This window comes from Spermophilus citellus (genome assembly GCF_964194105.1).
Source record: "Spermophilus citellus genome assembly, chromosome: 3".
NCBI lineage: Eukaryota > Metazoa > Chordata > Mammalia > Rodentia > Sciuridae > Spermophilus > Spermophilus citellus.
Window position 1 is genome coordinate 3858785 of NC_138184.1, and position 245085 is coordinate 4103869.

Consider the following 245085-nt stretch of genomic DNA (forward strand, 5'->3'; position numbering starts at 1 on the left):
ATCTTGATTCCTCAAGAAAATACAAATGGCCAATTACATTGTCGAGGGGGAAAAAAAAGGTCCACATCAGTAAAGGGATCCACATGTTTCCTGCAACAACTCTTGCTGTGGCCTTGTTCATTTCACGGCTATTCTTTGAGAAATGACAAGAAGCCACTTATTTCAGAAAGGCCTTTTGAATTTATTTTTTAATTGTAAAATATACGTAAAATTCTTTTTATGTATTTTATCATTTATGTGTTTTTATCATTATTTTGTATCATTTTAACCATTTTTTAAGTGTTCAGTTCAGTGGTACTAAATATACTCTCCTGGTTGTGCAGCCATCCTCACCACCCATCTCCAGAACTTTCTCATCTTTCCAAACTAACTCTGCCCCACTCAACACTGACCCCACTGACAACACTTCTCCTGGCCCGGCATCCACCACGCCGCTTTCTTTCTTTGGAAACAGGCCACTTTAAACTTCCTAAGTGGGGTCAAAGTGTCTCTCTTTCTGTGACTGGCTTACTTTGCTCCACAATGTCCTCAAGGTCAGCCACGCTGCAGCAGATGTCAGAATATTCTTCCTGTCCTAACACAGCTCACTCATCTCTCCCTGTAGCAGTGGCCACCAGCCACCACCCTCCAAGCCTCTGCTCTTGGTTCTCCTGGCCACACCCCAGTGGTGGAACTGCAGGATAAGATGGCCATCCTCTGCTAAGAACCAGGCAGGCTTTTAAGTGACTTTTCAGTTTCCCAGGCTCAACAACCTCCACCAATATTTGCAAACTAACTGAACACACTTTAGGAGCCTGTTATTCTAAGTACGGACCCCACCTGGTGGACAAACTAGTTCAGGGGCTCCAAGCCCTTGTCAGGCTGGGCCTCATGGGGGCCAGGGCTCTCTGCTTGGCCTCTGGAATGCCACACCTCCCTCACTGGCTTCCTCCTTTCATTCCTCCCCAGGCTCCTTGTGAACCTTTTCACTCAAACAGTGAACAGCAGCAACTCCAGTCCCTCCAGCTGCCAGACCTAAGCCCAAGACCCTGCCCCCAGCTCCTCCCTGGGCACCATCCCCTTGGGAACCTTTGCCTAGGGGTCATGGTAGAAGTCCTCTTACAGTGAACCTCTCTTTGTCCTCCAAGACTAGTCTCTGTAAAGGGACAGTGATCCAGGTTGCCATCATGGCCTAGGGCCATGGAACCAAGTGATGTCACAAGGGTTGGCCATCAATAGCAATGTTCTAGACATCCAGTCTGGACAATACCTGTCCTCCTGTGGCTAGAGTCGGGAGGGTGACAAAGCTGACAAAAAGAAGCTGGATACAGGAGTAAGCACGACCCTGCCAATGGCAGAGAGGGGTGAAAATGTGTTGTGGGTGGGAAGCAGGGCTTGGGGATGATGTGGATCTCCGCTGCTCCCGGGATGGCCCAGGCAGCCCAGTGAATGGGGGGTGGTCACAGAACTAGAAAATGGCTTTTCACTAAGGTGAGCCCCCTTCTCCCCCCATGCCAGCCCCAAGGACCTTCATGAGGCGGCCCCTCTTCTAAAGGCTCCGCTGCAGCTTTCCTGGGCCAGCTCCCACCACTCCGGAGGGAAGCCTTCCCTGGCCAGCCCGTGACCAGGTGAGAGCTGGGCCTCTGGGCGGGCCCTGTGAATGCCTGTGTGTGTGTCTGCCCAGGCCCAGCAGCCAAGACGCCCCCTGAGACCCTGGGAAGGGAGACAAAGGCGCTCTGCACACCATGTCCTCCCGCAAGAGTCACAGGGCAGCACAGAAGCACCCTCTCCACCCAGAAAGTAAAAACAAAGGTTGGGCTCGGAACCCGGGGCGAGGGGAGGCCTTCGCAGCGCTGGCGCCCTGGGGTTGCTGACTGTGCCTCCAAGAAGGCTGCCCGGGAGGGGAAGCGTGGCAGTCCCGCCGCCTGGAGCCCAAGGGAGGGCCTACGGGCCTCAGGCGGCTTCCCCCTGGGCTCTGCCCTTGGGCCAGTGCGTCTGCCCACCCCGCCGCCCTGCCCTCTCCTGTCCTGCCCTCTCCTGCGTCCCCGTGCACCCCTGCCTTTCCTGTCCAGGCTCCATCGGCCGCCCTCCCCTCCCTCCGACCCGCGATCTCTGCTCGCCACTGGGGGACCCCTGGACACACCCTGGCCCGCCCGCAGGCCAAAACTACTGGACCTCGGAGCGCCACGGCCAGGTGCAGCTGCGGCTGGAGAAGAACTCGCCGGACTCCGAGGCGCCGCACACCGTGCACGACATGGTCATGGACACGGCCATCAAGTACGCCGACTACATCGCGCTGGGCTCCAAGCACAGGAACGGCTGGCACACGCTCACCTACATCGAGTACTACGAACAGTGCCGGCGCGCCGCCAAGGCCTTCCTCAAGGTGAGTCCCGCGGCGCGCCGCCCGCCTCTCTGCTGCGCCTGGGCACCGAACCCCTGCGCCTGCGCGCCGCTGCGTCCCTCCCGCGCCTGCGCGGCTTCTCTCTCCACCGCGTGCTGCTCGAGGCCGCCTCAGAGCTCAGGCTTGAGAGCCTAAGCCTTAGGATCTGGGTTCCAGGCCTAGGTCCCCGTTAGCCCCTCTGTGCCTCGTTTTCCCCATGTGAAACCATGTGGAACTCAGGGATTGTCTAGCAAAAAATAAACAAATATATGCAAGATATATTTACATATAAAATGTTTTATGTTATACATACATGAAATGCATTTTATATCTTATGCAAAAAATAAACTCCACGACTAAAATAGAAGTTATACTCCATTTAACTCCACTTATGTCAAAATGCATGGTCATGAATAGCTAATTAGAACAAATAAAAAGATAGTTTTCATGTTTTATATATCATACATAAAATAATGTGCATATGTTGTACGTGTGGATATATAATATGGATATTTATATGTATTATACATTTACATATGTGAACATAATTTTATACATGTTTTATATATTATATGTGTATATTTGTTTTATATATTATGCATATATTTCTTTTTTAAAATATTTTTTAGTTGTCAATGTACCTTTATTTTATTTATATGTGGAGCTGAGAATCAAACCCAGTGCCTCATGTATGCTAGGCAAGTGATCTACCACTGAGCTACAACCCCAGCCTTATATGTGTTTGTATTGTGTGTGTGCGTGCATATTTATTTATTCATTTATTTATTATTTTTAGATGTAGGTGGAAACAATACCTTTATTTTATTTATTTGTTTTTATGTTATACATACATGAAATGCATTTTATATCTTATACAAAAAATAAACTCCACAACTAGAATAGTGAGAAGTTATACTCCATTTATACTCCATTTGCCAGGGATCAAACCCAGTGCCTCATGCATACTAGGCAAGCGCTCTACCATTGAGCCACAGGCCCCTTATTTATTTATTTTTAACAGTACTGGGATGTAGAATGCCCAAACCCAGGAGCATTCTACATTTTAAGACAGGGTCTTGGAGCTGGGGTCATAGCTCAGTGGTAGAGCACTTGCCTAGCATGGGTTTGATTCTCAGCACCACATAAAAATAAATAAAACAAAGGGATTGTGTCATCTATAACTAAAAATATTTAAAAATTAAAAAAAAAAAGACAGGGTCTCACTAAGTTGTCCAGGCTGGCCTCAAACTTATAATCTGTTTGCTTTAGCCTCCTAAGTAGCTGGGATTATGGACATGTATCACCAGGCCCAGCTGTATTAATATACATTATATGCAAAATATACTATGGTTTATGTATTATGCATATATAGCTTTTATATATCTTACACACATGAATGTTTTATATATTCTACTTATATTTTAAATATGGGCTGTGGCTGTGGCTCAGTAGTAGAGCAGTTGCCTAGCATGTGTCAGGCACTGGGTTTGATTCTCAGCACCACATAAAAAATAAAAAAATAAAGTAAAGGCATTCTGTCCATCTATAACCACCAAAAATTTTCTTTTAATAAATGAATACATATCTTAAATAGGTCTAATGTATTCAATCTATCATATGTTTATATGTTGACATTATCCATTTGATACTTGTATATTAGATTAATACACACTGATGTCTCATGTATAAATATATGAAACACTCCAGAACCCAGTTCTCGGTGGGGGCTGGACTTGCATGCCTGGGTAGCTCCCCACACATGGACTTGGCACTGCCATCAGCTGCCATTCTGAGGATGGCTGTTACTGGGTCTCTTCTCTGGTGGCATTTTTAGCCAGGTCTTTCCTGACTGTCCTTGTTCTCAAAACCCACCTCCCTGTGCCCTCTGTGACATGGTCCCTTTGTCACTGCCCAGCCCTCATGGCCGCCGGATCCTGTGGTCATTTGTGTGTTTGGTTGGTCTGTCCCATGAGGATGAGAAGTGGGGACTGCCTTGCTCTGGCGCAGCTCCCTTCTGGTGTGTGTCGATGTATGAACACCCGTTTTTCAGGTTAGGAAAGGGACCCGAGTGATGCCCGCTCAACACAATGAATAGCTGCAGTAGGTGACAGTGATCTGTGACCCAGAGGAAACTGGGGCAGAAAAGGGATTAGAAAGCGCCAAGGACGTGGTTGAAATTTTAAAATATGATGGCCATGGAGAGAGTCTCGGTGATAGAAGGTGACTTTTCAGCAAAGACCACAGGAACTGGGGAAAAGAGCCACGAGGAAGGTGCAAAAGCCCTGAGGCAGAACTGTGTCTGGCGTGTTGGAGGCTCAGCAAGGAGCCCCTGTTGGAGCAGAGGAAAGGGGGAGGCAGGTGGGGGAGTAGGGCTGGTCCTGCGGGGCCTTGTGGGCTACAAAGAGGACTTGGACTTTAACGCCAGGAGGTGGAAGCTGTGGAGGGGTGGCTGAGAGACTTTGGGCAGAGAAGAGACAGAACTAGGCTCAGATGCCCACTGTACCTGCTCTGGCTGCTGTGGGGAGGAACGCAGGGAAAGCAAAGTGGAGATGAAGATACTTTGGCAGAGATGGAGGACAGGAGGAGTGATCAGATTCTGAAGGTGGATCCAACAGAATTTTCCGTGGGTTGGGTGTGTCAGACAATGAAAGGCACTGAGAGTGACCAAGACTTCTCACCTGTGCATCATGGAAGGTGGAGCCAAGGTCGACTGAGACTGTGGAAGGGTGAGAGGAGGGAGCAGACATGGGCCGGGAGACATCAGCATTGCCACTGTGCTGTGTGGGGTCTGGGCGAGGAAGCAAAGACAGGCTGCTGTATCCAGGAGTCTGGGGTGGAAAGGAGAGACCCTGCCCAGGTCCGATGGGACCACCTGCTCAGTCCCCAGCCAGGGAGGGAGCCCCTGTGCGCCATGTTGGATTGTCAGTCATGTGTGCAGGCAGAGCTTGAGCGCCGGCCATCCACACCAACATTTTATCTGAGAAGGTCAAAACAATTCAAACCTAACAACCAGGAGCCACCAAAACCTCAGCCTGGCGGGGGGAGACTGAAATGACGACACTGTGTCTCTGAGATGTTGCGTTTGACATCGTAGGGAAATAGCTGAAGGCCAGGAGAGGGGCCAAGATGGTGGTGTGTGAACATAGGCGTTAGGAGAGCAGAGCACAGAGTGGCCTGGCTCCACAGGACTTTCAGCATAAAATGCCAGAGCATGTTGTCAGTGTCTTCTTGACTTCCTTAATCTCTGGGCTGCTGTGCTTTGGGTCCAGAACATGCTCTGTGGTGGACACTTGTCTGGGCCAGCGGTATTCCCTCCCACAAGTTGTGACAGCCAAAAATGCTTTCAGGTGTCACCAAATGTCCCAGGGGGCAGAATCACCCTGGTCATGACCCCCATGAGTATGTGGAAGCTGGTCTGTCATGAGGGCTGTCTTAGGAAAAAAGGACCAATGTTCCTCTGAGTGGGGATCCCCAGATTCTGGGCTCCCAAGCTTCCGGGCAGGTTGGGTGTGGTGACAGCCAAGCCCATCTGTGCCTGACCAGCTGTCCCTTCTCCAGCTGGGCCTGGAGCGCTTCCACAGCGTGGGGATCATGGGGTTCAACTCTGCGGAGTGGGCCATCGCCAGCATCGGAGCCATCATGGCAGGGTAAGGGGTGCCGGTCTCTCTCCTGAGCCATTAAGGAAGAAGGCCACCAGCCCTCCCCCTTGTAGATGGTGGGGGTCTCATGGCAGAGTTCCCAGGACAAGGAGCTGACTTCCACTCCAGCTTAGGCTGTGCTCAGTGGGATTTGTCTAAGTGCCAGTCCGGAGCTCAGCTCACCTTCCAGATGTTCTCCCCCCAGCAAACTCCTACACCGCTGTGATGCCACCTCTCCCGTCCCTCCTCCAGGAAGCCTACCTCCCAGTCCTCAGGATTCCCCCGCACTGAGCCCTCCCTCCACTAATCCCGAACACTGGGGGAATCCCTTAAGGACAGGCCCAGGCTGGGGCCATCCTTGGGTCCCACCCTCAGGGTACATCATGGTGGTTGGGGTACCAGGGACTCCCAAGAACCTTCTAGTTCTCCAGAGCACTCCCCAGCAGGCCTTCAGCTCCTGGATTCTGCTTCCAGAGGTTTCTCTGTTGGCATCTTGTCCACCAACTCCCCAAAAGCCTGCCAGGTCATCGCTGAGAACACGGATATGGACATCTTTGTGGTGGACAATGACAGGCAGCTGCAGAAAGTCACCCAGGTTAGTGACACTCTGGCCTGCGAAAACCAGGAGGCACACCAGGGGGCACAGTGCAGGCAAAGGCACGGGCCTCACCTAGTAATGAGGGGAGTCCCATGTGTGTCCCATGAGTGGACATGACGTGCCACTCACCATGGCATTGTATAAGTGCAATCACTGCCTCTGGTTCCAGAACACTGTCACTGCCCTGAAGGGACAGTCACTCTCCAGACCTGGAAGCCAGCCATCCACCTTGCGTTTAGGGATTTGCTTGTGCAGATTTGTCACCTTAATGATATCATGCAACCAAATCCACAGTGGGGGACCTGACTGTCCACAGTGCGAGGCTGAGCGGCAGCGAGGTGCTCTTAGGCAGGGGCTCTGAGACCTTGCTCCCTGCTCTGGGTATACACCCAAAAGATTGGAAAATAGGATCTTGAAAAGAGATCTGAACCCACCCCGAGTCACAGTGGCATGATTCATAGTATTCAGGAGGGGGAAGGAATCCAAGTGTCCATCAACAGATCAATGGACAAATTCAGAGTGTCCACCCAGACCCTGGAGTACCACTCAGCCGTGAGAGAGGGCAGGCTCTGACACACATGGCAGCACGGGTGGACCTTGAGGACCTCGCACTTGGCAAGAACCAGAACCGAAGGACGTGGGGTGTGGCTTTACTTACGAGAAACGTCTAGGATATACAGATCCATGTAAAAGGTGGCTTCGTGGTCACTGGGCTGAGGAAGGGGAATGACTGCTAATGGGGTTTCCTTTTTGGATGAAGGAATATTCTGGAACCAGGTCATATACACAGCATCATGAATGTGCTCCTGACTTCGTCTGCTTTAGAATGGTTCAGGGTGGTACGATAACACGTTATTTTGCCACATTAAGGACATGAGGGACCCCCTCTTCACCTCTGGAAGAAGCCCGGACAGCTGGAGCCTGGGAGCTACCTGCTTCCATGCCCTGCTGAGCGCAGTGTGCCTTCCAGATCCAGAGCTACCTGAAGCACCTGAAGGGCATCGTGCAGTACAAGGATGAGCTTCAAGTGGAGCAGGAGAATCTATATTCGGTATGCCCCAGCCGGGGAGGGCAGGCAGGCAGCCACAGCTGGCCAGGGACCAAGAGCCCCAGCCTCTGGCCTGGGGCCGAGGACACTGGGCTGTGGGAGGCACTGGGGGCCCTTCCAGGGGCTGCCTCTGGCCCCAAGAGCGTAACCCACAGACCTCTCTGAAGTGGAAGGAGTTCCTGAACCTTGCAGGTGACATCTCAGATGAGAAACTTGACCGGGTCATCGACTCCCAAAAACCCAACCAGTGTTGCACCTTGGTCTACACCATGGGGTCCACGAGCCTCTCAAAGATTGTGATGCTCAGCCATGACAACGTGAGTGATCTGCCTGGAGGGGGATGGAACCTACCCGGCTGTCCCCAGCTGGCCATGTGGCTACTCCTGGGGATTGAGACTAAAACAGCCTGCAGGTGACTAGTCAGTTGCCCTTCAGATCACCTGGACCACGGCGGCCACTGTCCAGAGCCTCTGTTATAAGTGTCCCCCGGAAGGGCAGGAGGTCCTGGTGAGCTACTTGCCACTCAGCTACATCAAGGCCCAGATTTTCGACATGTGGGTGGCCATCTTGGTGGCGGGGACACTGTACTTTGCCCCACCAGAGGCTGGGAGAGTGTGTATGATTCCACGTCCCCCTGGAGCGGTGAGTGGCCTCCTCTCTCCCCCCTTTCTCTTCCTGCTTCTTCCCTCCCTCAAGGTCGGCGGCTAGGGAGGGCTCTCTGGGTGGGAGGCTCGGTCCAGAACAGAAATCCTCACCCTGCACCCCCTGGCTACTCGGGCTCGGTCCTTCCCCTCTCTGGGCTTCAGTTTTCCCATGTGCAAGGCACAGGGGGTGGAGCAGACGTCAACCAATGTCACTGAGTGTGACAACATGTGGCCACCACTCGGGCCAGAAGGGCAAGTGCACACAGCTGGATGGAAGCACCAGGAGCAGCGTGGACATGCCCTGGGGCTCTGGCGAGTGAGCTGAGCCACACCTTGGGGTCCACTGCGCGCGAGAACAGCAGCTTAGAAAGGAAGGGAATTCTGGGGGTGCCATGGGCAGACCCATCATCCCAGTGGCCCGGGAGGCTGAGGCAGGAGAGTAGCAGGTTCAAAGCCAGCCTCAGCAACTTAGTGAGGCCCTATGCAACTCAGCGAGACCCTGTCTCTAAATAAAATATAAAAAAGGGGCTGGGATATGGCTCAGTGGGCAAGGGCCCCTGGGTTCAATCCCTGGTGCCTGGTACCAAAAAAAAAAAAAAAAAAAAGGAAGGGAATTCTGACACAAGGTGCAGTGTGCGCAGACCTTGAGGACAAGATGCTGAGTGAGAACCGGTCACAGAAGGACTCACCCTGCAAGACCCACCCACGGGAGGTCCCAGGGATCTCCAGATCCACAGACAGGAAGCAGCGCAGTGGGAGCTGGGGCTGGGATGGGGTGTAGTGGTGAATGGGCAGTTTGGGGAGATGAGATCACTCTGGAGATGGATGGTGGGGACAGCTGCATGGGCATGTGACTGTGCTTTTGCCACTGAACCTAGACCTAGTTAATGAGGCTGGGTGAGGTAGCAAGTGTGTGTGGTCCCCAGCTACTCAGGAGGCTGAGGCAGGATTGCTTGAGCCCAGGAGTTCAAGGCCAGCCTGGGCAGCACGCTGAGAACCCCATTTCAAAAAAAAGGAGAAGAAAAAGAAAAACAGGCTAACTTGGTGAATTCTGTACACTATTAAAAACAAAAGCACAGCAGGTCTCCAGCACAGGAGGCGAGACTCCCTTCCTGCTGCGCCTGCCCCCCCGCCCCCAGTGTGAACACAGAGGTGCACATTGCCATCAAGCATCACACTAACTGCCCTGGGACCACTGTCTGCAGACCTCCAGGGAAGGAGCGAGGAGTGGACAATTTCAGTTTTCTGGGCCCAGAGATCAATTAATGGTGTTTGTAGACTTAGGAAAAGAACGCGTTTTCACAAATTTCTTGAGGGGAAAGAAGGCAAGTTTTTATGGACATGAACACTGGAATTTCATGTTGTTTCCATTGTCAGGGAGCCCTCCTGGGGGTGTGCTAGGGATGGAGCCCAAGACTTGGCGCATGCAAGGCAAGTGCTCTACCACTGGGCCCCAGCCCCTGTATGACAATTTTCTTTTAAAATTTAAAAAGTAATTAATTTTTAAGAATCAATTTAAAACCTTTAAATGAGCCAAGTGCAGTGGTGCATGCCTGTAATCCCACTGGCTTGGGAGGCTGAGACAGGAGGATCACAAGTTCAAAGCCAGCCTCAGCAATGGCGAGGCACTAAGCAACTCAGTGAAATCCTGTCTCCAGATAAAATACAAAATAGGGCTGGGATGTAGTTCAGGGGTTGAGTGCCCCTGAGTTCAATCTATGGGGCCAAACAAACAAAATGTTTAGATGATACACAGTTGTCAGTGTCTGGATTCAGCGTGACCATTCAATCCGTGGATCCCATCAGGGCAATCAGCATTCGTACCGCCTTATGCACTGACCATTTTTGTGTTGGGATCCTTAGGCAATTTTTTTTATTTGTTTTTGGTTTTGTACCAGGGATTGAACCTAGGGGCACTCAACCACTGAGCCACATCCCTAGACCCTTTTATTTTTTGAGACAGGGTCTTGCTAAGTTACTTAGGACCTCACTAAGTGCTGAGGGTGGCCTTGAACTTGTGATCCTCCTGCCTCGTCCTCAAGAATCATTGAGATTGCAGGCACACGCCCCCGTGCCCAGCTCTTCTAGCAATATTTTAAAAGTACATACATACTGGCAGAGAGCCCTGTACAGGTGCCAGTGATCCTGGGTTCATCTTAACCAGTGTCTTGCTCTCCATCCTTCTCTACCAATATTCTGGTTGAGGTCATGGCAGAATCTTTCTTGGTAAGAGAAGACTTTAGGGGCTGGGGGTACAGCAGCGGTAGAGCGCTTGCCTCGCATGTGCAAGGCCCTGGGTTCAATCCTCAGCACCACATAAAAATAAATAAATTATTTAATTAAATAAAGTTATTTTTAAAAAGAGTGAGAGAAGACTATAAAATATGACAAAATCAGTTTATCTCGCCTCCACTGCCCCCGCCCCCACCCTCCCCTGGCCTCGCTCTGTGTGTCGTGTGCTTGTCTCTCCCCATCTCAGCTTGGCCCTCTCTTCTTGGCTTGCTCTAGCTCTGTGCCGTCTCTGTCTGTAGCTCTGTGTCTTTCTCCCTCCCTCTCTGTTTCTGTCTCTCTTCCTAGCACCATCTCTGAATGTCTCTGTGTATCTCTCTCTGTCCCTCCCTGCCTCTATCTCTCCACTCTCTCTCCATCTCCTCCTTTCCCCTTCCTTCCCTCCCTCCCTCCCTGTCTCCCTGGCTCCCTCCTCCCTCCCTTTCTCTTCCCCCTTCTTCCCCCCTCTGCCCTCACTGCCTCCCTATGAGGGCCTTGGGCCTTCACAAGCCCTCCTGGCTTGCATCTCCATCCCTATGCCAGGGCAGATGCTTCTGGAGCCCACTCCTGCTCTGGATGTGGCCACCACTCTGTCCCTATATCCTTCCAGCCCTACCCCAGGTCCTAGCCGCCATCCTCAGGCCTAGAGTTCCAAATCTGTAGCCCTAGGGTGGATGGAGGGCTGGACATGGACAGTGCTGTCCAGTTGGGGGACCAGCATGGCGCCCCATCCTGTCCCATGCAGGGCTTCCTGATGGACATGCTGCAGGAGGTGCAGCCCACCACGTTCTACGGCACCCCGTGGATCTGGGAGAGGATGCTGGACAACCTTAAGACCAGCCAGCTGGACTCCTCCCCCTTCCGCCGGAAGCTGGACTGCTGGGCCATGAAGCTGGGGCTCAGCACCAACAAGAAGAGGATGTTTGAGTGAGGCTGGGCACCCGCAGGGACGTGGGGTGGGCGGCCGAGGCCACGCCAGGTTCCCATGGGTGTGCTTCTCCAGGCAGGTCCACCCCCCACTGTGCTTCCGCTTGGCCAAGATGCTGACGTTCAACAGAGCCAGGAAGTTCCTGGGCCTGAGTCACTGCGAGCAGTTCTTCAACATTGGCCCGGGGCTCCCCACGGCCACCCTGGACTTCTTCCTCAGCCTGAACATCCCCATCTTCGAGCTCTATGGCCTGTCCGAGAGCACGGGCATCCACACCCTCTCCAGCCACCAGGCCTTCCGGCTGCCGAGGTGGGTTCTGGCGAGGACCTGGATGCACCCGAGGCTTGTGCAGTTCCCGAGTATGGCTGTCACCCCAGCCAGCCTCCCATCTAAGGAACACATGTCCGGAAGTACATGACCAGTACCCTTTCTGGGTCCGGACCTGAAGCCCTTTGGTTTTGTTTTTGATTTGAAAATCATTATTATTGTTTTTACTAAAGGTAAAAATAGTCATCTTTGGCTGGTGTCTCTATGAGCTGCTATTAAAAGTGACCTCCAAGCTCAGTAACCCAGGACAACATCTCATAGTTCCTATGGATCAGGAATCTGGGAGCTGCTTCCTGGGTCCTGAGTTTGGGGACAGGCTGCTGACCAGGGCCATCTCTCCCAAAGGCCACTGGAGCTGGAGGGTTCTCTGCTGAGATGACTCCCTTGCATGGCTGAAGCTGGAGGCCCCACCCAGCTTCTTGCTGGCTCTTAGCAGGAGGCTTAGTTCCTTTGCTATGTGGCCCTCACCACAGGGCTGCTTGAGGTTCCTCCTGACATGGCAGCCAACTTACCTCAGAGCAAGAGATTAAGGTGAAAGGCATGATGTCCTCTGGGGCTAGGGTTCTGAGAGTGGCCAGATTTAGCAAAAAAAAAAAAAAAAAAAAAAAAAAAAATACAGGACATCCAGTTAAGTTTGCAATTTAGATAAACAGTGAATCATTGTTTTAGTATAAGTATATCCCATGTACTATATGGGCCATTCTTATACTAAAACCAAAATTTGCCTAACATTCAAATTTAAGCAGGTGTCTTATATTTGATCTGACTTTAGAAGTGGCACTTGGTCACTTCTGCCACATCTCTCCAGCCATGGGACACCAGACCTATCGCCATGGGGGAGGGGTTTCACAAGGATGTGGACACCAGGAGGCACCAGGACCTTCAGGGTCCCAAAGCGGCTCATGGGGGAGGTTTAGCAGGGGATTTGGGCAGCAGTTGTTTCATGGCAGCTCCTGGGCTGGGCAGAACCCCTACACTGCAAGACCCATTCTGGGTGGGTGGCTGACAGGGGCCCTCCCAGCTGCAGGGCACTGAGGGTGGCAGGTCCTGACCTCAGTCGTCTGTCTGAGTGGAGGGGGATGCTCTGGGGCTTGGCCTGGAGCAGGTGCAGCGCAGCCTGCTGGCCGTCCCCCTGGAGCGGGTGCAGTGCGGTCTGCTTGTTGTCTCCCACCCTGCCGCCTCAGCCTTCGTACCTTCACTTTTTTTCTCGTTGGCTTGCAGGTGGCAGGCCTCTCACTGTGTCCTCAAGTGACAAAAAAAAAAAAAAAAGTAGGAGCGTTCTCTGCGGCCTCTTTAATAAGGGCACTAATCCCACCTTGGGCCCCGCACATCCTGATCTGACCCAGTCACCTCCCACCCCATCTGCAGGGACCACCCCTGGGGAGTCCGGGTTTTATGCATGTGAATTTTGCCAGAGAGGGCACAGTTGGGGCCACAGCGATGAGCACCTGGCCACTGCTTGGCCCCAGCTGAGTGTCCAGCTGGGTCTCCTGGGAGAAAGCACGGCAGGGATGGGGGTACCCGCGTGTCCTGGTAGGAGCCTGGAGCTTGGAGAGGCAAAGGGCCAGGTCTCCAAGCAGCTGAGCAGCAGGAGAGCCCCCTCCAGCCCCAGTATTCTGGATCCTACTTCTCCTGCATGGAAACCTGCAGCAGCAGCTGGCAGGCCCTAGAGGCGTCTTGCTGTGTCCCCCAGGCTGGGGGCCATGAGATCACACTGGCAGTCTCCCTTCAACCTTGGCTCTGTGCCTTGTGGGACTCTAGGTCCCAGAGGAAGCCAGGAACCCTTAAAAGGGGCTGCGCACAGGGTGTGGCACCTGGCAGCGTCTGACCACCCCCCTCCCCTCCAGCTGTGGGAAGGGGCTCCCCAACACCCACACCAAGGTGAAGGAGAACGAGAAGTGCATTGGGAACATCTGCATCTGGGGCCGGAACATCTTCATGGGGTATCTCAATGACAAGGAGGGCACCCAGAAGATGATGGACTGTTACGGCTGGATGAACACCGGAGACCTGGGCTGCTTGGATGTTAATGGCTTCCTTTATGTCTTGGGCAATGTCAAGGGTGAGGCAGGGTTGGGTCTGTGGGGCTGCCATGGATGGTGGTGCAGGTGGCATACAGTACAAGGCCACTTAGGGCCAATACTGGGCTTGGAGGCAGGGCCACCCTTGTGTGCCTGGGCTGCTGTTCTGCAAGGGGGGGCTGCTGTGGGACGGTGTCTCCTACCTGATCTGCTGCCTTGGCATCCCCGGTGGCCGACTGGACGTGGCTTTTCAGAGTTGACCCTCCTCCCTCCCACGTGTAGACCTCATCACCCTGAGCTCAGGGGAGAAGATCAACCCCTGCCCCATCGAGGAGCGGGTGAAGATGCACATCCCCATCGTGCGCCACGTCATGGTGGTGGGCCAGGACGCCCCGTACCTGTGTGCCCTCCTCACACTGAAGGTGCCTCGGACAGTCTGGGATGGCGGCTGGTTGGTGGGAACTGCTGTCCTGTTGCAGGAAGAGGAAATCGAGGCTCAGAGCTGGGGGGGTGACTTGTCAGTCCCCAGCACGGAGGGCACCCCTGGCTCTGAGGGCAGTGGAGCCTGGTGTTTGTCCTATGGCCTTTCTCAGAGTGGGTGGAGGGCCACTGCTCAGGGATGCCAGGTCTAGGACCTCTGGTTGTAGGGGAGAGTGGGCTCTGGGGACCGGAGGTGCTGGCCTCCACAGGGACAGGAACTTCCCCCAAGAGCAGCATCCCAACCACGCCAGGCTCGCCCTCTCCAGGAGGGGAGCCCTGCACACAGGGGACATCCCCTTCCTCCTCCTGGAGGCAGCCAGGACCTGGGTCTGGGAGTGAGTGCCCGCAGTGGATGGGCTGGGTGGAACAGGACAGACAGTCTAGTGACCTGTGACCCACGGTGGCCAGCCCCTGGCCTGGTGTGGTGGTGGGTATGGATGGTTGGGGGGCAGCCTGACCCCGGCCCCCTCCACAGTGCCAGATCAACTCAGAGACTGGAGAGCCCCGCACAGCACTGACCAGTGAGGCCGTGGCTTTCTGCCGGAAGCTCAAGAGCCAGTCCACCAGGCTGACGGACATCCTCCACAAACACGACCCCGTTGTCATGGAGTTCATCAGCCAGGGGATTAAGGCTGTGAATGCAGAGGCGCCCTCGGAGAGTGCCAGGATCATCAAGTGGGCCATACTGGACACAGACTTCTCCGTGGGTGGCGGGGAGCTTGGTGAGCAGATGGTGGGCAGTGGTCCTGGTTGGTCACTGGCCTGCCAGCTCCCCAGACATGGGGGATAGGCGTTGACCAGCCAAACCTACCCCAGCCCCGTGCGTGTGTGGGCTCCCTTCCCCAGGGCTTCTGGAATGGAAGAGGCGCTGCCCCCAACGCTGCCCCCCACCCTGCATGTCCACATCTGACCCAGACTTTTGGTGCAGTCTCCACCCCAGGGGTCATTTGTACCCTAGGACCTTGAACACTTTTGTCAGAATGCTCCAGATCTCAGGGTGGGGTCCCCACACCTGCCCCCTGGTTCCCTTCCGCTGGCTCCCAGTAGGGCCTCCAGCTCCCCAGGACCCGCCCTCTACACCCTGGAGCCGCTCGCCCTGCTGTGTGGGGGCTTCCCAGGGCAGGTCCACTTCATACCTCTGCTCTGTCACAGGAATCATGGAAAGACTGAAGAGGGTGGCGGTGGCCAAGATGTACCAGGCGGAAATCGATGACTTCTATAAGGATTTTGGTTAATGACCAGGAGGCTCTGCTGGGCTGCCTTCTCCGCAGGTGGCCTGACCCCTGCCTCTCTCCCTCCTGTTGACAGTCCAGGGCTGATTCCCAGAGGAAGGGAAAGTGCCTGTAGTGAGGCGGGTTTGAAGGAAACTGGCTCTCTCTGGACAAGGGCTTTACATTTTAATAATAAACTTGGTTCACTAGGGCGGCTCTCAGCTGGGACGATCCTGCTCCCGGGGGATCCTGGGTGGTGTCTGGGACCTGTGTCTGTCAGCCTGGGGAGCTGCTGGCCTGGAGTGCTCAGCAGGAGGAATTGCCCGCCCAGCTCTGAGATGTCTCAGTGCTGAGAGGGACCCTGGGCTCAACCAAGTCCTCACTCTGGCTTTGAGTAGAGGTCCTGGGAGACTCAGAACTGCTGCAATGGAGCCCACGGGCTTCTTGCTTTACTCTCAAAATGATTCATGTGAGAAGCCACTGAAGGGCAGCTGGAGAAGGCTCCTCCACAGACAGGAGCCACTGCTGTGTGCCAGTGCCTGAGGCACAGGTGCTGGGTGAGCCTAGGTGCAGGGAGGAGGGGACACCACCCAGGTTCACACACTGTACTCATGAGGAACACTTAGGGGACTCCTGGTTCAAATGGTGCACATTAAACCCCACCCAGAACCCAACTATTAGAAGAGGCGTGGAAATGAGCTCAGAGCCAGGCACGGTGGCCGTGCCTGTCATCCCAGTGAGATGAGAGGCTGAGACAGGAGGATTGCAAGGTTGAGGCCATCCTTAAAAACTTAGTGAGAGCCTGTCTCAAAATGAAAAATAAGCAGGGCTGGGGGTACCAACCTCAGGAACTCCGATCCAAGACCCTCCCCCAAAACTGCATTAGTCTCACAAGAAGGGCAGGGGCAGAGGAGGCTGTAGCCCTCATGTTGGGACTGCAAATTCTGGCTGTTGACTAGGAGAAGGGAGGACACATGTTCCTAGAGTGATCCAGGGCTCAGCTGTGTCCTGTCCTCCGGCTGCCACCTGCTGACAAGTGCTCTCCATCCTTGGCTGCTACTGGGGGTGGGGCAGTGCTGCTCGCTGGGTAGAGTGAGAGCTCTGCTGGGTTCCATCAACAGGCTGGCTGTCACCTGGACTCCAGTCAGGGGTGCCTCTGCCCCCATTTTCTTTTCCCGCCACCTCCACCTCCTCACCCAACCATGCGCCTCCGTCCCCTGAAGTCAGGCTCCCCTTGCCACCCAGACTTTGCTGCCTGCTTCCAAGGAGACGGCCGAGCAGCAGCAAAGGCCACACGCACCCTGGGGGGCTGCGTCTGCTTCTCCAGGGTGCCAACCCCTCACACTGTCGACCCCACCTGCAGCCCACCAGGCTTGGTGCCAGCCTTCCCTCCCTCTCCTGGTAGTGGGTCTACAAGAACGGGGACGAGAGGACTGTGCACCTTGTCCCGGGACACCACATGCATGCAGAGGGCTGCTTTCCCATCTGACTTTATTTCACTTTTTTTTTTCTATAAAACTCCTCCATAATTTCACAATTTAACAAACAAACAAAAAAAAAAGTTTAAAATTCAGGACAGAAACAATCCTGTAACTTATTACAAACACAATTCTCCTTATTCCTTTTTCCCAGGAGTTGGTCTCAGGCCGATTAAGTGTCCCAGTTCCTCGAGACAGATTCTGGTAAAAACCCTTGTGGGTGAGAAAGGCTTGGACACCCTTTGCTGTCCGGCATCGGTTTACATTTTGCTCAGGAGAAAGTGAAACACAGGGATTTGCACCAGAGCAGGTGGCTTTAACATGAGACACATGGCAGTCACAGAGTGCTGGGCCCTTCCTATGGAAGCGTCCCCAGAGCCCAGAGGGGGTGGGAAGCAGCAGGAACCCTGCAGTCAGGTCCTGGCTGCCTGGCACCTCCACTGGTGGCCACAGGGCCAGTCCTGGGCCCATAGCAGCTCCAGGGGACAGTGGTGAGGCCTTCCGGTCAGAGGAGGTAACTGAGAAACGGGTCGAAGCTTCCGGAGGCCACAGAACTGAAGGAAGGACTGGACGCTGCTGCCGAAGGCAGGCAGGAGGGCTTCCTACATTGCTGTGTGGACCAGACAATCCCACCAAGGAGAAAGAACAGCCCCTTGGGCTGAGGGCCCACTGGTGACCTGCTGCCTCTGCACCGAGGACTGAACAGCTGCCATCTTCCCAGCAGCCTCTGCAGGGCCGGTCTGTTCTGTCCATGTCTTGGAGTGTTCCCAGAGAAGGAGACGTTCCCCTCTGGAGTACTGGTGGCCTGCCCTCCTCCTTTTGAAGGCAGTGGGCAGGAAAGTGAGCATGGGAGAGTCGGTGCTGAGGCTTCCTCTGAGTTCCTGGCCTTTCCCCGAGAATCTGGGGCTCTCCCCAGCTGGAGCTGGGGTCCCCCCAGGGAGTGTTCAGGTCTCCTTGACAGGCAGACCCAGAGCGAGGACAAGACGAGGGACCCTGCCGCCTCCTGTGTCTGAACATCAGCAGGCGAGATGGAGACGCCCACCACGGGCTGGAGAACCGGGGGCCACCGCAGGCCCAGTCCTCCTTCCCACGCTGTGTCAGGGCGCGAACACTGGAACAGACTCTGAAGCTGGGGGCCGGGGTGTGGAGGAGCTCTGGATCAAGGTCTGGGAAAACCCAGAGTTGGCTGACTACAAGGGCTCCGGGCCCTGGAAAGGTGGGCCAGGCGGAGCTGGACTGGCTCGGTCCTTGGAGAATCCCAGGTGCACAGTTCAGCCTCCAGGCTGCACCCAGGGTGAACCGCAGCCATGGAGGCGGAAGTTGCATGAGGAGAGGAGCCTGAGGCCTATGCCCGGTAGGGTCCACACCCCAGCCACAGGCTGAGTGCACACGCACCTCCAAACCACAGACTATCCCGTCTTATTTGGCAAAAGCTCATTTTTTTTTTCAAAGTTCGAAGACTTGATTAACAGAAGGGGAGGAAGAGAATCCTACAGGAGGAGCAGCCCAGAGGCTAAGCGTCTGTCCCTAGAGACTGGGTACCCACCTGAGGAGCTGCCAGGGAAGGGCAGCTCCCCCAGTGCCCTGAGGACTGGCCGCCCCGTGGTCATGTTCACTGGCTCTGGGAGCCCCGGCAGGGGGGCAGCGGCATCCTTGGACCCACAAAGTGGGGGTTCCTCTATGCCCTGGGAGGCCAGCCGGCAAGAAGACCCACGGAGACATCTTAACCTATAAGCCCCACCTTACCCCCCACCCCCCACGTGCACCGTGGCCACAGAAACGCACATTGGAAACTGCTTCTGGACACACAGCGCGCACATATATATATACTATACATAGAGCTGCACAGCACGGAGGCCTGGCACAGTGAGGGCCCACACAGGACGCAATGCCAGCTGGCACAGAGGGCAGCGTGGCCCAGCCTGGTGCACAGACAGAGCCTCCCCAGGTCCCAGGCAGGCTGCGGAGGTGGCCCCAGCTGCTCAGAGAGGCCCAGACAGAGAAAAGGCGGCACAGAGCCCCCATGGAGCTGGGGACACAGCCACCATTTGTTTAGGGGGCTGGTCCCTAGGTCGGATGAGGGGCCCTCAGTCATACACATTCCATGGAATTTTCTTCCTCTTTCGGGAGCGAGGCCCAGCGCTGCCTTCAACATAAACCGCATTCTGAGGGGAGCCCGGGGGATGGTGCACGTGAGGCTGGGAGCCGCAGCACTGGCCCGACCCCTGGGCCCCAGGTTCCCAACAGGGTGGTGGGTGGCAGGCTGGAAGCCACCCAGAAAAGTGCAGCTGGCTGTGAGGGCTGAGGGCAGGGCGGTCACTAAGGCAGTGCTGCGGGCAGGCAAGTCAAGAGAGAGGAAGGCAGGCAGGGCCTGGACATGGCCTCCCAGGACCCTGGCGGTGGGGGCCTGGCACCTGGCCCAGGGTCATGTGGCCACGGCCTCCAGGTAGCTCTGCAGCTTGCGCACGGTCGTCTCGTCCAGGGAGAAGAGATCGAAGTCAAAGGTGGTATTGGTGACATTGAAGTGGCCAGTCTCCTCAATCAGGTTCACGATCTGCAAGGCAGAGGCAGGTGGCCTTGGGTCAGAAGGCTGAGGGTAGGGTGGCCCCGCAGACCCCCAAGAAGGGAGGCTCCAGGGTAGGGTGCTCGTGCCCCACCCTCACCGGGCAGTACCTGCTGCAGCACATTGCGCTCCCGCAGCGCCATCAGCCTCCGGTGCAGCTCCACCAGCTCGTCTGTGTAGGCCTGGGAGGGCGGGAGCCTCAGCACAGCCCCCCAGCCTGCCCGCCCCACCTGCAGCCCCTCCAGCACAGTGCCTGCCCCCTGGGGGGAAAGCACCTCCTTGGGACCTGGGGAAAGGCCACCCCCTCCCAAGGGCAGTCCAGCTTTGGGGGCTCAAAGCCTCTAGGCTGTGCCGCCCACCCGGCCACCCCGCCCGGCCACCTTGTCGTAGGCGCCTTTCTTGAGGATCTTCTCAGGCTTGCTGCAGGGCTCGGGGCTCCTCCGGCCTGATGCCTGCGGGGAACCCAAGGTCTCTGCTGAGCTCATTCCTTCTTCTGACCAACCCCTCCAAACCCTCCCAGGAGGGCCACAGAGACCTCATGTGAGGCCTGGGGGTGAGGAGCTCACCTTGCTGTTGGGTGGGGGGGGCTTCTGCGGGGGTGGGGGCTCACGACCAGGCAAGCAGGAGTCGGCACTATTGTCACTCTCACTGTCACTGAAACTCAACCTGAATGACAGACAAGGCAGCACATCAGGTGTAACGGCCACTGGCCTTAAGACAGTGCCCTGCACTCAGGCTGCGGTGTTGGCACCAGCCTGTGCTGGGCTCCAGGAGGCTGAATGGAGGAAGGGTGTGCCCATGTGAGGTCACCACTGCCAGACAGGGTGTGTCAGGAGTCTGCCCTTCAGCCCGGCTCTGCTCCTTTCCAGAAGGTGCCGCCTGCCAGAGGATCTACCCCATGCAGGGCCCCGATGCCCAGCGGGGCCACCAACATGGGGGTGTCTGGTGGTGATGAGATGCCCTGAGGGGAACTTCCACCTCTGCCTCAGTTTCCTCATCTGTAAAAGAGGCTGTGTGATCACATGGGAGGTAACGAGCACTCTACAGTGATGGCCACAGGCAGGCAAGAGGTGGCCTCCTGGGAGCCCCGTGGCCCTCACCCTCTCAGTGTGGGTAAAACACCCCAGCCCAGACCTACAAGCTTTTCCCACATCTCTTGCAGTACAGCAAGAGGGATACACAGAGGGACCCCCAAATTGCCCTGTGGGTGCTACCCATCCCATTGCCTGGATCCCTGTTCTGTCAGGGACCCTGTCAGGGCTGTGCAGGGAGCCCCCGACAGACATGCTCAACACACTTCCTCTCCTGCCTCACATAGGCCCTGCCACTGGGCAATGTGGCCGAGGCTGTGCGGGCTGGAGCCAAGCAGGGTGCACTCCACCCCTCTGTGTGGTGATCTGCTCCTCCCGCTCGCTGTCCAGGAGCAGTCAGCTAGGCTCTGTTGGGAGCCCCTGCTCTGAGGCTGAGAGCTGGAGCCAGATCTCTCTCGTTGCCAGGGCAACGTGACAGCTTCCGCTTACTCCTTACTTCTGCTTCTTTCCATGTCCAACAGGTGGTGCTGGATGCCATCACAGACCCAGGGTCTCTCCAAGGAGCACACTAGGACGGGTGGGGCCTTGCCAGCACCTGCTGCAGCTTCCCAGCCTGCGTGGGCCTTCTCTGACAAGCAAGCTGTCACCAGGGCCTTTCACAAATGCCCCTGGGAAGTGGACTCAAGTCAGAAGAGCTGCTTCTCATTGGGTCCCCACACTGTTGTAGGCCCCTCCAACAGGACTGTGTCTGTCTGTCTGAGCGCATGGCTCTGTGCCTGTGCAGAATCCACATTTGGCATCACCACACGAGGCAGAAGCCTGTTGCTTCTCCTGTCCTGGGAAAGTCACAGTTCTCCCTGTACCCAGGAACTGAGTCCCCTTTGGTGCCCAGGCCTGAATCTTTCTTGCCAGGCTCCCATTTCTACTGGGCTCCTCTGTGCACATGGGGTGGCAGGGAGCCTTGGCACATGGTGGACCTGTGTGAGCACCCTCTTGGCCCCAGCACTCCAGAAGAGGGTTTTAGTCAACAGCACAGAGGGCTGCACGTGTCCATTAAGCCTTCTGTGGTTCATGAAGCCCACTGGTGTAGATTGGCATCCACCTCTGATTTAAAGAGGGCCCAGTGGCCTCAGCTGACCCTGGCCCCTGCCGTCCAGCTGGCGCTCACTGCCCTGACAGGGCTCAGAGCCTCCCCTGATACCTAGGTCCTAAAGCCAAGGCCAGGATTTACTCTAGGGCATTCCTGATCTGGAGGCTAGGAACACAGAACTCACCCACCCTAAGTGGACCTCTCCAAGCATCAGGGGCATCCAAAGGACATACTCATCCCTCACTGGGAGGAGGCCAGACACTGCTCTCCATGCAGAGCGTCTCAGGTGGCCCTCACCCCACCACACATGTGGGGAGAGCTGAGGGGTCCTTGCAGAGGACCAGTGTGCTCCCCCCCCCAATGCCTCCTATAGCACTGGTACTTGGACAACTGAAACGGAATCCCCCTTGCCAGGCAGCCACACCTTCAGCAACAGGGAAAGGCCCCCTAGGAAGGAGAACAGGCCCAGGAGGCCCACAGCCCTGGTGATTAGAAGAGGACAGTTGACCCTAGGGCGGAGGCAGGATGAAGCTGCCCAGGGCCCAATGTCCAGCTGGCTAGGGTGTCTCCCCATGCTGCAACTTGACCCTGGCTTGGTTCTCCTGAGAGACCCTCTGGTCCTAGCCCCCCTCTGGCCTGCCGGTTTTTGCCAGTGCCAGGAATGGATACCTGGGGCCACTGGCTGGAGAGAAGCAAAATGGGCCCTGATAATCACCCTGATCACCACCAGTGCCCACTCCTGCTGGGCCCAGTCACCTGGAATCCCGGCCCGGGTTTGCCTTGACGGTCGCCTCTTCGCCTGATGAAGAGTCATCCTCGTCAGACTCCTCAGACTGCAGGTCTTCCACCATCGAGCGTAGGGGTCCTGGGGAAGAACGAGGCGGGGAGGTCTCTACTGAGACCTTATGACACTGACCCCCCTCCAAATGCACAGTCTCCTCTGGAGGTCCCTCCTGCTAGGAGGGCCTAACGGCCAATCCCTAAACACTGTTCCCCGCCCTTCAGTGTCCCATTCCTAAAGGACCCTCTGCCTCTTCCCAATCTCTCCCTACCTTCCTGGCCCTCCTCGCAGGTCTCGGGTCCCTGGCCTGCAGCAGGACCACAGGGCCCCTCCATCACGAAGCCACTGGATCAGATATTAGAGGCTCCCAAGAGCTCAGGACAAGCCAGCCTCACTGAGGAAAGCACAGGAGCTAGAGCGTGGGCTCGAATGCTGTGCCAGGAACCAGAGACCCCTGTCCAGCCTGCGGCCCTATTCAGGCCTACCCAGCCTCTCAGCAACCCTGTCTGTTGCTCCCAGCCCACCGTCCTCCCCTTTCTCCAGAGGCGCCTGGTTCCAGTCCCCTACAGACGGCATCTTGGTTTATATTCCTGTTGCCAAGGCAACAGAGGGACACAAAGCCCTCAATTACCTTGGTCACATGATGCCGCTTCAGTAGGTTCCCCTCCCTAACCAGCCAATAAGCGTGGGCTTCAAGGACCCCATCCCCCAACCCGTGCCTGAATTCCAGGTCAGACCCTACACTTCCCCGACTCCACCCCCACCAAGGGATTCCAGCTAGAGGGGAGGAGAGTTTCATTCCCATCCCTAGAAGACCTGCTTCTGGTTTGAAGGTGGCTGCTGAGGTCTATGCTGGGCCCCAGCTGCTCTCATACCAGCGTCCTGAAGGTTGCCCAGTTCCCTCCCACCCTGGGGTAGGCTGTAGTGGTCAATTGGGCCTTATTCCCTCTCCCTAAAACCCCACATGGAGGCCTGTAGGGAGAGAGCAGACATGCAGAGATGGTGGCCTAGGCCTAAGTGCCAGCCAAATGCCTGAGTGACAGCAGAGCATTCTGAGAATTCCCAGTCTGCAGAAAGCATGAACCTCTGATGGGGGCAGGGACAGGACGGGCAAAAAGCACAAAACTGCCCACAAGGTACTTTTGCTTGGGAGGTCCCGGAGAGGAGGGTCCCCAGAACCTTGAAGCCCCCATCAGAAGGAGCTACAGGCCTGAAGCCTGTGGAATGGACACCTGGGGCCATTGGCAGGAGAGAAGCAAAACGGGCCCCAAAGGGCCGCAGGTCTGCAGACTTACTTCTGTTTTGCTTTTACATACAAACTCCCCCCCCACCACCACCAAAACTCAACAGACACGGGTCCCCGGGACATTCCATACTAAGGAGCCGTGTCAGCCCAAGTCAGGCTGCACAGCCTCAGGCCCTGGCTTCCTGCACCCCCAGCCAGCCCCCCAGTCTGACTGTGGCAGCAGCAGCTCCCACTATGTCCTGCCTCCCGCCTCTGCGGCCAACCCTCAGGCATGCAACAAGCCCCCTCAAAACTCAGTCTCGTGAGGGAGTGTCTCGCAGATCATCTTCTCTGATGATGAACCACATACCCAGTGGCCTACGAGTGGGGGCTGAAGTTTCTGTGCCCGCCCACCTTGGCCTCTGAGCCTCATCACACACCTTGGCTGTGGTTCTGAGAGGGCTCAAAATCTGAGTCTGAGCTGGAGTCCGAGCTGGAGCTGGAGTTGGACGGGCTGGACTGGGCGGACTTCACCCCCATGGTGGGGGCGGGCAGGAAAGGAAGAGGAAGAAAACAGTCATCTTGCAGGCCAGAGGGAAGAACAGGCACACATGCCCTCTGGCAGTGCAGATGCCAACAACCCCCCTCCCACGGTGTCCCCCAGGCACCCTGACCCTGCACAGGACCCACCAGCTGTGGTGCCACAACACAGCTGTGTGGAGGGGCCTCCTTTCCACATGGAGGTTCCAGCAGCAGCAGCAGCTGCAGCCCCCCCCCCCCAGGCAGCTTGTCCATTGGCCCAGGAAAATAGGAGCAGGTGCTGGTTGGTGCACAGTGGGGACAGGGAAGGTGACAAGGAGGCCTGGCTTCTCATTCAGACCCACAGCTATACCCACCCCAGGGTTCCTGGGGCAGCACAAAGCTCCACCTCCCACCCAAGTGTCACCACCACCCTCCAGCCACCCAGAAGCTGATGAGCAGCGTGTGCGCATGTGTGTGTGCACACATAAGTGTGACAGACACAGTGGAAGCTGGCTCATGCTTCCTCCTCTTCCTGAAGCTGTGCACCCTGACTCAGCCACCAGGGGGCAGTCAAGCCAAAGCAAAAGTGACAAGGCGCAGCAGGTCAGGTGCCCAGCAAGAAGTCATAGGTGGCCAAGAGTCAACCACACAGACACCTGCATGGGGAAGGGGCCGATCCTGGGTCTGGTCCTTGCTCTGGGTATAGGTTTCTGCAGATGGCTACCAAAGGTGTGTGTGGCAAAACCTGGGCAGGAGACCAGGCCTGAAGCTTGGGAAGCTGCCCAGACCTTGGGGAGGCCACCTCAGACCCACCAAACTGTTGCTTGAACTGGGCGCCAGCCCTGCCCCTTGGTGGACCAGATAAAGGAAGCAAGTACATGGAGCCTTCCCCTTGTGGAAAGGGGAGGGGAGGGCTGGAGGGGGAGAGGGGAGGGAACAGAGGCAGCCAGCTAGTCTGGATTCTGGCAGAGGGACTAGAGCCATCAGTCCTGAGAGAAGATGCAGGAAGAGGAGTCCCTGACTCATAGGAACCAGGACCTCTAGTGCCCAGGATCCCATGGGGTTCCAGGCCAGAGGGGAAGAAAGGGCACACATGCCCTCTGGCAGTGCAGATGCCAACAACCCCCCTCCCCTGGCGTCTTCTGTCCCCATGGTGTGTGGGACCAGGGTAGCCTTACCCTATGAGAGCGGCACCAGGAAGGCAGTAGGTTTTTGTTGGCTTGGTGATCCAGAGTGCAATCAGGCTGCCTGGGGAGGGCACACCTCCTGCACTCTGTGTGCTCCAGGGTTTGCTGCAGCCTCTTCTGACCCAACCCAGCCTCTCCAAGCCTGCCACGCCAGTGTCCCTATAGGCCCACCTTCCCCAAACTGACAAAGGGTGTTCTCTGGGACCCAGGGAATGGTGTGGCCCTAGGAACCCAGCAGAATAGTTTCCTGTTGGCCACTGTTCATTGTAGGAACACTTGGGGGAAGTCCAACAGACCAGTTGGGTTCCCCCACAAAACCTGAGTCCAGGAACACCCCTCCCAACCCTGAATGGGCCTAGAGCCACATGGATCCTCTCACATGTAAACCCTCGTGTCTGTGGGGGCAGAGTAAGTGATGGATAAACAGATGGCCACTGCCTTGGGTCTCTGTTCCAACCAGCTGGCTTTTTTACTTGGGCCAAGGCAGCCCCCAGTCTTAAGTCTCAGTTTCCCCATCTGCAAAGGAGCTGCCCTGCCAACCTCTGCTGAGCACATGCAGGTAGGAGCCAATCGTTCTCTGGCCTTTGGGGCAGAGGGAGAGTGTGTGAGCAGGGCTGGGAGCAGGCAGGGCAGCAGGCCGGCGCTGGCTCAGCCCCCTTGCACCCATGCCTGTCTATGGAGTGGTGTTGGGGGCCAGAAGTGGCGTCCAGCCCGCAGGCTGCTCCAGTCAGCAGGGCCTGAAGAGGCGAGGGCCCCAGAGCCCCTGCTCTGGCACTGTGTCCAGCAGAGTCAAGCCAGTGGAGCTCACAGCCATGCTTGCCATCTTTCTCCCACACGAATCCAAGGACAGGAAGAAAAGGAAGTGGAGATGATTTAAAAAGCCTAGAGTTGGTGTGGCTGACAACACTCCGGTAAGCCCAAAGTAGCTGGGCCATGTCAAGTGTCCAGGAGGGGCATGGCCTATCCTCTTCCCTTCAGAGCACAACTGGCCCCGAGTGGATTAGGACTGACTGAACCATTCAGTCCTGCCCCAAGAGCCAAGGAGACCTCCAAGCAATCGCTAGAGGAACTGGGGAGCTGGGCCTAGGAACGTGCCCCGTGGGCTCTATTCAAGCCGAGTACCAGGACAGCGGGGCGAGGGGTGTCGAGGTGTGGTGACTCCAAGTTTCTGGCAGTGAGGCCACATGCAGCCTCCAGGCAGGAAAGGCCTGAGACAGTCAAGAAGAGGCTGTGTAACTGCCATTGGGAGGCCTTTCTTTGCATCTTCTGCCACAGAAGTTTGTGCTCTGCCCAAGCCCTAGGGCTGGGAAACATCAGAAATCACTGGGCACATTGTTGGTGGCCTAGGGGTCAGTCTGCAGGAACCTTGGATGGCTGAGGCACCACTCCGAAGTCACTTGTTACGTGGGCTGCTCACCAGTCAGAAACCTCAAGTCTCCTGGGGCATCTCTGGCCTTGGGACCATAGTGCTCTCAGGCCACAGGCTCAACATCCAGTTCCCCACAAACGTCTGGTGGTTGCTGACGTCAGTACAGAAACCCAAGGTGAGGCCATTGACCAGGCAAGCCCTATGGAGCTCCAGCCCCCATCTCTTGACATATAAGCTGGGTTTTGGCTGCTTTCACCTGGAAAGGCCTGGTTGTGGGGCTGGATCTCACCCAGCACCAGCTCCCTGACCATTTCCCTGGCATGGGCAGGAAGAGACTAAGACCTGCCCAGAACTCTGGCTGCTACACAGGGTAGGGAGGAGGACAGAGAGGGCACCTGCAGGGCAGGGAGGGCAGGAAGGGTAGCCCCTGAGGTGGTCCAGGGCCTCTGTGATGCCTGGGATCCTCCCATCCCAGGAGCATTGGTGGGTCAGCAGCTGTTGAGAAGCTGGGTGCTCAGTCTTGCCAGCTTGGTGGGTGCCCGAGAAGCAGGGGTGTGTGCCATGACCCACAGGATGGACAGCCATGCCCAGTAGGTGCTGTTACCTCCAGTGAGGTGCTCTTGGAAGCCACACACTCACAAACCCAGCACTGCTAACATAAAGCCCCTCTGACCTCTTCTCCAGGAACTACCTCCCAAGTGCAGCTCCATGCAGCATCCCTGAAGGTAAAGCTCCCGCCTTGGCGTGAGTACCATTTGGAAACCAAAAAAGCCACTGGGGCCATGACCTGGGCACTTTTTCATTCAGGTATGTCACATGGGGCCTCTGAAGACAAAGCCAATAGTGGAGGCTGATTCAAGATCCAGCCATGAGGCTGAGGGCTGGGCTCTAAGTCCTATGGCACAGTGTCCCCGCTAATGGTCCTCAGAGGGTCTCCTGGACACGCTGCTGCCAGACAAGCCCAGCACTTCATAGGGACAGATTGCTTGCTGAGAGCGAGCCAACTACGAGTAGCAGTGTCCCTGCTATGTATTGGTCAGCACAAATGGGTGGGAAGGGACCAAAACTGGGTACAGTTCAGTCACCATCACTGAACTTCCAGTCAGGGACAGCAAGACTAAAATTCCTGGGGACGCCCAGTTAGCAGAGGGAGTGCATTCCTCACTGGGCTGGCCATGCAATGGCCGGGGAAGGAAGGGACGGTGAGACATGATTTTCTGCCTAGCTCCAAGGTGACCACCGGGGCCCTGGCCTGTGCAGGGGGCTACAGGAGGAGACAGAGCTAAACCAAGGCATCAGACCATATGCTTTATTTACCAGAGCTGCCCACAACCCCATACAGGATCCACTAACTACCATCTTTATAGAGGCAGCTCTCCTAAGCAGGCCCAACTGCAGGATGGAAGGGAAGACTGAGGCCCAAGCTGCGGAGGCTGGACCAGTGACACAGAGAAGGAAGAACTAATAGCCCACCAAGCCCTGGACGTTGGCTCCTGCCTGTTCCTCTGCCAGCATTCCAGCCACGGGCAGCCAATGAGTGGCCCAGCGCCCCACCACCTGCCTCATGGGTGCCCTTCACTGGCTGCCCCCAGCTGTGCAGATGCACAGACAAGATGAGGGGTGGAGAAGAGAGCTCTCACCTCTGACTTGAAAGAAGCCTCATCCTCCGAGTTGGACTCCTCCACCTCCAGGGCCTTCTTGGTCTCCCTGGACTCGCTCTCGGCCTTCATCTTCTCTCCTTTGGTACTGCTCTTATCCTTGGGCGGCTTCTTATCCGGGAAAGAGGAAGACGAGGTGCGGGGCGAGGTGCTGGGGGCACTCCGGGACCCCTTTGAGCTGCTCTTCTTCTGCTTTTTGGCACTGGGCTTTGGCGAGTCTGCGGCAGCTGGCCGCTTGCTGGAAGCCTTGGGCAGGACCGGGGGCTGGGGTGCCCCCTTGGGGGACATGCTCTCCAGCTTGGTCTCCTTCAGGGCCATCTTGGGCTCCTTGAATGCAGCCTTGGGAGGTGGGGCCTTCTCCTCCTTGGGCAGCCGGCCCTCACCCAGCTTCCGAGCAGCCTCCTTGGCGCCCTTGGCCTGCTCGCGCTCCAGCTCCTTGGAAGAGCTCTTGCTCTCCGAGTCCTTGCGGGGTCGTTCTCTGTGCTCCTTGGTCACCTTATGTGTCTTGGGGGCCTTGCTGCTTTCTTTGTTGGCGTCCTGCAATGCCAAGAGCAGGGAGGGCACAGGGCAGAGACAGACATGGTCAGCCGGCATCTCGGGGCCACCCGGCTCCGCCACCCCCAACCCCTACAAAGTATGATCCACCTGATTGAGACTCAGCTAGAGAAAATCTTCCATAAAGCGAAAAAGTAAGGCAGCAGGTGAGTTTTTTAAATGGAGCTGTCCCTTTAAACTACTGGGAAGTGTCAGCAGGTCCCGGGCGACTGCAGGCTAAGATCCCTTGGAACTGAGCTGACTTCCCTGAGGGATTCAAGAAGAAGAGCACAGTGAGTCAGATGCAAGCAGGGCCACCTTGGCCGCCCCGCCAATGCCTGTAAGCTGCCCCTGGCCCAGGAGGTCCGAGGCTCGCCTGGCGCCAGAGGTTCCAGTGGCCTAGGGAGCAGGCCCTGCCCATCTTCTCTGGCCCGCAGGGCGCATCCTGAATGTTCCCTGTTGGTGGCTCTCGGCCTTCCTCCCGGGGCCCTGTGGGACCCTCTCCTGCAGGTCTCCCAATCCCCAACTCTCCAGCCTTGCTCCCGCCAGTCCTTAATGCATGCCTGGGGCAGAGCCATTTATCTGATTTAGGCTAAACACTTATTGAGCACCTGCTGGGTTCCTGGGTACTGCACAGAACAAACAGCATCCAGGTCTCTCAGAATTGAACTGCCTGAGCTGTTCTCCTGAAACAGAGAGGACCTTTCCAGGTCTCTGCCTTGCTTCAATTCAAGCATTTAGGCAGGGGACTTGGATTTGGACAGACACTCTAGGGACAGAGGTGGAACACAGGCAAAGCTGCCCTGCCCAAGCCCCCAGGGAGCCTGGGCAGGATGTTACCTCTGTTATATCACAGGGCAAGGGCACAGGCCTGGTAAACAGGGAGCACTCTCAGTCAAGGGGGACACTATGGCCAGTGCCTGTAACTGACAGCATGGCCGATCACTAGGCTGAGCTCTTCGTATATCTGTATTTTCCCCATGTTCCTTCCCCAACACAGCCAGTGGAGAAGGCAGAAGCCCCATCTTCCCTATCAACCCTCCATAATCACCCCATATGTCCCAGGATCTTGGATGGGTGCCTTTGTTGTGGGCTGATGCAGGCTCCAGCCCTCAGGTGGAAAGGTGCACGGTGGGCCCCAGAGTTCTCCAGATGAACACTTCTCATAGGTGAAGAGACCAACAGCAGCCAGACCTGAGGGCGGCCCACAGCACCCTTGGAGGCTCCCATGAGTCAGCCAAGAGCATCATGGAGGAGGGAGGTGGGCACACAGAGTAGACAGCTGGCCAGGTAAACACTCTGCCACCTGCTCTCAGAGCCACCTGTGCATCCAGGGACAGAGCTGCCTCCACATCTCTGATCTGTGCAGCGTGCTGTGTCTTCTTGCAAGTCCACAACCCAAACGATGTCAAAGGGTTAGAGACACATTTCCTGGAGAAGGGCAGGTCATGTGACTGGGTCCAGCTCTGACATCCCACGGTAGTGGGAAGGAATGCACATACCACAAGCTGCCAGAGCCAGCTGGGACCATGGGCACTCCCAAGGGGCATACCCCTTGGGGCTGGCACATGGAAGGGGACTCCAATACCCACCAGCTGCTAGGGAGGCAAAAAATAAAGGAAGGCACATAAAATCCCTGCCTCTTCTCAAAAAGAGTACACATGCCAGGCCATAGGAGCTGGGCCGGTGTGACAGAAGGAGAGCAAACCTCAGGAGCATGTTGATGGCATCTAAAGTGGCTCCCAGTGTGTGCCACCAGGGCCTTCTGAGAGGGAAGAGCCTACACAGGTACCTGTGACCTTGGGTTCTCTGAATTCATGTTGGATTTTGAAAACATGTGAAGGTAGAGATGAAGATCATGTAGCCTCCTTCCCAAAGATGCCCATGACCTCAAAATGGTTAAAACTGACTTTTAGTGAAAGATCAACCAGGCAATTGCCTGACGCCCAATAAGGCACCATGGGAGCCCCTTTGTCTTCAGGTGAGCAGGTCTGGTGTCCAGGGCTCCTCCTAGTGAGAGCCCAGCAGGCGGTCCAAAGGGCTCTTCAGAGGCTCACTCCTGCCCACCTTGCCACCTGGGGGAGAGGAGGCAGTGGGACTACCAGAGACTGATTCAGCCCTAGGAGCAACAATGGGATCGCCAGCAGTACCCTGGCATGGGGGATTCTGATGGGTGAGGCCTAGGGCCCTTCAGCCTCAAGCACGCGGCCAGCCACCTGTCTCCCTAGGCCCAGGTAGCAGAGAACCAACGTGGGGGCAAACAGATGCCCAAATGAAGGGAGAGGCTTCTCATAGGCCTGTGCCTGTAAGGATGGCACACAGATGATGGTTCAGAAGCTGGGACCATGCTGGTAAAGCCGGGGCTTCTTGGAGAACTGTCAATGGAGAAGAGCCCTGGTGGACCCTGTGCTGCATTGGAACACCACACAGAGGCTCTGAGAGGCAGAGGACAGAGCTAGAGTGCCTGCCTATTGCTCTGAGCCCAGCAGACATGCCCTTGGGCTGCAGGATCCCAGGGGTCCAGCAAGAGATGTGGCCCTGCCCTCTATCTGCAGCCATGCCAGCTACCAGTGTCCCTGCCACCTGGGAAGGCATTTCTTCATAGGGCTTTAGGTGACCTTTGTAGCATCCACGCATAAGAAATAGCAACTTCTTCCCTTCCTAGTTGTCATGGACTTCCAAAGAATTGTGGGGTGTCTGGAAGAAAAGCTGCTGAGATCCCTAGTAGGGAATGGTCTGTCTGGGCCAGAGGGTGGAGAGGAGATTCCCCAGGGCCACATTCCACACTCAAGATGCTGACGAATCTGAGGATTTCCGAGACCTACTGGCCTTGTGGAAAGAGCCAGAGTGACCCTGTCTGGGTGGTGTCTGCCCCAGCAGTGCTCATAGGTAAGACGAGAAGACTTCCTAAGAGCTCTACTCGTCCCACAGTGGTGCCCCAGGCTCACAGCACCCCACATTAAGTGAAGCAAGAAGAATGCCAAGAAGATAAGTGCACAGTGGAGTGGGTCAGATACATGCCAACCAGCAGCTGCCCTGAGAGCCACACAGAGCTTGGAAATCCCAAGAAGGCTGAGTGGAGCAGGTGGTCGCAGAGGAACACAATGCAGGCTCAAGGGTTTATATGCATTTATAAGCACATCACAATACCATCCAAAGCATTTTATAGCTTGTTCTTCAGGCAGCCTGAGTGCCACCTGCCCACCTGGGCCAAGATAAGATGATAGACATTTCTTCTTCAGAGGATTTCAGCTCAATCACCTACATCATGCCCCCACTGGCCACCCCCACGCAAGCTTTTCTCTGTGGCAAGCCGCTGCTGAGAAGCGAAGCCGGAAACAGCCGAGGGTGGGAACCTCACTCAGGAGACCGGAGAAGGTAGGCAGCCACAGCCTGCAATGGAAACTCTCTGTCCAACAATGGCCTTTGAACCAAGCAGTCATAAGGCCCAGCGCTGGCTCAACAGGGAAAGGAGGGTGCTAGGTAGGGCATACAGCCTCAAGAGGAACAGGTGAAGGGCCCTTGATGACCTGCCCTATTCCTTGTGATCCTAGGGAAGCGGCAGTGAGTAGCAAGGTGGAGCAGAGAGCTCAAGGTGCAAGATGCCAGGGAGAGGCCAGGTGCACAAGGCCCAGCACGGCAGAGGGGGTGCCTGGCTGGGACCTGCCATGGCTGGGCCCAGTGCTCTCACGTGACTGGGCCTTCCACCTCACTAACCTTGGAGCCGTGGGATGGTTTGGTCTTCTTGGGGTCAGAGAAGGCAGAGAGTGGAATTGTGGGTAACATGGGGTAGTCAGGGCTGGGCCTGGACACCGTTTCTGCTCCTTCGGGCATTACCATCACCTAGTGACAAAGAAGAGACAGATGTTATCAATGAGCAAGGGGCGGTGGCAGCTGAAGGCCAAGGAGCTTGGTTTGTGGGGAGGGAAGAGGTGGAGCTAGAGCCACTTTCCCAAAAGAATTGTGGAAGGGCCGGGTGCCAAGGGGGGTGCTGGTGAAGCAGGCTCAGTGTGCAGAGCGAAGAGAAGCCTAGGATCCCAGGATGGCTGGGCCCAGTAGGGGTCACTCGGCCCCAAGCACGACAAACAGGAAGGCCAAGCCAAGAAGACTTGCAGAGTGTGCCAAGAAGCCCTGAAGGCGGCTGTGGCCAAAGCCGAGGCTAAGCACTGAGATTCAGAGCCCACAGGCACAGCCAGGAGAGGGAGAAGCCAGGTGGACACCAGGGCAAATGGCCCTACAGCAGTGAGTAGCTTCTGAGGAATCTGCCGGATGCGATGTCAGCAGGTCACACATGTCCTAAGGGGTGAGTCTTCCTCCCACCACCTGCAGCAACTGAAGCTGACTTAATCAGAGCCTGTGGCCGCAGGGGTCTACAAAGCTGCCCCATACACAGCTGGGAGGAGGGAAGTGCCATCCTGCCCTTGCTTAGAAGGCTACAGAAGAGGAAGGGCTCAGGTCTTTCCAGGAAAGTTGCTACTTGCCCGGCAGCAACTAAGACACCTGCTGCAGGGCCAGAGTGCTTGGGAAGGTCTCCAACACCAACACTACAGGTTTACACGGCGACAGGGCCAGCCACTCAGAGAAAGCCTTCTAGATGGCAGCAAGATGGAACAAAATAAAAGGCACTTTTTAAAAGGCCTTAATTCAGAAGCACCACTAACATGCTTGAGCACCTAGGATCCCTTTCATCTGCAGACACCACGGGACACTGGGCTCAGAGAGGGCAGTAGAGCCTTGGGGCTGTCTCTCCTGTGAGCTGCTCATCAGAGCCCCCTGCCCACAACACTTAGGCATGCCGCCAAGGACACATCTGCCCCCAGCCATGCCCTACCAGCCCAGTTCCCTGAAAGCATGCCACATAGGATCCTCTGTGCCTTGGCTGGCAGCTCCACACATGCACAGCTTCACAGAGGACAGAAGCCCGCCCCAATCACAGATGGCTCCTGGAGCTTTGGCTGGTGCACTCCCAGACCTTTTTCCTTCTACTCCTGTGGGAATTCACCTTCCCTCCCTTCAAGTTAACTAGACCAAACCCTCCAAGGAGAGCATTCTCTGCCCTCCATGTGTCTCTTTGCTAACCAAGATCCTAAGAACAAAGGAGAGAGGCGCGCGTGGCTCAGCAGGCTCTGCTATTTCCTCCACAGGGTGCTGCTGCGAGTTCCTGGCTCCCTGACAGAAACACAGGCCCTTGGCCAATGGGCAGAAGACAGGAGACAGCTCTAGGGGTATGGGGCTGGCTCTGACTTGCTAAGCAGTGGGAAGCCCTGCTCCAGTTGCTCCCAAGGATAGCCTGAGTTCCAGATCACCAAGTGAGACCTGGTGAAGAGGGAGTACAGACGGCAGCTTGGCTCCTTCCTCCAGCTCTCCCAGCACCAGCAGCTGCACAGACAGGGCTGGGGCCATTGCTGTGGGGTGGCAAACACTGTCCCTGTGGACACTAAGGAGACTGGAAGGCCTAGCACAGGGGCACAGTTACCTGGTCCTGGAAATCACCTAGGAGGGCCACCGTCCCATAACCAGGCTGCTCCTAAGGCTAGAAAGCGCTGCTCAGCTGTCAGCCCAGGAAGACCAGGAAGTTCCAGACTGGCCAGCCAGCTCCCCTGGGCAGCCCTCTCCAAGAAACAGCACCTGGTGGAGACCACTATGTGGACCTTGGCCCAAGTGCCTCTCGGGGTCCAGCAGGTGCCTTGGGCCACTTGCTGCATCCAGAATGGCCCTTGGCAGACTGAGCCAGACCTCCTCTCCCCTGTTGGCTCACCTGCTCCTCCCCGCCCTGTTTTATGTGTTGAGGTGATGCCCTCAGAGTCTCCACTCTTCAGAGCACAGGAAATGCCTCTTGTAGAGGCAAAGAGGCCTAGGGACGCTGACTACTTCCCAAAGAAATGTGACTATGGGCCTTCAGGGGACGCCCACAAATGCATTGTGGAAATACTGTGGAAAATACACAGCCACAAAAAGGTGGTGGACAACAGAGTGGGGAGGTCTCTGGGACCAGCCCTCCCCACACCTGGTCCCCCTCTGCATAAGCCCTCCTGTATCCTGCAGCCTCCCCAGGCTCTCCCAGCCCTTGCCAACCAGAGCAGAAACACAAGCAAAGCTGTTACTAGGAACACAGTCTTACTAGAAGACTCAGGACTTCCTCAGCCTTCCTTAGCATTACTTTTATTTAAGAAGAAAAAGTTCCTAAAGACCCAATTGTATAGAACAAGAAGGCAGGAGTTATGCCCAAGCCCAAAGACATACACACACCAGCCCACAGCCACTTGGAAGTGAGCCTGCCCAACACCACATGCACACCCCACACTCTTCACCACACACACAAACACACACACACAAACCATGGGTACCCCACACAACCCCCCCCCCCCCACACACACGACACACACACATCCTGTAAAAATACCATCAGAACACACCTAAGCAGGCACACACCCCAACCCCCCCACCACACCACATATATTCTATACAAACATACCATCAACACACCAGACATACTTCCCAACACATGCACACACATGTGTGGCCCAACCATAGCGTGGAAACAGGGTGGCTGGCATCTCGGCATGCTTGGTGACCCTGGATCATCAAAAATGGCTTCGATGTCCCATGACCAAGCCTCAGCCTACACTGGCCTCCACAGATGGGGCAGCCAGCAGCCACGTGGCCTGTCCTCCTCATCAGCCATCAGCACCCTATGCCCTGCCCATCTCCAAAGCCTGTAGAGGCACCTGGAGGACTGTGCTCAGGCCACCACGTGGAATTCCAAGGCAGGCAGTGCACACTGACAAGAGTGCCTCCCGAATGGCCTGGTGCCCAGCAACAGCCCTGCTCCATCAGCTAAAGGGTGGCACAGGCCTGGCCATGCGGACAGACCGGCCTTGCACCCAGCTTCACACCACATGCAGGAAGATGCCAATTACCCACAGCCACCCAGGAGACGCCGGCACAGCCGGTGTCTCAACTCTTCATCCACAGCTGCCAACGCCCAGCACTGGCTAGGGAGCCCCCGGGGCCGTATAGCTCGGCCAGGCAACAGCTGTGTGACGAGTACTCACACAGCCCAGCCCAGGAGCCAGCAGAGCACCCTGGGCAGGCACGGCAGCTACTGGGCCAGACAGGTGGCCCGCAGCAGGTCACACTCACCCCTCCAGCCATCAGGAGCTTGTACCGGAACTCAGTGGTGGGGTTGTTGAAGGTGAGCTTCTCGCAGCGCAGGTGGTTCACAGGTGGGTTGCCCTCCAGGTTCAGGAACAGGTCGTAGGTGAAGCACACCTTCCTCGGCTCCTCCTTGAACAAAGGAAACAAGGAAGTCCGTGTGAGGGGCGGGTGGCAGGCTGTGGCTGCAGGACAGGGACGGCTGCCAGCTGCCAGCCCTGCTTGCTCCTTCATCCAGTTCTGTTTGTCTTGCCCCCAGATCCTCCTCTGCTGCTTCTCCTCTTCCATCACTCAAATAAGCTAACTTACCACTCAGTGGACAGAGCAAAGGAGGCCTCAGGAAACAACAGTCATCAGTCACAGTGTTCCCTGGCACTTACAAGAAATGCTGCTGCTGCATGCAGCCTCACGAGAACACGCTCCCTTCAGCCTCTCTGTGTGGCTGGCAAATGGGGAAACTGAGATTCAAAAACACACAGCTTTCCAGGGGCAGTGCTGAGGCCTGACCCTAGCCAGGAAGGAGCCCAAGACAGGCTACAGCCCAGAGCAACTGGTGGGCACAGGTTAGTAAAGAGGAGTATGAGAACTGTCTGGTTTCCAGGAGGCTTTGTCCACACCACCCTGCACTGGCCACCCAAAAGGATGAGAACATGATTCTGGCATCACCCCCAGCATGGAATAGTACCCAGCGTGAAGCAGGCTCAACAGACTTGTGAGTGAAGAGTTCACGAGAGGCATCCATGAAGAAGGGACAGACCGAGGGATCTGACGCCAACAAAGAAAGATCAGGGGGTTCCTGGGAAGGAAGCTCTTTCAGTAGCCCTGGCGCAGCCTGGGGATCACTTTTCCCTAAACCATGACAGAACAAGTCATTTTCCTGCTTTTTCTCAAGTCCCACCCCACCCCATCCCAAATTACAAAACCCTAAGGTCCCACAAAACCTAGATCTGTCCCTGCTGCAAAGACATCTGACTGGTTAGAAAAATGGGTGACTGGGGAGTGTGGGAAAAGCTGTGAGGCCAGGTGGGGAATCCCTTTACCAGCCACCCCTCAGCATCCATGCAGGATCAGCTCCAGCACCAGCACGAAAACCAGAGTCCATGGAGATTCAAGCCCCTCATAAAAGATGGTCCAGTGACGGCATGGAACCTACACACACCCTCCCCTATGCTTTACATCCTCTCTAGGTGACTTCTGCTACCCAATGCATGCCATGTAAAATTATGTGAAATAGATGCTACACTATATTGTTTAGGAATAATAACAAGGAAAAAAGTCTGTACACGTTCACTACAGACCCAAGTTTTATTTTTTTCTGAGTATTCCCAGGTCTGTAGATGCAGAATCTGCAGGTGCAGAACCCAAGGATTCAGAACCTGCAGATATGGAAGGGTGAGCGATGGGTATGCCTGTACTGTGAACAAGGGTGCCAAGAAACACTTCAACAGGGACAAAACAGTCTCTTCAACAAATGGTGCTCAGATCATCACTGTGTATCCACGAGCAAAAGAATGAAACTGGATCCTTATCTCACACCATATATAAAAAAAATAACTAAAAAATGGACCAGAGCCCTAAATCTAAGAGCTAAAACTCTCAAAAGGAAAACAGGGTACAAACAATGACGCTGCATAAGGCAATTTTTCTTACACATGACACCAAAAGCACAGGCAACAAACAATAAAAAAGAGAAATTAAAGTTCATCAAAATTAAAAATTTTGTGTTACAAAGGACACTATTCAAGAGGATGAAAAGAACCCACAGCCAGGCATGGTGGCACACACCTGTAATCCTAGCAACTTGAGAGGCTGAAGCAGGGGGATCACAAGTTTGAGACAAGTCTCAGCAACTCAGTGAAACCCTAAGCAACTTATCGAGGCCCTATTTCAAAATAAGACGTGACTCAGTGGTAAAGCACCCCTGAGCTAAATCCCCAGCATACACACAAAAAAAAGGGAACCAAGAGAATGGAAGAACATATTTGTAAATCATTAATCTGATAAGGGCTCACTGTTCAGAATATGTAAAAAAAAAAAAATGAATCTTACAACTCAACAATAAGAAGACAACACAGTTTAAAAATGGACAAAGAATGTGAACAGATATTTCTCCAAAGATACACAAATGGCCAATGAGCCCATGAAAAGAAGTGCATCAGGAATCATTAGCAAAATGCAAATCAAAACACAATGAAATACTACTTCATACCCACTAGGACAGCTAAAACACACACGACACCAGGAAAAACGAGTGCACTGCTGGTGGGAATGTGAAATGGTGCTGCCACTTTGGATAAACGGTCTGGCAGGTCCTCAAATGCCAAGTATGAAGTAATCAGGGACCCAGACCATCTAGGTATACAAGCAAGAGAAATGAAAACAGTGTAGTCACACAAACACATGCACACCTATGTCCACAGCAGCAACACTCACCCTACACCAAAAAAGAAATGACCCAAATGGCCATCAAAAAAGATGAAAGGATGAACTGTGGTTCCTTCACACCAGGGGGCATTTTCAGCCTTAAAAGAGAACCAAGCACCACATGCATGTGCCTTGAAAACCGTGTGCCTAGGAAAGAAGCCAGATACAGGAGAGCACATAGACTGACTCCATTTACGTGACACGTCCAGCGTAAGCAAGCCTAGCAAGACAGAGGGCATCACGGTTGCCAGAGGCTCAGGGAGCAGGCACATAGGAAATGAATGCTAATGAGGACCAGGTTTCCTTTTGGGGTGACAGAAATATTCTGGAATTTAAAAACTGCGATGATTACACACCGTGAATATATTAAACTCAAAGAGTGTAGACACTTTAAAGGAATTATTTTTTTATGGGGCATGAGCTTCATCCCAGTCTATTAAAATACTGTACAACACAGAGAAAAATTTCTGGGCACAGGAGAAGAATGTTGCGTTCAGGAAGTCCAAGGAGACTTTCCGACTGCTCAGTTGAAGGCAAACTCATCCCAGCAGCTTCTGGGTCCTTCTTCCATTCAGCCTCTTCCTCTGGCAGCCCAAGCTCACGGGCTCAACCACTTTCTTATGTTGGTGAAAGAGAAGGGGACAGAGACAGGAGCTTTGGCTGCAACCTGGCTGAGTCTCCTAGGCCACTCAGTGGTTCACAGTTCATGTACACTCTAGCTCTGCAAGCCCTGGGACCAGCAATGCCTGAGTTAGAACTAACTGGCAATGTGCCCATTTCAACCAAGAGGGGAACTGCAGATGACACCATCCTAATGAATGGAAGATAAAAGGAGCTTCCAGGAGCAGTGGGTACAGTGAAGGGGCAGACAAGTGAATGGGCTTTCTCAAGATGACGCTGAGTGAGGCTGACTCTAGCCTGGTCTGGGACGAGTGGGTTTCAACCCAGCCCAGTCCACACCAGACTTGGAAATGTCCTTCCAAGGACATTTTGGGGTAAGGTAACAGAAGGAAGTTGGCCTAGGGAGGCCCAAAACCAAAACAAAATCACCAGGTTTCTGACTATCTCCCCTCTGGCTGGAATGAAAAAGGGGAGGCAGAGGTGTGGCAGTCTCCACAGGGATGTTGCTGGAGAACCACAGGCAGGTGAGCACTGGCACCTCCCAACCTCTGGCCCCACAAGAAAACCAGCTGCTGGTTAAGCCCAACACGCACCTGCCATGGGGAGCTGGCTGTGACCCTAGCTAAGAAACCAGAAAGTCACCAAGTCCTTCCTTCCTCTACAAAGGTGGGCAGTACTTTCCCGCCATATAGGAACCTCTCCTCTATTCCCTCTAGGCGTCCAGCGATGGCACTCCACAATAACCAAATGGATGGCACACTGGGAAGCGTATGAAGGGCATGAGGGCTCTTTGGAAGCTTGGACAGGCTTGGAGGAGGGCTGGCATTGGCAAGATCACCAAGAGCAAGACAAGAAGGGAGAAGCTCCTGGAAAGACCAGCAAGGAGTATGCAGGGCCTAATGAAGAAAAGAGTGTCACAGGCCACAGAACCCTGATCAGGACCCCAAGAGTCCCATATGGTTGGGGCTGAAAGGGGAAGATGAAGGAGGCAGCAGCAGTATCCCCTGGAGGGAAGGACCTCGGCTCTCTGCAGAGAGGGAGCCTGTCCCCAGAGGAGCGAGGGCATGAGCTCAGGAAGGACAGTCAGCATCATGTCTTGGAAGTCACACTCTCTGGCCTATGTGCCAAGGACAGGTTATAGGACATCAGTGCCAGGCCAGGGGTTGGCATGACTCTGACATGAGTGTGTGTGGCAGCCAGCACTCATCCCACCTTTTCCAGAAAGAACAGGTAGACAGAGAGAAGACCAGGCGGTGGAGGCAAGGGAGGTGAGCCATGCGGGTATGTTCCAGCAAAGGAAGGGACAGGGAGGGAAGTGGGAGGGCACGGGCCCCGCTGCTGGGCCACTCCTGAGTGAGCAACCAGGGTCTGACTGCCCACTTGGCCAGTTTCACAGAGCGCCAGGTGGGCTCTGCCCATGGGAAGATGATGTCCCCAGTCTGGGGACCCAGCAGGCAGCACAGCTGAATACCCCCAGGTTGCAGAGTCAGCAACAGCCAGACAGTGCCAAACTCTTCTGAACAAGGGACCCAGTTTCTTCAGCCAAGTAACTGCAAAGGGAAAGAATGGAGGGAGGAAGGAGTAGAGGTAAATGTACAGATTAAAAGGGTTCTAAGATCACAATGTGGAGTCCTACTGAGATCCTGAACCCAAATGGAAAGAAGCAAACATTTTAAACACTGACTTATTAAGGGATCAAGGAATTGTTAATGATAAACTAAACTAATTAATAACAATTAAAGAAGGGTTTAAGTGCTCCCTACTAGACCGTGCACCATCAGTAGCAGGCTGGCTCTGCTGTGTCCCTGACACCTAGCCCTGAGCTAGCTCTCACATCTGATGAACACTCAACCCACATCCATCCAAACATGTCATGGGCTACGGCAGTGTCCTCAGAAATGATGGGGCCTAAGGAGGCAAGGTGCCTCTTCTGTGAGTCAGAGTGGGAGGGTGGAGGTCCTGGCAGTGTGGTGCTGCTAGGACATTGTCCACCTCGGTCAGGTAATGATGGTGGAGACTCCACTATGGCTTCTGAGCACGTAATGTATGCAAACACTTCCACATGCAGGTGTCCTACTGTCACTATTCCACAGATGAAGAAATGAAAAGTGGCAAAGCCAGGCCTAGAGCCCGTGGACAGGCTTCCTTGTGCCCATTCAAGGCAAACCAGAAGGCAGGGATGGCAAGGACCAGCCAGGTAATGTTCTTATGGACCCCTGGAGAACACAGTGGTGGACCAAGCAGGCTGCCACCATGAGTCACTGCACACTAACAGTGGCCAGTGGGACTCCCTCTGGACCAGACCTCAGGCCTGGGCTCAGGATCTCTGAGGACAGTCACAAAACTGCCCCCCAAAACATGGCCTCCTGAGAGAGGTCAAGACGTGCCAGCACTCTAGGATGGGGGCCAGGCACCATGCTGAGTGAGGAAGGCTGAGGCCAAGGTGGTCAATCAGTGACCCCGGAGGTACTGCCCTTTGTCACTGTAGCTGGACCCCAACCTGGTCTCCCCTCTAAACAATGGCAGCCACCCACTCCTGAGGCCACAGGTCATGAGCCAGCATCTCTCCAAACTCAGCAAAAAGCCAAGATGTAGCTGAACTGGCCAAACCAGTGCTGGCACCAAAACCCACAGTGCGCACCCGTCCACAGCATCTGGGCCTGGGCTGGGGAACTGATGCATGAGCCTACTAGCCTCCTCACTGAGAAGGTCATGGGGGCCCAAGTGCCAGGATGACCCTGGCAAGGCCCCTGGCCTGTGGCTAGGTGACCACATAAAGTCCGCAATGCTGTGTCCTCCCTGTGAAGGACTCCATACTGGTTCCTCTTCTCAGCTGGCCCTGGGGGCACCCAGACTTGCTCCCACATGCAGGGTATAAGAGCAGGGAAGCTAGCATCCTGTGAGGTCTCCCAGCTCCTGAGGCTGGGCTGGCTCCTGGCTACCTCTGCCCTGCCAATGCACGCCTTTGGGCCATCTGAGCTTCCCCATGAGTTCCGCAGACACTCATGAAGCCTACCAAGACAGCTAAATGTGACCACAGCCCCAGACCTAAGTGCCAGCTGGAAGGAAATGCCCAGGAATATCACCACAGTGGCTGACACGCCTCACAACACCCCTATGGGAACTCTGCGCAAAGAGCACACGCACACCAGGAAAGCAGAAAAGGCTCCTAAGGCAGCAACTGGGGGCGACGAAAGGAGCTTACTCAAGAAAAACAAGAATAATATGGGGCTGTGGGTGTGGCTCAGTGGCAGAGCAAGTGCTTGTCATGCGCAAGGCCCTGGGCTCCATCTCTAAGAACTAAAAAATTCAAAAGTAAATGAACACACACAGCAGATGACAGGGGAGACTGGCATTATTGGGTATGTGAAGGGAAACAACTGCTAACTTATTGATTTCTAGGTATGATATCATTTATGTCTTTTTTTAAAGACTGTTACAGACACCAAATTGTGTACAGATTACAAGATATGATGATGTCTAGGACCTGCGCCCAAACAATCCTGGGGGTAGCGGTGAGAAAACCTTGCACACAGCTCAGTAACTGCTGACGTTGGATGCAGATGGAGTTGCTCAACGCTTAGCCATTGTAACTCTATATATTTAAAATTTTCTACATTAAAAAATATTAAGTATATATGCTTGGCTCTGCCCCCAGCCTGCCTTACAGCTCAGCTCTGAATTTTAATTCAGTGCCATCTGTGTCCTATTGGCCTGCCTCCATCCTGCTGCTGAATGGAAGGCAGGGCTCAGGGCAAGCCCCTCTACCAACAGGGGTCTTCCAAGGCCACCAGGCAAGTACCTCACTTTCTGCTGTACCACAGGATTTACACAGCACATGGTTTTAGCCTCATAAACACTGAGACTGACTCACTGTTCTAGCCATCCATCAGGAGAGGACACTGAGACTTATTGCCATTTGAGCATGTGTTGAAGCCACATGGAATCAATAAAGGCAAACACGCTAATACACGCATCAAAAGCCTCTCACAGGCCCTGCCAGGTCTTTGAACAAAGTTCTCCTAATACTGGGTTCCCGGGTTCCCTGGCCCAGGCCCACAGCAAATGAAGGGGGCTATTCTCACTGCAGCAGGAGAAAAGTGTCGGCAGTTCATTAAGAAAGCAAGGGAAGGAACAGAAAAAGAAGTCCAAGAAACAAATGCCACCAAACCTGAAATCCCAGGAGGTAGTATGACCCAGTCACGTAAGCATGTAAACAGAAGGAGGGGCAGTGAGGCACTCCCACAATAATGAGACATCTGGAGACATCTGTACGTCCCTCAGTGTAACAGCATCAAAGAACATGAAAAGTCAAATAGATTATGGCTATCTACACTGCAGGGTACACCACCTGGACACCAGAGAGAACAAGGCAAAGCTACATGTGCAGGCTCAGGAAGGTTCAGAGACAGTAAGTTTAAAAATGCAGCATGCATTGGCTGGGGATGTGGCTCAAGCGGTAGCGCGCTCGCCTGGCATGCGTGCAGCCCGGGTTCGATCCTCAGCACCACATACCAACAAAGATGTTGTGTCCGCCAAAAACTGAAAAATAAATATTGAAATTCTCTCTCTCTCTTTTAAAAAAAAATGCAGCATGCATACAGAGACACATACACACACACACACACACACACACACACACTTGGAAGCACACACAACTGACTGCTTATCAGGATTATTTCAAGGCAGTAAGCTGGAGAAAAGACTGCCATTCCTCACAACCTCCGAATTGTGAACTCCACCATGGAGCACGCTGTTCTGCTGCCACTTGACAGAACTGATGCTTACAGCAAACAGACAAAGAAGGCAGACCTGAGCCACAGGGGCTCCTCCATGGATGTGTGACCTGAGCAGGTTATTCCTTCTGCTTGTGCCTCAGTTTCCCTGCCTGCAAAGTGGAAATAAGGGAACCCACTTCACATACAGGTGCTCAAAATGCTGCGTATTGGCACATACTCCATGGAGAGAGTCCCCCGGGGTGCCAGAAGAGAATGAGCTGCAAAACAGTGAGCAAAAAGTCCACTGCAAGACATGCAAAAGAGTCTAGAACTGGACAGTCCACTGCTGACCTCCTGAGAAAGCAAGCAAACTGAGCAGAGCTGGGAGGGAGTTCGGCTGTGTCTGTTGTACCCTGGATGCGCTCCCAGGCCCAGAAGCAATCAGACACAAGAAGGCAGCAGGGCAACCATGTCATGGCAGAGCACATTTCTGGGAACAGCCAAGCATGCTTAGGCTTGGGGTGGGCTTCAAAATCTGGAGCCCCAACTCATGGTTTCTCCCAGGCTAACTCCAAAGAGGGAAGGAAGAAGCCTGCAATTTACGCGCATGCGTAGAAGGGCAACGTGAGAAAGAAACTTGAGCTGGCACCCAGGGATAGGGGGAGAGGGCCCAGGAGGAGCCCTGGGAAGCCAGCAGCAGCAATGCAGCTAGACTGAGAGCAGCCTGCAGCCCTGAACCTCAGTGTCCCTCTCTATAAGAGGCCACCCCACCTGTGCCACAGGATGGCCATAAGACAGGAGATACGGGCCACAAACACATGGTGGGGAGTCAGCCCCCCTGCCCACAGCTCCTCCCAGGGTGCTCTGGCTTGGTGCTCATGTGCCCCACCCTACTCCCAGGCTGCTTTCAGGCAGAGTCCAACTCAAGGCCTTGTCCGTGAAGGGCTGCTGCTTGGCATGCCTGCTCGTAGCACCTAAGCCCCCTGTGGGCAGCTGCAGCTCAAGGGCCTGCGCCTTGCACTTCCTGTTTTCTGCATGAAGCTGGTGAAGGCTGCCTTCAGGCATGTGCCCAGGTGAATTTCCCACTCCATGTGGTACCCTAGCTTTCTTAAGAGAACCAGGAGGGCATACTGGTGGGGGCAAGCCATGTGCCTGGGAGGGGACCACCACACACAGGGCACACTGCCGGCCCTGCTGTGTCTCCTCTTGTGCACTGCAAGGGCGCCTTGGCCCTTTCAAGGGGTTTTTCTCCCCCACTCCAGACCCTGCCCTCCTGGAAGTACAGATGCATCCTGGATCCCACCCGGGGGAAGGGAATGATGCAACATGGAAAGACAATCGAGTAGGTCGACCTGCATTCATGTGGCTTGTCACAACTCAGCAGCCCCCTGACCTTTCTCTGTGTCTGCCACACAATACCCCTTCTGTTCTGGCTCCCTCAGCAACCCAAAGGCAAGGCCTTCCCGCTCAGCAGCATCAACCAGTCAATTGTCCCTGGCAGAGAACTCTGTGGGCTCAAGGAGGGGCTGCCCACCTCCTGAACTCTGCAGAGTCCCCAGGAGCCTAGAAGCCTGGGAGCCTGGGAGCCTGGGAAGGGAGCACAGGAGTAGGCGGCTTCCATGCTGCTGATCTAGGGTGACGGTGGAGGGTACGCCGAATGAGGAGAACCTGGGTCCCCACTGATGTCACTCTGGACAAGCTCTCTCCAAGGTTCCATTTACATCAAGGGCAAGAACAAAAGTCTAACAAGCCCTGGCCTGAGAACAGTTTTGCATCCATGAGTCTTTGCCATTCCAAAAAGGGTGGAGAGAGGTGCAGAGCATCTGGTGGCCCTACCATACCGCCAAGGGTGCAGAGCATCTGGTGGTCACCTACCATACCGCCAAGGCAGCTGCCCACAGCTTCCCAGTGCAAGTCAGCTAGGACACGTGGAGAAGAGGCCTCCCGGGGTGCTAGGGCTCTGAAGCAATACAACTTAACTCACTTTAAAAAGCCTTTCTGCATGAAGCCATGCACACCTCCTCATCAATTATGCCAAATGCCCTTCCTGTGCTTCAGAGAACTGTGTTTGAGGAAGGCCACAGAGAGTTCATGACAGTCATGGCTCACTATCCACTAATGGCTGGCTTTGTGAGAGGAGGGGGTAGAAAAGAGAATATTTAATGTTAGCTGCGATGACCCAAATGAAATTCCTTTACATTTCAATGTTTTCAATGTTGGACTGTCCCTTAAAGTCACTGTGTATGCGTACCATGTCTCTCTTCCTCCCAAATGTGCCCCCAAATCACAGGGATAGCTGGCAGTGAAGGGAGACTCAGACTGTGGGAAGGAACCCAGCATCAGAAGCAGGGCAAGGCTGTGCCCACAGGGCTGCGTGGCCCTTGACAGGTGCTATGGGAGTGGCAGCACCCAGGCCAGAGCTCACTTAAGGAACAGCCAAATGGGCACTTGGGAGGGGGCTGTGCCCTGCATCAGCTGAGAAAGGACAGTCAGTGTCTCTGAACTGGAACAACCTCTTTCCCACCTGCAACTAACTATCTCACCTCTTAGCTTTGTCAAAGATTCCAAGCTGGAATAAGAAGTTAAGTGGCAACCAACTCTCATTTGAAAAAGAAAGCAACAGATTTAAGAGGATTCCCTAGGGATATTCAGTCACAAAAAAAATGCACTGAAGTCCAATGGCTGGTCTTAGCTAACAACTCAAAACACAAGACCCAGCTGTGCTGAAAGTGCACCTGCTGTGACACAAGCAGGTGAAGGGTGGGGTCATGGAGTGACACAACCCAGAGGCCTCAGGAGCTGCCCCAACCAAAGTAATGAAGGAAGGAGAGGGCACTGGGTAGGCCTCAGGCTTGGGGCAGGCAGCAACAACTGGCTCCTTCCCACACATGCCCCTAGAACCAAGCTACATTCCTGGGAACCTCCAGGTCAGCCCTGGAGATCCCTTCCTGTGGACACTTCAGCACCCACCTTCTCTGGGCCTGACCCAGCTCTCTAACCAAACCAGGACACAGGCAAGTACTTCCTATTTGGCAGCCACTGACTTCCTTCTGGGAAAGACTAAGCCAGCTCTGCTCTATAATGACTGATGCTACAGACTGAGAGATGATGGGAACCTCATGGGATTCTGAAGCCACTGCCACTAGATCTTATGCAAAGAGGCAGATGAATCCAGAGGATTCAGAAGACTCAGTCATTTATTGAGGGTCTAGAAGCAAGTATCATCTTGTCACCCCTAGCACAACATACTCCAGGGGTCCTCAGTGTGCACAGCCCTGCCCAGCTCTCCAGCTGTCCACCTCCCTCTGCACCCACACATTTGCATCCCAATCATCCTGGCTTTGCCCTTCATAATAGCTGCTCCTTTGCCCAAAAAGTTTCCTGTCCTCACTGACTCTGTGTCACCTGCAGGCCTCTGCATCAATCTCACCTCCTACAGGAAATTATCCCCTTTCTACCCAGGTCCCCCAGTGCTCGAACACCCTAAACTTTGGCCTCATGGAGCTGAGGATACATTCTGATGTTGTTGCTTCCATGAATATGTGGTTCTCCCTTGCCCTTTCAAGCTGTGAACACCAAAAGAAATGGGGCCACAACCCCTCTGGATATCAGGCCCCAGACTTAGTAAACATTTGTTGTGTAAATAAATCAATAAAACTCCAGCAAGTAAAGAAGAAAAGCAATCCCTCCTCTTCCTCCTCACTGTAAATTGAGAATTTTTTAAGCCCTCAATTGCAAAGAATACACAATCACTGCAGCTCTTGGAGCTCCGAGGGTGGTTCCCTCAGCCTCCAGGCACAGCAGCTCTGCATGGACTACCAGGACGGGCTAGAAGAAACCAGTTGGGTCTGGCACAGGATTTTTAGATACACTACCAGAACACAACCCATGAAAGAAAAAATAACCATAAGTTGACTATCAAAATATAAAACCTGCTCAGCAAGACATAAGAGAATGAAGAGAAGAGCCACAGACTTGGAAAAAATATTTGTAAATTATATACCACATCAAGAACCTGTACCCAGAGTATATAAACAACTCTTGAAACTCAACAATAAGAAAACTAAGTCAATTTTAAGAGAGAAGAAAAAAGGCAAAATTCTGAACAGATATTGCACTGAAGAAAATATCTGAATAGCAAATAAGTCCATAAAAGACACTCAGTGTCCTCAGCCATGGGGGAGAGGCGACTCAGTTAAGGTGCCCAATTCAGGTCCACAGCACCTGGGCAGCCGCAATCAAAGACACAGTGAGTGTCCATGAGGTGCACAGCCTGGGCCTCTGATGCCACTGAATGGAAACGGGAGTGGCTACTGTGGATGCCTGGCAGTTAGACAGCTCAACAAAGCCATCAACAGACCTAGGAATCCCACTGGATTAGAGTGGCAATGGGCTGACGAAGCACAACTCTGAATACACTCCACGCAGAACTGTGCATGTGAGATGGAGGAACTGTGTGTCATGGGGACTGTGTCCCAGGAGAGCTGTTTAGAGACCACTATATACCCACTAGAAAGGACAGATGGGAGGGGGAGGAAGGAGAGGGAGGGAAGGGGAAAATGGCAAAATGGCTGGACAACACCTTGACATGTGACCCAGCAATCCCCATTCCTGGGTATTTACTCAAACTGAAAACTTATATTGACACCAAAGTTGGTATGCAAGTCTTCATGGCAACTTTATTGATGATTACTCAAATCTGGAAACAACCCGACACCCCTCCCAGGTGAAGGGACAAACTGCAACCCATACTACAACAGAATGCTACTCTGCAAAAGAGAAACAAACTATTCATTCCTGCCACAATTCTGAGGAACTGCAAGTACATTTTGCTAAATGACAGAAACCAGACACAAAGGGCTACATGTTGTCTGATTCTATTTATATGGCAATCGGAAAAGGCAAGCCACAGGGATGAAAAGAGATGTGGGGCTGGGGGTTGGCTTCAAAGGGACAGTGTGTGGTAGTCTAGGGGCAGAACTGTTTTGCATGGAACTGTCATAGCCGGGCATCGCTCTATATGTCAAAACCCAAAGTGGATTCCACTGAACACAAACTGAAAAAAATAATAGTGATAATAACCAGAGCGGGGTGGGAGGGAACCCGAGACGGAATGCAGACTCAATGATGAATGCATAGCTGCTACAAATGGATGACAAAACACACTGAGGAAGATTCAGGAAAGAGGTAAAACCTCTGACTAGGCTCTGGGAGGTGAAGACAGAACTGCACACAAACACTGTGTTCTGCTTGGTGTCTCTCACAGGTGGCCAGCTAGCAATTTTGAAGCTGTATTCCAGGTTCAGCAGCGGTAAAGAAGTAAATACAGAGCAAATAATGAACCGGTTCCTTCCTTTAGAAACAGCAGTGACCAAGAAGCCACCAGGAAGGGGCAATGAATTCCACAGAGCCGGAGTGCAGCTGGAAACATTGGTATGACCAGGCAGAGTTAAAGAAATAAACATGTATGTCAAGGGGAATTTGTTTATATACAATGCCTTTCCCAGCTGTCCTGCAAGAGGCCCAAACACAGTGACATTCCAGTAGCAATGAGCACACTTAGCTCCCAGATTTTGGCTTTTAAATTCCATTCTCCAATTAAAGGAACTAGGACTTCTCGAAGCCATGACTAGCTCTAAAGCTGGGGTCAGGAAACCCTAGGGGACCCAAATGTACAGAAGCACCCAGAAAACCACAGCAACATGATAAAAAGGCACAGAGCACACATGGACAAAGCTCCCACTGGCCAAGAGGAGAGCATTTAGGATAACTCAATAAACAAGAGGACTGGATTATAAGCCACAGAAAAAGCAACTATCCAGTTAGAAATTGAGAAGACTGAAAACCCTGAAATTAAACAACCACTGAGTTAAATAAGAATCACTAGAAAAATTATAAAAATTTGCCTCTTTTGGGTTTTTGCCTTGTTTTTTGTGGAGCCAGGAACTGAACCTAGAGCCTTGCCCGTGCTAGGCAAGTGCTCTACCAGTGAGCTACAACCAGTGAGCCACAACCAGCCCCAGAAAATACTTTGGGATAAAGAAAACAAAACAATGCACCAAAGCTTACAGAACTCAATACAAGCATTGCTCAGAGGAAGTTCAAAGGTGTGAATGCCTACGTTAAAAAACAATCAGCCACTAACTGTCTACCTTAAGGAACTAGAAAAAGAAGTAAACCCCAAACTAAGCCCAAAGCCAGAAGAGCAGACAATAGAGATAAATAAAACAGAGAACAAGAAACAACAGAGTGAATCAAATTATTTGGTTCTTCAGAGAGATCAACTAAATGGACAAACTTTTAGCTAAACTAAGAAAAAAGCAAGAATACACAAATAACCAAAATCAGAAATAAAATTAAGAACTACCAAGCTGACAGAAAGTGAAAGAATCTAAGAGGACACTCCAAACAATCATACCGCAACAAATGTGAAAATCTAGAGAAAATGGACATATTCCTACAAATGAATTAACAAAATTGAATCAAGAAGCAGCAGAAATTCCCAACAGATCTATAACAAGATAATGAATCAGTTATCAAAAACTTCCCTGAAAGTCCAAAACCAGATGGCTTCCCTGTGGACTCCACCAAATATTCAAAGAAGAAAGAGGCCTGCGTTGGAGCTCAGCTCCATCCCCAGCTCCAAATAAAAAATAAAAACAAAATGAATAATGACCATCAACGTACTCAACTCTACCAAAAGGAGAAGAGGAGGGAACCCTGCCTAACACATTCTATGAGGTCAGTATGAGGTCAGTATGAGCTCAGCATTACTACCCTGATACCAAAGCACAAAGATGCCACAGGAGAACCACAGACCAATATTCCTTATGAAGAGACACAAAAAATCCTCAAGGAAACACCAGCAAACCAACCTAATAGCACATGAAAAAGACAGTGCATCAAACAAAAAGGGACTGTCCCAGGAATGCAAGGACGGTTCAACATAAAAATCAATCGACATAATACAGCACATTACTAGCATGAAAGAAAATACCTACAATTTTCTCAATAGAAGCAGAAAAGGCATTTGAAAGGATTTAACACCTGTTCATGATTTTTTTAAATTTATTTTTTAATTATAGATGGACACAATGCCTTTATATATTTTTACATGATGCTGAGGATCAAACCCAGTGCCTCACACATGCAAGACCAGCGCTCTACCACTGAGCCACAACCCCAGCCCCACCTGTTCATGATTAAAAAAAAAAAAGTACACAAGGAATATGTCTCATAAAAGAAATGTGTTTGGTCTCTGCCCCCAGTCCTGGCACAGAGCTCCCAAAACCCTTGTAACTTCCTGGGTGATGGGTATAGGAGGGGCAGAAGCAGGTTTGTTGTGGGGAAACCCATACGTTTGGTGTCAGAAATGTGAGTAGAGAAAGAAAGTGTTGCTGTTGTTTTTCTCTCCTCTTAGAAGGTACTTCCTTAATCCAATAAAGGGCATTTATGGAAAACCCCACACATGAAATCACAGTTAACTGTAAGACTAGAGACTCTCACCTAAGGTCAGAAGCCCACCAGGAAGTTTCTCTTACCAGAGCCACTCCACACTGCTGGAAGCCCTGACTAGCACAATCAAACAGAAACAGAAACAAAAGGCAACCACACTGAAAAGCAAGAGGTCAAACTAGCTCCACTCACAGAGGCATGACTCCATCACAAAAAGTCCTAAAAAGACAAAGACTACTAAAGGTAACAAACAAATTCAATGAAGATGCAGGGTGAAAGGCCAACATGCAAAAAATCAGTGGTGTTTTTATCCACCAGCAACGAGTGAACAAAAAACAAATCAGGACAATTCCATTTACATAGCATTCTAAAGAAAAAAATACCTAGGAATAAATTTAACCAAGAAGGTAAAAGACTCTCCAAAACACAAAACCTTGCCAAAAGAAACTAAAGGCCTAATTAAATGAATGACATACAATATTCACAGAACTGGAAGACTTTATTGCTAAGATGGTAACAATCTCCAGAGTCAATGCAATCCCTATCAAAATTCCAATGGAATTATTTGCAAAAATGGGAAAGCCAAATCTCAAATAGTCATACGGAAAGATGCTATGGAATGAATGTAGTTTGTCCCCCACCCAAAGCTCAAGCTGAAACTTGACTTCCATCGTGATATTGTTGGACATGGAACATTTAGGAGGTGACCTGGTCATCAGCAAGGAGTAAAGCTTTTCTCATGGACCAAGTTAATGCTGGCTCTTGTGGGACTGAATTAGTTACTACAAAAGCAAACTTTTATAAAATGAGGTCACCCTGCCTGTTCTGTCTCTTCCACACATACCCTAGTATCCTTCTGACTTCTGCCACATTGTGAAGCAGCAAGACGCCCTCATCATATGCAGCTGCCCCTTCTTGGATTTCCCAGACTCCCAAACCAGAAGCCAAAATAAACCTCTTTTCGTTATAAATGTCCCAGTCCCAGGCATTCTACTAGAGTACAGAAAATAGAGTAGGACAAACAGCAAAGAGCCCAGAATAAACAAAATCATACTGAAGCAGGAGAGGAAAATCTGACAGAGTTAGGAAAAAACTCATACTTTTTCCAATTTTGAAACTTCCTAGAAAACAACAGTAATCAAAACAGTATGGTTCTAGTATAATGACAGCCATATAAACCAATACTATGGAATTAATTAATTTGGGTTTTAAACCCAAATTCTATGGCCACTTTATTTTCAACAAGGATGCTAAGATCACTCAATGGAAAAAGAATAATCTCTTCAATAAATGGTGTGGGTCATCTGGAAAAAACTGCATAAAAGAATGAAGCTGGACCCTACCTCACTCCACACACACACACAAGTTAACTTAGGGAAGACCAACTACATTAAGATAAAAACTAAAACTACACTGGAGGCTGGAATGTAGCTCAGTGGTAGAGCATGTGATTAGCGTGTCCAAGGCCCTGGTGTGCTCCCCAGCTCCAAACAACAAAGCAAACACCATAAAACTAGTATAAGTGAACATGAGGAGTGATTCTTGATGACCTCAGAGTTGGTATTGGAGGCACAGGTTTGACACTAAAAGTGCAAGCAACAATAATGACAAAATAGATAACGGTACTTCATAAAAACTTAATTTGGTACTTAAAACAACCTTATCAAGAATGTGAAGACAACCTACAGAAGGAGGGGAAATATTTGCCAATCACAAAGAAGTTCTACAATGCAATAAGAAAAGAACAATTTGAAAATGGGCAGATGTACACAGATATTTCCCCAAAGAAGATATACAAATAACCAAGGAGCACATGAAAAGATGTTGAACGTAACAGCCACTAGGATGGCTATCATGTGAAACAGAAAACAAGCACTGCTAAGGACAGGGGAGAAAGGAAGCGTCATACACTGCTGGTGGAAATGTAAGATGTACAGTCACTGTGGAAGACTTTGGCAGTTCCTCAAAACTTTAAACAGAATTACCACATGACCCAGAAGTTCCACTCCCAAAAGACTGGAGAACTGGTCCTCAGACACGTGCATCTACACACTTGTCAGAGCAGCTAGCTGTATTCACAGCAGCTCAGAAACGGCCAAGTGTCTATCTATAGTTGAAGGGGTAAACAAGTTGTAGGATAGTCAGTTCACATTATTCATAGACTCCATACTTGTTAAGTCACCTACTCACTAAAGTTTATTTGTAAACCCAAAATACTCAAGGCTTTCATAGTTATTTGTAAATATATGCAGAACAGTAAAAACTCCAAACTGCCCAATGGACTCATTCCCAAGGGACATGGGACGAGGTGGTGCTGTCCACTTGCTGCAGCTCGCCCTGTGAACACTGTGCCACATTCTCCACATTTTTGTACTCCTCCACCCCACTTTGGCTGTTTAAAAGGAGCTCTAAGCATACTGCTACAGCACTGTCCAGTGTTCCTGAGGCAAGAAGAGAAAACATTTGTGTTCAATGATGAGCTTCACTCAGGCAGGACTTACAATGCTGATGGCCATGAGTTTAGCATCAATGAATCAACAATATAAAATAGGGTGTCTTTAAAACAGAAACAAAGTTATGTATTCATCAGTGGATAGAAGGTTGTGACTAGAAGAACTTATACACGAAACGGGGCAGTATTTGCCAACTCAGTGTTTGTTCTCAAATAATGAGAATTGGCTATGGTGCACTCAGCCAGGAAAACCATGGTGTACAGGTTGAGCATTCCTAACTTGAAAGTGAAAACACTTTGAATTTTGGATTTTCATATTATAGATGCTCTATGGGTAAAGTCTATACAAATAACACACAATACCCAAAACTCCAAAATCTGAAAAACTTGTAGTCCTCAACCTGTCCTGGTATAGGCCACAACCTGGATAAGCCTCAAAAGCAGGCTGCGTGAAAGGAGTCACCAGGTGCAAAAGGTCCCATGTTACATGATTCCACTTACCTGAAATGTCCACACCCCACGAATCCATAGACCAGAAAGCAGATTAGCAGTTGCCAGGAGAGGAAAAGGGGAAATGGAGGGTGAAAGTTCCTGAGTACCCTCCTCAAGTGATGAAAAACTTTTGAAACTAGAGGAGAGGTGGTAAATGCCCTTAAACTGAATGCGTTAAAATGGTTAGAATGCACTTCATGCAAACGTCACCTCAATTTTGAAGAATTCTTTAGGACACACATGCATGACTTGTGCTATCAGATGAAGGCCTCCTTGAGAGAAAGGGAACTCTTTACAAATAAGTTGCTCCTACCAATTGGTTACAAAAAAAAAAAAAAAAAAAAATGCAGCCCCCTTTAAAACCTAGTGTTCAACACCATGTAAAGCATAATTCCTTTACTTTACAGACTAAGCCATATTCAAAGGCAAATACACAAGCAAAAAGCTCACCGTGCACCATACAAGCTGATGTCTGAGAAAGAACCTTTTCTGCTCTGGTTATAGACCCCTCCAGAGAAGTCAAATAGCATCTTTTGGTCCCTAGGACCTCCACCTCCTCAGGCCTTCAAAAGCCCCCAGGCTCTTCTCCCCTGGCACTCTGCTGCCTGGCCATCCACAATAACACCGGCTAGTGCATGTGGAATGGCCACTGGGCTAAGGCTTCACCTGCTGCCCCACCTGAGTCTTCCAAGTTGATACAGGCAGGATCTCCATCTTACAGAAAGAGAAACTGAGGTTTAGAGAGGTCCCCTGCCCCAGTGGTGACAGAAACACTTCCTGGAAGTTGAACCCTTGTGTACCTGCCTCCAACCTACACCATTAGCTGGTCTCCCCACCCAGGGTGGCCACACAACCATCCCCATGCTAAACTTGGTCACCTTCCCCTTGATTTCTGACCTTACATTCAACTTATCCTTTTGGGTATTTTAATAGTTCACCAAATATACAATTACTATATTACTCTTTCATTCTCATTTAGATTACATTTAATTTTCACACACATCTAACTTGTATTATCTGTTGAGTGTTTACAATAAACATCATAAAATACTCAAAGACACAATCTATGCCTCCTGAAACAATCTGTGAATCCCCAGTGTAATTCACTGTGTGGGAACACACAGAACACCGAGTTTTGAAGACATGGCACATATTTTGTAAGTGAATAAATGACTGTAAGACTTCCATTTCATTACATCTGTATGCTACTGTATGCATCCACATGCTCCCATTTAAGATAGCTAATACAGAGGTATGCCTCATGCAAGGTATCTGACACGTGCTGACACCCAAGTAAAAGATATCTAACGAGCTTTCAATAAAAGCTATTTGAGTATAATAGATTCGAGTGAAATATCATAATATTTCTGACTTGCTGCTGATGAATAACCAATAGATTACTACCAGATGCAAGCCTGGCTCCCTGAAGACAGAAAAATCAGCACACATCCATTCACCACAGCCTTGGTTCAAACAGCTCTCCAAACCTAGATAAGCTGTTTTTGCAATCAACTGATAGTTTTTCACAACTGTCTGATCTTTACAAAACTTGAGAAGCAGGGACCCACATTTAGGTAATAAAGGCAATGTAATACAAAGAATAATACTGTCTCTGTCACCTAAGTTTAAGTAAAAACCCAAATTTATTGACAACAGTCATCCTAGGTCACCTCTGTCTCAGTTATTTAAGCAACAGGTATGTGTCTGCTCGTAGCTGACTCTGAGTCCAGTCCTGCCAACCCCTGTGGCCTTCACCAAGAGACTTATCCAAGAGCTCCCTCTTCCACAGCTTTGGGTGGGGGGTCCTCTCCTCCTCCCTCTTCCACGGCCTGGGTGGCTCCCTCCCTCGGGGGCTCATCTGGAGGCACTAGCTGGTGCACCACACACACACACACCACCACAGTGGAGATCAGGGTCTGCGTGCCTGCACTGTGGTGGGGTCACCTCCTGGACTCCCTTAGTCCAGGACCCTCTAAAAAGAACATAGAATTCCCAATGAGCAGGAAACAGAGCATGAGCAGGCAGTAAGCCCTTGTTCTGAGACCTTGCTGAAAGACACATGGCAATTCTCTGAAGAGGAGGCAGTGGACCCAGGCGCAGCCACCATAGCCTCTGCAGGAGTTGTTCAGACCAACATCTGGCATGGGAATGCAGCCTCTTCTCTTTCATTGAAACAGAAAAACTGGCCCTCCTCCAACGGGGTTCAAATGAAACCATATACTGAGATCTAAAAAATCCACTACACCTAAAACAGGAGAATTTTACTATATGTAAACTATACCTTGATAAACCAGATTTTTAAAAAACACCTTGACCTGAAGCCAACAGTTGCTGGGGATTGCTGGAGGCAACAGAACAGTAAGCAGCACACCTGCTCCTTCCAGATGGAAACTGGGATGTGGTACTGTGTTGGGGAAGCACCTCAGGGCCTTTCAAAGAACAAGGCAATGGGTGCTGCAGAAGAACATGGAGTCCTGTACCACCCATTCAAGCACATAAGACACACCTGAAATAAGGCCTGAGGATCTTAAAAGAGCAGTCAGGAATCCAGACAACCCCTTCAGAGAGGGCCCCTTGTCTTCTTGAATCCCCAGCACAGAGGAGGATAATGAGTCCAGTAGGGGCAGTCCTATGTCCATATGTCCAAAGGACTGCCCAGTCCCTTTCCCCATCAGGGGCAGAAAGTAAGGGGGATAGAACCACAGAGAACTCAGGACAAAAACAGCCCTGAAATCTGGAGATCAGACCCAGGCAAGCACTGCTCAGGTGTGGGCTACAGGATAAGGCAGGTGAGTGACCTGAGCTCCCTCAGGTTTCTGCTATGTGTGCATTGCTCCAACGCTGGGGGACCTGGCTGCCAGTTGGCCTGAGATTCCCCACACAGGGTGAGGATGGGAAGCAGGGTCTGAATGAACACTACTGCCAAGGACCTGCCCATCCTGCCTCCAAGCCCACTCCCAGTCTGCGGGAGGGAGGTCCTGGAAGTCCACATACAGCTGCTCCATGCTGCTCCATGGTATTCCCAGCCTTTAGGAGTGGCGATAGCACAGGCCACTCCCAAAGGCCGGGAATACAATTTTTCCTCTGTGGGTTGCCCACCCACCTGCAGACGCAAGGCTGAACAAGATGTCCATGAATGTGGGATGACAACTCAACTCCAAGGAAGCTCTGGAACATGGACCAAAACAAAGAAAAGAAAAGGGGCAGGAGTGGCCTCCTCCCAAGTACCAAGCATCGAGGTGCTGAAGTGCTCTCCCCCAGTGAGGTGGACTTCCTTCCACTGTCCCCACTACTGCATGTGCTGAAGAGCAGAGGACACCAGGCCAAGTCTTCTGGGGCCTCCATCCTCAGCAGATGGCAACCTCAGAAATGAGAACACCAAACTGACTATGTCCTGTGGCAAGCACGAACCTTGACCAGTTCCTGGTGGGCAGCCATATGAGAAGGAAAACAGCAGACTCCTGCCAGGAGTAGGGAGGTAAAGGAGACTGCAGCTTTCTGGGTCACAAGTGTGAAGCACTCCTCTCTGCTACAAAGGGCTCTGATTGGCTCATCAAGAATCTGGGGACGCTGGGCCCATGAGGCAACTAAGACCTGTCTACCTTCCTTCGGTTGGTACCACACAGATACCACATACGTTCTCCCTCCCACAGAGATCAGCAGCCCAGGCACAGCAACAGGCCTACAGTAAACTATAGAGGCCACACCAAGGGCCAAGAGGATTCCAGCAGGGGCCTCTGTGCTAGCACTGAGTGTCTTGCTCTAGAAGAGACGGCTTGGCCAGGGTTTTCCAGCCTAGCAGAGATGACATTCTCAGGACACAGGGTCCCCTGGGCCGTGAAAGGGCTCCAGGAATCAGCGTCCACCTTAGCAGCCCTAACTGGCTACATGTTCAGCCCTCGGTAGGGAGAGGAAGGTCAAGGTGCCAGGGACCATAAGTGTCAGAAACACAAAAGCCCACAGACTCATGGGACTCCAACTGCTTCTGACCTCAAAGGTACTCTTAGTCAAACCAGGGGAGTTTTGACCAGTCCCAGAGATTCTGTCCCCTGCCACACCCTGAAGAATGCCAAGATAAGAGCACTCAGCAGAAGGACTCCGGCCTTCAACTACCCCAAAAGTGGCTAATGGGGTTGCTCCTCCTCCACACATTCACTGAGGGGTCTTGAGAAGCTGGGTGCAGGTCTGCCAGGGGACTCGCCCCTGGGACCTAAGGAGTCTACCTGCAGACTGGCTCAGCTCTGCTGCCATGAGGTCTAGTCACCAGCTTCTGTGGTCTCCATCCCACAAATGTCACAGAACGAACCAGGTGTCTGTGAACAGCCTTTCAGATTTCAGGAGGCCTTGCACCTGAAACCTGGCTGAGTCACACCTGCCACTGGGCTCCAGTGGGGTGGCACACCTAAGTGTCACCTGAGAGCGCCCTAAGACCAGGTAGTCTGTAAAACAGTGTGATTCCTGACTCCTGCTTCCCAGTGGGTATAAACAAAGGAACTCTTTACAGCAAAGTGGGCGGTACCCAACAGCCAGAGACCTACTCCTTGAAAGACAGTCTAGTTGCAATTTGCCAGAATGGCCTGAGCCAGGAAATGCCACCACTGGCCCCTTGGTGGCACCTGTGAGCATCAAAAGCAGGCTGCAGGGCAGCCTCTTTTTTCAATTACAGAGCAAAAAAAAAGTTTAGAAACTACAGACTGGGAAAATAAAAGCCCTCATATTGCATAGCATAGCGTAGAGATGGTAGTCTATGGTTTATTACACACTGAAAAACAACTAGAAGAGCTTGAAGGTTCCCAACACACAGAAATAACATACAAGGAGAAGAAAATGCTAATTTTCCTATTTAATCACTATACATTGTAAACATGTCTCAAATTATAACATTGTACCCCACAAATAAAAGCACATTTATGTCAACTTAAAAATAATTTTAAAATATACTGGGGGAAAAAATCTCCTGGAATCCTCCCGTCCATATTACCCTTGCTGACATTGATGACACATGTAAGTCCTCTCTATACCTATTACACTTGTAACTTATTTCATTCATGAACAGTATTAAGAACTCCTTCCCCTGAGGGTCATCAAGGTCCTACTCAGAAGAGGCATATAACTACCCCACCTAGTCGCTGCTGTGACATCGAGACTACTTCCAGCTCTCTCTCACCACATATGGCCCAGTGAATGACCCTCCAGGACCCTCACAGAACCCGCCCATCAGGACATGTCATGCTTACTCAACTTCCAAGGAGGCCATCTGGGGCCCCAGGAAAACTGCAGAACTCCACACCAGCACATGCTCACTGGCAGTCCCTGCAATGCATATTATCTGCACAAGCTACTTCTGTCTCCTCCCTGTGAGCTGCCTGTGGTATCCTCTGCCTAGGGGTCTCTAATGGGATGCACATCCTGCTCATTGCTCTGGAAGATCCTACCTTGTTTTTGAAGTACACCTCGATGGGCATGATGAAGCCAGCGTACCCCGACTCCTCCACTTTGTAGGGGGGCTCCTTGCACACTAAAAAGAAAGGGAAAACCATCCATCAGCCTCCTGCTCTTCCAAAGGCCCAACAAGCAGCAGTAGCAGCTCCCCCACTCTGCTGTCCTCCCTCCTTCTGAAGGCAGCGTTTCAGGAGGGCGTGCTCCCCCAGGGAAGTCAGGAAAATTGCATGCCAAAAGGTGCCTGGGAAATAAAAGGGGGCAGAGCTGGACAGGAGAAAGGTGAATGGACCCCTGGAACATCCAGCAGACAGAGTAGGAAGGGGCACAAGACTCTGTCTTCTAGGCACTTCCTCCTGCCAGAGAAGGCTGCACAAGTTCAATTGACTCAGGTATGAAAGACCTGGAGCCTCAGCCTCCTCAGTGAGGAGCACCCGACAGTCCTGACCTCCTCATCACTGGCTACACCATGTGCACACACTCGCTCTGTGCCAGGGACAGGCACACAGGATATGCAGGAAGGATCTCAGAGGGTTCTGCTCCTGGGTTCTACATTAGCACCAAATGAGAACAGTCCAAGCCATTTGAACAGCCCGCCTAATTAACCCAAAATTTTTTTTTAAAAAAGGGAAGAAACAAACAGTAAAATATATATAAAATTATATATGCCTATAATTTCATTCAAAGTAAACCATTCATGTTTAAAATAAATAAAATCTTAAAAACATGGTAAATTTAAAAAATTTTTTAAAAACCCATCCATGTTTCCACATTTCTACAGACATTATGCAAATACCATGAATATACTATTCCCCTGCTTTTAACTAAAATCAGGACATAAAGATCAAATCCCTTATTCTCCATCCCTCCCTCTCCAGAGGCTACCATTCCTGGGAGAAAGGAAGAATCCTGCAATTGCTTGTGAGGTTTTTTAACCACTTCCCTGAGGTTGGAAAGATATGTGAAGTTTGCATACTGAATGATATATCTCAGTGAGTTTGGGGTAAGTCTATAAAGCCACCATCATTACCAAGGCCAGAGGCATTCCTTCACCTCCCAGAGCTTCCTCCTGCCCTTTGATTGTTTTTCTCTTCCTAAGAATATTTAATGAAGACCTACTCTCTGAGCAATGTTAAGCACACAATACAGTACCAACAACAATCAGATTCTACTAAAGATTGCTTTAGTTGACCACCACCACCCTATACCCTGTCCCTAGCCCTGGGCCACCACCCCAATCGGCTTCTCTGAGTTGGACTACTGTAGATGCCACATATAAGTGATATCACATAGTGTTTACCTTTCTCTGTTTGGCATACTTCATTTTAGAATATCAATTGTTAAAAAAAAAAAAAAAAAAACTTTTATGTGCACATATCTGCATAAGTAAGTTAATTCTTTAGTGGGCCCCAGAATTTGCTAGAAAACAGTGAAACATAATGAAACATGACATTTGAACCTTAATTAGCTGGGTGTGGTGGTGCACACCTACAATTTCAGGTACTAGAGAGACTGAGGCAGGAGGATCACAAGTTAAAGGCAATGTGAGCAACTGAGCAAGAACTTGTCTCAAAATAAATAAAAAGGGCTGAAAATAAAGCTCGGGGTAGAGCTCCCCTGGGTTCAATTCTCAATATAAGAGGGGGAAAAAAAGACTTTTCTTTCAAAAAAAGAGAAAAGGCTCTCAAATATCAACCTTGTATGTATATATAGAAACAAACTTGGCAAGCAGGGAGGGCAAGCCTGGAGTGACTAGGGACCCTTGAAGGTAGGGCTAAACAGCCAGCCTCGCATGGAACCCAGTCTGCAAACTGGGAGGGAAAGGCAAACTAGAGGAGCCTGTGGCTCCTGAAACCTGGAGCTGCAAAAACTGGCACAGGGGTCAGTGATACCAAGGCTCCTTCTTACCCACCTCCACTGTCCCCCTGATGCAGCCCCTGGTTCCCTCAGGGCCCAGCTCCACACCAATGCCATCACTCTCCAATCCCCTGGCTGCCGATGCTTCCCCTCCAGCTGCCTGCCCTGTCCCTACAATTGTCCTAACACTCACCTCCATGCAGTGACCTACTAAAGTCTATAGCAACCACCTCTGCCAGGCACTCTAGCCACTTCACTGACACCAGGCTCTGCAGGTAAACCACTGCTGCTACCAACTGCAGTAACTACACCTGGCTCACTCCTCCATTCCTCCAGTCCACTGCTCATGGTCTGACAGTGTCAGGGACTTAGAGGACAACAGAAGCCACAAGAATACCTCCGGCCCCTTGTTGTCACTTTCAAACTGGGTAAGGCAGGAGCAGTCCTGCCTGCTGGACAATCTGGATCAGTAGGGAGAATCTTCAGCCTGGGGAGAATTGTCCCAGATGGCTTACAACCAAATCTCCATTTCAGCCTGTCTCTTTTGGCTCCTTGGACAGGTTGCTGGAGATGTTGGACAGGGAACTCAGATATAGCTCACCCACACAGACTTCTGATGCATCCCTAAATCTGCACCTCTCCAGTGCCCCACAGTCAGGGACCCAGGTTGCCCAACATTCACCCAAGGATCTGAAGGAAACTGGCTCCTCTTCCAAGGCTCACCTGTCACCAACCGCTATCAAACAGGCCTTCAAACTTATAAACTGCCCAAGAATGCAGCCCCTAGCCCACATGCTACACCTCTCAACAAGAAATACTTCCTAGCACCTCACTAGCCGCCTAGCCCTAAGTTTACTTCTACACCATTCCTGTGTGGGCAGCCAGAAAGATCTATACTTTTTTTTTATTTTTTAGTTTGGAGGGGGCCACAGTGTCCCCCAAACTCTTGAGTTCAGCTCAAGCAATCCCCTGACTCAGTCTCCCAAGTGGCTGATGTGACAGACACATGCCATCTTGCCCACCTTAAAAACAAGATACATTCAAAGGGGCAAATTAAAAAATAGGAATGGGCTCTTAAGAAGATATTACAGGGGTTGTAGCTCAGTGGTAGAGCACTTGCCTAGCATGTGTGGGGCACTGGGTTCCATCCTCAGCACCATATAAAAGTAAATAAAGATACTGTGTCCATCTATAACTAAAAAAAAAAAAAAAAAAAAAAGACGATATTACTGTTTTTCAATTCAATTGGATGAATAGAAATTAAAGGAAAGAAGCAGAGCAAAAAGACATATTTTGTTAAAAAAGTGAGACATGAAGAAATGATTCAGCAGATTAAATGATCCCGCTGACAGCGGCTGCCATTTCTAAGCATCAACTATGCAGTGCTCACCTCAGCTCACTTACTGCTCACAATGATCTTACAAGAAGATGCAATTTTTCTCATTTTACAGATGAAAGATTTAAGCCCAGGGAAGTTAAATGATGAGCATCCAAAAAGAAGAAAAAAGAAGAAATACACAGATGGAAGGAAACTGTCCCAGGTGTAGATAACTTTCCAGAGCTAAAATAAAGACACCAAAATGTCATAATACACTGAACAACAGTAACAAAAATCCCAGAAACATGTCACATGAAACATCCTAAATGCTTCTGGAAAGAAAAACAGGACACAGCAGCAGTACCCAGACCCACAGCCTCAGACTCTTCAGAGGGATGAAGGACGCTTTCAGAGTTCTAAACCATATAATTCTAGTAATTCTCATCCAGCATGTGACACCCAACCCCACCATCACTCTGCTGTAAGAGGAGAAGGACTCAAAGAAGTCCCTTCCCACATAGCTTTCCTAGGGAACTTCTTAAGTAATGAGCCTCTTGGGACAGCACTTGAGAAACTGTACTAGTAAAAGGAGAAAATAACCAAAACAAAGAGGAACAAATCAAATCCCCCCAAGGAGCACAGTGAAGAAAAGGGCCAGCGTGAGAGCCAGAGAGAAGCCAATCTGATTAGAGGCGGAAGGCAAAGGGAAGCACACAGAATGCTCAGAGTAAAGAAAAAGACCAAAACAACACTCCACCAGACAAAGACAAGTGACACGGTCAAGACAGGAGAAAAGGAAGATGTGCTAAAGACACAAAACAAAAAGCAGCTGCAAACAGTTACTCAAAAAATCATAGCCCCAAGTTTAACCCAAAATGCTGAAAAGAACTGATTCTGACCTTGAGGGCTTTAGAGTTAGAACTTAGGGACACAGTGAGAGGGAAAGAAACCCTGACATCTCACCATGTGCTGCTTCATTTTTCAGAGACACTCTCCCATCAGGGAATGATGATCTGAGTTTCAGTTCAACAAACTTAACCATGTCAAGAGCTACCCTCAACAGAAGGGTGAAGGAAGCTCAAGAAGAGGCAGGGCCCCTGATCAGGTCCTTTTCATTTACTCATTCATTCAATAAGTACTTGGTGCGGGACCACAGCATCCTTGCAAGCACCAGGGACAGAGAAACAAACAAAATAGACAGAACTTCTACTTGCAGGTAAGGGAGGAGATAAATAAATATGTTAAGATGGTGCTAAGGAGAAAAATGAACAAGCTCAGCAACATGAGGCTATGTAGATGTGTTGGGGAAAGAGACTACAATTCAGACTCAGCAGGGAGAGGATGTCCCAAAAGGACCACGGGTTCCATCTGTGAAAGAACCCAAAGGTAAGCACGGCCAGGCTCTCACCTCATCATGCAAAGTCACAAAGAAGCTGCTGGGAAAAGGAGTGGAAAAGCACATCCTGAGCATGGGCAAGGCCCTGGGTTCCATTCCCAGCGTGAAAAACAAAAAAAAAAAAGCCATAAAAAGAATGAAAAGCAAATCATTTAACTATAAACAATGTAGAAAGGATGGTGAAGAAATAGAGGTATTTTGGGATAAGTTCCAATCTTTCTTTTTTTTTTTTTTTTTTTAAGAGAGTGAGAGAGTGAGAGAGGAGAGAGAGAGAGAGAGAGAGAGAGAGAGAGAATTTTTAATATTTATTTTTTAGTTCTCGGCGGACACAACATCTTTGTTGGTATGTGGTGCTGAGGATCGAACCCGGGCCGCACGCATGCCAGGCAAGCGCGCTACCTCTTGAGCCACATCCCCAGCCCAAGTTCTAATCTTTTATGCTGGTAAATCAATAAACATCATTTACATTTGAAAAACAAATCAAGAAATAGTTAGCAAATCAGCTGGTGTTAAGAACACACTCTAGGGGCTGGGTGGCTTAGCGGTAGAACACGGGCGGGACCAAGGTTCGATCCTCAGGACCACATAAGAATAAAGGCATTGTGTTGTGTCCATCTACACCTAAAAAATCTCTCTCTCCTTTAAAAAAAAAAAAAAAAAAAGCACACACTCTGGAAAAGGTTAGAAAGATTGCCGGTAGGGTGGTAAGATTGGGGGAGGAGATGGGAATCTACCACTCTCTACCTCGACCATTTCTGCCCTATTCAATTGTTATAATGAATGTGTATTTGATGTGAAAGATACTTTTTAAATATATGAAATACCATTCCAGAGGTATTCACCCCCCACTCTTAAGAGTTGATCTACTTTTCATTGAAAACTGGAAAGATATACTCTGACACAATTTCTCTCAGTGCAACAGAGTGAACTGGGTATTTGTCTTTGATAGACTTGATGACCTCAGCAGTTCTCTTGAGATACATTTGAAGCAGCTGCCCTGTACTAGACACCCAGACAGACTGCAACAAACAGGTCTCAGCCACTAATAGAAAGGTAGCCACAAACTGACACTGTAGGGGAATGAGCTTCACCAACCACTTCATCTTTCAAGGACCTGAGAATGTGCACTCAGGCAGGTGCCTGGCCTGCTCTGTTGCATCCTTTTCCACGTCTTCCTCCCAGGAATCCTGAGAGGCCCCAGGCTGCAGGTCTGTCACCAGGAACACAAGGTATGACACCAGGCATGGAGTAAAAGCACGATGAATGCAAATCATTACTACATGACTTCTAGGAACTGCTTGGGCATGCATGGTGGGAACTGAAGAGAAAATAGCTTCCAAGCAGACGCAAACCATCATCCTGGGTTGGTCCCCATGCTCCAAGCACAGGAAGAAGGGGAGAGGACAGACAAGGGAGAGGGAGAAGGAGAATGCAGTGGATACTGCCAGAGGAGAGAAAGGGAGGCAGCTTCAGCTTATGCTCTACCAGCATCACAGGTAACACCTGGACAAATGTCTGGCCATGCCAGTAATTAAACCAGCAGTGGCTGGTTGCGGACCAAGGGCAGTTTGCTAACCTCCTCCCACCCACTTTAAAGCATGAGCAGCTGACCTGGCCCTTTAAGACTCTGTCACCATCTATAAAAGCACAACATGGTGAGAAGAAGCCTGGACCCTGTCTATGGACAGCCCAGCAGGAAGTGCTATGCAAATGGCTCATTTTTTTTTTTTTTTGTAGCTGTAGATGGACAGAATGCCTTTATTTTACTTGTTTATTTTTTATGTGATGCTGAGGATCGAACCCAGGGCTTTGCACATGCTAGGCAAGCGCTCTACCACTGAGCCCCAGCCCCAGCCCATGGCTCATATTCTTTTTATTAAAAAGTGCTGAGTGGGGCTGGGGATGTGGCTCAAGCGGTAGCGCGCTTGCCTGGCATGTGTGCAGCCCGGGTTCGATCCTCAGCACCACATACCAACAAAGATGTTGTGTCCACCGAGAACTAAAAAATAAATATTAAAAATTCTCTCTCTCTCTCTTTCCTCTTTCACTCTCTCTTAAAAAAAAAAAAATAAGGGACAAAGATAAATCAATATTAAAAAAAAAAAAAGTGCTGAGTATTTGCTGTTGTCAGTAATCCTATCTGCCATCTTCTAAAAGGCTAGGAATAAAGAAAAAAGGGAGAAGGTGAAGACAAAGCAAAAATGAGGAGGGAAAGGAGTGGCTGAATACTGAAGAAACTATAAGAAAAAGAAATGCTGCTGTTAGCGATGTCAACTGCATGTCCTTTCAAAGTGCAGTTTCTACTTCTGTGGCATTTCACTCCCTGCTCAACAGCTAGCCTCTTACAGACAAGCTTTCTAAACCACTCCTGTGGCCCTGGAAGGCCTGCACTGCAGGTGGAGGGGTCAGGGGTGGCCCTGCAGCAGCTCCCCACCCCCCAGTACAGCAGTTCCCCTTGAACACACCTGTTCAACGAATATTTATTGGGAGCTGGGGTGTGGCTCAGTGGGAGAGCACTTGCCTAGCATGCACAAGGCCCTAGATCCATCCCCAGCACTGGAGGGAAAAAAGTATTGTACCCCCCATAATGTGCCAGGCCTTGAGCCTCACACTGGGAACTCGATGATGAGAAAACCAGCTCTAGCCCCCCAAAACACTCAGAAGAGACCAACCTTGTCCCCAGATTTCCCACCAAAGCCTTGCCCAGGGTCCTTTCCAAGAAAGCCATCTCTGATCATAAAGAGGGTTAATTCCCAATTCTGTTCCTTCAGACCATGTCCTATAGAAAGGCCAGGGCCACATTGTCACAGGTGGAGACATGGGTGGGGTACACAAAAGGGGCACTCATGTTTAACAAGCAGCAGCCTATGTGGGACTGGGTAGGGGAGTCAAGATAGGATGACAGGAACTCCTTTTCTTTTTTCTACTCCACATACTATGAACTCTTAGAATGGCACCCTAATCCAACTCAGGCCCAGTGAGCAATGTCCTGATTACTCACCACCTGGCTGCCATCTAAATGATAACAACAGTCACCACTTTCTTTCCATTCCCCTGTGACTGACTCGACAGTTGGAGAAGAGTCTGGTGCACTGTGTGGAGGAGGAGGCTGAGGACTACCTCAACATCAGCCTGGCTGGGCAGCTCCCCACCCCCAGCACTTGCTACAGAACACTTTCCTTCCATCTTGACACAATACATGGGCATGTGGGTCCCAAATTCCAGGAGGCAGGGACAGCCTTTGGAGAAGGAACGCTGGGTAGGTTAGCATTCCTAACTCAAGGCTGGGGCTACTCACCACGTTTGGGCTTGGGGAAGCTGTCGTGCAGCCGGAAGATCACCTTCTCTACGAAGTGCTGGATTTCACATTGCTCTGGGCCACGAACAAACACCATCCAGTCGTGGGTGAACCCCTCCGTGGTGGGCTTCTTGCGCAGTTGGGCACGGTGCCCCAGCTCTAACTTGACCTGAACGGTGCACTGGGGGCAGGGAGAGAGATTGGAACAGGTCAGTACAAAGCTCAAAGCAAGGCACTATTCAGATATGTCCTGCCCCCTCACCCACAGGCACACTCAGTAAAAGCCTCCAAGCAGAGAGACAGGTTTCCAAGCTAGGGAGAGGAACATGAATGCTTCAGTGCTTCCAGGGCACCAGCACTGAACTGAGGGCCCCACAAGTTCTGGCTCCTCAGCAAGTGGCACAGGGCCTGTGTGTCCTTCACCTGCTTTCACGTCCTCTGCTCCACCTGCACAGCCTTGTCTCTGGTCTTCCTGTCAGCCCAGTTGACTCCTGCCTCTAGGCCCTGGCACCTGCAGGAGCTCTTCTTCTAGACTTACTACCCTAGCTCCTTTTCATCACTCAAGGCTCAGCTGTCACTTCTGCAGGGAAGCTTCCCTAATGGCCCAAGCCAATAGCACTTTGACATTCTACATCACTTATTGGGGACGGGGGGGGGGGGGGGGGAGTGCTGAGGATTTAATCCAGAGGTGCTTCACCACAGAGACACAGACACATTCCCAGCCCTTTTTATTTTTGAGCCAGGGCCTCACTAAGTTGCTAAGGCTGGTCTCGAACTTGCGATCCTCCTGCCTCAGCCTCCTGAGCTAAGATTACAGGAGTGTGCCACCATGCCCTGCTACCTATTTCATTCTTCTCAAGAAACCATCAGAAACCATCTTGCTGATTGCTGTCCACCTGCTCTCCCCTACCATCAGCTCCTCCCAAGTGAGATATCACTGAATACAGATGTGCAACCCAGACTGCAATTCTGTGGATGAGGAAACTGAGACTCTGACAGTAAGCTGCTAAGTGGCACTTGCAAGGTAAGGAGCAGCCTCAGATTTGAGGCTGGGTCTTTGTAGCCAAGGGCCACTCCCTTGACTACTCTGCTATCCTGCCTCCCTGGCCAGGGCACAGCACGCACACTTTCATTTTCATGCACTTCTATATGAGGGCAGGGGCCTTTCTTGCTCCCCTAAGTCATCCCTAAACACGGTTTTTTTGGTTTCAAAAGAACCAAGGACAGTTCCCAATAGGCAGGAGGAAGCAAGTGTACAGCCACCTGCTGAAAGGACCCAGGTGGACTGGCTGCTGGCAGCGGAGCTCCCTGCCGTTCACGTGTCTGGCATTGTTTCCTGAACTACAAGGCAGATGAGGCCAGTCCCCCTCCACTGAACACAAAGCCACAATCCTTGAAAGCACTCTTAATGTCTAGGCTGATTACCAGTGGAACGTACTGTAAATATCCACTCTAGTTTGCAAAAACCTCCCCAGACACAACCCTGACACCTAGTATCAAATACAAGAATGTTACAGAATGAAGCAGAGGCCAAGTGGACACTTGTTTGTAAGTACCAAGATAAGCAGGAGAGACATGAAGGGCGAGTCCCAAGCTGCCTGTGTGACACTCCCACTCACTGGGCTCTACCAGCCTCCCAGATGGAGCCACCCTCCCCTGCCCTGGACTCCAGAACTCCCATATCACCTTTCACCTTCTTTCTAAGTGACTGTGTGCAATCCGAGGCACCTGCCTCTGTTCAGACCTCACCACTGGCTGAGTGAGCCTGCCCTCACCCAGCTGGTCTCCTCCCCTCTGCCCTCATCCCACAGTTTGCCAACCCCATCAGAATGGAGTGCAAGCTCCGGGCACTCCTCCTGCCTTCCACCTGTTCCCTTCCAAATGTCTAAAAAGTGCTCATCTTTTTCACACTTTAATATTATTTTTGAAGTCAGAATCCAAGGCAGTCCAGATGTGTAAATTTCAGGTTTTGAGGGCCTCCCACTCTGTATGCATGTTCACACATGCGCATTCCTGGGCACACACATGTAAGCTGTTACAGTAGTCAGTGGTGTGTCTTAAAGAATCCCAGGACTGAGAAAACACAGGAAATGAAATGCACACTCTGTGTTCCAGCTCCATCACAGGGCTGGCCAGCCCCAAACACTCCAGGAATACCCACCCATCTGTGTGCATTTCTTCCACCCCACAGCCTGGAATACCTTAAGCTCATTTCTCTTCTGGTCAAAATTCTACTCATCCCTTAAGTCCCAACTCAAAGACTATTTCCTCCAGGGCCCCTTTGATCACTGTGCCAGAACCAATCATCAATGAAGTCTGTGGCCAATTCTTTCAGGGTTGTTTCCTGCTGTCCCCCTCATGCCCCTGAGAAGTCTCTGACAAGAGGGACATCTTGTTCATCCTTGTCGCCTCTATCCTGGAAGCATAGTACACAGTGCATCAACAACACTGGATTAATTTAGCCAGAGGACCTTCTACATCCAACAGTTCTGAGGAGCACCATCCAAGAAGGAAGGGCCAAGAGGCAGATAAGGACGGGTGGCTCCAGTGTGTGTAGAGCTGGCAAGAGACTTGTGGCTCCAGGCACTGGGCAGCCTGGTGTAAGAAACAGGGCAATTTTTTGTCAATTTAAAAAATTAATTAATTTTTAAAAAAAGAAATGGGGCAGAAGGAGTTCCCCTGGCTCAGGGTGATGGTCCCTTTGGGGCTTCCAGAAAGAGAGCAGTAACTCACTTAGGACACTGGAGGGAGGGGCTGGGACAGAGTGGAGTCCAGATTGGACACAACAGGGATGATAATGGACTATATAAATGGATGATGGATATGGGGAACGGTATCTGAGTAAAATCCTCCGGTGATCTGTGTATGGCCAGGGCTACAGGAAGGAAAGGGAAAGAAGCAAACAAGGGCCACGGCAGCCTGCTAGGAGGCAACCAGAGAGGCCAGAAAGAGGAAAACAGAACCTGAAAAGGGAAACCGGCAAGAACCCAGGGTGAAGAGATTCAGTACTCCTGGGACACACACAGAGGGCCCGTGACTAAGTAGAGAGATAAGTACACTCAAACCAACCACAAGCATCTATGTGAATAGTGCTAAGTATGAGAATGTTCAACCCAAGCAGCATCTGCATGACCCCTAGTGGGCTGTAATCACCGTGTACACCTCACACCCACTGACCTCTGCCTCTCTACCCAACCTGCTTCCACTCTGAGAATGGCTGTGAAGGTCACAGGTGAAAATGACAACAACGCTATATGGGGAATGAATTCTGCTTCCCTCGAGTTCACTCCTGCGTGATGACAGTCACCTCGGAATCAGTTATGCACCAATCCAGCTACTCAGCCCTCGGCTGGCTTCCCAGCATTTTTGATGACATGAAGTTCCCACCCAGGGCATGCCAGCAGCAGAGCAGCTATTGTGAAAGAATGGACCACAGCTTCATCAGAGAGGGGGAGAGTGTAGGCGCCAAAACTGCGCTGCAGTGGCCAAAGTAAACAGGAAGGTTCTGAGGCAGTGATGGGTAATCTTCGCAGCCGGCTGGCAGTGCCCAAAGCACCACCCAGCGACATCTATGCCCCAGGGGCTGGCGCCAACTGCAGACTGAACACCCTTGGTTAAGGGCATGTCAGAGACTTGGTGGACAGATTCAAGGCTCCCTGGCCCAACCTCCTGCACACTCCCCTGAATGCTGGAATCTGCTAAGAAATAAAGAGAGTGGGATAACACAGATTCTGTTCCACTGTTTTAAAAAAAGGAAGCATTGATTCAGTAAAACATTAGAGCCACATTCACTGGAGCCAGCAAGCTGAGCCCTGGCCAACTATCCTGATGGGTCAAGTCATGATAATTTATTACCACAGTTAAGCCAATTCCAGAGTCAACTGTTAACATCCCCTCCTTCCTCTACTCCACCTGGACTCCCTCCATGGCCATCAGAACCAAAGATTTGAAGCAAACCAACCAGCTGGTTCTCAAGGAGGGTGGCCTGGCAGAGAGGCCAGCTGCTCAGGTTAAGCTCCAGACTCTCCTGGAATGAGGGAACCTCACCTGCCAGCAGCTGTCCCCACCCCCCACCCCCAGTATCCCACACAGATGTCTCAACATCTGTGTCCCCCACAGGCATCAGGACAACCTGCTACCTGGAGCCCACTTTTGGAACTCTCAGAATGGAGGGCAACCCCAAGGGGCTCAACCTGTGATTGCCACTTCCTGCATATTTGGGACTCACCTCGATGCCCACTCCCCAACAAAAGCCCAGAACAAAGGGAAACTTCCAGGTCTGCCCTGGAAAGTGTTAACCATTTTACTCCTGGAAAATCACCCAGAAGACAGCCAGTGGACAGGGTGGCCCAAGGGCTCGGGGGCCATCTGGGGACAGTTAAGCTTGGGCAGGAAGCCTCAACTGGGACACTTCCCTCCATCCAGGCCAGCTGGCAGAGGGCACTTAGAACCAAAGGGCCAGAATCCTAAATCCAGCAAACCAGGCACACAGATCCTAGAGGGCCACTTCCAAGGCCTCCTTCCACTAAAGAGAACAGCTCTTCCCAGGTGTGCACTGAAAAGCCCCCACCCCCAACCCCTGGCAAAGAGGAAGAACCTTTTCTGACAGCTCCAGATTCTAGGTCCTTTCTTCTGATTTGGTCAGTCAGCCAGCTTCTCCTGGGCCCTGTCCTGTGTCTGGGACCCAGAAGGCAGGTCTTTGGCAGTGAGTGTATAAGGTTTCCTCTAATTTTCTGGTGGGAATTCTTTCCAACAAATGCCCCTTCCTCTGAGAATCTGGTATAAGTACACCCAGAATTTGACAACTGCACCTAATTCCAGGTGCACCAATATGCTCCCCTCCCAGGAGACAGTGCTAAGTCTTATCCCTCTTCAATACCAACTGGTTGTGCAGAGGTGCTGGCCGAGTGCTCCAAATACACATGCTGATGGGGCCAGGTAATGGAGCTTGGGCAATTCCAGAGAATGGTAAAACAAGACCAAATAAGTCACACTTTGCAGAACCTTCTCCCTCCAGGTCCAGCTGGGGGCTCTCAGGGTAGCCACTGAATTAAAATACAAGAAGGGGAAACAATGGATTGTCCCCTGCGACAATCCTCATAAGTGAGGAATGCCTGCCCAGAAGGTGGGGACAAAGCCAATCACTGTACCAATGGCCAGTAGCCAGCACCTCCAGTCCTTTTCTGGCTCTATCTACCCTGGTTCCTCTGACCCAGGGCAAAAGGTTAATGACAAAGGAATATGAAGGGGTTTGATGAATTCCTCTCTAAACACTCAGGTGTACAAACCACATGGATATGCAAATACACCCACAATACTCAGTGTTCAGGTTCCTGGTAAGACAGAACTGCACCTGTCAGGGACCAGACATTAAAGTACAAGGTGCACAATGATGTGCAGACACAGCACCAGGTGTCTCCTAGGAACAAGGGGAACAGTCTTGGGTGATATTTTCTGAATGTGTAAAATCCCAATCAAGGCATCTGTTGCCAGAGTAGGAAGGCCTGGTTGCAAACAGACTGATTCCTGGCTGCTCTGATTTAACCAACACTTGGCAAAGAGAGTGAAACCTTGTGTTAGACACAAAGGGAAAAAGACACTGGTGCCTGCCCTCAAGTATTTTACAATGTAACAACTTGAGAATAAAACTTGGCAAGGAGACTTTCCAACCTTTAGGACTGGGAGTAGAAGGCAAACCAGTCACTCTGCAGTTAATACTCTGGGTAATCCTGAGTTTTTCTAGAAGCGGTTTGGGGATAAGAGCAGAGGTACGAGGACCTTGATCCATCTGAGGACCTTCTTAGGTCTGCATTTCTACACCTGCACAATGGCTGGCTAGGGAGCTGCTTGTGGCACCAACATCAAAAACAAACCTCCCTCTGGGAAGAGTGTCATCATAAGGCAGTCACTCTCCAATTCACACTTCGAAGCCCCCACATGCAAAGAATCAGCAAGCAGCAATTCCATCTTCTGATGTGACTGGGCTGTCACCACCTCAGAAGCAAGGCCACTGTGAAGGGCTGGCTCTGTGAAGGAGAGGCTCCTTGGTCCTTTTGAACAAGAGACCAAATGGCTGCTGACACTACTTCCCATCTCCCTGGTCCCCATTGACCCACTCCTCTATCCTTCCCCAATGTTTTCAGCATCCACTCAGTCTCCATTCCACATCACACCCCAGCCTCAGAGATAAACCCACTTCTCCCAGACCAGACCCCTAAGTAAGCTGAGCAAAGATTTCACTCATACCTCTACAAAGAAAATACAAATGCCACGACAGCACCAGGGCAGGTGTGGAGCGGAAAGAGCAGAAGAGTCATACATGTGGGTGCAGGTTAGGGCAAAGAGAACCAGAAAGATCTTTTCCTGCCCATGGGGAAAAGATGCCAATGAGAAGTTGGGACAACAGAGCAGAACGGGAAATCCCCTTCTTAGCTGAATCTGAAAGGCCTATGGGAAGGTCAGGTCAGGAAAGAATCAAAGCCTCCAGAAGCTAGGGAGCACTGTTTCCCACTATAGTGAGGCACTACAGGTCTGAGGCATGGGGACAGGCAAGACTCCACAGATTCACACTCACCTACTTGGTCAGTGACACCATTCTCCAGCCTCCCCAGGGGTCTTACTGTCATCAAGAGATAGGGATAGAGCTCTCTAAAATCTGCATGAAAGCATGGTGGGAAAGGCCAACTAGACTTCAGACCCTCATCCTTCCCTCAGGGGCTGGTTTCACTTACAAATACTTCTGCAACCATCAAGACCAGTGCTGCCCATAGAACTTTCTACACTGATGGAAATGTTCTCTCTAGGCAGCCACACAAAGCAGCTGGCAACTCAGTTGTAGTTACTGAGCACTCAAAAGGGTGACTGGGGTGACTGAGGGACTGAGTTTTTTAAGCTACATAGCTACAGGTTAAATTTAAAATAGCTACAGGTGCTAGTGACTGGCATCCTGGACAGTACCAGCTCTTGAAGGCCTGTACCACCTGAGTGGGACCTATATCTTCTTGTCACAAAGCAAGAATTATCACCTCTTTCCACAGTCCCACTTACATGACAGCCACCAGACATCTAGGATCCAACCCATCAAAAGGGGAATGGCCTAAGACCTGGACTAAGGAGTAGGGACAGAGGCCATACTCTATGCCTTTTGTGGTGCCAAGAGACATCCCAAGGGTGAGATTCATCGACAACAGACATTGAAGGGACATTCCATTTGGTTAATTCACTAAGAATTACAGGCAGCAGGCTCTATGTCTCCAAAGGAAATCATCTGACACCACACTGCAAATCCACCAGCCAGGTGCCATGCCCTCTCCTCACCTCCTGATAGAGTAACACCAAAGTTAGAAGGTAAGCCACAGTGAGTGGGTGCCAGGATATCATTGAGATGCCACCTGCCTCAATGATCCTATGCCACAGGCATCAGGACTGGCAGGGGGAAGATCCCTTGCTCACAGTCCCCAACACCACACAGCCACACAGCGCCTCACCAGACAGAGCCGCCTCTGTGGCGCCAGCAGCCAGGGACGCCCCAACCTGCCCTTGCTAAAGGCAGAGATTTCAGCTGCCACCCCCACAGCCCCACAATGCCTTTCCTGGCTCTGCGCCCCTGAAAGCCAGGGCAGCAGCAGAGAATGAAGAAGTGATCCCGGGTTGGGAGCAGGAGTGACACTGGGTTTGAGAACAGAAGGAACTCAGATGATGAAGAAGAGATACAGTGCTGGGTAAGGGGGGACACTGGGGATCAGAAAGGCCTCAGGTTTACAGGAACCAAGAGGATGGGCAGCAGGAAGGATGGTTTCCAGATGGAAGGGGGAGCTGCCACCAGGAGTTTGGGGAGCATGGGGAATCCACCTGGGGTTTGGACAGAGGCTCTCAGATGTGGGGGGAAGAGACAAAAATGAGGTGGAGAGGGGGAAAGGGTAGTGGCTAAAAAGTTAGCAGGTCAGGGGGCTTGGGTAGAGTGGGAGACCCTGAATGTAAGAATGTAAGGAATGTAGGGTTCTGGGGAGACTGGGACTGAGAAGCCAGGCCAGTGGCGGGGAGAGGAGCCAGATTGAGGCAAGAGAGCTGGACAGGGATTAAATGTGGGAAGCACAATTGAAAATCGCGGGGCAAGAGCAATGGTCTGAAGGGTTGGGGTGGTAGGTAGTCAGGTCCGAGAAGAAACTGCTCTGGCCCTGGTCTAAGAGAAGTAGGACTGAAGGCAAGAAACGGTTCTTCAGGCCCGGGGGTCCCAGGGAGAATGAGCATAGCCTAAAACCAGATGGGGGCCAAGGCGGCATGGGGGGGTCAAAGTAAGACCAAAGAGAAGGGACACTCTAAACAGGCCTGAGTTCTTGTGGCAAAAGACGGAAGGCTGGGGTCGCGGGAAGACGAGGGGGTCAGGCGAGGGTGCAAGGGGAAAGGGATACTCAGAAAAGGTAGCAGTGGATGAGAGGGGAGGGCAGGGACCGTGGCCTAGGAGGGAAGGAGGGGTGCGGGCAGTTCTGGGGACACCCAAATCTGAGTTAAGGCTGAAGGGAGAACAGGCAGCAGGTTGCAGGGAGCGGGTCAGGGAGTCTGAGGCTACTGAGTCCCGAGAGAAAAGGAGACATGGGCTGGTCCCGGACCCGAAATGAGAAAAGGGTCGGGCAAAATATGGGGAGAGTCCCCAAAGAGGCCCGAGGGGGCTCCTGCGCCGACACGAGGTCCCCGGAGCCGTCTGTGAGGACGCTGGGCCGAACGGGGTCCCCAGAGTCCGCGGGGTTCGGAGGGGCAGCACGAAGGGTCCCGGGCCAGGCTGGGGCTCCTGGAGCATCCCGAGACTCTGGGTCGCACTAGAGTTCCGAGGGGCGTCCCAGGCGGCGCGGGGCCAGGCCGGGCCCGGCCGGGGCCCCCGGGGGGGGGGCTTCTGGGCCGCCGGGGCCGGGCGGGGGGCGCGGTGGGGGAGGGGCGCGCCCGCCCCACATAAAGGCCCGGGCAGCGGCGGGCGCGCACAAAGCGGGGCGCGCGGGCGCGGGGCGCGCGGGGAGGCCGGGACCGAGGAGGGCCGGGCGGGCGGAGGGAAGGAGGGAGGGGTCCGGGCGGGCTGCGCCCGGGCGGTGCGGCCGCTCCTCACCTGATTGTCCATGGCTGGCGCCCCGCCCCGCCCCCGGGCCCCGCGTCGCTCGCCGCCGCTCAACGCCGCCCCGCCGCACTCATTGTCTGTCAGGCGCCGCCGCTCCGGGCCGCCCGCCCGCCCGCCAGCCCCGCGGAACCGGAAACCACCGCCAGCCCGGGCCGCTCATCGACCGCGGGCCCCCGCCGCCGACTCGGGCCCGCCGCCCCGACGGACAGCCACCTGGGCCAATCCACGGGACCGACCGCCGCTAGTACGGCGGGACTTCCGGCCTGGTGGGGGCCTGCCGGGCTGCGGTCGGAGGGACGAAGCCCTCAGCCAATGGGAGGCCGGGACCAGAGGGGCGGGAGGAGGGAGGGAGGGAGGCGCGAGGCGAACGCTGCCGAGGGGAGCGCGAGGTGTGCGCCGCACGTGGAGGGGGGCGGGGGCGGGACGGGCGCGTCGCGCCTGCGCAAAGCGGCCAGGCAGCCGGGCGGGAGCGTCTCTCCCGCGCCCCCCGGGTTGCAGCTTGGGCCTCTGGGGAGTGAACCCCGGGGGCCTTTGTCGTGCGGCTGCGAATAGCTACTGTGTGATGGAATGGGTTCTACAACTAGGGATTCATTTTCAACCTGGAGTCTGCGTGTGCTCGCCTCGTCCTGAATCTGTCTCTGCATCTGTAAAATGGGGACAAGAATAGCAACGGCCGATTCTGCTCCGACCCATTGGTAGGATACGTATTTGACATCGTGCTTCGCTAAAATAATCAAAAGAGCCTCCTTCTCCCAGGGGGAATAAGTTCTGGTATCTTTTGCACACCAAGGGGACCATAGTTAATAATGATGTATGTTTATTTTATGTATTTATTTAGAGACTGGGATCTCGCTACATTGCCAAGGCTGGGTATCAAATTTCCGCGCCCAAGACATCCTCCTGCCCCAGCCTCCTGAGTGGCTGGAACTACAGGCACATGCCACCATGCCCAGCAAATAATGACATATATTGCCAAATTGCGAAGAGTGTTTTTTTTGTTTGTTTGTTTGTTTTGTTTTTTTTTTGTTTTTGTTTTGTTTTGTTTTGTTTTGTTTTGGTACTGGGGATTGAACCCAGGGGTGCTTTGCCACTGAGCTACATCCCCATCCCTTTTTATTGATTTATTTTTGAGACATGTCATTAGGTTTCCCAGCTGGCCTTGAACTTGCGATTCTCCTTCCTCAGCCTTCTGAATTGCTAGGATTACAGGCTTGTGGCACTGCGACAATAAGAGTGGATTTTAACGTTTTCATGACAAAAACAATAAATATGAGATGACAGATATACTGATTACCCCAAGTTTCTCATTCACAGTGTATACTTGTATGGAAGCATCACCTTGTGCGGGTGAGTATATACAAATGGGTCAGTAAAAATTTTAAAAGTCTTTGCAGAGGGTGGGGGGCTGGGGTTGTAATTCAGTGGTAGCACCCCTTGCCTGGCATGTGTGAGGTTCTAGATTCCATTCTCAGCACCACATATAAATAAATAAAATAAAGGTCTCAACAACTAAAATATATATCTATATTTTTTAGAAATTGTTAAAGTCTAATGCATGAAATTTTAAATAAAATTGGTCTCTCCAACTTGTGGTTTTAATTTTTAGGATCACAAATTTTCACAGGGACTTGTCAGCAGTTTTTAGGTTAGAAACGGACATACCCTGGTCTTTCTCAGGATTGGTAGTCACCAGTCTTTGGAACCTTAGGACTTCTACCTGCAATTAGGGGATCCCTGTGTATGTATTTAAAATAATTTCTTATAGTTAAAAATCAGGTGGTTTTGGTTTGTTCCAATTCTCATTTAAGTATCAGGTAAGCCTTAGTTAGGTGGGACAAGTGCTTTGTCCTGAAGACCAGCAACAACAAAAAACACTGCAATGGAAGTTTGTCTAAGAAGGCGAGATCGCTGTTATGATAGCACTACCATCCTTTTGAATTTAGGGTAGTCAGGCTGAAAACAAAAATAAATTGGAGGTGATGCTGAGAAAATAAGCAGCAACTTTAATGTTGGTACAACTATTTATTTTCATCGTTATACCTGAATACTGTAAGTAGATCAGTAGGTGGTCCCCAAATCTGCAGTGTTAGTACCACCTGGGAACTCTGTTAGGAATAAAGATCCTGACTCCCTCTCCCGTTTATAGAATCAGAAGCTCAGTGCTTGCCCAGCACTCAGTAGTTAAGCAGCGCTGCAGATGGCTGAGGTGGCTGGTCTTTCAGAACACCTCCCAACCCCAGGAAAAGGAACAGAAGTGGGGAGAGAGTAGCCATCTGCTCTGAAGGAAGCTTTCAGGGGAGAACCTTTGAGCTACAATTGTTACAAAGATAAGCTTCAGAAAGCCCTCTCCCTACTCAGCTGGGAAATTATCCTTCAATCATGTTCTGAACTATAACTTTCAAAATGCATTCCCGGGGGCTCCTGCTGGTGGAGCTGGATGCCTTGGAGAGTCAAAAAGGATAATGAGGAAGCAACCCAGGTGTTAAATGGAGAGACACAATGCAGTCCACCATTCAGTGGAATATCATTCAGCCTTAAAAGGAAGGAAATTCCAACACCTGCTACAATGTGGATGAACCTTGAGGGCTCCAAGCTTCATGAAACAAGCCAGTCACAGAAGGACAATACTGTACAGTTCCATTCATAGGAGGTCCTTAGAATTTTCACATCCATAGAGACTGGACGTAGCACAGTAGGTGCAGGCAGCTGGGGAAGAGATGGAGGAATGGGGATGGACTTTCAGTCTGGGAAGATGGAAAGTTCTGGAGGTGGATGGAGATGATGATTGCACAGCCATGGAGATGTGCTGAACGCCACAGAACTGGACATTTGAAAATGATTTAAAGGTTAAAAAATATAGAGAGAGATATAGATATATATGGAATGACTACTCGGCCCTATAAACATATAACTTATCCATGAGTCCATATTGGAGCAACAAAACTCATTCACAACCTTAGAAGGTGACCTTCATCTCCACTTCTCCACTTCTGATAATCTGAAACCAGCCCCTGTGGATGCCTGCTAGATGCCAAGAAGGAGAAATAAATTTTCAACAGAAGAGCCATGCTGTTGTCATCCTAGTTCAGTGAGCATTGTTAGCAACGCAACCTATTTGGTTCATGCATCTGCACTTTGGGCAACATGGACAGCTAGAACAACCCCTGAGGTTGGAGGATCACCCTCCAACACGGCTCACTCATCCACAACTGCCAAAGTTATTGCTGGGTTTCTCCTCAGGGTGGCTTGGGCTTCCTTGTGGCATGGCGGCTGAATCTCAAGAATAAACGTCCCAAGAGAATCAGGCAAAAGTTGCATGACCTTGTATAACCTAGCCTTGGAAGTTACGTGGAGTCACTTCCACTATAGTCCAGGCACACCCAGGTTCAAGGGGGAAGGAACAGAGACCCATCTGTTCACTGGAGGAGTGTAAAAGTTCCATTATAAGAAGAGCATGTGGGGCAGGAAGAGCGGCACACACCTGTCATCCCAGTGACTTGGGAGCCTGGAACAGAAGGATCCCAAGTCCCAGGCTAGCCTGGGCAACTTGGTGAGACTCTGTCTCAAAATAAAAATTGCTGAGGAGTTCAGTGGTACAGCACCTCTGGATTCAACTCCCAGTACCACAAAAAAAAAAAAAAAAAAAAAAAAAAAAAAAGAAGAAGAAGAAGAAAGAGGAGGAGGAGGAAGAGAAAAAAAGATGGAGGAGGAGGAAGAGGAAGGGTAGAAGGGGAACAGGCATGTGGGGTAGAGGTACTGTTGTAGCCATTTTGGAAAATGCACATTTTTCCAAAACATTATCTCCAAAACCCTTACCCTGAGTAATTACAGATGATGATTACAGACGTTATTTAATTTGCCCTTAAATAAAGTGAAGCCCTTAGTCTGCAGCATTGTCTGCAAGGTCAAGGACCAGAAGGGTAGCCTGGTGTGGACACCCTCTCTTACATCTTCCCTCACTGCCTGCTGCCCGTTCCTTCCTGGACACACTGAGCAGCCGCTGCCTGGAACCATCTCCCCTAAGAGGCCACTTGGCTCCCCACTTTACCTTCTCCAAATCTTTGCTCAAATTACCTTCTCAGTGGGATCTCTTCTGACTACCTTATTTATCCTGTCACTCCACCTTAGTCCCCCAATGCTCTTCCTCCTTTTTAAATTTTTTCCGTTTCCACAACACTTACAACCTACTGACACACACGCAGTTGCTTATTAAATTTTGTCCATCTCCCCCAGCTCGAATGGCAGCTCCCAGAGAACAATATATTTTTTTCTTTTTTGTGATATATTCTAAGCATAGTGCCTAGCACATAATAGGTGTTCGATAAATATTTGTTGCAAAAATGAAATGATACTGAATAGTGAGAAGCTTAGCTTCTTTTTTTTTTTGAAGCTTAGTTTCTTGTCATTTTTTTCTAGTCCCCCTGATTTCTTCTAAGAGAAAGTGTTAGCTTGATGCTTATTCATCTTTGACGTCTCCCTAGCAACTTTTTAAAAATGCAAATTTGTGAGAGAAATAAATGAGCATTATTTTTTTAAGTCACCTGTCTGATGACAAAGAAAACAGCCCTGGGGGTCAGAGCCCACCCTTGTAGGTGGTAGTTTCTAGTGCAAGGTCTCCCAACCTTACCTGACATTGAAATCTCCTGGGGACCTTTAAAATATACCCAGGCTCTGCCCCAAGAATTCTGGCTTCCTTCTTGGGGAGCGGCAGAGACCACCCCTCCGCTCCCCCCCCCCCCCCCGGGGATTCCAGAGCCCCTGGTTTGAGCAGCACTGAGCTACAGTTATTAACACTTTTTGTGTTACTGTATCTAGTTCTGTGGATACTTTTGACCTATAACAGATCACTTACCAGAGGATACAATGTTTCCTATTTTAACATATCAATGTAAGCAAAGAGAATAGATTTTTTTTAAACAGAAAAAATGATTATTTGAGGATCTGTAATTGGTCATGTTAAATCTGTTTAACGGCAGCATCTTACGTGCTATCTCAATGTTACAAAAAATGAAACAGATATAGACAGGGCATTCCACTCCCGCCGCCCCCTCCCAGGCCCCACAGTTAAGAGGAGCAGTTTGCCTGCCTTTTGACATCTGCTCTGTACGCAGCCCGGCTCCATCCAGTCTCTACCGCCCTCTAGTGATCTGGTTTGTTTGCACCCAAGGGGAGGACCTGAAGGTTCACCTGCATTTCCCCTTGTAGCTGGTCCAGCCCTTGGGGACATTTTTGGACCCTCTTTCAGGCTTAGCCTCTGCTCTCTGCACCTCACAGTTTGGCAGCCAGCCACAAATGTACACACAGCCACCTGTCACAATGTCAAAGGTGACACCAAGGTGACCATCTCCAGCAGCGCCTCGTGGCCAGCCAGCAGAGACCTGCTGGAGTGTGGGTCTTTAAGGCAGAGAAATTCTTGATTGTCACACTGAGGCCTTGGACATCCATAAGCAATGGGGGACCCTGAATGGTTTGGGAGTGAACCGAAAATATGTAACAAGAAGACCTCAAAAGCAGCAGCACCCTGAACATTTGGATTTCCCCTCTTAAACCACCCCCTTTTCTGGTAATGGTCTCTTGATTTGGGAGCTCCCTCCTCCCAGGGCCAGTGTAAGCATTTAAGGCACCTCTGTGTGAAGTTTTAGCACCCTCCTGGGACAATGCCAGCTAATGGCAGGTCACAGGGCTTCCGAGAGGACTGCTGCCCCCAGCTGCCCCTCCCCCACTCTCAGACCACACACGCTGTGGAACTACCCTGTCCCCACTCCCAGTGAGGAAGTCCACCTCTGGCCTGAGTAATCCAAAGGCATGCATCCCTCTAGCTACTGGGACTGGTTTAAAGATGGGCCCATGACCTAAACTTGTCCATGAATGACTCTGGGAGTTTCTTAAATTTTCAATAGAGGTCAAATTTACCTGACATAACATTTAACCATTAACCACGTTAAAGTGTCCAATCAGGGTGGTGTTTAGAACTGTCACGATGTTATGCAAACATCACCCCTGTTTCTGAGATGTGTTCATCACCCCAAAAGGAAACCATGCCCATCGAGCCATTAGTGACTCACACCCCTCCCTGTTTTTGGCAACCACAGAATGCTGTCTCTGTGGATCTGCCTGCTCCGCACATGAAAGTAAGCAGACTCAGTAGGTGCCCTTTTATGTCATCTGTTGGTAAGCACTGTTTAGATTTCACACCAGAGCCACATAAGCCAGGAAAGAAAGGAAAGAGAAATGGGGGAGAAGCTTCTTCTACCACTTCACCCCCCCCCCCAGCCACCCTGAGAGATTTCTGAACTGAGGTTCTTAATTTTGGGAGGTGGGGGATTTACTGGGGATTGAACCCCAGGGGTGCTTTATCACTGAACTACACCCCAGCCCTTTTTATTTTTATTTTGAGATAGGGTCTTGCTAAGTTGCCCAGGCTGGCCTTGAACTTGTGGTCTCCTGCCTCAGTCTCCCAAGTTCTGGGATTATGGGTATAGAAGTTTTTAACTTATAGGGGGTCAAAGAGCCCTTTAGGGAATTTCATGGAAGCACATCTCCTATGCCCCCAAACATACCCAGACACACAGCATTTTGTAGATAATGTCACAATTTTACAGAAACTCCTCCTTCTAGTACCTCAATCAGTCACAAATGAAGATCCTCTGGTTTCTAAAACTAAACAGAAGGACCCAGAAGCAGGAGACCCAGAATCCAGATTCAATTCTACTGATGACAGTGATACAAAGAGTTTTGGGGAAAGGCTGACCTAGCTTCAAGCCTAGGATGTGTGATCTTCAGCAGGTCACTTGCCCTCTCTGGGCCACAACTATAATATGAGAGTGTTCATGTCTATCTGAAGGTATGCACTCCAGAGGTCTAGGTGATTTGCCCCAACACTAATCTTTTGCAGACAATGTGAAATCGTCACGGACACTGAAACCCATTCAGGGCTCTCAACTTAAGAACCTCCAACTAATGTGTTCCTCCTCATTTACTAAGCTTAGGCAACAGTTCGCTTTCTGTTGCTCTTGCTTGCAAGTTCACTCGCTCCACAAGGGGATGCTTGCCATCCCCTGGGCACCCTGCCTGAGCACCCATTTGAGAGGACGGCTCTCCAGCCCATCACTCCCTGGAACATCGCTGATTCACCTTCTCTGTAACACCCATTGGTGTCTCTAAGTGCCTTGGTCCTGCGTCTTCTTGTTTGTCTGACATCTGTCTCCTTCCTTGGGTTAGGGACTTCAATGTCAGCTGTCTTGCAAAGAGCCTAGTGTCTGGCCTGTAGCTAGAACTCCATGTGTACCTTTGTTGAAGGGATGAATGAATGAATGAATGAATGAATGAATGAATGAGCAGGAGGAAGATGCACGGGAAAGGGACTGGATAACTTAGGCAGATTAATGAATAAACAAATGGTTGGCTAAACTGAATGGATGGAAGGATGGATAGAAGGATGGATGGGCAGATGGGTGGATAGATGGATAGATTAAAGGATGGGCAGATGGATGGGTGTTTGCAAGACATATACTAAGCATGTCACATACGTCAACTTGTTTTATGCACGTGAAAATTCCTATGAAGGAAGAAACACTATTTATGGATAAGAGGCTTGAACTTCAAAAGTAGGATAAATCACATCCTGAAGATTATACAGCTAGAAATGGTCAAGTGGGAATTCAAGCTTAGGTCTGTCTGGCCCCAGGCCATAGGCTCTTAACCACCCTGAAAAGCATCCTCCTACCCCACCACAGCGGTCCCAGCTGCCCAGCTCTTCTCTGATGCCCCACGCTCCACGGTGCTTGGTTTGTCCAGTGTGGGCTTCCATTTCCCTCAGCTATTTGCCATTCATGACTTGTTCCCCATGAGTTCAGAGGCCCGCGTGGGAGGTCTGTGAGGTCTCTGCATGCACACTTGTGGGTGCACAGTTGGGTGTCTGGGTTGGGTGCAGTGGTGCACATCAAATCCCAGCAACTCGGGAGGCTGAGGCCGGAGGATCACAAGTTCCTTGCCAACCTCAGCAACGTAGTGAGACCCTGAGCGATTTAGTGAGACTTTGTCTCAAAGTTAAAAATAAAAAGGACTGGGGATGTGTCTCAGTGATAAAAGCACCCCTGTGTTCAATCCCCAGCACCAAGAAAGAAAAAAGATTGGGTACCCACAAGTCATGTGTGTTCTCTGGGATGTTCCCAAGTACCAGGGACATGGCCATCCAATGTCCAACCACAGACCCAGGTCACCAATACATACAAGATGCCAGACAGCAAGCCTCAGCCTGGGTCATGCCAAGCAGGTGACACATCACCCAGTCATCCCAGCAACTGGTGACTCGACCCCACCAGATCATGTGACATCTGTGGACAGAGAGGAGGAAGAGAAAGAGGCCGGGGCAGGTCGTGGCAGAGGGAGGTGCAGGCAGTCCTCCCCAGGTCAGTAGACTGCTGCTCAGGACCACCAGGGAGCTTGTCCCCTGCCTCGGGGCAGGGAAGTGCAGGACAAGGGGCCTGGGAAAGGGAAAGGGGAGGAACCGCGAGTGTCCCTCAGATACAGGTGACCCTGCAGGTGTCCACAGCCTCAGCAGCTCTTGTCATCGCCCTGGACTTCTACATAGGGCAGCCCCATGGGCCAAGTGTCCCGCGGCCAGTAGCGGACTTTGAGGGTTTGGCCTGGCATCTCGTAGCTGGCGTCCACCAAGGCCATGGTGACCAGGCCGTAAGGGAAGGTGATGCTGATGAGCACATGCCTGTGGGGTGCAGGGAGAAGGTGCTGAGGGCACTAGATGTCCCGGCGCCACCGCCTCCTCTCCTTACTTCTCGCGGATCTCACTTTCCCAAGGGGCCTTCTGGGTCCAGTCCCCAGCCTCCGTCTCCCCCCCCTCCCCAGCCCTGGCATCCGGGTCTCCTCCCACTCGGCCTCCCAGCTCCTGGCTCTAAGCCTGGCGCCGAGGCTCTCTGGTGGTGGGGTCCCAGGGTCCAGGGCAGGTGCTCACCAGATGCTGTGCAGGTAGAAGAAATGAATCCGCTGCCAGAAGCCGCAAAGGAAGCGGTCGCTGATCCAGCTGGTCATAGCGCAGGCCCATAAAACCACGGACACCTCAATCAGGTGCCGAAGCTCCTTATTGCTGGTCCTGGGGGAGGGGAGGAAGGGAGGGGAGGAAGGGAGATGAGGCTGGGCTCAGGCGGCAGAGCCAAGGGACTGATGCAGAATTCCTCCATCCCAGATGAGGCTGGAGCTGGGAAGAGGGGAGGGGAGGGGTTGAGGGTTCAAGTTGGTGCTTGCTCTAGTTTGGATCTGGAATATTCCCCACAGACCTGGGTGTCAGAGGCTTGGTCCCCAGCTTGGTCCTATTGGGAGGAGCAGAAGCTTTTAGAGGCGGGGCCTGGAAGGACGAGGTCCAGCCATTGGTGATATGCCCTTGCAGCAAATCATGGCCCCCGGATCTCTTCCTGTTGCCTTTGCCTCCGGCCACAAGGAGAGTGGCTCATTGCCACTCCAAGTGCCCCTGCCATGACGTGGGCCTCACCACAGACCCAAGAGCCACGGGGCCAACTGATCATGGCTGAAACCACCACAGCCATGGGCCAAGCGTGCCCCTCCTCTGTGTCAGTTGATTCATGTCAGGTGTGTGTTCCAGCAGCAGAGAATTGACAGGACCCAGGGGCAGGTGTTAACCCAGTCCTCAAAGCACCTTTGTCAATGAGGAAACTGCGGTACAGGTGGTGATGTCAAGTCCCACCCATGGTTACATGGCTGAGATGTGGCAGGGCTGGGATCCAATCCTCGTTGGTCAGATTGTGTAATCTGTGTTCCTATGTAGCAAGTCCCTCTATGTTTGTGTATTTGGGGTTATAAGCATGTGTCCCTCTGGGTCAGTGCATGAAGACATGTGTTTGTGAATTGCAGGAGTGTGACTATGTGTGTCACAGTAAGTGTGTGTCTGGGGTGGGGTGCACTCTCTGGAGGCCACGCCTGTGTTTCCCAGCAACAGAGCTACCCCAGGGCTCCTTGGCAAAGAGCGTGACCCGGATAAATGAGACAGCAGCTCCTTTTTGGTTAAAAGCTTAGACTGTATTCACTCACCTAGAACTGAGCAGCCTGAACATCAAAATGCACTGTGAGTAAGAACTGGAGAGTCAGCCTAAACCCCGTAAACTGGTTAACAGCATTATATCAACATCGATTTCTTCCTTTTGAGATATACTTGGGTTGCATAAGCTGTTCCCTTTGGGGAAAACTGGGGAGAAGTGCATGATAATTCTGTGCTATATTGGCAACTTTCTGTAAATCTGTAATTATTTAAAAATTTAAAAGATTTTAAAAACAGTCTAATTACTGTCATGCATTAAAACATGTCAGAGATATAAAAACCTTTATGTTCATAATAAAAAATCTGCTTCATGGGTCTCTACTAGAGACTCCTAGGACACCAATTCATTACTCTGGAAGTCGATAGATAAAAGGAAAAAGTCAATTATCTATGCAACTTGTTCAAACTGGATTTCAAGGTTGATTAGCAAAAGTCCTTCTGGGTGGAAAAACTCCAGGTAAGGACAACAGAAGGTGCAAGCCACCCTTTCACTGCTGCTAGCCAGGTCATGGCCCCAGCAACTTGGCTCAAGCTGCTGGAGAAACATCTGCAAATGTTGGTGAAACCAGCCAAATCCTCTAGCCAGCCCTAACCCTCCAAGGGGACCCGTCCATGGGGACATCCAAACCCTGCAGGGCGGGCTCTGGGGATGGACAGGAACCACCGATGCCACCGTGAAATATTTTGGCCAAAACAAAGGAAGAACAGACCTAAATCCAACTATTAATTTGCAGGAAATACAGGGTACGAGAAAACTTAAAGATGCTAGAGGAAACGGTTGGCCAAATCCAGAACATAAATTGTGCTACAGACAAATAATTCTCTTAAAAAAAAAACCAAAAAAAACAAAGGCATGAAGAAAGGGGGATGGGAGAAGAGACCTATGAAATAAAGGGGAGCTGCGAGACCATGGTGAGGTCTTTATTTAAACACAACCAGGCACCTCTCAGAAACTGAGGCCATGTGTCCACACACAATGTTAGGTGCTGTCTTAAGAAGCACCATTAACTTTGTACAGAGTGAGCATGCCCTATACCTCCCATCTGTCTTTTGAGACTGTCCCTTTCCTTCTCTATCTATCCCTGTGCATCTGGGGGATGTGTTGGGCTGTCCACCTGTGCAGACCAAATCCAGGGGCTCCCTTGTCCTTGAACTTCCAGTTCAGTCAGCCATTAGTTTCCAGTTGGCTAGACCGGAGTCTTCTAATTGGTTGGCCAGTGGTTTCTACCTGGATTAGCTAATGGCTTCCAGTTGGGTTGGTCAATGTGGAGCCCTGGCAGGGGCAGGAAATCAAAGGGGAAAAAGGAGGGTAGTGTTAGGAGATTTACTTCTTCCAGCAGGGTTGCCTCAGGCTGGATGCAACCAGCAACTAGAAATCAGAGTCCTGCTAAGCCTCCTCTCTCCTGGGGCTTCTTGGATCCTGTGGCCTCTTCCTCCTTCCTCCTCTCCCATCACCCCTTGCCTTGGGTCTCCAGCTAGACATAGAATCCCACTCTTATCAGCACAGAGATGCTAAACAAGCCCCAGTGGTTTTCCTATACCCTGACTTCTGTATTGTGAATAATCTTTATTCAATTTTCCATAAATATCCCTGTTTGAGAAACCCTTCTCTATCCCGCTAAGACCCAATGTGGGTTAAAAACCATAATTATCAGGGGAGTTAGATCCTGAAAAGTTTCGAGTTGAAATGTATATGAGATTCAGGGGAAAAAATGTAACCCATCAAGAGCAAAATGTCAATGGTTGCTGGGCTGGTTAATGGGTGAGTGGAGGTTAGGGCTGTTCTCTCCTCTCAGATGCGTGTTTTAGGGGTTCACTGTAAAAAGGACAAGATCTGCAGTCAGATAGACTTAGGTTTGGGTCCTGGCCCCGCCACTTGCTAGTGGGTGATGTTGGGGAAGGGGCCTCCCCTCCAGGGCCTGGAGTCAAGGAGTCAGTGCCCAGAGCACGTGAGTTCTCGGGGGTGACAGGCGGGGACACGAGTGTCTGTAGCCTCCACTTACTTCCGGTACTCGCGGTACACGATGTACAGGATGTGTATGGCGATGCTGTTGAGGGCGTATGCATTGACCGTGGGCTTCAGGAAGGACAGGAAGGTGCTGATAATGGTGGTGGCAATGACCAGGCAGGTGAAGTGGGACCTGGAGGGAGAGGGGCTCAGCTGTGAGTGACAGGAGGTCCTGGAGGGTCAAGCCTGGTCATCTTATGGTGGCCAGAGAGGGAAAGGAAGGAGAAAGGCTCGGGGAAGCCCAGGTAGGCCCAGGATGTATCCTGAGCTTGGGCTCAGGAGAGTCCGATGAGGGTCCCAGGGAGGCCAAGCTGGGCCCAGGGCTGGGTAGGAGGATGAGAGGGTCTCAGGAGCCCAGGAAAGTTAATCAAGGCTCCAGAGGCCGGTGAGTTCCGCAAGAAGCTCAAGGGAACCCAGTAGGCTTGGAGGAAGATCCATGAGCCGCCGTGAATTAAGGAGAGGTCAGACAAAAGATCTCAGGGTCCCTGGAGGGACTGTGATGATGGGGTGTCTGGGGTGGTGAGAGGGTGGCGTCCTAGAAGCCTTAGGTGGGGTCACACAGGATTAGGAGAGGTTTGGAAGGGCCTCCAGTCAAGTCGGAGGGTCCCAGGGGCCCGGGAGGATAGGCTGAAAGATTCCAAGGAGTCCAGGTGAAAGACTGGGGGGAGGTATCCTGGGGCCCAGGAAGGCTTAGGCCCGGGGTCCTGGGATCTCCAGGTGGCTCAGACAAAGTTTGGAGAAGATCCCAGGCTATCAAGGTGGGATGGGGGGGGGGGCTGGGAGTCCAGGTAAGTGAAGCAGGGTGGGGAGAGACCCCCAGGGGGTCTGGCCAGGGATTCTAAGGCCCCCAAATGGCTCAGGGCAAGGATCCAGGGTGGGGGACAGGTGAGGATCCACAGAGGTCCACAGGGTCCACAGAGAGTTCAAGCCCCACCCTGTCCCGACAGACAGCCCCTGCCCCACCTGTTCCTTGCGAGGAAGGTGGGGAAGTAGCAGCGGGGCATCCAGATGCTGTAGCTACTGGCCAGTAGCCACAGGATGGCGATCTCATCCAGCAGCTGGCCCAGGAAGCTGAGCGTCATGTGGAAGTACATGGAGAACAGGCCTGGGGAGGCAGAGGCAAGGGGAGGCGTCAGAGGTGACCCGTGCCCACGCCCACCTCCTCTCCATGGCAGAGCCACACCTACCAATGATCATGAAGAGGACAAAGGTACCATAGATCCAGCGGGAGCGCTTCTGGGCGTAGGGGTGCATGAGGAACATCATGAGTGGCCCAAAGATCAGGAAGGAGATGTTGCTGAACTGGAACAGAGACGTGGGAGGGGGCTTGTCAGGACAGGAGACGGCAGGGGCTTCCTGAGTCCAATCCCTCAGTCACCAGCCAGTGGATCATCTGCAACCTTCCGGGCAATTCATCAGCCCAAGACTTATCAATCATTCACCTGTCACCCCTCCAGCTGTTTCTCTTCCTTCCTGCCTGCCTTTCTTCCTCCCATCTCTCTTTCCCTCTCTCTGTCTGTCATGGTTCTAGGGATGGAACCCAGGGCCCAGGCATGCTAGGCAAATGCTCCACCAGTGAGCCACACCCACTGTCCTCTGCTGATGTGGACAAAGCATTGGTCAGCAGTAGACCCAGTACTCCACCTGGTACTCTAGGGGTTCATCCATTCACTCAAGAGTGTGGCAAAGACGATATACTGACCTTCTATGTATATTCTCCCCCTTTTCTTTTTAGAAAAAAACTCCACATCCAATAGGTTCTGTAACTATCGACTGAACCAACTTCAGATTGAAAATACTCAGGAAAAGGAAATAATTGCTTCTGTCCTGAACACGTACAGATTTTTATTCTGGTCATTTTTCCCTCAGCAACACAGTGTAAGTACTATGTCCACATCAGTTACATTATATCAGGTGTGATAAGCTATCTGGAGATGATTTAAAGTCTATAGGAGGATTATGTAAGTTCTATGCAAATAAAAATGCCATTTAATATCAGGGACTTGAGCATCCGTGGGTTTCAGTACCTGTGGGGGTTCCCGGAACCAGTCCCCATGGAAACAAGGGACCATCATAGTATCTTCCAGGTTTTAGCTGAGCACACAGCTACTCGATGGGAGAAGACAGTTTCCACCTGCCTCACAACTCCTGTGACCTGGTGACCCAGTCTGGCTACTGGGATAAGGACATAAAGGACATCTCTGCCTCCTGGTCAGTACTTAAGAAGCTACTTAAGTCTTGCCCTATATTGTCTCCCTTATCCCGTGAATTGAAATGTCGACATGGTGGTCATATGTGAGCTTCATAGACAAAGAAAGACGACACAGCACCCTAATGACTGCCTCCTAACTGTGTGAAGCAAAGGTGGGGCTGTGCGGCTTCTAAGGTTAGATCATAAAAGGAGCTGTGGCTTCCACCTGACTCTCTTTATCTTAAAGTATGAGACCGTGGGCCCCTGAGCCACCAAGCGAGAAGCCTGGCTACCCTTGAAGCCACTATGTTGAGAGACCACACAGGATAGAGAGAGATGCTGGAGAACATCTGTTCCAGCCCCAGATGTTTGATTCTCCCCAGTTCAGTTGCAGCACAATCCAATGAACCTTCAGATGATTCTAGCTGCACCCCAGCCTTCCAGCGATGCTAAGTAGAGATGAGCCCGACCTAGACCACAGATGAATTAATGAGTAAAAGTTGTCCTTGTTTCAGGTCACCAAATTTGAGGATAACTTGTTAGGCAGTATTAGCTAGCTGAGACAAAAAGGAAATATTACTGTGGGTCACGATGGCCAGGAAAAGCTTCCTTGGGAAGAGGAGGAAAAATAGAGACCAGGAAATATGGCTGCACCTGTTCAGAGCCCCAGGAGGGCATGGCTTTTCGGTTTGAAGGTTATCTGTGGCTTAATAACGGGTCTCCCCAGGGTTAGACAGCTACTGTATTTCAGGTCCCAGGTAAAGTTCCTTATTTCCAGAATTTTCTTCTTATCCTCAAAACAGCATTATAGAGAAGGTATTGATTCTCAGAGTGGTCGAATCATCCAGCCCCATCATTGGACTAGTAAGTGAAAAATCCAGAATTTGAGACCAGAGTCCAAGAACGTGTGAATTTCTGACAAGATGGAGCAGAGTTCCGTTTATCAGAGCAGCAGAAACTATTTACCAGGTTCCAACTGATAACCAACAATAAGACCACCAAGAACGCAGCAGCTGGGGTGGAAGGTGGGATTGGGTAGTTCAGCCACCCTCCTCCCTCCTTCCTCACTAACCAAACTGGTTTGGTTCAGTATTAGGAGGACACATCATTCTGGGGAGACAAACCCCAGACCTGGGAGGGAACGACAGTCAGTGAAAGCCGATCTGGTTCTCCCCTTTCTATGATAGCAGAATTCTTTCCCAGACTCCCTTGCGGCTCCACGTGGCCATGTCCTAAGTTCTGGCCAATGAGAGTGAGCATAATAGTGGCTTCCAGGTTGCACTCTTAAAGTGAAAGTATGTGACCAGTCCTTAGCCACTTTCTGCTGGGATGCAGGTGTGACAGGATAGCTCCCTGGGCCACACAGACGAGGGCAATGGCCTAGAAATGGCAAAGTGACTCTAGGGATATCCCTGGTCCCTGGCATCGGGGGCTTTCCCACCAGCCCTGAAAGCTTATGGATTAGACATTATCTACAGGAGAAATAGCGGGGCACAGCATCACGTGCTTGTCATCCTGGCAACTCTCTGCAGGCTGAGGCAGGACATCTCAAGTTCAAGACCAGCCTCAGCATCTTAGTGAGACCCTTGGCAACTTGATGAGACACTGTCTCAAAATTAAAAACAAAAATGATGGAGGTTGTAAGTCAGTGGTCAAGTGCCCCTGAGTTCAATTCCTGATACCCTGCCCCGAGAGAGAGAGAGAGAGAGAGAGAGAGACTCCTACCTTTATTGAACCACTGTTATTTTATTGTTTCATCTTTGCCACAATTTAACCTGTATTTTAAATTATATGCTTCCTCGTTTTTTTTTTTTTTTTTTTATTGAATAAGTCCAAATTTTGCTCAGCCTTCAGGAGGACGTGGCCTTCAAGGGGTCAGGTCTGAGTCCCAAGGCATGAATCATCCTCATTGTGAAGCATTGGTTAAGGAACGGGTGTGTAATAAAATTCTGGCCAAGGAGTCATGAAGGAAAGTCTGATGGGGAACTTCTGGGAAGTTCTCTTTATTAAAACTTGAACCATTAATAGAACCTTTACACAGTGTTGTTGTGTTTAAGATGGCAGTTATATTGCAACTGTGAGGAAGCAAGGTGAGAATAAAACCTAATTAATAGTCAAGGACAGCAGTTCTCAAAACTCGTTGGTCTCAGGACCCTTTTACATTCTTAAACAGAAAGAAAAAGCTCCAAGAGATTTTACTTATATGAATTCCATTAATTGAGATTTACTGTATTAGAACTTGAAATCAAAACATTCTAGAGGGCTGGGGGTGTGGCTCAGGCGGTAGCACGCTCGCCTGGCATGCGTGCGGCCCGGGTTCGATCCTCAGCACCACATACCAACAAAGATGTTGTGTCCGCCAAAAACTAAAAAATAAATATTAAAAAAAAAATTCTAGAAATACAGGACTGCATAAGCACACACTCCCTCGGCACCAGAGTGGGTGGGGTCATTATGTATCATGTAACCTCTGGAAGATTCCATTGTGCCTGCAGAAGAGAATTGGGGCCAAAAAGGCAAATAACATCTTCACATGATTAGTGAAGACCACCAAGAACGCAGCAGCTGGGGTGGAAGGTGGGATTGGGGAGTTCAGCCGCCCTCCTCCCTCCTTGAGGACCCCCTACAAGGTCTTGGGAAGGCCCCGGGTCCGGGGCAGTGCTGCGAGGACTACACAGGAACAGAACAGAAAGACGGGGAGAACCCAGCCGTTTGGCGGTAAGCCTGTTCCAGACTTCCACTTCCATAAAAATTAAGATGTTCTCCTTTCTGTGCAAGTGATCTTTAGTTGGCTGTTTTGTTGAAATCAGTGCTTCCCAACGTAGAGACCTAACATAGGACTGGATCCCTGCTCCCTTGTTCCCTAGGTCGATGGTGCCTTTGAAAGGTGACACAAACCCATTACCTTCATCTCTAATTTGTGAAATGCACGCAAGGCTACCTCCTCTCAGTGCTGTTGACTGTCCCAGGTGTCAGGAGCTACAAGTGCAGTTCAGGTCATCAACCTTCACACCAGATTTCAACCATCAATGGCTCCAGGCCCCGATCTGCTGACGCGGGATTTTGACTCCCCACAAAGACTCCCCCGGACGCCTCAGCCACAGCAGGCAACTTGGGAGCTCAGGGGTGCTTTTCCTCTGCAGCCTCGGACTTGAGGACAGCCCGCTTGCTCTCTCAGGGACAGCCTTCCCTCCCCGAAAGACCCTTCCTCTTATCAGGCTCCTCCGTCGTCATCTGCACCTCATCTTAGCAAGGGAAGAAACAGCACCCTGCTAACTGGGCGCCTGCTCCTCTCGGAGTCCCGGCCGTAGGGATGCTGCCTCACCAAGTCAGAACACAGAGGTGGGCGTCCATGGGCTGGGCCTGACACTTCCCAGAGCAGGAGTCCTCCTGGGCCTGTCCTCGGGGATCATGGAACCAGTGCCAACAGCCCACTTGGGGGACTAGCCTGGGCTCTGTGAGCCAGCTGTTCCCAGGCCACATCTACCCTCTCTCGGTTCTCACCCTGGGCCTTGTCTGCCAGAGGACAAGCCATGCCCATCTCCAGGTCAGTTCCTAAGGCCTACCCAGCACAGAGGTACTCTGAATGACCACATATCTGTGTCAGCAGGTCCCTACCTCACTGGAAGAGACCCCTAATTCTCCCCCGGCCGATTAGGTCTTCTGACTTGAGAATTAAAATGTGAAGTTCTGCAGCTTAGGAGTCACCAACATGGAGTCAACCATTGACAAGAATCTAATGACCTTATGCATGTGAGGCAAGCTCTCTACCAACTTAGCTGTCCCCAGCCCACCACCTGTGGCCATGAGGCACCAAGGCTGAGAACAAGTGCAGATATCCCAGGACACTACATGCCCTCCTCCTGAGCCCTCCAAAGCTGCCCCGGCCATGGACTTCTCACTCCTTCTTTTTCTAAGATATTCTGGTGTCTTTCCATTGCATTCTTGTCACTGCAAGTTTGGGTTCTAAATTTTTGTTTTCTTTTGATTTTTTGCTTAAACCAGCATTCCGTTATTGGGATCTAACAGTCATCACCACCAGTGTGTTAGCTTGGGTTCTTTGGTAGCAAGCAACAGAAAATGATTGTGGAAACTTATATTATAAATATAACATTGGGCTGGGGATGTGGCTCAAGCGGTAGCGCGCTCGCCTGGCATGCATGCGGCCCGGGTTCGATCCTCAGCACCACATACCAACAAAGATGTTGTGTCAGCCAATAACTAATAAATAAATAAATATTTTTTTAAAAAAAGTTTAAAAAAATATATAACATGCTGGGCTGGGCTGGGCTCAGTGGCACAGTGCTCGCCTAGCAAGTGTGAGGACCCGGGTTCCGTCCTCAGCACCACATAAAGGTAAATGAATAAAGGCATTGTGTCCATCTACAACTGAAAAAAAAATCATAGATAAATAAGTATAACATACAGTTACTAAATATTGACCGAGAGATGGCAAGTATGCAATAAATATTATTTATTGAACATTTATGAAATATATATGTGCCTGTAGGGAGATGTTCAGATTATTTTTCAATTTTATGGTGGTGCCAATGCCACACACCCTCAGTGGCAATCACACTTCACATCTGAATTTCGGTCTTTTCCCCAGCTGGTGGCGAGTGGTCAACGGTCGCAGCTCTGGTGAGCCTCACCACACGAGGGCCAGCGACCGGCGGCAGCAGAGGGTGCCGCCCGGGTGCCAGGTCTGACCATCCAGGTGTATTAAACGGGTTTTCCACTAGGGATATTTTCAACCCACCAGCCGTTGGTCAGGCTGGGAGCCGGTCATAGGTCACCCACTCATTCGCTCATCCGCTCGGTCACTCCAGGGGCCTCACTCATCAAAGGGACGGCTGAGCCGCTCTGAGCCTCTGTGGGCCCTCGGGACAAGAACTGTGCTCGCTCCCAGGTCCAGGTCTGAGATTCGAACTCTGGACCGCATCCCATCCTCGGTCAGAGGGAGAGGGACACTCTGTGTACACAGCCACCAGGACCATTCCCGGCAGGGGAGGGGCATCTGGCTGTTGAGAGATGGGTACGAGCCTTGGCTTGAATTGTCCCCCCTGAAACTCTTTTTTCTTTTTGTACTGGGGATCAAACCCAGGGGGGCTCTACCGCAGAGCTGCATCCCCAGCCCCCACCTTTTTTTTATGGAGACAGGGTCTCCCTAAATTGCTGAGGCTGGACTGTGAACTTGCCATCCTCCTGCGTCAGCCTCCCAAGTAGCTAGGGTGACAGTCGTGGACCACTGCTCCCAGCCTCACACGGGAATTTTGCTGCCACAATGAGATACTAAGAGAGGACCAGCCTCTGGCTGTCGTGGGGTTAACAGATAAGGGTTATCTAGGAGGGTCTGCCATGAGAGTCACACATTCCCAGTCTCTCCATGTGGGACTGCCAGCAAGGAAGCCAGTGCCCGCTGCCGCCCCTTGACCTTGGACCGGAACTGTGAGTCCTAATAAACCTCCTTCCTTTAAAACTTGCCCAGTCTGCGGCTTCATGTTATTAGCAACAGAAAACGGACTAAGACGTACTGAACGGGGAAATCCATCAGCTGCACGACAGGCCGGCCTGCAGTTCTTCCTTCCCTTCTGTGTGCGAGTGTGGTGCTGGGGGTGGAAGCCCGGGCCCTACACATGGGCAAGGGCCCACCATGGAGCCACCCCCAGCCCTGGCCTGCGTCCCCCTGGCCTGGGTCCCGCCCCATCTGTGCTGATGCGCACGCATTCCTGACGCCCCAGCGCCAACCCCAGCCATGGGGCATGTGAGTCAACTCACCCCGGAGATGCTCACCAGACCAGTCCCCCGAACCCCAGCACCCCTATTAAAACACACCTGCAGCTCCCGTAACAAAACCCAGCCTCTTAAACCTGGCTAATAAACTCCTCCCCGGCTCACTGCAGCTCTGCAGCCCAGGCTGAGGGGACTGAGAGGTGGCCGCACACGGGCAGGCCGTGCTCCTGCCTCCCTGCCCCCAGGGCTTTGCACATGCTGTCTGCATGGCCCGGGACACTCTGGCTCCCGGCCCACCACTGCCAGGACTGTGACTGAGCATGTGGAGTCAGTACCGGGCAGTGCGTGTGGACGGCGGGACGGAAGGGCCCAGCTGGCTCCAGGGTCTCTGATAACAGCAGGACGCCGGGTCCCCCTCCCAGCCTCCAGGGCTAGCTCCCACGTTTCCCTAAACCTCGTCCCACCCAGGCGGGGTGAGGCTGGAGCTGCCTCAGTCTGGGATCCTGTCCAAAGCCAGCTCAGCCCCAGCTAGGACTCTCGTGGGCTGGGCTCCCTGGGTGAGGCCCGGAGCCCGCGTCACCTCCTTCCTTCATTCGTTTGCTCCTTCATTCATTTGCAACCATTCCTTGAGCTCCCAACCACAAACCCGAGGATCTTAACTGTGCCCCAAAACAAAATCCCTGCCTTTGTGGTGTTTGTCCAGTGCCCACGGCTCTATGCTGCCACTCATCCTTGGATCTCCCAGATCTCCAAGCACCGAGGGAAGGGTCGGAGAACTAAATGTCAGGCTGGGGAGTTGGCCACATCCCCACACCTGCCTCTAGGGCAATGCTGGGCACATAGTAGGAGCTCAGTCAATTGTTGTAGAAAACAATGCTTGTGCCAGGCGCAGTGGTGCAAACCTATGATCCCGGGGATTGGGGAGGCTGAGGCAGGAGGATCTCTTGAGTTCAAGGCCAGCCTCAGCAGCTTAGCAAGACCCTGCCTCAAAATAAAAAATAAAAAGGTCTGGGGGTGTGGCTCAGTGGTCAAGCATCCCGGGGTCAGTCCCCAGGAAAGGGAGAAAGCCGGCAGGGGAGGAAAACGATTGTGCAGGAGGGACACAGGGCACCGACACAGCTCTGGAATCCCCCCCGTGCCCTGGTACCGCGGGAACCTGGCAGGGGAAGACAAAGGTGGCAAAGACAGGAAGGAGCCTGAGGGGTGGGGAGGACGAGAGGGAGGGAGGCGGGACCGGCCAGAGGGAAGGAACCCACGGCCCCCTTGGGAGGACTCGGGTTCAGGGCCCTTCCCCGTCACCTGACCCCAGTGCAGTCCAGTCCCCACCACTCCCTCCTCTCAGGGCCACGTTCCACTTCAGCTTTTCCATTAACTCGTTTCTTGACTTATTTCTTGCCTCGGCCTCCCCCACTGGACTGGGACTTCCCTGAGGACAGGGGACACCTGTCTTATGCCTGTGTCCCTAGCAGGTGTCACGCGGCACAGCCAGTGCTGAATCCGTCCGTCCGCGCAGTAGCACCTGGCAACGCCGCCTCACTCTCTCCTCGTCACTGAGCCCAACCCACCGCCCACGCCCGGCTACCGCCTGCCAAGCAGAGTCACCTGCGTCCACTGCACACCTGCCCACGAGTGCTGGTCCTGGGCAGGGTGAACAGAAGCAGCGCCAGCCACAGCGCCAGACTGGCTTGGGAATCAGGCGCCCGCCATTCGGTGCTAAGCACTGGGGAACCAGGGCCCTCAGCGCTGTGGGGAGGTGAGAGGCTCTGGGACGGGGCTGTCTTGGCATGCTGTGTGACCCTGAGGAAGGAGCTTGCCCTTTCTGACTCTTGTTTCTCCATCCGTTGGGGGACATAAGAGTAACTACTACCTAAGATTTTTATGAGTATTATATGAAGCGCTATGTATTAAATAAAATTAATAAATGTCAAGTCGATAAACAAATAACATTTTTGCCCTTCTGTGCTGTTTGCTTCTGATGTTAATAGTTTCAATACATTCAATGCTTAGAAGTCTCGGGAGCTGTGAGGTTTTGTTATTTATTTATTTATTTATTTATTTGTACTAGGAATTGAGCTCAGGGACACTCGACCACTGAGCCCCATCCCCAGCCCTATGTCGTATTTTATTTAGAGACAGGGTCTCACTGAGCTGCATAGCACCTCACTTTTGCTGAGGTTGGCTTCAAACTCACGATCCTCCTGCCTTCAGCCTCCTGAGCTGCTAGGATTACAGGCGTGGGCCACCATTTTTAAAAAGAGACATAGATCATGTGCTATAAATCCACTCTGAAAGAAATCAATTCGGTGGTTTCTAGCACACTTCAAGTTCCATAACCACCACCTCTACCCAATTCCAGAGGAGCTTGTCCCCGGGCCTGCACCCACAGACCCACATCCTGTCCCTGGGCTCCCCTGTCCTGGACGTCTCCTATCCCTGGGTCACACACTGTGGCCTGTGTGTCTGGCTCTCACTGAGCACCAGGTCCTGGGCCCATCAGCTCTGCGGTTGTCACCTTGCTCCTGCTGGTGGCAGAGGGACCTCCAGGTGTGTGGCCTGAGCTGAGACCGACGGGTGCCCAGCGGGTGTGTGCTGAGCAGGATGGGAGAGGGCGGTGAGCCTCCCTGCACAGCAGCCACCAGGGTGGGGTCCACCTCTGAACCCCCAGAATGCGGGGCAGCGCCTGGCACAGGCCACATGCCCTGGCCATCCTTATGGGAACAGAATGGAGAGCGGCTGTCCCAGGGTGGATCTCCTCCGCCGGGGGCCAACAGCCTGGGCCACCAGCACCCATCGTCCAAAGGAGGAAAGAGGTCCCCAGGGACCTCAGGTCTGCACCCAAGTTGCATCAAGAGTGACCAGTGTTACACGTTTACTATTCTAGTTGTGGTGTCTCCCCTGCCTGAGGACAAGGACTCCACCCTCCAGAGGCACCAGGTCATCATTTGCTAGTCAGTGGGGGAGAAGGCAGAAGAGGAAGGTACCACCGGATCTCTAGTGCGCTCGTGGCTTAGAGCTCCCTGCCCAGGGCACAACCGGGGCTCAGAGAGGGATGGCTGCCCCCTGGGTCACACAGCACTCAAGGAAGAGCCGAGGCTGGCAACACTGCAGAGGCCAGCTGCCGGAGGGCTCAGGGAGGAGGTGGGCAGGGTGCTGGAGAAGGGGGCAGAGCAGCCAGCACCCTTCCACACTGCCCCCGCTCTGGTCTCTCTTCATGGCCCCGGGTTGTCCTGCCCCTCTTACCGCCCGCCTTTCCCTAGACAGGTAGGCCACCCCTTTGCTCTGTCCAGAGTGAAGAGTCTTCTGAAGAGGATGAGCAGCAGAACCCCAGGGGGGAACTCATCTCCGCAGCCTCCAGGACCCAGGGCCCTGGAACCTTCCACCTGTACCATTCAGAAATCTGAACTCTCCCAAGCGCCCAGTCGCCCGGCAGGAGGTCAGCAGGCCAAGAGGGACGGGTGCCAACTCATGTGACCGTGTCCTTGACTTCTGCCCTGCCCTGCCCTGCCCAGCCAGCACCCCCGACCTCTGCTCCTTCTCTTCCTGCCCACAGTGGAACCCAACCTGCTGACCTCTCACCTCTCAGCTGATCAGTGCCCTGATGGCCTCCCTCCTCAGCCTGGCGCTGCTGACCTGGCCCAGAAACCTCCCCATCCTTCCTCCCACCCTCAGTGCCTCTGTGATAGGCACCTGTGCTCTGGCCTCAAACCACCTGCTACTTTCCAACAGGATGTGCTTTCTTGCCTCAGGGACTCTGCCTGCGTCATGCCCTTTGCCCAGTAGCCTGCGAGCACAGGCACTGCGGTCCTGAGACCTGGGGCACACTGCACCCTCGACCTCTCCTCCCCAAGAGGCCCCACCCCCACGGCTCCCACCCCCAGCTTCCGCTCCTTCCTCCTCCCTAGGCCTCACACTCACCAGGGGGGGCAGGAATGCACCTCTAATTCTGGACACACCCCACACGCGGAGCACCCTGGGCCTCCTGGAACCTAAGGGTCATCCTGCTGTCGTTGGTGTCAGCATTTTGTTGAAGGAATGAGCTCGCCAAGGAGCGCCGGACGATCTCCAGCGCTCAACACAGCAGGAAAACTTTGGGAGCCAAGTGGCTGAGGCAGGACGATCCAAAGTCTGTGAAACTCCCAAAGTTTCACAGACAGCTCGGCTTCCTCTTCCTCCTCGCATTCCAGCCACAGAAACACTTTCTCCTTTCCCAATCTCCCAGCTCCTCTTTGACTTCCCGAATCCTGCACATCCTCTGCTCTCCCTGTCCGGACTTCTCCCATGCTTGGTGGGCTCCGACTCGTCCTTCAAGACCCAGTTCCTGTGTGCCCTTTTCCATGAAGCCTCCCAACACCTGGGCTGACTCCTTTGCTATTTTCTTCTTCTGTAACCTTGACCGTGAGCATCTGGGCTCTGCCTCCTAACCCGACTCAGAGCTCTCTGCAAGCAGAGACAAATTCCTCTTTAGAGTCACATTCTCAACATGAATCGTGACTCCTAAGCAGGTCGTGATGAGAGCAATGGGAACAGATTTCTTAAATGTTTTCTGCTGCATGCTTAGTCTTTCACTTATATCCCTGGATCAAAAGCAGGCTCTGAGACGGCTTCACAGAATGTCACCGGGAAGCCTTCAGCCCCACAGACAGGCCCCAAGGCTGCAGCTCCACTGGGTGTCTTCACTTATCACAGTCACAAATGACTCGGGGACGACTCTGTGTATAAATCTTGTTGTCTTCTGGGATGATTTCTTTGGTACAAATTCCCCGAGGTGCAATGACTAGGTCAGAACAGGCATCATTTGTAAATTCATCCCTAGGCACAAGTCACCAAAGCACACCCAGGGAATAGCAGCAAGAGGGTGGGCCACATCACGAGGAAGAACTTGTTCATTTTATTCTTAGTTTATTTTGTTGTTTTGAACAGGGCCTCACTTGTGGCCCAGGCTGGCCTTGAACTCCTGGGCTCAAGAGATCCTCCCTCCTCAGCCTTCTGAGGAGCTAGTACAACAAAGTCACGACTCCTGAGTTAAACTCCTTACTTATTTTTTTTAATTATTGTATTTTTATACCTTTATTTGTTTATTTTTATGTGATGCTGAGGGTCCAACCCAGTGCCTTACACGTGCTAGGCAAGCGCTCCACCACTGAGCTGCACCCCAACCCTCTTATACTCAATCTTAATCGGTAATTCAGAGCAAAGAATACCATCATCTTACTGTCCTCCACTTGAATGGTTTTTTTGGCATAAGTGTGTCAGGGGTGGGCAAACCCTGACCATGAGCCTAATTGAGCCCCTTGCCTTGTATCATGGGACTGGCAAGCTACGAAATATCGCTTCCCTTTTCAAATGGTGAAAATTATTTTGCAACATGTGAAAATCATAGGAAATCCGTATTGCAGCATCCATAAATAAAGCTTTATTGGAACACTGTCACCCAGTCACTTACAGATCACCCAGGAGGCTTTGAAACCTTTAGCAAAGCTGAAGAGTTGGGACACGAACCACATGTGTCATACAGCTGAAAGTATTTACTAGCTGTAAATAGGTCTGTGCAGAACAAGTTTGTCACTCCACTCCAGCCCCCACCCTTGAATGATATGATGATCACTCAGCTGTGTCCAGGAGGAGAAAACTTTGAAGAAACACTTCTGTGTGTGTGTGTGTGTGTGTGTGTGTGTGTGTGTGTGTGCTGGGGATGGAGCCCAGGGCCTCACACATGCTAGGCACACGCTCTACCACTGAGCTACACCCCCAGCCCCTTTTATTTTATGTTGAGGTTTGCTTAGTTGCTGAAACTGACCTCAAGCTTGTGATCCTCCTGCCTCAGCCTCCAGAGTCACTAGGATGACAAGGGTGCCCCACTGAGCCCAGTGAGGAAACCCCTCTAACCCAGCTCGACTGCTAACTCTTTTGATCTTTCAGTATCAAAAACAGGGTCAATCCCAGGAAAACCGAGATAAGTTGGTCACCCTGGGCTGGGCAGACACTCTTCTCCTCTGGGAAGAATTTCTTAACCCCCGCCCCCACCATGAGGCCTCCTGGGCACCTTCACAGTGGTCTCAGAGCCCTGCACAGAAGAGACCCAAGTACACTTGCACCAGGGAACACAGAAGGTCAGTTCCTAGAGGTGCAGGTCCCAGACAAGACTCTTTCCCAATCTCTGTCATGACTTGGGAACGCTGGAGACCTGCCGTGGCCTCTCGGGGTGTCCATGGGTGGGCTAAAGGAGGAGTCTCCACCCTCCCGACTCCGGGGACACCCTGTGGCGATGGGCCCCTCAGAGAACATTTGGGGCCTTCCAGGAGATGCAGACAGGAGAGTCCCAGAACCCCACCCCTCCCCCTAGCCTCTGATGAGCGGCACATTTGTCCCCTTCCCAGGATACCGATGGGACAACTGAGGACCAGAAGGGCCTCCCCAGCCCTGGAGGAGCGAGCTCAGGAGGTCAGGAGGAGCCCCGGGTCTCGCCTCCGGCTCCTGGAAGCCACTAGTCCGAAGCTAACAGGGTCAGAACCAGCCTGGGCAGCCTAAACGGAGCGCCCCGCATTTTTTAGTCCCCCAAAGTCTCCTAGAGTTGCCAAGTCCAGGCTCACCCCGGCTGTAAGAGCCAGCCGAGCCCCAGCTGAGCAGCGCTTCCTCGGGGAAGCTGGGATGAACGCGGGGCTAGCCCACGTCCTGCGTCACCCCGGACAGCTCTGGCACACAGCCAGTGCCCGGTGAAGCCCGTGTTCACAGGGTGCAGAGCCGAGCACCGCCTGCATGCCCACCAGCCCAGCGGCAGCAGCCAGGCTCCAGAGCGCCCGGCCCCCTCGGCACCAGGCCCTGCTCAGGAAGAGCTCAGCATAGTCTTTCCATGACTGCTCCCGTCTCTCAAGCTTTGGTTCAATGTCATTGTCATTTACCCGTCCATGATTCTTAAGCACTTCCAATGTTGTGCCATAGCACAGTCTGTGGGGCTGGTGACTGAACAACTCACTATGCCCAGAACCGAGGGGGTTTCTGGAAGGGGAAACTTTCAGTGCTAAAAATAGGATAATCCCAGGAAGACAAATGATTTGTCTGAGCTGGAAGAGCCATGAGAACCAGCCAGCCACAGTCACCTCCTGCATGAAGCCTTCCCTGATCCACCTTGACTGACTCAGAGGCCTCCTCTGGGTATCCTCACAGCTGCCTCTGTGCCCCCCATCACAGCACCATCCTCCTGGGTTGCAGACGCCTGAAGTCATCTCGGTGCTCTCTGCTCAGAGCAGAGGCCTGCTCCCTGCCTGGCTCTGCTGCGTTTCCTATCACGCAGGTTGATGCCAAATAAAGACAAAATCAATGAATGAAAGCCGACACTCCCAGCCTAAGTGATGAGAAGACGGAGCCACAGACAGGCGAACTGCTCGAGCCAGATTCCCCAGAGAGGATGTGCAGAAGCCAGGTTTTGAACTCGCACCCCAGGAGGTTCCCTCCCGCCCACCCAGCGCCGTGGGTCCTCACCGTGTTGTAGAACTCGGCCACCAGCTGTGAGTACTGGAAGTTGCTCTCACACCAGTCCACCTCAGAGCTCTGGTACGCCAAGATGCTGGGCATCCTGACCCAGCCACTGCCACCTGCTCACTGCACCTGGCAGAGATGGGCGGCAGAGCAAGGGAGCCCAGAAGGGCCCGGCCCAGGTGAGGCGGAGAGGACGGCTCCGTGCCCCGCGGCAGGCCAAGAGGAAAAACCTGCTGGGCAGCTCCCCGGTTGCACCAGGGCAGCCTGGCAGATGCTACGCAGAGACAGTGGTGGCCTTGGGCACCAACCACAGAGCTGGTGCTGCTCAGGGGGGCGTGGGTGAGCAGGGAGGAGGCCTCCCATCCCGGCTCCTAAGGAGCAGAAGTTGGGGTCCATGGCTGTTCTAGAACGGTAATAAGGACAAGAGTTCACCGTGGTGGGTGCGCCACGCTCTCCGTTTCACAGATGAGCAAGCTGAGGCAGAGGGAGAAGCCACTTGGTGGCAAAAACCAGGCTGAACCTCAGGCCCCTAACCATTACTGCCTGGGCGCCATTCGAAGCCCTGCACGGGGGCAGCAGCTGGACACCCCCTCCAATGGGCTTGGCTCAGAGGGACAGAGCCCTTGGTTAGGAGACGCCATCCTACCATCTCCCCTCCAGGACCTCTGTGAAGTTGGGTGGGATGGAAGCCATTTCTCCTGGTGGTCAAGGCCTCATGCGCACTGGGTGGTGGCCCGCACCTGTAGTCCCCACTCCGAGGAGATGAGGCAGGAGGATTGCAAGTTTGAGGCCAGCCTGAGCAGCCTCGATCTCACTGGTCTTACAATCAGCGGAGTGGTGGTGGTGGGTGCTGCTGTCTGATCCCCAGCTTGCCCCCTGGGACAGGAAGGTGACATTCATGGATGCGATTGTTACAGAGACAGCTGGTCCAGGGCTAAGCTCCCTGTCGGGATCAGAAGAGCAAGAAAATGATACTGGTGGGCTGGGGCTGGGGCTCTGGCAGAGCGCTCACCTCCCACGGGTGAAGCACTGGGTTCGACTCTCAGTACCACATGAAAATAAATAAAACAAAGGTATTGTGTTCATCTACAACTAAAAAAATTTTTTAAATGATAATGGTGTTTCATACTATAGGTGACCTTGAGCTTTAAGGTAAGCCTATGAGATGGTGATCTTGATGGTGATGAGGACTGGCACTCACTTACCAACTTCATACCTCCACCAGGCTCTTTTCTACGTGTTCAGCATTCAGTATTATCTCATTTAATTTTCTTTTCCTTGCAGGAGGTATCAGGGATTGAACTCAGGGGCATTCAACCACTGAGCCACATCCTCAGCCCTTCTTTGTATTTTGTTTAGAGAAAGGGTTGCACAGAGTTGCGTGGCACCTTGCTGTTGCTGAGGCTGGCTTTGAATTTGTGATCCTCCTGCCTCAGCCTCCCCAGCCGCTGGGATTACAGGCATGTGCCACCAAGCTGGCTCATTTAACATTCTTAACACCCTGAGACAGTAACTGCTTTTTCTTCTGATTGTAATAAGGAAGCAGACGATCAGGACTAAAGCAACTCACCCCAGGTCAAATATCTAGAAAGTGACAGAAGGAGGCAAGCCACGTCACCTCTGAGCCTGCTTCTCGCCTGTGAAATGGGAGCAGTGCTTGTTGCTCCTTCCCAGGTTCCTTGTGAACATACAGTGGCCAGCTACGGTGTTTCTCCAGCAAGAGAACTTGGCAACACAGGGCAGTGCATGCAGCTGCATGGCAGGCAGGGACTCCTTCGGAACTCTCCCTCATTGCAGGGCTGCCTCAGAGCTGGTGACTGATGCTGCAATTTTTTTTGGGTGGGGGGTTGAAGCCAGGGATTGAACTCAGGGGCACTTGACCACTGAGCCACATCCCCAGCCCTGTTTTGTATCTTAGAGACAGGGTCTCACTGAGTTGCTTAGGGCCTCCATATTGCTGAGGCTGGCTTTGAACTCATGATCCTCCTGCCTCAGCCTCCTGAGCCACTGGGATTACAGGCGTCACCACCGCGCCTGGCTTGTCTGACGCTTCACAGTCTCTCTGTTGGACCAGCTAGACTGTGCCACAGGAGGTGCCTCCTTTGGCCTCACCCTTTACACAGGCGGTCTTTCCCTGCAGATGGTGTCTCCTTTCCCTTTGCTGGAGGCTTCCAAAGTTTCCTTGGTTAAATAAAAGTATTAAGCCTCATAATTGTGGTGTTGGTTACACAAATCTGTACGCGTGATGAAATCCCATCAACACCCTCAGCCAGGCCTGTAGAGCTGTTGAAATCTGAATGCAGGCTCCAGATCATATCAGTCCAACGTCCTGGTTTTGAAATGATATTGTTCTGTCACATGTCACCACTGGAGAAGCCGCACACAGGGTACTGGGACTGCTCTGCTCTACTTTTTTTTTTTCTTTTTGGTGCTGGGGATTGAACCCAGGCCCCACCCGCACTAAGCATGTGCTCTACCACCGAGTGGCACCCCAGCTCCTGCACTATCATTACACCTTCCTGCAAGACTGTCATTATTCCAAAATAAAAAGATTTTTTTTGAGTTGTCAATAGACCTTTATTTTATTTATTTTTATATGTTGTGCTGAGGGTCGAACCCAGTGCCTCACACATGCTAGGCAAACGCTCTACCACTGAGCCCCAGCCCAACCCTAAACAGATTTTTTAAAAGTAGTTGATTTGGGGCTGGGGGCGTGGCTGGGTGGTAGAGCCCTATGCCTATCATGCTTGAGGCCCTGGGTTCAGAATAAAGGTTGACTTATATTCCCTTCCTTCTTTCTGTACTGGGATAGAACTCAGCAACACGACCACTGAGCCATATCCCCAGCCCCACTTTTTAATATTTATTTTTTAGTTATAGGTGGACACAGTATCTTCATTTTTTATATGGTGCTGAGGTTTGAACCCAGGGCCTCCCACATACTAAGTAAGTGCTGTACCTGTCAGCCCCAGCCCCAGCCCCAGCCCCTTTTATTTTATCTTGAGGCAGGGTCTTGCTGAGTTGCTGGGCTGACCTGGAACTTACCATCCTCCTGCCTCCTGAGTCTCTGGATGACAAGCATGGATGTGTTTTTAGTCAACGTGGGAATGGAGAAACGAAATGTCCCCTCTTTGCACAATGGAACATTACTCAGCCTTTACAATCAGGACAAAAATCCTGGCACCTGTCCCAACAGAAGAACCTTGAGAACATTATGCTATAATGCTGTGTTTTCATGTTTGGAAATTTGAACGATTCGAATGAAAATAACGGTACACGCAACTGGTCATGTGAACAGGGACCACACATGAGCAGAGGACTTGAGAATGTCACCAGCTGAGCAGCCTTGGCAACTGCAAGCACTTCCTTGTCCAGAAAGGAGGACTGAGGACAGGAAGGACCAAGGCTGTCTCTAGCCCAGTGTGGGGCCCGCGCCAGTCCTCCCAGCTGCTCGTGAGGCTGAGGCAGGAGGACCTTGTGACCCAGGCGTTTGAGGCCAGCCTGGACAACCTGGCAAGGCCGCTCAAGAGGGAAAAATATGCAATCTAAGATCTCCAGTGAGTCTAGAAGATTTGATCTGGACACACCTCCGATTGCAGCCACATGTGGGTTGGGTCAGGACAGGTGACCTCAAACTTTCAAGAAATCCCTCACATGGGCTTCTAATGTGGGTTAACCCTGCGGCTGATCTGGAAACGTTTTGTTTAATTATATTTATTCATTCTTATTTGTTCTACTTAGTTGTACATGACAGAAGAATGCATTTCAATTCATCATACACAAATAGAGCTCAACATTTCAATTCTCTGATTGAACACGGTGTAGAGACGCACGATTCATGCAGTCACACATGTACCTAGGGTAGTGATGTCCATCTCATACCACCATCTTTCCTACCCTCATAACCTCTCCCCTCCCTCCCCTTTGCCCAATTCAAAGATCCTCCGTTCTTCCTACGCCCCTCCCCCATTATAGATCAGCATCCACTAAGCAGAGAAAACTTTGGACCTTTGGTTTTGGGAGATTGGCTTACTTTGCTTAGCATGATATTCTCCAACTCCATCCATTTACCTGCAAATGCCATAATTTTATTCTCTTTTCCTGCTGAGTAATATTCCTCTGTGTATATTTTACCAGTTTCTTTATCCATTCATCTATTGAAGGGCATCTAGGTTGCTTCTACAGTTTAGCTATTGTGAATTCCGCTGCTATAAACATTGACATAGCTGCGTTACTATAGTATGCTGATTTTGAGTCATTTGGGTATAGGCTGAGGAGTGGGATAGCTGGGTCAATGGTGGTTCCATTCCAAGCATTCTAAGGAATCTCCATACTGCTTTCCAGATTGGTTGTACCAGTTTGCCATCCCCTCAGCAATGTATGAGTGTGCCTTTCTCCCTACATCCTCTCCAACACTTATATTGCTTGTATTCTTTTTTTTAAAGAGAGAGTGAGAGAGAGAGAGAGAGAGAATTTTTAATATTTATTTTTTAGTTCTCGGCGGACACAACATCTTTGTTGGTATGTGGTGCTGAGGATCGAACCCGGGCCGCACACATGCCAGGCGAGCGCGCTACCGCTTGAGCCACATCCCCAGCCCGCTTGTATTCTTTTAAAAATTTTTTTTTGTATTTGAAGATGGATACAATATCTTTTTAATTTATTTATCTTTATGTGGTGCTGAGAATCAAACCTAGGGCCTACACGTGCTAGGCAAATGCCCCACCTCTGAGCCACAACCCCAGCCCCTATTGCTTGTATTCTTGGTAACTGGCGTTCTGACTGGGGTGAGAGGAAATCTGAGAGTAGTTTTGATGTGTATTTCTCTAATTACTAAAGATGTTAAACATTTTTTTCATATATTTTTTGATCACATGTATATCTTCTTCTGAGAAGTGTATGTTCAGTTCCTTAGCCCATTTATTGATTAGGTTGTTTGGTTTTGGGTATTAAGTTTTTTGAGTTTTTCGTATACCCCAGAGATTAGTGCTCTATCTGATGTGCTTGTGGTAAAAATGTGCTCCCATGCTGTAGGCTCTCTCTTCACCTCCGTGATTGTTTCTCTTATTGAGGAGAAGCATTTTAGTTTTAACCCATCCCATTTATTGATTCTTGATTTTATTTCTTGCACTTTAGGAGTCTTGTTAAGGAAGTCGGGGCCTAATCTGACATGATAAAGATTTGGGCCTACTTTTTCCTCTATGAGGCGCAGGGTCTCTGGTTTTATTCCTAGGTCCTTGATCCACTTTGAGTTGTGCTTTGTGCAGGGTGAGAGATAGGGGTTTAATTTCATTTTGCTACATATAGATTTCCAGTTTTCCCAGCACCATTTGTTGAAGAGGCTATCCCTTCCAATGTATGTTTTTGGCACCTTTGTTAGTATGAGATAACTTTATTTATGTTGGTTGGTCTCTGTGTCTTCTATTCGGTACCATTGGTCTGCATGTTTATTTTGGTGCCAATACCATGCTGTTTTTGTTACTATAGCTCTGTAGTACAGTTTAAGGTCTGGTATCCTGATGCCTCCTGCTTCACTTTTCTTGCTAAGAATTGCTTTGGCTATTCTGGGCCTTTCATTTTTCCAAATGAACTTCGTGATTGCTTTTTCTAGTTCTATGAAGAATGTCATTGGGATTTTAATAGAAATTGCATTAAATCTGTTTTAATGCAATTAAAACAGTTTTGGTAGTATGGCCATTTAGACAATATTAACTCTGCCTATCCAAGAGTCTTTTCGTCTTCTAAGGTCTTCTTCAATCTCCTTCTTTAGTGTTCTGTAGTTTTTTCATTGTAGAGGTCTTTCACCTCTTTTGTTAGATCAACTCCCAAATGTTTTATTTTCTTTGAGGCTATTTTGAACCAGGTAGTTTTCCTAATTTTTCTTTCAGTGGATTCATCACTTATGTATATAAATACATTTAATTTATGTATATTGATTTTATATCCTACTACACTGCAGAATTCATAATAGTATTATTCTGGTGGAATTTTTGTGGTCTTCTAAATATAGAATCATGTCATCAGCAAATAATGATAGTTTGAGTTCTTCTTCTCCTATTTTTATCCCTTTAATTTCTTTCACCTGTCTGATTACTCTGGCTAGAATTTCAAGGACTATGTTGAATAGAAGTAGTGAAAGAGGGCACCCTGTCTTGCTCCAGTTTTTAGAGGGAATGCTTCCAATTTTTCTCCATTTAGAATGATGTTGGCCTTGGGCTTAGCATAGATAGCTTTTACAATGTTGAGATATAATCCTACTGCTCCTAGTTTTTCTAGTGTTTTGAAAGTGAAGACGTGCTGCATTTTTTAAAATATATTTTTAGATGTTGATGGGCCTTTATTGTATTCATTTATTTTTATGCAGTACTGAGGATAGAACCCAGGGCCTCACACATGCTAGGAAAGTGCTCTACCACTGAGCCACAACCCCAGCCCAGAGGTATTGTATTTTATTGAATACTTTTTTAGCATCTATTGAGATAATCATGATTTTTCTCTTTAAGTCTATTGAAGCGATGTATTACGTTTATTCATTTTTGTATGTTGAACGAAACTTGCATCCCTGGGATGAACGCCACATGATCATGGTGCACCATCTTTTTAATATGTTTTTGTATGCCATTGGCCAAGATTTTATTGAGAATGTTGCATCTACCTTCATCAGGATTATTGGTCTGAAGTTTTCTTTCCTTGATTATTGTTTGTCTGGTTTTGGTATCAGGGTGATGCTAACCTCATAGAATGAGTTTGGAAGGGTTCTCTCCTTTTCTATTTCATGAAATCATTTGAAGAGTATTGGTATTAATTCTTTTTGGAAGGTCTTATAGAACTTGGCTGAGAATCCATCTGGTCCTGGGATGTTCTTGGTTGGTAGGCTTTTGATGATGTCTTCTATTTCCTTTCTTGAAATTGATCTGTTTAAATTGTGTACATCCTCCTGATTCAGTTTGAGTAGATCATGTATTTTAGAAATTTGTCAGTATCATTGAGATTTTCTATTTTATCAGAGTACAAATTTTTAAAATAGTTTCTAATTATCTTCTGTATTTCAATCGTGTCTGTTGTGATATTTCCTTTTTCATCACAAATTTTTAGTAATTTCAGTTTCTCTCTCCTTCTCTTTATTACTGTGACTAAGTTAGGTGTATCAATTTTATTTATTTTTTCGAAGAACCAACTCTTCATTTTTTGAACTTTTGAATTATTTCTTTTGTTTCAACTTCATTGATTTCAGCTCTGACTTTAATTATTTCTTGTCTTCTACTACTTTTGTGTTGATTTGTTCTTTTTCTAGGCCTTTGGGATGTAATGTTAGGTCATTTATTTGTTGATTTTTTATGCTTTTAATGAATGAGCTCAATGCAGTGAGCTTTCCTCTTAGCACTGCCTTCACAGTGCCCCAGGGATTTTGATATCTGTATCTGTGCTCCCACTTTCCTCTAAGAATTTTTCATCTCCTCCCTGATGTCTTCTGCTATCCATTGCTCATTCAATATCATATTATTTAGTCTCAAGGAGCTTCTTTTTTAAATTTTATTATGGATTTCTAGTTTCATTCCATTATAATCTGATAGAATACAGGGTATATCTCTATTTTTTTGTATTTGCTGAGAGGTGCTTTGTGGCATAATAGATGATCTATTTTACAGAAGGATCCATGTGTTGCTAAGAAGGTGTGCTCGCTTGATTATGGGTGAAATACTCTAGATATGTCTGTTAAGTCTAAATCATTAATTGTATTATTGAGTTCTATAGTTTCTTTTTTTTAATATTTATTCTTTAGTTCTCGGCGGACACAACATCTTTGTTGGTATGTGGTGCTGAGGATCGAACCCGGGGCCGCACGCATGCCAGGCGAGCACGCTACCGCCTGAGCCACATCCCCAGCCCTATTTTTGGTTTTTAACTTGACTTGGTTTTTCCTTTGATTGGATTTTCCTTTAGTGTAGTTCCTCCCTTTGTTGATTTTCATTGTTGTTTTTCATTTCCTCCTCATGGAATATTTTGCTGAGAATTTTCTGTAGTACAGGCTTTTGCATTGTAAATTCTTTTAATTTTTGTTTATCATGGCAGGTTTTTATGTCATCATCAAATGTGATGCTTAATTTTGCTGGATGCAAGATTCTTGGTTGGCATCCACTTTTTTTTTTTTTTCAGAGCTTGATATATAGTGTTCCAGGATCTCCTGGCTTTGAGGATCTGGGTTGAGAAATCTTTTGAGATCTGAATTGGTTTCCCCCATATTGTAATCTGAAACTTTTCTCTTGCAACTTTTAAAATTCTATCCTTATTCTGTATGCTAGGCTTTTTCATGATAATACGCCTTGGTGTGGATCTGTTGCAGTGTTGTACATTGGTGTCCTGTAAGCCTGTTGTATTTGATTTTCCAATCATTCTTCATGTGTGGGAAATTTTCTGATATTATTTAATTGAAGAGATTGTGCATTCCTTTGGTTTGTATCTCTGTGCCTTCCTCTATCCCAATAATTCTTAGATTTGGTCTTTTCATGTTGTCCCATGATTCTTGGAAGTTCTGTTCATGGTTTCTCACCATCTTCACTGTGTGGTCAACTTTATTTTCAAAATTGTGTATTTTGTCTTCATTATCTGACATTCTATCTTTCAGGTGATCTAGTCTATGGGTGATACTTTCTATTGAATTTTTATTTAGTTTATTATTTTCTTCATTTTAAGGATTTCTGTTTGGTTTTTTTTCCAGAGTCTCTATCTCTTTCTTGAAGTAATCTTTTGCTCTCGAATTCACTCTTGGCTTTGCAGATCATTTTAATTAAGTACATTCTGAACTCCTTCTCTGACATTTCATCTACGGTGCTGTCAGTGGATCTATTATGGCATCAGCTGGTGTGTTTTGGGCAATTCCTTCCCTTGTTTCTTCATGGCATCCATAGGTCTTCTTCTCTAGAAGTGTGGATTCGAGGTATTACAGTTTCTACCGTAGAATCTTGTAGTGTCACTGCAGGTCACCAATGCCTTGTCTGCTGGGACTTGGATGATGGCCTTGTGATCCTGGCTGTTGTCACTAGATGGAAGTTGACAGGGAAAGCCACCCCACACGTTGGTAGATGAGCAGTGCAGTTGCTCTCCTCTGGCCACACACGCACGGTCACTCTCCTCCTACTGGACGGAAGGCCAGGACTGCTGTCTTCTGCTCCTCCTTCCTCCTCACAGCTGTCAGGCTGGGGTCACTGTCCTCTGCTCTAATCTGGAAAAGTTTTGCCAGATAAAATACAGGATGCCCAGTTAAATTTCAGTTTCAGATAAGCTGGGCGATGAGTTAACTTTTTGACATAAACGTATTCCTATATGTTGCATGGGACCAACTTGGACTAAAAAAATGATTCCTTGTTTTTCTTAAATAGGTTGCCTGTGTTTTTATTTGATAATACTGTGGTGCCATCTGTCTCCTCAGTTCCACACCTGCAGGTTCAACAACTGTGGCTCAAAACATTCAGAAGAAAAGTTGTACAGGCATTTTTCTTAAACAATACAGTAAAACATCAATTTGCACAGCATGTACATTGCCTTAGGTATTTGTTTCTTTTTTCTTTTTCTTTTTTTTTTTTTTTTTTTTGGTACCAGGGATTGAACTCAGGGGCACTCTACCACTGAGCCACACCCCCAGCCCTATTTTGTATTTTATTTAGAGACTGAGTCTCACTGGATTGCTTAGCTCCTTGCCATTGCTGAGGCTGGCTTTGAACTCATGATCCTCCTGTCTCAGCCTCCAGAGCCACTGGGATTACAGGCGTGCGTCACCATGCCTGGTGTGCCGTAGGTATTACAAGTCATCTAGAGACCACTTAAAGTGTCCAATAGGGGCTGGGGATGTGGCTCAAGCGGTAGCGCGCTCGCCTGGCATGTGTGCGGCCCGGGTTCGATCCTCAGCACCACATACAAAGATGTTGTGTCCGCCGAGAACTAAAAAATAAATATTAAAAATTCTCTCTCTCTCTCTCTCTCTCTCTCTCTCTCTCTCTCTCTCCCCTCTCTCACTCTCTCTTAAAAAAATAAATAAATAAAGTGTCCAATAGAATATGTGTATGATTTATGCAAAGATTATGCCATTTCATAAGCAACTTGAACTCCAGTATTTTGGTATCCATGGAGCAGGGTTAGGTCCTGGTACCAATTCCCTGTGGATACCCAGGGACCACTGCCTCTTTTTAACTGAGCCCCATTCTTCTCTCCAAAAAAGAGTGCCATCCTGGCCCAGTGGTGAATTCCTGTAATTCCATCAACTCAGGAGGCTGAGGCAGGTGGATGGCAAGTTTAAGGCCAATCTGGGCAACTGAGCAAGATCCTCAACAACTTAGGGAGGTCTTGCCTCAAAATTAAAAATAAAATGGATTTGGGATGTAGCTCAATGGTAAAGCACTCCTAGATTCAATTTCAAAAGAAAGAAAGTTAAGTTTGTTTGTTCACCACAGCTGCCATGAAATGGCACCATGTTATTCCCTGTTTCTGCCTCTTCCAAAATACAAAAGCCCCAAGTTGTTATCATGAGGTCAACCTTTTTTCAGGGCCTAGAACTGAGCCCAGGCTTTGCACGTGCTGGGCCAGTGCTCTGCCACTGAGCTCACGCCCCAGGCCCCGGGTCCCCTTTTGTCTCACCCTTGGCAGGGGATCAGGGCAGCTGGCGGTCCGGCGTCACTAGTGGGGATTCTGCAGTTGCAGGTTTGGACTGTTAGGTGTGTCACTGTACTTCTGATGGCAGCTGCGCTCCCCTCCTTTCTTCTAGAAAGCTGAGCCCTAGGACGGGAAAGGAGAAGGGGGGGGGGCTTCTGGCTTAACTTGGAGAACACAATGGGACCTGATGTGGAAACAAGAGCCCAGGGTAGGCTCTAATACAATATGACTGGCCTCGGTCTAGAAAGGAGACGTTGGGGCTCAGACAGGCACAGAGACACAGGAAGAAGTCAAGTGCAGACACAGGATTGAGCGAAGCATCTCTAAATACAAGCCACGGCAAAGAAAGAGCGCCAGGAGCCGGAAGAGGGGGAGGGATCCCCTCTGTTGATTCCCCTTTGAGATAGGAGCCGTCTCAGATGCCTTAATTTGAGGGTTAATTCTAGGCCTTTGAGGGAAGATATGAGGACAGTCTGGAGCCGCAGAGACGAGTAGGTGGAAGACAGAGCTGGCAGGGACGGTCAGGGGGAAGAGGAACGGGGCTGATGGAGACAAGAAGGCAGAGGGCCTGAGGCAGGTCACCAACGCGCCCTATGACACTGTGGTCTCCGGCAAGCAGCCCTCAGGACAGTGGGACGGTAAGCCGTGGTCAGGCCCCACACTGTAGTCCCCTCTCCGCTCTATTCCTAGGGGCTGGGCTCCGGGGCCCCCTCACTGCCCAAGTCGGTGCACACTCCGGTCCCCGGTGCTTGTCTCTGAACACTCTGCCTGTGCCCGTGGGCACCTTCTCGATTCCCACTTGTGCTGGGGTACCTGAGTGACCAAAGGATTCTCTTTTTGCTTGAGACAGTTTCTGTGGCTTCCAACCAACAACGCCGACGGGCACATGTTCTTGGCCATTTCTTCACTGAGTGTCAAACACTGTCATGGCTGCTGACTTGTAGTGAAACAGAGAAAAGTCCGTGCTCTCCGGGCTTCCATTTCAGTAGGGGAGACAGTAACGAGAAGCAGCCAAGTATCATAGAGAGGCTCCTCAGACTTCGGTGTATACGTGAATTTGTTGAAGGTCTTTTTTTTTTTTTTTTTTTTTTTTGGTACTGGTGATTGAACTCACTTAAACACTGAGCCATATCCCCAGCCCATATCTTTATGTTTTGAGACACGGTCTCACTAAGTTGCTTAGGGTCTCACTGAATTGATTAGGGCCTTGCTAAATCACTGAGGCTAATCTTAAACTTGCAATCCCCCTGCCTGAGCCTCCCAAATTGCTGGAATTACAGGCATGTAGCACTGGCTCAGCAGTCTTGTTAAATAAAATGCAGATTTAGATTCAGCAGGTCTGGGGTGGAGGTTGAGAGTCCCTTTTATTTGTTGGGGTGCTGGGGATAGAACTCTGGGCCTGCAAAGCTAGCCAGGTGCTCTGCCACTGAGCTGTACCCCTAGCCCAAGAGTCCATATTTCTGGTTTTGTGGGGTTTTGTGGTTTTTTTGGTGGGGGTACTGAGAATTGAACCTAAGAGAATTCTACCACTGAGCTACATCTCCAGCCCTTTTTTGTTAAAGACAGGTTTTCCTAAGTTGTTGAGGGTCTTGCTAAATGACTGAGGCTGACCTTAATTTGAGATCCTCCTGCCTCAGCCTCCAGAGTCACTAAGATTATGGGAAGTTACCACTGCTCCCAGCTTCAAGTGTCTATATCTCTATCGAGATCTCAGGGGCATTAGATCTCAGTGACTGGTCTATAAAGTATATTTTGAGTAGGAAAATAGTATGCTCATAATTTCGATAAAGAAAAATAAGGTAGGAAAAAGGAATAACGTGCACTGCGGGTTGCAATTTTATTTTATTTTTATTATTATTTATTTATTTTGTTAGAGACATGGTCTCTGTGCTGCCCAGGCCGGCCTTGAGCTCAGCGTCTCAAGTGATCCTCTTGCCTCAGCCTTCCAAGTTTCCTGGGACTAGGGGCCTGTACACTACTGAACCCAGCAGGGGCTGCGATTTTAAATCGGGGTGTGGACTTGCAGGAGGGGAAGAGGGAGCCATGGAGATTATAGAGAAAGAGCATTCCAGGCAGTCGAAACAGGGCAAGAGTTCTGAGGCAGGCGCAGGACGGTGAGCTGGAGGACAGGGAGGAGGCCAGTGTGGCAGCAGTGGGTGAGTGAGGGAGAGGGTGCAGGGAGGTGCCATCAGTGGCTGCGGCAGGCAGGAGAGGCTGTCGATGGAGTAGAACATGGCGGATTCTCATTAGGATGCTGGGTGGCAGGGAGCCACAGAGGGTTCTCAGAAGGATGACCTGAGTTCATCCAAGTTTTAAAAGGATCCCCCTTCCAGCTGCTACGGAGAGAATAGCTTTTGGAGGCAGGAGTAGATGTTGTGACAAAAGGGAGAAGGTGACACAGTGGCCCGGTGGTGACAGCTTGGGTCAGGGAAGCAGCCAGTGGAGTGGGGAGAGAAGGTGCTGGGGTCCAGGTAAGTGTGGAAGGCTGAGCCAGAGCTGCCAGTGGAATGGACCCGCGGAGCCGAGAAGAGACAAACCCAGGGCGACTCCACGCTTTCCGCAGGGCAGGGGCATCTGGAGGAGGATGAGTGGGGCCCGGAGATAGGAGCAGTCTCAGGTGCATTAATCTGAGAGTTAATTCTAGGCCTTTGAGGGAAGATATGAGGACAGTCTGGAGCCGCAGAGACGTGTAGGTGGAAGACAGAGCTGGCAGGGACGGTCAGGGGGAAGAGGAACGGGGCTGATGGAGACAAGAAGGCAGAGGGCCTGAGGCAGGTCACCAACGCGCACCTACAGCCACGGGAAGGCGGAGGTGAGGGAGAGGAGGTGAGGGAGTGGAGGATCAAGGCTGAGCCTAAATAACTGACGGGTCTTCCTGTCATGGAGTGGCACACACGTTTTAAGAAAAGGTAATGAAACTCTGTCACAGTTGGGTTCTCTGCAAGATTCAGTTTTTCCTGGGCACCTATGGGAGACCAGTTCCAGGATCCCCTGCAGGTGCCAAAATCCTCAGGTGCTCAATTCCCTTCTATAAAATGGTGTCATGCTAAAGTCCTCTTGGGGACTTTTTTTTTTTTTATTTTATTTTTATTGGTAGTTCACAACATTACAAAGCTCTTGACATATCATATTTCATACATTAGATTGAAGTGGGTTATGAACCCCCAATTTTACCCCAAATGCAGATTGCAGAATCATGTCGATTACACATCCACATTTTTACATACTGCCATATTAGTGACTGTAGTATTCTGCTACCTTTCCTATCCCCTACTATCCCCCCTCCCCTTCCCTCACATCTTCTCTCTCTACCCCATCTACTGTAATTCATTTCTCTCCTTGTTTATTTTCCCATTCCCCTCACAACCTCTTATATGTAATTTTGTATAGCAATGAGGGTCTCCCTTCATTTCCATGCAATTTCCCTTTTCTCTCCCTTTCCCTCCCACCTCATGTCTCTGTTTAAAGTTAATCTTTTCTTCCTGCTCTTCCTCCCTACTCTGTTCATAGTTGCTCTCATTATATCAAAGAAGACATTTGGTATTTGTTTTTTAGGGATTGGCTAGCTTCACTAAGCATAATCTGCTCTTGGGGACTTTAAATCACCTCTAGGCTAAGACAATGTGAGTGCCACATAAGGGCTGTTACACTGTGTTGTGAAGCGAACAGTGACAAAGAGAAACCTGTACCTGCTCAGTTCCAACGCAATTTAAAAGAAAACACACCCAAAAGAACCCTCAGGGCCAACTGCACCGAGGGGAGCCTGGGGTGAGAGATGCCTGTCGGGGATTAACAGCTGTGGAAGAAAGTGACAATAGGTCCATGTGGTAAGACTCTCCATCGTGTACAACCAGAGAAATGAAAAGTCGTGCTCCAGTTATGTACCATGAATCAAAATGCATTCTGCTACCATGCATAACTAATTAGGAAAAACCACTAAGAAATATGTAAATAAATAAAATGAGAAAGCATTTCAATACCTAAAAATAAATGAATAAAAGTGCTGGCCAGGGGAGAGGCCTTAGCCCACTGCCAGTCTCCCATGGCCCATCAGCGACCCCTGTCAAGTCAGGATGTCCAGACCTTGGTTCCTCCTGTTGGCTGAGATCCTGAGGGCGGCTTCCTGGGGGAGGATGGGACATCTCTACAGCTGAAGGTGACCATAAAGCTGCAAAGTGGAGGCTTTGGGCGACCACTGTTCCCTCAGCTGGGCTGCAAGTCTTCAAAAGAGGACTAGGTCATGCAAGGTAAGTTCCAGAAAGGCAGGGGCTGGTCCGAGCTGTATTCCTGCTCTACTCCAGGGCACGGAGGCTTCAGCAAGTAGCAGCTGAGTGAATAAATGCACTGTCCAATACCTGTGCAGCAAGGTCCTGTGGCTAGTTTCTGGCCAATGGCATATAAGAGGAGGGGGTGGCAGCTTCCCTCTGGGACAGCTGGCTGGCGTGCACCCTCCATCCTTCTCTGGGTGACTGAGGTGAGAGCTGAGAGAAGGTCCCTGGAGTCTGTGTGACAAAGCCACCTCACCTCCCCTGGATGCCAACACCCCATGTTACCTGAAGAGAAAGCCTTTCCTTTTAGCTAGTCGCCCGTGCCTCCACCCTCACAGGATGCTCAACCAGTAGAGACCGCAGCAGTCGCTTAATCAATGAGTTATATTCCCCCATATCGATACTGGATTTTTTTAAAGTTTTAAATGTAAATTATTTTATGAGTCCTCCCTCACGGGTTTATTTCCAATTCTTTGCTAACTATGCAACTTTCAAATCTGGGGTCAACATAATTCCCAGAAAAGCTGTAGCACTGTCCATACACCAGAGTATCTGTTTACTGCCTCTCTGGCACTATTTCCTTTTCTTCTTTAATTTTCAGTTCTATCAATGCAGCAGGCCTGTTTGCATTCATCTCCCCCAAAGATAACAGCAATCAGAGCTCCTCTCCCACCATGAGTGATAACTTAAAACTGGTGGGACAGGGGCTGGGGTGGTGGCTCAGTGGTAGAGCACTTGCCTAGCATGTGTGAGGCACTGCTAGGAAATTGTGATTCTCAGAACCACATATGAATAAATAAAATAAAGGTCCATTGACAACTAAAAAAAAATTTTTTTAAATGGTGGGACAGGCTGATTTGCAGCGGAGAGCCAAAATATTCATTTGTTCAGAGTTTACTGAGCCCAACTAAGTTTAAAGCAACAAAACACACTTTACTTATTTTTGCAGTAGTGGAGATGGGACCCAGGGGCACTTTACCACTGAGCTACATCCCCAGCCCTTTTTGAGACAGGGTCTCACTAAGTTACTGAGTCTGGCCTCGAACTTGCGATCCTCCTTGCCTTAGCTTTCTGCATCATTGGGATTACAGGCATGTACCATCACACCAGGCTCAAAATGCTTTTAAGTATTTCTGGAGTAAATACAATGTGCCAAGCACTATTCTAAAGTTCCTTCTTCTCCTTTTTAAAGATTTCTGTTCACTACCCACTTTGATTTAAGTCAGTGGTTCTGTGGGCTGGGGGCACAGCTCAGCAGTAGAGCATTTGGATAGTGCATGCAAGGCGCTGGGTTCTGTCCCAGAATTACAAAAATAATAATAATAATAATAATAATAATAATAATAATAATAATAAATTTAAAGATGCATTTTATTCTGATTCCTAATCAAAAAGGTCTGATTAATACTTCCTGAGAATAATAGAGATGAATAAGACAGCAGAAACTTTGGCTCCAGTCAGCTCAGTTTTACAGTCAACAAAGGAGAAAACAAACAAATTAATGGAATTGTCCTGGACAGTGGTACCACACAGAAGATGTCAACAAGACAAATGTGGTCCAGGGAGACTTCTCCAAGAGGTTGACATTTGAGCTGAGAACGATTGATCTAATTATTTTGGGTAATGGGGACTAAACCCAGGAGTGCTTTACCACTGAACCCCATCTCCAGCCCTGTTTATTTTTTTAGATAGGGTCTTGCTAAGTTGCTGAGGCTGCCATCTAATTTGCCGTCCTCTTGCCTCAGCCTCCTGATTTGCTGAGATGTCAGGCATTTGCTGCCAGGAAAGCCCTCTGCTCTCAAAACTTCCTCCCTATCACATCGTTGTCTCTTGGCTCAGTGTGAACTGTGATTTAATCAGGCACTTTTCTAGGCTCTGCACGCGAAGTACGGGACAATTCTCAGAAGGTGACATTAGAATTAAAAGATGAAAAAGAATCCACCTTGAAAAAATCTGGAGAAAACAAGGGCCTGAAACCTCACCAGGGACTGCCTACTTCTTCCCTTTGCCCATTCTCTTCCGATATGAATAACTTTTCCCAGCGAATGAACTCCTACTCATGCTTTGAAGCCCAACACTACAGCTGGCTGGCGTGCACCCTCCATCCTTCTCTGGGGCTGGAAATGTGCCACCTTGGATCTTGAAGCCCACACCTAAACTTCGTACGAAGCTTTGCAGGTGGTTCTCCAGGCAGAGTCCACAACATGCGCAGATGACTCCCACCACGTGGGGTTCCTCCCTCTATCTCACAGGTTACCAAAAATGGATGGGGAGGGGCTGGGGTTGTAGCTCAGTGGTAGAGGATTTGCCTCGAATGTGTGTGGCGCTGGGTTCGATCCTCAGCACAAAAATATAAATACAATTAAGATATTCTGTCCATCTACAACTAAAAAATATTATTTAAAAAATAGATGGGGTTATCTCAGGGGAAGTTGACCCTACGAGGCTGGAAGTTCTCCCAGGCCCCAGCCCAGGCTGAGTCCTCTCTAGGACGCCATTTCCAAGATGAGCTGTGAGCACGCTGGAGCTGATTTTTTAAACATAAGAGCACAAAACTGACGAACTGGTGGGGACACAGCAGCCGGAGAACTTCCACTCCCTCCGCCGGCTCCTCCCCTTAGGCCCCGCCCCCACGAAGTCCGCCCAGCCTCCCGGAAGTGGGGGCCTGGTGAGCATGCGCCGCGGGCGCAGAGCACGCCGGGAGTCGTAGTTCCGCTGGAGAACGGAAGCCGAGGAGGACTGCGGCGGCATGTGGTCCCGAATGCTGGCGGTGGAGGCCTGGGTGGCGCCAGGCAAGTGCCGGGCGCTGGGGCCTCGCCTCGCCGCTCGCTTTCCCGCGCAGCGGACCCCCGGGAGCGGCCTGGCCCTGCGGCGGAGCTTGCACGCGACGGCGGCCCGGGCTGTCCCGCTCATCCCCATCGTGGTGGAGCAGACGGTACCGCGGCCCGGCAGGGACACGGCCCCGGGGCCGGGGGTGGGGTCGCCGGCCGCCTGACCCCTCACCCCGTCCTTCTCTCCCAGGGTCGCGGCGAGCGCGCCTACGACATCTACTCGCGGCTCCTGCGGGAGCGCATCGTGTGCGTCATGGGCCCGGTGAGCGCCCTCCCTCGCAGCCCCCACCTCCCCCGGCCTTTCCTCCGCGGCTCCGCCCCGTCCCTTCCCCGCCTCCCCGGGAGCCCCTCCGGTCCTCAGCCCCGCCTGCTCCCGCCCATTCCTGCAGCCCTCAGCTCCTCCCCTCCGGCTCTCCGAAGACCTCCTTGACAGCTTTGAGTCCACTCTTCATTCCCAGGCTCTAGTCCCTGTCCCCAACCATGCTAACCTCTTCCCTTACCGTGTCCTGAGCCCCCTGACAATCCCCTCCCTTCTTCCAAACTCCCTGGGGTCCTACCACTCCCATCCTCTCCTGGGTGCTAAGTTCTTCCTGAGCCCTCTTATTTGGGCTTTGACCCTCCTCCCTGGTTCTCTGACCCATACCCAGTGTCCCCGCCAACTCTCTCCCTTAAAATTCTCTCCCATCCCAATCTGGGGACACCTCTGCCCTCTCCACCTGCAGATTGATGACAGTGTGGCCAGCCTGGTAATCGCTCAGCTGCTCTTCCTGCAATCTGAGAGCAACAAGAAGCCCATCCACATGTACATCAATAGCCCTGGTGAGCAGGGCTTGCCCTGGGTGCTGGGGTCACTCCTCTGGAGACATTCGGTGATTTGGGACAACATCTGTGGCCTAGGATGTCCTTTTTTTTTTTTTTTTTTTGGTACTGGGGATTGAACCCAGGGCCTTGTGCATGCAAGGCAAGCACTCTACCAACTAGACTATATCCCCAGCCCCTACCAGGATGTCCTTTCTGTGGGGAAAAGGTACAGAGCTTTCTTTGGAATCCCAAACATGCCCCGACACCGCCAAAAGTTGCCTGTTGCTTGCTTTTAAGTTTAGGATCACCAGCCAGCCACTGCCGGTCGCCCCTAGGTTGTGGCCTTTTTAATTCCACACAGTTTTACCAACTTGATCTGGTCCACAGTTTAGAATTTGTAGATTTTGTCTCTTCCCAACAAAAAAAGAATAGCCATTTGGATGAGCACTTACTATGCCAGTCTTTTGTGAAGTACTTGACACATATTGAAGCTCTGGAGATCATTCCTCTCCTCACCACAGCCCTACATGGCGGCTACTATTTAGTACTCTCTATCTAAGAGAAGAGACTGAGTAACTTACTGAAGACCTAGAGGTGAACTGTCCAGCCAGGGAAGGGGGCCTTTCTCTTAACCACTGCACTCTTCCATTTTCTAGTTTCTCTTAAAAATTTGGTCGACCTGCCCCCTTGAGCCCACCTGTGCATGTAACAGCAGACACTGACTCCTTTCTTCAGTTCTGCTTCACCTTTTTTTGTCACCTCCCCACCCCTGGGGACATTTTCATTTGTGCCCTTGCTTTAAAGGGCTGCCTCTTAGCCCTCTGCAGTGCTAGGGGTGATTGAGAGAAGGGGGGTGATACAGCCCCTCACTTGTGCTCCTGTCTGCAGGTGGTGTGGTGACCGCAGGCCTGGCCATCTATGACACGATGCAGTACATTCTGAACCCCATCTGCACGTGGTGCGTGGGTCAGGCCGCCAGCATGGGATCCCTGCTGCTGGCCGCCGGCAGCCCCGGCATGCGCCACTCACTCCCCAACTCCCGCATTATGATCCACCAGCCCTCGGGGGGCGCCCGGGTGAGTGCCAGCCCCTACGAGCCACCCTTGGGATGCAGATGGAGGTTTAGACAGGAGTGACTGGGCAGAAATTAGGTGTGTGGGTGTTATTTATTTTTCATGTTTTGGTGGTGCTGGGGCCTGAACCCTCGGGCCCTGCGCATGCTGTGCTAGAGCTCCACCCTGAGCTGCCTCGGCTCGCAGCAGTGTTTTAATCTCATCATGATTCAGGTATGGTGAGGCCAACAGATCAGGAGACAGCTGTCACTGAACAGAGAGCTTGTTACTGCAGGAGAAGAGGGCACAGCACACATGCCATCCAGGAGGCACCAGAGTGTGGGGGAGGCCATGGTGGTGTCTGTGGGAAGGGACAGGCCAGGCAGGGTAAGCAGGCTCAGCACTGGCTAGCTGGAATCAGCTCAGCGGGCTCTGGCATGGGGGCCATCCCTGGGGGTTTGGTACCTGGCCCTGGGGTGATTAGGAAAGGGTGACAGTGGCTGGGAGAGTGAAAGCCCAGCAAGGGGGACTGTTGGGGTGTGGGCCCTGGATTGGTAGGTTTCCATCTGAAGCTGCACTCAAAGGTGAGCTGTTTGCCATCTCACCCCGGGGGAGGCTGTTCCTACCTGTTTACAAGGCCCCAGATGCAGAAAATAAGAAAATATAGTTAACAGCAGAAAAAGAAAAAAAAAAGTGAGAAGATTAAGCTGGAAGTGTAGCTCTGAGGTAGTGTGTGTGCTTACCATGCACCAGGCCCTGGATTCCATCCCAGTGTGGCAAAAATGCAAACAATAGGTAATACAAATAGGGCTGGGACTGTGGCTCAGTGGTCAAGTCTCCTAGTGACTCAGTGGTAGTCTCACCTAGCATGCATGAGGCACTGGGTTCGATCCTCAGCACCACATAAATGTAAAATAAAAATATTGTGTCCACCTAAAACTAAAGTAATAAATATTAAAAGAACAACAATAAAGAAAAAGAGCCAGTACCCGCGGGAGGCCTTGCTGGTGGGGTGCTGGGGGGGCTTGCCTGGAAACTGGAAACCTAAGGGCGGGTGCTCTCCCTGCCTCCAGTCTCCCCAGGAGGGGTGGACTCTCTAATTCTGGCCTCCACCCTCTTACTCCCCTTGGGCCATCCCTCAGGGCCAAGCCACAGACATTGCCATACAGGCAGAGGAGATCATAAAGCTCAAGAAACAGCTGTTCAACATCTACGCCAAGCACACTAAGCAGAGCCTGCAAGTGATCGGTGAGCGCCCAGGGCGGGCTGGCCACTCCCTATGTCACACACCGCGTGGTGGGCCTTGTGCTAAGCCAGGGCTCTCCCACCTTGGCCTTGTGGGCCTTCATTCTGGGCACCGTGGGGTCCAGAGCAGCATCCCTAGCCTCCATCCATTCTTGCCCATCATCTCCTTCCCTTATGACAACCAAGAACGTCTCTAAGGGCTGGCTGTGGCTCAGTGGCAGAGCATTTGTCTAGCATGTGCAAGGCCCTGGGCTCCATCCCCCGCCCTGCAAATAACAACAACATAGTAGAGAGGCAGGCTAAAATCCCGGCCAGATGCCGCGTCAATGCTAGAATGGCTAAGACATAAAACACGACCCAAAGGCTGAGAGGATGTGGAGCGCAGGGGAGATCACCCCGAGTGGGGGTGGAGACGTCTGCCCCTCTGCAGAGCTGTGCAGACCAGGAGCTAAAGCTGAACACGCGAAAGGACTGTGTCCCACTCAGTGTGTGGCCGTGAACCATGGTGGCACAGGGACACTGGTGGTGATCCTGTGTAAGCCCCGCACTGGCCATCAGCCAATGATGGGTGCACTGTGGCGCCTGTTCAGCAGTTGAGTGGGACACAGCAGTGAGCAGACAGTGTGGGCGCCTCGGCGGTCTTGTGGAGGGAGCAGTCCCCACCACCACTCCGCAGCACGCACAGGCCCAGCTGCACTGAGCTGTTAGGACGGGCTGCTTTGGGTGTGGGATGGGGGTGATGAGGATAGGTGACGGAGGTGGACCCCACAGGGTTTTGGGGTGCTAGCAGTGCTTTTTCATCTGGGTGCTAGTCAGGTGAGTACATTCAGTCTGAAATTCATCACACTGCCCATTGACAGTAGGTGCCCCTTCTTGGAAGTATATTATGCATCATCAATAAAAAGATAAAAAAAAAAAGATTTGAAATAAGTATTTACTGATGGGGAGACAGAGGCACAAAGAACAGGAAGGCCAAGGTCACCCAGGGAACTGGCGAACGAGGCCCTGTCTTAGTTAGCCCAGGCGGCCGTAACCAAATGCTATGGGCCAGGTGTCTTCAACAACAGAGACTTATTTCTTGGGGTTCTGGAGGTTGAAAGTCCAAGGTCAAGGTCCAGCATGGTGGATTCCTGGGCAGGGTTCTCTTGGGCCGCAGAGGCCACCTTCTCCCTGTGTTCTCACCTGGTCCTTCCTCTGCCCTCTGGGAGCGTCATCTATAAAGGCACTGCTCCCCTCCTGGGAGCCCCTCCCTCGGGGGTCACTAACTCCCTCACCTCCCCAGACCCCAACTTCAGACTGCGTCCCCTGGAGGTTGAGACTTTGACATGAATTTGAGGAGGCCCAACCCTGGCCCAGGTCTCTGTTCTTACTAACTGTCCTGCATCCTGTTCCCGGCCAGAATCTGCCATGGAGAGGGACCGCTACATGAGCCCCATGGAGGCCCAGGAGTTTGGCATCCTAGACAAGGTACTGGTCCACCCGCCGCAGGATGGTGAGGATGAGCCAGAGCTGGTGCAGAAAGAGCCTGTGGCGACGCCGACAGACCCTCCCGCCCCAGCAAGCACCTGAAAGCCAGGGCTCCCCTCCAGGGCAGCACCAAGGGCCTGGGCCAGCCAGACCCTAAGGCTGCACCCCGCTCACCTCTGACTGCTGAGCCTGGAGGAGCCCCTTGAGGAACTTTGGATTTGGGGGTGCCTTGACAGGCAGGGCAGCCTGGCTGCGACACTGTGATTTTAAATTAAATCTTTCTGTACTTTGTCCTGTGTCTGAGGCACCTTTGCTCACTGCCACATGATGTTGGGCTTGCGTGTGCATGTCACCAGGCCTCTTCTTCCTTTTCCCAACCCCAGTCTCTGACCAGCCCTTTCTTCAGCAAACTCCTGAGCACAACCTACGTTCCAGGCTGTGAAGAAAACTCAAAAAGCCAGCATCAAAGAACTCACATTCTTGGAGGAAAGATAGACAATTAAAAGGAGAGAAGGAGGTGTGTAGATTTCTACATGGGATGGTCCCAGAAGGCCTTGCCAAGAAGGTGATGTTTGAGCTAAGACCTGAAGGAATCAAGGGAAGCATTGATATCGTGAGAAAGAAGTCCAGGCAGAGAGCACAGCCAGTGCAAAGGCCCTGTGGTAGTTCTGTGCCTGGCATGGGGGAGGAACCTCAAGGATGCCAGTGGCTGAAGGAGAGTGAAGAGATGAGACAAGACATGGAGGTATCTCAGGTGCAGTGGTGCACGCCTGTAATCCCATCAGCTCAGGAGGCTGAGGCGGGATAGTGAGTTGAAAGCCAGCCTCAGCAAAAGTGAGGTGCTAAGCATTTCAGTGAGACCCTGTCTATAAATAAAATACAGAATAGGGTTGGAATGTGGCTCAGTGGTAGAGTGCTTGTCTCAGATGTGTGGGGCACTAGGTTCAATCAGCACCACATAAAAAATTGAACAGTAATTTCAAAACATCCTTTTAAAATAGTCACTCATCATGGAACTTAACTGAAATTCAAATCCAACTGGGTGTCCTGTATTTTATCAGGCAAAACTTTTCCAGGTCAGCCACGGAGTTAACCCATATTAGAAGCCCATGTGAGGGATTTCTTGGAAGTTTGAGGTCACCTGTCCTGACCCAACCCACATGTGGCTGCAATCGGAGGTGTGTCCAGATCAAATCTTCTAGACTCACTGGAGATCTTAGATTGCATATTTTTCCCTCTTGAGCGGCCTTGCCAGGTTGTCCAGGCTGGCCTCAAACGCCTGGGTCACACGGTCCTCCTGCCTCAGCCTCCCGAGCAGCTGGGAGGACTGGCGCGGGCCCCACACTGGGCTAGAGACAGCCTTGGTCCTTCCTGTCCTCAGTCCTCCTTTCTGGACAAGGAAGTGCTTGCGGTTGCCAGGGCTGCTCAGCTGGTGACATTCTCAAGTCCTCTGCTCATGTGTGGTCCCTGTTCACATGACCAGTTGCGTGTACCGTTATTTTCATTCGAATCGTTCAAATTTCCAAACATGAAAACACAGCATTATAGCATAATGTTCTCAAGGTTCTTCTGTTGGGACAGGTGCCAGGATTTTTGTCCTGATTGTAAAGGCTGAGTAATGTTCCATTGTGCAAAGAGGGGACATTTCGTTTCTCCATTCCCACGTTGACTAAAAACACATCCATGCTTGTCATCCAGAGACTCAGGAGGCAGGAGGATGGTAAGTTCCAGGTCAGCCCAGCAACTCAGCAAGACCCTGCCTCAAGATAAAATAAAAGGGGCTGGGGCTGGGGCTGGGGCTCACAGGTACAGCACTTACCTAGTATGTGTGAGGCCCTGGGTTTGAACCTCAGCACCATATAAAAAATGAAGATACTGTGTCCACCTATAACTAAAAAATAAATATTAAAAAGTGGGGCTGGGGATATGGCTCAGTGGTCGTGTTGCCGAGTTCTATCCCAGTACAGAAAGAAGGAAGGGAATATAAGTCAACCTTTATTCTGAACCCAGGGCCTCAAGCATGATAGGCATAGGGCTCTACCACCCAGCCACGCCCCCAGCCCCAAATCAACTACTTTTAAAAAATCTGTTTAGGGTTGGGCTGGGGCTCAGTGGTAGAGCGTTTGCCTAGCATGTGTGAGGCACTGGGTTCGACCCTCAGCACAACATATAAAAATAAATAAAATAAAGGTCTATTGACAACTCAAAAAAAATCTTTTTATTTTGGAATAATGACAGTCTTGCAGGAAGGTGTAATGATAGTGCAGGAGCTGGGGTGCCACTCGGTGGTAGAGCACATGCTTAGTGCGGGTGGGGCCTGGGTTCAATCCCCAGCACCAAAAAGAAAAAAAAAAAAGTAGAGCAGAGCAGTCCCAGTACCCTGTGTGCGGCTTCTCCAGTGGTGACATGTGACAGAACAATATCATTTCAAAACCAGGACGTTGGACTGATATGATCTGGAGCCTGCATTCAGATTTCAACAGCTCTACAGGCCTGGCTGAGGGTGTTGATGGGATTTCATCACGCGTACAGATTTGTGTAACCAACACCACAATTATGAGGCTTAATACTTTTATTTAACCAAGGAAACTTTGGAAGCCTCCAGCAAAGGGAAAGGAGAAGCCATCTGCAGGGAAAGACCGCCTGTGTAAAGGGTGAGGCCAAAGGAGGCACCTCCTGTGGCACAGTCTAGCTGGTCCAACAGAGAGACTGTGTGTCCAGAAGCGTCAGACAAGCCAGGCGCGGTGGTGACGCCTGTAATCCCAGTGGCTCAGGAGGCTGAGGCAGGAGGATCATGAGTTCAAAGCCAGCCTCAGCAATATGGAGGCCCTAAGCAACTCAGTGAGACCCTGTCTCTAAGATACAAAACAGGGCTGGGGATGTGGCTCAGTGGTCAAGTGCCCCTGAGTTCAATCCCTGGCTTCAACCCCCCACCCAAAAAAAATTGCAGCATCAGTCACCAGCTCTGAGGCAGCCCTGCAATGAGGGAGAGTTCCGAAGGAGTCCCTGCCTGCCATGCAGCTGCATGCACTGCCCTGTGTTGCCAAGTTCTCTTGCTGGAGAAACACCGTAGCTGGCCACTGTATGTTCACAAGGAACCTGGGAAGGAGCAACAAGCACTGCTCCCATTTCACAGGCGAGAAGCAGGCTCAGAGGCGACGTGGCTTGCCTCCTTCTGTCACTTTCTAGATATTTGACCTGGGGTGAGTTGCTTTAGTCCTGATCGTCTGCTTCCTTATTACAATCAGAAGAAAAAGCAGTTACTGTCTCAGGGTGTTAAGAATGTTAAATGAGCCAGCTTGGTGGCACACGCCTGTAATCCCAGCGGCTGGGGAGGCTGAGGCAGGAGGATCACAAATTCAAAGCCAGCCTCAGCAACAGCAAGGTGCCACGCAACTCAAAAATTGTGGTATATATAAAATGAATTAAATAAAGGTCTATTGACAACTCCAAAAAAAAAAAATCAACTACTTTTAAAAAATGTGTTTAGGGCTGGGCTGGGGTTCAGTGGTAGAGCGCTTGCCTAGCATGTGTGAAGCACTGGGTTCAAATTGTAATGCAAAAAAAAAAAAAAAAGTACATGTATAAAGGCAAAAAAAAAATAGGCTGGGGATGTGGCTCAGTGGTTGAGAACTTGTCTATCATGCGTGAGGCTCTGGGTTTTATCCCCAACACTACCCCCCCAAAAAAAGGATGGGGAGTGATGGAAGGTTTGAGAAGAGGGATGAAAAGGATGGCTGACCCCCAGGAGCCGTGGGTAGAGCTTAGCAACAACAGAAACTTGGGCCGGGGTGTGGCTGAGCAGTAGCCTATGCCTGAAGCTCAGTGCTGCGAAAAAGCAAAACAAAACTCTGAAACCCATTTAGGATTTGGTATAATCCAGATGGAGATTAATGGTGGCTCCAATGGGGTGGCAGGATGTAATCAGACTCTAGATAGGATTTAAAGGCAGAGCTCACCAGAGAGATGTGAGAGCAGTCTGCAAACCAAGCTACTGGCCCAAAGCAGTTCCAAAAGGGGAGATCTGTTAACTGAGGTGGGAAGCTGAGGGAGCAGCAGGAAATGTGTTATGGTTGGTATCTGATTTGCCTCTCTGCATCCCAGGGTCAGGGTTGAAACGATGTAGAAGCCATCAGTGTACAGATGAAGTAGGTGCCCGACTGAGAGCTGGCTGTGGATTTGGCACTGGGAATGTTGCTGGTGGCCATAAATCAGAGCACTTCAGATGCTGTGGGGACCAAAAGCCAGGCTACAGTGGATCCAGGAAAAATGAGGAAAACAGCAATAGGTGTCTTTCAGGGATTTTAGCGTAAAGGGAACAGAGTCCAGGGTATGTAGCTGGAGGGAGAAACAGGTTTGTTGTTTTTTTTTTTAATCTAGAGGGTCGTGATAATCGAAGGAATCTTTGAAAAACAACTACACTGCTACATTCAAACCTAACAAAAATCAGTACTTCTCAAGGGGAAATGAATGACATCTGGCTTTGACCTTTCACAACTCCCTAACCGCAAACTTGGCCCCATCCCATAAACACTTTTTTTTTGGGGGGGGGGGGTTGCTGGGGATTGAACTCGGGGCCCTCGACCACTGAGACACATCCCCAGCCCTATTTTGTATTTTATTTAGAGACAGGGTCTCACTCAGTTGCTTGGTACCTTGATGTTGCTGAGGCTGGCTTTGAACTCGCGATCCTCCTGCCTCAGCCTCCGGAGCTGATGGGATTACCGGCGAGCGTCACCGAGCCTGCTAGATTCCTCTACTCTTGACCCTTCCTCTCACCCCTGCACTTAACCTCTGTGCCTGCCTGTCTCCATAACCTTGACCTTGGCTCAATCCTCCTACCTTGAAAGCCAGGCCAGAACCTCTCTGGACCTTCCTACGAGATCCTGGCCAAGAGCCAGCTCAGTTGGACCTTTTCCCATTGCCAATAAAAGAGGCGGGTCGAGAAGCGGCGGCAGACGGACTCGCGGTACAGCCAACACAACCCGAGCTACCGAGGTCGCCGGGCCGACGGCGGTGGAGAGGAGGTGCGCTCAGGAGAGCCAATAGCTAGACAGGGCGAGGCAGGGCAACCAATAGCCTTGAGCAAGAGGCGGGGCCGTGGGGAAAGCCAATCGCTGCAGGAGACTGGAGAGGACACAGCCAATGGCTCTAGGGCGGGGGCGTTGCCCTGAACTCCGGCTTCCTCCGAGACCCGGCTCCAGGACCATGGCCGGGAGTGGGAGGTGGGCGCTGCGGACGCTTCCTGGGTCGGGCTGGGTGCGGGGCTCGGGCCCGGCGGTGCTGAGACGCCTGCAGGACTCGGCCGTGGTGCAGCCCGGCTTCTTGAGCAAGGACGAGGAGGAGACGCTGAGCCGCGAGCTGGAGCCTGAGCTGCGCCGCCGCCGCTACGAATATGATCACTGGGACGCGGTGAGGCGGGCGGGGCCCGGGTCCGCGTCGGGGGCGGGGCCATATCTGGGCGGGGCTGCGGATAAGGGGCGGGGACAGGGAAGCCACTCGAATGCCGGGGATCAGCTGGGGACGGGCCTAGGACAGGTTTGGGGTCTGAGGCTCTGGGGCCCAGATGCGAGCCCTACGGAGATGGGGCGTTGCTGTGGGAGGGGGTGAGAATTTCTGCAGAGGGGTGGGACCTGGGGGATGGGAACCTGGGAACAGCAAGAGCTCTTTGGAAATGAGAGCCGGGTCCTCACTAGATCTGGAGCTGAGGGGTATTTGGGACCAAGGGTCAGAAATGGATATGGAGGAGGTGAGGGAGGGTCAGTTGTTGGGGACAGACTAGGGTCTTGGGTGGGATCAGGTTGAGGGTGGAGACAGAAACAATGGATATTGGGATGGGGCTGTCGGCATTGGGGACCTGGAATTGGAGCCTGAGGTCAGATCTAGATGGGGCCTGGGTTAGAGGGTTCCAGTATCAGTGAGACCCAGCTAAGGCCTTCATTGTGGCAGGGGCCAGGTTAGGGATGGGATTGTGAGTGGAGGGCAGGGATAAAGGTCATGCTGGGAAAAACCAGTCCTTAGCTCTGGACTCTGTCCCTCTGTGCCTCAGTTTCCTTATTTTCTCTGGGAGCTCTCAGGCATGACCCAAGCCCTCTGTGCAGGCCATCCACGGCTTCCGGGAGACAGAGAAGTCGCGCTGGTCAGAGGCCAGCCGGGCCATCCTGCAGCGTGTGCAGTCAGCTGCCTTTGACCCTGGCCAGACCCTGCTGTCCCGGGTGCATGTGCTAGACCTGGAACCTCAGGGCTACATCAAGCCCCACGTCGACAGTGTCAAGGTGGGCAGAAGCCAGCACCTGGGAGTTCCCAGCTTGGGGTGGACAGGCCAGGCCAGAGTCTGACCCACCACCATGCTGCCTCTTTCAGTTCTGTGGAGCCACCATCGCTGGCCTGTCCCTACTGTCTCCCAGTGTCATGCGGCTTGTGCACACCCAGGAGCCAGGGCAGTGGCTGGAACTGTTGCTGGAGCCTGGTTCCCTCTATATCCTAAGGTCCATCCAGCCAAAGAGCCCCACCCCACCAGCGTCCTGCCCCTTCTCTCATTGGCCTTCACAGCAGGGACTGCCATTACCCCAGGGCGGGCCTGAGGGCTGCAGGGGGACTGGAACCCTGGTCTACCTAGAACTCATAGCCTTCTTTTCTCTTGCAGGGGCTCAGCCCGTTATGACTTCTCTCATGAGATTCTTCGGGATGAAGAGTCATTTTTTGGGGATCGGCGGATTCCACGGAGCCGACGCATCTCTGTGATCTGCCGCTCTCTCCCTGAGGGGCTGGGACCAGGGCAACCTGGACAGCCACCGCCAGCCTGCTGACCCTCAGGTCCATTCCTGTTTTACCCAGACTCTGGATTTGTGAATAAAGTTGGAGAAGGGACAGCAGCCTCCTTGCTCTGCTGTCTCCTGAGACTGACCCCTGCAGGGGAAGCTCAGGGCTGCCAGGGTGGCAGTTAGGAACATGCTGGCTTAGCACACAGTCACCAGGCCAGGAAAGCAGATTCTTTATTGTGCTCTTTGCCAGCACCCAGCCCACCACCCCTTCTTGTCTTCTTGCTTCCAGGCTCCTATAAATAAGTGAGCCCAGCTCCTCCAGAGCTCCATGCACAGGGAACCGGAGCTCTGGGCTGGGCACTGTCACCCACAGCTGCAGGCAGCTGCTGAGAGCTGGGGCAGCCTCTGCCAGCGGTGATGGTCATCAATGAAGGCCACATCAGCATAGCGGGTAGGCCGGCAGCAGGGCCCACCAAAGGCTCGGCCCTGGCCCCGCAGTTGGGCCAGCGTCAGGCCGTGCTGGGTGCGGGCTCCGCGGGGGCAGCTGCCAGCACAGTAGCGAAAGGTGATCTTCTCCTCGGAGGCATAGCCCAGGCCCAGCTCCGCCACGGGTAGGGTCAGGCTCCATAGTTGGCAGGGGCTGGCTGGGGCTCGGCGTAAGCGGGCATGGGGGTGGTGAGTGTCTAGGGAAAAAAGGGGCTTGGTTTAGGGTCAGTTATCAGCCTGAAAGAGCTGGGAAGTCACCTGGGGGCCCTGGGGTTTCTTACCCAGTGGCGGCCTGCAGGTCCCTCCAGCATCTGTTGTCCGCTCAGACAAGAACTCTTTCTCTGCCACAGAAGCCCCCTGAGTGTCAGGGCTCCAGCCGATGCCCAGCTGTAGTGCTAGGAGCAGCAGAAAGCCGAGCAGGACTCTCCCCGTGGCCATTGTGTCAGGCAGGTCCTGAGGCTGGGGAGCCCTGTGCCTTGAATTTATCCCTTGCCTGCCTGGCAGGGAAATAACCTCTTCCTCGCCTGCGTCCTGCACAGCTGGTCCCCCAGTCCTCAGCTCTAGGCGTCAGTTCCCTCTGCCCCACATCCGTCCTTCTAAGAGTTAAGGGCGCACCCCCACCCCACCCCATCCAGACATTCCACAGACCCATTTCCAACACCCCCGTCGCCCCCTGATTTACGAGTCATGCTGGAAGCCAGGCCTGAGCCCAGTGTGGACAACCAGTGTCCCTGCTGCCCCTGCTGTCTAGTTCAGGAACCCCCATGTTGAGTGCTGGGAAGGCGGCTTGGCAGGTGGTCAGGTCAAGGGGAATCTTCCAGCACGGCTTCCTCCTGAAGGATTAAGACATCATGCCCCTGTCTCCGGGCCTGGCTCAGCCAGCATCAAAACAGGAAAAGGGAGAGGCTGGGGATGGCCAAGCATGGGACATGGGGCAGGGATTCCTGTCTTGAAAGGAAACCTGAGGGCCCAACTGCAGCCCTATCCTGGGACCTGAGAGCATCAGCCAAGGGGAGCTAGACTTCCAGGTCCAGGGTGAAGCCAGCAGTAAGTCATGGCGAGGCATGGGTTCTGGTGGCCTTCACACCCATGGGACCTGGTGTGAGTGTTCAGTGTTTAGTGCTATGCCTCACGCTGAGGAGCTGCCCAAAGCTTTTTTTTTTTTTTTTTAATACTTATTTTTTTAGGTGTAGATGGACACACGCAATCCCTTTATTTTTATGTGGTGCTGAGGATGGAACCCAGGTCCCACCCGTGCTAGGCGAGCGTTCTACGCTGAGCCACAGTCCCAGCCCTCTGCCCAGAGCTTTTGAGGCAGGAGATTACAAATAGCTTCACTGTGTGTGAGGAGGTGCCTGGTCCCACACAGAGGAGAGGTTAAAGCTTGGAGATGCTGCACCCCATGATTGGGAGTGTAAATTGGTAGCTCTTTGCATGAGCAACTGAGGAAACCTCCTTCAGGAGTTCCTCCACCTGGGAACTAAGCTGTAAGCCCAGGGATACTAGCTGCACCTTGGTTACGGGAAGCCATGGGTCCGCAGGGACCTGCGTCCATGATCGTCGTGGTTGTTCTTGTTGCAGTACATATTTATGTTACTTTCAGGAAAAAAAAAAAAGTCACTTAAGTCATCCAGAACTACACCTGGGATTTGAGCCCCAGGTCCCCAGAATGCCAGGCTTCTAGCCTGACCAAAGGTGACACTGCCTCCCTCAGATGCTTCCTGGCCTGAGGTGGACCCTGGGTCAGAATACACACAGCAGGAACGACAGGGGTGGAACCTCCCGGGTAGAGAGTGAGTGCTGCTGTCCTGAGGCCCAAAACCCTGGCAGAAGGACGGGAGGAAAGTTGGACCACACGGGGGATTCCTGGGAATTAGCCTGCTATCTCAGGCATCCCTCGAGGCAGCCAGGGGCCTGCAGAACGGGGTGGGGCAGTTTTCCACCTGCAGTTTCCAACTGAGGGTAGGACCGAGGCCTGACCTCTGCCTTCAGCCAGGTCATTCAATGTTGTGATGTGGTGGGGTTGCATCCCGCGAGGAGGTGAAGCAACGGAGTCCACACACAGGAAAACTCCGGGAGTCAGGCTTGGTGGCGCTGAGCTCGTTTTATCGCTGCGGCAGAGCTACAGTTTATGTAGGGCATGTCTACCCATCACCATTGTATAAGCCAGCAGCACAACATCTTGGAGCCAGTCATCATCATAAAGATCAAAACTAACCGTACTACGGGGAAGTAAGGGAGCCTGCCAAGCGGTCGGGGAGGGCAGGAAGGGTCACCACTGGACGTTTCCAATGGCCTGTCCTAGAGCAAACAGGTGTTCCTGTTCGCTCACACTGGGAGGTTTCTCACTCTACCCATCCACGGCTGTCACCCACACTGCGGGCTGGTTCTTTCCCACATTTCCCCCCCTTTTTTTGGTATACATATACTAACATAGCTTGCTTAGTTTCCATCTTATAAAGTGTAGACACTTTATAAAGACATACAGTATAACAATACAAATGACACCTATGCCAGCGATAACCCAGTTGGTGGGATTAATCAGAGCTGAAAACTTGTCCCATAGCCTCTGCAGGAAGGAAGGATTGAGGATTAGGTTTGCTTTAGTTTTATTTAGGCTAAGAATATGGGGATGCAGCGTCATGGTGAAATTTCTAAAAGCTAGATTCCAGGGTCCTTTTAACCATTGAGTTAATTCAAACCAGGGTTTTGTGACATTTTCTACAGGGATAGCTGTTTGACAACATACAGATATTGAGGAATACAGGGTATCCTACATTTATCTGGAGGATATCGATTTTTTCATCCATGAGATTAACCTGTTGTTATAGCATTAGGATACCTCCCTGCAAGTGCAGGTTAAGTTGTTCTTACACAGTTAGGGCTCTAGCGGAGCGTTGAACTACCTGGTTGATAGTGGCGGCGTTAGCTGTAACTGGGCTAAAGCTATCCCAGCAGCCGTGGCAGCTGCTGCCGCAGCAAGAGAGGCAGCAATAATGGCAGCAGTAATATCAAAATCCCATTTTGGACGTAAGAGGGAGATCTCTTTGGTGAAGTGTACCTTTGGTGAGTGAAGTGGACAGAGGAACTGTCTGTCATCTGTTGGGAACCACAATATGGGGGGTGTCCTCATGAGCACTGCTGACTTAATGGAGGAGTTCCAGCAACTGGTCAACATACAGGAGGAATTAGTGCAGTCGGGTGACCTCTGGTGGGGTGGACTGTAGAACTTACAAAGAAAAAAGGTGGTTTAACACACACATGTCCCCGAGTAGCATGGGTAGCAACAGGAGAATCAAAGGTGCCATTAAACCAGATTGCATCAACGGTGACAATAGGGCTAATATCCATACATTTATAGGGGCCATATATTAATGGTTTACCCAGTTTTTTTTTAAATGAAGTGCATTTATTAGGAGAAAACACTCCAAAGACTCACCAGTAGTTCTCTTGCACACTTAGCCCTAGGCCAGGGCACACTTTACAACTGCACAAGAAAAGGACACCATGACAGAGTCCAGGGGATTTTGCTGACACCACAAAAGTAGTTTTAAGGCAGTTTAATTCAAGGTCACAAAAACTACATCTATGACATAAAACAATAAGTGACATTCAAAAATAGCCCTCAAAATGACCCAATACCAAGAAATCACTGATTTAGCGGAGGCAGCAGCCTCTGTCAGGAACAGACAAGTGACTCAAGAGCGATCCAGCACAACGCTGACGCAGATGGGCATTCTGAGACCGCCTCGTGCAGTCAGCACAGACTGGTGGTGCTACTTGCAGGCCCCGATCATGTGTTATTTCACATAAACATATTACACTGTCCAGGAAGAGCAAATGAACGTTAGGTGAGAGAAAACCAGGACTCGCTATCTCATACCACACACAGGGTTACAGAAAACACACGGCCAGACACGGTCACACTGAGACAGGTTAGTGACTTTTATGGCAGGCCCCTCCCAGGCACTGAAGATGAAGCTTAAAAATACACTGGGGTGAGCTCCGTCTTTCCTTCTGTGGTCACCACCTGGATTAGACTTCCTGAGCTGGGTCGGTTTTTCCCTGTGATCCAGTCATGGAAGGTTTCGACTAGGAATTCTAAGGGTGTCCAGGAGCTGAAGTCAGCCTCCGGCATTGATTTCCTGTTCATCGGTGTATCCAGGGTGACGGGGAGCACGGCGATGGCAGCAGCCCCAGGTGGCATGCCACTATTCTTGCCCGCGAGGCTCTGACAGAGCTGATGGACAGCACCCTTGGCCATGCCGTAGCCAATCATTCCGGGAGCCCCATCCAGGGCAGCCTTGGCACCAGCCAAGGTCAAGAGGCCTCCTTCTTTGAGGTGCTTAGTGGCCAGATGGCTGGAGATGGTCGATGTCCACATGCTCTGCTTCCACATCAGGTCGCAGTTTTTAAAGAGAGACTTGGATTTGGCGTTGCCCCCAGCCCATCCTCCAGCGACACAGAGAATGGCGTCCACCTGGTCTTCACCCAGGAGCTTTCCAACCTCAGCAGTCACCTGGGCAGCCTGCTCGGTAAAGGAGTCCGTCATCCTAACAACGACACTAGCACTGGCCTCCTCATTCTCCACCACATCGATGCGGGCCGGGAAGGCCTGCACGCATCCCGAGCCCATCACCAGCACCCGGCGCGCCTCGCCCGCCGGGGCCACCAAGCCGCTGCTCCCCGCCGGCGCCGCTGTTCCCTAGGCCCGGACTGAGCGCCGCACTGGCTACCGCCGCCTGGCCCTCCACCAAGGCAGGCGAGCTCCGCCTCCCCGCCTGGTTTACCCAGTTGTGCAGGACCAGGGGTAGTTTGTATTCTAAGATTTGCCCTTCTGGATTTTGGTTGGCTTTGCAGTGCTGTTTTTTAAGTGGGAGCCTCCCCAGCTGTAGGGCTGAGACCAACTAATGAGCTCATCCGAGAGGACCAATGGTCGGATGATGGAAAGGCAATTTCTCCATGTTATGGCCTCTAGAGGCGTAGAGCTATTTGTATATTTGCGTGATAGGCAGGGCTGTAAGAATGGTCGGGGCCATGAGGGGGACTCCCTAACTTGAACCTCCATGCTTTCCCCTTCTAGGGAGAGAGGCCTATATCCCATGATGCCCTGGAGAGTCCTGGTTCCCAGAGGGTGTCATCAGGGAAGCATGGTACAGACTGGCGTATCTCCCCCACATTGGAAGTGCTAGCAAGAAGCAAAAAGGTCCTTGTATGATTGACTTTAAGTGATGGGTTCCAGGAATACTGTACCATGGGATCTGACATTACAGGAATGAGAGGTAACATTAGTAGCAAGCAAGAAGGGCAGGACTGTATCGTCTAGGCCAAGAGGTAACAAAACTCCAGGAGTTGGTGCCCCCGCCCATCACGCCTGTGCTCGTGAGTTAGCGGTGGTGATGGTGCAGGGTAACAGGAAAAGAGTGTCCGCCCCTGGCTCCGGGTCTGGGGCCTATCCTGGGCTTGTTGAGCCAAGCTCTCTATGTCCCCCAGGTTCTTTTTTGTGCTCTTCTTCCATGAGATGGTCAGTGATGGTGTGGGCATTTCTTCTTTCCATTGCTGGTGGCAGTGGAGGTGTCGGCAGGCAAAGCACCAGGAAAGCCGCAGGCGGAGCCGGGAGGTGGGGTGTCGTCAACAGAGAGCCCCTTCAGGCGCCTGGCTGGTGGTTCCACCATCCTGGGTGGGAGATTCATGTTGTAGGACTGGGCGGATGGACTTTGCCGGGATCCAGATGGGCTGAGAAGCCATTTCTGGAATGACACAAGCAAAACCTCGCCCTTGGGTTAGCTGTTGGTGTGGGCCATTCCACCAATTGGTCATTGGGTCCTTCCAGTGGACTAGGGGGAGCGGGAACCCCAATGCTTAGTAGCTGGGGAAAGACCTGATGCATCAAAAGTTAAAAAATTTAAAGTTATCAATGATTGTGTCAGGAGAGTGTTAGGGTCCCCTTATTTCCCCCTTTTTCTTTTTGTAGTTGAGTTTTTATGGTTCGGTGGGCTCTTTCCACTATACCTTGTCCCTGGGGGTTATAGGGGATACCATTTGTATGAGTGATGTTCCAATTATGTAGGAACTTTGTAAATTTTGGGGATGTATAGGATGGGCCGTTATCTGTCTTGATTGCCCAAGGTACACCCATGCAGAGTTCAGCCTGGGCGACTCTGGAGAGAAATTCTGGAAACACTCATTGGGTTTTTGAATTAAGGACCTGAGATGGACTTCTGCCTGAGTAGAGGGGACACCCTTAAAGGCGCGCTGTGTGGGCTGGGGATGTGGCTCAAGCGGTAGCGTGCTTGCCTGACATGCGTGCGGCCCGGGTTCGATCCTCAGCACCACATACCAACAAAGATGTTGTGTCCGCCGAGAACTAAAAAAAAAATATTAAAATTCTCTCTCTCAAAAAAAAAAAAGGCGCGCTGTGCACACAGACGGACCTGATTAAAGTATTGGGCCACCCCTGCCACAGCCTGGGGGTGCTATGGTTTCCTTCACCTTACACATATCCACGGTCATGGCAACTTGGGCAGCAGCATTGCAGATGGCCCGTGGGCCACATTCATCACTAGAGGAAGCTTTGCACTGTAGGAATTGGGGTCTTGTAAGGATCCAATCATGGGGAGTTTGGGGATTATCTGCCCATTGGTCCATAAGCTGCTCCATATAGGGAGAGTCCAGACCATCTTCTAGGGTGGCCTTATGAATGGCGGCTAGATCCTTTTGGGTTGGAGCAATCCAAGGCTGATTTGCTACATTGGGCCCCACATCAACAGGGAAAGCCTGGGTGGCATGGGACCTCATCTTGAGCAAGTCTGAGTATTGATTCAAAAAGAAGTTATTAGAATAGGGCGGTGTGGGGCCTGCGGAGCTGGAGGAGACTGGCCACTGGATGGCAGTAGAGGCCAAGGATAAAGGGAGAGGTGAGCCATGGACCCCTGCAGTTACGGGCTGGGTACAGGGAGGGGTCCCCTTGCTCAGGCAGGCAGGTGTTGGTGCCTCAGAGGAAGTGTTGGCGGAGGCCCCTAAGGGTGCTTTTGCTTCCTGTGGAGGGGGGCTGGCAGTGGCAGAGGAACCTTCAAATCTAAGATCAGGCCTTTCAGCTACAAGGACATTGTGCTGGCTGACATCATCATCTTCAGTGGTCCCTCCTAAACATGCTATGATGGCGGTAAGGACTGGGAAGAAAGGGAGGGGGAGGCTTGGCCTTCTTGAATTCCCCTATTCCCAGCTAACACAAGGAAGTGATGCCAGAGCTCTTTGTCCCAAAGTGTATCAGAGGACATACAGGGAGCCAAGCAAACCACATTGTCCCTGAAGTCAAAGATATCAGGGTCTTTGGTCTTGAGACGGCGGCTCTGGGAAAGGATCCTGAGCCCAAAGAGCCAAAGAACAACGGTTACTATGGCATTCAGAAGGAGAAATCCTAGGATTGGGGCCCACTGATGTTAAGGGGGTAGGTGGAAGGAATCAGGGGACATGGAAAAGGGGTATTGGGTCAAAAAGTGCTGTTTGGGAGGGAGACTTCCCTGCTGTCACCCCGGGGGCCAGCTGTCACCCATATGTCCCTCACTGTCTCTCAGAAGTGAAGGGTGGCTATAAGCCGTGACCTTCATGGTTTAGGCACTGGGAGACCAAACCCTTACTTGTTTCTTCTGAATGAACCAAGGGGCTCCCACTTTGTAGCAAGCCAGGGAGCAGGGGGTTATGTGCCTCCCTAATAAATCCTATCATAGAGGCAATAAACTGAAACCACAAACCAAAAGCAAAAAGGGGGCAAAGAGGTCCGAGCGCTCACCAGGCGCAGACATATAAGCCGATCAGGGGCACTCACCTCGCCTTTGTTGCCACAGAAGTCGTCCCACGGGGACCGCCCCACGTTGTGGGACACCAGATGTTGTGATGTGGTGGGGTTGCATCCCGCAAGGAGGTGAAGCAACGGAGTCCACACACACGAAAACTCCGGGAGTCAGGCTTGGTGGCGCTGAGCTCGTTTTATCGCGGCAGAGCTACAGTTTATGTAGGGCATGTCTACCCATCACCATTGTATAAGCCAGCAGCACAACATCTTGGAGCCAGTCATCATCATAAAGATCAAAACTAACCGTACTACGGGGAAGTAAGGGAGCCTGCCAAGCGGTCGGGGAGGGCAGGAAGGGTCACCACTGGATGTTTCCAATGGCCTGTCCTAGAGAAAACAGGTGTTCCTGTTCGCTCACACTGGGAGGTTTCTCACTCTACCCATCCACAGCTGTCACCCACACCTGGGGCTGGTTCTTTCCCACAATGCAAGACAGGTTCAAAGGTAGTGGCTGTAGCCAAATCTCTCAGCCACACTGCTGTCCAGAAACCTCCCTGCAGGGAACCTGGTGGGGCTGGACATGCAAAAGCATCACCTGGCTTGAAAGGCGAGAGGACACCCCAGAAACCCCCTAGGGAACTGAAAATAGGCCCAGATGCTAAAGCCAGAAAAAAGGACACGAGGCTCTGGTGGCCGTGCAGACAAAGACTGAGGGGAGCTGGGCAGGGTGGCACACATTTGTAATCACAGAAGCTTGGAAGGCTGAGGCAGGGGGGGTCTTGAGTTCAAAGCCAGCCTCAGCAAGTTAGGCCCTGAGCAACTTAGAGAGACCTTGTCTCAAAATAAAAGTTAAAAAGGCCTGGGGATGTGGCTCAGTGGTTAAGCGCCCTGGGTTCAGTCCACAGTACCAAAAAACAAACAGAACTCTGAGCTGAGAACCACACACAAAACCGGCAGGGGCGCACTCCTAGTAACTTTTGGAAGCCAAGGTAAAACCATCTTGAATGACCTGCTTAAAAAGTAGGCCTTGGGCTGGGGATGTGGCTCAAGCGGTAGCACGCTCGCCTGGCATGCGTGCGGCCCGGGTTCGATCCTCAGCACCACATACCAACAAAGATGTTGTGTCCGCCGAGAACTAAAAAATAAATATTAAAAATTCTCTCTCTCTCTCTCCTCTCTCACTCTCTCTTTGAAAAAAAAAAAAAAGTAGGCCTGCGAGGACCCCACCCCAAATCACAACCTGAGAAATATCCTATCCACAAGGGAAGGCAGAGGACACTGCAGATGCTCGACTCGTCAAACAGGCTGTAAGGTAGGGATGCTTAAAATAAAAACCTAAAATTCAAGAGGGGATCAAAGACATCAGGGACAAGACATCACCCAAACACAGCAGTCGATCTGAAAACCAAAAATACTAGTGTGGGCAACTGACAGTGGAGTCACTGGAACTGAGCGCTTGCCAGGTCTTGGGCCAGGAGCCTGGCTGAAGGCAGAAGCCCCGAAGGCAGTCGAAGCCACAGCTGCTATGACTGGGCTGTCCCAGTGCACGTGCTGAGCTGCCAGGAGAGCCCTGTCTTCCAGGTGCCTGTAAGGCAACAGGACGCAGGACCAGAGAGTGACTGGGGAAGGACACTGCCCAGGCACTTCTATGGTTGCTGATACAGGGGCGCAGGACTCAGGACAACCAGGCAGCAGACGTGGGCAGGTCTGGAGCACACAGTTTTATTGGGCAGGGGTAGATCTCAGTCCTTGAGGGAGAAGTGCATCTTGTCATTGACCATCTTGCGCTCGGGGTTGAGCCGCTTCAGGATCTGGGCCAGCAAGTTCACCGTCTGCTCACTGCTCAGCCCCGTCTTCTTGGTCTGAAACTTTTTCAATAGGTCTTTGGTGGTCATGGGCTTCCGCGTCAGGTAGCGGCGCACGGCGTCCTCGGTCACCTGCACATCACTGAGGAACAGAGGGTCAGGGTCAGCGAGATCCTGCAGTGGCCCCTGCCCAGCCCCTGCGTCCTAACCAACTTACCCGCTGCAGGGCGTGGACTTTCCAGAGGGCGGTTGCGGGGTCAACTTTCCGGACAGGCTCTGGGGCGCGGCGTCCAGCCGTAACCGCTTGGCGGCTGGTGCCTCGCTGACTCTCTTCCCTGTGGGAGCAGGGTCAGGATGAGTCTTGGGGTGGAGGGTGGACCCTAGCTCAGGGACTCAGGAGCACACAGATGGGGCTGATAGCTCACCTTGCTCCAGTTTGTTGGCAGCTGCCCGCAGGGTGGAGGAGGTGCTGGTCCCCTCTGCACTGGGTGTGCCAGGGCGGCTGCTGCCCCGAGAACTGCCTCCCGATGGCTTCCGCTCCCTCTTGGGGGGTGTCTTCTTTTTCTGCAGAGGTTAAGGTGGGGGGTATGAGCCTGCAAACAGACACCTGCCTGGCCCAGGCCCCAGACCGCTACTCACCGCCATGAACAGGGCTGAGGAGGCCTCACTGTCAATGTCGCTCTCCTCCGAGCTGTCTGACTCGTCACTGCTGTCTGCAGGAGCCAGCTTGGCAGAGTCAGGACCAGAGCAAGACCCCCTGCCCAGCCTCACTTCCATCAGGGCAGGAGGCCCAGGGGGAGGGGTGGGGGGCAGGGCACCAGGGCCTGCGCGAGGCCGGCAAGGGGAGCCCACCTTTCCTGCGCCTCTTCTCCTGCGGGGTGGGGGCCTTCTTCTCTTCCTCCTCCTCCTTGTCCTCCTCAGGAGGCTTCTCCTCCTCGCTCTCCTCGCTGCTCTCACTGTGCTCATCGACACCTGGGGAGGGGACGGGGTGAGCAGAGCAGGAGGGACCCTGCCTGCTGACTGCCCCCAGCACCTGGCCCCCGCCTACCTTTGGGCCCGTCCTCCTGCTGTGGCACCTTCGGTTTGCCCTCTGCCTCGTCCTGGGAGCTGCTGTAAGACAGAGGCGGCCAGAGGCTGAGCGGGCGCCTCTGGAGGCCAGCCAGGGTCTCACACCCACCTCCCGCCTGCCTCACCTGGAGCCATCGGACATGTAGTCTACCTCCTGGCCCTCAAAGTCACCGTCATCACTGTCCTCAAAGGCCTCATCATCCGAGCCCTTCTTCTTCTTCTTCTTCCGGCCCGCCTTGGTCAGTGGCTTCTTCTTCTTGGCCTTGGGGGCTCTGCTGCCTGGGGGAGGGCAGAGGGGACTCAGGCCATGGACCACTGCGTCCTTCAGGTTCTGCCATGTTCTGACATCCTGGGAGTGGATGACTGGCTCCCCAGGCCTGGCCAGTTCTTCCAGAAGTGAGGGCAGATCTGCGAGCAGCGCTTACAGCAAGCAGCCCAGTCCAGAGCCGCCCGCAGCCCCAGGCTCACACACCACTGCCCCAAATCACCCAGAGCCAGGTGAGGGACGCCAGTCATTCAGCCCCAGTGGAGGCCGTGCCTCAGCTCTCCAGCTCCTGCCTTCCAGGTGGCCCTCATGCCCGTCATTTCCAGGACAACAATGACAACAAGCCTCTCTGGGTGACATCATCCCATCAGCCCCCTCTCCATCTACAGTCAGCACGAGCGACACTTACCCTCCTCGCCGCTGGCGTCACTGTCATCAGAGGACATCTCCAGGTCATCCTCCAGGTCGTGGATGCGCAGCTCGCTGGCCTTCCTGCGGCCCCGCTTCTCCTTCCCCTCCTCGTCCTCGTCCTGGTCCTGGTCCTTCAGCCGCCGCTGCTGCATGATGCTGAAGTGGTTCAGGACCTTATTCCTTCTGTGGGCCAAGTGAAGGCAAGGCAGGGTGACCAGGGGCTCAGCACCTGCACCTCCGTGTGCAGGACCCAGGGGGTGACAGGAACCAGACGCTGCCTTAGCAAGGGGCTCACTGGAATCCCATGAGGGAACTGGCTGCCCACCTCCGTCCACCCGAGGGCCTCAAGGTCTGGATGGTGCTAGAGTGTCTGCCCCCTGGGGCACAGGGCCATTCCCAGGCCACAGACTGGCCATCTCGTATTCATGTTACACTCCTCTTATCCTTTACAGGTACCTTTCTCTTTGTCTTAATGACAGGCATAGTGACATTTCCACTGGAACACCACTCCATGGATCATGGCAACCAATGACGGCCCTTCACTTAGTGAAGGGCTCAGGGGCTACATCCAACAGTGAGTGCAAAATTCACAGGCACTGTAGGAAGGAACGAAACCTGTCCCAACACGGTGAATGCCTTTAACATTACATAAGCGCACCCTGAGAAATGGTGACGAGATATTTTATGTTTTAAACCACAATCTTAAGGTTTTCATAATTATTAAAAAAGAGAGGGGGCGGGGGATGTAGCTCAGTGGTTAATACCAAAAAAAAAAAAAAAAAGGCGAATAGCCCTGGTAGAGGTCAGATGAATCCAAAGACAACATGCTCAGGGAACATGGAAGACACCCTGGGCTGGGTGTGGCGCAGTGGCAGCGTACGTGCCTAGCATGCACAAGGCCCTGGGTTCTGTCCCTAGCATTGAAAAAAAAAAAAAAAAAAAGGAAAAAAACCAAAAAGCCAAATACGCAAGGATACACACTGCACGCTGCGGGACTCCACTCAGAGGGGCCCTGGGACCCTCAGATCCAGAGACTGAGAACATCATGGCCGGTGCCAGGCACTGGGGTTCAGTTTGGGAAGATGGTAAAATTCTGTAGATGACTGGTGGTGACCATTGTTAAACAGTGTGACTGTCCTTAAAAACAAAACAAAACAGGCCAGGTGCAGTGGCACACACCTATAATCTCAGTGGCTTAGGGGGCTGAGGCAGGAGGATCACGAGTTCAAAGCCAGCCTCAGCAAAAGTGAGGCACTAAGCAACTCAGTGAGACCCTGTCTCTAAATAAAATACAAAATAGGGCTGGGATGTGGCTCAGTGGTCGAGTGTCCCTGAGTTCTATTCCCTGATCCCCGCCCCTGCCCCCGCAAAAATAAATAAATAAGACTGATGAGTGCTGACCAAATGTCCTGACTTCTGCTTCTAATGTGCCTGTCTACACATCAGAAAAAGATGAGTAACACTCTACTGTCACATGTGTCTAAATAGAACAAATTTTAAACATAATAATTAAAAAAAAAAAAAAAGCTGAGTAAAAATAGGTGTCCCTAGTCCCTTGGCCTGAGGCCCTCAAGGCCCTCAAGAAACTATATAAACAAACTAGATGCCTGTCAGTAGATGAATGGATAAAGAAAATGTGGCATATATACACAATGGAATATTACTCAGCAATAAAAGAAAATAAAATCATGGCATTTACAGGTAAGTGAATGGAGTTGGAGAATATAATGCTTAGTGAAGTTAGCCAATCCCAGAAAACCAAATGCCAAATGTTTTCTCTGATATAAGGAGGCTGATTCATAGGAGGCTGGGGTTGGGAGGGGGAGCATGGGAGGATTAGAGGAATGCTAGATAGGGCAAAGGGGAGGGAGGGGAAGGGAGGGGGCAAGAGGGTAAAAAGGATGGTGGAATGAGACGGACGTCATTACCCTAAGTACATGTATGGAGACACGATGGTGTGAACATACTTTGTATACAACCAGAGATATGAAAAATTGTGCTCCATATGTGTAATATGAATCATAATGCATTCTGCTGTCATATATCACAATTTACAATTTAAAAAATGCCCTTGAACCTGCAGGGAGCCACAGTCAGGTCATGGCCTGGCCCATCAAACAGGTGCCAGCACAGCTTGGCCTGCTGCTAGGGAAGCACAACAATGCTTGTTGACTAAGCAGACTGAACTTGTGATCCAGAGATGGCATATCCCTCCTGCTTTGACTCATTAAAACAAACTTTTCTCCTGGAAGCTGTGAAAGCAGATTCTAAAGACAATATCACAAACAGAGAGGAAAGCAGAGAGCACCACAGGGGGTGCCTGCCCAGGGCCACAATAAAGCCTCAGGGGGTCAAGAAGCAGAGCAAGGCACAGACAGCAGCTAGCAGCGGGCAGAGGATCCCAGGCCAGAGGCTAACCCAGGGGACAAGGGGACTGGAGCTAAGCTAATCTTTGCCCAATGTGAAAATTTCAACTCAAGGAAATGATTAAACAAAGGTGGGGCCAGGAAGGGAGGATGTCTTTCTGCCCTTTGAGGGCTGTGATTCCTTGGGCCATTCCTGCCACTCTGTGACACACGCAGACAGAGTTTTGCAGACATGCCCACAGCGCCATCCTGCACCAAATGGATGCCCCAGGGCTGCAGTGACCCAGGAATGTCAGATCCTCAGCTAGGACTGCAAGGCCCATGTTCCCAGCTCTCCCCACAATCACTCTGCTCCAGCTTGTTTTGCCATGTCCTTGGCCCCACAACTGTACCTGTGCTGTCCCCATTTCCAAGGCCAGAAATGCCATGGCTGCATCAGGAGGCCCCTTTTGAGCCCCCTTGTAAAGGCCCCCTTGCAGTGGCACGTGGAGCAGACCCACCAAGGCAGCTAACCCCGCAGCTGCCAGCTGGCCCCACGCTGCTCTGCCACCTCCTGCACCAGGTTCACCAGCTCCCAAGGGTCCATATCTCCCTGAGAGCTCTATGTGGGCGGGTGGGCACTGCCTTGGTCCGCCAAGTGCCCAGACTCCAGCACAGCTTGGCCTGCTGCTAGGGAAGCACCTCCTGGCCCCTGCCAGCTCACCTCTCCCACTCCTCCTCAGCCTCCTCAGCAGTGAGCGTGCGGTGTCGAGCCAGTGGTGTGAAATTGTACCAGTTGTGCACAGGAAAGGCCTCAAAGGCTCCGTCAGGACACTGGGTGAAGATGTAGTAGGACGTGTTCTCCGTCACTCCTCCCTTCTTTATGCCCTTGAACCTGCAGGGAGCCACAGTCAGGTCATGGCCTGGCCCATGAAACAGGTGCACAGGACCTGCCTACGGCTTGCACGTGCCTCCCTGTGTGCCTCCTCTGTAGCACCTGCCTGGGTTCCCTGGGGAAAGCCCATGACAAGCCCTGGGCAAGCCCAGACGAACCCAGCTTCGATTTTCCCAGCTGGAGGGCAGTTACAGCGCTCCCTCTTAGTACAGCAAGTTCAATATTGGGCTTATGCAACAATCACTTAATGGCTCTGTCACATGGGCTATGACCAGGAACTCAAGAAGCCAGACTGGAGCAGATCTGAAGTGGACACTCAACCCAGGCCACCATCTCCTTGAGCCCAAACAACTGCCCATGGCCTCCACCCTTACTTGCTGTTATCCCAAATCCAGGCAATCTTGTTCTGAGTCCTTTCCCAGCCTATAACTTTTCAAGGCCCCCCTGAGCACCCAGAACCCTGCACAACCCAGTTCTACCTGGAATACCTGCGCCAACCTGCATCACCCTTCCTGTTCTGCCCCAGAATGCCCTTTCCAAAAGGTCATCACAAGAGACAAGCACCACTGACGGCCCTCAGGGCTGCCACAGAACCAGGCATAAGTACCAAAAACAAAATAAGGGAGGAAGTGCAGGCCCGGTTATCTCACACAGCTGGGGAACTGAGGTTCAGAGGGGGCACCCAACAAGTGCACAGTGTGTGGGGGGTGGTCCCTAGGTTGGCACACTTCTCCCGCTGCCACTTACTTTCTGCCTGATTTTCCATTGACACGTAGGAGCCAGGGCTGGTCCTCAGGCCGGAACTCCTTGAGGATGATGCCGTACTTTTTCCGACGAGCCTCTTCCCGAAGCTTGCGGTTGAACTCACTGCCTGCACCCGACTCGGGCATCTCCTCCTCCTGGTAAATCTTCTTGTTACTCAAGTCCCTCTCTAGCCGGGCCTGGAGGGGAAGGAAGAAAAGTCTCTCAGGGGCCCACCTTGGCTTGGGCCGTGCTCCTGTGAGGAACACCCCTAATTCTCACTACACTGTACTCCAACAAAGCCAATTTCCCTCTTGGCAAAAAGAGCACAGGATGCTAGCTAGCACTTGATGAATCTGAGTAAAGGGAATTTGGGACTTACAACAACAACTACTTATTAAATAGAACGATGATAATAATCTATTACAACGAAAGTTGTAAGACTCTCTCAAAATACCTTGTACTTTCCTCTTTTCATTTAAAGAGGCACTTTATGCCTTTGACATACCCAACTTTCCAGCATCATTGCTCTTGTGCTTTTGGGTTCTTAGTAAAAGAAGGGTTACTGGAACACAAGCAATGAGATATCAGAACAGTTGATCTGATAATGGAGACACCTACTAAGGCCTCCCAGGCTGGCCTTAAACTTATGATTCTCCAGGCTTGGACTTGGCAGTAGCTGGAATTATAGGTGTGTACCACTGCCTCTGGCACCTTAGTTACCATTACAGCTAAAGAACCATAACCATCCTTAAGTCTAAGGTCATATTCTCTAATCTCCCACCACTTCCCAGAACCCAGGACTTACCTGATTCCATGTAGCAAAATTGACTTTATCGGCTGCATTGAAAGCCATTATGTTATATTTTTTGGTTGTGTTCCTGGAGGGGGCAAAAAAGGCAATGCTAATTCAATTAGTCATTCAGCAAACCCACCCTGGTTCAGCTCTTTGTGCTGCACAGTGCTGAGAACATATGAAAGACTCCAAGGATCCCCACTTTGTCATGGAAGCTGGATCCATCTCCTCCCAATCTCAAAAAGATGAGGAATAACAAAGATTTGGGGGAACCCAAGATGTGGGGGATAACTGAGAACTTGGCCTAGTGAGGAGGGAGCACAGGCAGGGAATGCTTCCTGGAGAAGGAAAATGCTGGAACTGAATTTTACAGGATGGAATCACAGCTGGTATGGAAGGACACTAGTGGCAGAGGTGACAGTATGTACAAAGATTTTACCAGTTTCAAACAGAACAAAGTAGCTGATTGGAAGCTCGCTAAGGTTTCAATTTTTTTTCTTTCGGGGTGGGCAGGGCCAGGGACTTACTTGGGAACTCGAACAACATACTCGGTAACATTCGGAGCGCCGGGACCCTGCGGAGAGGAGGCAGGATGGTGAGGAGGGGCCGCCAGCCAGGCCGCCGCCGGGACCCCCCGAACCCTGCTTCATTCGTACTCACCAGGGCCGCCATGGTCAGTGGGTCGGGTCCAGTCCGATGTGGATTCTGTTCGTCTGCCGCGGGGCCCGCGTCCCTTAGTCTCGAGCAAGCCGCACTCTAGGTGTCAGGCTTCCAATCCCGAGAGAGGATAGCGAAGACTGCAAGCGCTAAGCGCCGCGGGCCCAGGGGAAAAAAACACCCGGAAGTAACCCTCCCACGTCATTTTGCGCACGCGCCGCAGCCCGGCCGGAAGCGGAAGTCCGCTGCTGACCGACGGCACCATCCTCCAGGGTTGTAGGCCAGTCAAAACTATCATTTGTGTTTCCCCCTCCCCGTCCCATCTCAGACTCAACACACCCAGGCCCACTGTGAGACAAATCAGCCGCCTTCGGTGGCAGACATGCTTGTGTACGACGCGGATAATTTAACCACGACGTGTGGAAACGCCTTCCTCCGTGATGTCACAGCCAGGGGCCGCGGGGCACCCTGGGTAAGCTGGGAGGAAACGTCTCGCGGGTCCCGGGTGCCTCGCGCATGCGTCCCCGCGCTCCGGAAATGGGGGCCAGGAGGCCGCGTCACCATAGCAACCACGGCTCGCCTGGTCGGGTCAGGCAGCAGCCAGGCTCTGCTTGGGACTGTTGAGGGCTCATTTCCGCCCCCTGCCCCGGTGTGTAAGGGGAATCTCCAGCATCCGGCAAAGTAATCGGGGGCAGGGAGGGCCTTGTGACGTAGAGCAGAGCCCAGAGGGGTCAGCGAGTGGGTGGGGATGGGGTGCGACAACCCCAAGGGATGCTGGCAGGATGGGTTTGTACAAGTCCAAGCTGCCCCAGATGGCCAAGCCGTTGAGGCCCCAGGAGAAGGGTAATATCGGGGGGTAGCTGGGTTATTGGGGCGGGGGGGAAAGGAGACTAGAGGGCAGAAGAGAGGTGCAGGTTCCCCGCCATCCCGTGTGTACACCCCTCTCAGGCACAGCAGTAACAAAGCTGCACATCTTCCCAGTCATCCACTCACTGAGCCACTTCTGAGTTCTGGGCCCTCAAGATTAAACCAGTTCTTTGTCTCCTTGGAGATTACAATGTAGCAGAAGAGACAGACTCAGAAAAATGGAATCTACACCCAAGGAGGCAACAGGGGAAGCACTGTGAGGCTCTGAGGGCAGAGGGAAAAGGGGTAATTTCAACTGGGCACTGAGGGATGCATAGGAGTTGGCTAAGCAAAGGGGTAGGGAAGCAAGACACAAAAAAGAACCATAAACCACTGACTGGACATTCATTTATTCCCCATCCACTACTAGATGCCAGGAACCATGACAATTGGTGGGAGTGTAGGTATGGGTGAGACAGAAACGGCCCTTGCCCTCCTGGAGTACAGAGGGTGGCTAGGGACACAAAACTAAGTACATGACTGGGTTTCTAAGACAGAGAATCTCTTTAGATAGGCATCAGGGAAGACCTGATGATTGCGCTATGACCAGAAGAGATTGAGATAGGCAGAGATTTTCCTGGTGGAGGGAACAGAAAGGAGAAATGAATTTGGCAAGTTCAGGAACAAAAACAAGGACACTAGGCACACAGCATGGCATGAGTCTGAAGGCATAGGTGAATTCCTGCCCCTCTCTGAGCCTCAGTTTCCTCAATTGTAAAAACGGAACGCTTCCCCAAGATGCCGTGCATCCAAGGCCTTGCCTGTGTAGGCCCAAATGCTCACTCCTGCATGGCTGCACAGCACTCCTAGATGTACCTCTGGGAACACACATATGCCCCCAAGGCTCCCCTATGCCAAAAGAGGCTATGCCCCGAGATCTGTGTCCATTATCATCCAAAGACACACACTAGCTTGAGGACACAAGCCCATCGGTGCTAGCTGGTCCCTGCAGGCACTCACCATGTTGCTGCTCCTCCTCCTGGGCACCACAGACATCCTCAAGTCTTCCTTGATCATCTTTGTGGTGGGTGGCCCAGGCTGTGGCAAAGAGACACAGTGCAAGAACATGGCCACTAAGTATGGCTTCTGCCATGTGGGGCTGGGTCAGCTGCTGCGGCAGGAGGCCCAGAAAAGCACCCATCGGGGCCGACAGATCCATGACATGATGCTGCAGGGACTTCTGGTACCCTCGGTGAGAGCTCATGGGCAGAGGAGGTGGGGGTGGACATCAGGGCAAACTCTGGGAAGGCTGTGGCTCCCGCCTGGGCCACTGGTTTGCTATGCTGAGCCTCCTATCTGGGAAATGGGGAGACTACATCAACAACTGTGTCAAGGCCTGGGGTACAGCTCAGTGGTAGAGAGTGTGCTGAGCATGTACAAGACCCTGGGCTCGCTCCCCAGCAGCACCCCCCAAAATGTCGTGGTGAGTAGGGAAGAGATCATTCCTATAAAGTGTTGGGAAGTGTGCCTGGTACCTAAGAATCACTTAATAAAATCAGCTGAGACAGTCAGCAGACTCCACATCTATAGTTTCCAACAACTGTGGATCAAAAATATTCAGGAAGAAGTTGCTGAAGATAAGTAGGCCTTTTTTTTGTGTCAGCGTTCCCTAAACAACACTGTCTTACCAGCTGTTCTCTCAGTCTTTACCTGGTGTGTCTAGACATGACCTCAAGTCTACAGTAGGCTGTGCTTGAGCTCTGTGCAAATGCTATACCATTTTGCACAAGGGGCTGGGGCATTCTTGGGTTTTGGTGTCTGTGGAGGCCCTGGAACAAATTCCCTTTGTGTACTAAAGGACCACCATGTTTATTCTCTTTGTAACCCCGTGTCACTGGCCTCTTCTGAAAGTGTTGCATAAACTGTAAAAGAAAGGTAATCCTGGCACCTACCTTATAGCATCATAGTAAAGATTAAATGGCAGCCAACCCCTGGCAGACACTCACCCAGCACATGGTTGACGTGCCCAGTCCTCAGACCCTGTTCCCCTGGGCTGGGGGTGTGGCTCAGTGGTACAGCACCTGCCTAGCATGTGTGAAGCCCTGTGTCAAGTCCTATTACTGCAAAAAGTAAAAAGGGAAGAATGAAAACTCTTTCCCCCGGGATCAGAGCTGACTTGGAATTCAGGGTACAAGACCCTCTCTCAAAAAAGCAAAAGCAAAACAAAGAAAACCCTAGCAATTTAGTTCTGGAGGTGTGGCTCAGTGGCAGAGCACTTGCCTAGCATATGCAAGGCCCTGGGTTCCATTTCCAGCACAGAGCTGGGGGGGTTGGTGGGGGAGGAAAGTAAGAAAAGAAAACCCAGGGCAGTTCCCCATCCTCACCTAAAGTCCCAACTAAGGAATGACCATTGTAGAAACTGGGGCCCAAGCACTGACTTCTCCCACTTTCTTCCCAGGGCCTCATCCTAGACATGATCAGCAAGAATATGTTGTCCCACCCAGAGAGCCGGGGCTTCCTCATTGATGGCTTTCCCCAGGAGCTGAAGCAGGCCAAGGAGTTTGAGCGCATCGTGAGTGCCCCCCCCACGGTGTGTGTGTGTGTGTGTGTGTGTGTGTGTGTGTGTGCGCGCGCGCGTGTATGTGTAAGACTGTCCCTTCCCACCTCAGGTGAGGCTGCACTGGATGCAGATTGGAAGGGATAAACCTGGGTGAGGAACTGGTGAGCTCTTTGAGTGAAGAGAGGCAGCCACTGCAGTATCTTGCTGCCCTGCCCCTGGCAATTGGGGGGCAAACTGTCTGCCTCATGAGGTGTGGTGGGTTTAGCTCCCAGACAGTCCATAAAGAAGGAGTAGGGTCTGTACTCCTCCTGGTGGGCTTTGCATTTGGGGAGGGTTAAACTGGGTCCTTGGGACTGGGACTGCCTGGGCTTCCACCCTGCCTCCAGCACCTAAACTGTGTGACCCTGGACAAGCCCTGGATCCCTTGTGAAAAGTCAGAATAATAATGGTGTGAGCACGTGGAACGTTCCAGAAGATGAATTCATCCACACAGAGTGTTGAGAATAGCGCTGGGCTCTGCAGAAGCTCAGAAAGCGTTCACACTGCTGTTGCCATGGGGACGTGCAGGCCCCCGAGTTGCCAAGTCAGTCAATTTTCCAGAGAAGCTGGTGTGGAAGCTCCCCCATTTTTAAGTGTTGGGCCTGGATTCCCAAAAAAACAAAATGGATAAGGCTGTGCAGTCCGGATGGCCCACGGTGGACCACGGGACTCGAGGCTTGGGTGTCGCAGCTTCTGTCCTGAGGCTCTGCACACTTGTGGGATACATGTAGCTGGCATTGTCACAGGACACCTGCTTTAGACTTGGTGCTGGGTGGGGGCTGAGGCACACCAAGAAATTAATCAGCTGGGCCTTTGCCCTCCGTGAGCTCTTGTGTCCAGGAAAGAAAGGGAGCCATTAATAGCCTGTCACTTCATCACAGTGAGCCCAACATGACTACTGCCATGGAGGTGTGAACAAAGGGCACGGCCCCACCCACCCATGGGGACAGCTGACCCAGCCTCCGGTGACCTTTGATTCCATCAAAGTGCCAGGATTTCTTTGAAGGGGTTTAAGTGGAATTTCACAAATCCCAGAAACGCCTGGGGACCGCCAGCCTGCCACGGGTTTCTCTTTCCAGCTTATTCATTTGTAAACACTATTGAAATGATCTCTCCATGCCACAGGGCACCTGATCTGGTGTCCATACAGGTCCTTTGGTAAGATCCAAGTTGACATGTAAAATTAACCAGAAGAAATTCACTCTGACTTGTCCAGCATGGGTCACTCACTCTCCATGTCCTCTCTCAAGGGGGCTACCACCTGCGCCCGCCAAACTGAGCTCTCCCAGACGCCCTTCCCTGCCGTTCCTCATCTGCTGACCAGGACCACAGAGCTCACTGTTGTGCAGCACCCTGCGCGGCTGCGCGGTGTCTCTGCGTCTGCGCACGGGCATCTGAAGATCAGGGGCTACACCTGTCCTGTGAAGTGGGGATGCCCAGGCCAGGGCAGCGTGCTTCCTGGTACTACTTGGGTCGGAGGTTGAACTAATAGTTGAACACATGACAGTTCAGCCGCCCCTTGGCATCCACATTGGTTCCAGGACTCATTGAAGAGGCCAAAAATGGAAAGATGCTCACGACCCTTATTAAAGGACGGAGTGTGCACAGAGCCTGAGCTCACTCTTCTGTAGGCGCTTACATTTGTTTCATTTTGGGGGGTGCCAGGGATGGAACCCGTGGCTCCATGCCTTCTAGGCAAGTGCTCTAGCCCTGAGATACACCCCTAGTCCCCTTCTGTGGACTTGAAACATCTGCAGGGAACTTACCAACACCTAGTACCTTGTCTGTGCCCTGTCAGTGGTTGTCGCGTTGTGTCGTGTTGTTAGGGAATAACAATGAAGAAAGACCACACTGATGAGAGACGCGGTTTTTCAGATATTTTCTGCTGGGTTTGGTTGAACGGCAGAAACAGATACAGAGGGCTGAGCGTGACACTGTTTTTAGGTTCCCCTATGGCCAGTGATGTCAATTTTCCAAGGATCCAAGTAATGATACCACTTCCTTAAAAAACAAAAGTGCCAAAGGAAGGAGGCGGCCTGTGTGGTGGACAGTGGTGCTGGCAGCGAGCAGGTTTGGAAGCACCACCCAGGCCACCCGTGGAAGCCTGGGAGAGACTTGAGACACCCCAGTCACAGTCGCTGTCCTCACCAGAGAGCGAGAATCTGTCACCTCTGTGTTCCCACTGTTCCCTGAGTGGGATGCCAGCAAAGAAGCCTTTCAAGTGTCTGTGATGACAATGTGAAACTCACAGAAGTGGGACGTAGAGAGGAGCCCTCATGCCAGGCGGAGCCCCTGTCACAGAGTGGCCGCTGGTTCTCTGTGCATCCAGCCCTCTTGCTGTGTGTCTTCTCGCTCCCATGACGGTGCTTCCCCGCAAACCTCACACAACCTCTCTGAAACCATCGACATGAATGCCTCCGTACTGCCCGATGTGACTCTTCTCTTAAATGCCTCTTAAAGTGGCTTGGTCAGCCTGGGGAGCCTTGCAGCCGTGTCTCCTCAGGGCCTCTCCCAGCCCACCAGAGTCTGTCCTCCACACTGTGTCCTTCATCTTCCCTGTACCTGAAGGTCAGCCACAGCTTTATTGAATCCAAGTTGAGTATTTTTTTCCATCTGCGAATATCTTAGCATATATTTCTCCAAGGGGGAGACTTGGAAAATCAGAGCGCTCCTGCCATCACAGCTCATTCTCCACTCTTCAGACTGATGGTCGATGTTCAGATTTCTGTGAGTGTTGAACAGTTTGTTTCTGTTGGCGTCTTGCTGTGATCGGGGTCGTGTGACACAGGCTGCTGCAGCTGGCTGTGCGGGTCCTGCGTAGCTTTTCTTCTCAGGTTCTCTTTTATCCTGGCCTTTTTTTTTCCTTGCAATTTGGTGAAGAAACCAGGTGTTCAGTTCACTGTAGTGTCACATGGTGTGCATCTTGCTGGTGCAAAGCATGCGTTGACTGTAGTGTTTTTTGGTGCTGGTGAACCCATGGCCTCACGGTGCTAGGCATGCGCTTGACCACGGAGCCGTCCCTGCAAGCTGGGTTTTCTGAACACCTGCCTCTCTGTATTTTCTTATGAATTGGGACTCAGAGTCACTTTGTCCCATCTATTAGAATATTGTCTGAGATGGTTGTTGTTTTCTTAAATGTGTCAGGCCCCCAGTGTTCTCTGGGGCCCAGTGGTGGTCCTGAGAAAGGGGAAGAACAGCGTTGTGGGGTGGGTTGGCATGCATGTGACCCTGGGGTCCATCCCAGCAGCCAGACCAAAGCCAACCCAGAACAACAGCAATGGAAAAACGAACAGACTCAAACCCAGGCTCACGTGGGCTGGCACAGGTCCTTTTCTGCTGTGTTCTGACGGTGGTGGGGCATTCTGTCTGTCTCCGCGTAGTCCAGCTCTGCAGCGCTTGCCAGCCAGGCCATGATGGCAGACAGATCAGCATAGCATCGCTCTGCAACGTGTCAGGAGGCTTCTGGATGCCTGACGGCCCCCTCTTAGGAAGGAGTCTGTTGGGAGCTGAATTTTGTCTCAGCAGGAGTGGGGGCCACCTGTCATCCAGTGGCTTGGTGAGGCTGAGCAGGGGGACTGCAGGTTCAAGGCCAGCGTGGGTAATTTAGTGAGACCCAGTCTCAAAATAAAAATATAATAAGGGCTGGGGGTGTAGCTCAGTAGTAGAGACCCCCGGGTTCAATTTCTAGCACCGAAAAAGAGAAAGACCTGGGGCCGGGGTGTGGCTCAGTGATAGAGCGCTCATCTACCAAGTATGAGGTCCTAGTTCCATCCCAAGCATGTGCGTGTGTGCACACACACAAACAATAAATAAAATTAATAAAAGTAAAAATTCTAAGCCCTAAGACCTTGGAATGTGACTTCTGTATTTGGAAATAGGGTCTTTGACAGGCTCATTAGTGAGGGCCTAATCCAGTACCAGGACAGTCCCTATGAGAAGGACACAGACAGAAAGACGACCATGTGGGAACACAGGGAGAAAACGACCTCTAGAAGTCACAGAAAGCAGCCCTGCAGACACTGTGACCTTGGACTTCCAGCCTCCAGACTGTAGGAGCCTCAGGTTCTCTTGTCTGTGTCATTAGATCCCCCTTGCTACTTTGTCAAGACAGCGCTGGAAACCGAGGAGGGGTCATGCAGTTACTGTTGCAAAACGCCCATCTGGTCTCATCTGTTGCTAAGCTGAATTATTTATTTAATTAAATGTTCCTAAATGCTAAGTTTTCCCTTCTGGCCAGTTTCCCCATCTTTCCGTATTGGAATTCTTCCCTAATGAAGAACGTTTCCTTCCTCAACTACTTTTTGGTTATCCTGAAACCATGCCCCTAGGAGAAAGCCAGGATAGATGCCCGACACTAGGCCTGCGAGGGCAGACAGGACTCGGGTCCAAGCCCTGCCCCCATGCCGCATAGGACGCCCTCCGCCCTGCTTTCTCACTCACGGTGAATTCCGGGCTCTTCATGCACAGTTGGCCCTCCTATCTGTGGGTCCCTCATCCATGGATTCAAGCAGCTGCAGATGGAAGGCATTCATTTTAAACATCGCCTCTTGCTGGGTGTGATGGCACTCGAGACTGAGGTGGAGGACCACGTTCCAGGCAGCCTGGGCGACTCAGTGAGGCCTTGTCTCAAAGTGAAAAATAGAAAGGGCTGGGGGTGTGGCTGTGTCGGGGGCCCTGGGTTCAGTCCCCAGAACTGGGGAAATGTGGCTTCTTGTCTTGTCGGGGTTCCCTAAACACCAGCTTAGCATCTCTGACAGTGTTGACATCGTGGTAGGTGTCCTAAGTCAGCTGGAGACGATTAAAACCTATGGGAGGACGTGCAGGCTCTGCGCAATACTGTGCCATTTTATGTAAGGGATTTGAGCTTCTTCGATTTTGGTATCTGCTGGGTTCCTGGAATCGATCCCCCATAGATACCAAGGGACAGCTGTCCCTATTCAATGTGTCTGTCAGCTGCAGTTATCTTTCTTTTCTATCTTTATTTATTTATTTATACTTTATTTGTGCAGTTATCTTTCTGATGCTCAGTTGATCACATGTTTAGCGTAGGGAGCCCCTTCCCACTGACACTGGCGACCTCTTCCTGTTGAGCGTTGCTTTGCTTTCTGGCACAGGACTCTGAAACACACAGGACTCTTTGGCACAGGACTCCCTGACACTCTTCCTGTCCAATCCCCAGTAGTCCACTTCTCAGGAGGCCCTTTTTAAGTGGTGCACAGTTTGAGTGCAGAGAGCCCCTGTTGCTGCTGGTTGTTTCCAGCCAATAGCAGACAGAGCAAAGAAACTTGTACTTTCTTTTTGTTTTGTGGAGCTGGGAATGAACCCATGGTCTTCTTGAACTCAGGGTCTTCCGGTGCTAACCAAGTCCTCTGCCACTGAGCCGTTCCTCAGATCAGAACACGTGCTTTTGAAAAGAAAAATATAAGTCCACACTGATCTTGACAGTTCACATGTAACATTTACAGTGCTTTTATTTCTCTCTTCCACTAAAAATTTTGGTTGCTAATACTATCAATGTACTCATTTGCATTATCTCATGAGATACAAAATAGCTTCAAAACAACATGTCATTATTAACCACTAAAGTTGGCGCAGTGGTGCACACCTGTCATCCCAGCAACTTGGGAGGCTGAGACAGGAGGATTGCAAGCCTCAGCAACTTAGTGAGACCTGTCTCAAAATAAAAAATAAAGTTAAGTCTGGGGATACATAGGTCAGTGGTAAAGTGCCCCTGGATTCAGTCCCCAGTACCACCAATTTTTTTTTTCCCTAAGAATAAAACTACTGGGCTGGGGATGTGGCTCAAGCGGTAGCGCGCTTGCCTGGCATACGTGCGGCCCAGGTTCGATCCTCAGCACCACATACCAACAAAGATGTTGTGTCCGCTGAGAACTAAAAAATAAATATTAAAAATTCTCTCTCTCTCCCTCTCTCTCTCTCTCACTCTCTCTTAAAAAAAAAGAATAAAACTACTGAAGCTTTCTTTACTTTTCCTTATAATATATCCCCCTATGTATGTACAGTAAAAATACCAGGTCACTTGAAAAAATGATTTTCTCTGTGTGTAATTATATGTGATGAAATTGAGACACAATTGGGCTCATTTGTTTCAGTTTGGCCTTTTATAGTTAGGGACTGCTTTTTTAGTTTTAGATTTTTATCATTTACTTATTGATGGCACTGGGGATCAAAATTAAGGCCTTGTGCATGCTAAATATTTATTTTATTTTACTTATTTGTTTTCTGTGTGCATGCTAGTATGAGCTCTACTACTGAGCTGTTCCTAAAATCTAGTTTTTGAACTGAGAAATCATTTCATGCTTCCAAAACAGAGCCACATAAAGACACTCCTGAGAGACCTGCCCTCCTCCTCCCATAGGCCACCCTTTTCAGCAGCTCTTGGGTTCTTGTGGCACTTGGAAATAAAGTAGGGGTGTGTGTGTCCCACCATGTCATTCTGTGTATACTTCCCTCCCCCCCCCCCCGATTCCCCACTTCCAGTGTTTTCTCATCTCCAAGATGGCATGTCAGTGTCAGGAGATCTTCTTATGAATTTGTAGTGGTCCGTTGTGTGGCTGGACCATCATGTGTTCAGTTAGTCTCCTGTGGCCTTCCATTGTTTCCAATCTTTTGTCTCCAAAACCATGCCACCATATTTTGAATGTCACTTTCTAATTTCACTACTATCTTTGAAACGGACTTTTGCTGGAAACTGTCAAGCGGCTCTTCATTTTACATTGGTATCAGCAATTTGTCAGAGTGCCTGTGTCCTTACAGCCACACCAACAAAAGATGCTGCCAGAATCTTGGATTTTTGTCAACCTGCTTAACTGAGAAATGATATTTCAGTGCACATTTATCGGGTGTTTCTCTAAGTTTAAGTATCTTTCCAAAGTTTAAAGGCCACTTCTTTGAACTCCCTCTGTACATTTTATTTTTCTTCAAATAATTGTTGCCATTTTTCTTGTTGATTTCTTTTTTTTGTGTGTGTGTGTGTATGTGTGTGTCAGGGATTGACTCAAAAGTGTTTAACCATTGAGGCACATCCCCAGCACTTTTAGAGATTATTTTTGGAGGGGGGACAGGTTCTAAGTTGCTGAGGCTGACTTTGAATTTGTAATACTCCTGCCTCAGCCTCTGGAGCCACTGAGATTATAGGCATGTGCCACTGCATCAGCTTCCTGTTGACTCTCAGGAGGTCTTTGTGTATCAGTGGTGCTAGTTCTTTGTGATATGGCTTGCAGATATTTTTTCTCAATTTGTCAGTTATCTTTTAACTCTGTGTGTGTGTGTGTGTGTGTGTGTAATTTATTTTTTGTGAAGCGAGTTGTATTTCCTCACTCCTTCTCTCCCTTCTCATCTCGCCTACTCCCGCTCCTTCTCACTTGTTGCCATGCTGTTCACAGAGCCCGGCTCCTGGATTCAGGTGATCCTCTGCTTCAGCCTCCCAAGTGCCAAGCCTACTCTGGCCAATGCATGTTGTTTTCAAATGTTCATCCCATTTGTCAACCTTTACCATTATTGTTCCTGGATTTTGACTGTAATTTACTTCGCTCTCAGGTTATAAGGTGATTTTTTCCATGTTGTTTTTTTCTAGTTCTCATATGGTTTTATTTCTCACATTTACCATTTATTTGTTGAGGCGATTTCCGACAGTGAGGGAAGGAGCTGATTTCAGCTTCTTCTGAGTTGCTAACCAGTTATCCCAACATGATTTATTTAAAAGTCCATCTCTTTTCCACTGACTTAGGATATCATCCTAGCCATATGCCAAGTTGCTACATTCACTTGGATCTATTTCTTTCTTTGTTTTGTTCCAGGGGTCCATTTATCTGGTTGTGTGCTGCTGTTAGAGAGGCTTTATGACGTTTTAATGTCTAGGAGGGTTCAATACCCCTCCCCCACTTCCACCACCTATTATTGCTTTTCTCTTCCAAGCATCTCCTGGCCATTTCTGCTGGTTTCTTCTTGTACATGAATGTGAAAATCAACCTTATTTCCACTAAAAACATGTTCTTATCACATTTAAATTATCAACTAATTTAGGAAGACTTGGCTCCTTTATAACATAGGGGCAACTCTTTGTATCTGCCAGTTCCACATCCATGGGTCCCGCCAATGTGGAGTCAACCAACCACTGATCACAAATATATATTAAAAAAAAATTGTATCTGGGCTGGGCACAGTGGCACACACGTATAATCCCAGTGGGTCAGCATTTACATTGCATTAGGTATTACAAGTCATTTGGAAATGATTTTAAACTCTGCCAGGCACTTGGCACCTGCCTATAATCTAGTAACTCAAAAGGTTGAGGCAGGAGGATGCAAGTTCAAGGCCAGCCTCAGCAACTTTGCAAGACCTGGTCTCAAAAAATAAAAAGGGTGGGGCAAGGCGTAGCTCAATGGGAGAGTGCCCTTGAGTTCAATCCCAGTATAACATACACACAAAGTCTACAGGAGAATGTATGTAGATTCTAGGCAAATAATGATGCCATTTTATGAGAGAGACTTGGGTATCCAAGATTCTGACACCTGTGGGGAGTCTTGGAATCAGTCCCCTGGTGATATTGAAGGACAACTGCAAGTGTTCATAGACAGTCAGGAAATATATATGTGCTGATATGGAGTCATCTTTACTGCGTGAACTCATGGGTAAATCATGTTTTTACCACTTGCATAAAAAAGGAGGAAAAGAATATCAGAGCCATAGTTGTTTGTACTATACACTCTAAGGTCATTCTAGCAGGAGGGTCAAGAGTAGATGTCCTCACTGCCTCCTGGGAGGGTGGATCTGGGTAGGTAGGATGGCAAGACCCAGTATCTCATGTGCCTTGTGTGGCTCAGGAGCTCTGTGAACGTAATTGACTCAGCTCTCCAAAAAATAAGTACCCAGAACTTGAATTAAGTAAGAGACTAGGGAGGCCTGATATTTACCACACTCCTGGTCTCTGGGAGAACTGGTGCCCAGGGCCCCTTCCTCATCCAGTCCCCTTGGTTGGTGCCTAGGTGGGTCGGGCCCCCGACATTGTCATCGCGTTTGACTGTTCCATGCAGACCATGGTCCAGCGGGTGCTGCACCGGGGCCAGGTGGAGCGCAGGGCAGAAGACTGTGAAGTGGTCATGTTCCGTCACCTAACAACCTATTACACCTTGTGCGAGCCTGTCTTGACCTTCTACCAACAGAAAAAACTGCTGCGAAATGTAGGTAACTCCCCACTGGTCAGTCACACATCCTAGGAGTGAGTCCAGTTTGACCAGCTCAGTGTCGCACTGGGGCTGGCCTTGGTTACCAGCATCCACCCTGGATCTTTCCTCCATTGAGCACAGGCTGTGTGGGGCACATAAATGTGTAACAGACTCCAAAATATTGTGAAAAACCCCAGTGCCATTCCCTTGCATGCCCGGGGTCCCAGTTTACATGACTGGCTCCTGTACTTTTCACTCCAAGGAAGATGCAAGGACTCTGACCATGTGTGTCCTTGTCCCTGTCAGAAGCCTGAGAAATGTCACCTTCCCCCACCAGCCAAGGCCCAAGTTCAGCACCTCGAGGTCCACCTTTAGCTGGAATGGGATGGTCAGAGGGCCATTCTTGCATCACTTGTCCTCCTGGACTGGGCCAAGGGACAGAATTTCCCACCCCGACTCATTCCTCTCTTGCTTTGTTGCTCGGCCTTGGGGGGTAGCACCTGGGCCTGCAAATCTGCTGGTGTCCCATGCTGACCTGAGGGTGGGGGGCAGTGTCCCTGCTGCAGGACTTACATCTGATCCTTGGGCTCCCTCTTTTCTAGATATCGGCAGAAGAAGCTCCAGAGAACATTTTTGCCAAGTGTTGCTCTGTCATTGAAAGTCTGTGGTGAGCCAGGAGGGGCTGGGGGCTTGGGCTTGCCGGCGCCTGAGACATCTACGAGGGACCCAGGTAGCCATGCCCTGAGCAAATCCTCCCTCCCAGGCCCTTTCAGTGGGGGTAGGTAGGTACCCATCATATCTGGTCAAGGGTGAGCTCCTGCTTGGTGTGGTCAGCCTGGCCAGTGGACCCAGGCCATTACATTTTGATTATGAAACCTGATTTGTGTATATTAGTATTCAACCATAACCTCAGACCTGCCGGCTGTCTGCCTTGGGCCAGATAGGTTGAGTGGTTCCTGGTGCCCTCTGCCATCCAGCTGCCCCAGTGAGCAGTGGCACAAGCCAGACCTCTACCCCAGGCTCTGTCAGAACAGACCAAAGCCAGACCCAGGACAAGCTGGGCCACTCCTGTGAGACACAGGCACAGCACAAGACCTTGAAGTAACGGTTGCATCCATGGGAACACTTGTCCCTGGAGGGTGCTTTGGTCCCCAAGTTCCCAGAGGGAAAAACAGGGACAGAAGACTGCCCTGCTAGGACTTAGCCACTGTCCCCTTTCCATAGGTGAAGGGCAGTCTTCGGGAACATACCCCACTCTATTGGGTTAAACCTTGTTTCTCCTCAAACATAACTGCAGTCGACATGCAGTTTTTTCTTTTTAACAAAAAGCAGTTTATTTAACAAAAAGAAAAAAAAGGGGGGAAGGGGATAAGAAAGCACAGTGCACCTGCAAAAAACTATTTTATATTTTGGTTTTCTTAAAAAAACACACACAACACAAAGCTTGTAATTTCCAATCACCATTACCATTTTTTTTAAACATCTATAAAGAACAAACATCTGCTTCAAAATCCTACAGGGAGGAGGGAGGAGAGAGGAGAGGGAGACAGACAGACAGCACCCAGCAGACACAGGGAGGTTTTGTTATCATTTATTTGTGAAGTTAAAAACGAGCGATAAAAAGTAAAAACTGCCATACAATTTTTTTTTTTGTTTTGTTCTCATTTTGTTTTCAGTTTCAATCTCCTCTTGAACAGATGAAAAGACAAAAGACCAGACCAGTCCTGGGGAGGGGGGGGGGCGTGCGGCCGAGCTAAGGGAGGAAGAGGAGCGAGAGAAGGAGAGAGAGGCGGGGTGGGAGGGGTCCTGCAATACAACACCTGGTCCAAGGAATGTTCCAACTCTAACTAAAAAAAAAAAAAGAAAAAAAAAAAAAAGAAAAAAGAAAAAAAAAGCAAGAATGACTTTTTTTTTTCCTTTTTAAAAGTTTATTTTAAAAACAAGAAGAGGGCCACCGGCAGTAGGGAGAAAATGATCACTTTACCCTCAGGCGGTTTCAGGAAGGCTGGGGGGGGTATAGAGATTTATATATATATATTTATATATCATTTTATAGGTTTTGTTCTGCTCTTTGTTTTTAATTTTTAAAATTTCTTTTTGGCAGAGATTTAATTCTCGCTATCTTCTAAGGCTGGCTCAACGTGAAGTATCCCAATTTTGAAAGGAAGAGTATGAGACACACAGAAGGAGCGAGAGAGCGAGAGCCTGGTAGCCTGTGCCGCCACCTCGGCCACTCACCGCGAGGGCTCCCCGGCACCCCCACAGCGGCCATCGCTCTAGCGCCAAACAAATGAAATATAAAACAAACAAAAAGCCCCAAACAGAACAAAATGGAGAAAAAAAAAATAAAGATTTTTCACAGATGAAGAAGTTCACATTCATTCGATTCATTGAGCCTGCGGAGAGGGAAGAGATAGGAATTGGTCACTACGGGGAGGGGGAGCAGGAACTGGGGGTGTCGAGGAGGCTGGAAAGGCTGGAACACCCACGCGGGGCGGGAGGGGCTGGGAAGCCGCTCCCAAACCTGCAGCTGGCTCAGGTGGAAGGGAGGGAGGACGGAGGTGAGTGAGTCTAGCCTCACAGGACTCGCTGGAGTCAAGACTGCTCCTTGATGGAGGAGAGAGGAGGACACGCAGCAAGAGAGAAGCAGAGGCAGAGAGGCGCAGGGCAGGGAGGAGCATGTCCTGTCTGAAGGAAGGAAGGAAGAGGGGGCGGGCTCCCGGCGCATCACAACATTAACAATCAGAGATCACGGTGTCCCCACAACACCCCTGTGAGGTAGGTTGGAAGGTGGCAACGATCGTCATGCCCACTTCACAGACAAGACCGGGACACAGAGGCGAGCGCGAGAGCGGAGGAGGCTGAACAGTACCCCTAACCCTCTCAGCGGGCTCCTGGCTCCCCTCATCCCCGCCAGAACCAGGGCTGCCTGCAACAGTCACTTGGACACAGGAAAAAGATCTTGGCTTAAAAAAATAAAAGAATAAAAAGAACAAAAACCAAAAAAAGTGATGCAGAGGGGGAAAAAATAGACATTTTCTTCCCAAATGGCCAGATTTTGAGTGAGTGGGTTAGCAGCCGGGATGGCGACCAACGCTGCTTGCTTGTCCCCCACCCCCAGGACTACCCACCAGTTCACAAGTTCCACCTTTGTGTGATTCGCGCTCCCCCAGCATCGCGACAGCGTTACACAGGAACAAGCAGCTGGCGGAGGGAGGCCTCTTCGTTAACCTCTGGACCCAACGTGCGCTTCCCGGCGGGCGCGTGGGCACTCCTGGAGACCTCTGCCACACGGCCCCGCTGCAGGCATCAAGGGCACACCCCGCAGGGGAAGGGGTTTCCGGCGCTACCCACTAAGGCAGGATGGACGGTGGCCGGGGGTTGGAAGGAGAAAGGAGGAGGAGGAGGGTGGCAATTCCCACTTGCCTGCTGCTGTCCCTGCTGGGTGGGAGGCGGCTGGGGGCCACCAGGACCTGGAGTCTGTCCGTAGTAAGCGGCCTGCTGTCTGTAATACTCTGCCCAGGCGGCACTGTAGTCTGGCTGGGATCCTGGGGGTGCTCCGGGACCCCCTCCGGTGGCCACTTGCGCTGGAGGTGGAGGAGGGTAAGTGGCTGTGGGAGAGCTAGGCACTTGTCCCCTACAGCCCCACCCAGCCCTCCAGTGCCAGCTCACCTTGCTTCTTGTAGTACTCCTCCCAGGCCTTCGTGTAGTCTTGCTGCGGGGGTGCTCCGGGCTGCTGGGGCTGTTGGCCTGTGGGGGCCAAGTGAGGTCAGAGGATGCCCTTCCTGGGTGGGCCTGGAACCACCCCAGCTGCACTACAGACTCACCTATCTTTTTGTAATACTCTTCCCAGGCCTTAGTGTAGTCCGATTGGCCAGTGGGTGGGGGCTGCGGAGGCTCCCCCTGAGTGGGCGGTGCTGCAGGAGCCGGGGCGGGGCCCGGAACAGGGCCTGGGGGCTGCTGGTAGTAGTGTGAGTAGTAGGCGGCCCAGGCAGCGTTGGGGTCTGCAGCTGCTGCAGCAGCCTTATCTGCAGGCAAAAGGGGAGTCCAGGATGAGGAAAGGGCACGGCGGCCTGGCCCCAGCCTCCCCTGTGCAGTATACCACTTACTTGGGTCATGAGGAGCAGGCGGTTGCCATTGGGGATAGGTATTGCCCCAGCCTTGGGGCGGGTACTGGTGAGGAGGGGGGCCACCAGCACTGAAAGACAAGAGGGAATACAATGAGCTGAGGTGTGGTGGCCACAGCCATCAGCATTGGGCAGGGATGCGTGCACGCAGTCAGCAGGTCAGAGGCCCTGACCACCACACTTAACAGGGCATGTGGGCAGAGCAGTCAACTAGCAACACAAAGGGCAAAGGACACTAACAATCATGCTGGCTCAAGGACACGAAACAGAAGTCCTCAAGACTTAACACATACAGAACATCTGAGCACATGCATGAGGAAGACGCCAAGGCCAGCAGTCACACTGCTTCTATGTGGCATCTATAAAACAGGCTGCATCAGGCCTGACAACGAGCATCTGAGATGTGGCAGCAGGCTTCTTAGTGGGAATGGAAATGGGGCCTGTCCTCTTCAGGCCAGCAACCCCATGCCCCCAAATCCCAAGAGGCTGAGAGGAATACTCACTGTGGGGGAGCCCCTGGTGGCCCCTGATTGAAGGGCCCAGGGTTGAAGGGCCCCATGGGGCCAGCAGGGCCTGGTCCCCCAGGGCCTGGTCCAACTGGGCAGAGGGGACCCTGAAAGGAAGAGGCAGGTGAGGTGATCGGTGGGTGGGGAGAATGGTATAGACCCACACTCTCAGATCCCTCCAGGAGCCCACCTCAATCTTTTCCTCAATGAGCTGCTTGGCATGGTCAATCTGCTGGGGTGAGCCCCGGATGATGAACAGTTTGAAGTTGGGGTCTCCATTGGGTGGCAGCTGCCGAGAGATCTCCACAAAGGCGCCTGTTTGTTGGTTTATGGCTTTCACATTCTCGCCGCCTGTGGAGAGCCAAAGCCAGTCAAATTGAGCGGGCAGGGCATGGGGCAGGGCACAGGGCAGGGGTGGAGGGTGTACAGGGCTCCTTACCTCTGCCAATGACCAGCCCACATTTGTGGGTGGGAATGGAGAAGGTCATCTCCCCACCAGGAGGGCCCCAGCTGCCTTGGCCTCGTCCTCGGCCCCGGCCCCCGGGGGGCATGCCAGGGCCCCCAGGAGGACCCGGGGGACCACTCTGCCAGACAGGGAGGAGGAGGATGAACCAGGAAGTCTGCCTGGTTCTAAACTCTGCTGGGGTGGCCAGGCCAGCCTACTCCTGGCCTCCCCAGCCCACTCAGTATACTCCCAAGCCACCTACCCTGAGGCTCTGGAGGAGATCATTGATAATCCGGGCAGCATGCTCACATCTGTCTGGGGGACCCATGATGTGAGCGATCTTTTCAGGTCCCGTCCCGTCATCTGAGGCCAGCACCAAGAGAGCAGAGAGACTGATTTAAAAGAAAAGCAAAACTCCAAACCCCTGCAACATTGCCTCTTCAGGGCAAATACTATGCCAAGCCAAACATCTGTGAAGTCTCTCAAGAGGGACCCCCAAATCCTGCTTCCTCTGGGACTGGGAAAGAGGAAGAACTACTCTCAGGGCAGAAGCTAGGGTGTCAGCTGAGTGGTTTTATAGTATAATCTCTTAAACAACAACAACAACAACAAAATCCAAAAAACAATGGAGAGAGGGGTCCCTCTGCCTATGTTGAGGTGTCAAAAGCTTAGGTTAGGGTAGTCATCTGACCTAGTACCTGGGTACCCCCAGGCTGCCCTAGTGGATTTGATGTGTACAGGAAAACATATTTCCCATGGAAAGACCACATCATGGCCAACTCTCACATGGCTGTTTCTAGAGAAGGGAAGAGGATAAGCCAGGTCCTGATGGCTGGACCAGGAGCAAGAAGGCCCTCTCAAGGGCTAAAGCCTAACCAGTGCCATGCTGACTCAGGGTCTTCCTCCCAGGGAGGGCAACTGGCAGGCTTGGAGTGGGTGCAGAGGCATGACTGGTTGTCACAGGCCCCTGACTGATCCTAAGAGGAGGTGCCCGCCAACCCACCCACACCAATGGCAGACTCAGCCCTGACCTTGCTTGAACTGTATCCGCACACCAGCATCATTCTGAATCTTCTTGATCATTTCTCCACTCCGGCCAATGACTACCCCAACAGAATGCCTGGGCACAGGCACCTGGAAGAGCAGGAGGTACAGGGTCAGCCCAAGTCCATCTCTTGCAGCTGTTGCCCTCTGCCTATCTCCTGGGGTAGTCTTGTACTCACATCAATTCCCCCACCAATCCGGGATCCATACTCATTTCGATCCCCAAAGCCTCCTTGGTCACGTTCTCGGAGGATGTCCATCACCATCTCGCAAGCTTGCTGCAAACATAAGGGGCACAGACAGCATGGGCAAACCCTGTCACCCACAACACCTGTCCCCCAGGCTCCCAGTCATAGTGAAGGCCCCACAAGCCTCTGTGGAACCCAGCACAACACTCCGCAGAGCTCTATCTGCCACCCTAGTGGGCAGGCACCACCCGCAGCTTCATCTTCCAGATAAGGAAACGGAAGGTCAAGTTGAGGCCACTTGTTGAAATAGCTCAGCACAAGAACAGGTCAAGGTTGACCTCAAAACTGGTATTCTTGAAAACCTCTCCACGTTGCACTCACCTACACAAATTCCAAAGAATGCAGAACTGCCACCAGCCTGCCCGCCCTTATGCTCTCAAGAGCCCAGCACATCCCAGGGAATCCTCACCTGTACTTTATAAGGATCCCCAATGATACGGAGGGGCTTGTCCACATTCGTATTCTGGGAACCATCCTGAATCAAGATCATCTTCACTCCAGCACGTTCCTTGACAACCAATGGTAACTGTTAGTGTGACTTTCTGGAGCTGGAGAAGGTGGGGAAGCCCCCGTGCACAGGAGGGAACTGTGCTGCCTGTTCTTGGTGCTGCCCCTCACCTGTAGCTGCTTAATTGTCTCCCCGCCTTTGCCGATGACTAGGCCAGCCTTGCCTGCAGGGATCATGATCTCCTGCACAGTGCCATTCTGGCCCCCATTGGCATTGTCGTGGAACTGTCCTGGGGGACCCCCACGACCCCGAGACACAATGTCATCCAGCATCATCTTCGCTTTCCTGGGGAGGTGAAGAATAAGGTGCTGTCTCTTACAAATAAGGGAACTGGCCAGGTGCCCCACCCAGCTTAAAGGGGGTGGTGGGGGGAGTGACCCCAGTGAATTTATCAGATATATAACAAGAGAAAGGAACGGGCACTGGGAACATTCAGGCTTGTAGCTTTCCCAGATGTCTGGATTCTGGGAATCAACCTATCAATATATCAATACAGCTCCCTAGAGGGCAGGAGAAGACGACACATGTGGGTGTTACCCTCAACTTCTAAAGGGAAGGACAGGGAGGGGCTTCTGCCTAGTCCCCTCACCACACCAAGAGCCAGTGAGAGACTTACTGGACAGACTCAGGGGCTCCTGTCAGGGACACGCTGCGCTCAGGTAGGCCACCACTGTCTGGAGAGAAGGGAAAATGGGGTCAGTACCCTTCTGGGCCTGAGGGCACAGAAAGACCTGCACAGAGATGAGGACACTCCCAGAACCACCTGCGGCCACTTCTGTCACCACTCCCCAGCCTGACAAATCAATCTACCTCCCCACAAATGCCTGGAAGGTTACTCCATTCAAGACCAAGGTCAGGAAGCTAACGTCCAATAAAGCAAACAGTTTTAAAGGAAAAGATGAGGTGGAGGGAGAGGCAGATTCCAGAAGGCCCAAAACCTATTCCCTACCCCTACTACCACTGAGGATCCCACCAGTCTCAGCGGTCAATGCATTTCACAAGAGAATCCTCAAAAAGCCCCAGCCAAGCAGGCATTCTGCAGCTCAAGAATCCAAGGTTCAGAGGCAAACGACTTGTCTGAGGTCAAATGCAGAAGTCAGAATTGGAACTTAAACCCAGGCCTGATGTCAAATGATTATTCTTCTAATATTCCACACTGCCTCACATACTCCTCCCTTGTAGTTACTTAGGAAAAAACCTAAAACAATGGTTCAGCACCTACTGCCCAAAGAAAGGCGCCTGTGCTTGATCCTACACCTCAATCCGCTCTCAGCCACTTATACAGGAAAGAAAAAAGTCATAGCTAAACTTGGTGGTGCTACACTGGTTGCAGTACTGCACCGGGTCCAGTACGTATGTTATGGACCATACAGGAAGCACTAATAAACGTCAGCCCAGCTCACTGCTCCGGTCCAGAAAGACTGAGAGATTGAGAAAGAGCAGAGGCCAAGCCAGCCCCAGCCACCATTCCAACAGGAAGCTAGTTCTCCATACCTGGAGAGATCTGTACTTTGCAGCCTGAATCTTGCTGGATTTTGTTAATTTGTTCGCCTCCTCTGCCAATGACTAGGTGGAAAAAAAAAAAAAGAAGAAAAGCAGGAATTGGCTAAGGGAGCCCAGAACTCAGCATATTTGGGTGGGGGTTCCTGATCACTGGGCCCCTCTGCCAACAAGTGGGTAGGCAGCCAATCCTAGAGCTTCCAAACCCATCCTCCCTGCCCAGGGGAGGAAGGAAGGAGAAATAAGAGCAGAAAAGGGACATCTCTCTGACCAGGAGTTCTGGGCTGGCAGGGGCTCAGAACACCGCCCCTCACCACAGTGACCCACACTCACTTAGGCCCACCATGCCATCTGGTACCCTGTACTCTTCTGTCATTGAAGTCCTGAAAAGAGAGAACTGAAGGTCAGCCTTGAGCAGGAGAAAGAGGATGGAAGACTTGAGAATCTTCTGGAGGAAAGGCCCTGGGAACCTGAAGCCATGGCCCTGCCTCTGGGAACGTCAGCACTTCTTGTTACAGACCCTACTTCCTGCAACCCGGGGTCCAAGATGCCATAGATCTAAGCAGACAACAACATACAGGGGTCCCTCTCCCCACAGTGGGTCACATGACCTCTGCAGGTCTCAGTATCCCCTCCCTGCCTCAGGGAGAGCACATACTTAGTTGCTTCTACAACAAGTCAACTTATTTTTACGTCTATTGCCTCCAATAATAAAGTTGGTTGTATATCCTTGTTTTCACTTCATTTTCCTAGCAAGTAGTTTTTATTGTATTTTACAAAACTGAGGCCCTTCCCCAATGACCTATGTCAGAATCACCTAATAGATCTGAGGTAGCAAAAATGTAGCAAAGACCCTCAGGCTTGGCTGAGGCTCAATGGAACAAGTGCCTGCAAGACTGAAGTCTGTGCTTCTGAGCGTCTGCAGCCCAGGGGAGGAAGCAAGGGGGCAGAGCCTGCCCTTCATCACTAGATACCACTACAATTGCCCTCTCCACTGGGAGCACAAGGAGTGGACAGTTCCCTGCCTTCCCTCTACTGGGCACCTACTGGTCCACCAGCAACAGAAAAGAACACCCTGAAGAGTACAGGCCCAGACAGAAACCTCCCAAGTCAGTCCACACAGCTAGGGACAACTGAGAAACCAACCTGTTCTCCATGTCACAACCTACCTTGGGGGAGGATGGATAGGTCCAAGTTGAGAACTGATTGCTGCAGGGAGAAATCCCAAAGAAAAGACTGGCTTAGCTCGTCTTCATGCCCCACATATGGCCATACCCAGGTACCCCTGCTCACATGAGGGACCACTGGTGCTTATCACAGTGGTTCTATGTCTATTCCTGCACCTGATGGGCTCTGTAGTCCTCCCCCCAAAAAACACACACAGTTGCCTTTTTTTTCCTTTTCTTTTTTAAGACTCCCTGGTTGATAAAGTTATTTTTCGTGGTGCTAGGGGTTGAATCTAGGGCCTCGCGCAGGCCAGGCAAGTGCTTTACCACTGAGCTACATTCCCAGCCTCCAAAAACAGGGATGGCCTCTACAGGGAATGAACCCACATGCAGATTTTTTGGCCTTAATTTCAGGGGATTATGGGATCCCTAGAACTCACAGGTCACCCATATGTAAACATCATGAGCCCTCCACAAAAGTTGCCACCTGCTCAGTGCTTATAGCTCCTGACTTCCCCAACCTCAAGACCCTGAAGCTGCCCTGTGCCTACATCACCCCATGGACTTACAGTCTCCCTGGGAAGCCAGCTTCTTGCTCTCCGGCTGATCTGTGGAAGAGAAGATATCAGATGCAGCACCCACCCACCTATGGCTGCCTCAGACCTGATGCCGATACCACATGTCCTGGGCAAACGACCCCCCAGCCCTAGCATGAGGGCTGAGACAGGAAGAAGAGGCAAGCCCTAAGGTGGGATAGAGTGTGAGGGACACCTTTCAGTCCTACCACAAGTACCCAGAATAAAAGAGCCCTTGTAACTAGCGAACAACAGCAGCAGCACCCAAATCCTTCTTGGAGCGGGGGCAGTGTTTGGGATAAAAGAGTTAATCATGAGTTGAACACTGGCTGCTTCTGTGGTAATGCCTAGGATGCCTCAACTTGACTTCAGGCCCCTTACTTCCCCAGCTCCCACAAGGGGAGGATTAATCTTGGGAACCTACAACTTCACTCTAGCCACAATCAATGTGCCCTCCTCTCAGCCACCTGATATCGCAGGATGGCAAACCGAACAAAAAGAATTAACAAAGCTGGGATGGCTGAGGTTTTAAAAGACCAAACAGCAGTGGTGTCCCCCGCCACCAAAACCCACTCAAACAGAAGCACTCCTTTCTGCCCTCAGCCCTTCCTCCCAAATGAAAAGCAGCCAGTGGGAGTTACCTCCATCTTCCAACTGTCTCTTTTGGCCCCCAAAACCAAAATCAGGAGTGCTGTTATTCACGGTTGTAGCAGCATCACCTCCAATTTTGGCTGCAATCTAGAAATAAAGTAAGAAGCACAGAAGAATTACTACCTGAAACAACCCTCTGTGGCACCAATACTTCTCAGAACATTTCAGGTCTTGCTATCTGGTGGGGAGCAGCCCTCCTGAGTTTGGGAAGGGCCTGAGACTACAGATGAAATTTTCACCAAAGATCTCAAAACTCTCACAAGGTATCTAGGAATTTCAAAATCTCCCCTTTCCTCCGTTCAGTAGGATTTGTACCTATTGGCAGCCAAGTTGCAATTGATGTTGGGTCCACTTTAAGGAGCTCTCAAGACACTTCCTCATGCAGGTGGCCCTGGTGCACAGCTAGAAAGTTGTGACTTTAGCCAAATTCCTGAACACCAAGGATGAAGTACAACTTTCCTTTATCTCCCTCACCCTCAAAACCCTTGCAAAAAATCTACTGAACAAATCTGATGGAAGCATTTTGCTTCAAGGCACCTGAAATTCTCATGTGACCAGACCAAAACAAAAGACCCTTCTGGAACACAGGTTACATTTTAGATACATGAACAGCAACTTCAAGTAAACCCTAATCCAACAAACTAATTTATGACCACAGTCTTGTTTATGGTTTAAAAACCCAAACTCTTGAACTTTTTTTTTTTTTTTTGTGGTACTGGGGATTGAACCCAAGGTCTTATGCATGCAAGACAAGTACTCTACCAACTGAGCTATGTCCCCAGCCTTGAGTTCAACTCTTAAAAAAAAAAAAAAAAAAAAAAAAAAAAGCTTACCTTGCACCAAAGCTCTTGGGATGCCTATATGGGGCTGTATGTTTATCACTCTGACAGCACCAACTCTCCCAGTTAAAGCTGCCTCAGATACATTTGTGGAGGGACAACCAGATCAACTGTACTAAGAATTTTAAGAACCTACCCCACTCCCAAAGTGAGGAAGCCTGAAACCACTCCTGGAGAGATGGCAGGAGTCCACCTAAGGGGTCCACCCATCTTGGGAGGAGCCAGTCCTCAGCCCCAGGCATTGGGACAACCCCTGAGAACTCTCAATGGGCCTGACCAGGGAGAAAGCCTGCTTCCTGAAAGGGCAGAGAAGTCCTCTCATTCTAAGAGCCCCCACGCCTCCAGGCGCTGTGTGTGGGGAGGTCAAGTCACACAAGTGAAACCTCCACGTTGTCATCGCACTTCAAAACACAGCAATGGGACCCTCCCCACTTTCCCAGAGACAGTCCAGGCTTTCAAACTATCCACAACATCAAAGGGCTCCTATGTCCGTCCTCCCCATTTCACCCAAATGCTCAGCCACTACAGTCACAAAGGTGTCCACTCTCAGGAGGGAAGACTCCCCCTAACCAAGTCCCTCCTTCCCTGGGAGAGGACAGAAACCGGACTGGGTTTAGAGCGAACACGGCCCCTTGCTCCAATGTGGAGTGGGGGCCTGAGCAAGACCCTTCTACCCGGGAAGGTGGACCTTGGCCTCCAGGAAAGTGGAACATGCTTTCGTGTGTCCTAAGGGAGAGTCCCAAAGTGAGTTCCAGGGCTCTGGGGCCCCTGAACACCCAGGGGCCGCTCATGGTACCCCCAGTACGTCCCTACCCCCTGCTGGGGGGGTCACCAGCGAGGAACCCACTGGAGACACAAGAGGAAGGGCCAGGCCCCCAGCCTGCCACCCACGTGACCCCGCCGCGGCCCCGGCCCCCACCACCGGCGACCCCGCGCGCGCGCACGTGACCCCCGCCCCCTCCCCCGCCCTCGCGCGCGCGCCCCTCAGGCCCGCGGCCTCCTCACCTGGCGGGCCCGCTGCACGGCGTCGGCGAAGGCGTCCTTGCGGATCCCCGGGCCGCCCCCACCAGGCGGCTGCGAGGGGCCCCCGGCCGAACCTCCGCCCGGGCCGCCGCTGCCCGGGCCGCCGCCGCCCCGGTCTCCCGCACCCGGCGGGCCCGGCGGAGGGCCTCCCCCGGCGCCCCCGGCTCCTCCGCCCCCGCCGGCAGGCGGCGGCGGCCCGGGCGGGGGTCCTCCAGTGCTGTAGTCCGACATGGCGCGGCGGGGCCGGGCCTGGCGCGGAGGCTGAAGCTGAGGAGGAGGCGGCGGCGGCGGCGGCTCAACGCGGGAACAAGGCCTCGCTCCACACGGCCGCGGAGCACTCTGGGAACCCAGCGGCTGGGAAGACGAAGAGCGGGGAGAGGGTCGCCCCCTCCCGCCGGCGGCGTGACGGACGGCGTGTTCTGGCCAATGAGAGGTACGCATCGCTCGCTGCACACCAATCGCGGAAACTGGAGGCTAGGCGCCAATCGGAGTGCTGAGAGGGACATTGGGCGGGAGGTTCCGAGTGACTGACAGATGTAGGAGGCAATGGGCTGCGGACCCCCGGCGCTGGGCGGGCAAATCGAGGCGATCCAAGAAGGCCGGAAGCCCAATAAAGCGTGAGTTCCAGATTCGCGGGGGCGGCTTCGGAATTAGATTGATGTCTCCGAAGAGTCACGTGGACTGGAAGGAGGGGCTTAGCGAAAGACTCCTTTAGACCCGCAGGGCAGGTGCTCAGCGTGATAGTCGTGCAGGCAAGCCAATGAATACGCGTGGCGGGAGGTGCTTATAAAGTTTGACAGTCAATTTAATCCAATTCCTGACGAGTTCTGAGTGACGAGATTGGGTTTGGACTAGCTTTTCTTGTTAACCAGAATCCTTTTCCAGCGCGGACATCTAAACCAATGCCTGAGTGACTGGGGCGGGCGTTAGGTGACTGATGCTGGTCTGGACAAATGGCAATGAAGAAAGTAAAATTGCCCAGTTTTGGTGGGAGCCAGTGGAAGTGCAGCTGCATTGGGGCGGAGCTGCCACCGCTCCGCGAGAGGGGATTAGTGGGAGCTGGGGTGAATGGCAGCTAACGTGGGCGGTGGTGACCGGCTGCTGGTGCTCAGGCCTGACGTCTAGGTTAGGGGCCTGGCTGGATAGGCCTGGCACGTGGCCTGGTTGAAGCCTTGCAGATGTGTTGCTTCCGCGAGTAAAGTGGCCTGAGAGATGAGGGAACCCAGGGGTTCCCTGCACCCGCTTCTTTCTCGACTCAGGGACCTGGAGCCCCCACCCTCTTCCAGTACTGAAGGGATCAATTTCTTTCCCTGACATTATTCCCTTCTAGGACCAAGGGTTTCCCAGCCCCAAATTCCACCGTCCCTACTCCCTTCCTATAAGGGATCTGAGCCTGTTGCTATCTATAACCCTGGACCCAAAGATCCCAGGTATTACCAGACACGTCCAGCAGAAATTCTCTCTTTATTCCTGGTTGTCTGCACAGCACCTTTTAGCCCTGGAGCCAGGACGAGCCAGCAGAAGCCAGACTGGAGTCCAAACTCAGGTCTCAGACTGTACCCTGGGGAGGCAGTCCTGACAATCTACCGACCCAAGCTGGCTTTTGCAACCCAAAACAGCCCCAGGGCCTTAGCCTGGACTGCCCTTGGGACCCAGGGACACCAAGTCTTCCAGTGTCTTTCTGCCCTCCTTGTCTGTCATCTAGCCGCCGACCTATACACTCAGGGTTTTCTTCATGGCCTCGTATACCACATAGCTGATGCCACCCGCTGGCAACACCTTCAGCAACGTGGGGGTCATGCCTCGGTACAGCCCCGGCCAGCCCTGCTGGGCCAAGATCCGCCGAAAGACGCCACGCATGGTGGGGTTCGAACCTTCCACGGTGTCTGTGAGGGACAAAGGCAAGCACAGAGATGGGTCTGACTTGGGAGGTCTTTTGTGGGGGGAATTTGTTTTGGGGACCAGTATGGGAGTCTGGGTCACATTTGGGTGGAGTTATTTAGGAGGGGTCATTTAGGAGACTGATGTTTTAGTGATTTTTAAAGGGTTAATTTGAGGACTGGGATTGGATTTGAGGGTGAGTATGAGAAAGAAGTCTTGGTTGGTTCAGGGGTCAGCAATGATGGCCAGGATCAAATATGGAGAGTTTGGGATGGTAAGAAAATTCAGAGAACTGGGGTAAGTCAGGGAAGGAGCATTTGTGGTGGTCACTAGGGCCAGGCTGACCTTGTGCCTGCATCCGGGTGCGCACCAAAGTCAGAGGATAACTGGCCATCTGGCCACAGGTTGTGGACAGCGTTACAGATGACAAACTGACCAAGCCACTGGGGTCCTCCATGTCCCTTCCTGACTTCAGCCATAAGCACCGGAGCATCTGCAAAATAAGAGGGCTAGAGCACTATTCATAAGTGCCAAGATAGGGAATCAAGCAAGATGTCCACTTATAGGTGAATGAAAATGTACATATACGTATATATACACAATAGAATATTATGCAGCCATAAAAAAAATGAAGTCCTGACCTTTGCGGCAAGATGGATGGAACTGGAGGACATCATGTTAAGTAAGCCAAATGTAGAAAGACAAATAGCATATGTTCTCACATATGGAAGCTAAAATAATAGATCTGATACAGATAGTATAATAGTGGTTACCAGAGGCTGGGAAGTGGGAAAGGAGAGGAGAATGGAGATAAGACAATTAATAGGAAATAGGGATGCAGCTGGACAGGAAGAATAATTTCTGTTCAAAATAGCAATTAGAACTGGGCATGGTGGTGCATGTCTGTTATCCCAGTTGCTCAGGAGGAACCTAGTGAGAACCTGTCTCAAAGTTAAAAAAAATAAATAAAAAGGGTGGTGTGGCTGAGTGGTTAAGTAAACACCCTTGGGGTTCAATCCCTGGTACAAAAAAAAAGTCAATATGTTTAATGTTTCCAACACAAAGCAATGATAGCTTATCTGATCATTGCACATTGTATACATATATTGGAATATCATACCAGACCCTGTAAATTTGCATAATTATGTGTCATTTAAAAATACTAATGAAGAGAGCAAGGGGCAAGGAGTGAGCTCATGATGGGCCTGGGCTCAGGCCGCCCCACTTCCTCCTCTGTGGTACCACACCTCATAGACAGCCAGGTCGGTGCAGGCATAGGGGATGATGCCGAGCATGTTGGGCAGGTAGCCACGGTAAAGAGCACGGGTGCCGTCCCGCTCCAAGATCTGCCTGGCGCAGTCTAGCAGCCCTTTGTACTGACCCGTACGGCGTAGAGTCAGCCTTGTCTTCAACACCTGGGGAGGGGGGGAGGAAGGCCACTCATGGGACTTGATTCTCCTCGTAGACCTCAGTAGTAGCCATGGTCCCCACCTTACAATGAGGGTCTGAGGCTAGGAGTGCAATGAGCAGATTAGAACCAGATCTGTCACGTTCCCTGCTGCGCCTGCTCCTGAAAGTTGGACTCAGAAGCTCATGTGGTAATGCATGAAGAGGGCAAGGAAGGTGACAAGACCCACGTGAGGCCTGTGCCAGCTACTGCTGCACTAGGCCCGCAGGCCCCAGAGGGCCAGATTCACCGATTTGTAGAAGCCAGAAGTTGGAATCTTTACAAAACACTGCACTGTTAAAGTACCTGATGCTACAATCCTGCAAAAGATTGACAGCTGGTGTGGCAGGGAATGTTCAGGGGCGTCAGTGTCTTGATATTTAATCTCTATCGTGAGGTCTTAAGAGGGTGGGAACCTTGAATCCAACCATGATGTTTAGAGGTGGGACCTCTGTGGGAGATGGTTAGGAATAGGTGAGGTCACCAGCATGGGGCCCATGAATGAATTTTGGTGGCTTCATAAGAAGTAACACTGGCACACACTTGTAATCCCAGTGGCTCAGAAGGCTGAGGCAGGTGATCACAAGTTTAAAGCCAGCCTCAGCAGCTTAGTGAGGCCCTAAGCAATTTAGTGAGACCCTGTCTCTAAATAAAATGTAAAAAAAGTGCTGTAAAAAAGGGGGTGCGGCTCAGGGTTAAGTGCCAAGTGCCCCTGGGTTCAATCCCTGGTACCATTAAAAAAAGGAGGGAGAGAGACCAGAACACACACACACACACACACACACACACACACACACACGTGCTCCCTGGCTTGCATTGTATGATGCCCTGGGCACAAAGACTGCCAGGCATGTGAAGCGATCTGGCTGTGACATCTGCCACCCCTCTGATTGCCAGGGCTGATCTGCTGATCTGCCTGTCGAGGTGGGTGCACCCTTGCTTTCTCTCTTCTCCATGTGTGTCCCTCCTAAGGCTGTGCACTGGGTTGAGGAGGAGGACCAGTACCCTTGCCCTAGCCCTAGCCCCTTCAGGTAGCTTGCTTCCTGCCAGAACCTCTAGGCAGGCTCTCAAGGTCCAAGGCTGCTAGCAAGAAGGCTGTCGCCCTATTGGAAGCTTTGGACCTCCAGAACAGTGAGCTGAATAAACCTCTTTTCCTTATTAAGTCGCAGGGCCTCAGGTGTCTTATTTTACTGATGAAAACCTACGAAGGCACTCCCTGATTCCCGCCACAGTGCGCATGCCCTGTACGACACTGCCCTCCTGGCTGTGACAGGGTTTTGCTCTTCTGACTAGGTTACAGTATAAGGCAAACGTGAAGGGATTTTGTTTATATAATTGAAGCACCTAATCAGTCGATTTTAAGGTAATCCAAAGAAATTTTCTGGAGTGATCCTCACCTAATCAGATGAGTGCTTTCAGTGAGTATCTGTTGTCCACGAAACCGAAGATTGGTATTTCCAATCGTTTTGCCTTTCTGGGAATGGAACCCACGGATTCCCACTGTGCTAGGCGAGTGCTCTGCCACTGAGCCCCACCCCCAGGCCCTTCTCTTGGTTGTAAAGCAGCCAACCTGCCGTGTGTGGAGAGGACCATCTGACAAGGACAGGCCTCCGGGGACCTTGGTTTTGTGGCCAGGGTGCTTTGGTTTGGATGTGGTTTGTGTGTTGGGAGCTTAGTCCTCAGAGGGGAACGTTGACAGGTGGTGGGACCTGCAAGCCCTGCAGCCCAGGGGCAGGCAGCTGGATGACTGAGGATGCGGCGCTGGGGAGGGATGGAGCTCCCGTGGTCCCTGATCAGTTCCCAAGAGGAGGATGGGCCCGCCTGCCCTCTGGCTCCTGTCTCTCACCATGCCATGAGCCATGTGACTCAGCCAAGGGGGTTGTTTTGCTGAGTGTCCCCCAAAGGTCCATGTATGACAAGCTTGGCCCCAGGGCAGTGCTACCGGGTAGTCAGGGAACTTTCAGGAGGTGGGGCCTAGTGGGGGCCCTTAGGCAGCTGTGATGTGCCGGAGGGTTGGTGGGCCCTGGCCGCTCTTCTGCCCTGAGCTCCCTTCATTGCCATGGGCTCTCACAGGAGGCCTGAAGGCCGTGGGCCTGCCTGACCATAGGCGGAACCGCTGAACTGTGAACCAAACCAAAACAACTCTCCATCCGTCTTTCTGTGGTGCCCAGATGGAACTCAGGGCCTCACCTGTGCTAGCCAAGTGCTGTGCAACTTTTCTCTTTTTAAATTAATTATCTCAGGTATTTTATTATTAAAGCAACAGAAAGCCCTTACCAGCCATGACATAGGAGCCCTCACTAGCACCAAGCTGATGCCAGGACGATGCTCTTGAACCTCCAATACTGTGAGCTAAATAAACCTCTTCTCTTTATCTATCACCTAAGCCTCAGGTATTTTGTTGTAGCAACAGAAAACAGGCTAATGTAGTAAACTGAATCCTGCCTGGCACAGTGGCACACACCTGTAATCCCAGCTATTTGGAAGCCTGAGGCAGAAGAATCACAAGTCCAGAACTGGCTTGGGCAACTTAAGACCTTGTTTAGGGGAAAAAAAGTTGTAGGGATGTAGCTCAGTGGTGGACTGCTCCTACGTTCTGTCCCCAGTACTGAAAAAGAAAGAAAGAAATCTTGCTAACAAGCAGGAAGCTTGGAAAAAGACCTGAGCTCAGATGAGTTTTCTTTGTGGCCCAGTTGACACCTTGATTTCTACCTGATGAGACCTTAAGCAAAGACCCAACTAATTGGTGCCCAGACACAACCCACAGAAACAGATAAGAAATCATTGTTGTCATTTTAAATGCTGTTTGTAGCAATTTGTTACAAAGCAATAGGACACTAACATCCTTAGGCTACAGGAGACAGACTTAGGGCAAGAATATAGGAAGAAAACTTTAGGATGCCCTGAAAAGAGTGTGGAGCGAGGTGAAGGAGTGGAATGTTGTTGGCTACTGCTAAGGTTTCAATGTGGTTTGACCCCCTGAAACTCAGATTGAAATATAAAGAGAAAAGCTGCCAAGGGAATCATATTGAGAGTGGCGGGAGTGCTTCGAGGTAGGTGGTTGTTAAGAAGAGTTAGTGGCGTCCTCTGGGGACCAGATTAGTTACTGAATTGTTAGCTGAGTGCAGTGACTCGGGAGGAGGCTGAGTCAGGAGGATGGCAAGTTCCAGGCCAGCCTCAGTAACTTAGAAAGACCCTGTCTCAAAAAATAGTGGTAGAGCCCCCTGGGGTCAATCCCCATACCACCACCATAAAAAAAGTGACTTGTTCTATGACCCTTGTGTTTTGCCCACTGGCCCTGCTGCTTTTTTGCCATGTTTCAGTGCCTCAGGAGGTACTCACAGGACGTAGCTGCCAGTCCTTGGACTTCTAGCCTCCAGCATCATGAGCCAAAATAAATCCCTATTCTTTACAAATTGTCCTAGCTCAGGTATTCTGTCATAGCAACGGAAGACAGACTAAGGCAAGTTGGTAGACTCACTCTCTGAGCTTATGTGTAAATCAAGCATCATCCCACGAAAAAACAAATGCCACAGGGTTTTATTTACCCAGACAGACTCCAGAGTTTGTATGGGAACATCAGCATGGGAGGAAAGCCTGGGTACTGAGGAAGAGCAGAGAAGGGAGCCGGTGAAACATGCCATCAGATCTCCAAAACAAAACACCAAAGCACAGCTATGTTGGGGTCAAAAGATGACTGTGGCCAGGAATTCAGGAGGAGAGAGGGGGACATTGGTAGAAAGCAGAGCTCTTTTTAGGGCAGTGGACACTCATTGTGCATTTGTCAAACTCCTTAAAACTCTAAGCACAGAAGGCCCCTAAGGTGAAGGACGGGCTTTTGTTACAATAATGTATCAGCATGGGTTCATTGATTGTAACAATTACCACTGGTGCAAGGTGTTAAACCGGAGGAAACTGCCCAGGGACAGGATGGTGGATGTGGACTCTCCGTACTTTCTCCTCCATTTTTTTTTTGAAAACCTAAAACTACTCTAAAAATAGTCTTGTTTACTAAAAGAAGAAGAAGAAGAAGAAGAAGAAGAAGAAGAAGAAGACGACGACGACAATAGTATATGAAGAGACAGCAGAGCAACAAGAAGAGAAAGACAGAAATGACCCCAAGTTCATATGGGAATTTAATAAATGACAAAGTGGCATCTTGGCTCTTTGGGGATACAGAATGCACCATCCACGGCTGGGGCTGGGGCTCAGTGGTAGAGAGCTTTCCTAGCGTGTGTGAGGCGTGGGTTCAATGCTCAGCACCACATAAATAAGGAAATAAATTAGGGTATTGTGGTCTATCTACAACTTAAAGAAAAAGAACACACCATCCAGTGAAAGGTGTTGAGGTGACTGGGAACTGATGCATGACTCACATCAAGAGGAAAGGGGACAGGGCAGGGCAGGGCTGGGCTCAGAGGTAGAGCGCTTGCCTAGCATGCGTGAGGCCCTGGGTTTGATTCTCAGCATCACGTAAAAATAAATAAATAAATAAAAACGTATTGTGTCCAACCACAACTAAAAAATAAATATATATTAAAAAAAAAAAAAAAAAAAGGAGAGCCCGGTGCAGTGGCCACACCTGTAACCCAGGAGGTGAAGTGAGAGGATTGCAAGTTCAAGGCCAGCTTGTGCAACTCAGCAAGACCTTGTCTCAAAATAAGAATGAAAAAGGCCTGTGGATGTGGCCAGTGGTAAAGCACCTCTGGGTTGGATCCCTGGACCAAACAAAAAGGGCAGGGGATGGGGCTCAGTGGGAAAGTGTCCCTGGAGCCCATCCCCAGTACCAAAAAAAAAAAAAAAAACAAAAAGAAAAGGAGGAGGAAGAAGAAGGAAGGAGGAAGATTGGAAGGAGGAGGAGGAAAGAGGAAAAGGAGGCAAAGGAAAGAGGAGGGGGAGAAGGAAGGAAAAGTAAAAGGAGAGGAACAGGGAGGAGGCGGAGGGGAGGCTGCAGTGCGGCTCTGCCGTGGCCTCCTCCCCGGCACAGACATCCTCTTACCTCCATAGGGTTGATGAGTGTCTGAGAGATGGCCACAGCCAGGGAGCCAGCGAGAAGCCGTTCCTGAAAGGGTGGGGACCCATGTACTCCACAGAAGTAATTCTTACACTGGGATGGGAGAGAGGCACGTGAGAGCGGAGCCAGCCACCTCCTACTGAAGCCATCCAGGGAGTCACCTGGAGCCTGGAGGGTGGAATGCTGTCTTGGGTGAGTTCGGGGCTTTTGGGAGTGGGGTGGGAGGGGCTTGGACCCAAACTGGGGAAAGCCGACCATTCCCCACCTGCTCAAAGACAGAGAACTTGATGGCGTACTCAGGGGCGATCTTGAGGACGTTGATGCCGTTGCCTCGCCACAGGGACCGGACACCGCCCTCCTGGACCATGCTCCGCAGCCCCCCCAGCAGGTTCATGAAGTTAGTCTTGGAGGAGTAGACCTGGGGAGGGAGGACCCAGGAGGACCCTGTGGGGAGCTCTGCAGAGCTCTGTTGGGAGGCCACCCCACCCTCTTCATGCCCACGTGCCCCTGGCTTCTCTGGTTCAGTCCCCAGCCAGTCCTACCCCTACCCAGACCCCAGGGCTGGCCCACCTTCCTGTTTCTTCCCTCATCTCCATCTTTTCTCCATTCTTATTTACTTTTCAAACCCATCTGAAGAACCTGTTCCCAGCTCCCTGATCTCTGAGCTGACCCTGGCTCAGGGTTGACCCTGTGCCATCTGGCTCCCCTCCCTGGTCCCCAACATAGCTCTGTGTCCCATCCACACCAGCTGTGTCACTTCCCAGACCAGGCCCAGCAGCACCCCGTGAGAGCCCCGTTCCAGCCCCACTCCTAGCCCTACCTCCTGCAGTACCATTGCCACCCCCCCACCACGTCCTGTGCCCAGTGGCTCACGTACCTGCATGTATACCTTGGCGCGGTCCAGAGGGGCTGTGCCTGTGCGAGACACTGCCCCAGCCATGGCCCCCGACAGCAGGAACTTCCACAAGGCCCCCTCGCCGCCCACTTCCAGCACCTCCACGGGGACCATCAGCTGCTCCCCCGTGTCCAGCACCTGCTGGGCAGACCCAGCCCTTGCCCATGCGCAGCGATGCTGGAGCTCCTTCCCCGGGCACATCTCTGGGAAATCCTCCTGGGTAAGATCCCTCCCTGATGCCCCCCGCCCATTTCAGTGTGGCTCATTCTAGGTCTGTGTGGCCCCCACATGGGGCATGGGAGCATAACTGTCTCCCTGTCCTTGTGGTCCGGGTTGGAGACACGGGACCCCTGTGGTTTCCAAACTCACCGGCTGTGACGGGAGATGTTCCAGGTTGTTTTCAAGCACATGCCCAAATACGTAGCCATAGACGTGTGCACAGCCTGGGTTCCAGGAGGGGGGTGGGGGTGGGGGTGGGAGTGGGGGCGGGGGTGGGGGTGGGGGTGGCGCTTCAGCAAGTAGGGTCTTGACCCTCCTAAACAGGGTCTGGACCCTAGAGCAGGGCTTCTCGGTTTCTTCAGGATCAACTCCCATGGCAGCTGGAGGTTAGGACACCTGGGGCTCACATCCCTGGGGGAGTCTAACCAGCTGTCGTGTGGGAGTGGCTATGGGAATGTCTTGTAAATTTGGGTCCTAGGGATGATGAGGTCACAGAGGCCCTTGTGACCTCACGGGGTGTGGTAGGCAGAATGGTGATCCTTCCTTTCCCCAAAATGTCCACATCTTAATCCCTGAAACCTGTGAATATAGAACTGTTTGGACTGAATGGTGTCCTGATGACATTCTTAGGTTGAAGCCCTAACTTCCTGTGGGATGGAAGCTGGAGGCAGGGCTTTTGGTAGTAATGACATCAGATGGGATCATGAGGGGGTGGCCTCCAAGGTGGGTTAATGCCCTTATAGGAAAACAAGGCGAGACTAGAACTTTGTCCCTCTCTTCACCATGAGGACATAGCACCAAGGCAGCCCTCTGCAAGCCAGGAGGAGAGAGCCCTCACCAGGAACTGAACCAGCCTGATCTTGGACTCCAGCCTCCAGAACCGTGAGGAATAAATGCCTGTTGGTTAAGCCACCGAGTCTGTGGAATTTCATTATAGCAGCCTGAGCCAACAAGACAGATGTTACCTGGCAAGGGGGAATTATGTTTGCGGATGGTATTGAAGTTGCTAAGCAGATGATGGGGGATGGGAAGGTCATTCTAGATCAACGGGGTGGGCCAGGTGTAACCTCATGAATCTGAAGTGTGGACAGGCAGGTAGGAGAGGCAGCATCATGAGGATGAGATGTATGAACAGCTGGACCAGCCATGCTGGCTTCAGAGATGGAGGGAGGAGCCACAAGCCAAGAATGCAGGCACCTCTAGGAGCTGGAGAAGGTGGGACACAGATTCACCCTTGGGCCTCCAGAAGGGACAAATCCTGCCAATGCCTCGATTCCTATCCAGCAAGATCCGTAGCTGATTGCTGAATTCCGACCTCCAAAGCCATGCATTTGTCTTGTTTCCAGCCACCCAACAGGTCTGTGGTCACTTATACACAGCCCTGAAGAACTCCTGCTGTTTTTTCTTTTTGTTGTTGTTGCCATGACAATAGGAGAGGGAACAGAGGGACCACAGGAAGGTCTGGGGACCTAGAGTAGAGAAGTACATGGTTGGTCCCCAAAATAAGACAAGGATAGGTTTGGGGTCAGAGGGATCTGGCTTTGACTCCCATCTTGATTGCTTCTTGCTGTGTGATCTTTTTTTTCCTTTGTAATGCTGGGCATAGAACCCAGCACCTCACACATGTAGATAAATGCTCTGCCACTGAACTGCACCACCAGCCCTTTTTAATTTTGAGACAGAGTCTTTCTGTGTTTTCCAGGCTGGCCTTGAACTTGTGGTTCTCCAACCTCAGCCTCCTGAGTTGCTATGGGGCAACTCGGATGCACACCATCATGCCTGGCTTCTTGCTGTATAATCTTTTTTTTTTTTTTTTTTTTTTTTGGTACTGGGGATTAGATTTGGGTACTTGACCACTGAGCCATATCCCCAGCCCTATTTTGTATTTTATTCAGAAACAGGGTCTCAGTTGCCTCAGTTGCTTAGCACCTCACTGTTGCTGAGGCTGGCTTTGAACCCACTATCTTCCTGCCTCAGCCTCCTGAGCTGCTGGGATGACAGGTGTGCGCCACCATCCCTGGCTTACTGTGTAATCTTGAGGTATGTTTACACTGTCCTTCTCTGAGCATTAGTTTCCTCCTCTGGAAATTGGAGAGAATGATAAATAGTAAACCCTACTGTGTAGCTTTGTCAGTAGAATCTAATGAGAGTCTTAGTTGAGGATACCTCCATCCTCTGAGTTGTTCAGGTCAAAAATTCAACTGTCCTCAAGTGAGGTTTTTTTTTTTCTTTTTTTAAAATATTTTTTAGTTATAGACGGATGCAATATCTTTATTTCATTTATTTATTTTCATGTGGTGCTGAGGATCGAACCCAGAGCCTCATGTGTTCGAGGCAAGCGCTCTGCCACTGAGCCCCAGCCCCAGCCCCGCTTGAGTTCTTTCTCTCTTCCAAGTCCACACTCCCATTAGATTCTGTTGGTTAGTGTTTGGAACATGTCCAGAGTCTCTTGCTTCCTACCACCCCACCACTTGCTCCTCTGGACTAGTGCAATTCCCATGGCTCTGGTCCCAGCCCCTGCCATCACCCTGCCATGACCCGTCCTCCACATTGCAGCAAAGGACACCTGTGAGCACCTGAGTCAGGGGCCTTCTCCTCTGCCACAGCCCTGCCTGGCTCCCCTCCCTCTAGGTCCAAGCCCAGGTCCTCCCTGGAGCCTACAGGGCACTGCACAACCTGCCCCATCTCTCCCTGCCTCCCCCTTCTTCTTTTCTTTCTTGATGCCTCTGCTCCAGCCACACAGGTGCCTCTCTGTGCCACCAACATGCCCTGCCCTAGGGCCTTTGCATGGGCTGTGCTCGCTGCCTAGAATGTTCTTCCTTGGACATCCCATGGCACTCTCCCTTCCCACCTTTAACCTTCACTCACAAGTCACCTTCTTAGGAGGCCTCTGGGTCGACCTGATGAAACTTTAAACTCTGCAGTATTTATTATTCCCTTTCCCTCTTTTATGTTTCTCCTTTCTGCCTCTGCTTCCTGCCACTCCATAGCTAATCCTCCTGTGCTCTTGGTCTCTCCTCACTGGAGTGTAGGGTCTGTGAGGACAAATATTTTAAGAATTTTTTTTCTCTGTACCAGGGATTGAACTCAGGGGCACTCGGCCACTGAGCCACATCCCAGCCCTATTCTGTATTTTATTTAGAGACAGGGTCTCTCTGAGTTGCTTAGCGCCTCCCCATTGCTGAGGCTGGCTTTGAACTAGCGATCCTCCTTGTCTCAGCCTCCGAGCTGCTAGGATTATAGGCATGCACCACTGCGCCCGGCAAGAATGTTTTTATTAGTGCATTTTAGTTATGCATCATATTGGGGTTCATTTTGACATCATTGTACAAACATGGAATATAATTTGCTCCATTGCAGTCCCCAGTCCTTCCCTTTTCCCTCCCTTCCTCTCTCCCCAGTTCCCTTCTTTAACTCTATTGGTCTTCCTCTATTGGCTTATCATTTGTTATTGGTGCTTTGTAGATGTCCATAAAGGCAGAGCTCACTGTGGTGCATTCATGGATGTATACAGCATAACTTGGTCAATCTCATTCTGCCAGAACAGAGACTTTTGTCTGTTTTGTCATCCACTTCTATAATCCCATATTTAGAACTGAATCTAGCACATAGTAAGTGTTTGATTAACATGAATAACACACGAAAGGCCTTACTCAGTACAGCATGAGGCATGTGGTACTTGCTCAATAAGTGTAAGTTCTTTTCCCTGAAATGATGTCAAAGGAAACTGAGTTTTAGAAAGAGAAAATGAGTCCATCTGCTATGATATGGATTTTTTTTTCTTGGTCCTTGGTCTTGGATTGAACCCAGAAGTGCTTAACCACCGAGCCACATCCCAGCCCTTTTTCTTTCTTTATTTATTTTGAGGCAGGGTCTTGCTAAGTTGCTGACAGCCTTACTCATTTGCTGAGCCTGACCTTCTACTTGTGATCCTCCTGCCTGAGCCTCCTGAGCTGCTGGGATTTTGGGTGTGCACCACTGGGCCTGGCTATGATCTGAATCTTAAGTGTCTCACAAAGGCCATGTGGTGAAAGCTTGGTCCCCAGGGTGGCTCTGTTGGGAAGTGGCAGAACCTTTAAGAAGTGCGGCCTGATGGGAGGTCTTCCAGTCATTGGGGGTGTGCCCTCAAAGGGGCTTGTGGAAGGCCCATCTCTTCTCCTTCTGTCTTCCACTTCCCTCACATGAGGTGTGCAGTGCTGCGCCACCAGGCTCTTCACTGTGATGTGCCATTCCAGGCCCAAGGCAATGGGCCAGCTGATCCCAGACCAAAACCTGCAAAACAAGAGCCAAAACAAGGCTTCCCCTCCCCCTTCCTTTATTTATTTATTTTTGATACCAGGGATTGAACCCAAAGGTGCTTAACCACTGAGGCACTTCCTTACCCCTTTATATATATATATATATATATATATTTTTTTTTTTAAATTTTGAGAGAGAGTCTTGCTAAATTGTGTGGAGCCTTGCTAAATTGCTAAGGCTGCTTTAAATTTGTGATCCTCCTGCCTCAGCCTCCCCAGTGGCTGGCATTACAGGCATGCACCTGGCCACTGCACCTAGCCCCTTCCTTTTTTATTTTGCAGACCTGGGGATGGAACCTGGGGGGCTATTCTGCTGAGCCACATCCCTAGTCCTTTCTATTTTTTATTTGGAGACTCGGTCTCCCTAAGTTGCCAAGGTTGACCTGGAACCTGTGACCCTCTTGCCTCAATCTCTTGAGTGTCTGGGATGACAGGCATGTGCTAAGACTTTTCTCATAAGTTGATTGTCTCAGGTGTTTGTTATAGTGATGGCAAGCTGACTAATTCATGCTGCATGTTGGTTAGCTAAGCCTCCTAAATCTCAGCCACATTATCGTGGGATATAAGAATATGGACAGGAAAGCAGATGTTAATTATCCCCATCAAATACAATTAACACTCAGTGCCTGGGTAGCTGCTGTTAAAAATGCCAACTCTTGTTGGTAGCTGTAATGTTGTGTACAGTTATTTTGGTGGCATGATCCCAAGAGAGCCATGTCCTTTGACCCAGTGACTGCACTTGTGGAAAGTGATCCTAGGAACATAATTTAAAGAAAGTAAAAACACAAAATAGAAAAAAAACCCCACAAAATAGTTAGCAAGATTTAATCCATTATATATTTTTTATACCCACTCCCTGATCTCTTCTTTGAATGCATGGAAAGTCATATGTACATAAGTGCATCTATATTGTCTAGCTATTGCTTTGTAACAAATTACCCCAGAACTCAGCGGCTTACAATGACATTTATCGTCTCATCCAGTTTCTGAGCACCAGGAATTCAGGAGCCGCTTAGTAGGGTGTTCCAATGTTTGAAGTATAAGGATATAAAGTTCAGGATTTGGGTATTGGCAGCCAGTGAGAGGGTCTGCAGTGTTTGGATTATCCAGGGTGTCTCACAAGGCTGCAATCTGGATCTTCTTCCTGTCTGTCTGTGTGTCTATCTATCTATCAATCAATCATCTATTTTCTATAATCTATCAATTATCTCTTTCTATATTCTGAATTTTCTATTTTTTTTCCTACAGTGAATTTGTATAATTCATTGTTGTGGGTTAAATTATATACCCTCAAAAGAAGTGTTCAAGTCCAAGTGCACTTACGTAGCTATTGGCTGGGGTTCCCCACTGTATGGGCTTTTCCATAAGGCTGCTCAGGACCTGACAGCTGTCTTCTTTCAGAGTAAATGACATGAGAGCCAGGCAGGGAGAGTCCAAGATGGTAGCCGCATTGTCTTAACCTTGAGACTGTGCAGTTGTCACTCAGAACCCCTGGAGAATCAGTTCCAGAAGCCCCTGCATGTACCAAAATCAGTGCATGCTCAAGTTTTTATATAGAATTGTGGATTATTTGCATAGAATTTCTGTACATGCTCCTTAAACATGAAACCATCTCTCAATGACTTATAACATCTATCACAATGTAAGTGCTATGTAGGTAGTTGAAATACTGTCTTGCCTAGGGATACCAACCAAAAAAAATATTCATGTATGTTAGATTCAGATGCAATTTTCCTGAATATTTCCATCTAAGGTTGGTTGAGTCCATGGATGCAAAACATGGATATAGAGAGCCAACTGTAGTCCTATCACAATGCATTTATGTACTGATTATGTATCTATCAATCATTCATCTATTTCTATATATATTATAAATTTTTTATTGCTTTCTACAATGAATTCAAATTACTTGCTGTTGTGGGTGGAACTGTATGCCCCAAAAGAAGTTCTGAAGGTCTAAGCTCTGGAACCTGGGAATGTCACTGTATTTGGAAAAGAGGGTCTTTGTAGATGTAATCAAGATAAAGTGAGTTCACTCTGGAGGGGGGCGGGGGGCTCCAATCTAGTGACAGCATCATTACAAGAAGAGGAGAATTTAGACACAGAAACGCAGACGTGAGGGAGAGGGCCACAGGAGGGCAGGCAGGTCTGGGAGTGATACCTCCCTAAGCCAAGGAGCACCAAGGACTGCAGTCTGCCAGAAAACTGTGGGGAGAATGTCCCCAGCCAAGGTCTTGCTTTCAGACTCCCAGCCTCCTGAATTGTCACAGATGAATTTCTGTTTTATTGTCACAGATGAATTTCTGTTTTATTCACAGTAGCCAAATGGTAGGGGGTCCATTGATGGATGAAGGGATACATACTGTGTGGTCCACTCACACAGCTGAGTAGTATTCAGCCAGAAAAAGGAAGGGGTTCTGAAATACATTACTTTGTGATTGACCTTGAGGACACTGTGCTCAGGGAAATGAGCCGGACACAGAAGGCCACATCACGCACACTGCAGGATCCACAGGAGGACCCTGGAGTTGAGATCCATGGAGACAGGGAGTTCGGGAGAGGCTAGAAGTTAGTGTTGAAGGAGTGAGAGCTTCAGTTTGGGGAGATGGGAAGTTCTGGAAATGGATGGTGGGGACAGCTGCAGAGCATCGTGAGAGCACTTAATGCCACTGGATTGTGAACTTAAACTTGGTAAATAGAGAAAGTTTTATTTTTAAAGTTATTATTATTATTTTGGTACTAAGGATTGAATCCAGGGGCATTTAACCACTGAATCCCATCCCCAGCCCTTTTTATATTTTGAGACAAGGTCTTGCTAAGTTGCCTAGGGCCTCACTAAGTTTCTAAGGCTGGCTTTAAACTTGGGATCCTCCTGCCTCAGCTTCCTAAGCCACTGGGATTACAGGCATGTGCCCCTGCACCTGGCAAGATGGTACGCTTTATGTCATGTATATTTTATCACAATAAACATGTTTTAACAAATTTTATTTTTTAAACCACTTGGTTTGTGGTAATATGACAGAAAACGAATGCACATGTAGAATCAAAAAAGAAAACAGAAAAATAGAAGAGGCCATGAGGTAGACTCCCTCCCTGCTACTGCTTCACAGACAGAGGTAGAAACCGAGGCTCGAGTCTGAGTCACACAGTCCCTTGGAGCTGTGTGTGCATGAGATGAGAAACAGTCCCATGTCCCTTCCCTCTGGGTAGATGGGGTCCCACATCCACCCACCTCTTTTCAGAAAAGAAAATACAATGAAAGAGCTTAGAAAATTTATTCATTTTGTTCTTTTCCTTTGAAATAACACACAGGCAGGGAGGGGGCAAGTGCCGTGGAGGGAGGTGGAAGCCGGGAGGGATGGTCCTCTAGGCCCCAACATCCCAGTCCTCTTTCACAGTCCCTTAATGGGGTTCCCCAGGCACTGGGTAGCAGTGGAGAGGGGCCCCATCATCCTAAGCTCAGAATCCAACAATAAAGTGCAGGAGGAATGGGAAGGGGGAGTTGGGGGCTTGGGTTTGGGGGTGGGGGTTTGCTCCTCTCTCTGATAGAAAAATAGACCTGGAGTGAGTTTGGGGGTTTGGGTTTTTGTTTGGTTTTGTATAATTGGATGCTTGAGTGTAGGGAAGGGTGGTCGATGAGGATTTGTTCCTGGCTCACAAATCTTTGAAGCCCTGGAAGGGCTGGCAGTGCTAGGACGGGGGACCCCCCGAAAGTCTCTGGTCTCAGACCGCCTGTTTGCCAGCCCCCAAGAACAAGAGGCCGGGCCCTCCAGAGGACTTAGGCTCTGGGGTTATGAGCTGATCAGGTGTGTGGGGGGGTGCTGCAGGGTGGGGTGGGGTGGTCTGAGGGAGCAATAGCCCCACAGGGCCAAGAGGGGTGTCCATGCTGGGTGGGGGGTCAAGCATCCATGCAGTCACAGGAGACACATCTCCCCTCTTGCTGCCTGGCCATGAGCTACATGAAGACATGGGACAGAGCCCCTGGGTTCTCTGGAGCTGGCAGCTGGGCCTCCCCAGGTCTCCCTGGTCTGTGTGATCCTGAGCCATGGTAAGCTGCAGTGTGTCTCTGGGATGGGGACATGTGGGATCATGGTGCTGTGATTGGCCTTTTGGGATCTAGACTGGGGGTCTGAGCATTTGGGAGGCAGGGGTCCAGGGCGTGGGATCCAGTGCTGGCAGGACTGGGCGTGGGGACTGTCTGGAATCTGGACTCCAGCAGCTGCACCTGCCAGGACCCACTTGCTGTGCTGTTGTGCCCACATTTGTGGTTTTAGGAGCCAGAATCCAGTGGGTTGGGACTTGGGAATCCAAGATCCAGTGGTAAGGGGCAGAGGGCACAGTGCTTGAAATGTAGGGGTCCAGCCGTCGAAGCAGAAGGATCTGGGACCCAGTGTCAAGGTAAAGGAATCAGAATCCAGTGGCTGGGGTGAGGGGATCTGGGTCCAGTGGTGGGGGGCCCCAGGATCTAGGCATTGCACTGTCAGGATCCGGTGGCTGAGGTTTCTTGACATCCAGAATCCAGCGGCTGAGCTTGGAGACGGGGCTTGAGGCATGGCGATCTGTGATTCGCCAGTGGGGTTGGGGATCTGGGACCCAGTGCTACACAAGGACACTGGATCTGGTACCTGAGGGAGCTGGGGTCAGGGTGATGAGGTATAGGGATGTACATTCCTGTGGTTGGGGATTGGGATCCATTCACCACGTTGTGGGGGATCTAGGTCCAGGACCCAGTGGGTGGGGCAGGGAAACATAGGATCCACTTTGGGAGTGGAGGAATGCAGGATCTAGGGGTCTGGGAAGGAGGGGATGAAGGGCTGAGGTGTTGATCATTATGGATCTTGTGGTTCAGGTATGAGATTTAGGTTGCTTAAGTGTGGGATCCAGCAGTTGGGGGTACAGGAATCTGAGATCTAGAGTTGGAGTATTGGGATCCATGGTCAAAGTGTGGGGACCCTGTGATTCAGTGATTGGGGTCTGGGGGTTGAGGATCCAGGATTCGGGTACTGGGATCCTGTGGCTGGTGTGTAGGGATCAGTGGTTTAGGCAGGGGAACTAGGATCCATTGATTGGGCCACTGGTCTCCTGTGGCCAAGGACATCAATCTGGGGAACATCATGACTGGGGTGACGGATCTTGGGGGAGGGATGGGCTCTGGGTCCCTCACCTGGACGTGACCCCCAGGGCCTGCTTCATGTTCTCGTAGACCACATAGGAGATGCTCACAGCTGGAATGACCTTCATGAAGTTGGGGGCAATGCCCCGGTAGAGGCCCCACACTCCCTCCTGGGACAGGATGTGACGGAACAGACTCATCATGGAGAGCTGCGGGGAGCCCTCGATGGAGGCTGGGAGGGGGTGGGGGACCAGGTGAGGCTGAAGCTCCTCCTTCCCTTCTCCCTTTTACCCCTCAGGGCTGGGCCAGGTGGCCACTGCCACAGGAAGGAGAGGCTAGACTAGAAGTTGGACCTACCACTGAGTCAGGACTTTTTAGTGCCCCCCACAGTGCTGGGAGGGAACCAGGGCATGGTGCATGCTAGGCAAGCACTCTCCCACTGAGCAACGCCCTGGCCAGAGTCAGGACTTCTGTGGTACTTGAAATCGGCTGTCAATCTTGAGGGCCCAAATTTGGGGATAAATTGAAATGGAATGGGTGTGCAGCATGTGTGGTGGGAGGAGCTAGAAATGTCCTCGTCCTGGAAGTCAACGCCCTTCTCTTCCCAGCCTCTATTCCAAAGCCAGCTCTTAAGGGGCCCTCCCTGGCACCCTGTCCAAGTCAGGATCCTCTTCCTCCCCTTATTCAACCCTCAACCAAAGGTTAATTATGGAATGATTTATTTAGCATCTTTCTTCCTCTCCAGCCTGAACTCCATGAAGGTGGGGACCATGTCTGTCTCATTCACTCATACCTCCCTGGTATCACAAAATACAATTGCTAAATTCCCAAGGAAATTCTTAAAACAGATTCAGGGACGGGGAAAAGAATCCATAAAAGAAAATTTCAGAGAAAAACAACAACCAGCCTGATCCTGAATTTCCTTAACCCAGGTTCTTAGCCTCTCCCCAACCTGGCCTTGCTATAACTCAGCCTTGCAAATAGGAGCTCCAGTTACCAGCCCAGAAAGGCTCCACCATGGCCAGTAGCAGCCTCTGGCTACCATTGCTAGGGAGCTTTGCCAGAACTCTTGCATCTGTTCTGCTAGTTAATCCTCAGTTTCTTGTGGATAAAGGACTCCCCTTTCAAAGTCACCAGTGAGTAAACTGAGGCCCAGAGAAGGGGCAGGACTTATCAGGGCCATTCAAATCCAGGAGGACTCCAGCCTAGGACTCCACCTGTGAGGAGCTAGGGAAGAGAAGGTGGACCCCAGCTGGCCACTCCCCTGCTCCATCCTCCCACCCAGGCCTCACCTTGGGCCTGCATGCGGGTCCGGACCAGGGCCAGGGGATAACTGGCTATCTGGCCACAGGTGCTGGAGATGGTACCGCAGGCTAGGAGCACGAGGATCCCTGGGTTTGCCGATTCCTGGCTATATTGCTGGAGCCAGTGGTTCTTCAGGGTCTGGGGTAGAGAAAGGAGTAGGGTGGGTTGGGAGGAGCAGAGACCAGGACCCTGGTTCCACAGACCTGATGGCCAGCTTGGTGTCCTCTGGCAGTTGGTGCCAGCTGAGTGCACAGTGCATCCTGGGCTCTGCAGGCACTTGAGCTGCATGCCTTCACTTAACCCCCACCGAGGCCCTCTGTGACAAGGAATCAGAATCCCTGTGCTCTGCATGCACTGGTCCCTGGAACCTGTGCATCCGTTATCTTCCGTGGCACACAGGACTTCGCTAAATTAAGGCCAAGGATTTTGAGATAGGAAATATCCTGGCTTTCCTGTCTGGGTTCACTATCATCACAAGGATCCTTATCAAGAGTCAAAAGGCGGGGTGGGTGTAGCTAGGCTCTGGGTTCCATTCTCAGCACCCAATAACAAACAAAGAAAACCAGAGTCAAAAAAGGAGATGTGAAGCTGGGTGTGGGCACACACCTATAATCCCATATACTTAGGCCTGAGGCGGGACAGACATCCCAAGTGTGAGGTCAGCAACTTAGGCCTTGTCTCAAAATTTAAAAAGGGTGAGGGTGCGGTAGTTAGGGAGCACTTGCCCAGCATACACAAGGTCCAGGGTTCTACTCCCAGTTAAAAAAAAAAAAGAGATAATGAAGACAAAAGCAGAGACTGGTTGGTGGATTAGAAGATTCCACAATTCCTCTGAACGTGGAGGAAGGGGCCACATGAGCCGCGGGAATCATGGAAAGTTGCAAAAGGCAGAGAAAGGATTCTTCACAGCCTCTGAAAAGGAGGCGGCCACATTTCATAAAGCCCAGCAGGACTCACATTTTGAACTTCTGACCTTCCTAATTGTAAGATAATAAATTTGTGTTGTTTTAAGCCACTAGGTTTGTGGCAGTTTGTTTTAGCCACAGGAAGTGAATATGAACCAAGCACACCCTCCAAGGTGGGTGTCCGTGGCCTCCGCTGTGGGTGTCCTCCCTTCTCCTTTATTGCTTTGGTTCAGACCTCCTGAGGGCTGCCTGCCAGCACCCATGGAGCTGCCCCCGGACCTTCTCTGCACCCACATCAGGATGCTCTGAGCACTAGGAACTGGAGGCAAGTGCGGGGAACCTGCACCCCCAGAAGCAGCCATCAAAGCTCTGGCTGGGCGTGTTAGTGCTCCAGCCCCCACCCTTCTGGGGGGCATTTTCTGGCTCTTCGGCCAGAGGACCCCAGAGGGACTGAGCAGTGCTTGCCAAGAGTGGCAACTTGCTTGGTAACACACCATTATGAACCGTGAACCCCCACCCACAGGATATGTGCCTATCTTTTTTTTTTTTTCTTCCTGCAGTACTGGGGATGGAATCCGGTACCACACAGACCATGCAAGCACTGGTCCCTGAGCCACACACCAGCCCTTGTCCTTTTACTTTGAGACAAGGTCTTGCTAAGTTGCTGAGGCTGCTCTAGCACTTGCAATCCTCCTGCCTCAGCCTCCCAAGTAGCTGGGATGACAGGCAGGTATCACTGCACCTGGCTGTGTTGGCATCTTAGGACACGGTCTTTGCAAATAGGGTCTTTGCAGATGTAACTGGCAAAGATGAGTAGGGTGAACTCTCAGTGCAGTAAAAGGAGAGACGCAGAGATACCCAAGTTAGAGAAAGCCAGTGACCGGAGGCAGAGGCTAACGTCTCCAGTCAAGGAATGCTGCTGGGCTCCTGGAACCCCAGCTGCTTGGGAGGCTGAGGCGGGAGCATTGCTTGAGCTCAGGAGTTTAAGGCACTTGGGGTGACACAGTGTGACCTTGTGACTGGTGTCAAAAGACAGACAAAAACAAAAGGAATGCCAGCAGTGGTAAGGAGCAGACGCTGGAGGCGGTACCGGGACTCCCTCCGACAGGTCTCAGGGGAGTATGGCTCTGGACACTCGAATTTGGGCTTCTGACCTCCAGAGCTGGGAGACTGTCCCTTCTGACTGCTGTAACTAGCCAGCTGGGGATACTTTGTTGCAGCAGCCCTGGGAAATAGACACACATGCCTTATCCCCCTGCCTTGCCTTCTCACCACCCTGCCCTCACATCCCTGTCTCTGCAGCTGCTCTCAGATCTCCGGTGAAGACAATTAATCCTACTATCTGCATTTGGTAGAGGAGAAACTAAGGCTCAGGGAAATTACTTGCTCCAAGCTACAAAATCAAGGTAAGACTCAACATTCAGAGCCAGCGACTCCAGAACTGTGTGTTTAGTCTTTAGGGTGGCTAATCCCTTCTGAAGCTGCTGCCAAAGCCTTTGTATCTTTTTTTTTTTTTTTTTTTTTGGGTGGGGTGAGGGTGGGAGGGTGAGAGGAGGGTTCCTGGGGATTAAAACCAGGGCCTGGTGCCTGCTAGTCAGCCACTCCCTCACTTCCCTGCCAAGGACTTTGTTAGGATAAGACCTTTTGTGCCTTGTCACTAGGGTGGCTTGTAGGTTTCATTTCCTGTGGCAGCTTTAATTCATTGGTAAATGTCTGCCTGGAACCAGAGGTGTTCGGAGGGGGACTCAATGCTGGGATAGATTAGTAATGTCTGGTCCAGGTGTAGATTAGAAAACACAGGCAAGTGTTTACTGTCTTTGCAAATAAATTAATTAAATAAAAAATAATATGTAGCTATTTTATTTGTTTTGTATTGAGGCGGGAGTCTCACAGGCTTTTTATGTTGCCTAGGGTGGTCTCCAACTCTGGGCTGAAGTAATCATCCTACTTTTGCCTCCCAAGTAGCTAGGACTACAGATGCTGGCCTTCTCACCAGGCCCGCCTTTGCCATTTTAATAGTCTTCTTAAGGTTCAGACCCTAATTTGTCAAATAGATGTTAACTGAGTTATTAAGAGCTGTTCTGGAGCTGGGGTACAGCTCAGTGGTAGAGCACTTCCCGAGCATGTGCAAGGCCCTGGGTTCCATCCCCAGCACAGGGGTGGGGGCAAAGTGGGAGAGGAGCTGTTGTGTTGAAGAGGTTCTAAAATAATTGTTCCATCACTTTACTGCAGGACTCGTCAGAGCCTTTAAGGACTAACATAGACTTTGAAACTCCAAGAGGGCACAGGGTTTCTTAAGCTTCTTAGCCACGTGAACTCCCTTTTTTTGGGAGAAAAATGTATTAAACAGGGTCAGATCCTATTTCTGCTCACAAACCTCCATGGTTTCCCACTGCACTTAGGAAAAACCCGACCCCTCACCAGGGAGTCCGGCTGACCTTTCTGACCTCACCTTCTGATCTGCCCAGTTCCCTGGGCTGATCAAGACCAGGGCCCTCTAGCAGGTCAAGTTGGTCCCTGGTTTGTCTTGCTGGGCCCCTGCTGCACTCCCACTTCTTATTGATGTCATGTCACTGGGCTCCAGTGCCACCAGCCCAAAGGTGTCCCCCCACCTCCAGCCCACCACTGCCGATGATGACAAACCCTGTCCTCCAACTTCTGGGAGCTTCGTGGGAGCTGAGACTCTTATTTGTGGGGTGATGGGCTTCCGGGTTCACTGGGATGAGTGTCCCAGGAGGGCAGGGGTTATGGAGGGCTCATTCTGCACCCTGTGGCAGCGAGCACCCAGGCCAGGCGCACGGCAGGTGCTCACTGGACAGAGGCTAAGTGGACGTGTGAAGGGACAGAGGAACGAGTGGAGGTCTGAACACACAGTGTGTGAACAGGGCCTGTCTCCTTCCCCTGTCCTGATGCTGGGAACTGGGGAACGTGGATATGTATGGCAGGAACAGACTCAGACCAGGAAGGATGACATAGTTTGTGGGATTCAGTGCAAAACAAAACACAGGGTCTTTTACAAAGAAAAATCACTGAGAATTTCAAGATGACCTAAGCAGAGAATCGCTCAGTGTGGGCACCTCTGAGCACAGGACCCTTGGTGACTGCTCTCACACTCAGGGAGCTGGCATGTCTTGGATAGAAAGGTTTGAGGAGGCCAGGCACCAGGCACTGTGGTGCACACCTGTCATCCCAGCAACTTGGGAGGCTGAGGCAGGAGGATCACGAGTTCAAAGCCAGCCTCGGCAACTTAGTGAGGCCCTAAGCATCTTAGCAAGATCCTGTCTCAAAATAAAAACATAAAAAGGGCTGGGGATGTGGCTCAGTGGTTAAGCGCCCCTGGGCTCAATCCCCAGTACCAAAAACAAACATACAAGCAAGCGAACAAACAAAAACTGGGAGGATTCCGGGGGATCTACAGCTGTCCTGATTGGAGGACTTGATGACCCCACCAGGAGGAGGCTAAAGCAACACATGAGACCCACAAGGAGAAACAGCAAAAACTCCCCACTCCCGCGTCCCTTGATGAAGGGCCCAAGGTGCTGGTTGAGGGGCTTGGTTTCTCTAGTGACGGTAGATGCTGAGATGCGCAGGCCCTGAAGAATTCATCAGCCTAGGGACAGAGCCTGGGGCTGGTCCATGCTTTGGGGGAGATGCACACCTTGGAGGCTCATCTTTGCCTGCTCTCAGGATTCTTGTGAGCTAGAGTGGCCCCCAACTCCTAGGTGACCACAGAGGGCTGAACTGTAAGTCAAACTTTCTTGCAGCAGTTCATGGCCAGCACATGGAGGGGTTCCCCAGGGTTCCACGCCCATGGTGCTCCTCACCCCATGATTATCCTTCTCTAGGACAATGGGGAGGTTGACTGAAGGGTGTGCTGTGGGCAAATCACAGAGGGCAGAGGGGCGGGGGCTGCCACAGACCTCATAGACGGCCAGATCGATGCCCGCGTAGGGAATGATGCCCAGCACGTTGGGCAGGTAGCCTCGGTAGAAGGCGCGGGGCCCTTCTTGCTCCAGGATCCGCAGTGCACAGTCCAGCAGCCCCTTGTACTGACCAGTCCGGCGCAGGGTCAGCCGTGTTTTCAGCACCTGGGAAAACTCAGTTATCCCTGGAAAAGCTGGTCCCACCCCTTGCCCAAGTTGTCACATCCAGGGATGAAGACCTAGAAACAGTACTCCCAGAAGCAGACCCACCAACTAGAGTGACCTGTGGCAGCCACCACTGACTGTCCCCCAACATCTAGTTCCCTTCTTCCTGAATAACAGAAAGATAACTTTGGCAAGCACATAACCACTAGAGATAAAAACTACACTTCCTGCCTTCCTTAGTGGCCACATTACCAGGTCCTACACCATGAAACAGAAGGAAAAAGGGGCTGGGTTATGGCTCAGTGGTAGAGTGCTTGCCTGGCACGTGTGAAGCACTGGGTTCGATTCTCAGCACCACATACAAATAAATAAATAAAACAAAGGCATTGTGTCCATCTACAACTTAAAAAAAAAAAAAAAACAGAAAGAAAGAAAAATAGAAGTAAAAAGAGCTAAGAGCTATGCATGACTTTCAGAGGATGGTGTTCCCTCCTTTGTGGCTTAGTCCTTCTTTCCTGGAACTGAAATGTATGAGCAGAGCACAAACAGCCATGTTGATCCATGAGGTGAGTGCTACCTGCCATGTTAGTGGAACAACAAGGTAGACAGAAGGACCTGGGTCTCTATTGCTCTGAAGCCACCCTTCCAGGCCTGACCTATCGTCTCAAGACTTCATTCATGTTATTTGAATTTCCCGCCATTTTCAGAATCTTAATGATATACAACCTGAAACCTGAAATGATTTATCTCAAAGTAGTGATGCTTAGAAAGGATACTCCCTGTGAACAAGCATTCTGTCCTCGGCGAGGCATAGCCCTGAATGGCTGCATGCCTGCCTACTGTCCAGTCTAACCAGCGCCGTGGTCTTAGAAGTTATGGCTGAGACTGTAGCACTAGGTAAGCCAGGCAAGTGATGGTGTTGCTGTCAGGAGCCGGGGTCCCTGCCCAGGGAGCGGCAGTTACCATCCCCATGCATGGTGTGAGTGAGGAGGGAATCGCCAGGACTCTCCTCCCACAGACCTCACCTCCATGGGGTAGATGATGGTCTGGGCTGTGGCACCAGCCAGGGAGCCAGCCACGAAGCGCTCCTGCACCTGCAGCGTCTCCTGCCGTCCCCGGATGACGTGCTTGATCTGAGGGAGGCAGAGACGGGGGGCAGACCCTCAGGGGTGGGGCCTTTCATGGGCTCTACTGTCCCCTGGCTTCCACAGAACTGGACTGCTGTGGGCATTGTGCAGGGGCAAACGTCTATTTCTGGGGGCCCCAACCATCCCCCACTCACAGGCCAACCCGCAGGTCCTCATATTTACCCCAGCTTCCCCAGCCAAGCACACCCTTCCCTACACCTGCCCTCACCTGCTCATAGGCCATGAACTTGATGGCTGACTCGGGGGCGATCTTGAGTACATTGATACCATTACCACGCCACAGGGAGAGGATGCCCCCCTCTTGGATCATGCTCCGTAGACCCCCAAGGATGTTGAGTCTATTGGTTTTTGAGGCGTGAACCTGAGCAGGGAGAAATGGCAGCCTTGTGATTCCCTCCTAGGTCCTGGGCCTGGGGGAGTAGGCAAGTCCCTCTGGGGCCTCTCACCTGCATGCAGACCTTGAGGCGGTCCAGAGGAGCTGTGCCTGTCCGCGACACCGCGCCTGCCACTGCACCAGCCACCAGCTGCTTCCACCACATGCCCGTCAGCTTCTCCTGCTTTGAGAACTCATCTGGCACTGTCAGGCATTCGCCAATGTCCAGAACCTGAGGACATCGGCGAGGTGTCACGTCATGATGGCATGTTATAGTGGAGGTAGGGAGAAGCACTCCAGTCCTTGGTTGGGGAGTCTCCTCCATGAATCCCAGGGCACCCCAGGGAGCCCATCAGTGGATCTTGCTTGGAATGCACAGAAGAACACTCTTGGATCCCACCAGGTGCCATCAAAACCCCCAACCCAGTGAGTGGCTAAAGGATCCACTGAATCCCGCCTAAGGAGCCACAAAATTCCACAGGAAGTTTGTCCAGTTCCCATCAGACGATCCCATCCAAGCATTTGCCACATAACGATCTCCAGAGCTATCAGATCCCACTAAAGGATCTCCTTAAAGGGCCTCCCATGGAAAGATTCCAGAAGATTCCTCTAGTAATACACAATATCCCACCAGGAACTTCTCCTGTGCAGACCCCAGCAGATCCCTCGGGTGCCTCCTAAGATCTCTGAGAACTCCCCCACAGGAACTGTCCCCCAGAAGTCATCGTCCCTTTAGAGCCCACTGAGAGAATTGATTACTTCCTACTTCCTTCCAGTGGATCCCACTGGACCCCCCATCCCCACTCAAAGCCATGGGCTTTCTAACTTTTCAGGTCAGTAGCAGAATCCATTATTCAGGCAGAGAGAATCCGGCAGAAAGGGAGCTGTGTGGGTTGAGGGTGGGAGGCTGGGACCCCATCTGGTGAGTTCTTTCTTCCTTGTAGCCTCCAACCCTTCCGTCTGCTCCTGGAGGCCCCTGATTGAAGCCCAAGTAAGTCTGAAGGGCTTTGATCAGACAGCAGAGACACCCCAGGCTGCTGGACCCCAAATGAAGGAAGAAAGGAACACAGCTTCACCCCCCAGCTGCCTCCATCTCACAAGTCCTGGCTCAGCCCTTCCCAGCCCCAAGCAGCCTGTAGCAAGCCCACCAGGGAGGAGGCACAGCCCCCACCTCACCGTGGAATGCTTCCAGAAATAGAGCACATCCTCCACGTTTTCCAGAGAATGCAACAGAAAGTGGTCACGCCATTCCTGCCAGTCGATGGTCATGGTGCCGTCGCGGTCCATGCTGGAGTTGGGTGGGGACAATCTCAGTGTCTGGCTCTGGGGAGAGGTGCTGCCAGGTTTTGCAAGTCTGGGGCACACTGAGAGCTGCCCACGTTTCTCGGACTGTTCTAATCACACTCCCGGGCTGTCTGGTGTTGGTCCTCCATACCAAGCCTACTGGGTACTCCCATGATTACCCTTAACTTGCAGAGGGACAGCCTGAGGCTCAGAGATTCAAGGAACTGGCTCAAGATCTGTCTGACTCCAAAGCCCAACTCAGCTCTACCCTCTCTGGAACTGGGCCTGGGGCCCAGAATATGGAGGTGACTGAGGAGTCCCAGGGGCCTGAGTTTCTGGGATTTCTGGGGCCCAGGATTCTGAACCTCCAGTGACTTACCTGTGTAGGATTTTTTCTGCCTGCTCCAGTGAGATGGAAATGCCCAGAGCTCGAAAACTCTGCTGAATCTCAGAGACATCAATGTGACCTGGAGAGGGCTCAGAGGTTGGAAAGAGCGTGTGTGGGAATCTTGGGGTACCCCAGGACCACGGATCAGGGCAGGCTGGAATGGGGCATGGACTAGCAAGACCAGGAGGTCCAGAAACCCAGGGTTGTGCGGACTGCTTGGAGGTAGAATTAGGCAATGCTGGGGAGTCCTCTGCTCCATGAGTGAGGGATCCAGTGGCAATGATAGGGGTCCCTGTGTCACAAGGGATTTAAAGACAATACTTAGAACCCACAGATGATGCTTAGTGGGTATCTACCCCATAGGAAACCTAGAAGCAATGTGGGTGATCTTTGTCCCTGAGAACTAGGTACCTAAGGGGAAAAACAGGGGTCCCCACTCAGGAAGGGAAAAGGAAGTGGAATGGGCTGGCTGGGACTCGAACCACCTAGTTGAGGGTGAGGAGAATTCCCCAAAATAGCTGGTGAGTCATCAGGGAGAGGCAGCCCTGCCCCCTCCTTCAGCGCTGCCAGTTCTAACCCCATTGGCCCCATCCCCCGCCTGCAGACTGGCTTTACCGTCCTGGTTCCGGTCAAGGCTGTGGAACATGAGCAGCAGGCGCTGTTCCCGCTCCTGCAGGTAACGGGTGAATTCCTCCAGGTTGAACCCGCTCTCTGGATCAGTGTCACCCTCAGGGGAGATGCCCTGGCAAAGGGGAAGGGGACAGAAGGGGCTCCATGAGGCTGCTCCCCCATCTGGAGAGGGCACAATGAGCATTATGCCACAGGAACCCTGAGCCCCCAGCACTTGCAGGAGGGCTACAGGGTACATCATCCCCCTCCCTTGATCGGCTCACTTCCCAGCAAGATGCCCAAGACCACAATAGGCATGTGAGGTGCCTGGCATTGTCCAGTTTTCCTGGCAAACAAACTGAGGCTCTGCAAAGTCAAGAAACTGGTTCAAGGTCACAGAGCTGGGAAGTGGTAACCTTGGGTTCTTGTCTCCAAAGCCTGTTCTGTCTCTTATAAAAAACCTGTTCACATGGCAGTTTCAGGGGTTCCCTTTAGGAACAGCCCTGGACAATGAGGGGCATGATGGATCCAAGCGAGCTACCGCAGGGTCTCCATATTACCCATCTGGGAAGTGGGAGTTGGACTAAAGGTCTCAAGGATGCTGTGGAGCTGCTTCAGGGGCATCTGGGAGCTAAAGGTATGAGGGACACCTGCAAGGAAGGGGAGGGAAGGCAAGTTTCTGCCTTGATCCCCAGCTGGGAGTGGCCTGGGACAGGTTGGAGTCCCTGGCTGGGGCAACGTGGGGCAATGAGCCAGCCCAGGAAAGGACAGGCAGGGAATGTAAACAGAGGGACTGGCTGGGAGGGCAGTGGGTGCCCTCAGGGTGGGGAGGGTGTGTCCTCTGGATGTGGGAGCAGGCCATGTCTTCTTGGGTTGTGCAAAGGCCAGAGGAGGGTGTGTCACAGTCAGTGGGCAGAAAAGCGCCCAGCTCTATTCCCTGGCAGGCATCCCCCACCCTCGAGGGTACCCGGCGCTGGCAACCAAATTGCAGGCCTGGGGCCTTGGCGGCCCTGTCTTGCGATCCCGTTAAGCCAGACACGGGTGGGTAGGGGGAAGGGAACCGAGACAGGGGACCTGGAGTCCAGCCACAGGTCGTCAGTCCCCCGCGGCTCCAGCCGCCCCATTCAGAGGCTCGGGTTACTGGGCCGGCAGAGGCCACAGTGCAGCGCGCTAGAAGGGTCCGGCGGGAGTACCTGTTGGGCGCCACGGTCTGGGTCGCCCCCGCCCAGCCTGGCCAGTCCCTGGCGCAACTCGTGCACGTCCACGCGGCCATCCTTGTTACTGTCCAGCTCCTCGAATAGACGACCCCAGCGTTGCTGCCGCTCCGCGTCACCTGCGCCCCCCCTCATGGCTCCTGCTCGGGGTGGGGGGGAGGGGAGGCCCGGCAGCGGCGGCCTCAGCGGGGGCTTTGCGGCTCCCCCTCCCCCCCGAGACCCTGCAGGGCTAGCTCCGCGGCCACTGGCACCGCAGCCTCTGCGCTGCCCGCCGGGCTCTGGCACTTGCTAGAGGTGCTAATTGCTAGCCGTCGCCGCCTGCTCCAGAAGTTGCGTCTCCTCCTCCTACCCGCATGGGGAGGGGGTGGGGTACCGAGGGCGGAGCTGGGGGCGTGGGGAGGGATGTCTAGGATGCTCCGGTTTCGCACAGCCCAAGAGTCCCAAGACTCCTCTGGGAAGAGAGGATAGGTAATTCAGTGTTTTCAGTTTTTGTTTTAGAGTTCCACCTGCTTGCCTCAGTTTACCCTTTTCCGTTCTCTAAAGAGAGCGAGGGAGGGAGACGTTAGGGATTGGGTTTCATAATCTCTTTTCACTTGACCTCCCTCTCCTGCTAATCCTATTCAAGTTCTCGCTTTTTCCAGACGTACGCAAGAACTCTGAGCCGGCTAAGCTCTTCGTCTGCCCGCCCGCGCATGTCAGATTCCCCACTCAGTTACAGAAACAGAAGATCAAGAGGCGTTGCTCGGTGTTCCTTCATTCTGCCCGCGCGCCTTCTTTCTAGGCCTCACTCAAACGGGGAAACGAAAGATCAACACGCGGCGCGGCTGCACAGTCGCTTTCCTATTGGTCAGAGGCCCGTGAGCTGCGCGGGTCCGTCCTTCCCCGCCCGCCCACCTGGGCGGAGCCTCCAGCTGACTTAGACTGCCTTAGCTTTTCAGTCCCACCACCCGCCAGGCAGTCTTAAAGGGGCGGATCCAGACGCCGAGCAGACTGCTCTATAGTGACCCGCCTGGCGGACTTCTGTGTTCTGGGCGCAGATAGGGGTAAGGATTGGGTGGCGGAGCACTGGAATTGGGACCTTAGCCAGTCGCTCTCGATGCACCTGCCGAGCGTCCCCGCCCACTAGTTTCGGGTGCAGTTTCTCGACTCACCATCAGAGGGCCCACTTGACAGAGAACAATATAATAATAATAATAATAATAATAATAATAATAATAAAAAAACAACTAACGCTGATTTAGTGCATGGCACATGCCAGACCTTTTACTCACTTCTCTCATCGTCCTCGTCAAGACTCTAGCTTTCCTACTTTACGGATGAGGAAACAGAAGGTTATACTTTCCAGTCCTCATTCCCACTAAAAGGCAAAGCCGGGATTTAAATTGATCTGGGACCCTTAACCATCTTTCTATATGTTAGAAGGGATTAAAAACCCAGATGTGGTGGCGCACACCTGTAATCCCAGCGGCTCAGGAGGCTGAGGCAGGAGGATCAAGAGTTCAAAGCCAGCTTCAGCAAAACCGAGGTGCTAAGCAACTCAGTGAGACCCTGTGTCTAAATAAAATACAAAATAGGGCTGGGGATGTGGCTCAGTAGTCGAGTGCCCCTGAGTTCAATCCCCAGTACCCCCAAAAACTAAATAAACACAACAACAACCCCCAAAACCCAGACTTGGTGCACTCCTGTAAACCCAGCGATTTGGAGGCTGAGGCAGGAGAATGGCAAGTTTGAGGCCAGCCTGTGCAATTTAGCGAGGCCCTCAGCAACTTATCTAGAGAGACCCTGTGTCAAAAAAAAAAAAAAAAAAAATCAATGCTGAAGTTGTGGCTCAGTGGTGGTATGCTTGCCTTGCACGTATGAGGCCCTGAGTTTAATTCTCAGCAATGCATATAAACAGATAAAATAAAGGTCTATTGAAAACTAAAAATATTTTTAAAAATCTTAAAAATCATATCAAATCAAATCAAAAGGACTGATGTATTTCAGTGGTAAAGTGCCGCTGGGTTCACCCCAGTATATAATCATCATCATCATCATCCATTTATTGGTACTGGGATTGAACTGAGGGTGCTTGACCGCTGAGCTGTAGCACCAGTCCTCCTATTATTTGTTTGTTTGTTTGTTTTGAGAAAGCATCTCTCTCTCACTAAATTGCCCAGGCTGGTCTTGACCATGTGATCCTCCTGCCTGAGACTCCTGAATGGCTGGATAGAGGCTAAGCCACCACTCCCAGCTAATTTCCTTTTAATCATCACTCTTTACCCCAGAGTCCTCTGGAGGGGTCTTGTGACTATCATCACACTTCATCCAAAGATACAGCTTTGAGGGCTCATTTGCTTCTCGCCCTGCCTCTGCCCAGAAAGCTGTGCTTGAGTACCTCTTGTAGCTTGCAGATGTTTTCATTCCTGGGTGTTCCTTACGGGTGCCCTACAATATTTGGGATACAGGTGTTTTCCAATGAGATGCCCCAAGTATGTGTTTTCTCACAAATGTTTCCCTGACAGTTGGCCTCAGTACGCTTGCACCTCTGTCCTGATGATTCTCCCCACAGATGTGCCTCAGTGCTGAGAGTGCCTCAGGTGATTCCAGGTCTTCCCTTGTATACAAGCGTTCTTTATTCAAGGAAATTTGTCACCTCACAGGTATGTTTTGCAGCAGGCGTTCCTCTGTGAATGCACAGCTCCCCACGGTGTGTTTCAGTTAAATATTCCCCTATATGGGTATGTTTCCATATCAGTGGGTCCCCTGCAGGTGTGTTTTGGAAAGTTATCTCCATACCTCTCCACACAGGAATTCCTCATACAAGTGGTGTGCATTTCGTAGGTGAGCTATGCATTCTTTTCCAGAGCAGGTGTAGGACACCCAGGAGTGCCTCTGTCTGGTGTTAGTTCTAATGCGCATGTTTCCAACACAGGGATGCTTCCATTCAGCTGTACTCCGAATGGATGAGATTCGACGCAGATGTCTCGGTAAGTATTCTTACAGGTAAACATCCCTGCCCATGTCTCCTACACGGATTTGCTTCCAGCCAGGTGTTTACTACACAGGTGTTTTTTCATTAGGAACTTTCCGAATGAAAAGTGCCGAATCTACCCAGGCGCGGTGCCTCACTCACCCGTGCCTGCATGCCCCGAGTATCTCCACACCTGTATGATCCTGAAGATGTGCCAGAAATACCGGTGTCAAGTCCTCACACCTGCGCGCTCGGGCCCTTTCGCTACCCCGCCACGGTGGATTGGATTCCCGTTACAGGTGCGCCGGCGGCGCGGCCCCGCCCCTCTTGACTCCGCCCCCTCTTCTAGGCTCAGGTGCACTGGCCGGAAGTGCCATCCCCTCCCAGGTGAGTGACTAAACTTTCCGGGTCACGTGAGCGGGCGGGGCTGGTGGGGTCGGAGCGAGCGACCGGCGGACTGACCCAGGGTTCGGGTGAGGGACCGAGACAGGGAACCTGAGTGAGGTCAGAGACGTCCGGCCAGGTAGGGAGGTGGACGCTCAGCAGGCTGCCCCCGCCCCCACCCTCTTGCCCTTCCCTCTCCCGGCCCAGGAACGCGGCCCGGGAGTTAATTTTTAATCTCTAAACTCGGCCGCGGGGGCGGGGCGGGATCCGGGGTGTCCTGGCGCTCGTCGCCTCTGCCCTGGGCCTGCGCCTGGGTCCAGCCCCAACCCCACGCTCCGGCCTCTCCTCTCGTCCCCAGGTGCTGGGTCTCAGGTACCCTCTGCCCAAGATGCGGTAGAAGCGGCGAGCGCGAGAAGCCCGGGCCCGGCGCCGCCAACCCGTCGCCCAGCCCATGGCGACCCCAGCCCTGGGGCTGCTCTTGGCGCTCGGCCTGCCGCTGCTGCCGGCCCTGTTGGGCCGAGCCTGGGGGCACGGTAGGTACTCGCCCGGGGCGCGGCGTGCGGATTCCCGGGTCTCTCTGCTGAGGGCCGGCTCAAAGTGCTGGGCACCTGGGGCACAGAGAGGGTCCAGAACTGGGAAATGGGCATGGGTTGCTTTGGGGCGGGGTCCAGGGGTCAGGGTGGGGGAAGAGTTCCTGACTCCTTCCTCGGGCAGCGTGGGCTGCTCTATCAGAACTGAGCTCTTGAGGGGGTGGAATTTGTGGGCTGGGGTGCAGGAGGAAGGCGCCTCACCCGAGCAGGTGAAGGAAGGGAGGCGGTGGACCTGAATATCGGTGGACGGGGTTTTGCCAGAGCCAGGAGGAGGTTGCCTGGGTCGCAGGGTCCTGCTGACATGGCTAGCCTTAGGTGTGGACTCAGCCAGCCACTTCTGCAGTTTCGGCAGCCTGAGGGGGAGGTGTGAGTCAGGAACTCCAGGGCCAGGCAGGACGCCCAAGTCCTTAAGGGCCCAGGGCCGGAGTGGTGGCTGTGGGGGGATGGTCGGGCTTCCGCCAGGTTCTATTATCATAGCCCCCAACTCAACACAAACAACTGATGGCTGATTACTCCCTGCTGGGCTCTGCTGAGCTCTGCTGAGCTGGGCCTGGCCCAAGGCTCAAACTGCAAGGTCGGGGTGGGGGTGGGGGGCCTCTGTAATCTCTCTTCCCATAAGAGATTTGGGGGAGCAATTTTAATTGGGGACTGCTGCACTTGTGGGGAGGGGTGCCCCAGGAAGGTGCAGAGGGACTGAGATGGGGATCCATTTATCCTCTCTCCCCAGCCACCACAGCACTGAACACTTCTTCGGGGAATGGCACTACCACGCCCTCTACCCCTAGCCCCAGTGGGGGTCTGGTGAGTTGGGGTTTATGTGGAAAGAGGGCAGCTGGGATACTGTGTAGGGGTCCCCTGTGTGGCAGGTGGAGGGGACTGCCTCCCCACTCCCTAGTGGCAGATCAAGGTGGCACTGGAGAGCCCCAAGTGTGAGGCTAGGATAGCAACAGGACAAGGGGGAGACCTAAAGTCCCAGAATAAGGACACCAAGAGTCCTGGCAGGATCCACATATGACAATCATAAGGAGCCCAGAGCTGGCAGGTGTGGTGGGGGCAGGAGTCCCAGATGTGGCAGGTGGGGGAAGCCTTGAACCCCCAAAGTAGATGAGGATCCTGGAATCCCGGGTGTGTGGGGGGGGCAGATCACCCAAAGTGGCAGGTCTGAGTGTGTAGAGGGGGTTAGGAGCCCCAGATTCAGCTCTTTTGGGGATGATTCAGGTGGGTCACACCTGTCCTCTCCCACTCCCCGAAGTCTCAGGAGGCCATTACTGCTATCATCGTGGTTTTCTCCATCCTGGCCGCCTTGCTCCTGGCCGTGGGGCTGGTGCTACTGGTACGGAAACTTCGGGAGAAGCGGCAGACAGAGGGCACCTACCGGCCCAGCAGCGAGGAGCAGGTGGGTGCCCGCGCGCCACCGCCCCCCAACCTCAAGTTGCCTCCGGAGGAGCGGCTCATCTGAAGGCTGTGGACAGCTGCAGCTGCCCGCTCTGCCCAGGACTGCCCAACACCCCCGCGCACAGAGCAGCCGCCACTGAGACACCAGCTCTGACGACTCGGGGGCACTGGGGGGCGCTGGCCTGGTGGCTGTGCAGCATGCTGCCTCTGCTCGACTCTGCATGCAGCTGGGGGGCCGGGGCGGGGGCCACTCCTGCTTGCTGCACCGTCTTCGTGTTCACTGTGCTGTGTATTGTCCCCTGCAGCAGGCCCAACAACCCCCTATCCTTTCTTTCAGTTCTCTCACGCAGCGGAGGCCCAAGCCCCCCAGGACTCCAAGGAGAAGGTGCGGGGCTGCCTGCCCATCTAGGTCCCTCCCTTCCTCCATCTCGCTTCCTTGCTGTGTGACCTTGGGGAAGGGGTGACCTCTCTGGGGAAGGGGTGACCTCTCTAGGCAATGGGACTCACCCAGTGCTTGAGAATAGAAGGGAAGAAGGTGCTTCAGAGACTTGGCTCCCAAGGGCAGGGGGTGGGGGGCTGCTCACTTTTTATACATTTATGTAAAGTTGTAGTGAGATGTAATAAAGCTTTTTTGAGTTGGTGGGAACATTAGCCTAGATGGAGAGATGAAGGTAGCCGTGACTTGTAAGGTTATGGGGATCCTAGGGGCGTGAGGGGGCTTCTTGGAAGAGAGTGGCTTTTAGGTGCACCTAGGAGCCAGAAGGGCTGCCCCTGGAGGGCGGGTGGGGGTAGGTGGGTTTCTGAGCAGAGAGTAGGCCCCCCCATAAACTCACCAGGACAGACCAGCTTTGGGTTCTTGTGGCTTTATTGAGGATCCAGGGTCTCCTCCAGACCCCTGATCCTTATCCCTCAAAACACTTCTTAAGATCAGCAACTCGGGGCCTCTTCCTGGCCTGCGGCTCTTGCCAGTCGCTGGTGGGTGAGGTAAGGGTGTTGGGGGTTCCTGGTTCCTCGGGGGACTGGAAGTGAGCATGTTCTAGCAGGACCTTGGGAGGCTGGGTTCTGGGGTTCTTTGGAAAACTGGGGTCTGGGGAAGACTCAGGGGACTGGGATGTCCTGACAGTATCAAAGTTGGGTTCCAGGGGGGCTAGAAGTGGGGGACTTTTTGGAGGGCTGGGCTGGGTGTTTGCCTCGGAGAGCCTGGTGCAAGGGATCTCCCAGGCTGCAGGATGCTCAGTCGCCTTTTGAAGAGGGGAGAGACGAAGGGTTGAGGGCTCAGTGAGAGGAGAGGACTCGGGGTCCCCTGGGCTGCTTGTGTCTGTAGAAGCTGTTGAAAGCTGGGATGGAGAGATGATTTCTTGGCTGGAGCCTGAGAGCAGCTGGGAATTGGGGTTCTTTGAGGAGCAGGTGATTTCCAACGATGGTGTGTTTTGAAGGGATGGCAGGTGTGCAGGCAGGGACAGGGGCTGGGGCTCTGGCAGTTTCTCTTCATCTGGTTGCCATCTTGTTCTTCCTGGTAGGTCAGGCTGGGTGGGGCATGGGAGGAGAGAGCAGGTTGCTGACCTGCTGATGAGAAAGAGCTGGCAGGTTGGACGGGCAGTTGGGGAAAGATTGGGTGGGGGGTGGGGACCCTCTCACCAGGCTGAAGCAGCTGGCCAGGTCCCCTCCGTGACAGCAGTCTAAGCTCTGGCTTGGCCTCAGGCTGCCCGTGCTCTTAGTCTGTACACTCAAACTGTCTAGAATCTCACTCAGCAAATCCAGTTCTTCTCCGGACCCCAAAAAGTTGCTGTCCAGAACTTCTTCTGCCCATGGACCCTGGGCATCCTCAGGGCTCAGGGGAGGTGTCCTGGGTGAGAAAGGGCACCCCAAGTTTCCTGAGACCTGGTTGGTCTGCTCTAATGTTTGGAGAGCCTTCTGATCCCTCCTGGTCTTCCACTTCCAACCTTGGTCCCCTTTGAGTCTTACCTCTCCCCCAGGGGCTCAGAAAATCCCTTTTCTGGCTTAAGTCTCCTGCTGGGGCGAAGGGGTCTGTTCTACAAAAGACGAATGTGGAGAGGGCAGTGATGTGGAGCTGCAGAATCAGGGGGCTGGGGCTTTCTGGAGGAGGGTGCGTTTGAAGTGAGCACCAAATTTTGGTGTATGTGAGGAGTGAGGCGAGATGTTCAGGCAGAGACTGGGGGGGACGGGGTGGAGGATTTGGTGATAAATCCAGGTGTGCGCCTGGGAAGCACGTTCTTACCTGTCCAAAGTGCTGGGTGATAGGCAGGCGCTGCTGCAGGCGATCTGAGCGGCTGGTGAGGCTTGCGGTCCTCAGGGAGCCTCCCCTGTGCAGGCCAGAGTCCCCATCCTAGGAAGAGGATGCAGGACTGGAGGCCCCTTCTTCTTCCCTCCCAGGGCATTGCCGCCCATCATTGATGGCCTTACCTTGTACAGCAGTAGGCTCTGCATTCCTTTCAGGCCACTCTTGGCCTATGGAAAAGCCGAGGGGAGTTAGACCTATGGGTGACTGGACACTGGGCATCTGAGGTCAGTCCTCTGACCCCTAGCACAGCTGTGCCTTGCCACAGGACCTGTCTCTGTGCCTTCCAAATACATTCACTACTCCCTGGGCACCACCTCTGAAGTCAACATAAACTTTTGCCCCTTGACTAATACAGAAGCATTTCTGGAGGCCTAACCCCACATAAAACAGGGAGTGGCCCTACAGCCTTGTAAAAATGTGTCACTGTCTCCATCAAACAAAGAATAAACTTGGATGGACAATTTTAAGCCCCAAGAAACTTTCAGGCTTTGGAGAAGAAAAGACGGGCAGAAGCTGGGATATATCCTCTGAGGACAAGAGTCACCAGTGAATCTTTGGCTGTCAATGTTAAATGGGCAAGAAGTGATTCTGACCCAGCCGAGCCTGCTGGAGGGGACATGAGAGCCGGAGGACTGTTCCCAGCTTGGCTGCTGCATCAGCTCTGATGAAGGCCTTCGCAGGACTTGCCTGTCAGGGTTAAGTGACCCATCGCCCTTGGAGCCTCAAAATGTCCTCGGTCCCCTCCCCCTCGTCACCCCAGCAGTCTGGCCTCTCCTGCCCAGCTCACCGAGCGGCACATGATCCTGACGGCTGGTTGGGTCTTGGCTTTGACCGAATGCAGGAGAGCACCACCGCCTTTCTGTGGAAGAAGGTTGCCAAAGGAGAGACTTGGGATGTTGGGGCCACCATACTAGGGCTGGGCCCCAGGCCCCACTCCCACCCCGGGCTGTGCTGCTGGCCAATTCCCCCACCTCTATAAATGAGCATAATCACCACGGACCCTATTGAGGACTACTGTGGGATTAAATTAATCCAATCAACATGTAGCAGTGTTTGGTGTTACTACCTTTAGGTGGTCGGCCCAGAGCTGATAGGAGCGGAGGGTGCCTGGGGTGAGGAGAGCAGGTATCATCCAAGGCAGGCATTGGCTGGGGCTTGGTAGGGGGAGAACCCGGAAGCCAGCAGGGGGCTCACCTGAGGAATCCCTGCAGCAGCTGATCTCCTGCTCAAAGGTATCGGAGAAGCCCTCCCCCGAGTTGAGCTTCTCCAGCCGGGCTTCAATGAACTGCAGTGTGCACAGGGTCAGACACACCTAGATGTCAGGGCTATGTCCGCCGGTGCCCCTTCCTGCCCTCCCAGCTCCTCCAGAGGCCCACCCTAAGGTCCAGGAATCTGGAGCCCACCTCAGGAAACAGAACCTACTCTGTCCTGGCCCCAAGTCGGGAGCTGTTCCCAGGGATCTGATTCCCTGACTGGGACCAAATGAGAAGCCCTGCCCTTCCAGCCTGGCCCGCCCCTTCCTGTGAGCCTGTAATACTTGAGCCCGCCTTCAGGAATCCTAGAACCAAGCCTGGCATGGAAGGATTTTGGAGTTCACCTGCCTTCTCCCAGGAACCCAGGAGTTGGTCCTGCTCCCTATTCCCACATTCCCAGGACCCAGGAGTCCCTACCTACTTCCTCCTCCACCCAAAAGGGAGTCCACAGTCAGGCCCTGCCTTCTCTACAGACTCACAGATGCCCACCTAGGGATCCAGGAACTTGGACCCCCCTAATCCATCCAGGAGCCTAGAAGTAGGTCTTTTACCCACCTGGGGATTCTGGAGTTGGGGAGTCCCCTGGGAGCAGCCCCAGCCCCCTCCTAAGATCTCAGAGGTCTGCTCGAGCCTCGCCTCTGGCACAGAGGCGGTCCTCAACCCACCCCTGGGAACCCAGCAGGCCCTCTCTGGCTTCACCCTCAGGGTTCTGACCCACCTGCTTGAACAGCTGCAGGTGTACAGCCCGCTGGTGGAAGGCCTGCAGGGGCGCCCCAGGCTTCTGGGCCAAGAAGGCTTCTTCACTGAAGGTTACAGGCTGGCCCTGGAAGAAGGAGCCCTGTCCTGAGCTCCCAGTGGCTCTCCTGATCCCAACCACCTCCTTCATTCTACCATAAAGCCATGTGGATGGCTGCTGTGCTCCTGACCCCCTGCAGGGACTCATGGGCCATGGGATGGTCTTTTACCTCTACAGAGTTGGGAGCCTTGGGAGAGCTGCAGAGCAGGTATGGTACCTGACTCAGGTGTTCCCAGGTAACCTCTGACCCCTGCTGGGAGGAGACTCTGGAAGGCAGGACAGAGCCAGTGTAGAGGGTGGGAAGTCCTAATGGGGAGGCCACTAGGGAGCGTTGGAGGTGAAAGCCAGATGTGTAAATGACCCTGGAATCCCCTCAGTTTTAAAAGAATAGTTATGAAAAATGTGTGTGGGGATGAGGGAGCTTGAGAGCAGATCAGTGTTCTGGATTCCACTCTCCCACTCCACGTGGAGCTTCTCCAAGCCTCGGTTTGTCATCTACAAAATGGGGCTTTAATAGTAGCCATCTCAGCGTGAGCATTAAATAATAGCAAGACCCGGCGTTTATGGAGGACTCCGTATATGCTAACACGGTGCAAAGTGCCTGGAATATGCCGATTCGCCGACTCAAACAACCCTTTTGGGTGGGCACTACCGGCATCCCATTTTACAGCGGAGCAAACAGAAGCACAGGTCACTCCTCCACGAACGCTCCAAGTTATTAGCGTTGTGAATCCTTCAGGAACCCAGAGAGCGAGGGAGAGCGCGCACGCGGGAGCGAGCGAGAGCCACCTCTCTCTCGGCATCTAGCCCTGCTGCTCACCGGGCTGCAGACCAGCGCATCGCGGTAGCCGCCAAAGAGCAGGGCCTGGGCTTTGAGGAAGAGACGGGACACTCCTTCCCCGGGGCTCAGCGCGACCTTCCTTAATCTTAGCCTCAGCAAGGACACCTGTAGGTAGGGCCAGAGGGAGGCACTGAGTGAGCAAATGTGAGGTTTCCGGCTCCTGGAGAGGAGTGGGAGGGGGTGACCCTGACCACGTCTGGCGGCAGCGTCTGCACGTCTTCGAAGGGCGTCTCCAAGGTATTGGAGTCTATGTTCAATACCACGACGTCCTCCAGGGCCTTGTCGCGCACTCTCTGCAAGGGATGGAAGATGCTCTCTCAGAGCCTGAGGATCCCTCCCAGGTGGGGAAGGGGATCCCTCCCGCCCCGCCACCTGCGGGGTGGCGGTTCGTTCTCACCTCGGCAAGACTTGCATGCACTCCAATGAGGTAGGGCATAGGCGCGCTGTGGACCGAGAGCCAGGGTCATGCAGGCACTGCCCCCACCCCAGGCCTCTTCCCTAGGCTTGCCCCGCCTTCCAGGCCCGCATTCCTCACCAGCAGTAATCCAGTAGGTGCGGGGGCAGCGTGGGGATGAGCACGTGTTCCCAGCGCATGGGGTACAGGAGAGCACAGGACGCGTGAACACAGGAAGTCAGCTGGGGACAGATGAAGGGTTTAGAGTTAGGGCCTCCTAACTTCAAGGACCCTCTCTAAGTCGATGGCTCAAACCTTCCCAGTCTCCTATTTCTCCTCCTCCCTCACCCTGCGGTGAAATGGGGGAAAACTCAGACGAGCCCTTTAGGAATCAGATGGAGACCAAGAATTTGTCTAATTACAGTCCGCTCTGGGTACCTGAGGATTCTGCAAACTCGGATTCAACCGACTTTGGGTCAAATATATTTAAAAAAATGCATCTGTGCTGAACGAGACTTTTTTTCCACGTCATTATTCCCAAACAACAGAGCATAACAACTATTTACATAGTATTTACATCGTATGAGGTATTTGAAGTCACTTAGAGATGATTTAAAGTCCATAGGAGGACATGCATAGGTTCTATTCAAATACCATGCCATTTTAGATAAGGGACTTAAGCATCTGCTGATTTTGGTATCCTTTGGGGTCCTGGAAGCAATTCCCCCGAGGTTACAGTGTTACGGAGAACTGTCTCGTGCTTTTCAGTGGGTGGAGCCAAGACTTTGCCTGTCCTAATTCCTTCCTGTAAGGGGCAGAGTTAAGATTCAGCCCGCTGAGATCCCATTCCTAGGGACCGAGCCATGGCAGCCCTCCACTGACCCCAACCCCTAAAGAGGAGGGACTCTAAGGCAGCTCCCGGTTCCAGCTCACGGTTCCACCGCCCCGTATATTCAGATCCCACCCATCTATTCCCCTAGGGGCGGAGCTAGAATTTAGGGCTCTAGGATCTTATCCTCCAGAGGGGCGGAGCCAAGCCTGCCCAAGGAGGAGGAGCTACACCACACGCACTCCCGTTCCACCAGATAGGGTGGGTCAGGTGGAGCTCCCACTGTCAGCCCCTCCCATTGTGTCCTCCCCGCGGGTGGATCCTGGCCTTGTCCTCTCCGCCGCCTCACCGTGCTGAGCTTGCTGGCAGTGAGCAGGACTCTTCGCTCAGCTAAGAGCGCGGCGAACAGGCCCACGATGTTCTCATCTGTCACCGCCACCACCAGCTCCGTTAGGTTTCTCTGAGGAACAGAGGGGCACGCGCTGAGCGTGGGCAGACGCCAAGATCTGGCGTTCCACTCTGGGTTCTGGGACCTCTGCCCGCCCCCGGAGTTCCCTCCCGCGTCCCTACTTACATTCTCAGGAATGGAGGGCAGGGAGCCGGAGTCCGGAGCCACGAAGCAGGAAAGCTGGTGGGGGGGGCATTGGTGGGGGTAAGCAATCAGTCTGCGAGTTGACCTCACCTGGGTGCCCAACCTTCCAGGGACCCGATTCCCGCTCACCAGCCTGCTGTTCCCGGGGGCAGGAGGGAGTATTCCGTGCACACCGGAGATGGTCACTCCACCGCCCTGGGGGACAGGTATAGCTGCGTGTTCCTCAGGGCTGGGGTACATCCTCCCCATCCATCTAACGTCCGTGGCCCAGGAGTTGGGAGCTACTCACCAGCTCCAGCCCTCTTGAGACCTGGGGCCCAGGAGGGGGCTGCTGCAGCAGATTTAGAAGAAGTTCTTCAGCCTCGGAGACCTGGGTGGAAGTCGGGGAGTGTCTGAACCAAGAGGAGGGTTTGGGACTCTGAGGGCCTTGGCTCAGGCCAGGTGGCCTCGGAGGTGCTGAGGGACTCAGGACCGGTCTGGGAGTTCAGCGAAGGGCTGGAGACAAGATGGGGCAGGGGCTGGGATTCTGGCAGGAGTGAAAGGGGGGCTGGTCTCACTTGGTCCTGAGCTAGGAGGTCCCCAACTGTGTTCAGTAGCTTGTAGAATACCTCGAACCATGGCAGGTGACTGCGGAGAGAGGAGGGGCTGAATGGAGTACCCTGGCCGAGGCTTGGTGCTTCCCACCCTGTCTCAGGCTCTCTTTCCATACCTGAGGATGCATAGACAGCTCTGCGCACCAGCTCGCAGGCGGCAGAAACCGAATCTGCGGTTGCCGGCCAGGTCGGTGAGGGCGAATGTGAAATGCTGGACGGCAGGGCTGGGGGGCTCCCTGGAGGTGGGCAAGACTCTCAGGGAGTCCTGACAATCCAGCTCCCCATGCCCTACTCCCTCCAACCATGCTCCCAGTGCTGTGCCCACCAGGCTGGACTTTGGGTGTTCGGGTCCCTGGTTTGTGGATCATTTGGTACCTGAGACCATGAGTTCATGGGTCCTTGGGTCTCTATGCATTTAGGTCACTAGTTATCCAGGCCCCTGATTGTCTGGGTCCCTGGGTCTCCAGGTCCCGGGGTAATGGGTCTCCAAATGTCTGAATTGCTGTGTGTTTAACACTTAGGGTCCCTGAGAGCCTGGGGTCCCTTTGTCTCTGCTCCTTTCCATACCTTTCTACATCAAAAGGAAAGCAAAACTTGGGCACCATCTGCATGGCTTCCTGAAAAAAGGAGAGAAGCAGACTGACAATCAGATCAGGATCCGTGGGTTCCAGGTCCAAGCACAGAGCCTCAGCCCTCTATGGGACTGGCCCTGGCCGGAAGGAGCAAGAGGCCCGCCTGAGTACCTGGTCCCTGAAGTCTGGGGGGAACCGCCGCAGAATGGGAGGATCTGCAGGGAGAGTGGGCTGCTAAGTCCAGGGCGTCAGGCCCCTCCTCCATCCCCACCCCCAGGGCCCCAAACTCACCTTCCTGTAGGGAGGCAGGGCAGGCTGCCTCGAAGAACCAATCAAACACCGCTGGGGGACCCCCTCTGTGGGACAGAAGAGGGCTTAGAGGACCCAGGGACTTGTTTCTGCATGTGATTTGTGCCTGTGTGTGTGAGCAGGTGTGCTGGTGTGTGACTGGTGTCTGTGGTGGCGTGTGTGGCTGTGGGAAGCTCTAGGTGCAGGCCTGTGAGTGTGCAGCAGAGCCAGAGAACACAGCAGTGTGGATCGCTGAATGCCTGCTTATATGAGTGTGTGTGTGTGTGTGTGTATGTGTGTGACAGAGCAAGTGTGCGGATGACCATGGCTGTGCGTGTTTTGGGTGAGTGGGCATCTTTGTGGTTTGCCTCTGTGCCCCTGGGTGAGGTTTCCTGGGTCCCCATGGCTGACCCTACCTTCCTCACCAGAGGAAGGACAGCAGGATGCCCTGGTGCTTACTGTCAGCCCTACAACCACCCCCACCTTCCCTGCCCCCACATCATGCAGAGGATGCTGGGACTTGGGCTCCAGGAGAGAGATGGCAAGACCCAGAGGAGACCCCTGAAGACACACGGTGCTGTCCAGCTGCACGGAGTCCCTGGCACTTTACCCTCATTCGGGCACGAGTCAGGCACCCACCCATGTGGACACACGGCTTCTCCCCCCCTCACATCACCCACTCTGCTGACTCCCAGAGCAGCCACTCACACCCCCCAGAGGCACAGTCCAGAGGAGCCCGTGAAACCACCCAGAGCAGGAAGGAGAGAGAGGAGGGGCCAAGCGTGGCCCAGTAGGCCCCAGAGAACACACAGGGGAGGCCAGCTGAGGTCCTGCCCTGATGCCTGCCGCCTGTCCCAATGGGTCACTGTACCTCCCAGCCGGCCCCGCCGTGGCTCCCCACTGCCCCAGCCCAGGCCTGGGAATCTTGGCCCACAGGATGAGGGAGGGGGCAGCTCTTACTCAGCTCTGGATCCCATGGTCCCTGCAGGGCTGGCCCGGCTGGGCCCTTTCCCCAAGGGTCCTGGGGGCCTGTGCTTGCCTGGGGCTGGGCCCTGAGCCGGCTCGGCTTCCTGTGTGGCTGACAGAGGAAGTTTAACGGGTGACGTCCTCCCTGACGGAGGCCCCTGCCCCCACCCACTGTGAGAAACCTAGGCGTCCGGCTGCTTAGGCTTCTCTGGGATGGGTGGCAATAGGGGCAGGCTCAGAGGCTGAACCTTCAGGTCCTCCTGGAGGCTGGGCTATGTCCTGTCCCCACGGTCACACTCAGGCCTTCCCCTCTCCTTCCTTACTTCAGGGAAGGCGAGGATTCAGTCTGCCGAAAGTGCTTCCTCTTCCTTGCACTTTCCCTTGGTCCATTCTCACCAGCCACCCCACACACAGCACTGCCAGAGGGAGGTGGCCCAAGGAAAGGACACACGGGAGCCAGGGAGGGGGCGCAGAGGTCGACACAGGCAGAGCAGCAGACAGGTCCCCCACACAGTCATACTCGCTCATACCAACAGCCCCAGATGAGGGACAGGCAGGGGAGTCGGAGGGTGGTGGCTCACTGAACACCGGAGGGCTGCTCAGTGGTTTGGCCTGGTCCCTGTGATTCCCAAGCCTCTGCTCCCATCCCCCTGAGATAGCTGAGCCTTTGGCACCCACCTCCACCCTCTAGGGAGAAGCCCCTGCTTGCTGCACAAGGTGATGAAATGAACTCCACAAAAACACCAGGCAAGGACTCATGTATTCATCCAGGGTCAGGCAGAGGAGGGGTAGTCGGGAGTGCTCCCTGACAGTACTCCCAGGGAAGCCAAGGTAGGGGGCGCCCAGGGAGAGAAGTCAGGGGGGAAATGGGAGCTGATGAGAACCAGAGAGAAGGTGGTGAGAGGGGAGCAGGGGTTCCTGAGGTCAAAGATGAGGCTTGGCTCGGAGGGAGAGGTCAAGAGCAAACCAGGGCTTATGGGGCCTGGGGGTGTCAAAGGTGAGGGAGTTGGGATAAAGGAGGGTTAATAAGGAGGGGGGGGGGTGCACGTCGAAGGGCTAGAAAAGGTGAAGCAAGGGTTAGGGAGGTGTCCAAGTTGGAGGATGTCCATGGGGGTTTGGAGATAAGGTAGGGTTCCAGGTCAAAGCTGGGCTAGGGTCGGAGACGAGGTGACCAGAGGTGATGTGAACTCCGCAGTATGGTTAGGGTCAAGGCAGAGAGACGATGGATGGTGGGGTCCTAGGGTCAGGCTGGGTGGGGAGGTCATGAGGTTCTTGGGGTTGCAGAGGAGGCAAAGGTCAACGTTCAGAGGCCTGGCTGGGGGTGTGGGCAGACGGGAGGTAAATGCAGGGGTCCTAGGCCACTTCTTCCTCCGCCTCCTCCTCGAACTCGCCCTCCTCGGCCGTGGCGTCCTGGTACTGCTGATACTCGGACACCAGGTCGTTCATGTTGCTCTCGGCCTCCGTGAACTCCATCTCGTCCATGCCCTCGCCCGTGTACCAGTGCAGGAAGGCCTTGCGCCGGAACATGGCCGTGAACTGCTCCGAGATGCGCTTGAACAGCTCCTGGATGGCCGTGCTGTTGCCGATGAAGGTGGCCGCCATCTTGAGGCCACGGGGCGGGATGTCGCACACGGCCGTCTTCACGTTGTTGGGGATCCACTCCACGAAGTAGCTGCTGTTCTTGCTCTGGACGCTCAGCATCTGCTCGTCCACCTCCTTCATGGACATGCGGCCCCGGAACACGGCCGCCACGGTCAGGTAGCGGCCGTGGCGCGGGTCGCACGCGGCCATCATGTTCTTGGCGTCGAACATCTGCTGGGTGAGCTCGGGCACGGTCAGCGCGCGGTACTGCTGGCTGCCCCGGCTGGTCAGCGGCGCGAAGCCCGGCATGAAGAAGTGCAGGCGCGGGAAGGGCACCATGTTCACGGCCAGCTTGCGCAGGTCGGCGTTGAGCTGGCCCGGGAAGCGCAGGCAGGTAGTGACCCCGCTCATGGTGGCCGACACCAGGTGGTTGAGGTCCCCGTAGGTGGGTGTGGTCAGCTTGAGGGTGCGGAAGCAGATGTCGTAGAGCGCCTCGTTGTCAATGCAGTAGGTCTCGTCCGTGTTCTCCACCAGCTGGTGCACCGACAGCGTGGCGTTGTAGGGCTCCACCACCGTGTCCGACACCTTGGGCGAGGGCACCACGCTGAAGGTGTTCATGATGCGGTCCGGGAACTCCTCGCGGATCTTGCTGATGAGCAGCGTGCCCATGCCCGAGCCCGTGCCGCCGCCCAGCGAGTGGGTCAGCTGGAAGCCCTGCAGGCAGTCACAGCTCTCCGCCTCCTTGCGCACCACGTCCAGGACGGCGTCCACCAGCTCTGCGCCCTCGGTGTAGTGGCCCTTGGCCCAGTTGTTGCCGGCTCCCGACTGGCCTGGGGCGGGGAGAGGGGCCCAGCACAGGCATTGACCTCCACCCTGTCTACCCGGTATCTGGAGGGCCCCCGGCTAGTTGAACAACAACGCTGGCCAAGTGCCCCTGAGTTCAATCCCTGGTACTCCTCCCCCACAAAAAAATCCTTTCTTCTAAGTGTTGGAAATGCACAGCACATGGTTGCCCTCTGTGCTCACCTCACTGCACAGTAGCACAAATTGCTATCCTTATCATTAACTGTTCTCTCTGCTTCCCTCCAGGTTTGTCCAGCAGCCAGAGGATGGGAAACCGAAATCAGGTTGTGTCCCACCTTAGTTCAAAACCATCCCCAGATGCCCCTCCTGTCTTTTGCGGCACTGGGGATCGAACCCAGGGCCTCTCCACCGCTGAACTGCACCCCCAGCCCTTCTTCATTTTTGTTTTGAGACTTGCTAAATTGCCCAGGTTGGCGTCAGAATAGCTGGATGAAGGCGTGCACCACGGAGCCGGTCTCCCCTACTCCTATCTTTGACCAATAGCCGACCTGCGGACCAGCGCTATCCGCCCTGGCCTCCTCCCTCCCTCCCCCGCATTTCCTCTGCTCCAGCCACCAGGGCTCCTCCAACACGCCAGGCTTGGTCCTGGGATGTGCCTCTGCCGGGAATGCTGTGCCCCCAGGTTCCTCCTTCAAGACTTCGTGGGGCTCAGCCATTGCCACTGGTGGCTCAACCCCGACTTCTCACTCCTCGTCCCTGTGGTACTGACAACTTGTTTTCATATTAATCATGTTTATTGCCTGGAATCTCACAGAGGAATGCAAGCTGCAGGAGGACAATTCAAGTCAAGTACTAGAATACTGGCTGTTATTATTGACAACACCTGCTTCCCCTTGGTCCAGCTCCATCCTCACCCACATGAAACGGGCTCCCGACCCCACCCTGTCTTCTGTGCAGCCGCCAGAGGGCGCCTGTGAATACCTGAGCCTCAGCCCCACCTTGTCTTTCACCTCCCAAAGCCCTGGGGGCTGCGTCCCCACCAGGGAACCTGCTCCAGCCTCCAGGGCCTCCTCATTGTTCCCCTAACAGGCCAGACTGGGTCTGCCTCAGGCCCTTTGCACTGGCGGTTCTGGCTGCCTGGGATTCTTTTTCCTCCCTCACTTTCTGCTCAATGTCACCTCTTCAGAGATGACAATCCCCAGATAGGATAAGGATCCAACATATGGATCCTCCTCCACACCCTTAGATTGTTTTTATTTTTCTTCCTACACCCGCCGCTCTCAACCTTATGCATGTTGTGGTGTGTTTATCTGAGGGACTCCCGTGTCTGACTCCTGGCTGGAGCAGACCCAAGGGGAGGAAGACTTGTCTTGGCTGTGTCTGGAACACAGTCCTTTAGAGCCAGGAGCCTCCAAAGGCCCTAAGCTTGGGCACGTCCTGCATCTCTGAATCCTTCCCCCAGTTCTCTGAGGTACTTACATACTTTTGGGGGAGGGTAGTGGGGATTGAGCACAGGTGTGCTTTACCACTGAGCTGCAGCCCCAGCCCTTTGTCTTTTAATTTTGAGACAGGATCTTGCTAAGAACTGGCCTCACACTTGTGATCCTCCTGCCTTGGCCTCCCAAGTTGCTGGGATTACAGGTGTGTGCCACAGTGCTCAGCTTACATACTCTTTTTACTTCCATTTTATAGATGAGAAATGAAGATTCAGAGAGACTAGCTCCTAGGTGAAAAGTCACACTGCAAGCAAGTGGGACAGCTAGGGCTCCGAGCAGATGGTCTGGCCCGAGTCCACACTTTCAGCATGTACCATAGAATCACTTGGCCCAACTGTGAGCCACCCGTGGTCATTCAAAAAGGCCTCAAACCTCGGTTGTGTCTCTTTCCACAGCCATTCCTGAGGACCCTTTAGGAATCATGCCCACATTGGTGCATCATTATCTCTCAGAATCTTTGTATAGATCAGAGAGGGGAAGTCACTTGTCCAAGGTCACACAGTTTATTCAGACTTCAGACTCAAACCACCTTGCTCAGAGGAAAAGGCTTGCAGGGGTTCTGGGGCCTAGGTCAGGTTAGGGTATATGTGACCAGCCCAATCTTGAAAAGAGCTTCCAATAAGGACTATGACTGAGCACGAGTACTCCCTTGAGTCTAAGTTCCAAAACTGTGTTTACTGACTTTGCATATGCTATTCTCTCCAAGTCCCTTGGCCAGTCCTTGTCCCACTCACCTGTTAGGTGGCAGGTATTTATAATGATAATGGAAACAACTACAATACATGCTTATTTACCCTTTCCTCTATGCCAGCTCCACACACAGTGAGAGCTTTATGCCATCTCCTTGGTTCTAAACAGTGGATCATCTATATCCTTGTTCTGAAGATGAGGAAACTGAGTCATGAAAGGTTATGGAGCCCGTCCAAAGTCACCCAGCTGACAGTCCAGGGCTGAGCTGTACTAATGGATCTCTGCAGCGGGCTCCCCACCAGGATGGCCGCTCCAGGGCCTGGGTAGGGAGTGGGCCCCGACAGCAGACAGCTCAGGTTGCTTTGTTCTGCTGTACTCCAGCTTCTGGTGCAGGGCCTGGAATGTCGTCAGAGCTCATTAACTCTTTGTCCAGTGCATGAGTTGGCAGAGCTCGGGGCTTGCACCCTGCAACCTGGCTCTAGTCCGACAGTTCACTTAAAATGCCACCTCATCCAGGAAGCCTACCAGATCCCTCTGCTGTCCAGGCCCTCCCCAGGGCCTCCACCGTGACCTGTTTGACCCCATCACGTCCCTGACTTCTCTGTCCATTCTGGGACTCAGTGGTCACTGCCAACTCTGGTGCTAGGTAGAGAATTTTCATCAAGGCACCCGGGAGTGAAGGAATAAGGGGCTCCTTTCCTTGGGCCCCACTCCTGGAACTCACCAAACACAAAGTTGTCTGGCCGAAATATCTGGCCAAAGGGGCCGGACCGGACGGAGTCCATGGTGCCAGGCTCCAGGTCCACCAGCACGGCTCGGGGCACGTAGTTCCCTCCTGCAGGGAGGCAGATGGAGGGCAGCTGGTGTGAGCGCCAGGAATCACAGGCGCCTGAGAGCATCCTGTTCCCTCCCAGCCAACCCACACCCTCACACCAGAAGGTGCCCCCCACCCTACCTGTGGCCTCATTGTAGTAGACATTGATCCTTTCCAGTTGCAGGTCACTGTCCCCATGGTATGCGCCGGTGGGGTCGATGCCATGTTCATCACTGATCACCTCCCAAAACTAGAGCAGGTAGTGATGGGAAGGGTTGAGAGAGGGGGACCAGGTGGCCGGGCCTGGGATCCCCCCAGAACCACTTCCCTAGCTGCAGCTCACCACCCACCCCCGGGCCCCCAGCCAGGTGACTGGGGGACCTAGAGGTATGGCGAGGATGAGGCAGCAAGAAGGAAGAGGTGGGGGCGGGGTGAGGCCGTCACCACCGCAGCCCGAGCCTGCTGGTGCCAGCGCACCCTGGCCGCAGCCCGGGGGAGGGGCGCCGTCTCTTTGTGCGTGGAGGGGACAGTGGGCCAGCTGTGAAACCAGCTGTGGCCAGCCGACAGAAGGCTGGGCCCTACGCCGATTGACAGGCCTCTTTGTTCCCAGCCTGGCCCTGCCCCCAGCGCCCCTCCCCCACCATCCCGGGGGCGCTTGCCTCCTGGGGACCGGGTCCCGCAAGGCCCTAGGTCGGGGAGCCTGGGGGAGCTAGCTGCGCACCGGGTCTGCCCCTCTCGGCCCCGACCCCACGCACCTTGGCCCCGATCTGGTTGCCGCACTGGCCGGCTTGCAGGTGCACGATCTCCCGCATGGTGGTGGCGCTGCTGGTGGACTCGGCGGCGGTGTCGCGGACGCTCTGAGCTGCTGCGGCGGCGGCGGCGGCGAGGGCGACTGATGCGGCGGCGACGAAGCTCTGTCCCTGCGCCCCCGGGATGCCTCTATATGAGCGGGCGGGGTCCGCGTCACCGCCGGCCGCTCCGCCCTCCGGTCCCGCCCCGGGACGGAGGGGCGGGTGTGGGGGACAGGAGGGATCTCCCTCCTCCGAGGCCTCCGAGAGCTCCCCGGGCCCAGCCTAGGTCGTGCCTGGGTCCCTTCGCCCCACCCCGGGGCAGGGGCGGAGGCCCTGCGGGGTCATCAGTTCCTGGCTCCCGCGCCACCCGGGTTTCAGAGAAATGGGGCGGGGGGGGGGGGATGCGGGAGCCCAGCGTCAGCAGGAGCTGGACACCCTGCCGGCCCCCTCCCGCCCAGCCCCCTCAAGTTTCTGCCCCCAGCCTCCCATTGCATTTAGGCCTCTTTCCCCAGAACCCTCGCCTTCGCCGGGAGGGCTGCGAGTGGGGTGGAGCTGGGGCTCTCGAGGTGAGGTGGGGTGCAGGCAGCGGGGGTTGGTTTTGGAGGACTCGTCTGGATGCTGCGGAATAAGCCACCAGTTTAGGTTAGGAACCCTTGTGGAAGCTGGTGGAGACTGGGGAGCTGTGGGCTCCTCTGGACACCTCTGCTTCGGGCTTTTTGCAGGTGGGGTCACCGTGGGTCTGGCTTGAGGGAGGAGCATCACTATCGAAGGCTGGGGCTGGATTACACACGGTGGTGGTGGTGGGCTCCCGCGGTTCTTCGCCTCTCTGCTTCAGTATGAACATCTCTCACTTCTCCTCTCCTCTCCTCTCCTCTCCTCCCCTCCCCTCCCCTCCCCTCCCCTCTCCTCCCCTCCCCTCCCCTCCCCTCCCCTCTCCTCCCCTCTCCTCCCCTCCCCTCTCCTTCTTCTCTCTCTCTCTCCCCCCCCCCTCCCCAGGATTGAAGTCAGGGCCACTCACCCACTGAGCACACCCCCAGCCCTATTTTGTATTTTATTTAGAGACAGGGTCTCACCGAGTTGCTTAGCGCCTCGCTTTTGCCAAGGCTGGCTTTGAACTCTATCTTCCTGCTTCAGCCTCCTGAGCTGCTGGGATTACAGGCCGGTGCTGGGCTCCACCTTTGCATTTCTTATTAGCTCTATGACCTTGCTCCAGGCCACTTCTGTGCCTGAATTGTCCCCTCTGCAATACCAGGAAGTGGAGAAAGTTGGCCCTCGGGGGAATGCTGGGAAGGGCCGAGGAGATGGGCAATTAGCAACTACCAGGAACAGAGCCAATAATAAATTGTATCTATCACAATTGCTTTCAAGATCTGGGCAAGACTTAATGTACAGCCCCTTAAATGAAGGACAGACCTCTTGAGGCCACCTTCAGCTGGCATCCTCCAGCTCCCCGCCCCCCCCCCCCTTAAACCCCAAGGCTCACCCAGAAGAGGACTTGGGACTCTTTAAGTTGGGTGGGCAATGCTGGCTATGTGGTTCAGCCCCTCACTTTGGGCAGTGGTTCTTCGTGTGTGGGTGGGGTGTGTGTGTGTGAGTGTGAGCTTCTGGCTGGGGTAGGTAGAGGCCAGGGAAGATGCCCCAGCATAGAGACTGATTCAGCACCAATGTCAGTAAGGCTGAGGCAGAGAAAACCTGCACTATTATTTGGGGAAAAAATTGAGTTAGACCCCCAGAATAAACTCCTGATGTGTGAGATGTTATAAACCAGTGCTATCCCCCCAGCTTTCAGGACTGACCTCCTTTCCTCCGTGTGTGTGTGTGTGTGTGTGTGTTTAGCAAAACATTTTTAAAATTTCACTTGTGTAATATGTCTCCTATGGGAAACAAATTTGGCTTTGCAACTTCTGTAGCTCCAATACAATCTCAAAGGCAGCCTAGGGTTTCCCTGTTTCCCACTTAACAACACCTGAAGACATCTGTCTTCCCACCATAGTCTGCAGATTCTCTGGGCTGGTAAGGTCCGATAGTAAAGAGGGTAGCAGGTCTTGTTACTTTGACTTAACCAATACTTAATTAAAGAAATTAAAGAGAGGTTTCATTATTCTGCTTCGTAATGTAGTTTCCAGAAGTCAGCTGTGATAAGAATCAGGGAAAATAGATGTTAACATTTTACTAACTCCTGCTTGGCATGGTGGCCTGTGACCAGTTTCAGCCCCTCATGGGCTGAGGCAGGAGGATCACTGTATCCAGGAAGTGAGACCCTATCTCAAAAAGAGAAAGGACTAACTCCTAAAAAGCGGGAAGGTGAATGTAACCGTTTATTATGATTTATTGTCATTTAAAAAAATTAGACCATGAAACCAGGTAGAAGTAAGCGTGAAAAGTTTGCAAAACAAAACATTTAAACATACTTATTTAGACAAGTGATCTGAAATTAGAGACTTTTCAAACATTTCTCCACGGCAACTGGAGTAAGCCTCCTAAATCTGGTTTTGTTGTGGATTCTGTCTTCTATGTTATCTTCTTTTGCCTTTGCCCTTCAGCTCTTGGGTTAAGATGGCTCTGTGGGCTGTGGTGGTGCATGCTTCTAATCCCAGTTTGGGAGGCTGAGGCAGGAGGATCTCGAGTTCAAAGCCAGCCTCAGCAAGTTGCGAGGTGCTAAGCAACTCAGTGAGACCCTGTCTCTAAATACAAAATAGGGCTGGGGATGTGGCTCAGTGGTCAAGTGCCCCTGGGTTCAATCCCCAGCACCAAAACAAACAAACAAACAAGAGGGCTGTGGATGTCTCCTTCAAGCTCCAGAGCTGCATTATACCTTTTATCAGGAAGAATTCCCTTTCACATAGTTCTTCCCCATGGCTATGGCTGTCCAACTAGACTCTAGATGGACTTGAAACATTGTCATCTTGCACACACCTGACTGCATATATTCCTGCGTCCAGCTCTCTGAACCAGCAGAGCCTCACGAATGGGTTCTTGGTTAGTAAGAGGACTGCTAAGCTGGTTCTCCAGCTCTGTGCACAGGCTCTCCATGATTCTTCCATGTCCATGTTTCGAGGTCACAGCTCCACTCTGCATCCTGCTTACCAGATAGATCGGAGCGCTGTTTCCCCTCACGTGCTGGGCCACGACTGTGGCATCTCTAATTCCCACCCAGAGGAGTGCTCCAGTGAGAGCAGCTGAAGCACAGTCTGGACGGGTCTGGGATGGAGGCGTGGTTCCATGGCACAGCACAGACTTAGCATGCACCACGCCCTGGGTTGGATCCCCAGCATCAAACAAATCAGAACATCCGGGGAAGTTGCCAGACAGGCTGGAAGGAGTCGGAGGAGCTAAAAACATGCTCCATCCATGACCTTTACTGCAAGAGCCCTCGATGTGCATACTGTGGTCCCCGCTTGTCCACGGGGAGGTTTCTGAGACCGTAAGTGCACACCTGAAACTGTGGACACCATCGACTCCTGCAATTTTCCTTTCAGCACGTCGGTGCACCATGGCTGGGACTTGCAGTTTGAGGTGTGACAGAAAAACTAACCTGATCTTTTTTCCTTTTTTTCATAACTTCAGGGATAGAAGATTCTTATGGTAGATCTTAACAACTCCAGCATATGATTTTTTACTTTCCTTATAAGTCAAGAACTTTCATTTTTTTCACTTAAAGGAAGAACTTTGAAGCTTCTTTTCAGTATATCTGCATTTCCAGCATCACTACTTTTTTTTTTTTTGCTGGTGGAGCTGGAACCCAGGACCTCATGCATGGAAGGCAAGTGCTGTAAGACTGAGCTTCACCCCAGGCCCAGCATTACTACTCTTGTTCTTTGGAGTTACTACAAAGTAAAATAAGGTTTACCTGAATGTAAGCACTACAATACCTTAACAGTGATACCTTGACACTGAGATGGCTAGTAAATGACTAAAAGGCAGGTAGCATATACAGGGTGGATACACTGAACAAAGGCATGATTCACATCTTGGGTGGGACAGAGTGGGATGGCAAGAGATTTTATCATGCTACTCAGAATGGCATCCAATTTAGAACTTATGACGTTTATTTCTGGAATTTTCCATTTAATACTTTTTTTTTTTTTTAGAGAGAGTGAGAGAGGAGAGAGAGTGAGAGAGAATTTTTAATATTTATTTTTTAGTTCTCGGCGACACAACATCTTTGTTGGTATGTGGTGCTGAGGATCGAACCCGAGCCGCACGCATGCGAGGCAAGCGCGCTACTGCTTGAGCCACATCCCCAGCCCCATTTAATACTTTCAAAGCATAGTTGAGCACAGGTAACAAACTGCTGCAAGTGAAACCACAGATAAGCGGAGTCTATGGCATTTATAATTGTTTGGCATCCTAGGACTTCAGTCAGTCAGATAATTGTGGAATGCGTCGTGTCTGGGGGTCAATGGAGTCACCTAAATGAGAAATTTTCAGCCAGGGGCAATTCTGTCCCTCAGGTGACACTTTCCTGGGTCTGGACATTTTCATCATTACAACTGGGGAATGCTACTGGCCCCTGGTGCCCAGGGGCCAGGGATGCTGCTTCATGTCCTTCAACTCACAGGACATTTCCCAGAGCAAATAATTATTGGACCCCAAATGTCAAAACCAACAGTGCCAAGTGGAGGGACAGTGGTTTAGAGTTTTCAGGTTTTTGACCAACATATTGTTACAGTTAATCACAGATACATGCTTGTAGGAATGTGCCAAGAATCCATAAACCCGGAAGTGGCATTTCTTAATGTTTTAATATAATAGGAGTCTTAAAAAAAAAAAAAAAGGAATAGAAAAGGAAGCGGCCTTGCCGGGAGGGGCTGATGGAGTGTGTGAGCTTGGTCCTGGAAAGTGGGGTTTTCTGCGTCATCCCACCAGGGCAGGGCTGAATTGGGGTGTGGACTCCGCCCTGGAGGGGCAGGACCACCTGGATGACCCTCCCGGGAAGGACAGCTCCCTGGAGAATCCAGCTCCTGCAGGGATCTTCTCTATCTTTGTCTGGATTAGGGCATCCCTTGGGCTCTGGATGACCGTCAGGGAGTCCAGAGGAAGGAGAACAGAGAGCAGGGGTGACCTCCCATGTGTGGCCTGCTGAGCTCTGGAGTTGCCTGAGATGTAGGAAGATCAGTGACGCAAACAGCCTGTGGGGATGGAGGGAAGAGGGGTGTGGGGTGGGTGACGTCACCTGGATTCCTCCCAGTCTGACCCCTGTGAGGCTCCAATCCCAGGATGTAACACGAGCCAGGTGTGCCCAGGGTCCCCAGGCAGGCAGACTCATCCTGCTACCCAGGCATCCCATGGTATCACCTGCCACCCAGAAAGCCATCCGTGTTCTCCATAGGAGTCCAATGACCATGTTGTAGGGTGATGTCACTAATCCAAGGATTGGATGTAGCCAGGGAGCACAGCCAGGGATATGAGAAAGCTGGGCCACGGGCTGTAGGAGCTGGCCTCTGTCTCCAGCAGCAGCCCGCACAGGGAGCTGGGGAGCAGGCAGGTGGCACCGTGAGGACTGGGAGCCCATAGCTAGAGGGGCTGAATTTTTATGGCCCCTCATCTGTCTGATCCTGCGTGGCCATGCTCTCAGGATGTTCTACCTTGTAGTTTTATAAGAAAATGGAATTTAGCATAGAAAGTAGGTGCTGACTGTGGCCCCCCAAACCATCCCTGTAAGAAGGTTTTACTGACTATGTCTGGGTGTTGAGATGGGTTAAATGTTGACTTCAAGTTTTATCATGCAGGCAGTTGAGACAGTTCAGGTGGCCGGACACCAGGGCCCAGTACTCCCACCTCCCGCAAGGGGCCAGCCTCCAGGTGCAGAAGCCACCCCAGAAACCTTCAGCAGAGTCCCTGGGCTCCAAGAGAACTCTCAGAAAGCAAAGCAGGGATTGGCTCCTGATTTAGAGGTGAAAAAGAAGAAAACAAAGTTTCCATTTGGGGTACTGGAGCCTGGCTCAAGGGTAGAGCACATGCTGATCACGTGTGAGGCCCTGGGATCCATTCTCAGCATGGGGACAAGGACATAGCAGACCTGGCTCTCAGTGCTGCTCCATGGTGAGAAGACAGAGACCCCAAGGTTGAGTCTCACCTGGAGTCACTCACTGCTGAAGCTGGGTACAGAGCCAATGGAACCTGCGTGTTCTGGGTCCAAAGCCCATGCCCTTTTTCACCACAGGATGCTGTATAGGTTATAGCCACATCATCACTTGGTCTAAAAAAGGCCAGCAGACCCACAGACAGTCTCTCAGGAGGAAGATGCTGCCAGTGTGGAGCAGCCGTGTGACTGTCACGTGGCCATGGCCCAGGCCTCTGTGCATGTCATTGTCTGCCTCCCATGGAGCGTGGGTGCCCTGGGGCTGGCTGCGATGCCTGCAGTTGGCTTCCCAGCATCTGGGTCTGCATTCTGTGTCCTGGGCCTGCCATCCCTGGCTCTTTCCCAGAGCTCCCGCCTCCCCCGCCGCCGCGGGCCTTTCCTTCCGCCTCACTGCCCTGGCCTCAGACCTCTACCTCGGCTGGGTCTTGTTTCCTTTCCCTCTGCCCTGGCAGAACTCAGTCCTGCGTGTGGACCAGCCTGGCATGGGTCCTCTCCAGCTGTGGGCAGGGGAGGAGGAGGGTTCTGGAAGTTACTGTTCTGGGGCCGGGATGCTGAATGAGCCTTTAGAAGAGAGAAGCCCTCCCAACTCCAGGGGCAACACAAGCCCTGGGCACGCGGTGCCTGGCACTGCTGCGCCCGGTACAGGGTGGGGGTGGCGTGGGGGAGGAGGGGACAATGGAGTGTCCTCTGGCCTTGCCGGGCATGTGGCCACCCCCTGCCAACACTCACCCCAGACACATGCAGTGCGTCCCGGAGGAGGCCTGCTCAGAGCGGAGGGACGTCCTGGCAGCAGGGGTGCTGAGATCTGGCAGCAGGGGTGCTGAGATCGGGGCTGGTGGGGTGGAGACGCTTGCCGAGCTCCGCCCTCCCTGCCCACTTGCCTGGTGTCAGACACGCCCCGTGCAGGTGTAGTTGGTGATGTGGTCATTGTTCCTGCTGAGGAGCCAGGGTCTGGCAGGCACACCATCAGGGAGTGGGGTCGTGAGTTCCCTGGGGTCATCTGGGCCATGCTGGTCAGGGAGGAGTGTAGGCCATGACACATAGGTGTTCATGATGGCTGGTGAGCCCTCCTTTGGGCCCTGGACTCTCCTGGATCATCTCTCGGGCTGACCTATGGCTGCATGGGGTGGGGCACAGTCACTGCTGGGAGCCAAGGGGAAATCCTCGATCCAGACAGGTTGCTTTTCCACTCTTCCTTTCCTGTAGGAAAGGGCTACAGGCAAAAGATGGGGCTTCTCATTTCCTCACATGCAAAGATGGAGGCTTTCCCCTGACAAGATTCCCTATTTAAGAGGAAGTTGGCATGGCCTCCCATTTCATCAAGGAGAGGGGTGGGATGCCTCCCTATTTTATGTCAGACGCAGGCAGGATTTCATTTCGTATCCGCCGGGGAGGGGGGGGCGACTTCCTGCCAGACTAGGAAGGGGAGGTGGGACATCTCCTTATCTTGTGCTGGGCACAGGCAGGATTTCCTGTTCCGTATTTGAGGGGTGGGACTTCTCTTACAGGAAAAGAAGTCAGACTTCCCTTTCCACCAGGAGAGAGGCAGGCTGTTCCCCTGTGGGAGAGGGGAGCTGTCCCAGGCCACCAGAGGAGGGGCAGGCTGCCTATGCTTTGTGCAGGAGGAGCAGGGGTGGGGGTCTTCTCTGTTAGGGAAGGGGCTCATCCTCCTCTGGCTTCATGTGCTTGCCAGAGAGGTGGTGTTCCTTCCATTCGGGGTCAACAAGGGGTGAGTCTTGAAAGCAAATGAAAGAGAAAACAAAAAAGAAATGGCCACAGACCTCAACGGATCAGCGATGCAGAGGGGCATATTTTCAAGAGGGAAATGGCGACTGGCTACAGCAGGCTCTGAGTTTTCTAGGGTTTAGCGGGGCCGGGTCATGGGAGGAATTTGTCAGATACTTTTGGTGGACTTAGTTTTGGCAGCAGGAGAACTTTGGCAGTTAAGGGAAATTGGCAAAGGTCAGAGCCCTCACCCCCACCCCCACCCCAGGGGGGGGGGTGCTGTAAGTTTCTGCCTCCTTCAAGTCTTACCTTTTCCTCAATGAAAGGTTTCTTCTACACCACCGAGCGGGAACGTTCCCATCTCAGTAGTAAAAGAGACCGGGCACCCGCTGCCTCGGCCAGGGCTTCCCACTTTACAGGAAAAAGGGTGAGGGGCACAGTCACACACCTCTGAGGTGGTGGCAGTGGGGGCCTCAAAGACGCAGGCCAAGCAGCCTGGGGCCATGAGCACGAGTCCTGCCTGAAGTGATGGGACACTAGAGGGTATTTAGGTGCTGGTGGTATTGTTGCAAAATCAGCCCTGGAATCAGGGCGCTACCAAACTGCTCTCACCCCGCAGTGTGGGGACCCTGCCTGCAGGGGCAGAGGAGCCACCACTCAGGGCCTTACTTACTTGAGGCTTACTCTCCTCGGGCCTTCTGGCCTCCTGACTCCACAGCCTGGGCACAGTGGGAGGCAGGAAGGCTGTGCAGGGCCCGTCCAGGGGTGGGGTCCTCTCAGCTGTGTGAGGTGGTGGTGGGATGAGTGGGGTGGGTCACTGTGGCACTTCTGGGCTTGTGAATGAGATGGGTACATGTTGTGTGCGTGTGTGTGTTTGTGTATGTCCGTGGATTAGCCTGGTTTGCACGCGTGGTCTTATTTGGGATCTGTATTGCTGTAGCTGATTGGCCTGGGGCGGGTTAGTGTAAATGTCCTATGTGAATAGGGCCTGGGGATCCTCAGCTCCTGACACCACCATCTCAAGTCAGGCAGGGCAGGGGCTGGTCTCCAGAACGTGCTGGCTCTCTGTCAGTTCTACCCACCCCAAAGGTCTCCCCCTGGGCTCCCCACCCCTCTCTTTCAGCCACCCACTGAAGTCTCACAGAACCAAGGAGTGGAACCCAGCCTCTTGCAGCCCCTGACTCCCTCTCTGGGCTGGTGGGGAATGGCACTTGGGTCATTGGCTCGCCCACTGTGAAGCTGGTAGGGGATGACATGTGGCAGTCGTGTATTTATACCCCAGGCTAGTACAGGCGAAGGGATGTCAGATGCACACTCATAGAATCCAACACAAACACTGACATAATATAACTGTAGTCTAACTCAGACACACAGACTCAGCTACACACAGTACAGGGGCTCACATGGATTCAGACACACTCTGAATACAGACACCACTGGATTTACCCTCAACCAGATGCACACATAATCAGGCTCCCACAGGCTGTGTACATGCATGGGAGTCACCAGTCACACACAATAAATGCCACACCTTCCCAATGCCACCGATCGCCAGACAGCAAGGCACAGAGACCCAGTGAGAGACACACATACTGAGTCAAATACAGATACATGCTACTCTCAGACCCCCAGGACAGACATAGCCAGATCTAATGCAGACCCACGCATGTGCTCACATGTCATATGTATACTGTCCAGAGAGCCAGGTACCACAAGCAGTGTGTACACAATCACAGATATGCAACACAAACACACAATCCCCAAAGAAGCAGGACAGAAACCCAGGAGACAGATGCACAGCCATGTACAAAAAAAAAAAAAAAAATACTTTTGTGGAGTCTCTTCTCTCCCACTGACGCAAGCACACAGTGATCCAGAGACCCACACAGGGATGAAGCAAGTACACACAATTACACACAGTAGGGCAGACAGCTGGCCACCCAATCTGGTGACCCGCAGATAAGACAGATCCCTCCACAGCTACTTGGATTTTGGAAAAAAGGGCTCAAGGCTTGTGGGGAGGGGCTCACCTCGCACCAGCAGAGCAGGTACAAAGCCACCAACATCTTGGTGGTCCCCGAGCTCAGCAGCAGAGTGAGTGGGGATTGTGTGCACAGGGCCTTGACCCCGTGTGGAATTTGATGGATTGCAAGGCAGGGTCGGGGAGCAATGAGGTGGGTGTACCCACCCAGACTGGGGTGAGAGTTCACGAGCCAGGAGGGGTGAAGTGGGGGAAGCCAACAGGGATGGTGAGGACCATCATGGGAAGGGGCAGTGTCCCATTTTAGGGCGGCACCTAGATGGCCAGTGGGGCGGGGCCTCCCTGAGGATAGACAGGGTCTGGGAAGCCTCTTTCTGTAGGTTAGGGAGTTCACTACACCCTCCATCCCACACCGGGGGGGTGCCGGCTCCGGCGTGGGCTCTTGGGTGTGAATGGGGTCTGGAACACAGGAGGGCCTAACAGAGAAGCGGGGCTAAAGGACAAAGACGGAGCAGACTGGCCGGCCCTGAAGTCTCCAGGGGAGTCGGGTGAGCGATGGGGTCGGTCTCAGGCTTGGACTGCGAGAGGGCGCTGGGCTCTGGAAAGGTGCGACCGAGAGAAGGGGGGTACGGCTTGAGATAAGAGATCACAGCGGGGCGGAGCCTGGGGAGAGGGTGGTGCTGGACTCAGGCCGATCAAGGGGTGGGGCAGGAGGACTGGCAGCGCCCACTTTCCGGGCTGGGAAAGGGGGTGACTCTCGGGGATGCGGGAGAGACTGGGGAGTGGGCGGGACCGAATGCAAACCCCGGGGAGCCCGGGGAGAGTGGGAAGAGTGACAGAGAAGTGGGTGGGACTCTTGTGGGCGGGGCCTAGACAGAACGCCGGAGCAGGTGGGCGGGGCCCGGGGAATGGGCAGGGCCTGGGAGGCTGGCGGCTGCGGGGCGGGGGGGGGGGGTGGGAGTGGAAGGACCCAGAACCCGGAGGGATGGGGCCCTGAGCCGGGCCTGCGGGGCTGAAGGAGCCGGGAGGGGGAGGTGGAGGGGGCGGGGCCTAGGGAGAATGACCCGGGGAGTGGGGGACCGGGAGGCTGGGGTCGACCCTGGAAATGGGCGGCCCGCCTTTCTCTAGGGTCCAAAGGCCGCGAGCAGATCGGTATTGGTGGTCCCGGTTGGGCGCTGGGGTTCCAGACCTTGAGTGATGCTTCGCTGTCACTTTCCGGCTGGGAGCCTGGGGCTGGCAGGATCCTCAACTCTGTCCCACCGCCGCGCGACCAGCTGCCCTCGCCGCCCTCCTTGGACCGGCGCCGCCCAGTGGGAGTCGGCCTCGGGGCTCGGTTCTCCAGGTTCCGGAAGCGGCACGGGCCTGGCGGGTTGCAGAGCTGCAGACTGTGACCGCGGAGTGTCTTCGGTCCCACGGTCCTTCCAGCTTCCAACCCACGTCTGTGGCCTGGATTCCCGTCTAGGGCCCTGTTTGATCCGGTTCGGGCCGCTCCTCTCCGCTCTTCCGCGTCCACGCCCTTTTCTCCCCAGGCTGTGCACCTGACTTCGGGAAGACCCGGAGAACTTCCCCGCGGAACCCCCAAGCATCTCGGCTCCCGGGCCCCTTCTCGGTCCAGTCCTGGGCTGAGGCTCGGGTCCACCAGGGGGCGCCCGCTGCTCTCACTGGACACCGCTGCCAAGAAACCGGACCCAGACGTGGACTCGGGTTCCCCCAAGAAGAGAGGGGAGAACCAGGTCCCCAAAGGGGGTGGCCTGGGCCTCCTATTGGAATATGGGTCTTACGTGGTGTGAGGGGTGGGGGCTGAGGTCCCAGTGGAGAGGATGGAACTTGGATGGCGCCTAGGGGTATGGATCTTGGGTGTTCTGTACTGGGGTCTTCTCTGGGAGGAGGTGGGTCTTTGGTGGCCTCAGGTTGACCTAGGTCTCTTCTGGGGATAAGTCCTGGCTTTTATGGTTCTTTCCTCTGTGTTCTTGTTGATTTGGTTGTCTGTGCATCTCTGAAGATTGATCTGTTTTAGCGTGTGATTTGTGTGTGTGCGGTGACCCTGGGTGTCTGATATTTTGGGTCTCTGATTGCAAATCCCAGAGTCCTAGAATCTCCTCCTCCTCCTCCTCCTCCTCCTCCTCCTCCTCCTCCTCCTTCCTCCTTCCTCCTCCCTCCTCCTTCCTCCTCCTCCTCCTCTTCAAAGAAAGAGAGAGAGAGAGAGAGAGAGAGAGAGAGAGAGAGAGAGAGAAGTTTTCAAATATTTATTTGTTAGTTTTCGGTGGACACAATATCTTTATTTTTATGGGTGCTGAGGATCGAACCCAGCGCTCCGCGCATGCCAGGCTAGCGCGCTACCGCTTGAGCCACATCCCCAGCCCCCTTGAATCTTCTTAAGACTGTGTGCTAGTGAGTATGTGTGGCCATAGATGTTTCCGTGTGTCCTGAGCCTGGGGTTCTCACTATCACAGTGTGCTTGATTATATACCCTGACTGTGTGTTCGTGTGGGTTCTTTGTGTGTGTTTGTGGTGCTTGCCTTGTGTTTCTATGATTGTGTGTCCAGGTATGTGTGATTGTGTATGTGTCTGCATGGTGTGTCTTTTTTTTTTTTTTTTTGCTACCAGGGATTGAACCCAGGGCTACTTAATTACTGAGCCACATCCCCAGCCCTTCTTTTTGTATTTTATTAGAGACAGGGTCTGCTGAGTTGCTTAGGGCCTTGCTATGTTGCTGAGGCTGGCTTTGAACTTGCAATCCTCCTGCCTCAGCCTCCCAAACTGCCGGGATTACAGGTGTGCGCCACTGTGCCCAGTGGTGTATCTATTTTGATTTGTGTGATTGTGTATGTCCCCCGATGGAGACATCTTTTGTGTCCCCGTGTCTGTGGTTGCTCAGTAACGGTTGCCTCCCTTTGGGGGTTGGAGAGTCCCTTCTAGGGGGTGGCCCTGCTGGGGTTCCCTTTCTAAGGCAGGTCAGCTTGTTTCCCAGCAATGAGGTGACTGGTGGGCCCCTTGGAGGGGTCTCTGGGCCCTGCCCAGTGCCCCCCACCTGGTCCTTCCACAGCCTTTAACAGGGAAATACCATTTCCTGTCTTTGATGTCATTGGTACTAAATTTTCCCTTCTTCCAAACAACCGTGACCGAGTTTCTTTCCTGGTGTGTGTACAGTTGACCACGATTCTGTGCTTAATGTTAAAAGAAAAGAAAAGAAAAGAAAACCCCCAAGCCCATGGAAAATGCAAGCAGCGCACAATCAAGTACAGTAAAAAGGTTCATATCTTCACACCTGACTCCCCGGTTTTTTGCATACCTTCCAGAAATATTCTATACAAATAGGTCTGTTGTCTCAAACAAAACCTGCACCCTCCAAACAGCTGCCCGCACCTTGCTTTGTTTTCTCAGCCCTCAGAGATCTCTATCGAGGCCCAGGGGGATGAGTCAACTGTCTTTGATGCTCCATTAGAGAACTGAGCCTACAACAATAATGCGACCATTTCCCTTCTGACGGTGGTTGAGGTCAGTTCCATTCTGAACAATTTTGAAACAGACATCGCTGTCTTTTTACCAAGACATTGGCACTGGTTTTTGGACCTCAGTTATTTGCTGACAAGATCAAGTCTTGGTGTTTGCTCAAGGAATTTGCTCAAGATCCTATAGGTAGCAAGAGGCCAGGCTGGGATTTTTTTTTCAATATTTATTTTTTTTAGTTGTAGTTGGACACAATACCTTTATTCCATTCATTTATTTTTTATGTGGTGCTGAGGATGGAACCCAGGGCCCCGTGAGTGCTAGGCGAACGCTCTACTGCTGAGCCACAATCTCAGCCCTCTGAGCTGGGATTTGAAGGCCAGTGGTTTGGATCCTATGCGGTACTTTCCCTCAATTGGAAATGCACCCACCCCTGAGTTCAAAGCACCACACTGGAAACACTCAGTTACGCAGCAGAGCAGCCAGGTCTGCGCCCTAACTCCACAAAAGTCTATTGCTTGCCCCAGACATGTTTCGAAACACCCTTCCCCCCCCTCCCTTTGGTAGTACTGGGGATTGAACCTACGGGTGCTGTACCATTGAGCTATCCCCCAGCTCCTTTTATTTTATTTTGAAACAGGGTCTTGCTAAGTTGCCCAGGCTGTCCTGGAACTTGCAATCCTGCCTCGGCCTCCCAAGTTGCTGGGATGAAGGGCATGCGCCCTGGCTGCCTCGCAGTGCCTACGCCTTGCTTAGTGCACACTGTCACGGGCTGGGCTGTGTTCTGGTCTAATTATGGCCAAGGAGGGCTGGATCCAGTTTTGACTAATTCAGATGATGTGATTCCCCTGTGTGTCTTCTTCCAACACCCGTCTACATAGCAAGGCTCACAGCCAGCTGTGCAACTCCTTCCTTGCTTTCTTCCTTCATTTCTCCGTTCATGCACACATTTGGCCCCTTTTTCCTCCTGCTTGCTCTGTCCCTTGCTCACCTACTCAGCAAACACCACTAACACCCTCTGCTAGGCTTTGCCTCTGCCTTGTGGAGTCAGCAGATCCAGGCAAGTTAAATGTTGACACTTGGCTGGGCACAGTGGCACATGCCTGTAATCCCAGCAGCTCCGGAGGCTGAGGCAGGAGGATTGTGAGTTCAAAGCCAGCCTCAGCAAAAAGGAGGCACTAAGTAACTCAGACTCTGTCTCTAAATAAAATACAAAATAGGGCTGGGGATGGGGCTCAGTGGTCAAATGCCCCTGAGTTCAATATCTGGTATCCCCCCAAAAAAGAAAAGTTGGCTCTTGCTAGGTGCCCTAGTGGGTTGTGCCTGGGATTCCAGGTACTCTGGAAGCTGAGGCAGGAGGATCATTTGAGTCCAGGAGTTTAGCCTCACAACATGGCTAGACTCCACATTAAAAAAAAAAAAAAATATACGACCCTAGAGTAGCCACAATAGCCACCAGCAGAGAATTGATGGCAAGTGACAGGGATCCCGTGAGCTGGTGTCTGCTAGGTGAAATCAAGGTATGCTTTCTGTGCCTGTTCACTGACCTCAGAGGTAGGAGAGGGGCTTCCCAGGAGAGGTGGGGTGCTAGAGCTGGGGTGCTATCCTCCAATGACTTCCTGTCCTATCCCTCTGGGGCCCTGTGACAGCGTCAGGGTGGAGATCAGGCCCTCCCCCACAGGTGAGAAGAGCTAGGGCCCACAGTCATTTTGGGGAGACAGCTGAGCACAGAGGTGTGACTTCACCAAACACAGGGTGATAGGAGGGTGATGCTGCAGTCTTCTGAGTGGGTGGGGCCGCCAGGCTGAGATGTCCCAACCACAGCGCGTCATGGTGCTCCCAGGCTGTGGCCTGAGCAGTCTGGCTGGGAGGCCTTCTTTCCCCTCTGAAGGGCATGTACAGAGCTCTGTCAAGCTTAGCGAGGAGCACGGAGCAGTTTCTGCAATGCCTGGACCTAGTTTCTTTTGGAATCTTCGTTTCCGCATCCACATGTTGGGGATGATGACATGCCACTGAGTCACAGGAAGGAGTCAGGAGCATAATGATGGCTCCACCTACTGTGTGCTTGCCAAGGAGCTCAGCAAGCTTCTTACCACCCTGGAGGTCTATCTTCTTCCCTTTCACGTGTGTGTGTGTGTGTGTGTGTGTGTGTGTGTGTGTGTGTTAGTGGGGATATTCAGGGATTCAGCACCTGCTCTACCCAAGTCACACTTTAGCCATTGGCCTACACTTTTCTTCCTTTCTTCTTCCCTTTTCACCCACCCACCCATCCATCCATCTCTGCCCACTCATGGTCTCTCTCCCTCCTTCCTTCCTCGTTCTCAACCCGTCCATCTATCCATCCACCCATCTAACTTTCTTTCCTTCCTTTCTTCTTCTTTCCTCCCACCCTGGTCCCATCCTTCCTTCCTTTCTTCCATAAGTATCATCGAGGCCACGGTGTCCCAGGCTCTGGAGGCGCCATCAGAATTAAAGAGATGAAGATGCTGCCTGGGACCTCCAATCAGCAGGGGAATAACTGTGAGCCAGCCAACAAGTAGCGGGGGAAGGGCATTTGGATGGTGGAAGTGGCAGGACGGCTCAGTGGCTGGATCTGGGGCCTGGGGGAAGGAGGGGCACTTTCAACTGGGTCTCTAGGAGGTTCTTTTGTTGTCTGACAAATTCCTCTTTTGACACTTCTGCTGATTAGTCAGTCCTTGGCTATGGCTTGAGGCTTAATCATAAACAGAATGGCTCTGGGGCCTCAGAGCTTCTTGGCAGAGCGCACAGTGATGGGAGGCTCTTTGTCTAGGACCTTTCCTTCTGACAGTCACATTCCTTGGAGGGGCTTCTTTCACCCCCTCATCTTCTGGACGTGGATGCTGGGCAGGGCCAGGGCTGGTGCCGTGTGAGTGTCTGGGTTCCAACACATGTTTTCCAAGTTCCATGGGCACATCTGACTGCAGCGTGGATTGCCTATGCCCGACTGTTCCTCCACCTATAGCGCCACACTTTCTCCTCTCTTTCTGCCCTGATGGATGGAGAGAAGCGTCTGCCTTCAGCAGGTTTACTTGTTGAGAACTCATGTGCTTCAGCCGCTGTTCGCCATCAGGCTCAGAGGTGGAGTACCATTTGCCCACAACTGAGCCTGAGGGTGGCGAATTGGAGGAAACTCTTCACCCTACTGGTCTGTAGTTTTGATTTACACTTTAAACAGTCGCCTGTCATCACCATGGGATTCCAGGTCCGAGTGAAAGTACACTGACACTCCATTTTAACTCAGAAGGGCAGTTTTGTTTTGCTTTTGAGTTTAGAACTCAAACCTTTATTTGTGCGTAAAGGGGAAGAAGGACAGTTTTGATGGAGACATGAATGGTGAGAATGGGGGAGGTGTCTGCAGAAGAGGGTGGGGCGTGGAGATTCCAGACAAAGGATCAGCAAGGGCAAAGATGCATCAGAATCTTCTGGAAAGCTTATTCCAAGTGACTGCCAAACAGAAAACACTAACTTTGGTGTCCCCCTCAGACAGCTGGGCTGCTAAAATCTGCAGAGTAAACATCCCAAGTGTCGCTGCTGCTGCTTGGGGGCCCACACTTGGAGACTCACTGATGTCACCCAAGTGTTTGGCAAGTTTTTGTGTTCCCATAACATCAGCTAATATCATGACTGTTTTCTCTATAATTCCTCGGCCAAACTCAATACAGGATTAAACACATCTCAAGACTCTTGTTGAGTTGCATGAGAATTCTCTGACATGCCAGGTGCTGTGGCACACACCTGTTAGGCTACTTAGTGGGAGGCTGAGGCAGGAAGGAGGATTGAAAATTCAAGGCCAAACAAATAAAATGAAAAAGATTGGTGGACATAAAACAAACAAACAAAACAACAACAAGAAAGAAAGAAGAAAGAAAGAAAGAAAGAAAGAAAGAAAGAAAGAAAGAAAGAAAGAAGAAAGAAAGAAAATTTGAGGCCAGCAACTTCCTGAGACTCTGACTCAAAAAAAAAAAAGTTGTGTGTGTGTGTGTGTGTGGGGGGGGGGGTGTCAGGGATGCAGCTCATGGTAGAGGGCCCCTGGTTCAATCTCCAGTACTATTAATAATAATAATAATAAAAAATCCTCCCCATTTCATGAGCTGTTGCCTCCTGCTGTAGACAGTGCTGAGACAGGCATACCAACCACCATCCACTTCCCCGTGGAAAAAGTGAGGCTGGGAGGCGGGCAGGGAGGTGGTCCCCATTTCCCTGCTGGTCTGGGAAGATCACTCTCCCAGGCTTGCCTAGGACCATTTACCTTTCAATTCCTCTTTCGGAGCCTGGTTTTGGCCTCTTCTATGCCCCTCCTCCCGCCTCGGCTACCACCACCGCCGGGCAAACGGGAAATTTGAGTTTCCGAGTGTTCCTGGCTTTAAGGGGAATTTCTCCATCTGGACTCTCCGGCCTTCTGCTTGTGGGGTCCCAAGGGGCTCCTGACGGGAAGCATCCAAGTGGGTGGGTGGGGACAGGCCAGGAAAGGTCCGGGCATCCTGGGGGAGATGCGCAGGGTGGTGGGGTGGCTGAGCCTGGCTCTGGGAGTCCCACTGGAGGTGGGGGTAGGCGGTTGAGGCCTGGCTATCCTCTGACTCCGCAAAAGTACTGGATTTGGGGGAGCCCTGGGGAAATCCCCCGTGATGGGCAGCGAGGAGGGGAAAGCAGAAAGAGAGATTCCAAAAGCCATACAGGAGGGAGTCACACGGAGAAAAAACAGACAGAAATAATGAGGCAGAGAGACAGGAGGGTCCCCTTGACCCATTGTGAACGATCAAAGGAGATAGGAGAGAGAGAGAGAGCAACACACAGAGAAAAGGAGGGGGCAGAGTTACCCGAGAGAGAACCAGAACGTGCTGAGATTCAGGAGAGGGGCTGGGAGGAAAGAGCGGGAAACATCCATGACACCCCACGGATATGTGGAGAGAGAGAGAGAGAGAGAGAGAGAGAGAGAGAGAGAA

General features: G+C 52.2%; 15 protein-coding genes and 1 long non-coding RNA gene across 30 annotated transcripts; 6 read left to right on the forward strand and 10 right to left on the reverse strand.

The window, feature by feature from the left end:
* Positions 1-522: 522 nt before the first annotated feature.
* Positions 523-15549, forward strand: LOC308645560 (long-chain-fatty-acid--CoA ligase ACSBG2-like; the record flags this gene model as incomplete). Its single annotated transcript, XM_081287766.1, has 13 exons — positions 523-533; positions 1792-2365; positions 5921-6009; positions 6475-6595; positions 7569-7649; positions 7814-7963; positions 8082-8258; positions 11304-11485; positions 11562-11795; positions 13661-13875; positions 14117-14256; positions 14790-15036; positions 15467-15549. 13 exons carry the CDS (start codon positions 523-525, stop codon positions 15547-15549), a joined length of 2304 nt encoding a protein of 767 aa, XP_081143892.1.
* Positions 15550-17002: 1453 nt separating this feature from the next.
* MLLT1 (MLLT1 super elongation complex subunit) lies at positions 17003-76896 on the reverse strand. Of its 2 annotated transcripts, XM_081287583.1 has the most exons (12): positions 76686-76895; positions 67589-67769; positions 59716-59798; positions 36107-36250; positions 32681-32806; positions 28412-28966; positions 24134-24221; positions 22444-22552; positions 20133-20232; positions 19947-20018; positions 19677-19748; positions 17003-19557 (listed from the first exon to the last, which is right to left on the reverse strand). In XM_081287583.1, the coding sequence occupies exons 1-12, from the start codon at positions 76695-76697 to the stop codon at positions 19429-19431; spliced, it is 1671 nt and encodes a 556-aa protein (XP_081143709.1). In that variant the 5' UTR covers positions 76698-76895; the 3' UTR covers positions 17003-19428. The 2 variants fall into 2 exon arrangements, with proteins under 2 accessions (XP_081143709.1, XP_081143710.1); XM_081287584.1 differs by lacking the exon at positions 32681-32806 and having other exon boundaries at positions 76686-76896.
* An 8354-nt stretch (positions 76897-85250) lies between these two features.
* On the reverse strand, positions 85251-104267 carry ACER1 (alkaline ceramidase 1; the record flags this gene model as incomplete). The annotated part of the gene is made up of 6 exons (XM_081286473.1): positions 85251-85419; positions 85666-85803; positions 88767-88904; positions 89735-89876; positions 89959-90073; positions 104175-104267. The coding sequence occupies 6 exons, from the start codon at positions 104265-104267 to the stop codon at positions 85251-85253; spliced, it is 795 nt and encodes a 264-aa protein (XP_081142599.1).
* Positions 104268-121792: 17525 nt separating this feature from the next.
* On the forward strand, positions 121793-126773 carry CLPP (caseinolytic mitochondrial matrix peptidase proteolytic subunit). Its single transcript, XM_081287664.1, has 6 exons — positions 121793-122021; positions 122108-122179; positions 122640-122736; positions 123607-123794; positions 124913-125018; positions 126415-126773. Exons 1-6 carry the CDS (start codon positions 121836-121838, stop codon positions 126582-126584), a joined length of 819 nt encoding a protein of 272 aa, XP_081143790.1. The 5' UTR covers positions 121793-121835; the 3' UTR covers positions 126585-126773.
* A 4884-nt stretch (positions 126774-131657) lies between these two features.
* On the forward strand, positions 131658-133357 carry ALKBH7 (alkB homolog 7). Its single transcript, XM_081286432.1, has 4 exons — positions 131658-131894; positions 132584-132757; positions 132846-132970; positions 133129-133357. The coding sequence occupies exons 1-4, from the start codon at positions 131691-131693 to the stop codon at positions 133289-133291; spliced, it is 666 nt and encodes a 221-aa protein (XP_081142558.1). The 5' UTR covers positions 131658-131690; the 3' UTR covers positions 133292-133357.
* A 134-nt stretch (positions 133358-133491) lies between these two features.
* Positions 133492-134383, reverse strand: PSPN (persephin). Its single transcript, XM_081286433.1, has 2 exons — positions 134014-134383; positions 133492-133929 (listed from the first exon to the last, which is right to left on the reverse strand). The coding sequence occupies exons 1-2, from the start codon at positions 134168-134170 to the stop codon at positions 133610-133612; spliced, it is 477 nt and encodes a 158-aa protein (XP_081142559.1). The 5' UTR covers positions 134171-134383; the 3' UTR covers positions 133492-133609.
* A 2747-nt stretch (positions 134384-137130) lies between these two features.
* On the reverse strand, positions 137131-138332 carry LOC308645747 (dihydropteridine reductase-like). The gene has a single exon (XM_081288165.1). The coding sequence runs from the start codon at positions 138282-138284 to the stop codon at positions 137715-137717; it is 570 nt and encodes a 189-aa protein (XP_081144291.1). The 5' UTR covers positions 138285-138332; the 3' UTR covers positions 137131-137714.
* A 4896-nt stretch (positions 138333-143228) lies between these two features.
* GTF2F1 (general transcription factor IIF subunit 1) lies at positions 143229-150776 on the reverse strand. Its single transcript, XM_081286378.1, has 13 exons — positions 150514-150776; positions 150381-150427; positions 149866-149938; positions 149064-149257; positions 148146-148316; positions 145075-145259; positions 144526-144679; positions 144381-144442; positions 144185-144304; positions 143972-144045; positions 143758-143896; positions 143550-143667; positions 143229-143474 (listed from the first exon to the last, which is right to left on the reverse strand). The coding sequence occupies exons 1-13, from the start codon at positions 150523-150525 to the stop codon at positions 143270-143272; spliced, it is 1554 nt and encodes a 517-aa protein (XP_081142504.1). The 5' UTR covers positions 150526-150776; the 3' UTR covers positions 143229-143269.
* A 326-nt stretch (positions 150777-151102) lies between these two features.
* LOC308644747 (adenylate kinase isoenzyme 1-like) lies at positions 151103-164112 on the forward strand. Its single transcript, XM_081286379.1, has 5 exons — positions 151103-151191; positions 152409-152608; positions 153815-153928; positions 162964-163158; positions 163746-164112. The coding sequence occupies exons 2-5, from the start codon at positions 152483-152485 to the stop codon at positions 163812-163814; spliced, it is 504 nt and encodes a 167-aa protein (XP_081142505.1). The 5' UTR covers positions 151103-151191; positions 152409-152482; the 3' UTR covers positions 163815-164112.
* A 606-nt stretch (positions 164113-164718) lies between these two features.
* Positions 164719-176118, reverse strand: KHSRP (KH-type splicing regulatory protein). 2 transcript variants are annotated; one of them, XM_081286104.1, is made up of 20 exons: positions 175758-176118; positions 173904-174000; positions 173257-173295; positions 172691-172730; positions 171855-171904; positions 171516-171587; positions 170638-170695; positions 170132-170306; positions 169923-170021; positions 169445-169543; positions 169253-169355; positions 168484-168584; positions 168216-168360; positions 167967-168127; positions 167774-167883; positions 167253-167341; positions 166971-167171; positions 166816-166893; positions 166570-166730; positions 164719-165539 (listed from the first exon to the last, which is right to left on the reverse strand). In XM_081286104.1, the coding sequence occupies exons 1-20, from the start codon at positions 176004-176006 to the stop codon at positions 165531-165533; spliced, it is 2136 nt and encodes a 711-aa protein (XP_081142230.1). In that variant the 5' UTR covers positions 176007-176118; the 3' UTR covers positions 164719-165530. The 2 variants fall into 2 exon arrangements, with proteins under 2 accessions (XP_081142230.1, XP_081142229.1); XM_081286103.1 differs by lacking the exon at positions 164719-165539 and having other exon boundaries at positions 165546-166730; positions 175758-176117.
* Positions 176077-185154, forward strand: LOC308644660. Its single transcript, XR_014021068.1, has 4 exons — positions 176077-176208; positions 184111-184309; positions 184393-184514; positions 185022-185154. It is a non-coding gene; the product is annotated as an uncharacterized lncRNA (long non-coding RNA).
* Positions 177489-185606, reverse strand: SLC25A41 (solute carrier family 25 member 41; the record flags this gene model as incomplete). The annotated part of the gene is made up of 7 exons (XM_081286112.1): positions 177489-177661; positions 178002-178149; positions 178904-179071; positions 184103-184210; positions 184383-184535; positions 184995-185150; positions 185382-185606. The coding sequence occupies 7 exons, from the start codon at positions 185604-185606 to the stop codon at positions 177489-177491; spliced, it is 1131 nt and encodes a 376-aa protein (XP_081142238.1).
* A 3593-nt stretch (positions 185607-189199) lies between these two features.
* SLC25A23 (solute carrier family 25 member 23) lies at positions 189200-206245 on the reverse strand. 6 transcript variants are annotated; one of them, XM_081286111.1, is made up of 11 exons: positions 205936-206245; positions 204749-204875; positions 204125-204212; positions 203638-203749; positions 202535-202693; positions 202297-202449; positions 201966-202073; positions 200773-200940; positions 195935-196085; positions 190853-191044; positions 189200-189503 (listed from the first exon to the last, which is right to left on the reverse strand). In XM_081286111.1, exons 1-10 carry the CDS (start codon positions 206089-206091, stop codon positions 190857-190859), a joined length of 1410 nt encoding a protein of 469 aa, XP_081142237.1. In that variant the 5' UTR covers positions 206092-206245; the 3' UTR covers positions 189200-189503; positions 190853-190856. The 6 variants fall into 6 exon arrangements, with proteins under 6 accessions (XP_081142237.1, XP_081142235.1, XP_081142233.1 ...); XM_081286109.1 differs by lacking the exons at positions 189200-189503; positions 190853-191044 and adding exons at positions 192788-194088; positions 194694-194874; XM_081286107.1 differs by lacking the exons at positions 189200-189503; positions 190853-191044 and adding exons at positions 192788-194154; positions 194694-194874.
* Positions 206246-206298: 53 nt separating this feature from the next.
* On the forward strand, positions 206299-214618 carry CRB3 (crumbs cell polarity complex component 3). Of its 7 annotated transcripts, XM_081286116.1 has the most exons (9): positions 206436-206999; positions 208508-208598; positions 208871-208925; positions 209019-209296; positions 209652-209826; positions 210611-210684; positions 211136-211279; positions 211616-211663; positions 213846-214618. In XM_081286116.1, exons 5-9 carry the CDS (start codon positions 209745-209747, stop codon positions 213909-213911), a joined length of 414 nt encoding a protein of 137 aa, XP_081142242.1. In that variant the 5' UTR covers positions 206436-206999; positions 208508-208598; positions 208871-208925; positions 209019-209296; positions 209652-209744; the 3' UTR covers positions 213912-214618. The 7 variants fall into 7 exon arrangements, with proteins under 7 accessions (XP_081142244.1, XP_081142242.1, XP_081142240.1 ...); XM_081286118.1 differs by adding an exon at positions 206299-206424 and having other exon boundaries at positions 206598-208925; XM_081286114.1 differs by having other exon boundaries at positions 206436-208779.
* On the reverse strand, positions 212172-220836 carry DENND1C (DENN domain containing 1C). Its single transcript, XM_081286105.1, has 23 exons — positions 220699-220836; positions 219742-219806; positions 219622-219665; positions 219446-219495; positions 218995-219114; positions 218843-218912; positions 218575-218655; positions 218415-218480; positions 218268-218321; positions 218043-218153; positions 217006-217106; positions 216868-216913; positions 216662-216763; positions 216450-216575; positions 215552-215656; positions 214775-214865; positions 214647-214687; positions 214368-214439; positions 213703-213747; positions 213518-213625; positions 213244-213311; positions 212917-213124; positions 212172-212804 (listed from the first exon to the last, which is right to left on the reverse strand). The coding sequence occupies exons 1-23, from the start codon at positions 220713-220715 to the stop codon at positions 212181-212183; spliced, it is 2415 nt and encodes an 804-aa protein (XP_081142231.1). The 5' UTR covers positions 220716-220836; the 3' UTR covers positions 212172-212180.
* A 609-nt stretch (positions 220837-221445) lies between these two features.
* On the reverse strand, positions 221446-227028 carry TUBB4A (tubulin beta 4A class IVa). Of its 2 annotated transcripts, XM_081286781.1 has the most exons (4): positions 226845-227028; positions 226231-226339; positions 226000-226110; positions 221446-223115 (listed from the first exon to the last, which is right to left on the reverse strand). In XM_081286781.1, exons 1-4 carry the CDS (start codon positions 226899-226901, stop codon positions 222058-222060), a joined length of 1335 nt encoding a protein of 444 aa, XP_081142907.1. In that variant the 5' UTR covers positions 226902-227028; the 3' UTR covers positions 221446-222057. The 2 variants fall into 2 exon arrangements, with proteins under 2 accessions (XP_081142907.1, XP_081142906.1); XM_081286780.1 differs by having other exon boundaries at positions 226000-226339.
* Positions 227029-245085: the final 18057 nt, after the last annotated feature.

Excerpts from the sequence above, each read along its gene's own strand:
- LOC308645747 (XM_081288165.1), bottom strand. The coding sequence starts at position 138,284 with ATGACGGACTCCTTTACCGAGCAGGCTGCCCAGGTGACTGCTGAGGTT.
- GTF2F1 (XM_081286378.1), bottom strand. Across the intron at positions 145,260-148,145 it reads GCTGAGGAGGAGTGGGAGAG|AAGGAATAAGGTCCTGAACC; the intron begins GTGAGCTGGCAG and ends CTTGGCCCACAG. Across the intron at positions 144,443-144,525 it reads TACATGTCCGATGGCTCCAG|CAGCTCCCAGGACGAGGCAG; the intron begins GTGAGGCAGGCG and ends TCTGTCTTACAG.
- LOC308644747 (XM_081286379.1), top strand. The coding sequence starts at position 152,483 with ATGGCCACTAAGTATGGCTTCTGCCATGTGGGGCTGGGTCAGCTGCTG. Across the intron at positions 152,609-153,814 it reads AGGGACTTCTGGTACCCTCG|GGCCTCATCCTAGACATGAT; the intron begins GTGAGAGCTCAT and ends CTTTCTTCCCAG. Across the intron at positions 163,159-163,745 it reads AGAAAAAACTGCTGCGAAAT|ATATCGGCAGAAGAAGCTCC; the intron begins GTAGGTAACTCC and ends CCTCTTTTCTAG.
- ALKBH7 (XM_081286432.1), top strand. The coding sequence starts at position 131,691 with ATGGCCGGGAGTGGGAGGTGGGCGCTGCGGACGCTTCCTGGGTCGGGC. Across the intron at positions 131,895-132,583 it reads AATATGATCACTGGGACGCG|GCCATCCACGGCTTCCGGGA; the intron begins GTGAGGCGGGCG and ends CCCTCTGTGCAG. Across the intron at positions 132,758-132,845 it reads CCCACGTCGACAGTGTCAAG|TTCTGTGGAGCCACCATCGC; the intron begins GTGGGCAGAAGC and ends TGCCTCTTTCAG.
- TUBB4A (XM_081286780.1), bottom strand. The coding sequence starts at position 226,901 with ATGCGGGAGATCGTGCACCTGCAAGCCGGCCAGTGCGGCAACCAGATC. Across the intron at positions 226,340-226,844 it reads GCAACCAGATCGGGGCCAAG|TTTTGGGAGGTGATCAGTGA; the intron begins GTGCGTGGGGTC and ends TACCTGCTCTAG. Across the intron at positions 223,116-225,999 it reads GCCAGACAACTTTGTGTTTG|GCCAGTCGGGAGCCGGCAAC; the intron begins GTGAGTTCCAGG and ends TCCCCGCCCCAG.
- MLLT1 (XM_081287583.1), bottom strand. Across the intron at positions 24,222-28,411 it reads AGGCTTCTTTCAAGTCAGAG|TCCGCCCAGTCCAGCCCGTC; the intron begins GTGAGAGCTCTC and ends ATGGGGGTGAAG. Across the intron at positions 19,558-19,676 it reads AGCGCAATGTGCTGCAGCAG|ATCGTGAACCTGATTGAGGA; the intron begins GTACTGCCCGGT and ends TCTGCCTTGCAG.
- PSPN (XM_081286433.1), bottom strand. The coding sequence starts at position 134,170 with ATGGCCACGGGGAGAGTCCTGCTCGGCTTTCTGCTGCTCCTAGCACTA. Across the intron at positions 133,930-134,013 it reads GACCTGCAGGCCGCCACTGG|ACACTCACCACCCCCATGCC; the intron begins GTAAGAAACCCC and ends TTTTTTCCCTAG.
- DENND1C (XM_081286105.1), bottom strand. Across the intron at positions 218,481-218,574 it reads TCTCAAGAGGGCTGGAGCTG|GGCGGTGGAGTGACCATCTC; the intron begins GTGAGTAGCTCC and ends CCTGTCCCCCAG. Across the intron at positions 214,440-214,646 it reads TCTGGGCCGACCACCTAAAG|AAAGGCGGTGGTGCTCTCCT; the intron begins GTAGTAACACCA and ends CTTCTTCCACAG.
- KHSRP (XM_081286103.1), bottom strand. The coding sequence starts at position 176,006 with ATGTCGGACTACAGCACTGGAGGACCCCCGCCCGGGCCGCCGCCGCCT. Across the intron at positions 168,585-169,252 it reads GCGGATACAGTTCAAGCAAG|ATGACGGGACGGGACCTGAA; the intron begins GTCAGGGCTGAG and ends TGCTGGCCTCAG. Across the intron at positions 167,172-167,252 it reads GCCTGCTCCTCATGACCCAA|ATAAGGCTGCTGCAGCAGCT; the intron begins GTAAGTGGTATA and ends TTTTGCCTGCAG.
- CLPP (XM_081287664.1), top strand. The coding sequence starts at position 121,836 with ATGTGGTCCCGAATGCTGGCGGTGGAGGCCTGGGTGGCGCCAGGCAAG. Across the intron at positions 123,795-124,912 it reads AGCCCTCGGGGGGCGCCCGG|GGCCAAGCCACAGACATTGC; the intron begins GTGAGTGCCAGC and ends GCCATCCCTCAG. Across the intron at positions 125,019-126,414 it reads GCAGAGCCTGCAAGTGATCG|AATCTGCCATGGAGAGGGAC; the intron begins GTGAGCGCCCAG and ends GTTCCCGGCCAG.
- CRB3 (XM_081286118.1), top strand. The coding sequence starts at position 209,745 with ATGGCGACCCCAGCCCTGGGGCTGCTCTTGGCGCTCGGCCTGCCGCTG. Across the intron at positions 209,827-210,610 it reads GGGCCGAGCCTGGGGGCACG|CCACCACAGCACTGAACACT; the intron begins GTAGGTACTCGC and ends CTCTCTCCCCAG. Across the intron at positions 210,685-211,135 it reads CTAGCCCCAGTGGGGGTCTG|TCTCAGGAGGCCATTACTGC; the intron begins GTGAGTTGGGGT and ends CACTCCCCGAAG.
- SLC25A23 (XM_081286106.1), bottom strand. The coding sequence starts at position 206,091 with ATGAGGGGGGGCGCAGGTGACGCGGAGCGGCAGCAACGCTGGGGTCGT. Across the intron at positions 203,750-204,124 it reads GCAGAAAAAATCCTACACAG|CATGGACCGCGACGGCACCA; the intron begins GTAAGTCACTGG and ends ACCCAACTCCAG. Across the intron at positions 200,941-201,965 it reads CCATCATCTACCCCATGGAG|GTGCTGAAAACACGGCTGAC; the intron begins GTGAGGTCTGTG and ends GAGTTTTCCCAG.